Below are 273835 nucleotides of genomic sequence, written 5' to 3' on the forward strand. Positions count from 1 at the left end.
GTTCATCTGCGTTGCTGAGTGTGTCAGTAACTGCGTATTTCTTGTCTTTTTCCTCCCCACAACAGGATCTCTGTGAGGGTCACCTTTGTGTTTTCAGCTCATAGCACGGTCCTAGCGCAGACTAGCACTCAGTGAATGTTTCTTAAATGGGACTGAATCATACGCTCTGGGAGAGACAACCTAGAAGAGCTTCTTGATCCTTGGAAGTGCATAACGCTAGGCCCATCTGCAAGATGTCCGGTGGCCTTCACGTCGCTCTCCAGCCGCTCTTCCATTTGCCCTGGCCATTTCTAGCCAGCAGGCTCTCGCTCCTCTGCTCCTTTCTAAGCTTCTTCCTCTACCTGGTCCTTGGTTGTCCACTCCTACCCGCCCTTCTGGCCTTTGGAAACCTCTGTACCACGGAGCCCTCACCTCCTTGAGTCTGCCAGCTCCTCCTACCACCGCCTCCTGGACCCTCCCCCTGCCGCTGCCTCCACACCTCGGGCTGGCTCTGGGTACCATTCTCTGTGCCCCAGGAGCCCTTCTCTCTGAGCTCCTTTTGGGATGCTGGAGGCAGCTCTCTGCCCCATCCCGGGATGCTGAGTTATGATTTCTCTTCCCTCCTCTCTTCTGCTTCCTGCCATCCCCCTTCATGCCCCACTCAAACACCTTCCCATGGGAGGACCTTGGGGGAATCTCTAAATTTTGTACTGGCCAGAAAAACCTCTATCTCTCTGATTTCCTTCCCTCTCCTCCTTCCCTCCATCTCTCATCTCTTTTCTCCTCTCCCCAGTCTGGGTCCCTCTTCTTGACACCCTTAGCCCACTCTCTTGTCACTGGTCTCCTGTCCGCCCCACTTACCTCCTTTCTCCTCCAGTCTCCCCTCCGTTCTCTCCATCCATTTACCTGCTGTCCCTGTGCTCCGCCCTTTCTCATCCACTGTCTCCTGTCTGTCTCTGTCCCCACGGCCTCCTTCCTTCCTTCCCGAGGTCCCATTCCACTTCTACTTCTCTTTTTCCCCCCCTTCTTCTTGTACCACTTCTTTCCTCCTTCTCTCAGTTTCCTTCCCCCACCCCCTGTGCCTCCGTTTCCCATATCTTACCCCCTTTACCCTCAGGGGTGTAAGGGAGACCCAAGACTTGTGAGCCAGACACAAAGACACACACACACACACACACACACACACGGCCACAGATGCGTGAACAGACACGTTGCATTAGCGAGCATGTGCCTCTATCCAGAGGTGCGTTCAGATATGCAGACACAATTACAAGTATCCATAGCTTACAACATATTGCATTTATAGCACCAGGTACCGTTATTTTTACACAAGTTTCTGAAATGTGAATGGGCCGAACGAGGAAGGGTGAGAGCTAAGCACACAGGTTCACTCACAGGGGAAGAACTGCGTGCATGCATATCTGTACCCAGACACGGCTCTCGCTCAGACCCACACACACACACACACACACACACACACACACTCTTCAGAGGAATCCACACTTCTGGAATCAGGGCTCTTTCAGAAGCAGGGAGAGCATGCACGTTTTCCCAGCATTGCGTGCCGTGTCCCGCATACATCTTCGAACGTGCCTGGTGGCTGCCTCAACCCTCCCAGGGTTATGACTCAGGGCTGGGTGGAGCCCTCGAGAGCGTTTAGGACAACCTGCCCCCAGGGCCGTCCTCCTGCATCTGCTTCTGGTACATGAGGAATGTCAGCTCCTGCTTGATACAGATATTCTGGATAATTAGGGGATACCTATCACATGCGGGCCACTCAGCATCCTGTCTAGGGAGCGTCTGAAATGGATGGACTTCCCACGTAGCAAATCAATAGTTTTGGGTCCTTAACACCGGTACTAGTGTCCTTAGTGTGTATTCATCATACACGTAATTATTACATACTTGCTCATTCTTAGAAGGGATGAGCCCTCACCGCATGCCGTCCTTTTAGGTGCTGGGGGGCGAGGCAGAGCACAGCCCATCCTTGGCCTTGGCCCCAGCCCTGGCCTGGAACCTCCCTTCTGGCAGTCACCCTCTGTCTGTTGTGCACACACACACCGAGGTCTGTTGGGTAGTTCATTGCAGGGTCCGCGTTCCTCCTTGCTCCTTCCAGGGTGGGCCATTCCTGTGTTGTCATTACACACACACCTTTTTGGGGGGGTTTCCTTCTTACTAGCGGGACCCATGTGCCTTTGTCTGCAAACGGAGTGGGAGTTTCTTACAGTAACTTGTGTTATACTCATGCTGTGGGTCTCCAGGACCTGCTCATGGGCCTCTCTCGCGTTGACACCAGGGAGGCCCATTAGGTCGTGCGCCTGCTTTATGGGCACAGGCCATACAGTACTCCCTGCGTCATCTGCGCTGTGCATACACAGCATGGATTCTGGCAAGCTGCTTGGTATGTGGTTCCTCCATCCGTGCCCTGTAGTTCTTGTGTGCCTAGTTTGTGTGCAGGTGGGGCAGGCATTTCCTGTATTTATCCGTGTCCTGCACAGTCAGGGTGGGTGGGGCCTGAGGGCCTGAGGGCCTGTGATGTGTAGGAGGTATTCAGTGGTTCCACGTCTCTTGTGCACGGCTGCGAAAGTCCCTGTACCTACTTTGTATGCACATGGGGTGAGTATTTCTTGCATTTATTTGTTTTGTGCACACTGTGGGTCCCAAGAGGCTGCTGCGCACACGGGGTAGTAGGTACTTCCGTGTCTGTTAAGAACGCTGCACGGTCCCGTGTACTTACTTTGTACGCCCGCGGGGTAGGTGTTTCCTGTATTTATTTCTGTTACGCACTTGCATTGTAGGTCCCGGGAGCCCTCTCGGTACGGTACACGTGGGCAGTTGGTGATTCTCATGTTTCTCTCACGCACCCAACGCGACGATCCTGTGTGCCCATTCAGTCGGCACGGGGCAGCCGGATGACGGGTAACAAAGCGACAGGCAGTTGCTGAGCCCAGACCGAGCGGCGCGCCCGCGCCCTCCTCCCCCAAACCCCTTCCTGGTCTGGGTACCACTCGCAGCCCCATCCTCTGCCCTGCACCGCAGCGCCCCCGCCGGCCGGGGCCGGCGGCCACGTGTCCTCCTCAGACTCGGAGCCGACTTTGCCCGGGGCCCAGGGTCCCTTCCCCTTCAGCCTCCCTTTCCTTGCTCTCCCTCCCCAGCCATACTGTGTCGGGCACAGGGGAGGTGTTCAGTGACCGTGTCCTGCCCTCCTTGCTTCCCTCCCCTCCCTGCTATTTTTGTCTCCCCCAACCTGCTCTCCTGTTCTCTCCCCCTCCGCTCCCCTAGACCCCCTTGTTCCTCTCCTGGTCTCTGCTCTCACCCCAGCCTGCACCTTTCTGCTTTCCCTAGCCTCTGCCTCTTTGTCCCCCACCCTGCCACACACACCTTTTCCAGTCTCATTCTGTATTTCGGACTCTCCATTTATCTCTTGGTGTCTCTGTCTTGTACCTCCCTAAGGATTTCTGTCCACCAGGGCGCCTCTTCCAGTGTCTGTCTGTCTCCATCGACCATATCTCTCTCTGTCTCTTTAGATGTCTCCTCTGTCTCTTGCAGTCTCTGTCCAGGTCTCTGTATCTCTGTGTTTCTCTGCGTCCTCACTTTGCCTCTGTAAATCTCTGTCTTTGCTTTCTGTCTCTCACTGTCTGTATTTCTTCTTGTCTCTTTTTCCGTCTTGGCCTCTGTGTCTCTCTTTGCACATTTCTTGCTTTCTGTCTCTTAGGTTCCCTCTCGGAATCCCTATGTTTCTCTATGTTTCTGTCTACATCTCACGAGTCATCTATCTCCTTGCCTCTGCCCCTCTCTCTCTGTGCCTCTCTCTCTTTCTCTATCTCAGTCTCTGTATCTTTTGGTCTCTGTCAGTGTCTTTCTGGCTTTGCCTCTCTTGGGCTCTTTCTTCATATCTCTCTGACTCTGCATGTCTCTCTTATCTCCGTGTCTATCTCTCTGTGCCTGTCTCTGTCTCTGTGTCTTCCTATCTCTCTATCTCTCCAGCTCTGTCTTGCCTCTTCCTCCCTCTTTCTCTGAGTGTGGCTCTTTCTCCTATCTCTGGTTCTTGCATGTCTCTCTCTCTTATCTGTGTCTCTGTCTCTCTCTCTCTGTGACTATTCACATCTGCTGTCTGTCTGCTTCTTTGTGGCTGTGTTTTGGCTCTTCACCTCTCTCTCTGCATGGATCTCTTCTCCTTATCTCTTTGTCTCTGAGTGTCTCTGGTTCTTAGTGCCTCTCTCTGCCTTCATGTCCCCATCTGCTCTCCCCACCTCTCTCCTCACCACCCGCCCATGCCTGTGTCTACATGTTTCTGTGTGTCTCTGGCATCTCTCTGCCTCTGTTAGTCTCTCCCTGCCTCCGTATCCCCTGTACTCCCACCCTCTCCTCTCTCCCTTTCCTTCCTGTACTCTGTGTCTCTGGTGTCTCTTTGAGTCTCTGGGTCTTAGGACATCTCCGTGCCTTTGAGTCCCCCTCTGTTCCCCACCCCTCTCACTCTGTCTCTGTGTTCATATGTTTCTGTGTGTCTATGTGTCTCTCTGACTCTATGTCTCTGTCTCTGGGCATCTCTTTGTCTCTATGAGTCTTTCCCTGCCTCTGAGTCCTCTGTGCTCCCTGCCTATTCCCTCTCCCTTTTCCCCCTTGTCTCTGTCTCTGGATGTCTCTGTGTCTCTGTGAGTCTCCTGGCCTCAGGGCACCTCCCTGCTTTTGAGTCCCCCTCTGCTCCCTGCCCCTCCCTTTCCCCTCTGTCTCCTTCTGTGTGTCTCTGTGTATCTCTGTGTGTCTCTGTAGGTCTCTGTGCTTTTCCTTGTCTCTGTGTCCCCCTCTATTCCCCACCCCTCTCCCCTCTCTCTGTTACTGCATCTCTATCTGTTTCAGCCTCTGTCTGTTTCAGCCTATCTCTGTGTGTCTCTGCGTGTCTCTGTCTCTGTGAATCTCTGTGTCTCTGTGAGTCTGGGGCCTCTCCCTGCCTCCGTGTCCCCTGCGCTCCCCGCCCTCTCCCTCTCCCTCTCTCCCCCCTCGCTCTCTCGCTCGCGCTCTCTCTCTGAGCATCCTTGGGCCCGGGGTTGCCATGGGGACAAGGTGGGAGCCGGGGATGGCGCGCGCCTGGGCTCGCGCCGGCAGCTCAGGCGAGGAGCAGCGGCCAGAGCAGCGCCAGCAGCAGGCAGCGAGCGGGCGCGGGAGCGGGAGCGGGAGCGGGGGTAGCGTTGGCGGCGGCGGCTCCTCCTCGGCCATCCCCTCGGAGCTGTGCAGCTGACGCGCATGGCGAAGACAGCGGCGCCTACCGATGGGAGCAGCGGTAAGGCAAGGCGGCGCGGCGCAGCCGGGCGGGCGGGCGGGCGGGCGGCGGGCAGCCTCCTCCTCTCCCCAGCTCGCCTGCGCGCCGCCCGCCCGCCCTCCCTTCCTCCCTCTCCCCTCGCAGCCCCTGCCTGCCCGCCCGCGCCGCGCTCGCCCTTCCATTTAAAAATCTTTAAAACTTTGCATATTAATATCTGCGCTTTGCATAATCTGACCCGCGCTTTATTGATTGCAAGAAGCTTAATGCAGCCGGCTCGGCCTATTGCAGAGAGCTCTCCGGGCGGGAGCCGGGCGGGCGCCGCTCGCTCCGCACCGCGCTCGGGCTGCCCGCCGCCGCTGCGGCCCCGGCCCTCTCGCCTCCCTCCCGGCGCCCGGCGTCGGGGCTTTGCCCCCTGGCTGGGTATTTTTATTATTTGGGGGCGAGGTGTGTGTGGGGGGTCGGCTTGCTGTTGGTGGCAGCGAGGGAACCAAAGGAGAGATGTGCGTGGTTGTGGGGGGGAGGGATGGGAAGAAATGGGGACGCAGAGGAGGTGAAGAGGGAGAGAAAAAGGGGAGAAGGGGCAAGAAGGAAGGGGAAAGGAGAGGCGTAGAGGAGGAGGCAGTAGAGAGAGGAGAGAGCAGAGAGCAGTCGACTGGGGACGGAACTGAAAGGACGGAGGAGCAGAGCGGAGACAGAGAAGAGAAAGGAGGGAGGCCCAGGAGCGCAGACTAGAGAAAGAGCGGCCGGCCGGGAGCTGGCGGAGGAGGCGGGCGGTGGGCGCTTTCATCGCTGCCGCCCCCAGGCCAAAAAAAATAAAGGAAAAGAGGAAAAAAATAACACCAGTAAAAAGACGAAAATAAACCACATCGCGGCTGGGGCCATCATATACAAAAAGGAGCGAGCGCAGAGAGGAGAGGCAAGGTGGCATCTGCGCCCGACTGGCTTCGTTCGGCGCTTTGGAGAGGCTCCCCGGGCTGGGCGGGATCCCCATTTTGGACCCTGCATTTGGGGAGCGGGCGACTGTGGAGAAAATGAGGCGAGAGGGGGTCAGGGCTGGTGGCGGTGCCGCCTGTTTGTTTGTTTGTTTGTTTCCTCCCTTTCCTGGGGGTGTGGGGGCCGGTGTAGTGCGATGATGGTGAGGTTATTGGTTGGTGATGCTGTCTGAAGCTCGGAAGCAAGCAGGGTGCATGGGGGGGGAGAGGTAAGAGGGCACGGGCAATGAGCAAGGGCTGGGGGTGGGAATGAGGGGCAAGAGAAAGAAACGGGGTGCCTCGGACTGCCAGAAGGGTGGAAGCCGGGATCGGGGCTCCAAGAGACATCGGCATCTCTGGCCGGAGAGGTGGGCAGCAGAGCTCCAGGGCCCCGGAGCGATGTTGGGGAGCCAGGGTGCGCCCCTCAGTTCTCTGGGCAAAGTCTGTAACTTGGGGAACCCCCTTGGCCGCCTCCTCCTGCCTCTTGTCTCCCTTCTCTTTTCTTCCTCTCATGTCCTACCTCGGGCTCCTTTTTCTCCATCTCCTTTGCTGGTGTCTCTTTCTCCCTGTTTTCCAGTTTCTCTGTCTCTTCCTCCTCTCCACAAAAACTACCCCCCACCCCCTCAGGTTTTCTTTTTTTGCCATCTTCCTTTTCTCCACCCTCCCTTTCTTTTTCTCTCTTTTCCCCCTTCCCCCCGTCTCCCTCCCTGCCACTCATTTTCCCTGTCGCCCCGTCCTTTCTACCCCCTCCCTCAGCTTCATTTATTCATCACTTTTGTAGCATTCGGCTTGAACAGCGTGCCGGGGAGAGGGGCTCTGTGCAAAGACAGGACTGCCCCAAGTTCCCACCAGAGCCTAAGCCTTATTCCGCAGACCCATGTATTTCCACCCTCTTTCATCCCTGCTGGGGGCGTGGGTCTGCCCCGGGTGGGGGGGCTCTAGCGCCATCCCCCTCTTTCCTCTGGCCTCCTGGAGAAGTCCTACTGGATGCTTACTGGGGCTATGGCAGGGGGAGGGGAGGACTTCAAGTGAGGGCTCATGGTTCTGGACTCAGCCCCGCTGAGAGAGAAGGGTGTGGACGGAAAAGAAAATGACACGGATGGCTAGTGGGAAGTGAAAAGGGGAGGCCGTTTGTGCGGGGGTCCATCTGAGAGGGTCCTCAGAGCTTTCACGCCCCAGGTAAAAAATCCAAAGAGAAGCCTCTGGCCTGCTGACCACTCCCCGCTCTCTCCCTCCATCCTGAGGCCTGCAGAGTTAGGGGGCAGGTCCTGGATTTAGGGAAAGACCCAAGGAGACTCTTAACTCAGTAGTTGTTAGCCTCTTACCATCCTGCCAGGTGAATTTGCCCCCTCCCCCAGGGCGTGAAGGGAGAGTGTGGTGTCAGTGAGCAGTGAAGGGCTGGAGAGCACAGTCAGACCATGGCGGCCGTGTGCATGTGTACATGGCCTGCGGGCATTGAGAGAGGCGTGCAGGACGGACTGACTGTGTGCAGGGCTTGGGAGCCTCGGCAGAGTGAAGAGAAAGGTGTAGAATCATGACGTGTGTGTCCAGCGGGGGTGGGGCCGGTACTCGGGGTTTCCATTGTGGGTGAGGCGCGTGCAGGGGGGAGTTGGCGCGAGTATTTATCCTGGGAGTTCCTTTCCTTGCCTCGATGTCCGTGGAGCCCTCGCTGCGTGTGCACCCGGGAGGCACTCTGGCTCCGTGCGTGGCGGCCGTTGGCGCGTGTGCAGGTTTGTGTGCCAAGTCTGGCCTCGGCGGTGAGTACGTCAGTCTGTACGTGCAGCGTGGTTGGCCTACAGGCTCTGCGTGCAAGCACTAGGTCTGACTGTGGTGTGTGCCCCAAGAGTACACGTGAAATAAAGTCACCTGTGTGAAAGCGTAATACCGTTTCGCCATAGAGCTATTATTACTGTTGTTGTTGTTATTCTCGTCGGGGGTCTCTGGGTCTCTGTGTGTCCTGGGTCAGGGAGGGTGGGTTTGTGGAGCAGGGTCCCGGTTTAGTGATTAGAAATGTGAACAGAGGTCGTGGGCGCAGGGGTGGGCTTGATAGCATATGCTTGCACAGCAGCCTTGAAGCTGGGTTCAAGAAGACACAACAAGCAAAGATCCCCCCTCCCCGAAGTCTGCCAGCCCACAGAAACCTTCCCTGGCTCTTCCGTAGTAACAAAGCGTCCTGTGGCAGGGGGTGGCAGGCAGGCCAGGAGGGAATCGCACCAAGGCCACCGGCAGCATCTCCAGTTGCTGGTAATGGGATTCCACATCTACTTCCTGATTTCTGGTTAAGGCTGGACAGAGGCCCATCCACGTCCATTGGAAAGGTCCAGATCCCCATTTCCCGTAGGCCGCTGGCCAACCCTCTGGCCGGTCGCAGTGCCGTCCTTGGGGGCCTTGGTTGCCCTCACTTCCCTCTGTCAGTCTTTGCAGGGAAAATGGAGGGTGTCTGTTTCACGGACCGTGGTATGGAAAGAACTGAGCCACAGTGTGTGTGTGTGTGTGTGTGTGTGTGTGCGCGCGCCCACACCCATGCTGTGTGTGTGATGGAGGTCAGCCCGTACATCCTAAACAGCATGCTAGCCAGATTTTTTTCCAGCAGACCCGTCAGTGGTCACCCCAGGCCCCCTGCATTCTGCTTCATACACGTTCGCTCCTTGCATGCAGGGGCCATAGGCCAGAATCCTTTCCCCCACCGATGTGACAGCCAAGCTAGGGCCCCCAACCTCAGCACCCCCCTGGGTAGAGCTTGTCAGAGCTCTGATGCATGTTCGTAGTGTGTTGGGGCATGACCCTGGATGGGGGGACAGATGGCTATGCCAGTGGGCACTTGGACTTAGATGGGGGCAAGGAAGCAGTTTCCCTGTCTGGCATGTGGTGGTTAATTTCCAGTATTTTTTTAAGGATTGAAATGGTTGAGAAACCTGAGTGTGGGGAATTGTTGGAGGAGAGAGTGGACGTGGGGGTCTCCTCAGACCGGGGTCTGTTCTTTCTTCTAAATATATATCACTCATTGTTTTTCCCTTGGGCCTAACAACTCCTAATCTAATAATAATAATAATAATAATAACGATGACGACGCCTCTTACAACCGCCTACCTCTTACGGCAGCCCTGATGGTGCCCCTTTCACAGATGAGGGCTTGATTCTCTCAGCCTATGAGCACCCAAACGGTGCTAGGACTGAGGTCTTGGACTCCTGGTATCACGCCCGGCCTATCTTTGGAGGTCTGCCCCTCTCCTCTTATCTGTCCCAGCACCATTTCCTTTCTCTGGCTCGGCGCCTTCCCCCACTTCCTCCCTGCCCCCTGAGACGTCCATCCACAGGCCCTCTCCCGGGACCTGTCAGGTGGATGGATGCCTTACGTGCCTCAACAAGGGCTTTGAGGACCTGGGTTTCGCTTTGTATCTTGAAGGGAAAGCCAGCAAAAGAGTAAGGTTGAGAGCCCACTCTGTGGGTGACAGTTTGGGGCTGGCCCTCTTCAATGACAGGGTTACTGATGAGCTTAGGTTCCCCCCCCCTCCAGCCCCTGCTGGTGAGCCCCGTGTTGCACAGCCACTTCCCAGATGCAGGTGGTGGCCTTGAGAGGCAGGTGCCCCTTCCCTCACTCATCCACAGCCCCACCTTCTTTAGATCCCCGGGGCAGGCAGCTTTCCCAGCTCTGACACACTCGGAAGGAGGCTGGAGGTGGTGACCCCACTTCCTAGGTCCCCGAATTCAATAGGTATTTACTGAGTGGTGTGAGTCACCCAGCTAATGAAGTACAGTTAGTTCCCTAAGGTAGTCAGGCCATGGCAGCATGATCACTCCTTACCTGAAAACGATTGTTAGGGACCAACCATGGGCTCTGAAGTGGACCCAGCCTTAGACGAGATTCTGGGTGCCTGGAGCACAAAGGGAGCTTCTGGGTCATCGGGAATCTGGAGGAGGGAGGTGTGCGTTTAAACAGGGAAGTGGGTCTTTGAGGGTGCTCAGGCACTGAGGAAGGGGGCAAGCGGGGAGGGCGGAAAGATGACTGAGGGAAGTGGGGAGCAGGGAGGAAGCGGCCCAGGTTGGGGGCATGGCCCTAAGAGCTGAGGCTGGCACGTTGTCGCAGGGCCTATCTCTGGAGGTTCTGAGAAGTTTGGACTTGATCTCTCTGGCCCTGGGGAGCTATCACGTGTGTGATCTTGAGCGCACGTGTGCATCTTACGACAGCGTGCCTTGGACAACACGGACTAGCGTGTGAGCGTGAGTGAGCGCCTGTGCACACACACACAGCCCTTCACCCCGGCATCCATTCGGACGCGCTCTCCTTCAGAGAAACTGGCAAAGGGGTACTTTAGCCGTCATCGCCAAGACCCTATACCGTTCAGGGCTGTGGCCCGCACACGTGAGTGTAAGAGCAGGCTGGGGACCCTCCCCCACCGGGGTTCGGACTCATGTGGCATTCACAGACTTAATCCCCCGCAGTGAGGCCAGGGAGGCAGCATCTGTCACTTTCACAAACACAGGCAACAGAGTCTGGGAGAGACACACTCCGCTTGCTCACAACTGCTTGAAAAGCAGACGCCTGTACCGCGCTAATCCCCATGCCCGAGACAGAAACAGCCCCTCACAGCCCCCGGCACCAAGGCCAGACCCGTACACCTAGTCACTCCCTGCATTCCAGCACGCACACACGTGCACATGCACACACACACGTGTGAAGCACTCCCCTGACATCCTAACTCCCCATATGCACAACCACACGCTCAGATACTCCTTGAATTTAAGCACACCTGGTGGTATCCTAAGCCTTATTCACACACACACACACACAGACACACTCACGCACGCACATACACACTCAAACACACAGCCTCGAGATCCACCAGAACCACCGTGGGCAGCGGTCATTGAAGAATGACCGCCTGAGCGGTGCGCCGAGGGGAGGGGGTCGCCCTGAGGCCTGGGCTGAGGGTCATACGACAGGGGACCTCAGAATCCCTTGGGGAAGGGGTCAGGCAGACCCTGAAAGGGCTCCGTTGGTCTGGACGGTTCTGCCAGGTAAGGGAGACTCAACAAACACAGGCCAGAGGCGGGAGCTGACTAATGGCCGAGGCCGCTGATGGCCGAGATGGCCGGTCAGCGAGGAGGGAGGCTCGACAATGATGTGACTCGGGGCTGGGCAAACGATGGCGCCTTTGGCTGGAGCTGGCTGGGGGGCCACAGACCAGAGAACGGTGGCCCTTCTCGCCTCAGTGGGGAGAGGGCCAGAGCCGGCTGTGTTGCGACGGGGTGGGTTTCCCAGCCTGGTCCCGCCGGCATCCTGCCTGGTGTGCGTGTCTTGGGGTCTTTGTACGGGTGGGTGTGCATGTGTGCGTGTGTGTGTGTACGTACATCAGCGTGCACCTGCCTCCGTAGAACTTTGTGTCCTGGGCACTCTGGTGGTGGGGCATCCGTGTGCATCTTTGTGTGTGCATTTGTGTGTGTGTGTACATACCCACCCGCAAAGTGTTCAGGGACCCTTCTGGAGGCACCTCGTGTACCTTTGTGCTCCTATGTGCATGTGTGCAGTGAGTGTGCAAGGACCTTTCTTTTCATGAGATGCTGTGCACTCTTGTGCGCTTGTATTTTTTTCGGTGTTGGGTGAAGGTTGGGGTGAGGGAGAAGGAGTGGCCCGGACTCCAGCTGTCCATGCACCTGGTGGCCCACAAGGCCGCCTTTGTGCGTCCGTCAGAGCCTCTGTCTGGGCATCAGCGGGTGTGGGCTTGTGTGCTTGCCTGCTCCAGCGTCTGAATATCTGTGTGTCCACACAGCATCTCCCTCTGAGCATAGCTGTGGGTGGGGTGGGCTAGACCAGATGAGGGGGACATCTCCCTGAATCTATGCATCATCCCTCTGGAGGGGGTCACACAACCCAGGCTGGGCCTGGCTGGGACCCAGCAGCACCGCACAGTGCAGACCGCCCCTCCTCCTTCTTTTCCCCGCGTGACCTTTGAGCGCAGCAGCCCCAAATACATATTTATCAGAGGGGCTGTGGGGACCAGCCCCTCCCCACCCCTCCCCTCAGGGCCCAGCCTGCCTGGCTGCGGAGAAATTAACCTTGTGACACAGGAGCTCGCTGACACTCTGGCCCCCTCCCCATCTGCGCGGCACATATGAGCATGGGTGGGTGTGCGTGAGAGAGAGGCAGAGAAGAGGTACTCATCCAGGCTGGAAAGGGGAAGAGGGACACACAACTGTACCCACGTCCGTGTCATTCTTGACACACACACAGACACACACACACAGACACACGCACACACACCCTCCAAACTACAAAGTATAGTCAGAGACTTTGAAATAGATATGCATGCAGACACATGCAGTGGTTCTAAAATAGACACACGCACACACATTCTCGAATACATGACAGATCTGTGCACCCGTGGGTCCTGAGACCCAGGTACCTGTACCCTTGGCCAGAGATTTTCTTTAGAAAACACGTAGATAGAAAAGCCTACAAATCCACACAGATGCTTGTGCACACGTCTCCAGAGATGTTGAAACGGACACACCAGATACAAAAACAAGGATAAGCACGCACTCACACGCAGGTATGAAAGCCCAGACATCTATGCGTGCTCGTAGGTACCGAAACATCACACGGCAAGACAAATACTAAAACACCAGGGTGCTCCTCACGTGGAGAGTCTTTTCAACAGGAAAGGTACAAACACAGATACTAAATATGGTGGCATCTCAGCCCACATGCCCATGGGTGCACACAGGCCACGTTCAGAAGTCCCACAGGGAAGCCACTCACAGTGACCTGAAGGGACGTGTTCTGAGTTATAGCACACAGACATTCCCCACTTTAGACTTGTTCCCTTAGAGCAAAATGAAAATGGGTAGATGCTCAGGTCTAAAAACGTTCACGGAATGAATTCATTCATCACACATTCACGGAATGAATTCATTCATCACACAGGAACTGGGCCCTACGTGAGCCAGGCCCTATCTTAGAAGCTGGGGAGCAGTGATTTACAAGACAGACCTGGGCCTTGCTCTCCAAGAGCTTGGAGCCAACAGGATGGGTACTGATTGGACCTCAGTGTGTAGTTGGGTATGAACAGTGATATCATCTGGGAAGGAAAGGAACAAGGGGCCGGGGGAAGGGATCGTGGGAGAACTTGGTTGAGGTTGGTGGGTCAGGTGTAAGCCCTCTGTGGACATGACATTTCAGCTGAGCGTTAGACACAACATACTGATTCTAAACGTGCACACACATGCCTCCCAAAACTTACCGAGGCCGCACAGGCATAAATAATGCAGGACGCAGATGCCCCCACCCCCAGTCCTCTGTACCTCAGTGACCCTTTAGAAAACTCCTCTGGTGGAACATGGGGTCCCCCTGGCTGGGGTCCAGCTGTCTGGGCTCTGACAGAGATGCAGAGTGTGCCAGGTCTGTGCTGCCTGGGAGGGTCCAGGGGGCTTCACTGAGGAGGTGACATGGAGAATTGTGGGCAAGGTCCAGAGGAAAAGGGGAGGCAGAGGGCTGTCCAAATAGAGGCACTCCCGGGAATTCCCTGGCGGTCCAGTGGTTCGCACATCGCAATTCCACTGCAGGGGCTGTGGCTTCGATCCCTGGTCGGGAACTAAGATCCCGCAAGCCTCGCCGTGCAGCCCAAAATAAAAAATAATAAAAAATAAAGAAATAGAGGCAGTCCCTGTGCACAGGCACGGAGGTGTGAGCAAATGTATACATCACTGGACTTGCAGGTGTGTTCAGGTAGGGGCGAGAAATGAAGCTGGACATCACTGGGAAGGGCTGTGAGGCTCGGATTTCTTTCAGGCGCACCGCGTAGACAGAAGGGCTTTGAGGAGGGGCTTGACAGGATGTGAGCCACGTACTGAGTCAGGGATCTCAGAGTCTGGTGAGGAGGAGGGACGGGAGGAGGCCCCCTGCCCTGCCCATCCACCCTGGGAACCCTGGACAAGGCCTGGCCAGGGCGGTGACACAGCTGCCTTCCCCCTGCTCCAGCCCCTTCTCTCTGCCACTGGGCAGAGTTGAACAAGCTACAACTTGCTCCCACAGGGAGATTTGCTGGGAGGTGGAGGTCAAGGGTTACAATCCCTTTTAGTGACCATTGACACTCTGCTGTTTTCTGAGGCCTCCTGTGGCCAGGCCTTAGCTGGGTGCCAAGGTGCACGGATGAGCCAGTCCCTTCCCTGCCCCAGTGGTGTCCCCAGGATGGGAGGGTCGACCCTGAAGGAGCCTTGTCTGGGACTCCAAGGGTTTATTGAAGGCGTCTGGAGCTTGTTCTTAGAGAATGAATGGGTCAGAAAGCCCCACGTGGTATATGGGGAAGCAGTGAGGATGGAGCTTGGTTTTTGAAGGTGAGACCAACTTTCATCTGCCATCGTGAATCCCCCAACATGCTTAGAACATCTTCTTTAGCCCAGAAGCCCTGCATGAACTGGTACCTGCTTGCCTGTTCAACTTCCGCACCTTTCCTCCTGCCTCCAGAAGCTCAGGCCACTCTGGCCTTCTTGCTCTTCTGCAAACACATCAACCTTGGTCCTGCTTCAGGGCCTTTGCACCTGCTGTTCCTTTGGCCAGGAAAGCTCTTACCCCCAGCACTACTCAAAGCCCACCTTCCCCAACAGGCCTTTCCTGACCTCTCAGTCTAAAGTAACATCACCTTGTAACCTACCCCCTCACCTGCTTTATTTTCCTTCTTAGCTCTGAGGTGTATATTCTTACCTGCTGTATCTCCTCCTCCACTAGAAAGTCAACACTGTGAGGGCAGGGACTTTGCCTTGTTCACGGCTGTATCCCCGCTGCCTAGAACGATGTTCAGCACACAGTGAGCGCACAGTGGACGTTTGTCAGATGAACAGGAGCTGGGTCCCTTGCCATCCACTTGTCCAGTAGAACAGTAGAGCTGGACGTTGGCGGTGCTGAGCACGAGTGGAGGGAGCTCACCTCCCGGGGCAGAAGGGGGCCTGCACCTGCCAGTGTGGTAGGGGCATCGGCCAGGCAGGTCACCTCCTGCCTGAGGAAGGAAGCCAGCTGGCCGAAGCAGCTAGACTCCACACCCATCCTCCCGGGCCTGTGCACTCCACTCCATCTTCCTGACAATGCTCCCCTCACCCCAGCCGACGCACCCTTGCCCCCGCATCATCGCGTCCGCTTACCCCCCAACTGTTGCCCTTCCCCCACTCCCTGACCCTGACAACCCACCCCACGACAGGAAAAGGCAGACCCCAGACTGCAGGGTCGCACACACCCTGCTTTGAGTCCCAGCCACGGCTGTGGGCAAATCACATCACTCCTTTTAAAACCTCAATTTTTCTCGTCGGCAAAATAAGGTTTTTGTAGGGATCAAGAGTGATCTGGTGTGTGATGATGATGCTAATAATAGCTGCTATTTATTGAGGCCCTGCCAGGTGTTGGGCATTGTGCTAGGCGCTTTGAACATTTTTTTTTCATTAAAAAAAAAAAAAAAACACACAGAGGAAAAAAAAAATCGAGCACGGCGTGTCCCCAGAGTGTCAGGCCTGGTGTGCGGGGCTGTGAATCACAAAGGTGAACACAGCCCGTCTGCACAGACCTTACTATTCCTACGTGTGCTCGCACACCCACCTGAAGTACCGCACCAGGCAGGCGGTGGGGGCTTGCGCTCCTGCTAGGCCCCTTTCAGCAGAAGCCTCAAAGGGTGGTTTGGAGGCCACTGAGGCAAGCAACTCTCACAGATGAGAGAGCAGCCCAGCCATCCCCAATCCCTCTTTACTAACTCAGCGGGAACTCCCATTGTTCATATGTGGATTGCAGGGCTTGACACAGGGTCTGACCTAGAATTGGCCTCAGGAAGTGCTTATTGGATGAATGAATGGATGAATGAATGAACAAGTGAACAAAGGAACATATAAATATATATTTTTGGCTGCGCCACGCGGCATGTGGGATCTTTAGTTCCCTGATCAGGGATCGAACCTGTGCCCCCTGCAGTGGAAACTCGGAGTCTTAACCACTGGGTCGCCATGGAAGTCCCTAAAGGAACATATTGAGCCTGGTGTCTTCATTGCATTTGTTCACCCCAAGACAGAGTACCAGGACACGCCTTCCTCCTGCCCCCTCGCACTGCATTCCCTTCCGCACCCTGCACATCCTACTCACATACATCATTTGTGGGCTGATCATCCTAATATCATTTCCACCACTTACTTGCCCCTTTCTGTGTCAGTCCCTCTCCTAAGTTGGTTGTAAGCATGGTCTTGTTGACTTCTCACACCACCACTGTGAGGCAGGTGTTATCCCCGTTTTATGTTTGAGCAAACTGAGGCTCAGAGAGATGAAGTGACTTGCCCAGGGTCACACAGCTTTTTGACCACCATGCTCTTCTGCTCCATAGAATCTCACGCCCTCTCACTAGTCCTCTGGCCCACGTGCACACTTGATCTTTCAGGTTTTTCTCCTCTTGGCAGTGGGATGGCACAACCCAGGAGCCGGCTTTGGTCCCAGCTCTGTTACAACCAGCTGTGTGATGCTGGGAAAATCCATTCCTTCCCTCTGGGCCTCGGCTTCCCCTCCAGCTGTCCCTCCTGCCCATAAGCCCTCAGCCAGTTTCCTGAAGCGGGGACAGGGCACAGAATTCGGCTAGGTCCTACCCTGTCCTCTCTAATAGAGGAGAAACCAGAGGAGCTTCTCCACTCAGCAGATTTCAGATTCATTCACATTCTTGGGGGCTCTGGGCTCGGCTGGGCTTGGAGGCAGGGGGAACATGAGACGAGCCTGTCTGGGAAAGGGAAAGGGGTCAGAGGAACACCGCTCATCGTGTGTCTACCGAGCGCCTTGCCACAGTCCTGCTGATGGAGGACTCATGAGCCCCGCCTTTTGCAATTACAAACAGGTGTTAACTCATGTGACACATGTTCATTGTAGAAAAAGTAGAAAATGCAGATATGCAATGGGATAAAAAATCACACCATGATCATCTAGTTAAATGAAAAAAAAAAAATTAACTTCTTGGGCTTCCCTGGTGGCGCAGTGGTTGAGAGTCCGCCTGCCGATGCAGGGGACACGGGTTCATGCCCCGGTCCGGGAAGATCCCACATGCCGCGGAACGGCTGGGCCCGTGAGCCATGGCCGCTGAGCCTGCGCGTCCGGAGCCTGTGCTCCACAATGGGAGAGGCCACAACAGTGAGAGGCCCACGTACCGCAAAAAAAAAAAAAAAAAAAAAAATTAATTTCTTGATGCCTATCTTTCTAGATAGCTTTTTCTCAAATGGGAGTATGCCTACGAGTTTACCCAAAGAATGTATTAAAAGTCAGATGCCTGGGACCAAACTCTGAATTCTGACTTCTGGGACTTCCCTGGCGGTCCAGTGGTTAGAACTCTGTTTTCACTGCTGGGGCCCAGGGACTGGGCACGGGTTCAATCCCTGGTCGGGGAACTAAGATACCCCAAGCTGCGCGGTGCAGCCAAAAAAAAAAAAAAAAAAAAAACTTAAAAAAAAAAAGAGTTCCGATTTCTGCTCTAAACCTTTCTCTTTAGGAAAATAAAAAAAAAGTGTGTGTGTATGTGCGTGCGTTTCATAAAAATGGAACCATAAACTACATACCAGTTTATAACCTGCCTTTTTTTCCTTCCTAACAATGGATTAGGAATGTAGCTTCCTTGTCAATGAATTTATTTCAAGCATATTTTCTACAACTCTGCAGCCCTCCATTATGCGGCTGCCGCACCATCATGAACTGTACCAGTCCCCAGTCACAGGACATCTAGGTTGTTTCCTGGCATTTCCTATTGTAATTATCCCCAGTTTACAGAAAAGGACATTGAGGTACAGAGAAGTCCCTCATATGTGTGAGAAGCTAAGGCACGATCCAAGGAGAGCTGGGAATGGCTTGGGTGCTGGGGACGGTTCCCAGCCTCACTCAGGGTGGGGCTGAGGGGCCCTGACCAGCGGGAGAGGCTTGGGTAGAAGCCCCTCGCAGAAGACACATGACCATAGGGTTTCCCTGGTGGTCCACTCCCAATGCAGGGGACGCGGGTTCGATCCCTGGTCGGGGAACTAAGATCCCACATGCTGTGCGCACGGCCAAAAAAAAAAAAAAGAAGAAGAAGAAGGCACATGACCTGTCAGAGGGGAGGTGGGTGGGGGCACTTGAGGAGGAAACTGCCCACCCTCTCCCAGGCCCCCAGACCCAGGCACACTGTGGGCCTGAGCACTGCCCATCGGGCTGCCCCCCAGCCCTCTCGCTGCCGTCCTTCCTGAGCCCTCGCCGCCTGCTCCATCCTTGCCAGCTTATCAATAGGTTAAGTGGTCAGGTCAGCGATATTGACTATTTGATTAGGACCTTGTCAGATCAATCCCTGGCTCATCTCACGGACCTCCTCCCCTGCCCGCACACGCTCCCTGCCTCCGCGCCAGGGAGCAGGTGGCTGGGGAAGCCTCCACCCTCCCCACGCAGCACCCCAGGACCCTTCGGGGCTCTTCGGAGCCCTCCAGCAATTTCAGAGAAGGTGAGAGCCAGCCTCGGCCTCACCATCTCCCATCCTCGTCCTGCCGGGTCAGGAGCTTCGAGGGCTGTCTCCAGTTTTGCCCCGCCCCTTGCTTGCCCCACCCCTGCCTCAGGGGCCTCTGTGGGCCCCTCCTGGACCTCTGCCTAGGTGCCGGGTTCCTGCACCCCCTCCTTGCATCCACTCTCTTGCTTGCGGTCATTAGACCTTGTTCACTCTGTCCCGTTTCCCCCGGAGTCTGGTCAGACTGAGCTGCCCCCTCTTGGATGTGTGACCTTGGGCAAGTGATTTCACCCCTCTGAGCCTCCATTTCCTCATCTGTACCGTGAGAATGATCCTCACCAAAGGGTTGTAAGGATTCTTCAAGATCATGCCCGCAGAGCAACGAACCACACCTGGCACGCAGCTAGCACCCCGGAAACCCCGGCTGCTGTCACTATGGGCTACTCTGCTGAATTTAGCTGAGCTGATGTGTTTGTGGGAGATGGTTGCACTGTCCGTCTGCTGCTCAGTGGAAGTGTATGTGGGCAGTGTGTGTGGGGGGGCTGATGGGCGCTGTCATCCTCAGGCCTGTCCCAAGCTCCAGCTCAGGGCCATACCCTGTACTGGGTGGTGTAGGGACCCCCAGTGGAGCCAGGCTCCAGCCTACACTCCAGAAGCAGTTCTAGTGGCTTCAAGGAGAGCTGAGGGGCCAGGACCTTCTTTCCTTCCCCAGGAAACATTGGAATCTTCCCCTTCTGTGTGGCGCAGCTGCGGGGAACAGGGACTCCGGAGTCAGAGAAGTCAGGGTTCCAGTTCTGCTTCCGTTCCAGGTCACCACGGGCCATCTGCTTTTGCCCTCTGTTCCCCAGAGTTCCCATCTGTGACATGCGGAGAAGGCACCTTCTAAATAGCTCCCATTCCCATCTTCCAGTCTCAAGGTCCTGCTGGGAATACGGCTCCCAGCTCCCACAGGGCTTGCCTGTCCCGTGGGGAGATGTTAGCTACTTGGGAGAGGGATTTGTCAGGGGAATACGGGGGTTCTGGGGCCTGGGAGATGGCACGAGGAGGAGAATTAGAGGCCGACGGGCCAGGGGTGGTCCTGCCTGTGGGCATCGCAGATGAGGGTGGCAGAGGGCAGAGACCAGGGCAGGAGGGGGGCGCTGTCTGCAGGGAGGACCCCAGCCTGAAGGCGCTGTCTGACTCCGGGCCCCTAAGAGGCCCGGGGATTCCCCTGCCCGCCCCGCCATCACTTACACCAATATTGACGGTTAATGCCGTGTCGCCACCGTGTTCAACACTCAGCGCGGCTAATTGTTTTGACTGGGAATCGGCAAGGCGATTAAACGCCATCGATTTTGCCCTGCGCGCTGCATCGATTTTTAAATTTCCTATTGATCCGAGCCCTAAATCTCCTTAACCAAGACCTCACCGTGGAGATGACAGCCGCTGATTAGCTCCGGGGGCGGGGGGGGCGGGTGGTGGGCTGCCTTCGAGTGGGGAAGAAACCCCAGCTCCTCCCTCCCCACAGGGACCGGGGGTCCGGGTCCCCTTGACCCCTGAAGATGGAGGCCCAGGTAGAGGGGGGGGAGGGGGAGGAGTTGGGCGGACCCCTTGTTACTTTTACACCCCTTCTTTACTTTCCCATTTGGGCTTCTCTCTGGTCTCTGCTTGCGCTCCTTCCACTCCTCCTGTCTGTCTGTCTGTGTCTCCCCATCTCTCTTCTCTTTCCTTTCTTCCTATCTATCTCTATCTGTCTATCATCACTCTCCCCACTGTCTCAGTCCATCTCTTTCTCTTTCTCTTTTCTCTTCCTGGATTCCAGTCCCGCCTCCACCAATTCCTTGTGTCCTTGGCTGGTCCCGGGCCTCAGTTTCCCCATCTGTGCCGGCAGATTTGCCGTGAGATAGAAAAGTAGCCTGCCAAACGTTAAGGTCCACGCCGTCCTGCCCACTCCCCTGAGGTCTCCCGTCTGGGGAGTGCACCCACAGGGACACACAGATGTCAGGCAGCCGTGAGCTTCCTGGCTTGGTGAGCCCACCCACAGGGCTCTCCCTCTCTGAGCCACTGCTTCTGATGTTGCCCACCGTCCACTCATCAGGACCCGCCTGGTGGGAAGTGTCTCCCTCTCCTCCAGTCCCTGCTCCTTCTCTGAATGCCCACAGCAAGGGTGGTCTTTGTGTGGCTTCAAGCAGCTTTTCCAAGAAGACCACGTTCCCAGAGGGCAGGAAACAGGGTTTCAGTAAGAGGCACGAAGGCCTGAGCTTTCTAACCAGCTCCGCCCCTCACCGAGCTGTACGGGATTCTGGGGAAGTCAGTCTCCTCATAGCCTCGCCTGCTGCATCTGTAAAGTGGGAATGACAGCAGCCGTCACTCTGCCTTCCTGCGGGGCTGCAGAGAGGCTCAGCAAACACTCTTGGGAGAGGGTCTCCCCATTTCCTGTAGACCTCTCCGTCCTCCCCATCTTCTACATAGCATGCAGTGGGACCTTTCTGAAGACAAACTGCATCATCTCCCTCCCCCACAGCTGCTTGGACCAGGCCCTGCTGGGTGCAGCCCCTGCCATCTCTGCAGCCTCATCTTTCCCATGTCTCTCGCTGAGCCCTGCGTGACCAAAGGCCTGATATTCTCTTTCCTCCCATGCGGCCCCTCCACCTGGCTAAAGTGGATTCGTCCGCCAGGCTTGGCTCGGGGGTTGCATCCTCCCTGGGTCTCCCCTGACCTCCCCTGGGATTCCCACTGCATCCTCTGCTTACCCCAGTGTGTGGACATCAGTTCTTTATTCAGTCGCCCCAGCTTGCCTTCGAGCTCCCGGTAGACAGGGCAGAGACCTTGTCTAATCCATCTCCGTACCTCCCACGCTCGGTCCGGAGCCCAGCTCAGATGAGCCTCAGTATTTGCTGGTTAACCAAATGAATAAATGAGTGAACAAATATACCAGTTAGAAACATCATCATGACTTTTGTGTTCGTCTCCCCACGGCACACAGGCACCTAATAATGAAGAACCCTTTCACACTTCTTTCTCATTTGACCCTCCCTGCAGTCCTTTGAGATACATAGTTTGTCAGTTCATTAATCCCTCCATCCATCCATCCATTCACTCAGTCATCCATCATGTACTAATGAGCGCCCCATGTTTGCCAGGCCCTCTGTCAAAGGCTAAAGGTGTAAGACACAGTCCCTGCCCTTTAAGGAGCTTCCAGTCTGCTGGGAAAAACAGACGTTCTACAAGAGAAGGCATCCGTTATCCCCATTCATAAGATGGCGACACTGAGACTTAGAGCCCAGAAATGAAGGTAACCAGTGGCTGTCAGGAGTTCACATTCACCAACCTGTGGATCCTGGTGGTGTGCAGGGTCCCTTGGCCCCAGGAGTGCCTCGTTCTGCCCAAGGTGGAGACGTTTCACGATTTCCTCAGGATGCTCAATCCCTTCTCCTCTCTCTCCAGGTTCTCTACTGGACCGGGTTGGTGGCTTGAATGTATTAGCTTCGCTGCTTCTGCCCAAGAGGTAAGGGCCACGGTCCCAGAGCTCTGCTTATTGCTGTGCTCCGGCTCCAGTCTCCTCTCGGAAGCCCCTGCTTTCCCATCCTCACCTCCGGCCCCACCCCGGGGATGCTGCCCTTCCTCGTTCTGCCTCTGTCCTCCGCGAGGTTACTCTGACTGATCTGTGTTTTCATCCTCTGTGTGTCCTGCGGCTTTCTGGCCAAACCCGTGGTTCTGGTTGTTGGTGACCGTGGGGATTTCTGCCAATGAGTGGTAGGTAGGCTCAGTAGGAGAGAGATGGGGGTAACTTGGTGGCTCAGATCACAGCTTGGGGTCAGGCTCTCCCGTGTCAGGATCTCTTTTCTGTCCCTTCCTAACTGCGAGTGACTTGGGACAGTCAGAGCCTCCATTTCCTCGTCTATAAAAGGGCATAATAACAGAACTCACTTTACTCGCGGTCCCGAGGACGGAAGCCTAGTGAGGCCCTTCAGGTTCCAGCTCGGGAGCCAGACAGCACCCGCTCTGCCCGCTGCCAGCTGTGCGATCCTCAGTTTCCCCATCTGTCAAAGGAGGGTAATAACAGCACCCCTGCACGCACACACACACAGGATGTGAGGATGAACGAAGTTACTCCATGAAAGCATGTAGCCTCGGAAGTCAGGAGCCTGAAATGCAGCTGGAAGCTCCCCTGAGCAAGTGAGGATTTGTCAGGCCCCTCCCTGGAGCCCGCTGAGCCTCTCAGACAGAAGCAGGAGTCCTCTAGCCGCTCAGCTCTGCAGGAAGCAGAGGCTCTGGGCATCTGCTCCGGGGTTGGCTCCACTCAGCTTGGTGAGGCCCTGGCAGTGAGCATCTGGGGAGGGGTAGGGACAGGGCCTCTGGGGTGGGACCCTGCCTCGTGCTGCCCCAACCAGAGCGGTTTGACCCACAGGCCTCAGGACCCCAGGGAGGCCTCTGCTTGCCCTCATAGCCTCGTGGCTCTGGGGTTGGGGGTGGGCGGGGCGTGTCACAGCCTTACTTTAAGAAGCAGATGAAAGCTGTAGGCTAGGGTTTGCGATCTGGTGTGGTAGGGACTGCGGTGGACTGGAAAATGCATTGGCAGGGGTGGGGGAGCTGCCCTTCACCTCCACTGACTGTCCCCAAGCAGAGACGTACCTGCCACTTGCCAGATTTTCCGATTTTTCAAGAGAAGCCAGGAGTCCAGACTTTAATGTGAAATCTCTCGGTTTTTCAATATTGGCAACTACCCCCACATTTCATAAAGCCCCTTGTGGTCCAAACCACGTGTTTCAGGCAAACTTTGGCCCATGGATTTCCAGTTTTACAATATTTAGTGTAGACTTTCTCCCAGGAAAACGCATCCCTATGTCTACCCAATTGTGCTCCAACCTCAGGATGTTCACAGACCCCCTGAAGCTCATCCATGGGCCCTATTCTAGCCGGTAAGGAACGTAGGCGTCTGAACTACACGACGTGTGCTTTCTCCAGGGAACCAGAAGTGTAGCTTTCCCAGGAACCATCATATCCGCTGATGCTCTTGACGTTGAAAAGAAGGTCAAGGAGCTTCCAGGCTGCAGAATTCATTTGGGGGCTAGAGGCTGGCCTTTGAGAAATGCCTGAAAGTTGGGCTAAAGTGACAGAGGTGTTTAAAAGGAATTATGTGTCAGAGTCGGTGGAGGTTGCAGTCAGGGCTGTGATTTTAGTTCTTTGTGTTCAGATAGATGTTTGTTAAGTATGCAAGGTTTCACGGACATACGCACGACAGATTGGGTAACACGTGCCAGAGAGCTGTTCTATCCTAATAAGGAAACTGAGGTTTGGTAGGGGCCACCTCTGTGCCAGGGCCTGTTCCGGGCACTCCCTCCCACCCTGTGAAGTAGCTGTGAGTCACTGTTGCAAGAGAAGGAAACTGAGCCACAGAGAAGGAAGGCGCAGCTGGCCTAAGGTTACCTAAGGTTACCATGGTAACCTTAATGCTAGAGTCAGAATTTGGACTCAGGTCTGTCTGAACTTCAAGCTCTCATTCTTCCATTTCACCAAAATCCACTCCAGGTTTGGAATCTCCTCCGTGTGGCCAATCTTTGTGCTTTGGGAATGATTTTGATTTGTGGGGTGGGGTGGAGAAGGGAACACCTGAAGTCTTATTTGGAGCCAACCCTGATACATTTAGCAGCGCTAATATTAATCACAGATCATACTGGGGCTACTCGTTGGTGTTTTGATAGAAACTAGAGACAATTATACAATAGAGATGTTTTGTTGATGGAGTCCGTAAACTAAAACTGGCCTTGAAAGCTGTGGCCAAAACATCTGAGTGCTTCCAGGGAAAGTCCAGCCTCCCGGGGACACATGTTGGAAGGGAGCCACACCCTTTTAGGTATTTAATTTTGTTGCAAAACAATTACAACGAACATTGCCCCCACCCCCCATTGTCTTTGCTTTATAACCATACTGGGAAGGTGAGTGCTTCCCCAAAACGTGTCCAGAGGCCTCCTCAATGCCCTGGAGGGAGCTGGAGCATGGAGCCCGGGGTGAGCGAGACCCCCTCCAGCCCTGGAGGCGCTGGTCTGCCTCTGGCGCCCAAGCGGCTCCCCTCCTTCACTCCCTCTGGCCCTTCCTCTGGCTTTCTTCCCACCCCTGCCAGGGCCTTCTCTCCACTCTTGGTTGGACTCACCCTTCCACCTCTCTCAGATCTCCATCTAGGGCTCCCCAACCCCCCTGGCCTGCACTGACCCCCCTACCCTGTCCTTCCGTCTTGCCATTGTCGCGGTATCTGATCGTATATTCTCCGGGTAGTGTTTCCGTGCCCTAAGCTTCATGGCTGAGGCAGGGAGAGACGTCTCTATTTGTCTAACACGTCGACACCCAGTCCCTGGCACAGTGTAAATGCTCAATTAAGTATTTGCTGAATGGGGACTTCCCTGGCAGCCCAGTGGTTAGGACTCCGAGCTTCCACTGCAGGGGTCACGGGTTCGATCCCAGTCGGGGAGCTAAGATCCCGCATGCCACATGGCATGGCCAAAAAAAAAAAGTGTTTGTTGAATGAATAAGTAAGTGAACACATAGACACATAAACCTACATCTATCCATTTATTCCTTCAGCCACCATTTCCGGGGGGTTCTTTTGTGCTGAGCCTTGTGCCGCTAGATCCCGAGAGAAGGATGTAATTCACCTGCCTGGGGGACCTCAGGGAGTCTTTGGGAGGAGGGGTGGGAAGGCGTCTCCTGAGGGTTAGGAGAAGCCAAGGAGGAAGTTCTGGCTCGGGCTGGGGGGTTCACTCCTGGGGGCCATGGATGCTGGCCTGGTCTGAGTCCCCATGGCCACCTGAGGCAGGAGCAGGGCTGTGTCCCTACCTTGTCTCCCTCCCTTCTGTCCTTTCATCCTTCCACAAAAAGACACAGTGGCCTTCGGTGTGGACCAGGCCCTGGGGTCCCAGAGGTGACTGTGGCATGAGTGCCGGGGCCTGCCTGGAGTGCCCGCACACCCCGAGGGGGCCTGGAATACCTCGGAAGCAGGAGCTTGGCTGTGGGTGAGACCCGGCTTCCATTGCCGGGTCTGGGGAGGTGACTTGCACAGCACCCAGGGCTGTGTAAGAAAGAAGACGTTGAGCTGCAAGGTGGGCACGTCCTCTCTGGAGGGTGCAGGTGTGGCCCTGGGATGCTCCGGGAAGTGCAGGCCTGCGCGGCAGCACAGGTGTTCTGCAGACAAGAACCAAGAAGCCAGCAGGTCCCCCTAGGGTCCTGGGGTTTTCTCTGATCCCGCAGGCCCATTTAGCCACCTCTCTGTTGTGCCCGGGGTGAGGGCTTTGGCTCCAGGAATAGGATGTGTGCGGTTACAGACGTGGCCTTGGGGTGTGGGGCAGCTGCAGCCTCGGTGCGGCGTGGGGGCGGCCCCTTGAGGCTGCTGCTGGGCAGGCCCCAGGGGCTGGTCCATGGGCCACGGCTGTGTGAGGCTGAGGGCCGGGCTGTGCTGCTGTAGCGGGTTGGCCGGGCGCAGGCAGGCGGTGGCGCTCCTCGCTGGGTGTGGAGTTGGGATAGGAGGGGCTGTTTGTCGTTGTGGGGTGCCGGGAAGCCGCTAGAGATCCCTTTGGTTGCCTTTGCTGTCCCTGGCTGGGTGGAGACAGCTGCCACCCACCCAGGACTGGGAGTGGCTGTCAGCCATGGGGTGGGGCATTACAGATGCAGAGGGGGTGAAAGTGGCTGGCAACTCTTACAGCTTCTGGGACCGATGAGTCCCTGGCATCCCAGACAGTCCTAGAGCAAACGAAGGCCAGAGCGCCTACCGTCCCGGCTAGCATGGAGCCCCAGGGGCTGAGGGCAGGCACTTGACCCCGATTTCACACAGAGGACACTGGTGAGGGCTTGGTGGCAGCGGATAGGTCGCAGAGTCTGACCCTAGATGTTCAGCAGTGAGTGCGTGACCCCCACCCCTGGCATTGTCCAGCTCACGTTGCCCGCGGTCTCTGCAGGTCTCTGGTTTCTCTCTTCTCGTCTTCCTCTCCCTGGGGCTCCACCTCCATCGCCCTCTTCTTTTTTCCTTGTCTTGGTCTTCGTCCATGTCTGGCCTCTTCCTCCCATCCTGATTGCCTCCTCTTCCTCTGAGCCTGGATCTGTTTGCAGTCTTGCGTGCAGGGTGTATATGGGTCCGTGTCTAGCTTTCTGTCTCCAGAGACAGCCATGGGGAGATGTGGACCTGCCGCGGGTGGGGAGAGGGGGCGAGGAAGAGAGAAGGAAAAAAGGCACTTGAAGGAAAAGCAAGAAAGGAGGTGCCCCACCCCCCGACTCCAGGACAGCTTCTGAGGCCCCTGCACAGCCATCGGCCGTCCTCCTCTTGGGGCGCGAGGGGACAGGAGGGCCAGAGGGGTCATCTGAGAAAGGGGGGATCCAGGAATACGCCAGAGAGGAGTAGAGTGGGAGAGAGAGACTCGGGGAGACCCAGAGTACGTCCCACGACAGAGAAATGCCTGGAGAGAGGATGCAACGGAGAAAAGCAGGTAAAGAGCCACGGAGACAGCACGAAAGTCAGCCGGGGAGCAGAGTCAGGCTCCGGGAAAGGGAAGCCGAGAGCAGAGCGTGCGAGCGTGCGCGCGTGAGAGCCCGCGTGCTGTTGAGACCACCGGGCTTGGGGGATGGGGCTATAAGAGAGACGGGGCTGAGGGCAGCCGGGAAGGTGCGCAGGGCTGCGGGCCAGGAGGGGCTGGCTTCGTGCCTGCTCTCTGGGGGCCCCACCCCCTGGCCAGCCTGCTGTGCCTGGCGGAGTGTAAGGAACGGCCAAGGCCCTTGGTATGCGTGTCCCTGTGTGTGGCAGGGGGAGACGGTGACAGGGAGTCTCCCTCCTGCCCTGGTGATCCTGAGCCCAGTCTGCTCTGTCCCCTCCCTGCTGCTGCCCTGACCCTCCCTGTCCATCCTTCCTGTCCCCTCCTGCGCGGTTCCATCCCTGGGTTTTCGGTTCTGTTTTGCTGTGGCTCACAGGAGCCCAGAGGGCCGTGGGGAGCGCTTGGGCAGCCCTGACTAGTGGCCTGGGGGAGGGGGGAAGCCGTGTGTGCGTGTGTGTGTGTGTGTGTGTGTGTGTGTGTGTGTGTGAGAGAGAGAGAGAGAGAGAGAGAGAGAGAGAAAGCGCTCGAGGTCACTCTGGACTTGGTCTCCCTTCAGCCCCGCTCCAGCTTTGCTGTCTGTCTCTCTTGCATTATCAACTTCCCTCTAGCTGCCTGTCTCTCTGGGTCCCTCTCACCAGCTGTCTCTCACTTTCTCTGTCTCCTCTGCCTGTCCCTCTGTCTTTTATCTCTCTATCTCTCAACCTCATCTCGTTCTCTCACTGTCTTTCTGTTCCTCTGTGTATCGCTCCCATTCTCTCTCTCTCTCTCCCCCCCTCTGTTTTCTAGCTCTCCCTGTCTCTGGCCCCGTCCTCTCTTTATCTGCACCTCTTCTCCATGCAGCTCCATCCCTGGCTTTTTGGTTCTGCTGTGTTCTGGTGCTCTCTGTTTCTCTCTCTCCGGTCTCTGTTTCTGTGTGTCTCTCCATCGGGTCCTCCCGTTTGCCCTTTCTCTGCTCTTTTTCTCTGCCTTTGCCTCCTGTGTCTGTCTATGTCTCTTCTGGTCTCTTTCATCTTCTGTCTCTCCCCGTCTGTTCTCTCACACTCTCTGTGTGTCTCTCTTGTCCCTTGTCTCTGCGGGTCTCTGGCTGTCCATCCCTGCCTCCGTGTGTGTGTGTGTGTGTGTGTGTGTGTGTGTGTGTGTGTGTCGCTCCCCCCTCCCTTCCCCCCTTTTTTTTCTGTTTCTAACACCCACACTCACATCCTACCTCAGGAGTAATTGCTTTTGTCTGGGTTGGACTGGACTTGTGGTGGGGGGAGGGTGGGGGGAGCCGGTGGTGCTGGGGGGGTTGGGAGGGACGGAGGTCGCTTGGTGGAGTTGAGGTGGCCTCCTCCAGCGCAGGGGGTGCTGAGGAGCAGAGGTCCGGCCACCCAAGGTGGTTGGGGAAGGGGGCCCTGGGCCCAGCCTGGCAGGGGTCTGGGGCCTCTGGCAGGGAAGGAAGGAAGGCAGACAGGCCCTCACGTTCGGATTTGGAGGCGATGTAGTGATAAAACGGGCTAGTCAGCATCGCAGTGGCAGTCTCGGCCTTGAACCCTCCCCCATTCAGATACCCCCCCCAAACCCGAAACCCCATCATATGCACCAAGTCACCACGACACACACGGGGACACGGCCAGAGCCTCCGACCCACTCACGGAAACACACTCGGGTATCGGCACACAGGGACGCCGGAAGTCACACAGATGCATGGGGTGCACACGGGATCTCTGACACTCTCGGAAAGAAAGAGCCTCCAATATGCCAGAGACAAGCACACCTACAGCCACCCACCGACACAGGCACAGAATCCATACACACGGACACCTGGGGACTCGTGTCATGGTTCCCAGACACTCACAGAGCCATCCATGCTCGGATACACGCGGATGGGGGCTCGCACACACACAGCAGAGTTCCTGGAACACAGGAACACGTAGCCGCCACACTGCTTGGGCACCGGGGTCACTGAGATGCTCCCGGGGACACACCCACACTCCCTCGAGGGACAGGCAGATCTGCCTACACATATTTAGACATCATTTGGGGACATCCAGGTTCAGGAGACACTCATGGAAGGACAGACACACACACACACAGAGCCCCCGAGTCCCCTGGGACACACCCACAGACTCCTGGTCACACAGAGGTGACTCAGTAGCTGAGACACTCGGGGACATACAGTCCCGGAGTCCCACGCAGAGCTGAAGGACTCAAAGTCATGGCCACCCAGGCACACCGGGGACACACCCTACACATATGGCAACTCAGACACCACAGCCCTCCCCTGGAATCTCCTGTCCGATGCCTCACAAGCCCTCCCCGCCTCCCCCCCCGACAGTGCAGTCCAGGCCCTGGGGCGAGGCCAACTTGGAGCTGCCCACAGAGACCCAAGGAGGGGGAGCCAGGGTTCTGGGGGTGGGCAACAGGCTGCCTGGGGGTTGCCCCACTGTTCCTGGCATCCACTCACCCAAGCTTAATCCAGCCCCCCCAGGCCTTCCCCCACCCCCACGGGCTCAGGACAATGTCTCCCCAGCCCCCAGGTACCCCCTGCCCACCTCCCAGAGGTCCATCCGTCTCATACCTTCAAAGGGCCCCATCTCCCTGCGCTGCTTCCAACTGAGGGGATGCCTGCTTTCTCCCAGGGCGTGTGTCCCTCAGTTTCTCCCAGCCCCTTTACCTGCCAGCGTGACCCCCATCCCCATCTGCTTCCCTCCCCACTCTCATACTCACCCCCTCTCCTGGCTGTTCAACCTCTCAGCCTCCCTAAGCTCTCCTGCTGTAGGGGGGTGGTGCTGGGGGGCCCTGGCCCCTCAGAGGCATGGGTAAGGGGTACACGGGGGTGGGGGGGTGGGGCCTGGGTGCGGCTCCGGGAAAGGGAAGCAAGGCAAGCAGGGGAGAGAGAGAGAGAGAGAGAGGCAGAGGCAGGCAGCCAGCCAGCCGGCTTTATATCCCTGCCGTATTGATCTACCATGTCACAGACCCGGTCGATAGCCAGCCCAGAAAGAGAGGGAGAGAAGGGAGGGGAGGTTTGGGGGAGGGCAGTGGGACCCCCTATAGTCCTTGGCCCATCTGGGGCCCTCTTGGCAGGCCACGGGGACCTGTTCCAGCCGCCCCCCCCGCAAAAGAGGCCCGTTGTATCTTCCTCCTCTTCCTCTTGGCTGTGGCCCTCTCCCCGAGAGCCACCTTGGCAGAAGAATCTAAGTGCAGAAGCTGTGCACGTTTCTTTCTCTCTCTAGAGGCTCTTCATCTGTCCCGTGGGCATGGGGAGTGGGGGGCTCACAGCTATCCACTGCCTCAGCTCCCCTTGGCCCTCAGTCGGGGTGGGCAGGTGGGAGGCCCAGAGGCAGTGTCCGGTTAGGTCAAGGACGGACGGAAGCACATCTTCCTTCTTTGCTGTGTGACCTTGGGCGTGCCAGAGAACCTCTCTGAACGCCCTCTTCCAAAGCCATCGCTAGCGCTGGAGGACTCTGTCCACGTTGGTTTTCTGCCCTTTTTGACTTGAAGTTTCACCTCGAAACTGCACCAGGCCAGTGCTAGAGACAGACCACATTTAGAATTTCTTTCTCCTGGTCCGCCCACCCCAGCGGCCTCTCCCTCTCCTCAGCCTCCTCTGCCGTCTCTGAAGAACATTCCACCCCTGCCTACCCCCCACCCCACCCCACCATCTAGGGCTCCTCTGACTGGGCAGGAAGGGAGGGGTGTCTCCCTAGGCAGGAAGGGGAAACGAAGGTGAGGTTCCTCCGGGACAGTGCTGAGAACCCTGGGGCTGTGCCTCTATCCTGGATCCAACCCTGCCTCTGTCTCCTCTCTGGGCCTCAGTTTCCCTCCCACCCCCAAGCTCCAACCCTCCCCAAGCTTCGGTATGGCTCTGGGATCCACAGGGATTGGTACGGAGGGGAGGCAGGGCCAGCCGGAGGGTGAGACCAAGGCCAGAGGGGTGTCTGCTGCCCCTCCCTCAGCCAGGACTGCCTGGGTCCCAGGTGCGTCCCCACAGCATCCAACTCCCCAGGGCTCCGGCTCTTTGTCTGTCCAGGTCCTCCTCCCCTGCCAGCCCAGCCTCCGAGAGAGAGGTTGAGGAATCACCTTAGCCTTGACCCGAGGGGGAGGGCAGAGGAGGGGCAGGCAGGCCCCAGCCCCGCCTCCTGCCCACGGCCATCCCCACAACCTCTTTCCTCCCTGCTTCCCCCAGTACCAGGTCACCCCCCACCCCCCCGAGTGTCAGGCCGCTGCTCCCTTTGTTAGGAAGGGGGAGGGGAAAGAGCTGAGCTGAGGGGACGTGGCCTGACCCTCGACCTCTCCCCTTCCCTCCTCCCATCTGGGTCCCCAGGGGCTCAGAGCCCCCTTGACGGACAGTTCTGACCATCAGTCAAATGGCTCTGGGAGTGTGCGGGGGCCAGGTAGGGGGGAGGGGAGGAAGGCCTAGCCAGGGCCCTGAGCCCACCAGAGGGGGTGTCATTTCATGGGTGGGCGAAGGCCCTTAGGATGAGGGGCAGGGGAAGATAGGCACCCGTATCCTGGGGGGAGCCTGATTGGACGGGGGCGGGGGGTGGGTGTGTGGAAGCAAAGTGGGGCTCAGCCCCGGAGCCGGCAGCTCTGGACGCCCTATGGGTTGGGGCCCGGCCTCGGTAGAGGCCTCCACCCTACCCCCACCCGGCCTGCGGCGTTGGGAGTGCAGCGAGTTTTTTAAAAAATTAAAAGAAAAAAAAAATAACAGGAGCAGGAGAAGCTGGGGGAAAAAATATATAAGAAAAAATATAATAAGAACTAAGCGGTGGCTGCAGGAGAGAGAAAGGGCAGGAGGCAAGGAGGGGGGCGCAGGGGGGAGGGCGGCTCGGGCCCTGGTCGCTGCGGAGGCCCGGCCGCCGGTCTCTGCGCTGAGCCCTCCGCGTCCCCCCTGCCGGCCCCCTCCAGCCCCGATCGATCCAGTTTCTTGGCAATAAAGCATTTTTATTGTCAGCTGCCCTGAATGCCAAATGTGAGCCTGGTCCTGCGCCCCCCCTCAACCCGCGTCTTCACCACCCCTCCCCCAGCCCTCCTCCACCCCGTCTCCTGCCGGCCCCCCCCACCACACCGCAGAATCAGCCTCGTCCATCACCACGACCCCCTCCTCTCCCGCCTGGTCCACGTCAGCCGCAGTCCTGTACATCCTCGATAATCCACCAGCCCCCTCCCTAGCTAGGCCGCTGGGCACCCTTCCCTAACCCCAAACCCGCAGGCGAGCAGAGAGGTGGTCTCTGGATGAGTGGTGTGGGGGCGCAGGGGTGGACAGGAGGGTGTCAGCGTGGGCAGGCAGGGAGGTGACGGCCACAGGTTGAGGGAGGCGTGGGCGGAAGTCAGGGGAGCAGAAGGCAGGGGACAAGAACGGGTGGGGGACCCCCGGGGTGCCCCATCGAGGTCCTCCAGGGTCTGCCCTACCCCTTGCACACGGAACTTGGGCCCCTGCCTCGGTGAGGCAGCTGGGGGCAGGGGAAAGAGATAGGCTGGGGTTGGACACCGCTCCCACATACCCGCCTCAGCCCCTTCAGGTCTGGGGACCGCGCCACACACCCCGCAGGAGTGCGGGTGTGAGGGCCAGATGAGAGGGTGTCGGGGAAACAATTTACAGAAGGTCCTGGCGGCCCCACCCCGCCAGTTCTTCCTCCTCCCACTTTCTGTTCTCTCTTTTTCTCTTTGTCTCTCTTTCCACTTTACCCGTCTCTGTTTCTCTTTCTTTGCGTCTTTCTGTCTCTGTCTCTCCCTGTGTGACTCTCCTGTATTGCTGCCTCTCCCTCCAGGGATTTAAGCATCTCCACATCCCTCTCTGTTCTACCTGCACAGTCCTGGTCATTCCTCCCCTGCACCCCTCTTTCTCTGCCCGGCTGCATGCTTTTCCTCGAACTTTCTTGTCCTGCCTGTCCCCCCACGTGCCCCTCTCACTGCAGTCTCTCTTGGGTTACCTCCCCTCCCACAGCTGGGGAAATAAACAGAGGCCCAGGTCCTGGGAGAGGCAGCAGAAGGCACAGAGAACAGAGCTCAGCGACTCTTCTCTCTTTCTCTTGCGGGTGCCAGTGTCGGGAGGAGGGCGGCCGGGTCTACACCTGCAGAGATGCAGCTGGAGAACTGGGGCTGGGTCCTGTCTGTCTGCCACAGACTTGCTGTGTGGCTCTGCTCCAGTCACGTGCCTGCTCTGAACGTTGGTTTGCCCCTGAAAAGTGCGCTGCTCAGAGGGCATTTCTGGCCCCTCCTGCGGAAAACCTGTGCCTTGAAGGCCCAGAGTTCTCTGGGGAGGGAGTGGGGGACAGGATCCTTCTGCCGGGGAGCATGGTCACCCCTCCACCCGGGTGCCCCTACCAAGGCATCTCAAGGCTGCAAGCCTGCCCTCTCCCCTTCTCCTGGCAGCTGGGGAAGGTGAAGCCGGAGAGAGCCTAGGGTGCCAAGCTTTTCCCTCTCTGGGTAGGGGAGTGGCCCCACCAGAGTGGTGCTTTAGGGAGCGGCGGAGGGCATGGACTCAAGACCCCAGGGCCACCTCCACTGTCAGCTCCGGAAGGCAGGGGCTGCTTCACTTGTCCCCAGCTCAGTGTCTGCCACATGGATGGTGTTCAGGAGATATGTGTGGAACCAGTGAGGAAGTGAGGAAGGACCCGGGCAATATACAGGTTGGAGAGGAGACAGAGAGAGAGAGGGAGATGGCCGGGAGATGGGGCAGAGTTGGGGACAGGGGTGCAGAGATGGGGCAGAGCGGGTAGCGGGGGAAAGAGCAGAGGGATTCAGACACCCGTGGGTTGAATCCATGGGAAGTTGGGGGACACTGCAGAGGAGGAGGATTCTGAGATGACCCCAGGTCTCCTTGCCAAGCTGCCACCCTTCCCCGAGGACTCAGCGACCCACCCGTCAACGAATCCCTGCATTCGCGCTGCACCCGCATCCCCCCACCCCTCGGGTCTCACAGCAACCCCTTTGCCAAGGGGGTAAAGAGCTCGGTGTTGGATCCCTCTGGCACATGGGAAGGGGCAGTTTGTTTAAAAGATGATGTATGTACACATGTACCTACTCGCATGTCACGTGCTTGCTTATGCCTAAAACAGTTCTCACTTTTCACCTTTACGAGTTATTTGGTATTATCTTCAGATTATCGTTTTCCAACTAACAGAAGAGAGAAGGATCCCTGTGGGCTGTGTAGGGAAGACAGGGCCCCGCTGAGCTGGAGCCGGCCTGGGCCCTGGGACGGAGACGAGGTTCGCCGGTGACTGAGGTGTGAGGGATTCTGGCCAAGGCCTAGGAAACCTGGAAGGAAGGAAGGGTTCTGGTAGAGTAGAGAGGGGAAGGAGACCAGGAGACCCCTCCACAGCTTCCCTCTTCCCTCCTCAACAGCCAGGTGCAGACTTGGGAGGCCCTTTCTGTCTGGTTCCAGACGCCCCTCATTTGAGAGGTCCTTTCTGGTGACCCTCTCTCCACCGGCTTCTCATCATCTCCCTGATGTGCCCCGAACCTTTGCTCACGCTGTTCTCGCACGTGGAAGATTAACAAGGTCGCAGCTGCTCACGGACCGCTCACTGCACGCTAAGCGCTCGACCTTTGGGCTCTTGGCGAATCCCCTGGCCACCCTAAGGGGTAGGTGTGATCATTATTTCCATTTCGCAGATGGGGACCCTGAGGCTTGGGGAAGGGAAGTGGCTCACCCAAGATCACCAGCCAGTGACTGGCAGAGCCAGGACTGCCATTCAGGCCCTCTGCGTTCGTCCAACCCACAAATGGTTGTCAAGAACCAAGAGAACTTCCCTGGTGGTCCAGTGGTTAGGACTCCGCGCTTCCGCCACGGGGGCACGGGTTCGATCCCTGGTTGGGGAACTAAGATCTCGCATGCCACTAGGCATGGAAAAAAACAAAACAAAACACTGCAAGGGGTCAAGTTTTGTTGGAGGTGCATGGGAAACGTGACTGCCTCGCTGTGAGGGGTTCAAATCCCAGCTCTGCCACGGACTTGCTGTGACACTGTGGGAAGGTGGTTCTCCTCTCTGAACTTTGATTTCCTCCTCTGGGTCAGTGCCACCATCTCATAGGAGACAGTGAACAAGGAGATGTAAAATGTCTGGCAGATGAAGTTACTTGAAAAATGGTCATGCCCTCCTCTCTTGTTCTTCTCTGATTCTGGCCCATCCTTGAGGTTCCAGCTCTTGCGAGCTTTTATATTTGAAGAGCATTTTCCCCAAAGCACCGTCAATATTCATCGTCTCTTGGGATCCTCACCACCTCACTACCTGTAAAGAAGGCATTATTATCTTTTTTTCTTTAATATTTATTTATTTACTTATTTGGTTGCACTGGGTGTTAGTTGCAGCAGGCGGGCTCCTTAGTTGTGGCACATGGGCTCCTTAGTTGTGGCATGCGAACTCTTAGTTGCGGCATGCATGTGGGATCTAGGTCCCTGACCAGGGATCGAACCCAGGCCCCCCGCACTGGGAGCGCGGAGTCTTATCCACTGCGCCACCAGGGAAGTCCTGAGGCATTATTATCTTGATTTGGCAGAAGTGGAAACTGAGGCTCAGAAGACTCAAGTCCTCTGCCTCGGGTCCTTGTCCCCATAAACAATTCATTTGTCTGAGCACTTGCTGTGTGCCGGCCCCTGTATTGGGCACTGGAGATAAAGAAGTGAACAAAACTGGTGCAGCTGATGTCCACGGAGCCGACAAACTAAGAGGAGATGCAGATCTTTGAGGGTAAATATCGATTAAATGCAAAATGAGAAATTGCGATCAAGTCCCCTAAAGGAGAGACAAGAATAGGGAGCCAACACAGAGATGGAAAGACATTTAAGCTGAGCCTTGAAAGATGAGTAGGATTTAACCAGGCAGGGAGCTTTCGAGGCAGAGGGACCGGCACCTGCAAAGGGCCTAGGGTAGGAAAGAACTTGGTCTGAGGAGGCGGCGAGGCTCAGAGCAGGGTAGGTGAAGGGGAGAGTGGGGTGGGGGGGAGAGAGGAGACCTGTCAGCAGAGGCCAGATCACACAGGACTCTGTAGGCTGGATTAAGGGGTTTGTTTTTGTTTTTGTTTTTTTGGCCGCTGTGCAGCTTGTGGGATCCTAGTTCCCTTACCAGGGATTGAACCCGAGCCCTCGGCAGTGAAAGCGCGGAGTCCTAACCACTGGACCGCCAGGGAGTTCCCGGACTAAGGGGTTTGGGTTTTATTCCCCAAAGCAGGGAGGCCCCTGAAAAGTCTGAAGCAAGGGAGCGACACGGCCTGATTGTTTCAGAAAGACCCTCTCTGGGTGTGGGGAGCAGACGAGACTATCAGGGTCAGGTGTGGAAGCACAGAGACCTGCAGAGAGGAGGCTGCTGATGTCACTGGGGCCGGAGATGGTGGTGGCCTGGGGAGTGGAGGAATCAGGGAGAACCTTCGGAACTGTGCCGACATCAAGGCTCAGAGAAGTGAGGTTGCCAATCCAAGGTCATGCAGCTGGTCAGGCAGAGCGAGGGTCTGACCCTGCACACACCTGGGGTTTCCCCTCACCGGACAGGTGCCGCTTTGCCTCTGGGGAAATCTCTGGGAGGCAGAGCCCTGGGTTCTATCTATTTGGTGTTCTCCACACAAACCTCAAAGTGCCTGGTGTTTTTGGCACTGAGAAGAAGTCCATTGTCAGAAAGAGGTCATGCGTGAAGGTAAGGGAGAGGCCTTTCCTGGAGAGGCTCCACGAAGGAGGTGAGCAGGGAATGAGCGGGTCTGAAGGTATGTGAGCTTGGAGAAGTGACCAGGGCCCCGGGGACACTGTTCAGCATGCAGCCCAGACTTGCTGTGACTCAGGGTGGGCCAGCAATGTGAAAGCTTTTAGGGAACGGCTCACGTTGGCAGGAGGCCGTCATGGGTCAGGGATGGGAGCACATGGATGTCTCAGGCGGCAAGCCCAGGTCCAAGTCCCGTGTTTCCTGCTGAGCCAAAGGGAAGAGGCCCACAGGGGTCTGGGGTTGAAGTGGAGTCCACTTGCCTGGATGCTAATCCTGGTTCCATCTGTGGGGTCCCAGGCAAGTGATTCAACCTTGCAGAGCATCAGTTCTTTCATCTGTAAAATGGGCATGGTGACAATCGTTCTCTTGTCGAGTGTGGAAGACATTCAATGAAAAGATGCATGCAAAGTGTTTCTAACCGTAGTTCAGGGTTTCTCTTTTAACTGTCTAAAGCAGCACTAGATTCCCTGTCCCTGAGCTCTTCCAGGAGCTTGTCGCCATCTCAGTAAATGTTTATCACACCAAAAACCTACCCTTCTCCCGAGAGCCCTCACTTTCTTTCTAGTGTCCAGAGCTCAGAGTTTGCTTCCATGATGGCAGGGACTATGTCTCATATGGTCTGAGTCAACCTGATTCCGTCAAGTTAAACTCCTCTGAATAAATGTTTAGGGGAACAGGGCCCTCTGGGGATGTTGCCCAGAGACCGCACAATTCTGGAAGAGGCACAGAGAGGTTGAGTGGCTTGCTTGAGGTCACACAGCAAGGGCTCGGCAGGCTCCACAGAGGCTGAGAGAGGCCAGGCCACTTCTCATTTGTGAGCCTCCCAGTATGCTCAGAATGAAAGAAGGCCAAAATGGAGTTACAGGCTGTGCTCTGAGCAACGACAACAAAATGCCGCACTGGCTGATATTTACAAGGTCATTGCAGGATTCATTAAAACAAAATTCAGAGCGTCCTACAGGTGATATGGTCTGGCAGTGGCACCCAACTGTGAAATCAAAAATGCACATCTCATTTAATGGGGCCTTTCGTGGATAGAATACCTGGGCCACATGACACCCCTCCCACCCACTCCCATGCCTCCCTGAGCCCTGCGGCTGGGACCTAACCACCTGTTATGTGACTTCAAAGTTGACACCTTTTCCATCATCCTCAGTTGCTTTGGCAGAGATGCGGGCGGCCCAGGACCGCTCCTATTTTCGAGGGGACGCCTACGATCAGTGTAACACGGGCAGTGTGCCTGGTGGTAAGGAGAGCTGGGCTCTGGAATTGACCTGCTGGCTCTGACCCACCTCAGGGTGCTCCTCTGAAAAGCTAGGAGATAATAACGGCACCTGCTTAATTGGATCGTTGGGAAGATGCCAAGACGTGATGCACGGAGCACGTGGCTACACAGAGCAGGTGCCGGCTAGCTGCTCTTATAACTTATGATAATCGTGGGACCATCAAGGAGCCGGGGAGCGGGGAAGGAGGAGTGCATAGAGGTTTGAGAATCCTCGAGGGCGTGGCCAAGGCTGATTTGCCCGGCGTCTCCACGTCTTGGCACAGGGTCCGGCACAGCGGGCCATCTGTGCAGGTGTAGGATTGAATCATCTTGAAGAGGCTCTGGCCAGGCTGAGCAGGGGGTGGGAACACCGGGGAGGACAGGGGAGCTCAGCGGAGGGCCTGGCCTTTGATTTCTTCTCCACCTGCTCGTGAGGCCAGGTGGGCGCTCCTGTGATCTTTCTTTCGCATGGTGCCCCTTAACTTCTCCTTTAGCAAACAGATCCTCCTAGGTGTCGAGTACAGGGGACACAGCGGTGCACACGTCAGGCACGAATCAGTGTGACTATTGTCACAGTTCTAATCTGAATGTCGAGTGGTGGCTTCACATGAACACATTATTAAAAATAAAAATAAATAAGCAAATAAATAATGGAAGAGGGCTCTTCCCAGGCCAGTGATGGGAGTATGACGGGAACCGGGGATTATGATTAATGCAATTTTGTGCACCTGCGGCCCTTTTAAAAAGGAGGATAAAACCGAACAGGACAGACACGCTCTCTGTCCTCCCAGCGTGAACATTCAAGTGGGGGAAGATGGATCATAAACAAGCACATTAACACATGGAAACGCGAATGTTAGTGACAGGTGCTGGAAGAAAATTCTACCTGGTAAAAGGATGAAGAGCGATGAGGAGGGGAAAGACCGTGTGAGGTGGGATGATCAAAAGACTCCTGTGTGGAGAGGACGTGTCAGCGGGCGTCTGGAATAAGTGAGGGCACGCACCACGGGCATATCTGGGGAAAGATGGTACCAGGCCAGCGGCAAGAGCAAAGGTCCTGAGTCACATCAGAGCTTGGGCTGCAGGAACAGAAAGCCAGTCTGGAGGAAGTGCGGGAGCGGTGAGGAGTGCTGGGAGGTGACATATTAGAGGCGGGCAGTGGCCGATTAGGATGAGGTGCCCTGAAGCTGTCCTATTTGGCTGGTCTCCCTGAGGCTTCCCAGGCTTTGGCCGTTAGTACCCTGGACAGCGGCCTCGGCCCCCTCAGAGCTCTTGCAACCGGGGCGCACCCTAACATGGGCTTCTGGGCGTGAATTGGGGGTGGGGAGCAGATGATACTGCAACGCGTGCGAATTGGCCTCTGCCTGCAGGAAGCACAGTTGTAAAGGAAAGAGTCATCAATGTACATTTTAATCAGTCTTTACCAAGTGAACGTCTGTGCGAGCCAGAGCCCAGGAACCCCCCACCCCTGTGACCCTTTTCAAACCTTCCCTATCCCCCCCGCCCTGGAGGTAACCTCTGTCATCACTTTGGGGGATAATCATTCCTTTTCTTTTCTTTGTAGTTAGCTACCTGTAACTCACTTAATATAGTCTAATTTTATTTAAAAACGGAATATAGGGAACTTCCCTGGTGGCGCAGTGGTGAAGAATCCGCCTGCTAATGCAGGGGACGCGGGTTCGATCCCTGGTCCGGGAAGATCCCATATGCCGCGGAGCAACTAAGCCCGTGCGCCACAACTACTGAGCCTGTGTTCTAGAGCCTGCCAGCCACAACTACTGAAGCTCACGCACTCTAGGGCCCGCGTGCTGCAACTACTGAAGCCTGCGTGCCTAAAGCCCAGCTCTGCGACAAGACAAGCCACTGCAATGAGAAGCCCGCGCACCGCAACGAAGAGTAGCCCCCGCTCTCCGCAACTAGAGAAAGCCCATGTGCAGCACCGAAGACCCAACGTAGACAAAAAAAACAAACAAAAAAACCTGAATACAATCTCATTCTGAAAACCAAAAGCGTAACAGAAAATGTTAAAATCCCATTTGAGTCCCTTCTGCTTTCCCAGTCCTGGTCCCCTCACCAAAGGTAGCTGTCATTAATTAGTTACCCCCCGGACCTTTTCCTCTGCATTTGTCAATACCTGTGCACCCACAGAAAATACATAGTGGTTTTGGTATGTGTTTTACATAAGTGATATTAAGTTGTATAAATCATTCTACAACTTGCCTTTTCATGCAGCAGTGTCTTGGAGAACTTTCCATGTCCTTTATCCATAGATCAGTTCCATTATCTTTCATGATCCCATCCCATTCCTGAGTATGACTATGCTACAGTTTATCTAGCCACTGTCCTATTGGTGGCATCTGATTTTCTCTACCTCAAACCTTGATGTGATAAACACTTTGTGAACTTTTTGAACTTGTGCATGGTGGTCAGTATTGTATTTAAGATTAATGAAAATAAGGTCCTACAGTATAGCACAGGGAACTATTTTTTAAAAAGATTAATGAAGTTCCTATCAGCCCATGTTACTGCCCCCATTTCACAGATGAGGAGCATGAGGCTCAGAGAGGTGAAGTCACTTGCCCAGGGTCACACAGCAAGTGAATGGACGAACCAGTTTCCAAACTCTCAGATGTTTGACTCCCAGATCAGTGCTTATATGCACCCATACAGATATCACTGTCTGCGGGGGCAGATGTCCTCATTCAAGTGGGCCTATATGCAGACCAGTGCTGGGCTCCACTCCACAAAAATGAATCAAACCCCACCTTGCCCTCCAGCCCTGCCCTGTGGGGGCAGCCTCACTGGGAAGGAATTTCAATGCAGTATGATTAGTGCTAATCCCAGGATGCTGCCTGAGCTGTGGGAAGACTGAGGCCATTACTGTTAATTGGGCCTCCGGTGGAGCCAGAAAAGGCTTCCAGAGAGGGGAGATTTGAGCAGAGGCAGTAGCGGTGAGTACAGTAGAGGTGGCAAACACAGGAAGCATGGAGGATGGGCACGTAGGGGAACCCAAGTTGTTGAACAGAGGAAGAAGGTGAGCTCTGGGGACAATATGCCTGTGGAGGTTGGCAGAGGCCCACATCCACTTGAGCCTGGAAAGCCAGCCTTGGATTTCATTCTGTGGGCTGTGGGAGCCTGGAAGGATCTATTCATTCAACAAATAGGATTTGGAAATTCCCTGGTGGTCCAGTGGTTAGGGCTTTGCGCTTCCACTGCAGGGGGCCTGGGTTCAATCCCTGGCCAGGGAACTGAGATCCTGCATGCTGTGAAGCCAAAAGTAAATCAATAAGTACACAGTTTTTAAAAACACACAAATAGGATTCAAGCACCTAGTCTGTGCCAGGCATTATTTCAGAAGGGAATACCACAGGAAACAAGACAAGAAAGGACTGCTTTCAGAGGGCTTGCAGTTCAGAGCGGGACACAGACAGTAAAGCAAGTCGACAGTAGCCGAGTTCCAGAGAGAGCGACGAAGAAAGTAAAACTGGCTGTTGGCGTGGAGAGTGGCTCAGGGAGGGCCTCTCAGAGGACGCAGCCTTTGAACTAAGTCCTGAAGGATCGGAGGAAAGGGACGAGCTAGGGAACAGTGTTCTAGGGCAGGAGTCAGCAAGGTCAAGGGCCCCGGGATGGGGGCAGACTTGGCCTTCTCCAGTGTGGCTGGCACGCAGTGCTCTGGTAGGGAGAGGTGACGTCCTGCAGGGGCCTGGAGGCCGTGGTGAGGGGGCTGGGCTTTCCGAGAGGCTGCAGGGAAGTTACCGGAGGGCTTCTGGACCACGGTGAGGGCTCTTGAATTTCAGCCTTTGGACAGCTCCTTGCGCTGGGAGGACAGAAGTGGCTGTGAGCCTGCAGAGGCGGTGCTGGGCGAGTGGGAGATCTGGGCTGGAGTCGAGGGTGCAGCCTGGGGGTGGGTGGCGGCTCCTGCGCCGAGGGGCAGAGCCTCATCAGGGGAGTCCCAGGGCCAGCCACCTTCTTCTTTGGCTTCTTCGGATGTCCTGGTGGGTTTGTGGTGATGAGGCCAAAGACCCTGTTCTCCGACAGCCTGCGGTCTGAGACGCATACAGGCCAAGGTGGGGAGCACAGGCTTTGGGGTCAGGGAGACTCTGGGTCTGCCTCCGTCTGGCTGTGTGGCCGTGGCCTTTAGTGGATCCAGCAGTCCGTCCTGGGTTCTTGTTTCTCTCAAGCCCCAGAATGTTAGCGCTGGAAGGAATCTTCAAGTTCTCCTCCAAGCCCACCTCCCACTTTCAGATACGGAAACTGAGACCCAGACAGTGCAGAGGGCTGGCCCTAGGTCACCAAGTGGCCTGTTTCTGTGTGGGGACTGGTTGGTCTCACTTTTACCTTCTGTGAGCCGTACCGTGATGCTTCTTGATTTCTTCTTGCTTGAGGTGAATTCCTGGGATCGCAGTTGGGTCTGGGAAACTGGTGGTGGGCAGGAGATGCGTGAGGAGTGTTTCTGTCAATGTGAATCTATTCAGATCTGCTAGCTTCCTGGTCCACAGACCTTGCTGATCTCCGCCCCCCCCCCACCCCGGCACTGACCTAAGCATCTTCCCTTACTCTGCTCCCGTGTTCCTGCTGTCCAACAGTGATGGCCTGAGCGCCCACCAAGACACCTCACTCAGCTGCCCACCTGCAGATTCCCTAAAGTTCTCTAGACTCTCACTAGAATTTGTACTCTCATCTGCATCCTCATGGCCCCATTCTCTCTTGTTTTCTGGACCACTGTCCCAGCCTCCCCTCTGGCCCTCCTGCCTCCAACTTCTTCCCACCAGCCTGGTCTCACACCAGTCCCCGGTGGATCTCCCTTACACAGACTGTCTGCTGAAAATCCTTCCACCTACAACATCAAATCCAGCCTCAAGTCGGATGTATAGCACCCTTCCTGGATCTTTCTCACCCAAGCGTGAGCCCTCCCAATCTTTCTATGGCAGGAAAGGCCCTTCTATGTCTTGGGCTTCACCTTTGACTAGAGTTTTTCGGATGTTTACTGAGCCAGTGATGGAATCTCAGAAAACTTTCATCAACTCCAGTCTTCCCCTCGGACTGTAAGCTCCTTGAGGGCAGGTGTGTGTTAGATCCAGCTCATCTCTAGGTCCTCAGCCCCCAGCCCACGGCTTGGCAATAAGGGACACGTAGGAAATGTTTGAATTGAAAGAAATAAGGAAGCGTTGGCCCACCTTCAGCCAGGAGCTGGTGGATCAGGGGTCCAGCACATTGCTGAATGCGAAGAACAGGCTGAAGGGCTGTGGGGGTTGGGCTGTGGGCAGATTCCGGAGTCCCCGAGTGAGCAGGGAGTGGCTGCCAGCTGAGCACTGGAGGATGCGGCGCACGCAAAGCTCTAAGCAGGCCCGTGGCAGCGTGGAGAACGAGCGAGCTGTGGGGAGGACAGGGCGGGGTTTGAATCCTGACTGCACCACTCACGTGGGGCAAGTGACTTCAACTCTTTGAGCTCTAATTTTTTTTTTTTTTTTTTTGCGGTACGCGGGCCTCTCACTGCTGTGGCCTCTCCTGTTGCGGAGCACAGACTCTGGACGTGCAGGCTCAGCGGCCATGGCTCACGGGCCCAGCCGCTCCGCGGCATGTGGGATCCTCCCGGACCGGGGCACGAACCCGTGTCCCCCGCATTGGCAGGCGGACTCTCAACCACTGCGCCACCAGGGAGGCCCTGAGCTCTAATTTGTCAGTGGAAGGGGAATAATAACAGCCCGTACTTCCTCGGGTCGTCGTGAGGATTAGATATAATGTAGTGGCCCAACTAGCACAGAATAGATAGTTATGCTGCTGCTTTTGATGATGACGGTGACGATGGAGAAGAAGAAACATTTTAAGTCCCTGGATGCTGGGTGCTCCTAAGCAGAACATCAGGTGGTTATAGCTTGGTCTTGACTTAGGGCCACTGGAGAAGCAGTTCTGAGGGCAGGGCTGAGGATGAAGCAGGGGTGTAAACAGGAAATGAAGGCTCAAGCCCAGAAATGAGGAAGAGGCGGACAGGCAGTGCCAGGGCAGGCCAGGCCGGGTTTGATTCCATAGTATCAGAGGCCTGTTGGAGGGTTGCATGGCCCTGCTGTAGGGCCAACCAGATATATTTTCATCTGTGTGTCTGTCTGCCACCCCTCATCCTGCTTTCCTATGTGTTTGGGTCCCGAAGCCTTTCCCCGACCCCCCTACTCCCTAGAGGCTGCCCTCACCTGAGCTCTGCTGAAGGCCGAATGCTAAGATGCAAAGGGAGGTTGATGTCGATGAATTTTAGGTTCAAGTTCATCTTCTGGCCCAGTTGGCGACTCACAGGCAACCCAGTCTCCTTACCTCCTGCCAAGCTGGGGGTCTGAGGGGCCTCTCTGAGCTCCCACGTGTTACAGCCCTGCAGATGAGGCAGCACTTTGGGGAAACGCTTCTTGTGTCCCCACGCAGAGTGAGGATGCAGCCGGGGGCTGAGTGGAGAGGCCGCCAGACACCGCCGGATGCAGAAAGAGGCTGGGGAACCAAGCCACAGAGAGGGTCCCCAGGGGCGGCCGAGAGGAAGAGGCCATGGCTGGGGGCCCTGAGGGGTGAAGAATCCAACTCTGCTGTCCCCGGTGGGCTGGCTGCTCCCCCCCCCAACTCCCCGCCGGGCCCCCAGGGGACCTCGCTCTAATAATGTATTTGATCGACTCGCTGGCCGCGTACAAGCGATTATTGTCTTGTCGGGAGTCAAACGTATCGATCCGGTGAGAAATATGAGCGGAGCAATGGGGCCCGTGTGTCAGTTACCAGCCCCGCTGGCCCTGGGGAGCCCCCTGCGTCTCCTTTAATTACCGCCCAGCCCTGAGCCCAGCCTGGCCTCCCCTATGCTGCCTCCCTCCCAGGCTCCCTGCACCCCTAGTGGCCCCCGCTACTCCCCAGCTCCCAGGCCCTACCTGCCTTGCTCAGCATGGCCTGAGGCTTCTTCTCCAGCTGAGAGGCCACCATCTCTCCTGCCCAGGCCTCCCCGTTCCTGGCTGCCAGGCCCTACCCACCCAGTGTGGCCCAGACTCTGCCCCTCTGTCCTCTCTTGGGCAGGTGGAAGTCTCAGGCCCATCCTTCTTCAAGATGCCCTGCCTCCAGCTCAGGGACTCAGTTCTGGTCTGCCACAGGCGATAACAGTGGAGCCAGCATGGGAGGCAAGCGGGGTGGGGTGATTTCACCCCACGGGGAAGCGTGTAAGGCTTTCGCCAGCTCTGCCACTCAGCTGCAGACCTGGGAGGACGGCACCGGAAATGGGTGGTGCTTCTCTCCCCGCTTTGGGTTATGTCCCAGAGCTCGCTCCTGACCTGGATGATGTTGACCATGTCTAGGGTGGAGCATGGGGGTGTGTTGGTGGGGTTTTGCTCCACCCACACCCCGCTATAATGTCCTTATTACCCTCATTTCCAAGTCCCCCAAAACATAAATCCTAAATCAAAACTGAGCTTACTGGGCAATGCAACTTCAAGACAAGGCCCCCAGTACCACTGCCACCAGACTGCTTCCAAGGAGACCCTCCGGTATAAATACCCTGCATCTGACAGAGAGAGAGAGAGAGAGAGTGGGAAAGAGGTGGACCAGGAGGCAGGAGGTCTGAGTTGCAGCCCAGCTGATGCTGTATGGTCTCTGGATCTCCTCAGTGAAATGGCCTTTACAGTATGGAATCTTGTGGAGTGTAGCTAGAGGGGGAACTGCCCCCTCTGTGTGCAGATGTGAGGACCGCAGTCATTCCCCCCGTGGAGTGGGTCTGCCTGCCTGGGTGCACAGGGCCCGTGTACAGGCAGAAAGGCACTCACGAAGGTCTGCCTGTGTGTTATATCGTGCGTGAGTGTGCGTGGGTGTGAATGTGGGCACACATGGCCAGGAGGTATGCCTGGGCATACTTGGGAAGATGTGTCCTTGTGCCCGTGTGTCCGCGTGACGGAGCACAGGAGGGGGATCTGTACACGGGAGCGTTGGTGTTAGGGCCTGTGCGCAGAGGAGTGTTTCCGTGTGTCTGGATGTCCACACGTGTGTGTGAAGTGCAGGAGTCCATGTGTAGAAATACTTGAGCGTGTGTATGAGAGTCCAGGCGTCCGTGCGCGCGCGCGCGTGGTTTGGGGGTCCCTCAGCGTGGGGCGCAGCGAGTCCTGCAGGGCCCGCAGCGGGCAGGTGGGTTGTTTGGAGGCTCCAGGCGGCCCTGCAGCCTCGGACCGGGCGCGGGGAGGAGGAAGAGGGCAGCGGGCTCGGCCGCGCCTTTGTCTGCGCCGTCGTGGGCCGGGAGTCCGGCGCCTTTGTGTGACCCTCGCAGGTGTGCGCGCGGGGGCGGGGAAGGGGACTGGGAGCGGCGGGAGGGGCTCCCTCCTCCGCAACCGGCCCCGCCCTCTGGCCCATTGGCTGGGCGCTGCCGCCCTCTGGCGGGCGCGGAGGGAACAGCTGGTCCGGGAGCGCCGCAGCGCGAAGGGCCAGCCAGCAGCCCCGGGACCGCTTACTTCCCTCCGCCCCAGCCACCTACGGCGCCCGCATTTGCCCCCTGGCAAACCTCTTGCTGCTCCAGGGCAAGGCCAGGACCTGCCGCCGGTCCTACCACTGTCCACGAGTACCGATTCTCCCAGTGGTGGCCCCGGACGCCTCACCTGCGGGCAGATGCACGGTTGGGTTCCCGACTCCCCACAGCCTGCGGAAACCTATCGCGAACGCCTCCTGCTGCCCTGCTTCTTGGCTTCAGCGTTTCTTGGCTCTGGGCCCTTGGGGAGGCCACCTCACTTCTCTGGTCCTCAGTCTTTTTGTCTGTAAAATGGGGCAAATAGTGAGCGCCTCCAGAGATGATGCTTGTTAAATGCGAGGTGCAGGGGGCCTAACATTGGGAAAGCCGCCCTCCCCCCACCCAAAACTCCTAGCCAGTGTTTTAGTGGCGTTGTTATGGATCCATCTTCTCTCCCAGACCCACATGCCCTGTTCCAGATGTGCTGGCAAGGTGGAGGCGGCACAGGGCTAGGGGCACCTTCTGGGGGCACAGCTGTAGGAGTCAGCTCTTCCAGCCTGCTTGCACTCTACGCCACTACCCGCACTTCCCCAACACACACGCATGATTTGGGGTCCGCTGCCTGCTGGGGTGGGCCTTCGGGCACGGGTATTTTCCCTTCCGAAGGGGGCGGGCCCTGTGGTTTCCTCCCTGGGTGACTTCCGGCGGAGAGGGCTTGGCCCCCAGAGAGGGCGGGGAGATGGCACAGTCGTCCCCCCAGCCCTGCGGGGCAGGCAGCATGGTTCACTCCAGCATGGGGGCTCCAGGTAAGGGGCCCCAGCACTGGCAGCACCGTGGGGCTCGTCCTGCCGGCCGGTTGCGGGCCCGCCCTGCCCCTCCTCTTCAGCTGTCTCCTTTGCCCTTTGACTCTGTACCTCAGCAGCTGCCCCCTCTTCCCATCCTGGGTTCCCACCTCCAGCTTCTCTTTCCCCTCCCCTTTCACATCAGCACGGGGCGGGGCGGGTGGGGGGGCGCCGGGGGGCTTCCGACCTCTTCTCGCCTTCTCTGCTGCCCTGTTCTGAGGGGTCTGGGGGAGGGGATGGAGCCAGGTGTTGGTAGCAAGCTCCTATACAGAGGGCCGGTGGGTAGGCGACATGAGTGATCCTGGGGAGGGGACTGCACAGGGGCTGGAAGGCTGAGTTCCTGGACCTTTGAGTGTGTGCGTCTGTATCTGTGCGTGTGCGCGGTAGTTCTGAGTCTTCTGTGTGCGACTGTCAGGTGTCCCGTGTGTGAGGGGCTCTTGTGTGTGGCATTATGGGGGTAGCCTTGGCAATGCTCCCTTGGTTCACTCCCTCACTTCGTTCGCCTGAGATGTCCCCTCCTCGGGGTGGCCTTCCCTGCCTGCCCCGTCTAAACTGGCAACCAATCCCGCCATTCTGAGTCCCTTCACCCTGCTTTATCTCTTCTTCATGGCACTCATCACTGCCTGAAAATTTATTACATGTTTGTGTGCTCATGAACTGCTTCATCCACCAAGTGTCAGTCGACTGAGTGAACACCGTGCGCCGAGCACCGTACAAAGCGATTTGTATTTTTGGCTCATTTGACATAATGTGTCCATCTCCGTGTGATGATAGTTATTTCTCCGCGGTGCTGATGGGAGAGTTAAGTGAGGTAATAGGTAAATGCTTACCACGGGGCCTGGAACTGGGCAAGCGTCCATACTTCAGGGTGGTTTTGTTTGCGGCCCTCTAGGTCTGACTGTGGGGATGTGTGGGATGTGTCCCATTTGTGGGTGTCTGTGGGGATGCTTGGTTCGGTGCTTGTCTGTGTGCGTCCGTGTATGCGGGCATCCCTGTGATCTGTCATCGACATGTACTTATTGAGCAGTTCTGTGCTGGATGTTGAAAATAGAGCCGAAAAAAGCAGCTTCAGGTGTGTCCTCCTGGAGTCCCCAGTCCAGGGTGGGGAGACAGACCTGTCACCAGACAGGGAAGGAGGCATAGGCTGAGGGGTCACGGCTGGGACAGGGGAGGCACAGGGGACTGGGGGAGCCCAGGAGACTTGCCCAGTTCAGCCGATAGGCTATCAGGGAGGGCTTCCTGGGAGAGGGCATGTGTGGTCTGAGATTTGAAGGATGAGTGGGTATGAGTAAGGCAAGGGAGGCAAGGAGGGCTGTGAGATGGAAGGAAGGCCACTTGCCAGATGCTGTGTGATTATTTACTGAGGTGATATGTGCAGCTGTGGATGTGTGTGTGTGTGTGTGTGTGTGTGCGTGCGTGTGCATGTACAGTGTAGACACAGGGACCCAGGGCATCTGTACACGCATGCCGTCTCTTCCCTGTCTGGGGTTGAATGGGGGCTTTGTACGTGTTGGGCGCTGGGTTAAACCCTTTACTTGGGATTTCTCACAGAATTGCCCTGCCTGTGAGGCCTGCCCTGGGTTCCGTGGCATGGACATGAATTAATACATGTGTGACCTTGGGCAGATCACTGCTTGGTCTTGGGCTCTACATCTGTGACCTGAGTTCAGGGGTCCACCTTGGCCATCTCCCAGGAGGAGGTGACTCTGGGAGCGTGAGTACATGCATGTCTGTGTGTGTGTCTATCTGAGTTACCTGTGTGTGTGTGTGTGTGTGTGCACGTGCGTACACATCTGTGTCTATCTGTATGTCTGGGTATGTGTGTGTGTGTGTGTGAGAGTGTGCGTGTACATCTTGCGTGTGTCTATCTGAGTGACCTGGGTGTCTGTGTGTGTATGCACATCTGTGTCTATCTGTGTGTCTGGGGGTGACTTGGTGTGTGAGTGTGTGTAAGTGCAGGTGTGCCCACACACGTCTGGGTGTGTGTTTTGCATATCTGCCTATGTCGTTGTGTCTGGGCTTGTGTCTTCATCTGCAAACATTCCTGTCTGGGATCTGCGCACACCTGTCCCCGTGTGCGTTCGCGTGGTCTCCGTCCGTGTCCGGGGCCCTGCCTGGCTGTGGCTTCAGTGTCTGTGGCGGCTTTTGTCAGCGCAGCTGTAGGGCCACCTCTCTTGTTGTGTCTGCTGCCTGTATCTCCATCCGTCCCCCTTGACACTCAGAAGTGTTCAATCCCTGGAGGCCGCCCGGGGACAGCTGCGGGGTGTGGGGGTGTGAAATGCGACTCCTGGGGAGGCTGGGCTGGGCCAGTGGGCGAGCAGAGGTTCCCAGCAGTGCAGACCCTGCCCACAGGGGCTCCCAGGCCACAGCCTTGATTAAAGCAGTCTTTGTAGACAGGGGACCCAGGGGACAGGCCAAGCGGGGCCAGGAGGGGTGAGGGGAAGCCCTTGGGCCCTCTATATTTAGCCCCATTTTCGGTAAGTGCTAACGAGAAGCTGGCCCAAGTCTGCTAAAACCGGCTGGGGGAAATGCAGAGGAGAAGTGAAAGTCCGGGGAGGGAGGGGCGAGGAAGGGCGGAGGGGACCCAGTGTCCCAGGCCTGGGGCAGTCGGGCAAGTGAGTGTGAGCCCGGGGCGTGGCCGCCCCTGGTGGGTCTGACCCAAGGATGGTGGGGTTTGAGGGGCCCGGTCGGGCTCTGCATTGCTTTTGCTTGCCTGTTCCTCCAAAAAGTGGCATGCTGCCTGCGATGGGAGAAGGGAGGGGTGACCCGAAGCAACCAGCCAAACTTTCCTTGCGAGTGAACGAGGCTTTGAGGGGGGTCTTCCGAAGGCGCCAGGGGGCTGTAGCAAATTAGAATCACCTGGAAGGGGGCTTAAAAGTTTCTGACGCCTACGTCTCTGTCCCAATGAAATCAGAGTGTCGGGGGAGGGATTAGGCATCAGTGTTTCTCTAGAGTCAAAAGAGAGAGAGAGAGATTGAGAGAGAGAGAGAGAGAGAACCCTGCCTGGGCCAAGGCTGAGACAGCCTCAGCAGGCCCCTTGCCAGGGTCGCCGCGCCCTCGAGAGTCCCCATTAAGACATCACTTAGCTTTGGGTCGCGGTGGAAATGGAGTTCCCTCTTCATTGCTGGTGGGGATGATTTGATGAGACCCTTTTCTTGGGTTGGGCTCTGATGGAGGAGGAGAGGGCAGCAAAAGAGGCCTGGGCGAAGGACAGCTCTGGCCATGCTGTTGGCCCAGCTGAGCGCTGCAGGGGTGCGCGGGCTGTGTGGGAGCTGGGACTAGTGTGGGGCAGGATCCATGAGAATAAGGGAAATGGAGTGGTGGAAATTTCCCCTCAAACCACTTTTTCCTCTGCAGCCAGTATCCCTGCAGAGGGGATGTTACCTTAAATGTTTAGGTTGGAACTGCTTGGGGATGAGGCTGAGGGTCGAAGTGTCAGGTGACAGCAAGGAGAGGAGACTCTTTCATGCTTTTGTTCGTTCCAAAGACACAGTCCCAGACTGTGCAGCCTGGGCCCTAAGGAGACCACAGTCTGGGGTGGGGGTCACTGTCCAGGCTGTCAGTGTGTGTTAGGGGACAGGGTGACCCCAGACGAGAGAGGCACTGACCGCCTGGGCAGTCAGGGAGGACATCACAGAGGAGGTGACGTGGAGCTGGCGCCTTAAAGAGGAGCAGGAATTTGCTAGTCGAGAAGGAGAGGGTTGCCCCAGGTGGAAGAAGAGCAGAGGCGAAGGCTTGGAGGAGGGAGAGCAGGGCCACCCTTGTTCATTCAACCCACATGTCCCGTTGGGGACCCCAGATGAGTCAGAGCTGCCCCTGAGGGGTTTCTAGCCTGAAGGAGGAGACATTCTGGGGCCCAGATGGCTACAGCCTTTAGGACAGTGACAGGGGAGATGGAGCCAGGGTGGAGGGAACAGGGGAGAGACCCTCTGCCTGAAGTCATCAGGGGTGGTGACTTCACGGAGGACAGAGCCTGTGCCGGGCCCTGAAGGATGAGTAGGAGATCTCCAGGCAGATAGAGTGGGGAACAGCTTTCCAGGCAGAGGGACCAGCCCATGCCAAGGCCTCGGGAAACATTTGTTAAATGGCAGACAGACAGCAGGACAGAGGCAGGAACAAGTAAGAGACAGAGAGAGCTGCAGGGAAGGACGGACGCTCAGCAAACATAACCTGTTCTCTGAGCTGGGTGATGCCGGGGACCCAGCGCTGAGTCAGACCAGGCCTGCCCGCTGGGCTGGTGGGAAAGGACAGGGACGCAGGTGACCACAGCCCTGCGGGCTCGGGGCTAGGACGGCGAGAAGGCACGACCAAGGGAGGCTGCATTAGTTTGCTAGGGCTGCCATAACAAAGTACCCCAGACTGGATGGCTTAAACAACAGAAATTTATTTTCTCAAAATTCTGGAAGCTAGAAGTCCAAGGTCAAGGTGTCAGCAGGGTTGGTTTCTTCTGAGACCTCTCTCCTTGGCTTGAGATGGCCGTCAGCTCCCTGTGTCTTCACACGGTCTTCCCTTTGGGCATGTCCCTGTCTCAATCTCGTCTCAATCTCCTCTTCTTATAAGGACCCCAGTCATATTGGATCAGAGCCCACCCTAAGGGCCCTAAGGGTCTCATTTTAAGTTCATTACCTCTTTAAAGATCCTATCTCCAAAGACAGTCACATTCTGAGGTACTGAGGGTTAGGACTTCAACATAGGAATGTTGGGGGACACAGCTCAGCACATAAGAGAGGCTGAGAATGAGCATGGACTCTCTGGGGTGGAGGTGAGGTCAGAGGCCACCCTGGTCTGTGATCAGGAGGGACGTTCGCTAGCTAGGTGGGGAGTAAAGAACCTGAAGGTCTGGACTCCCCGTCAAGCAGAGGGAGATACCTGGCGTGGCTGAAGAGAAAGTTGCGTAAGTGGCAAGAGATGGGCAGCAGAGGGTGACAAGGGTCACACCCTAAAGGCCAGGATGAGGAGCCTGGGCTTTTCTTAGGAGATGGGGAGCCATGATAGGGTTCAGGGCCAGGCGGGGAGCTCCCGTGGCAATGTGGACACTGGCTGGAGAGGGGGGCCGGGGAGGGGGCTGGGGCCTGGCTTTCAGGGATGCTGGGAGGGGTGGGATTTAGGGCCACGTCAGGATTTGTGGTTGCCTGGAGCAGGGCCAAGGTCTGGGAGATGTAGAACCAGGATCAGGCAGGACTCCCACGTCTGATGCACCAGAGTCAGGAGGGGGCCTCATCCCCTGGCTCTCTCAGCATCCTTAGCCACTTGCTGCCCCCTTCCCAGTGCCCAGAAACAGGGCCTGAGCTCCTGTAGCATCTGGGCACCTGCACCCCAACCCTCATAAGCTCATGCCTTAATAGGACTATATGCTGGCTTACTATTTTTATTGTTATTAGCTTAAAATTGTATTTATTTATTTGGTTGCACCGGGTCTTAGTTGCGGCAGGCAGGCTCCTTAGTTGAGGCTGGCTGGCTCCTTAGTTGAAGCACATGGGTTCCTTTAGTTGCAGCTCAAGGGCTCCATAGTTGTGGCTCGCAGGCTCCTTAGTTGTGGTTCACAGGCTCCTTAGTTGTGGCATGAGTGTGGGATCTAGTACCCTGGCCAGGGATCGAACTCGGGCCCCCTGCATTGGGAACGTGGAGTCTTAACCACTGCGCCACCAGGGAAGTCCCAACTCAAACTTTTTTTCTTTTTTGTGAAAACATACCATACATAAAGTGCTCAAATTTTAAGCGTACAGCTTGATGAATTTGTACATATGGGCAGACCCACATAACCACCAAACAGAACATTTCCAACCCCTTGCAGGCTTTCTCACACGCTCTCCCGGTTAGCACCCCCCAAAAGGTGCCCACTAATCTGACCTTAATCATCTGATGTCATCCTGCCTGTTTCTGAGTTTCACATAATTGGAGTCCTCCTGTCTGTCCACTTTTGTGTCTCACGTCTTTACCCCGGCATCATGTTTGCGAGATTCAGTGTGTGTGATGCAGGAGTTGGTTCTTTTCCCCGGCTGCGGAGTACTTCGTTGTATGGACGTACCGGTGTTGTTGACCCATTCCCGTTAATGGGCCCTTGAGCTATTTCCGGCGGCGGGGGGAGCGGTTATGAAAGCGCTGCTGGGAACACGTGTGCCGGGGGTGGTGATGGTGGGCAGGACGCTCCTTTCTCTTGGATGGGTGCCCGGGAGTGGATGTGCCGGGCCACAGGGAAGGGGCGCCGCTCGGCTTTCCTGAATCGTGCTTGTATTGATTTCCACGCCCACCAGCAGTGTGTGACCTGGCTTTTTAATCGGGAATTTTAAATCCGAGTGGCGTTCCGTGTCGAGTAATTGCAAAATTTCTGGACTTTTTTTTTTTTCGGTTGGTGACGCTGTCCCAGCTCTCTCTCTAGCTGGCCTTCTTTGAATATCTTGGATGCAGGCACTCTAGAGTTGGATAGCTCCTTTGATGGGGTGGGGTCTTGGTGGGGATTTGGAGTGAGCTGTAGGGGAGACTTTAGGGTCAGAGTCAGGGTCAGGAGTAAGGTCTGAGGCCGAGTTGGGAGTTGAGGTCAGATGAAGGACTCGGGTCGTCTGGACAGGAGTTGGGAATCAGGGTGGGCAAAGAGGATTCAGAACGGGTCGGGCAGAAACCCAGATTTGTGCGGGGGTCTAGGACCAGGAAGGGCTGGGTTCAAGTCGGAGTCAGGGTAAGCTTGGGTTGGGGTGACCGTGAGAGATGAGGTGGTGAACGTCATGACGGGCCCATCAGAGACCGCAGCGATACTGATCAGAAGTGGGAGCCCTGGGGCCTCCCTGGTGGCGCAGTGGTTGGGAGTCCGCCTGCCGATGCAGGGGACGCGGGTTCGTGCCCCGGTCCGGGAGGATCCCACATGCCGCGGAGCGGCTGGGCCCGTGAGCCATGGCCGCTGAGCCTGTGTGTCCGGAGCCTGTGCTCCGCAACGGGAGTGGTCACAACAGTGAGAGGCCCACGTACCGCAAAAAAAAAAAAAAAAGAAGTGGGAGCCCTGGAGTCACAAAGACCCAGGTCCGATCAGGGTGCCTCTGCTGCCCCACTGTGTTCTTGGGGAGGTGCCATTCCCCCGGGAGCCTCAGTTTCCTCCTCTGTAAAATGGGGGTAATCTTAGCACCAACTGCCGGCATGAGCTCTGAATCATACTTGGCGCTGTGCTTGTCCCTGGTAACACTCACCTTCCCGTGACCAGCATCAGGGAGCTGTGAGGACGGGGGTTTGTCTCCATTGCTTTGTGTCCCCTGCTTGCCACTCCCCTCGGCCACCTTCTTTCATTTCCTCTGCCCGCGGAACTATAGGGTGGGATTGCGTCTGTAGGGGCAGGGACTGTAGGTTGGATTGGGGTGTGCAGCTGCAATTCAAGGCTGAAGTCCCAGGTAAGGTCTAAGATTAGGTTTGAGGACAAGGTCGGGGCAGAAGCGGATGGGGTCGGGGTCACAAAGATCAGAGTGGGGCCACCTGTGTGCTGAGTACCTGAAGGGGAGGCCGGTGGGAGTGGGATATGGACAGGAAAGTGGTGGGCCGGGGAGGGGGCCAGAGGGCGGCTGAATCACAGCCGGAGATCTGACAACTCGTTCCTTTGGGGATGCTGCAGTCCCCTAACACCTCCCAGGCCCTACTCAGAGTGGAAAACATGCCTCACCGAAACCTGGTGAGGCAGGATGGGCGCCTGGGCGGCAGCCTGAGAGGAAGCCTAGGGCTGACTCGCTGCTCTGGAGTGTCACCAGCCTCCCCCTGGGCGGCCAGAGCTTTGTCAGGACCAACGGCCAACCTCTACCCTCCCACCCTGCCCCAGGGTCTCACGGGGGCTCGGGGGCTGACCCTCCCTGTGCCACCTCCTGGAGGGGTGAAGGGGATCCCCAGGGCCCGAAGGCCCCTCACCTGTCCTGCCGGAGGAGAGCAGAGGCTCAGAGCAGAGGGCATGTCTCCCGGAAAGAGACACTTGCAAGGCAGCAGGGGGTGTGGGAGTATTTGGGGAGAGGCTGGGGTGGTGCCGGAGGAGGGGCCCCAGAGCTCTTCAGGCTTCTGCACCCTCACCCCACTTGCATCCCTCCTCTGTCCCCAGAAATAAGAATGTCTAAGCCCTTGGAGGCCGAGAAGCAAGGTCTGGACTCCCCGTCAGAGCACACAGGTGAGTGGGGAAGGGGGCAGGGAGGGCAGAGGTCACCACGGGCGGAGGGCAGGTGCGCCGGGGGAGTTTTGGGGGTGGCTCGTGACAACTCACTCTGTCCCTCTCCTTGCAGACACGGAAAGAAATGGACCAGACACTAACCATCAGGTCAGGAGGGATGGATGTGAAGGAGGGTGGGGAGGGGGAGGGGGGAGAAGGGAGCAGAGGGGAGCTCTGTGGGGGAGGGCAGGGTGTCAGAAGCTGCTTCATCTCACTGTTCCCATCTCCCACCCCAACTCACTCTTTGCAGAACCCCCAGAATAAGACCTCCCCGTTCTCTGTGTCCCCGACTGGCCCCAGCACCAAGGTAAGCACCTGTCAGGGCAGCCAGGGCAGGGGGAGAGGTGTCCTGCGATGGGCCGGGTTTGGCATTTGGGAGAGGGTCGCAGATGCCTGCCGAGGGCCCAGGGCCTGGTACCTCAGTGACGGGACTCCTCCCGCCGCCCCTTCTCACCCTCGGGCTCCCGCCCCAGGCCTGTGACTCACCAGGGCTCCTTCCCCTTCCCTGGGGGAGTGGGGGTGGCCAGGGAAATCCCCCCCAGAGCCCCAGGGCGATGAACAACAGGAAGCTGAGGGCCCCGCCCCCATCCCAACGTCCCTGACCGAACAGGGGCCGGCCCCGCCCCCCATCCCCCCCAGTACACACTCAGGGGCCAGCGGAGGACTGGGGAGTGGGGAGGGGAGGGCAGGCCCAGTGAGGATGCTGGAGGAGAGGACGATGGGGAGGCCGGAAGTGACCACGTAGAGCAAATGCCAGATCCAGATGGGGCCCTGCTCCTGGGTACTGCTGGGCTGCCTGGGGTGTCTGGGGCCCAGGTCTCCACCCTCCAGTCTGGCGGGGGCAGCCGGCAGGTCCAGAGGCCTGAAGATGGCGCAGAGGGCAGGGACGGAGGAGGGGGCACGGGCAGGACTCCTGACCCTGACCAAAGGTGGCAGAAGGATGGGGCGGGGGCACCAGGAACTGCTCTGTGACCATGGGAGAATCACTCCCCCACTCTGGGCTTCTCGGTTTCCTCTTCTCTAACATGGGAAATGGGGGTGGGGGTGGAGAGGGGAGTCTCTGAGGTCCCTTCCGTGGCTGGTGTGCCTTGATCTACTTGGTGGGCAGGTGTCTTGTTCTGAGGGCGCTGGACGGGACCTGGGGAGAAGGGCTCTGACTCTGACCGTCTTCCCTCTGATCTCAGGCTGGGCTCTGGCCATAGCCCTTGGAGCCGAGGGCATCCATCACCCACACCCCCAGCACCAGCCCTCCCTGCGCTGAATCTTTGCAGCCTCTCCTTGCTCCACAGCAGCCCTGCTTCTCCCCTAGGAGACTAGTGGGGCCCAAGGAAGAAAGGGTTCTCGCTCCCCTTCCCCAGCCTGGGCCTGCTTCCCGGGGAAAGCCTGAGGCAGAGCGCGCAGCAGCGGCCTCTGACTCTGGGTCTCCATCCACAGCTGGTCACCCACCGCTCCTGGCCTTTGCTGTTCCACCTCACTGCAGCTCTTCTGTGTCAGTCTTTCCCTAATTGCAGTGATTCATGTGCTTCCATCATGATTTCAGACAAATGCACACACCACCGCGTTCAATTATTTACATCATAGTTTTGTTAAATTGGCTCAATTAAAAAAAAAATTTTATTATGGAAAGTGTGAAGCAGATACAAAAGTAGAAGGAAGACCATAGCGAAAACAAACCTCCAGGTACCTGTCAATCGGCCTCAACAATTATCAACTCATGAGCTGTCTTGCTTTTTCAGCAGCTGAAATAAAACGTTTTTTTAAATGGAAATTTCATGAATGGAAAACCAGAATCACTTGCCATGGAAATAAATACAATGATTATTAAAATGTACCCAGAGACTCTTGCCTACTGTCGGGTATAAGCCTGAGACCGGTTCTCTGTTTGTTAAAAGGGGCGATTAGCCAGGGCTGGAAGGTGTTAGAGACGTCCTAGAACCTAATGGAGGCTTAAAGGAGAGAGAAGGGAAGAGCCATGAGAAGGATAGTGTTCTCACCATGGCACGCAATGTTGGTTTTTTTTTTGTTTGTTTGTTTTTTTTTTGCGGTACACGGGCCTCTCACTGTTGTGGCCTCTCCCGTTGCGGAGCACAGGCTCCGGATGCGCAGGCTCAGCAGCCATGGCTCACGGGCCCAGCCGCGCCGCGGCATGTGGGATCTTCCCGGACCGGGGCACGAACCCGTGTCCCCTGCATCGGCAGGTGGACTCTCAACCACTGCGCCACCAGGGAAGCCCACAATGTTGGTTTTTTAAAAACTTTTAATTAAAATATGACATACACTTAGATCCTCAGTGTCCAGCTCTGTGGATTTTCACAAATTGGACACCTGTGTCACCAGCACCAGATCAAGAAACATAACATGATCAGACTTCCAGAAAGCCCTTCATTTCCCCGCCAGGGCAGCCACTGCTCTGACTTCTAGTATCTACTGTTGTTTCACGCTGCATCCCTGTACGCCTTAGACTTTCTGACACTTGTATCCCGTCCCTTGGGGCATGCCACTCACCCTCTGTTATTTGGCCCTTTCCCAGGCCTCTGTCTGTCTGTCTCAGTCTGTATGGCAAACGCCACGCTCGCTTCTGCCAAGTCACTGTGTTGCCTTACACAAGATGCTTTCCCTCTCTGGATCTCCTTTTGCAAAACACTGTTGGGACACTGGGCTGAAGGATGATCCCTCATGTCCCCTCTGGGCCTGAGAGTGTGCGACTCATCAAGCCACACCTCCCACCCCATGTGTCTTTCACCAGCAGACCTCTCAGGCATAGGCCACCATTGTCTGGCATTTTCAGGTAGGAGAGGAAGAAGGCTGGGACCCCTCTAAGCTGGTCTGTCCTACGTGGTGGACGCGAGATGCATCTGTATCCTCCACAGAGAGAGGAGGAGGGGCTCAGCGGACTCTGGGGTGGAGGCTGAGACCTGGCAGCACCTGGGCCACATCTGGCCTGCAGACATCCTTTGCTGTCCTGCAGCATTTTTGCTTTGGTTTTTTTGCCGGCAGAAGCAGGGTGGGGCTGGGCAGGCCTCCCCTTCCGGCAGGCGGGCGTACTCTTTTCAGCCCACTCCGTCCACACTTGCCCAAATCACCCATTCGTGCTGTCTGCCTGCTCCTTAGGCTTTGAATTCATGACCCATATTCTAAGGCGGTGATTTTTATTTCATACCCTAATCCTCTTTCTTCCAATAAAGTCTTACTCCACGGGACAGATAAGAGGTGCACCTCTGGCTGAAGCAGATGAGGGGTGTGGCACACAGGACCCCCTTCTTTGATGTCCCGGGACCCCTACTGGCATCCTTTCCCATTTTAAAAGATGGCAAACTGACCCCCAGGAGGGTACAAGCGCTCTCCAAGGGTGACCCCCTCCTGTCGGGAGTTCGGGTGCAGAGGGTGTGTTAGCCTTTTCTGACTGATGCGGAAACTGAGGCCAGAAAGGTGGCCCGAGGTCCCCGCGGGCCACTGCAGGCCCGGCCTCCGCACCCCAGTCTTCTCCCTTGGCGGCGCGGGGCTGCCGTTGCCACACACGTGCCCTCTCTTTGGTTCACAGGTGGGCATTCTCTCTGGCCTCCACTTAACATTCTGGGGTCCCGGACCCTGCCTCTCTCCCCCCCAGATCAAGGCTGAAGACCCCAGCAGTGACTCAGCCCCAGCGGCACCCCTGCCCCCCCAGCCGGTTCAGCCGCATCTGCCCCAGGCCCAACTCATGTTGACGGGCAGCCAGCTAGCCGGGGTAAGTACCTGGGGTGCACGGGGGCAGGGACAGGCCAGCCCCCTCCCGTCTGTTACAGGACTGGTGGCCACGGCCACGGCCACTCTCTCAACGCCTGCCTCTCGCCCTCCTCTGTCCTCCTGGAAGACCTGCCCCCTAACCCGCTTGGCTCAGGCGCTAACCCCTGTCTGCTTTCTCTGCTCCCCCCACGCCCCTCCTCCGGCCCCTGCCGCCCCGCCCCCGCCCCGCCCCGCCCACAGCTCACGGCGCTGATGCCAGCCCAGCAGCAGCTCCTCCTGCAGCAAGCGCAGGCCCAGCTCCTGGCCGCCGCGGCCGCCGCCGCCTCCTCCTCCTCCTCCTCCTCTTCCTCCTCCTCCTCGACCTCGCAGCCCCCAGCCTCCTCCGGGGGAGGCGACCTGCCGCCACCACAGCCTGCCAGCCAGCCCCCCGGGACCCCACAGCTCACCCTGTCCCAACCCATCCAGCTCACAGCACAGGTAAGGGCAGCCCCGGGGAGCACACGCCCTCCAGTGGAGGCCCCGCGGAAGCCGAGCCGGTGCAGGGGGCTGGCCGGTCCACGCGGACCATTCTGACCACAGTGCTGGGCCAGGCGGTCCTCGGCAACCCCAGGAAGCCTCGGGAGATGCTGCCACCCATCTCTCAGAGGGGTAAAGCGAGGCTCAGGGGGAGGACACCCTCCACGCGATGGGCGCGCCTGACTCTCTGCATTCTGTGCATCTCGCTGAGGGTCCGCCGCCACCTGGGAGGCTGACACATTATCCTCAGTTTACAGCAGAGGAAACCAGGGGTCACCTCCATGCACAGGACCTGTGTGGCTACAAAAGAAAGGCTGAGAATCAGAATCGGTGCCCCACATCGAGTGCCCTGGCTCATCCAGCGAGACGCTCTTTCAGAAAGGGGCCTGTGGTCTGTGAGTTAGGAAACACTGAATTCTCTCTCCCCATTCTGGAGACTTCTGGTCTACGTGGAATCATGCATGAGTGGCTATATTAGCTTCCAGGGCTGCCATAACAAAGTATCACAAACTGGGTGGCTTCAAACAACAGAAATGTATCATCTCAGACCAGAAGTCCAAAATCAAGGTGTCAGCAGAGCTGGGGTCTCTCTCAAGGCCCTACGGGAGAATCCCTCTTTGCCTCTTCTCGCTTCTGGTGGTGCAGGAAACCGTTGGCTTTCTTGTAGATGGATGACTCCCGTCTCTGCCTCTGCCGTCATGTGGCCATCTTTTCTCTGAGTGTGTCTGTCTCTGTGTCCAAATTTCCCCTTCTTATCAGGACACCAGTCATTGGATTAGGGTCCACCCTAATGACCTCCTTTTAACTTGATTACATCTGCAAAGACCTCGTTTCCAAACAAGGTCATATTTTTAGGCACCAGGGGTTAGAACTCCTACCATTTCTTTCTTTTTTTTTTTTTTTTTTAATGGCCGCACCTTGCGGCATGTGGGATCTTAGCTCCCCGACAAGGGATCGAACCCATGCCCCCTGCAGTGGAAGCATGGAGTCTTAGCCGCTGGACCACCAGGGAAGTCCCCTACCATATCTTTTTAGGGGACACAATTCAACCATGATATTGGCCAACAGACTTCCCATAAGGATGGTTGGCGGGAGCAGAGTAGAGGCTGGGCAGGCCTCCTCTTCCGACAGGCTGCTTTTTCCAGCCCACCCCTTCCTTCCACCCCTGCCATGTCACCCATTTGTGCTGTTAACCTGGTTTCCATAGAGCGTTTGAGTCTGTGGCCCGTGTTCCAGCGCGGTGAAGGGCCTGGCAAGTCCTAGAGCGAGGGATTGGCCTATGCTGTCTACACCAGGGAGCTGTCCAGCACCCGCGAGGCTGTTCCCTTGGCGGCGGTCGGCCTTCGATGGGCCCGTTCCACTGCTGACCAGCACTCCCATTTGGGGCTGTCCGTAACACTGAGTGCGTCTCTGTCTCCTTAGAGCTTCCTGCCGCTGGGCCTGGCTCTGCAGAAACGCAGAGCAATCTGGCCTCGCTGCTTTGCAGCGACTCTTCCAAACAGATCCTCCCAATGCCTGGCTTGCCACCGTTGCCATAGGTAGTCTGTCGGGTGCTGCCTTTGTACCAGGCACTATGCTAACGTGACCTCCCTGAATCCACAAATCCTCGTCCTGGCCAAGGCGCCGGTGGGGGGTGGGGGGAGGAGCGGGCGTGCCGGGGAGGCAAAGTGACTTGCCTGCCCCAGGTCACACCGTGAGCTCAAGTGGCAGAGCCAGCCTGGAAGCCAGGCCTGGGAGTTCAGGGCTCTAACCACGTGATCTGGGGCTGCTGCCTCTAACTGGCACCCCTCCCACCCCGGCCACCAGAGACCCCAGCAGCCGGTGATCTGTTTGCTTTGTAGCACACACGGCGCTTCACTGAGCAAGGTGGAGGCTCAGGGCTCCTCCAGTCTTGGTGTTCCTGCGCCTGTTCTCCTTTCTACCTGGAAGTCAGCCCCCTCCCTTTACCTGGAGAGCTCCTCTCCATCCTTTAAGCCCTAGCTTGGGAGCCTGCACCTCCAGGAAGTCTTCCATGATTTCCCTCCCTCCAGCTGCTTTGATTTCCTGCCTCCTGTCTCCTCTGGGGGCCCCCAGCCCATCGCCTCTCCTTCTGCCACAGCCCTGATCACCCAGGGAGGGAGGAGAGACGGGGCAGCCTAGCGCAGACCCAGCCAGGCCCTCAGCCCCTGTGACCAGCAGGCACTCCTGTTCATACACCCCCCCCAGAACCACCTCTTCCGGACCCCCTACGGCCACCAGCAGCAGAAGGCCGACCCTCTGCCACCTGTAACCTGCCCAGGCCCTGATTCTCAAGGTCCCCTCGAATCCCTCCTACCCAGCCCTTTCCTCTCTCTCCTCCTGCCCCAGCTTCCCTCAGCTCTGATCTCCATCTGTCTCCTGCAAGTGCAAAGCTGGGCTGAAGTTGTTTTCTGGGAGTTCTGTCACCCTGTGATCTCACTTCCCCAACAGACCAATGTTTATCCCGTACAGCCCATGAGCCGGTCACCATACCGTGCCCAAGCCGGGGTGGGGACCACCGTCCTTCTGCCCTCGCTGCCCGCTGCAGCCGCAGCCGGCCTCGGCCCCGGGCTTGACCCTCTCCCCAGCCTGTGTCGCGTGCCTGCCAGTGCAACTGCCTGTGCCTGCCCAGCTCTGTCCTGCCCTCGTTTCGCAGACACTTCCCGCCTCCTGGGTCAGGCCCTGGTGGGAAGCAGGCATGACTCAGACCCAGCCTTGTCCCCAGAGGGGCTCCCTGTCTTGTAGGGAAACAGACACACCAATGAGCCACTAAGAAATGCTTTACTTGAAAAATATTCCGAAAGTCAAAAAGCATCCATAACCCTATCACTTTAAAATTACATAAAGTACGAAGGGAAAGTCCCCCTTCTGTCCTTCTATTGCCAACTTCCAAAGGAATGCCGGTCAGTTTGGCAGGAACCTTCCCTGCATTTCCCTAGCCTGTACAGAAGGGACAGTTATAATACAATTTTACCACTGACTTTTTTTTTTTTTTTTTTTTTTGGCTGCGCCTCTTGCCTTGTGGGATCGTAGTTCCCTGACCGGGGATCGAACCCGGGCCCTCGGCAGTGAAAGCACAGAGTCCTAACCACTGGACCACCGGGGAAGTCCCTATAATACAGGTTTACAATTTGTGTGTCCAGCACTCAACTCAGCATGATGCTTTCTACCGAGGGGGCCACACAGACGTTTACTGAAGCAATGAGGGATGTTTTGCTGCAGCTTTTCAATCAGGGGTAGGGAAGACATCTCTCCAGGGGAGTAATTCAGAATGCCTGGGGTAGGGTAGGCATTGACTGAACATTTACATTAACTGTTAAAACATCATTTTGTATTTGGAGAGCGGCGGCGGTGGGGGCGGGGAGGAACGTCCCTATTTTCGTACTAAGACCACGGCAAATAAAGCTTGAGAAGAGCTTTCAGGGGGTAGGACCTAGTGAAGAAGGGTTTCGCAGAGAAACCTGCTGGATGTGGTGGGGGATGCGGGAAAAGAAAGGGGTCTGTGTCTGAGGGAGTCAGGGAAGGCTTCCTGGAGGAGGTGGTATCTGAACCGAGGCAGGAAACAAGTAGGAGTTTACCAGGTGGATGAGCTGGGGAAAGGGTTCCAGGCGTGGGACTGGTGAAGGCAAAGCGAGAGAGCAGGGCAGCCTTGGGGAGGTGAGGAGTGGGAGGCAGCAAAGGATGAGCCAGGAGCGGGTGTCAGTGGGGCCACAGCCACACTCTAGGCAGCTGAAGAGGAAAAGGGACTGTTTGGCTCAAATCACAGAAAAGGCCCAGCCTGGAACATCAGGCCTGGCCCCAGGGATCTGTCTCCCTTTTCATTCTGGGTCGGGCATAATGGGTACCAGCACTTCAAGACTTGCAGCCACCCCACCCAGAGAGAAGAAACACACCCAGTGGCCAGGTTTGAGTCGTTGCTCCCAGCTCCCGGGAGGGTGGGGTCAGCCCCACCTGGACTGCGTGACCTGAGAGTGGGGGAGGGCAGGTCCCCAAGAGGAGGAGATGGGTCCTGCTGCTGGAGCAGGGGCGGGGGATGCCAGGTCAGCTCAGCCGCCCACCTGGCACCACAGGCCCCAGAGTCCAGGAGCTGGGCCGGTCCAGAGGCATGCCAGTCACTCCAGGACTCCTGGGTTGGGATCTGCTGTTGCTCGTCTGTCCTGGAATTTTAGCATGAGGTAGCATGGAATGTAATGTGCAATTGGCAGGTAGGTGTTTTCTTCTCCCTGTTGAATGGTTCTCTGCTCCACGGTGTTCTGCCCCAGTCGCCAGGACCTCGTGGGCTCCATGTGGCAGGGCCAACCTCTGGGGGACGGGGGGACGTAGCAGATCCGACGCTAGAGACAGGCTACCTCTGTCCACCCCCCACCTCCAACCTTTAGAGCTTCCCCTAGTGGAGGGACTGGAATAATCGTAGTCATTTGTTCATTCAACTAATACTTATCGAGCACCTTGTGTATGCCAGGTGCTCATTCATGGCCCTGCGGGGACAGCTGTGAATGAGGCAGAGGTGGCTGTCCTTGAGGACATTATGTTCTAGTGGCGAGACAGTAAACAAGTAAACATATCGGCAAAACAAGACGGTTTTAGCATAAGTGTAATGAAGAAAATGACACAGGGCGCTGTCCTAGACCGAGGAAGCCACAATTTTTTTTTTTCTTGCCTTGCTGCACGGCATAGGGGATGGAACCTGTGCCCCCTGCAGTGGAAGTGCAGTGCCTTAACCACTGGACTGCCAGGGAAGTCCCAAGGGAGGAAGCCACTTTTAATGGGGTGGTCAGGAAAAGTTTCACTGAGAAGGTGGCCTTTGAGAACCGAGACCTGAATGAGTCAGGCATGAAGAAGGCAGCGGGAGAGATTAGGAAAGGGCAACAGCAGGTGCAAAGGTCCTGAGGTGGAAACCAGCTTGACTTGTTCGGGGTACAGGGGAAAGTGGAATGGCTGGGACAGAGTGAGCGGGAGACAAATAACTGGTGAGGTGGGGAGGCAGGCAGGACTGGCTTTTGCAGGGCCTCACGGGCAAGATCAAGGAGTTTGGAATGTGTGCTGGGTATGATGGGAGGTTGTTGGGGGTTCTAAGCTGGCGAGGGTCCCAACTGACCCTTTACAAAGCTCCCTCCAGCTGCTGTGGGGAGAATGGGCTAGAAGTAAGGAGTGGGAAGTCCTTGCAGGCATCGAGGTGGCGATGAGGGTGAAGGTGGGGTCCGGGATGCTATTTCGTGTGGATCCGATAGGTCAAGGGTGATTCCTGGGATTTGGGCTTCAGAAATTGGTGGCGGTGAGGTGGTTTCCTGCGCTGGGGGAGGCAGGGGAGGAACAGGGTGTTTTGGAGGGTGGGGCTGGGGAACCAGGAGTTTCACTTCGGACGTGGTAGTGTTCAGAGTCTATTAATCACCCAAGTGGGAGACATCAAATAGGCAGATGGATATTCGGGGCTGCAGCTCAGTGGAGGGTCTGGGCGGGAGCTGGAAGTTGTAAGTTTTCAGGAAGAGGATGGACTGGTGGGGCTGCCGCCCTCGAGAGCTCACGGGGTGACATGAGGCGGCTGATGTGAGGGTGCAGTGCTAGCAAATGCTGGTGTTGGAGTAGGTTGTGATTTCCAAAATGCTTTGAGAATAATAATATTCCTCAGGCCTCAAAACAACCCAGTGAAGAGTTAGACATTATTACTCCCATTTTATAGATGACAAAACTGAGCCCTGAGAGAAATGACTCAGTTAAAAAGGACTGCCCTTTACGGAGGACCACGTCAGTGAACCAGGGATCAGACTAAACGTTCTACACCTGTTGTCTCATTTAATCCTTTAACAGCTCCATGAGGTAAGAATTATTGAGGTGTCACCTGAGGAAGTTGAGGCTTAAAGAGGGTAAGGAACGGCCCATGGTCTCACGGTGTGTAAGGGACAGAGTCAGGTGTCTGGCCATCTCCAGAGCCCAGGTGGTTCCAGGACACCGTGCACTGTCACCCTATACAGTAAGGCCCAGAGAGACAGCTGGCTTCCTCCAAGTCACACAGCAAGAAGCAGGCACGGGAATTCCCTGGCGGTCCAGTCGTTAAGGCTACGCGCTTTCACTGCCAAGGGCCCGGGTTCAATCCCTGGTGGGGAACTAAGATCCCCAAAGATCCCACAAAACAAAAACAAACAAAGAAAAAAAAAAAAAAGCAGGCACGATGGCCAGGACTCTAGCCCTCACGGTTCTCGGCTGGAAGGGATCCTTGCACACCGAGGTGACCTTCCCACCCAGTGTGGGAACTCCCTCTGCACCATTCTGGGGGTGCAGTTTCACCCAGCTGACCCCCAGGACGGTGCTCACTGCCTTCCTCCCTAGGCGGTCCCTTCTACAATCAATTGCAAGTAACTTACAGGGTCCCCAGACCCCATCCCTTCCCCACTCTGGACGTCGCTCTAGGCTGTCCACGTCTTTGCAGCACGCAGTGTCCAGAACTGGTCAAAATTTGCCATATCAGAGACGGCAAGTGAGTGTCGACGTGCATGTCAACACCGTCCCCACTGGGGCTGCGGGAGTGTAGCGTGTGAGGCCAGTCATGGGGGAGAGGGGAGTCGGCCCTGCGCGCTGGAGTGAGGCAGCGCACCTGCACGGCTCTGGGGCCCCAGCGGCCTCTAGTTCCTGCTCAAGGCTGCCTTCTCCCCACCAGGTGGAACCAAGCCCAGTGGGTGATTACACTGCAGTTCACCCATATGAACCCATATGTGTCATATGAACCGTGTGTCTCAGTCTTTCTGCCCCCAGTCTGTGGCCAAGATCCCACCTGTGGCAAAGCACAGCCAGTCTGCCCCCAAACACCACCAGTCCTAAGGGTTACCTTATTCATTCACTGAAAATTCATGGATTGCCCGTTCTATGCCTGCACTGGGGCAGGGGAGTGAAGAGAATATAGCGATGAGCAAGAATTTCTCTCCCCCCTTCTCGGTTTTAATGGGCTGTGCTAGCTCTTCTCACGGGTTAGGGACAGAGCAGACGATCCACTACGGGGCGGGGGTGGGGAGGGGTGGGCCTGCGGAGCGCTGGCATCCCTCCGCCTACTCCAATTTCTCCACCCTGTCTCCGTCCTAACACGCCCCCAAGTGGCTTCAGCTGGTGTGCCGATTCAGATGGCTCTAGGTTGTGGAGAAATGGCGCCTTCTACTGGCTAACCCCAGTCTTTTTTTTGTTTTTGGCTGCGTTGGGTCTTCGTTGCTGCGCGCGGGCTTTCTCCAGTTGTGGCGATAGGGGACTACTCTTTGTTGCGGTGCGCGGGCATCTCATTGCGGTGGCTTCTTTTGTTGCGGAGCTCGGGCTGTAGGCGCGCGGGCTTCAGTAGTTGCGGCATGCGGGCTCAGTACTTCTGACTCATGGGCTTAGTTGCTCCGCGGCATGTGGGCTCTTCCCCGACCAGGGCTTGAACCCGTTCTCCTGCATTGGCAGGCAGAGTCTTATCCACTGCGCCACCAGGGAAGTCCCTAACCCCAGTCTTGAGTCAGCTCACTGTTCACCCAGAATCTTCTCTCTTTCTCTCCTTCTTGAATTCCTTTGGTCAACCAGCGTTTGGGGATCATCCACCACACCCAGGCACCTTTCTGCATGAGGGTTACAGTGAGGAATTAGGCAAACAAATCTGTGCCCTCGTGGAGCTGGCACCAACCCTTCTTGAGGAGACAGACAGGAAGCTGATATTGCTATGAGGGAAGGAAAAGAACATATTGTAAGAGAGCGACTAGGGGGGAAAAATCTCCGTGTCAGAGCAGGTGGCCAGAGGAAGCCTCTCTGAGGAAGGAGCATTTGATAACGGCTTAAATGATGATGAGGGGCCAGTCATGTGCAGATCAAGAGTGGCAGCGGTGGGGGGGGAATAGCACGTGCAAAGGCCCTGAGGTGGGGATTTCTTTCTGGGTTCAGTGGCAGGAGGGAGACCAGTGTGGCTGGATGAGTTAGGGGGTGAGAGAGTCGTGGGAGGTGAGGAAGGCCAGGTCATGCAGGGCCATGGCAAGGAGCTGGGTGTACAATCGATATTACAAATTTGATGAAAAGGGACTTCCCTGGCGGTCCAGTGGTTAGGACTCCACGCTTTCACTGCCAGGGGCCAGGTTCAATCCCTGGTTGGGGAGCTGAGATCCTGCAAGCCACCTCACAGCCAGAAAAAGAAGAAGAAGAAGACAAAATTATAAAACAAGATTAGGTATGGGGGTCTTGGAAGGGTCCACCGTAAATGGCAGGCCTTAAAGCCCCGGCTTCACTCACCGCCCAGGGTCAATCCAAGTGCGGAAGAGAAATAGCCAGGGAGGCCTTCTTGGGTGGGTGGGGAGGGTCTCAAAAGGGAAGGCAGAGTGGATGTAGTTTCAAAGGATATAGAGTAGGATGTCAAACTCCTTAAACTGTATTCTTAGATGATTGGCAGCTAGAGTGAGAAAGCTGAGAGGTCAGGGAGCATCTGGGGACTCTGTCCACTTGCTAAAGCACACGGAGAAAGCAGAGGCCTTTGCAGGTGGACAGGGAACAGCCTGGAACTCTTGCAAGACGAGTGGTTGGAAAAGTAGGGATGCTGGGCATAAGTGACTGCTTAACCGGGCGAGTGAGGGTGGGACACCTGGGTATTTATTCCTTTATTTGGACAAGGTAAATGTTCAAAATTCAAGAGGTACAGAAGGGTTTATAGCGTTGCCAGTTTCTGGTATCGTTTTTTAAGTATAATCTATGCATACCCAAGCAGGTACCAGGGTATAATTTTTTTTTTTAACACAAACAGTAGCACATCATACCCAGTGTTTTTCCTCTTGAGCTCTCCATTCCACAGGACATCTTGAAGATTGTTCCATATCAGGACAAAGAGTGTCCTCGATCTTTTTGATGAACACATAATATTCTGTCATGAAGATCTACCCTAATTCATTCACCCATCCCCCGCTGCTACACACTCAGCTTGTTCCCACTCTTTTGCTAAAACACTGCTTGCTACCGGGAGTATCCTTCTAGCGAGGACATTCTGCACAACTGCAAGTATATCCCTAAGATAAATTCCTAGAAGTGGAGTGGCTGAGTCAAAGGATATGTGTACTGGTAATTTAATAGACGTTGCCGGATTACCCTCTCACCAGCGATGTGCAAGAATTTTTGTTTCCCCTCACGCCCCAACATAGTGTGTCATGCACTGTCATGAGGTAAAAATAGTATCTCAGTGCAGCTGTAGTGCGTCTGTCTCCAAATTTCCCCGTATTATATGGACACTAGTCGTACCGGATTAGGTTCCACCCCAATATGACCTCATTTTAACGTGATCACATGCAAAGACTCTATCTCCAAATGACGTCACACTCTGGGGTTCTGGGGGATGGTTATGATTCCAACATATCTTTTTTTTTTTGGTGGTGGGTGGGGCGGAACACAATTCAACTCATAGGAGTGCCAGAGAGTTTTCCAAAGTCTCTGTACCGATTTAATCAGCCGCTAGGGGCTGGAGTATTTTAGAGCTATTCCCAGACATGATGTAATTTGCCTTGGGAGTGTTTTAAAAGGAAGACTTGGTCTGATTTACATTTTTAAACGATCCTATTTGTTCTGTGGGAATATAGGACAAGGCAAATATTTCATCAAGAAAGAAAAGGTAAATAAAGAGCGAGCCCTCCTGTGATGACCCATGTAGGGTGCTCCGGCCTCCCGGATGACCTTAGCTCAGGGCTGCACCCAGTGACCCATGCTCCATCCCTCTATGCCTTATGCCAGCCTGCCCTGAGGCGCACCCCTCGGGGCTCGGGCGATGCAGAGGGAAGAGCGGGGCCAGGACTCAGGCTGTCGTTCTGTCCACCCCCCTCCCTGTCAGGACATCCAGCAGCTCCTCCAGCTGCAGCAGCTGGTGCTTGTGCCGGGTCACCACCTCCAGCCACCTGCTCAGTTCCTGCTGCCGCAGGCCCAGCAGAGTCAGCCAGGTAAGGCCCTCACACCGGATGGCCTCCCCAACGCCTCCACAGATCTCTCTCTGCCCCCCTCACCCTGTGCGATCCCTCTTGTCCCCCCAGGCCTGCTACCGACGCCAAATCTATTCCAGCTACCTCAGCAAACCCAGGGAGCTCTTCTGACCTCCCAGCCCCGGGCAGGGCTGCCCACACAGGTGAGTGGTCCACTGAGTGCGTCAGGCTGTGGCCAGATGGCGTGGAGTGGTGGTCAGTGAGGGTCTCCTCTCCATTTGCTCCCCCCCCCACCAGCCACAGGGGCCAAGATAGGAGTCAGGAGCCTTGGGGCCCAGCGCTGCTCTGCTACTAATTTGCTGTGGGACCCCAGGCAAGCCACTTTCCCTGTCTGAGTCAGCTTCCTCCTCCACGGAATGAGGGGAGTCAGCCAGACCAGTGGCTCTTAACCCTTGCAGGCACATGGACTCCTTTGAGAATCTGATGGATTATTTGAATCCGACCCCCACTGCCCCCAAATGCACGTGTGCACAAACACAAAACTTCAGGGGGTTCACAGGCCTTTAGGGCATGAATGCCTCAGCTCTCTTCCAGCACTCCAAATGGGGGGCGTTCCCTGAGGCTCTGTTGGGTACTAGTTCGTGTCCCTTTCCCAGACCAGAGACTGCAAACAAGGGCCCACACTCATTTAAAAATCGAGTTAGTTGTCAACAAAATTCCCGGAAAACACCAGATTCCCAGCTTCTTTTGACAAGCCAGAAGCTCTGGGAAGGCTGGATCTGCGTACACATGGCGTGAGCTCAGGCCCCCTCCTGGAAGGCGTGAGTTCTTCAGGCTGCCTTGGTGTCCTCCTGCCTGGTCCCCATGGCCTTTCTTGAAGTTTGCTGCCTGGGTTCTAAACTTTTTTTTTTTTTCTTTTTTCCTGGCCGCGCCTTGGGGCTTGAGGGATCTTAGTTCCCCAACCAGGGATCAAACTCACGCCCCCTGCAGTAGAAGTGTGGAGTCCTAACCCCGGACCACCAGGGAATTCCCACTGGGTCCTAAACTTTAATCATAATTTTTCATGATTATGGATTTTAAAGTTCCCTCCTACCTATTTTTTAAAACAGCCCTTTTAAAAAATATATGGGGGGCTTCCCTGGTGGCGCAGTGGTTGACAGTCCGCCTGCCGATGCAGGGGACACGGGTTCGTGCCCCGGTCCGGGAAGATCCCACATGCCGCGGAGCGGCTGGGCCCGTGAGCCATGGCTGCTGAGCCTGCGTGTCTGGAGCCTGTGCTCCACAACGGGAGAGGCCACAACAGTGAGAGGCCCGCGTACCGCAAAAAAATAAATAAAATAAAATTTAAAAAATATATGAACTGTTTCAAAAAACCCCAAAAGTTAATTAATTTATTAATTTATTTATTTTTGGCTGCATTGGGTCTTCACTGCTGTGCGCAAGGCTACTCTTAGTTGCGGTGCGCGGGCTTCTCATTGCGGTGGCTTCTCTTGTTGCGGAGCATGGGCTCTAGGCGCGCGGGCTTCAGTAGTCGTGGCACGCGGGCTCAGTAGTTGTGACTCACGGGTTTAGTTGCTCCACGGCGTGTGGGATCTTCCCGCACCAGGGCTCGAACCCGAGTTCCCAGCATTGGCAGGCGGATTCTTAACCACTGCGCCACCAGGGAAGTCTGCAAAACCTGTCTTGGCCTGATGCCAGGCGGCGTGTGACTTTTCTTTATCCCTCTTGTGTGCTACTTGTGCTTTGCTGACAGCTGTTGATATGTCCGAATATGGGGTGATGCCTTGACTCTAATGGTGGAGGTTCACATTATCTATGATATATGCCCCATGTAGGCTTTCTAAAATCTGAAAAAATTCTGAATTCCAAAACACATCTGGTCCCAGGGTTTTGGATAACGGATCAAGGACTTGTGCGTCCAACATCCCTGTACCCACCACCTACTTAGATGTTTTATTTTTAGGGAAATGAAGCATTCCAGAGAGAACTGTTGCTTCCTTGTAAATTCCCCCAGTCACCCTCCTTGTCTATTTTTAAAAACACTTTTACTTTATTTGCAGCCTACTTACTTTTAACCCGATTCTCCCAACAACCCCATGGGGTAGGTAGAGTAGCCATGATTGTTCCCATTCTGCAGAGGGGGAAACTGAGGCCCAGGGAGATTAAGAAACTTGCCTGAGTTACCCAGCAATTCGGTAGCAGAGCTGATCCTCGATTCCCTGCCTGAGAGGAGGCTAAAACCACCAGCCCCTCCCCCAGCTTCAGGGAAAGAGCCTTTGGTGAAAGGAGATGGCTGCTCCTTATGAAGCCTGCAGACGGGGAGGAATGTGCAGAGAGTTTCAGGCAGTGAGCGGGCCCTTGTGGGGCAGCAGAATGTCACCTTGATTGGCAATGAGTGTGGAGGGGCCACCTGGGGGTGGGTGGAGGGGAGTCTACAGGAAGAGGCTGGACGGCAGGGAGGGAGGGAGGGAGGGGGGACTGCGCAGCCAATGCTGAGCCCCGTCCTGGTCCTCGGTCCTGCATCCCACCCACCTGCCCACCCCACCAGGCCGTGACCCGCCCCACGCTGCCCGACCCGCACCTCTCGCACCCGCAGCCCCCCAAATGCTTGGAGCCACCATCCCATCCCGAGGAGCCCAGTGACCTGGAGGAGCTGGAGCAGTTCGCTCGCACCTTCAAGCAACGCCGCATCAAGCTGGGCTTCACGCAGGTCTGGGGCCACCCGGCAGGACAGGCGGTGGGCGTGGGGTGACAGGGCGGTGTGACCAGCTGGTGGCCGGGGTGTTGGGCCCCAGTCATCTAGTGGGCGGGGTAGAGAGCGTAGCCATATGGTAGGCGGGGTGAGGGGCGTGACCGGCAGGTGGGCAGGGGGAGGGAGCGTAGCTGCCTAGTGGGCGGGGTGAAGGGGGGCATAGTCACCTGGTGGGCGGGGTGGGGTGTGGCCAGATGGTGGGCGGGGCTGAGCCCTTTGCCCGGCTCTGAACGCAGCCCCATCCCTGCCCCACTGGCCCAGGGTGACGTGGGTCTGGCCATGGGCAAGCTCTACGGCAACGACTTCAGCCAGACGACCATCTCCCGCTTCGAGGCCCTCAACCTGAGCTTCAAGAACATGTGCAAACTCAAGCCTCTCCTGGAGAAGTGGCTCAACGACGCAGGTGGGACTTGGGCTGGGGGCTCCCGGGCGGGCTGCGGGCGGCGGGCCGGGGGAAGCGCCCTCTCATGACCCCGTCTCCTCCTGGACACAGAGACTATGTCTGTGGACTCAAGCCTGCCCAGTCCCAACCAGCTGAGCAGTCCCAGCCTGGGTTTCGACGGGCTCCCCGGCCGGAGACGCAAGAAGAGGACCAGCATCGAGACAAACGTCCGCTTCGCCTTAGAGAAGAGTTTTCTAGCGGTGAGGCCCCACCCTCCCGGGCGGTCCTGAGGGCTGGCGGGAGGAGGGGCCCCGGGCTAACGAGCCCTCTGCCCGCAGAACCAGAAGCCTACCTCAGAGGAGATCCTGCTGATCGCAGAGCAGCTGCACATGGAGAAGGAGGTGATCCGCGTCTGGTTCTGCAACCGGCGCCAGAAGGAAAAACGCATCAACCCCTGCAGCGCGGCCCCCATGCTGCCCAGCCCGGGCAAGCCAGCCAGCTACAGCCCCCATCTGGTACCAAGAGCCCCTCGAGGGGTGGGGCCACAAAGCTCTGGCACACCCTCGCCTCCTGGCAGGCGCCTCGTGTGAAGCACAACCTACCCGGTTGGCCACAGTTCCTAGAACAGAGGCAGGGAGAGTCACCCTTGGGAACAGGCTGTCACAGCGGTGGGGCACAGTCACACAGAGAAACACCGTTTCCAGGGAACTGTGGTCTTACATGGGGGATACAAGCACCCACCGACACACACTGACGTAGCCAAACACAGAGTTATCACAGGACGTAGCCACACGGGGATGGATACTAGGTAAAGGATACAGGCATCCCCCCTCACACAGGTTCACGACCACACAGATGCTGGCAGGGAGATCATTATACCCCTGGGTGTGCACTCAGGTCCACAGCCTGCTCGAGATCAGACACACTGGGACATCCCTTTATTCCATCTAGTGTGGAAAGGGTTGTGACACTACAGAGAGCAGCAAGGGGCCCAGAGGAGCCCCCTTCCCCAATGACGTAAAGGGAGGGATCATCTAAGCTGAGTCATAAGGACAAGAGTCAGTCACGTGAAGGACAGGCAAAGGGATCTACGTGCATGAAGACCTAGAAGCCAGAGTGCCGAGCCCAATTTGAGGAACTCCAGTGCGGTTTAGAGCTGGAATGATTATTTATGAATGAGTATGGGGGTAGGGTGGGGGATGGGCAGGGGCCAGACACCAAGTCAAATGCTGAAGGGGCTTGAACTTGAACCGTAGGCAGTGAGGCGCTAAGGATGAGTTTTGAGCCCGGGAGGGACTGGGTCACTCTTAGAGTGAGGCTTCTGGGGTTGATGGAGGATGAGACTGGAGGCAGGGAGGCTAAGAAGGAGGCTGGTGGGTGGTCCCAGAAAATCAAGCAGTATAACGTATCAACACTGTGATGCAGAGACACACCTTATCCTCATAACCCACCCCACCCCCTAGCCTCACGAGCACGTGTGCTTGCGCGCTCTCACATATACACACACACACACTTCAGACCTGCAACTGGACAGTGTCAGAGGAGAGGCAGGGAACGACTGACTCCTGTCTGTGCCCCGGGATCACCTAGGGTAAACGTGACGAAAGCTGATGGAAAGCGCTTGGCGTGATACAAACAGCCTTGCAGCCAGAGCCCCCTTTCTCCGTCTTGGAGGCAGAGGTGTGGGGGTTGTAACCACAGCGAGCACCATGGGAGCTGCTGGAAGACAGTGGCCTAACCGTGCCTTCTTTCCTCTCTCCCCAGGTCACGCCCCAAGGGGGCGCCGGGACCCTGCCGTTGTCCCAAGCTTCCAGCAGTCTGAGCACAACAGGTCAGGGAGGGCAGAGGATGGTGAGGGGGATTGGGAGAACACAGCGCGGGCCCGAGCTCAAGGTTCTCAAGCGGTTCAGGGCACCCCTAGGCCTCAAGGCTGAGCCTGGAGGTCGGGAGGCGGGGCAGGGAAGGGGAGAGGGCAGCCTCACCCCCCCCTGCCAGAGCAGCTCAGGCTTCATCTGCTCCACGATTTCATGTGAGAAAAGCACGGGGTTGATAAAGGTGATGTATTTGGGTTCTCTTTCTGGCATTTATGAACTGTGTGAACTCCAGAAGTGACCTTACTTCTCTGAGCCTCAGTTATAAAATTATTGTGAATATAACATACATACAGAAGCTATATCCATGAATATATACACAGAAGAGTGTGTACGTGTGTGTGTGTACACACACACACACACACACACTCACACACACTTTTGTACCCAAAGCCCTCCTTTGCCCCTTCCTGGGGTAGGGCATGTATAACACCATATGTAAGAATAATATAAAAACAGACGCCATATTTCCCCTCCCCAGGTTAAGAACTAATAAGTGGAAGTTTATAAAGTAATAAGGGTGTGCCTGGCACTGGTCTAAACTCTTTATAAAGAATATTGACCCACTTAATCTTCACACCCATTTTATAAGATAGGTTCCATTATCTGCCCCATTTTCCAGATGAGGGAACTGAAGGTCAGAGAGATGAAGGTGCTCACCTGAAGGCACAGCTGGGACGTCCCAGGGCCGGGAATTGCTGTCCTGGGTGTCTGGTCTCAGTCTGGGCTCAGAGCCCTCTCAGCCTCAGTGTGCGCGGCCACACGCCCGTGCCTGGCCTCTAGAGGGAGCCATAGGGCTCTGTCTTCTGGGAACCCTTGGTTCTTTGTACAGAGGGGCCCAGAGGTGAGATTCCGGGCTGGATAAGCAGGGTGTGAGCACGCTCCTGGCATAGGGCACAGGCTCGGTGGGAGGCAGCTGCTCTACTGCGATTACTGTCACCGTGGCAGAGGCACAAAGAAATGGCTGTGAGAAGAAAGGGCAGGAGGCCTAAGTGTGTTCTGACTGAGGAGATGCCGCGGGACGGGGCAGGGAAGACAGCAGGCGTCGACCTCAGTGGAGGACGAGTGGAAGCTGAAGTCTCCATCTCTCTGTCTCTCTCTGGCAGTTACTACCTTATCCTCAGCTGTGGGGACCCTCCACCCCAGCCGGACAGCTGGAGGGGGTGGGGCCGGGGGCGGGGCCGCGCCCCCCCTCAATTCCATCCCCTCTGTCACTCCCCCACCCCCGGCCACCACCAACAGCACAAATCCCAGCCCTCAAGGCAGCCACTCGGCTATCGGCTTGTCGGGCCTGAACCCCAGCACGGGGTAAGTGGGCAGCTGCAGGTAGGAGGCTGTGGGGAGAAGCAGGGCCGCTGCTGCTTCCAGGGTGGGGAGCTGCGCCCCCAGTTCTGTGGGAGGGTCTCTGCCCCCGCTAATGCCTCTGCTTTGCCTCTTGCAGAAGCACAATGGTGGGGTTGAGCTCCGGGCTGAGTCCAGCCCTCATGAGCAACAACCCTTTGGCCACTATCCAAGGTGCGTGCTCCCGCATGTCACTCCCCTCGCCACCAGCCCTGTCCCCCAGGGCCTCGAGCCCCCATCCCATTCCTGCTCCAGCCATGCCATCCTGCCCCTGCACACTGCATCGCTCGCCTCTTCATACCCATCTCACCTTTGGGGAAGGTGTGAGGGGTGCTGATGGGGGTCCGTGGGTCAGACGGGAAGACGGGGCACTGCGGGTGGGACGCCGGAAGGCGCCCCCAGCCCAGCCTCTCTCTCTCCCCGCCAGCCCTGGCCTCTGGTGGAACCCTGCCCCTTACCAGCCTTGACAGCAGCGGGAACCTGGTGCTGGGGGCGGCTGGCGCGGCCCCAGGGAGTCCGGGCCTGGTGACCTCGTCACTCTTCTTGAACCACGCCGGGCTGCCCCTGCTCAGCGCCCCGCCTGGTGTGGGCCTGGTCTCGGCAGCCGCGGCGGCCGTGGCGGCCTCCATCTCCAGCAAGTCTCCTGGCCTCTCCTCGTCCTCGTCCTCGTCCTCGTCGTCCTCCTCCACTTGCAGTGAGGCGGCAGCACAGACCCCTGGAGGCCCAGGGGGGCCCGAGGTAGGGTCCAAGCCTGAGTGAGGGCCCGCCACGCCTCCCCTCCTCCTCCTCTGACCCCCGCCTCCGTCCCCCACCTGGGAAGAGGGCGAGGAGGCCATTGGTGGGGATGCAGAGGGTCCTCGGAGCAGGAGTGACGAGGGAGGAAAGACCAAAAAACAAGAAACAAAAAACAACCAACCAAAAAGAAAGAAAGAAAGAAAAGAAAGAAAGAAAGAAAAGAAACCAACCAACAGAAAAAAGAAAACCAAAAATAATCACAAAGAAACCAGCTGCCCCAAAGGAACAAGAGGTGAAAAACAAACATTAAAAAAAAAAAAAAAAAGAAAACCAAAAACAAACAAAAAATCCCTCACCAAACCGAACAAACCAAAAACCAGTCTCGAGCCAGACCTCAGTGTGCTCACCCTCACTGCTACGACACCAAATAAGAACCCCAGCCAGGGGCGGAGAAGCCTCGGCAGGGCGGACACGCGGGCCCCTGGCTGCGGGGCGAAGCCTCCCGCTGCGTGTGGCGTGGGCAGAGAAGGAAAAAGAGAATGTACCAGCCTCCCAGCCGCAGCCCTCAGTCCTGGGCCAGCCAAGGCAGGGAGGGCACAGCCTGGGGCTGATGGGGTGGGCTCAGAACCACCCGCCAAATATTCCTTTCCAGAAGGTGAAAGAGAAAGGGCCTGAACAACTTTACACCAAATATTCAGTAGCTTCATCCAAAGGATGTACAGAATTTTTAGCGTTGTGCTCAACAGAATGTGTCCCTGTCATGTGTCCCCCCTCTCGCCTGGCCCCCAGCTCTCCCTGCCCGGGCAGGGGGGTCTCGCTTTAACCTCCTCCCTCCCCCAGCCAGGGGAGAGTTCAGGGGAAGGCCTGGGCTGACTTTTCACCCCTTGTACCTCCCCCTTTTTCCCTTTGAAGGGTGGGCTAGGCCGTTTTGCCAAGTCCTAGCTCTCACATGTCCCCCCTCAACCCTGTCACCCTCCTCTGCTCTGGAATCTCCCCCCCATCCCTAGTCCGAGGGAAGGTGGAAGCTTCAGGCAAGAGAGGATGAGGTGAGGGCTTTCAAGTTGTCTTTTTTTCCATCCTCGTCTGTCAGTTTCCCTGAAAAAAAAAAAAATTCATATTCCAGTGCCTATCCGTGGGATCCTTCACGTTCTTTGACATTGACCAGAAACCAAAAAGAGAACTCACCTCGCTCTTCCCACCCTGTGCCCCTCCGATACTGGCAGATGCCTCTTCCTCTCCCCTCACACACATGCACACACGCACGCACCCCAGTGGTGGGGTTCCTCGAGATGGCGTCCCCATCAGGGTCCGTGTGGCAGGGACAGTGCCGTGACCTGTGGCCCCCATGCGAGAGGGCGCTGTGGTGGCCACCACTCCCACAAGACCTCCCTCAAGTCTTGGCTGGACCCTGTGTTTGCCCAGCCCTGGACACATCTCGACGGACAGAGGAGAGACGCTGCTGGGAGCCACGTTGCCCTCCTGCTGTTGTGGAGGCCAACAAAGTTCTGAACCAAAAAAAACAAAAACAAAAAACCAAACAATAAATTAAAACTAGAAAAAAAAAGAATTTATAGATATATATATATTTAAGGGAAAGAAGACGAGGACTCTTCAAAGGATACGAAGGAGCCGCGAGGGGGAGCCAAGCCCCTGCACCAGTGGTCCAGGCCCTTGGTCCCCGAGGCGGATGGAAGGACAGATGCTTCTTTCTCTTCACAAATACCTCATGGACGTCGTCTTCGGGAAAGCCGGACGGGGGCGGCTGGGGCAGGGCCTGTCCCTCAGCCAGGGTGGATGGAAGCGGGTGGGCAGGGCTGAGAGAGGGTGTCAGGGACAGGGGTGAAGAGCCCCGAGCTCCCCGCCCCCCCAATCAACTGAAAAAGCTTTAAAAAAAAAAAACAGGAAAAAAAGGAATAAGAAAGCAAAAAAGAATGGACGAAGGAAAACTAACAAACTTTCGGGTGGTTTGATTCCTCCTTTGAGTTCTTCTTCTGTTCTCTGCAGTCTGTCCTCTTCCCTCTGTCTCCTCCTTTCTCTTGGTCTGTCTCTCCCTCTTCCTTCCCTCCGCTTTTACCTCTCTTAATCTCCTTCTTTCTGTGTCTCTCCTCAAACCAAAGTGTTGCTGTGAAGGACGCGAGCCATTGAAATCAGAGTGGCCCCCGCCCCTCGCCGGGCAGGAGCAGAGGGAGGGGAGAGCCCCGGGAGATGGGCAGTGCCGCCGGACACTTCCGAGGAGAGGCAGACAGAGCCTCAGACACCACCCCGGGCCCCGAGGCCTCAGCGTTCTCTCTCTTTCTTGCCTCCCTTCTCCCACTCGGGAAATGAAACTGTTGGGCTGGGACATGGAGGCAGCAGAGGCTCAGCTGTTTCAGGGGTCTCGGGGTGCCTTGTCTGGGCAGTGGTGGAGTGGCTGCCCCTCCCACCCTGGCACCGATGGGGCCTGGCCTGCCGTCGACCCATCCTCGCCAGAATGTAAGCATCTCCGCTGAACCGACTCCCTGCCCTTACCCTACCTCTGAGTTTGTCCATTTTTATTTCCTGAAGAGAAGGGACTGGCTAGAGGGCCTGGGCCCCAGCCCAAGGGTGGAGAGGGGGCCAAGGGCTCCTGAACAGATAGGAAGGACATTTGAGCAGAGCCAAGTGAAAGGAATTACAACCAAAAACCCCTCTGAGAAGACAGGCAGCATGGAAGGCATGGTGGAGATGACTCAAACAAAAACTATGATTCTAGACCAAAAAAAAGGAAAAAAAGAAAAAAAAAAAAAAAAGAAAGAAAAAAAGGAAAAAAAATGAAAAAAGAAAAAGAAAAAAAAAAGTAAATAAAATCAAGGACTCACCACCACCCACTTCATCCTGCTTCCTCTCCATCAAGTCCTGCCACCTGGGACCTTCCTCCACCCCAGTGTGGGAGGAGCGGGGCAGAGGGGAGAGGAGGAAGCAGGGGGCAGGGATGGGGCTGATGCCCTGACATTGGTGGAGGGACCCCTGTGCAGCCGGGGTGGTGGGGACCCTCCCCGTCCGACCCCCATAACTGGGAAAAGAAAAACAAGAAAAAAAGAAAATTCCTGGAAGGGGGAAAAATAACCAAATCCCAAGCTTTAACTACAGCTGTGAAACCAAATATTGGGAAGGGGGTGGGAGGGAGGGAGGGGCAAGTGCGCCCCAGGTCTCCCCCCTGGGCCCCCTCCCCCGAGGACTCGAGATAAGGCACCAAATACCTCATAGAACTTTAATGTTAAAAAATGGAAACCAAATATCGTTGGCTGGGGGCCAGCCAGGGCAAGGGGCCGGGGGCCTGGGGAGCCAGGGTTGGGAAGGTGATGGGGGAGTTCATGCCCCCCAACCCCCTCTGCCCCTTTCACTCCAGTCCCCCACCCCGTCTCGACTCCGGGAAACAAAACTATCTCATCGTTTTTATTTTGTGGTCTGTACAGAGCCTGTGTCCGTGTGTCTGTGTGCGAGCGAGAGAGTTGGGGGGCTGGGGAACTTTACGTGGGGTTGGGGAAGGAGACCCCAGGCTGGGTTCTGGGCTAGGTGAGATGTCTGAGGTGGGGGGCCAGGGGCCTGGGCTAGAAAGGATGATGAATGGGTTGGAGAAAGTGGAAGCCCTCTGAGTTTCTCCTCCCCAACCCTGACCTCCTACTGGAAGGAGGGACAGAGACTGGGTCTACCTAATGGTGGGCCTTTTAATTGTGCCAAAAAAAAAAAAAAAAATGCCAGTAACTAAAACACCTCTCTCTGTTCTCTTCTGGGAGGGTGGGGGTGGAAGTGGGAGGGAGGGCTGGGGGAGGGTAAGTAGGGGTCAGTGGAGATGAGGAACCCAAGCCTCTGTATGGATTGGGGCTAAGATCAGAAGGGGTAGTAAGGCTGTGAGTTTCCCGCACATCTCCTCCCTGGGGAAGGCCAAGAGAGGGTCTCCAAGCCCTGCACCCTGGGAAGATGGGGTAAGGGACTAGCCACGTAGTGGGGGACCTCTTGAACTGGCTAGATTTCCCCCCCTACCCAAATCCCAGGGTGCCTCTCTCTCCCTTTAGCCCAGGGTAGGGGGAACTGAGTGAGAGAGAGAGTGAGACAGACTGAGCAAGACTGAGACACGCGGGCCCCCACTGGCCTCTGAGTGGGAAAGGCAAGTGCGAGAGATAAAGGCCTCCAAGAGAAAAAAGAAACAAACCAAAGATTTAACCATTAAAAAAAAAAAAACCCACAGACAACTCCGCTACCTTTTTATATGTTGGAAAAAAAAGTGAAAAAAATTTAAAAATAAAAATTAAAAAAAATACACAAAAACTCCAAGCCGCAGTTCCTTCATGCGGTTTGAACTTTGACCTCAGCAGTCTCCAAAGCAAGATGATGATGAGAAAGGTGAACAAAAAAAAGAAAAAATAATGTATATTTTTAAGTATTTGTCCTTGAGATGTTAACTCCTTGTTAAACAAACACAAAAAGGAGAGAAAAATCCAGAGAGAATTGTTGCTGGGACGGAGACAACTATTTACTATGTCTGTGACCCCTCCCCTCTGCCTCACCCTCCTCTCCTCTTCCCTTTCCTCTATCCCTGCTGCCCCTCCCCCAGCCTGTCCCCCAAGCCCAGGGGCTCAGTATTTATTTATTTATATAATTGCAGGGTGACTGGGGTCCTCTCTCGACAACTTGTAGAGAGGTCCTTTGAATCATGGTAGGGTGGGGAAGGGGCAAGGAGTCTTTGGAGAAAAGCAGGGGCCTGATCTTTGGTCAGTTCCTCTCTGCTAGCTCCTTTCTGGCTTCTTATCCCACTGCTGCCACCATCTCCTCCCAAATCCAAGGCTCCACTAGGGCAAGGTGACGATCCCACCTTGTAAAGATCCGATTGGCTTGGCCCTTTTTGGGGTGGGTGTCTCTCACCTACTCATTTGAAAGACCAGGTTGGAATGGGGATGGGAAGAGGTGGCAAGTGGTGAGTAAGGGAGACCAAGAAGTGGCATCTGGAAATTGAGTAGGCCCTGGAGGAGACCTGCCTCTCCTCCATTCTCAACAAGTTAGCCCCCCTTTCAGTTCTGTTTGACCCCTGTGTTGGTAGCCCCTCCCTTCCCATCCTGTACCCCCTCCCTGTCTCTTCTCGTGGTAGCGGGTTAGCGTTTCAGTGTTCTTAACTCCAATCTGCTTGTTCATTGTACAATGTGCTTCTTTTAAGGCCCCATTTTTGTAACTTGAGTGTGTCATTCATCTGAACAACATCAAAAAATAAAAAATTAAAAACTGTACAGAGAGAAATACAGTCTCTTCTCCCTTGGTCTCCTCTCTGTCTTGGGAAAGGTGGCGGGGAAATCAGGGTATGGGGTGGGTGTGTGCGTGCTGTGGAGGGGAAGGCTTTACTTCTGTTCAGGGAATGTTCAGAAGTAAGACCTGAGCAATTTTTTTTCACCAATTAAAAAAACAAGCCTCGGGGCTTCCCTGGTGGTGCAGTGGTTAAGAATCCGCCTGCCAATGCAGGGGACACAGGTTCGAGCCCTGGTCTGGGAAGATCCCACATGCCGCGGAGAAACTAAGCCCATGCGCCACAACTACTGAGCCTCTGCTCTAGAGCCCGTGAGCCACAACTACTGAGCCTGTGCTCTAGAGCCCATGCTCTGCAACAAGAGAAGCCACCACAATGAGAAGCCCGAGCACCACAACGAAGAGTAGCCCCTGCTCTCCGCAACTAGAGAAAGCCTGCACACAGCAAGGAAGACCCAATGCAGCCAAAAAAAAAAAAAAAAGAAAGAAAAGAAAAAACAAGCCTTGGAACTTAGAACGAATTCAAATTCCTGAATTTAAATCTCAGTTCTGCCATTTTATATGACCTTCAACATGTGAACTTGTGTCCACATCTGTAACACAGAGACAATATGTAGCCTGTGGGGTTGTAAGAATTAAATGAGATGGCGTAGGTGCTTAGGACAGATCTCCAGCACGCTGGCTTCAATAAATGAGAACTATGAGAAATGCAGGAAACAAGTGAGTAGTTCCCTACCTCCATCCACAGAGGACTAACAAGACCCTTTACAAAGAGTTGACTTTGAAGTTGTCTGGTGGTACAAGATACACACCTGACTTCTTTTTCAGAACATTAGGTCTCTCATTCGCTCAAATTTTTGTGCTCATCTCGACTAAGTCATTTGGCAGGAACAACCGTTCCACAGGCCAGACCACGGGCTGATCCCCAGGACCTCACTGCTGAAAATCTGAAATGGTGTCAATAACTGTGTGTTCTCACTGCTGTCAGGTCTTCTTGTCACTGTTCCATGCTCTAACGTATGCCTGGCACACAGGTACTGGGATTCTGCAAATTCAATAGTAAGGGATAGGGGAACAGGAGAAAGGAAACGAGTAGGAGAGGATTTGATCATTTCGAAAGAGAAAATATATTAGTACTGCACCGTTTTGGCAAGAGAGAAAAAAAAAAAGTACTTCTCCAACTCTCCAGCCAAGTCAGTAGGGATGGCGCAGTGGGATGTTGGGCTGGAGGTTCAGAGTAGTACCTGGAGGAAGGTCATTTGTTCCAGCCCCCTGACTGTAGGGGGTGCAGTCAGAACCATACAGACCCAAAAGGTCTTTGGCACCCAGGCCAGCCTGTGACAAGCACAGATGCCACACCTGAGAGCACTCTGGAGCTGAACTAGGCATCCACCTGTAGCCTTGTAAACGTGCTCAGCTGCTCTACAGGGTCTCCCCTGTACAGTCATACTTGGGCCTCATATCATCAAGAACATATTGTCACTAGAGGACCACTGTTCTGTCCCCTTGACAGTTCTGCTTAAGCAGCTTCCACATCCAACTAAAACCAAGCAATGCAAGGTTCTTTTTAGTGGGGTCTGCAAGTCACCTGCATCCGAATTGGTGTGTTCAAAACACAGATGCCTAGGTCTCACCAAGACGTGCTTGCTGGATCCAAATCTCTGGGGAAATTGCCTAACACACATGAAAGTTCAAGAACCTTTGCCTGTCCAATGCAAATCCCAGCATCCAAGAAGGGTCTGATTAGTGCGATCTTTTTTAGGAGAGTGGTCCAACTGAGGACCACGGAAGTTTCGGTAGGGTGACGGTGAACAATGGCTTGTTCATAAACATGTTTGCACACATAAACTTTTCTCAGGGTGGGAGTCTAAAGTTTTCATTAGAGGCTCTAAAAAGGAACCACAATAGAGGGTGATCCCCTCCACTGTCACCCAGCTGCTTCTCTGCTGAAAGCATCTTTATCTTGGGGTCAACCAGGGTTGACCCTCAGGGTTTTTTCCTCCATTCCTGTCCCTTGATTCAGCCTGATTTTTATCTGGTTTTGCAAAGATAAATCCTCCAATTGTTCTAAGCATTTATTTGATATGACTTTCTGGATGTTACAGCTCTTCCTGAAAGGAGGCAGTCTGAGAATGAATCTTCACCTGTGGATTAAGGGGCTCTGGCATGCTGGGCTAAGATGGCTCGAGTCCTTTCTGCAGGGTATGAGGTTACTGAAAGATGGTGCCCACGATCAACACACTCTGGTCGAAAACAACTGCTTAACATATTAAGCGCTCTACTTCATTAGGAGCTGTCGAGATATCAAAAGGCTGAGTGGTGGTTTACCTTTTTAAAAATGAAGAGAAGCATAAGCTCCAGTGCCCACAGAGGGCTACAGGATTGCTGAAGGGAGTCGAGAGTAAGGGAGAGGCTGAGTGGGCTGCTCTCAGGCCTCCCTTTCCCCTCGTTTCAATGCGAACAGCTTCCCTTTACCTCTCATTTACTAGGGTTCCGATAAGAATTCTAACAAAAAGACTACAGTAACCTTGGGGGGGGGTTATTTTTCTTGGAGTGTGGCTCTTAAGAGAAAAGACTAGCATAGGAGCCGAGCATTTCCACCAGTCACACATTCACCGTATCCTCTCTCCACTGCCCTCCCCCAAGTATGGAGAAGGCAGAAGAGTGTAGAGGAATGCGTATAGGTGATTAAACCAAATCAAACTACACTGAAATTCAAGCTCTGCCCTATCTAGTTTGAATGACCTTGGGCAAGTCACTTCACTGCTTTTGACTTCAGATTCCTTTCCTACAAAACGTTCTCTTCATGGGATCAGTGTGAAGATCATTCCCAAAAATGTAGGAAAATACTTGAGACAAATTGGGCATTCAAACATCAGTCAGCTACCCCAACCACCCCTCTCCCCACAACCAACATCCGTGGGCTGAGCCAGAGGCCAGCTCCAGGTGGGTGTCAGAGCACCTCCCCTTGTGAGGCTTCCTACCCCCAGAGACTGTTACTCAGAATCTTTTCCAATCCCACAGCTGGATCTTGTCCCAGAAGCCACCTCCTCTACTGCCCCGGAGATCGTGCCCTTCCGAGACCTGCGTTCGCCTTCAGGGATGCATAGTGAGAAAATCAGATGGCCTTGGAGGAGAAGGCTCACGTCAGGCCAGAGAGAAGGGGACAGGGGTGGTGAGAACCTGAAGATTTTCCTAAATGTTCCTGCCACCAGCAGAAACAGCTTCAGGCTTTTCTATGGGGCTGTGGGGACCTCTAGTGGCAAGAGAACCATGCTGGCCCCATCTACTACCACAGTGAAGTCCCGGCTCCCTGAAAGCCATGCCCATGGACTCTAGGTCCTCCTTAGTTTCCGTTTACTGAGCTCCACTACTTGCCAGGCCCTGTTCTAGGCACTGGGAATGCAGCCATGAAAAGTCAGACCCAAGAACCTGGGGCTCACAGCTCCCAAATTCCACCACCCCACACGGCCAGGCCAGACAAAAGCACATAAATGTCCAACTCAGTCTTTATTGACCATTTCACCTTGGGGCCAACAGGTGTGTGTGTGGGCGGGGGCACCTTTATGCACGTCAAGGACCCTAGAGCACCCCCCTCAGAAGAAAGAATAAATCCAGTTACAGAACTTACATGGCAGTTGAGAGGGGTGGAAAAGGGGCACAGTATGTACAGAGACTTAAGGGGATGGTAGAGAAAGCTCTTCAGCAAGAGGGCATGGTGGTGCTGAAGAGGGACACGAGGCAGGGTCAGCCACTGATCTGGACGCCCTCAGCCTCAGCCAGAGGGTAGATCTCAATGGCCTCCACCAGGGGCAGGGCTTCCACTGCAGTCTCCATCACAGCCAGGCCGACGGCAGCCTCTGCCTCTGCCAGCTGCTGCCGCACAGCTGCCTGATGCTGCTGCTGGTGGGTCTTGCGGTGCTTCCATAGGTTGGAGAAGGAGCGGTAGCTCTTGCCACAATCGGGGCAGGAGTAGGGCCGCTCACCCGTGTGAATGCGGCGATGTTCTGCCAGGCGCATGGAGATGGCAAAGGCTTTACCACACACTTCACAGGCGAACGGCCGCTCCCCTGTGTGCAGGCGGCGGTGGTCCTTCAGGTGGGTACTCTGACGGAAGGCCTTGCCACAGTCTGGACACGGGTATGGCCGCTCGCCTGTGTGGATGCGCCGGTGTACCTGCAGTGACGTCTCCGTGCTGAACAGCTTCTTGCACTCGCTGCACTCCAGGCCACGGCGTCGGGCAGGGGCCGCAGGGGCCGCAGGTGCCATGCCTCCAAGGGTCGTTGGGGAGGCCACTGGTGTGCGAGCAGCCCGTGGGGCCCGAGGGGCCGGAGGCTCCTTAGCCAGGACCTCCCCAGGCCCAGCAGCTGCGTGGGCTGCCTCGTGGGCCTGCAGCCGAGCAGCTGAGCCCACTTTCTTGCCACAGGTGCCACACTCGAAGCGCCGCGGGGCCTGGGCAGCGGCAGCTGCACAGCGGTGCTCATGCAGCCGCAGCGAGGAAGGGAAGGCAGCACCACAGGACGAGCAGCGGTGGGGCTGGCGCCCGGCATGGGCCACAAGCTGGTGAACCTCCAGCAGCCGTCGCAACAAGAAGGAGCGGGGGCACTCGCGACACTTGTAGGGGTACTCGCCCGTGTGGTGGTAGCGGTGCATGAGCAGGCGGTAGGGGCGGTGAAAACGCACTCCGCACTCCTGGCAGCGGTAGGGGAAGTGCTGGGCATGCACCAGGCGGTGCTGTCTCAGGGTGGAGCTCTGTGTGAAAGCCTTGCCGCAGTCCCCACACCGGTAGGGTCGCTCCCCTGTGTGTGTGAGCCGGTGGCGGGCCAGGTTGGCGGGTGAGTTGAAAGGCTTGGAGCAGTCTGGGCAGGGGAAGGGCCGTTCACCTGTGTGTGTGCGCAGGTGGTTACGCACGTGAGACTTCTTCTTGAACATCTTGCCGCAGATGCTACACTTATGGCGCCGTTCCAGCCGGTGCACAAAACGCTGGTGCCGTGTCAGTTGCAACGCCTTGCCAAATTCACGGCTGCACAGGAGGCAGCGGTAGGTGCCTGGGGCAGCAGGCCCTGCTGGGCTCTCCTCAGCAGCTGGGGGCTCCGGGGCCTCTGGCTCTCCAGTCTCTGCTGGGGCTGGCTCAGGGAAGCCAATGACAGGCTCCTCCGGTGGGACTGGTGTTGTGGGCAGAGGGACACCCCCAACCCCATGGGTACGCCGGTGATAAAGGAACTTGGTGAGGTTGACAAAGGTCTTTCCACATGGACACGAATGCAGAGGATTTGGGGTGTGGGCTCGCCGGTGGGCCAGGAGGAGGGCCTCTGTGCCAAAGGCCAGGCCACAGTCCACACACAGGAAATGAGACTCGCTGCTGTGGTCTCCGAGGTGCTGGTCCAGACTGGAAGGGCTGGGGAAGACACGACTGCACAGGGGGCACTTAAAGACACCCTCCCGGTGACTCCGCAGGTGCTGCTGCAGCTGGTGAGGTGAGAGAAAGAGCTGGTCACAGGCTGAGCAGAAGAGCTCCTGGGTGGCTGCCCCGCCTGGCTCTCCACTGTTGTTCCTCCGTGCCCTGCGCCCCCGGCGATCGCGTCCAATGGCTTCACCGTTGCGCAGCTCGTAACTGTGGTCAGAGGATGGCAGGGGGTCAGGCTGAGACACAGGCACCTCTGCAGGTGATGGGGTCAGAGTCTCCTGCTGCAAGGCAGGCTCCTCAGACTCTGGGGCGGGAGCCGGGAAGTGGGTGGCCTGATGCTCCAGGAAGTCGCCTGGCAGCTGGAAGAGCTGCGAGCACTCAGAACACTTGTAGAGGAGCAGCTCCACCTCAGTCACCACCTCGGTGGTGGCAGCGGCAGAGGGGACAGCTGCCCCTTCCCCACCCTCTTCTGCCTTGCGGTATGAGTGCTCCACAGCCACGCGGGCCTGGCCCACGGGGGACCCCAGGACAACTGGGGACCCCAGGACAACTGGAGCCGGAGGCTTGGTGGGAGTGGCCCTGAGGTGCGTCTGCCGGTGGTTCAGCCAGAGCTCCTGGCTGGCGAAGAGAGCCTTGCAATCCACACACTCATAGTGGATGGTACTGGCGCTCAGGGGGGGCGCCTTGGGTGGTGGCTCAGCTGGCGCTGCCTCCTGGGGCGCCATCATCTTCAGGTGCAGCTCCTGGTGTTCCAGGAGCTGGCTGGGTGACATCAGCAGCTGCCCACACTCCAGGCACTGGTACTGGCTCTCCTGCACTAGGGTCTGATAGAGGCCCGTGCCAGAAGCTGCCTCTGTGGCCACAGTGACTCCAGGGTCGGCCACACCCACCAGCTCAAAGTGCTGCTGGGGCACGTGGGAGTTCTGATGCATGAGCACCTCCTCCAGGGATCCATACAGCTGGTTGCACTCAGAGCAGACATAGCGGTGCTCAATGTATAGGACTGTCTCCTCTGACTCCTCAGTCATGACGGCGGCAAGACCCTGGGCTGGGAGAAGTGGGGACAAATTGTATCTAAGCCACCGCTTCCTCAGTCCTTCCCAGGGAAAATTCTTTCCCTTTATCATTTCCCTACCAAAATCCTAGATCAATTTCCCCATCTAACTTCTTGCTTCCATATTTCCACTCCCTAACAATCCTTCCTCTCTTGAACACACAAGAGCACCAAGCACAAAACCTTCCCCGCAGTCCGTTCCCAGTGAATCTGCCCAAATCTCACCTCTGCATCAACTAGCATTAAACTCCACCTACCAGATCCTTGCAACCTGTCCAATCTCTCATTCTCATGCCTCACAGCTGGCCCAAAGCCCCAGCCCATCACACAGGACCCTCTCCAGTCAGATTTCCTTCCACTGACTCTTCTTACCAACATACTACCCCATCCCTACCCCCAACTGCCGGGGAGAGTCCTCACACAGGCCTAAACCACCCACTGTTCAGAGCTTCACTCCTCCTCTGCTCCCACCCCCAGGTTCTCTATCTGTTTTTACACCCTGACCACTCAAACTGCCCCAGGGCCCTGCCACTTTCGGCACCCTCTCATGGTGCAACCCTCCTCCTTTGTACACAGCTTGTCACCCGCTAACTTTCTCCCTTTGATGCCCAGGTTCCTCACATCAATAAACTTTTCTCACATTGGCCTAACCCATCTCCACACGCAGACCTTTTCCAAACCTTAACCACTTCCCCGTGATCCCCAGATCCCCCTCTTCAAATTATTTAACTCCCTCTACAAATCAAGGCCCTCTCCCACAACCCTAAGGGCCTATCCAGGACACCCAAACCCATGTTCACAAAAGCCTAATCCTTTCTTCACATTCAGACCCTTCCCACCACCCTAACTCATGTTTCCAGGGCACCCAGACACCCTTCACATTAATCACCTACCTCTTCTGTGCACTGAGACATCATCTACAATTCTCTCTGGGGTACCCAGACCCCCTCTTCATACTGATTTAAACCCTCCTTCTTTATAGACAACCACCCTAGACCATTCAGGGATTCCCAGAACCTCTCTTCACATATTCTTCTTTGCAAAAAAGACCCCTCCCACCCTAACCCATTCTTGGGATACCCAGACCCCTCTTCTTTACAAAAAGACCCACCCTCACCCTAACCCATTCTAGGGACAGACTCCCCCCACCTCACATTATTAGCCTAAACTTTTCTTCTTTGCAAAAAGACCCCCTTCCTCCCCACCCCAACCCATTCTAGGGATGCCCAGACAACATTCTTCGTATCAACCTAAACCCCTCTTATTTGCAAAAAGACCCAACCCCACCCTAACCCATTCCAGGGATGCTCAGACCCCCTCTTCATATCAAAATTCCTCTTTTCCACAAAAAGATCCCACACATACTCTATTACAATCCAAGGATATACAGACTATACTTCATAATGGCTTAAACTCCTTTCCCACATACCCCTCCCACTGTCCAAATCTCATTAAGAATACCGTGAAACCCCCTCTTAGGCAAAACCCGTCCTACCACCACCCTAACCCTGATAGATAGCCAGACCCCTCTTCCTCACACCCAGGGCCCTCTGACCATCCTACTACCCTGCGGCTACCCAGACCTCCCCAGCTTAACACACAGATCTCTCTCACCACCCTAACCCCCTCCAGGGATCCCCAATTCCTACTCTTCACCTTGACCTAATTCCTAGTACTTTTCAGAAAGACCATTTCTCCTCAAGTTATTCTAGGGATACCCAGACGCCAGTTTCACTTAACATAACATAAAACATAACCCTTCTTTGCACAGAGACCCCTCTCAACCCATTCCAAGGGTACCCAACGCGCCCCCCCCCCACTGTGGTTTAACTCTTCACATTAATGTAACCCCATTCTTCACACCGGGACCTCTCCCTCAGCTCTAACTCTCCCCTCTAGGCACATCCATTTCCTGATATCTTTTCACACCAAGACCCCTCTCATTGGCCTAACTCTCCAGGAATAACTAGAGTTTCTCTTTACGGTAACTTAACCACCTCTGTTCTCACGGCCTAAACCCCTCCCTGGGCACCCTACTGCCCTCTAACCGTCCACCCTCCTTAGGTCCTGGACTGTCCCAGCGCCCAGCCCTTTGCCGCGTACTCCCAGGAGCCTTGGAGACCCTCCCGGGGGCAGCTCTAACGCCTCCCTTACCACCCAGGTCCCTGCCAGCCCCCAGCCCAAGCCCCGTCCCTCCTCGTCCTTCCCAGGACTCTGGCCCCTTTCCCACCCGCCACCCCGGCCCGGGCCCCGCCCAGCTTCCCGCGCGCCCCGCGGGCCGTTGGTACCGCTCCGCCCTCATCTCCCGGCGCGCGCCCCCCTCCGGCCCTCAGTGCGCAGGCGAGGTGACGAGTGGAGACCGCGGGGGGAGGGTGGGGAGCCCGGCCGGCCTTCACACGCCCGCCCGCACTTACCCGCCTCAGCCGTCTCGCACCCCCCGGGCCCCGGCCCGGGCCGCAGCTCCCCTCGCGCGGCCACCCTAGCGCTACGCCCTCTCTAGCTCCCGCCGTCTCCTCTCGCCTGCTCCGCAGCCTCGCTTTCGCCCCCAATCACCCTCAGGAACGCCCCTCCCACCTTCCTCGTCGGCCGCCGCGCCGATGGCGAATGAGCCCAATCATCGCCCGTCTGGCCCCTGCCGTTCTGCCAATGGACGCTCACGTCTCCGAGCCCTGGGCCAATAATATGTGACGTTTGGATCCCCCGCAGCGCCCAGCCAATCCTCCAGCGACGTTCTCTCACCGGCCGGCCCCCGGGTTGATAGTGCCCGCCCCCTTACGCCCCCTGAAGGATGTTCCTCCTCCACCTCCTCAGCGATTCCGTTTGAAGGCTCTAGAGGGGAGGACAGCGCGGTGACGTCAGACGGCGGAGCGCTGCTTCGGGCGCCATGTTGGGGTTGCCGGTCGGGAGGTGCCTCGGGGTCGAGGGGTAAAGTGGGGGAAATTGAGGTACCCGACTCTCGGAGGGCGGAGGCGGGGGACTCGAGGCGCAGGAATCCCAGAGGAAAGAAAGGAGAGAGTGTAGCACAGTCAGCGCGAAGGGGAGACGGGAAACTATAGCACCAATTGCAGGGAGAGAAAAAGGGGAAATCAAGGCTCCAGACTCGCTTCATTAGAAAGAAGGGAATAGGGACTTCCCTGGTGGCGCAGTGGTTAAGAATCTGCCGGCCAATGCAGGGGACACAGGTACGAGCCCTGGACGGGGAACGTCCCACATTGCCGCCGAGCAACTAAACCCATGCGCCACAACTACCGAGCCTGCGCTCTAGAGCCCGTGAGCCACAACTACTGAAGCCCGGGCGCCTAGAGCCTGTGCTCTACAACAAGGGAAGCCACTGCAATGAGAAGCCCGGGCACCGCAACGAAGAGTAGCCCCCGCTCTCTGCAACTAGAGAAAGCCCGGGAGCGGCAACAACAACAAAAAAACTAACATAGCCAAAAATAAGTTAATTAATTTTTTAAAAAAGAGGAATAAAGGCAGCAAGAAGGAAGGGAAGAAAAACCGAGGGACTCTTGAGGGAGGGGGAGAAGAAATGTCGGAGGAAAAACAAGGAGAGAAGGAATTTGAGGGAACAATGAAAACCTGAAGCATAAGGGAGGAAATGGGAAATGGAGGAGAAAACATAAAATCGGGGACGGGCAGTTTCATTTGTTTCGTTTTCTATTCGTAATTATTTAATAACCGGCTACGATATGCCAGGTCAAGGTTAATCTTTGTAGGGATAGAGAAGGAACAAGAAAAGTCTGTGCCCTCGTGGAGTTTACATTTTAGGGTAGAAAATACCAGGTACAAAAATAAATGTAGACAGCCAGTGACAGTGTTGTAAAGAAAATACAGCAGGTAGGCAGAGGGTGTGGAATGAACTTGGGTGGGCCTCTCTCTGAGGTCACAGGAATGACAGGAAGGAGCTAGCCAGTAAACTACTGATGGAAAGTATCCAGATGGATCATCATTTTTCCCCAAGCTCCCCTCAACCCAGGCCCTGGTCCAAGAGAATCTCAAAGGAAACCAAGTCCAGGACAGTGTCTCTTTATTAAGGCTTTCAGAGCCAGGACAGAAAGGACAGAGGAAGTTGCAATGGGGATCTCGAGGGACCCTTCTCTCCCTGCCGTGGTACCCACAGGCTTCCTCTAGCCAAGGGCAGAGGTCTGAATCCCTGCCTATTGGGAAACCTAGTCCCTGCCCCACCTCCCTTACTCAAGTGTCACTAAGGTCTCAGGCCAATCCCGACCCCAGGGCTGAGCCAGTGGGTGTGACAGTGCCCAGTCCTCAGACAGCTCAGGCAGTTTCATTTGAAGAAACAGGAAATGTAGGGGGTGGATGACCTGAAGGACAACCAGGGTGAGAACCTGAAGAAAGTGACCCTGTAATGTCTGGATTATATTCTCCTTTCTTCTAGGGCGCCCCCCTTCCAGGCTGATGCCCCCAAAGCTCAGGGAAGCTGGAGTACCTATATGTTCAAGGTGCTCTGGCCATTCCTACTCAACGTCCCCTTCTGGCCCTCAGAGCCTTGGGAGCAAGTTGCCCCAGCACTGTTATGTTTCCAGTGCTACTTCCCAAGGACAGGAGCTGCAAGAGATTCACTTGTTCTAACCGCCCCCCCCCCCATTTTTCAGATGAGTGAACTGAGTCTAGAGGAATTGGTCATTTACTTTCCTAAGGCCAAAAAGCTCCTAGGGGACCCCAAACACTGAGTCAGACCTAGGTCTGACTCTTCAGCCACTCTTGCTATGTCCTTCGATTGGATTCTAACTGGGTATCCTAACTTTCTACTAGATTAAACTCTTAACTCCAGACCCATGTAATTAAACCAGGCTGCCTGGATTGGAATCCTGGCCCTGCCACTTCTTAGCTGTTGTCTTGGGCAAGTCAACTCCTCTGTGCCTCAGTTTCCTCACTTGCAGGATAATAGCCCCTGTCTTGTGTGGTTGTGAGGCACAGAGTAAAAGCTATGTAAGAGTTAAGTGCTGGAGGGGGTGCGGAGAAAAGGGAACCCTCCTACACTGTTGGTGGGAATGTAAATTGGTGTAGCCACTATGGAAAACAGTATGGAGGTTCCTCAAAAAACTAAAAATAGAGTTGCTTTATGATCCAGCAATCCCACTCCTGGGCATATATCCAGACAGAACTATAATTTGGAAATATACACGCACCCCTATGTTCATAGCAACACTATGTACAGTAGCCAAGACATGGGAGCAACCTAAATGTCCATCAACAGATGAATGAATAAAGAAGATGTGGTATATATACAATGGAATAGTACTCAGCCATAAAGAAGAATGAAATAATGCCATGTGCAGCAACACGGATGGACCTTGAGATTATCGTACTACGTGAAGTAAGTCAGAAAGAGAAAGCCAAATACCATATGATATCACTCATATGTGGAATCTAAAATACGACACAAATGAAGATACCTACGAAACAAACAGACTCACTGGTATAGACAACAGACTTGTGGTTGCCAAGGAGGTGAGGTGGGGGAGGGAAGGATTGAGAGTTTGGGATTAGCAGATGAAAACTATTATATGTATGATGGATTAAACAATATGGAACTATACTCAATATCCCGTGATAAACCATAATGAAAAAGAATATATATGTATAACTGAATCACTTTGCTGTACAACAGAAATTAACACGTAAATCAACTATACTTCAGTAAGATTTTTTTAATTAAAAAAACTTTTAAATCTATGTAAGAGGTTTTTTTTTTTTTTTTTTTTTTTTGTGGCCTCTCACGTTGCAGAGCACAGTCTTCGGACGCACAGGCTCAGCGGCCATGGCTCACGGGCCCAGCCGCTCTGCGGCATGTGGGATCTTCCCGGATCAGGGCACGAACCCGTGTCCCCTGCATCGGCGGGCGGACTCTCAACCACTGCGCCACCAGGGAAACCCAAGAGTTATTTTTTATTAGGATCTCAAGGAGCCTAGTAATAATAGCTAATGTGTCTTGAGTGTGTTATGACTTGCTAAGTATTATGCTCAGTGCTTTCCATGCATCATACAGTTTAATCCTCTCAATAACCCTGGGAGGGAGGAACTATTGCTCTCACTTTGCAAAGAAACTGAGGCTCAGAGAAATTAAATAACTTGTCCATCATTAGGAAGAGACAGAGCCAGGATTGTAACCCAGGAGTTGACTCCAAGGTCTATACTCTTGGCTCCCAGGCTCTACTGCCTGACAGGTGGGACATCCAGAGTGGCATGCTAAATGGATGAATGCAATAAGTAAAGGAAAGAAGTTGGTGGTAACCAGTGAGCTCTAAGGCTAGTAATCTGGATTTGCCCTCAGGATGAAATCACCAGGGGCAGGAACCAGATAACCTGGAAGCTAGACTCAGCCTTTGACAGGCTCCATGCCCTGGGGCAGAGTCTCACTCCTGTCCACTTGAAAATGGAAGGGTCAGGCTTGATTTATCAGGCCCCTTTCTGCTGCGACCTTCTGCTTGTATTTCCCAATTTATCTGGATTGACTAGGTCCCTTCACTTCAGATGATACAGGAGTAACCTGAGGCCTGCGTCAGTTTTTCTGGAGATGGTGGCACAGGACTAGGACTTCTGGGACAGGTTCAATCTAGGATAGGCATTCTACGCTGGGGTCCCTGCATAAGCAAAGGCCTAGAGGCCAGGGCGAGTCTGCGCTTTCAGAGCGAGCTGGAGCTGAGGGTGGGTGTTGGGGGCCCCTTAAGTAGGGCGAGGAGGTATATGTAAAGTCGGTGGGCCTTCAGGGTCAGATGTATATGTCAGAAGCATGTGGGGGATGCAGGGGGCCTCCCATGCCAGGCCGATGTGAGAGTTGCCACGTGCAGAGTGTATGCGCGCGAGGCATGCGGTCACGTGTGCTGGGGGCTGCACGTGAGTGTCTCAGTGTCTCCTCCCCATCACGAGCATTGGGGGTGGTGGTGAGTCATGGACTCAGCCTTCAGCGCCAACTGTCATGTTCCTTCCCCCAAAATTTCACCCCCCACCCAGCCATGCACCACCCACCCCCACTCCAAGATCTGTATCTCTGCTTCTCTCTTCCATCCCCCTGCCCTGCTCAGCTCTCTCCAAGAGGGAGGGAGTCTTCCACTTCTGCTGGCTCTGCCCTCCAGCTCCCTGCCCTTTCCCACTGACTATATGCTTGGGTGAATCTTCTCCCACCCACTCAGGTCCCCAGGATTTCTTTCTGCATGATGGAGAATTCTCATACTCACCACCCATCCCTTCACCTCCATGGGGACTATTTCTATTTCTGGGGGCTTCTCCCTTTTCTCCATGGGCCGGCTGCTCCTGCCTCAGTGGGCCTTTTGTGTCCACATTCTGCCTTTGTGGGTTTTCTGGTGTCTGTGGGCCTCCCTCCATTTCCGTGACCCTCTCCCACTTTTCTTGGCCCTCCTCCTTGTCTCTGTAATATGCATCCTTGTTCCAGTGTCTGTGGTCCTCTCCTCCTGTCCATGGTCTTCTCCTGTCACTATGGACCACTCCCCATGCCTGAGGAGTGCTTTCTGTTCCTGTGGGCCTCTCTCCATCTTCCTGGGGGCTCTCTGAGTCCATGAGCTGCCCCCTGTCCCCATCTTCATGGGGGGCTCTCTGAGTCCACGAGCTGCCCTTGTCTCCGAGGTCCTTAGCTTGTCTCTGTGGTCTGCTCCCTGGTCTAGATGACCCTTTCTTTGCTCTGGGCTTTTCCCTGTCCTTGTCCTTGTGGGGTTTGCGGACCTTGGTCCACCTCTGTGGCTCTTGATGGCTGTCTTGCTGTTTCTCTGCATTTTTCTTCATCTCTGTAGCCCTCTCCCCCAGCTCCATGGCCTTCTCCCCAGGTCTCCCTGCCTCTCAGCTGTGTCTCTGTGGACTCCTGTGCCCAAGGGCTGCCTGGGCAGGGCGGTGGCATGGTGTGGTGGAGGAGGTGGCGGCGGGTGGGCCCTCTGTCCAATGCAGCGCCTTCCCCTCATCAGCATTCTCCTCTCCGGGGGCTCCCCAGCTCGGACCAATACGGGCTCCCCCTCCCCTGACTCCCATCGCTCCATCTCTCTCTCTCTCTCTGACTGCCTGCCTCCCTCCTGCCCACCCTCCTCCCCGTCTCCCTCCCTCCCTCTTTCCTTCCCTCCCTCCCTCATCTCTCTCCCCCCCACCCCCCTGCGCTCCAGGACCCAGCGCGGGCGGCAGGCGGGCAGGCAGGCGGCGGCCTTGGAGGGGAGAAGGAGAAGTGGTGGTGGTGGCCGCGGCTGCGGTGGCAACCAGCAGCAGGAAGGCAGGCCCAACTGGGGACCCGGAGCCGGCGGCTGCTTCTCACAGGGAACCAGGGGTCCATGGCCAGGCCCTCCTGCTGAGGCCCTGCGCTGGGTGCCCCCGGGACACCCCCCCTCCTCCTTCTCCCTCTTCCACCTGCTTCTCTCCATCCTCCCCTCCCTCCTCCTCTCCCTCCTCCCTATCTCTCCACCTCTCCGGCCCTCTCATCACTCTTTGGGTCTCCCAGCACCCCGTCCTCCCCAGGCCCTCCACTCCTCTGCCTCTCCCCGCCCCCAGCATGCTTTCCCGTGGGGGCTGAGGGCTTGAGGTCCACAGGCCCTAGCCTCTTCCAGGGCAGGGCCGGGGCTCCAGGGGGGAGGGGGGAAGGGGTGGCCCCCTCCCCCCCACCAAGCCCTCCCCTCCCCCACTTCTCCCGATGGCCAGCTTCCTTGTCTCCACCCAGTCCTCGCCCCCCGTGGCCCCCCCAGGCCGGCCTGGCTAGGGGAGGGGGCGGGGGCCCTTGCCTGGGCCGGCTTCCCCCTCCCCCGGCTCTGCCTGTGCCCCCTCCCTTTCGTTTTCACCTTCCTCCCTCCTTCCCCTCCATTTGCTCCTTCCCCCTCTCCTCTCTCCCCTTCCCTCCTCCATTTTCTCCTTTCCCCTTCCTCCCCTCCCCGGCCCGCCCTCTCCTCTTCCACCTGTCCTTCCTCCCTGCGCCCCGGGAGCACCCCCATTTTGGGTTAGTTGGGGGCCACTGCCGGAGGTGGGGGAGGGGGCCCTCTGGACTGCCCTCTCCCCCCGCCCCAGCCACACCGCCCAGCGTCAGAGCATCTCCTCCTTGTCGTTCCTCGGGCCTCGAGGGAGCCCAGCCCTCCGTCCCACCAGGATCCGTGAGTGTCTGCAGGATGGGGGTTGGGCTGGGGCCGGACCTGGGTCCTGGAAGGCTGGGCTCACTGCGGCCTGGTGGGGGGCCCCGCATTCCCCTGCTCCCCGAAACGGCAGATACCCTCCCCCACCAAGGGCCTGCCCTGCGCCCTCCATCTCCCAGCCTTCCTTCCCCTTGGCCTTTCCTCACCCCTTCTTCTGGGTCCAGAGCTCATCTTGCCTCCCAGCCCCCAGCTGCTGGGCTCCTGAGGGGCTGGCTGGCTCTTACTTGCGGTCTCACTCCCTCTCCGGGACTCCTGGCTGGTCTCCGCCCCTGCTTGCTCCAGCCTCGGCCCCGCGGTGACCGGCTCTGCTCTCTCACTCTGTTTCAGTCTCTCTTCTTTCCTCTGAGCCTCATCCTCTCTGCCTGCCATGCGTCCCATCCCAGCCGGTCTGTATCTCCTGGAAATGTCTTTCCGTTTTGGAATCTCCATTTCATGTGTCTCTTGGGCCTCGCTCTAGCTCTGTCCAACTTGTTTCTCCTTACTGCTAGCCCAGCCCTTTCTTGGTGTGTCTCTGCTGATCTCTGTCTCCGTCTCCCTCTCCTCCCTCTGTCTCTCGAAACTCCCCTGTCTCTCCTCTCTCTCTTTTGGGAGGATCCCATGCCCCGTCTAGCCCTCTCTGCACTGCCCTCTGTCCCCTGTTTGCTTTGCCTGTGCCTCTGCTCCCCTGTCTGCCTCTCTAACTCTGGGCTCGGAGGCTGTCTTCCTCCTCTTACTTTTCTGCTTTCTTCCCCGGATCCACTCCTCGTCCTGTCTCCTCCATCCCTCACTCCTTTAGCAACTGCCCCCCTCCATGGTCCACTTTGTTTTTTCTATGGTGATCTCCCCCCCACCCCCATTCTCTCTTCCCACTTCTCCATTCCCCTGCCAGGTCTTTGGTTCCCATTCCTTCCCTCCCTTTGGGGCTTGCAGGCTCTGGGAATGACCGCCCCTTCCAAGGTGCTCTGAGTGATGCACCTCTGTGTGGACCTGCCCCCCTTAGGTGGGTGCTTGTCCTGTCTCCTGCCTGTGCCCCTCCAGGTCACTCACTCTTCCTCCCTCAGTTTCCCTCCCTGACTCTCACTTCTCGTCTCTCCTTGTTTGGGACTCTGTCTATCTTGTGTCTGTCCCACTTGCCCCTTCCTCTTCTCGAGAGAAACTGTGTGGCTCACGTACCTTTTCTCTCTGTCTCTTTCCGACTAGCCCTCCTTCTTTTCAGAGTTTTGCAATTTCTCTTCTCCCCACGGTTCCTGTACCTGTTAGTTGTTTTGCCTCACCTCATTTGCCCTCTCCCCTTTGTGATATCTCTCACTTGCCCACTTGTCTGTCTTCCTACCCTGGCAGGGCCCTTTCCGCTCACTCAGCTGCTGTGTTTCCATCTTTATCTGGCTTTGCCTAAGTACCTGGGCCTGTGAGACTCGGGCCTGATTCCCTGCCCCTCCTCTCTCACGCTCTCTGTCTTGTCTCTGTCCCCTTTGGTGTCTCACTTGTAGGTGATGTGTGTGTGTCCTTCTCTCTCATTTAGCCCCAGTTACTTACTTTTGGTCTGTCTGTTTTTCTGTCTGTGCCTTCCTGTACCTCTGTGTCCATCTGCTGCCCCCAGCCCTGTCCCTGGACTGTGTCTTTCGGCTTCCACCCGTGTCTGCCACCTGTGGGTCCCTGCCCTTCTGGCTCCTGTCTCATTCTCGGTCTTTCTATCTATCCTCTAGTCTCTGCTCCCTGATTTGCCCCCAGAAGCCCCTGGTGTCTCAGGATGACCCCCTCACTCCAGCCTCTCTCCTAGCCCCGCCCTCCACATCCCTCCCCCTGTGAATTCTCCTTCCAGCTTCTCCCTGCTTCCCTTGCTCCTCCACCCTTGACAGGCCTTCACCTTAGATGCCGATTACAGTCCACAGGCCCCAGGCTGTCCAGCAGGCCCTCCCATCCCCAGCCTGTCTTTCCCAGAGGTCCCGAGAGAGAGAGGGATCTGCTCGAGGTCACCTGGGAGTCGGTGGCAGAGCAGGGGCTGAGGGCGGGGTCTCTTGTGGCCCTGGCCTAGGTTTTCTGGCTTCAAGGGATGATCTGAATTTTGCATTGTGCCTCTGTCTCCATTAGCAAGTTTCATTCTACCATCTCCCCAGCTTGAGCCCTCCTTCTGTGGGCATGAGTGGGGTGCGGGGAGCCCCCCAGGCTCACCTCACAGCATTCTAGGCCTCTCAGTAACCCCCTCCCATGGAAACCCAAGTGTCCCTTCCCTTGGGGGCATGGCCGTTGGCCAGGGGGCACCATGCATCTGGCCAAACTCATCCCTGCCCAGTGGTCACCCTGCAGAAGCCCAGGGCACCTGGAGCAGTTGTGGGGAGCAGAGACTCACTGTCTGCCCCTAGTCTTCAGCTCCCTGGTGCTGGGTGCGGGGGCACAGTTTGGGACCCGCTTCTGCAGACAGTGCACCCCTTGCCTTACTCAGTCTTCCCATCCAGGTCTCTGGTGGCATCTCTGGTGGGTTTGTGTCCTCTCCATTCTGTCTTCCTGTTCTATTCTGTGTCCCTCCTGTGTCTTGACTTCCCTCTCTTCTGCCTGCCTGCTCTCTTCCTCTCCCTGCCCTGCCCTTTCTCTCTCCATCTCCGTGTCTCACTGTCTTCCTATCTCTTCCCTCTTTCTCTTTCCTAGTCCTGTCCTCATCTTCCTGTAACTCTCCTCTGTTTCTCTCCATTGCTATCCCCATTCTCTTGTCTTCATATCAGCTTTCTGTTCCCTTATATTTTGGCCTATTTTCCCTTTCTCCTTTCCTGAGTCTCTTGGTATCCCTCCCACCTCTGGCCTCTCTTCCTCTTTCTGTCTCTCTGCTTCCCCCCTTCCCTCTCTTTACCCTTCTTTTTTCCTTTTTTCTTTTTTAGTCCCTTAGGTGCCTCGGGTCTGACCATCTGACTCCATCTGTGTGCCTCCATGTGTCTTTCTCTTCCCAAGTCTCCTAACTCCTGGATACTCTCCCCTCCAGACCCCGGATGTCCAGGCCTCTCTCCCTGTGGGATTGTGGGAACCAGGGACGTCAGGAAGGTGGCAAGTGAGGCCTGGGATGGGGTTGCCTAGCAACCACTGCATCCTCTCCAGCCGGTTTCTGTTGCCTAGTAACAGCTGCCTGCCCAGAGACAGGGGCGGAATTGGGTGGGGGGGTGGCACTTCCTGGTCTCCTCCTGGGGTAGAGATGGTTCCTGGAATTCGCTCTTACCTGAGATCCTTTTCATGCCTGCCTCCCATTTTGGTGGCTCTAGCAGTGTTTCTCCCACTCAGTGCCTGCGTGCTGTGGGCTTCTCCCTGCTAGCGCTCCTCTGATTCTCAGCTCCCCCTACAGCGATGCCTTCAGTCTCGTCAGCTCTAATGAGGGCAGGGCCCTTCAGAGCTCAGCAACAGTGTCCCAGGCTCTGTGGTCACCACCCCATCCAGCAGTCCCCAGAGGGGCTCAGAGGCCCCCATATCAGCAATCTCCCCGTGGGCTGGGGGTCTCCCTGCAGGTGGCGAGTGGGGGCCGCGGCAGCTGCGTCCCCATGAGGAAGGAGGAAGATGCCGGCTGAGCTGCTGCTGCTGCTGATTGTCGCCTTTGCCAGCCCCAGCTGCCAGGTGCTCTCATCACTGCGCATGGGTGAGGCCCTACAGCGCCCCCGCTGGCCCCTGCCTCCTCACAGACCCTCCCGGAGCCCTCCCTGGGGTTCTTTTCTGGGCCTGCCAGCCCCTCAGGACCCAGGGATCTGGGCCTCGGCCCAGCAGCCCCCGGCTCCTTCCTCCCCCGGACCTAGGAGTCCAGATCCCGGCTCTCTCCAACCTCAGATCAGGGAGTCTGGAGCCCTGACCCCACCTCCAGCCTCCCTCAGAGCCAAGGAATCCAGGAGCCCAGCCCTTCCTCTCTCAGGGCCCAGGAGTATGGTCCCCAACTCCTGTGTCCCCTCAGCTGCCATCCTGGACGACCAGACAGTGTGTGGCCGCGGTGAACGTCTGGCCCTGGCCCTGGCCCGGGAGCAGATCAACGGGATCATCGAGGTCCCAGCCAAGGCCCGCGTGGAAGTAGACATCTTTGAGCTGCAGCGGGACAGCCAGTACGAGACCACGGACACCAGTGAGCAGGGCCACAGGGGCCGTGGGGTGAGGCAGGGCAGGCTGGTGGCCCTCCGTCTGTTCCTCGGCCCTGGCCACCTCAGCTTGCCGTGTTCTCTTCTAGTTCCGTCTGCCCCTTCCTTCCTGTCTGCACTGCCCTCTCCTTCCCAGAGATGGTGCTGCTGGGCCTGGGGCGGTGGGGAGAGCATCAGCCCCCGTGCTGCCCTGGAGGAGCTGAGGGCCCCGTTTGAAAGAGAAGCTTCACAGCTGGCTGGGGACACTTAGCCCCCAGAGCTAAGTAATGAGGGGCCCAGGCAGCGAGGCCAGGGTGCCTCAGGGGCAGGGACAGCGAAGGTGTTCTGGAGAAGACTAAACTGAAGCTGAGCTCTGAAAGATGAGCAGGATATAGAGGGAGAGGTGTTGCTCAAGGTATGCCCTGTGGAACACAACCAGCCCTATAGCAGGGGTGCATGAGTCTGTTGAATACTCACAGACTGAGCAAGTGTCCCTTGAACAGACGTGCTGGGGACATTAGACCTTCGGGAGATGCTGCCTTCAAAGGTGTTTTAGACAGATTTCTCTCCTGCAGGCCTTTATCAGAGCCTTTGTTATGTTCATGTGTGTTTCAGATCACTGAGAGGGAGAATGGGGTCCAATGTTTCCTGGACTTTTTTGACTGGTATAGCACAGAACACAATGAGAGACCGGGTTGGAGGGTATGGAGGGAGATGGTATTCCAGGCATGTGCCTGTAGTCTGGCGCTGGGACAGAGGGGAGGGCTGAGTATTTGGAGCCAAGCAACTCGATGTGGGGTTGCGCCCATCCTGAACACCTGGACTCAGGACGTGTTTGGGGGGATCGTGAGAGACTTCTGGACTGGAGTGGGACTCGGCAGTGGGAGGTGAGGCTGGGCAGGTTGACAGGCCAGCTCGAGGAGGTCTACAGGTCAGGTTGAAAGACGCTACCTTCACCTACAGGCAGTGGGGAGTCGTCGATGGGTTTGGAACAGGGAGCTGGTGAAAGTGGAGTCTGGAAGCTAGATTTGGGTAGCTGGCGAGGAGACTGGTGCGTGCCTAAGTTGACAGCCCTAAAGTAGGACAGGGGAGGAGGGGTCGAAGAGAAGCGGACAGATACGAGAAAATTTGGGGACAAAAAAGAGACAGGATTTGGTGACTAATTGGCCATTAGGAGGAAGATTGAAGGCAAGGACCATTTCCAGGTATTTGGTGTGTGTAAATGGTGGGACCCTCACCAACATGGAAGACACAGAAGGAATAAGTTTGGAGGAAGATGAGACGTTTAGTTACGGTGCTCTTAGTTGGATGGCAGAAACCCAACTCAGGCTGCCTTAAGGAAAAAAGAGAACTTATCAGCTCATGTCACTACAAGGCCTAAAGATTAATTTCAGGCTTGGTTGAATCCAGGTACCCAAATGATATCCCAGGATTGTTTCAGGCAAGGCTTAATACAGGCACTCAAATGATGTTCCAGGAACCTCTGTGTCTTCATCTCTGGGTCCTACTTTCCTCTAAATTGGCTTCATTTTCAGGAAGGCCCTCCCCAGCTGGTGGCAAGATGGCCTCAACTGCTCAAAACTTTGCATCTCACCAGTTTAGCAAACCCAGTGATAATTTTAGCAGAGGACCTGGGGAAGGCTCTCAGTGGCCTAGTTTGAGCCTGTCCCCATCTCTGAACCGATCCCTGTGGCCAGCACAGTGTGCTTCTTTGATCCTGGGTCAGGTACCAATCAATTCTGGGAACCATGTGATTCCCTCAGGAAAAGTTAGGGTTCTGCCATGGGGATGGGCACTGGACAGGTAAAAACCAAGGCTTCCGTCCACCTCCCAGTCTTGAGATGCACACATGTTTAAGGAGAAAGAAAATGGAAGAAAGAGGAGCGAGGAAATACAGCAGGGGAATGGTGTTTGGGGTGTAGAGTGTGGAGGGGACCTTGGCTGTGGGTTCAGGGTAGGGGGGTGTTGGATGCACCTTAGGTTGTGCGTGGTTCAAAAGCTTAAGAGAGACAAAGGCTGAGAAACCAGGCACTGGATTTGCAGCCAGAAGGAGGTCCTTGGTGTATCCTCTTCATTTCTTCCTTTGTCTCTCTCTTGGTCTGAGCCGGCCCTCTGTTGCCATGTCTCCCTGCCTCCCTCTGTCTCGTGCCCCCTCCTTTTGTCTCCTGCGGTGGACTGGGTCAGGGACTGGGCTTCTGGGTCCCCAGGTGGTGGAGGAGGGTCAGGCAGCTCCATGTGGAGTGTCGGGTTCTCTCCTGGGCCAAGGCAGTTCCCTGAGGGCGGGGACAGAGAGGAGGAAGAGGGTCCCTGAATCTGCGGTCTCTTCCCACCCCTCACAGTGTGTCAGATCCTGCCCAAGGGGGTCGTGTCTGTCCTGGGGCCCTCCTCCAGCCCTGCGTCGGCCTCCACCGTGAGCCATATCTGTGGGGAGAAGGAGGTGAGGTGGGAACGCGGGGTTGGCGGGGGGGCGGTCCCTGGAGGCGAGGGCTGGGGAGGGGGGAGCAGGATGGAAGCAAAGGTCCTTCTCTGTTCAGATCCCCCACGTCAAGGTGGGTCCCGAGGAGATGCCCCGCCTTCAGTACCTTCGCTTCGCGTCTGTCAGCCTGTACCCCAGTAACGAGGACGTCAGCCTGGCGGTCTCCCGGATCCTCAAGTCCTTCAACTACCCTTCGGCCAGCCTCATCTGCGCCAAGGCCGAGTGTGAGGGAGGAGAACTGTTTTTTATTTTATTTTATTTTTTTGGACGCACCACCCGGCCTGTGGGATCCTAGTTTCCCCGACCGGGGATTGAACCCAGGCCCTTGGCAGTGAGAGTGCAGAGTCCTAACCACCGGACTGCCAGGGAAGTCCCACGAGGGAGGAGAACTGGATGCCTTGTTTTCTACTTCCCCAAACTCCCCTTCCCAAGACATCTAGTCTCCCACAGTCATGAATGCCCCCTGATTTTAAGGCCCGGGGGATCCAGACACAGGCTCTCCTAGTCTCCACCATCCCTTCCCCTTTAGGAACCCAGACCTCTGGTTCCACAGGCCACCCCCTCCCCACCCACTCCTGCCCCTAAAGAGACTCTTTAGTCCGCAGATAGTGACTGAGCACGTGCTCGGAGCAGGGCCCCTGCTAGGTCCCAGTGATTTAGCAGTGAACAACGCTAGGCGTGGTCCCCGGCTTCCCGGAGCTCCGGGGCCACTGGGGGACGCCGTGGTCGAGCATTTGTGATGCGGAGTGTTGCGAGCTCTCAGGAGTTAAGCGGGGGTGATCCAACCCTAGTCTAGGAGGTTCAGAGCCTGCCTCCCAGAGAAAGGGACCTCTAAGATGGACCTGAAAGGTAGGGAGGAGGTGAGGTGGGAGAGAAGAGAGGGAGTATGTACAAAGCAGAGGGCAGGGCAGGGCAGAGGCGAGGCCCTGGGAGGCTCAGAGATGCTCCCAGCATGGGAGCAATGAAGTAGGACCCGGGAACGGGGCATGATCACTGAGGGCCTTTTGTTTTTTCCTGAAGACGATGGGGGCCATGGAAAGTACCCATACCGGGCAGGGACGAGTGTGTTGCAGGAAGAGCTCTTTGGGCTCTTTGGCTGCAACACAGAGAGCAGACTTGGAGACTCCATGACACGAGATGTGGCATGGAGAGCAGCTAGAGGCGGGGAGGGATGGTCCTGGTTAGGGCTCAGGTGGTGGCATGGGGACGGAGGGGCCAGAATGGATTTGAGGAGAGTTGTGAGGGAAGGGAGAGGGTGGGGTCACGGACGGTGACCAGGTCCTGCCCGAGGAGGAGGGGACAGTCAGTTCAGGGGCACACACTGTGTTTGAGGTGTCTTTGAGACATTCAAGTGGAGACGTCTGGGAGGCTGACGGGCTTGTGGGTGCCGCTGGAGAGAGAGAGGATTGTGCTCAGTCACCTCCAGGAGGGATTCCTCTTTCAAAAGGTATTCACTGCACACCTGCCGTGGTCCAGACATTATTTTTATTTTTTACTTTATTTATTTAATTTATTTATTTTTGGCTGTGTTGGGTGTTCGTTGCTGCACGCAGGCTTTCTCTAGTTGCGGCCAACGGGGGTCACTCGTTGCAGTGTGCAGGCTTCTCACTGCAGTGGCTTCTCTTGTTGTGGAGCCCGGGCTCTAGGCGCGCGGGCTTCAGTAGTTGTGGCTCGCAGCCTGTAGAGCGCAGGCTCAGTAGTTGTGGCGCACGGGCTTAGTTGCTCTGAGACGTGTGAGATCTTCCTGGACCAGGGCTCGAACCCCTGTCCCCTGCATTGGCAGGTGGATTCTTAACCACTGATCCACCAGCGAAGTCCCCAGACATTGTTCTTGGTATTAGGGATGTGGCAGTGCATGAACCAGGCCCTTGTCAAACCTAATGAGAAGAGCCAGGCAGTGGACATAGAGAAGATGTGGTCTGGTCAGGAGTAGTGAGTCCTGTGGACAAATAGAGGAGGATGATGGGAATTGGGAGAGCTGGAGTAAGGGGGTGCAATTTGAAATAGAATGGTTGGCGTGGACCTCACTGAGGAGGTGATATCTGAGTAAAGATCTGGAGTGTGGGGGTCTGGAGAGGAGCGTTCCAGGCAGAGGGAACAGCCAGCGCAGAGGCCATGGGGCACGTGTGTGTGTGTGTGTGTGTGACAACAAGGAGGCCGGCGTGGCTGGAGCCAAGCGAGTGGGAGAGGAGGAGATGAGGTCAGGGACATAATGAAGTGAGTCGGCAGATGGAGTAGGGCCTTGCAGACTGTGAGGACTTTGGCCTTCACTCTGAACCAGCGAGAAGCCGTTGGAGGGTTTGGAACAGAGGAGGACACATCTGCGTTACAGCAGCAGTTCTGGCTGCTGTGTAGGGAACAGACTCTCCGGGGGCAGGCGTGGCCGATGTCACAGGCGGGAGATGGCAGTGGCTCGGGCCAGGGCCGTGACGGGGATGCGGTGCCGTGGGGTGTGTTTTGAAAGTAGAGCCTGGGTGGATTGGCCGTGGGTGTGAGAGACAGACAGGGGCCAGGCTGCCGTCAAAGGTTCTGGCCTGAGCGCCTGGCCGGCTGGAGTCTGTTCACCACTGTGGTGGTTTGGCGAGGAGAGCAGATTGCGACTATGCACACGTGAAGTGTGCGACGTTTGTCATGCAGCCCTGTGGGGGCAGAAAGGTGGCAGGAGACAGCGATCTGGAGGTCGGGGGAGGTCTCGGTTGAGACTTCAATTTGAGAGGACCTGAGCATCAGGCACCTGGGCCCAGCACCCCAAGAGAGCCAGGTTCACTCCAAACAGCCACCCCACATCCTGGGCGAGCCCTGGTCCTCTCCCAGCTACCCCGTGCCAGAGAGGAGGGAGCGGCTGCCCCAACTCCAGGCACACGGAGGGGCTCTAACCCAGGGCCCCACCCCTCCCTCAGGCCTGCTGCGATTGGAGGAACTGGTGCGCGGCTTCCTCATCTCCAAGGAGACGCTGTCAGTGAGGATGCTGGACGACAGCCGGGACCCCACACCGCTGCTCAAGGAGATCCGAGATGACAAAGTGTCCACCATCATCATCGACGCCAACGCATCCATTTCCCACCTCATTCTCCGTAAGGTGGGTCCCCACCTGATTTCCCCTCTCTGGTGGGTACCGTCTCTGATTTCCCTACAGGGTCAGGAGCAGAAACATGGGGTGACAGAACAAGTCAACCAAGGCCCATGGGCCTCAGTTATCACGTGGTGGTCCGGAGCCCCGCTTCCTACGTGCAAACGCTAAATAGGAAGTTTTGTCTCTCAACTCAGCTGCTTGCCGGCTGCACCCTTGGTTGGACCCTGGACAGTCGCCTTCCCTCTCTGTGCATACCTGCTATCTCAGTGGGGTGCCGTGAGGGTTAATGAGTGAAAGGTGGGGAAGCACTGGGACAGGCCCTGGCCCAGAATAAACGCGGGCGTAGTGGGAGCGCCCTGTCATCTTTACTGAGTGCCTCTCCTACTCTTTGTCGAGGTGTTTGCGTGCCTTCTTTAATTTGGCTCTCGGGACTTCCCTGGTGGTCCAGTGGTTAGGGCTCTGCGCTTCCACTGCAGGGGGCCCTGGTCCTCTCCCTGGTCGGAGAACTAGGAGCCCACAATTCGTTCAGTGTGGCCCCCAAAAAACAAAAAAAAACAAGGTAATTTGGCTCTCACTCCAACCTGCAGGGCAGGGCAGGTATGATACCATTTTTTGGATGAAGAAGCAGGGGTTCTGGCGGGGGCGGGGAATGGACTGTCTCAAGGGCACCACCCAGGAAGGGCCAGCACAGGACATTTCCCCATGGGCCCTCCACATGCCATCCAATGGTGACCCACATTCATTAATCATTCATTGTTCCCTGCTCTTAATTTTCCTCATAATCGAATGTGTATTATTTATTTTTCAGTTTTTAAAAAATTAAAACCATATATCATTGCCTATCGTAGCTAACAGGAAGAAGTGTGGACAGAATCCACAGGGCTCTTGAGGCTTAGAGAAAAGATTTCGGGTTCTGGAGGCAGACAATGCAGGCCTGGGCCGGGGTCCCAGCCCCTCCTGTGCGAGCCAAGTGACCGGTGGTCACTTTCCTCTCAAGCCTGCATTTTTCTGTCCTGGAATGGGCTGTAACCCATGTGATAACAGCTCCTGCCACACAGGCAATGCAGTCTGGTGCCATTTCATGTTCTAATGATGGTAGCAGGACAGAACTGGGCACTCCTAGCATGGAGACGTCTTCTAACTTTGTTTTCCTTGAGGACTGTGAGAAAGGGGGCTCACAACATGAATCTTGAGATTTATTTATTTTTATTTATTTTTTATTTTTTTTATTTTTTTGGCTGTGCTGCACGGCTTGCGGGATCTTAGTTCCCTGACCAGGGATCAAACCTGTGCCCCCTGCAGTGGAAGCGTGGAGTCCCAACCACTGGACCGCCAGGGAATTCCCGAATCTTGAGATTTAAATTGGCTGCCTTTAATTGCAAAGTGCTTTTTTTTTTTTTTTTTTTTTTGCGGTATGCGGGCGTTTCACTGTTGTGGCCTCTCCCGCTGCGGAGCACAGGCTCCGGATGCGCAGGCTCAGCGGCCATGGCTCACGGGCCCAGCCGCTCCGCGGCATGTGGGATCTTCCCAGACTGGGGCACGAACCCGCGTCCCCTGCATCGGCAGGTGGACTCTCAACCACTGCGCCACCAGGGAAGCCCTGCAAAGTGCTTTTAAAGATTGCAGGGGGTAGTTTTTCTGACCTGTGACCAGGCTGAGCCTTACAAATTAGCAGCCCAAATTTGGCTTTGGGGCAACCTGGGGGTTAAGGTTAAGGTTAAGGTTGCCCTCCCCCACCCTGTTTCTGAGGTGTCCCTTTGCCTGTCTCCAGAAGGCAGTCTTCTATGTGACCTAAAGAGGGAGGCGGGCACTTGAGGGTGTCATTCTCTCCTCCAACAAAATCTTCTTCCCATCTGGGCCCTAGTCACCCTGCGGGACATGAGCAACCAAGGTCTCCCTCTGCCCCCACTTGTCTCCTTTCCCCTGTCTCTCTCTGTCTCTGGGTGTCTCTTACTGTTCCTTATGGGGTGTCTCCTTGCAAGGTCTGTCTCTAAATCTCTCTTGCTCTCTCGACTTCTCCCCATGCCTGCCTCCTGTGTTCTCCAGGCCTCGGAGCTGGGAATGACCTCAGCGTTTTACAAGTACATCCTCACCACCATGGTGCGTACCCTCTGCAGCCCCCGAAGCCCCCATCTCCCCGTGCAGCATCTGCCCTGACGTGGGCCCAGCCCCTCCCTCACCCCCTCTTCTCGGTCCCAGGACTTCCCCATCCTGCACCTGGACGGGATCGTGGAGGACTCCTCCAACATCCTGGGCTTCTCCATGTTCAACACCTCTCACCCCTTCTATCCTGAGTTTGTGCGCAGCCTCAACATGTCCTGGAGGGAGAACTGTGAAGCCAGCACCTACCCCGGCCCCGCGGTGAGCTCACACCCTTGCCCCCGGCACATGGGCATCCTGCACACAGACACTTCCGGGGCCCCTTCAGGCCTTGGCCGGTTGTGCTCAGAACCCTCCGGTGCCCCACTCGCTTTCTGAGAACATCCACGAGACCTCACAGCGTGGCCCTGAGCTAAGTCTGAGCCCTTTCTTCCTTTCCACCTCCCAAGCCGCTCCAGCCACATGGGTCTCCTCCAGGTGCCTCTGCTGCCCCAGCACATGCGCAACTCAGGGCCTTTGCACTTGCTCTTCCTGCTGCTTTGCGTGCACTTCCCCAGGGAACTAGCAATTTGCTCCCTCCTCTCCAAGTTACTGCTCAAATGTCCCCCTGTTTACAAAATGGCAAACTACCCACTATTTAGCCACCTTCCCTGCCAGATTTTTCTCCATAGCATCTATCTTTGCTTATCTAATCACCATGTGGCTTGCTCTATGTTTTGCTTAGAGGTATGTACAGATATTTAGCTTGTAAGTTCCATGAGGGCGGGCATTTCTGTTTTGTTCACTATGGTATAACCAGCATCTAAAACCACCTGCTCAGAGTAGTATCTGATAATATACGTTGAATAAATGCAAACATACAAAAGATGCATATTTATGTGTATTTGTTCACAAACATCTAGCCATACACCAAGGTACCAAGACACTGCTACGTGCACAAAAACTCACACAGACACTGAGCCTTGCGGTCAGACATGTGCATGCAGGGCCATCGCACACATACACGGACAGGGGAGCGTCCATCCGCACCCCACACCTACCTACCCAACACGGATATTCAGACCTTTACCCCACCCAGCCAAGACACGCTCTCCCAGACACACATCCCATGTTGGCCGTCACCGCTCAGTGGCCAGTTTGTGTCGAGCCCTCACTGTGTGCCAGGCGCTATTTTGAGCACTTTGCATGCATTGTCTCGCTTGAGCCCCACATAAGCACTCGGAGGCAGAGATAACTATCACCCTTCCTTTACAAGGGAGGAAACTGAGATTCTGAGAGAGGTGTGGACTTGGTTCTCTACAGGAAGTAGTAGGGCCGGGCCTCCAGCTCAGAGCCTCCCAAGCCCTGGACTCATAACCGTTACGTTCTCCTGCTTCCTGCACATCAGGCCCACCCTGTATATAGACAAATAAGCATGTTTTTCCAGCCCCACCCACATAAATGTGTCCCCAGACACACTCAGACAGGGGCTGTGGCTGTCTCCCCCCACCCTCCATGACCCTACATCAGCCACAAAGACACACAGATTCCTGCGCCCACCAACATCCCCCTTGAGGGTGACAGCTGGCCGTCTAGGCAAACCCTGTCAGACGTGCCCTTCCCCAAACAGACACAGGCCGCACGCAGTCAGGAAGAGCTGCCCCCATGGCGGCGTGGGCAGCATGCACATCTTTCCCACTGTCATCTCCGATCCCCTAGAAGACCGTCCTCGCTCCTGACCTGCGTGGTTTTATGTTCCTGGAGAGAGGAGAGTTGTCTCGGGGCTTGGGGGTGGTACACGGGGCTTTGGGGCTCCCCTGGCTGAACTGCATCTTTCCCATCCCTCCCCATCTCTGCCCCCCCCACACCCCACACCCCAGCTGTCAGCTGCCCTGATGTTCGACGCCGTGCACGTGGTGGTGAGTGCCGTCCGGGAGCTGAACCGCAGCCAGGAGATCGGTGTGAAGCCGCTGGCCTGTACGTCGGCCAACATTTGGCCCCATGGGACCAGCCTCATGAACTACCTGCGCATGGTGAGCCGGGAGTGGGGAGGGCCGAGGTGGCGTGGCAGCCTGCCTCCTGGGGCGGTGCTCGCTGTGTCCACCCCGCGGCACCCCCTCTGCCCTGTCCCCCCACCTCCAACCCCGGCCCCACCTCCTGCTCTCCCTGGGCCTCACTCTCCCGTCTGTCTCTCCTCTCCCGGCCTTCCTCTGCCTGTCTGCGCTGCCCTTGCCCTGCTTCTTTGTTCCATCTCCTCTCGTTTGCTGGCATGTTGTCTTACTCGTTTAACTGTGGTCCTTCCTGGTCCCTCTCCCTCTCTCTCGTCTCCTCCATCTCTGTCTCTTCCCCTCTGGGCCCCTGCCACCCTTCCCTCTGCCCTCCTCCCGCCCTGCTAGGTAGAGTATGACGGGCTGACTGGGCGTGTCGAGTTCAACAGCAAAGGTCAGAGGACCAACTACACCCTGCGCATCCTGGAGAAGTCTCGGCAGGGCCACCGTGAGGTGAGCATCCCCAGGACAATGCCAGAGCCTGGATGGAGCTGGGGGCTGGGGCAGGGCGGGGCGGGGCCCAGAGGGCTGAGGCATCCTCAGGCAGGGCCTGTGCTGACAGTGCCCTCTCTGCCTCAGATCGGGGTGTGGTACTCCAACCGGACCCTGGCGATGAACGCCACCACCCTGGACATCAACCTGTCGCAGACACTGGCCAATAAGACGCTGGTGGTTACGACCATCCTGGTGAGTGGCCCTTGTGGGGACAGGCGGTAGATGAAGGTGCCTTTCCTGAGCGGTGCCCCAGGCCAGTCCTAGTGAGGAGGAGGGATGCCTGGGCTGGCACGGCACACGGACCAGTGGGGACGTGACCCAGGCACCCAACAACTCCTGACTGTGGCCGCGACGTCACCAGCCTAATTGCTGCTGGAGCAGCGGTGGGCACAGACTCTGCCATCAGAGCCAGGTCCAGCCCTGGGTGCTGCCAGCCTGCCGATGCACGGCAGAGATGGGAACGACTGGCATCATGAGGATTCCACGAGGCGGTACAGGCGGGGCGCCTCTCGCAGCGCCTGGCCCAGGGTAGGCCCCTGTAAATCGCCATTGCTAGAGCAGTCATTTTGTCACATTTGCCCACCGAGTGTGTTGACACATGCCAACTTATTTAATATCCATCTTGAAGAGGCTCAGAGAGGTAAAGCGACTTGCCCAGGTCACACAGCAAGTATAAGGCATAGCCAGGACGAATGCCACGTCTCTTATAAGGCATAGCCAGGATGGATGCCGCGTCTCTGAGTCTCCAGAGCCCTAGTCTTAACCACTGTGCTCTGAATGTCCAGTCCTCTCCTTCCTGAGCACCAGCCGTGGAGATGGTCCTGTAGCCCCTGGAGTGTCACTCCTGCATTTTACCAGACCAGAGACGCGAGGATATATGGAGCACCTGTTCTGCAGCAGGCACGGTGCTAGGCCCTTGCAGGTGTCACTCATTAAACCTCTCAGCTAGTCGGTGAGGTTTGTCCTATCTTCCTCCTTTTGAAGGTAAGGAAACAGGTCACAGGGTGAGTCCCTGCTGGAGCTGAGTGACATGCTCGGAGCCCCTGCCCTCTCCCCTGCACCCTGCTGCTTCCTGCCAGGAGGCCAGGGAGGGGAGACGCACAGGACCTGGGGAGCAGGAAGCTGCCTCGAGCAGCTGGGTCCCTGGCCCGCTGGCATCCGTTGTCTGGGCGAAGCCCCTCGGTCACCGTGAGGCGGGCTGGCTGATAGCTGTGGATGCTGAGGTTGAGAGGATTACACAGGCTCCACAGGACGTCGGAGGCCCCCTAAAGCAGCGCGTCACAGAGCTATTTCCTCTGTCCCTAGGGAGCTCCTGACCTAATGTGGACCTCCTCCGGGGGAGGGCCAGATGGCTTACAGACGGGAAACCAAACACTTCGTAACAGCCTCACTCAGGGGCCCTGAGGACCAGGCCAGGCTGGCTGGGAGACGGAGCGCCTCTGCACGTGTGGGAGTGGAGCCAACCCCAGAGGCTTCCTGGGGTTCTCGGTGGGGAGCAGGGGCGGAGGTCAGGGAGGGGGTATCAGGAGAGCAGGGCTGTGACCCCGGGGGGCTTCCAGTCTTTTCCCACACTTGTCTCCAGTTCTCCCCAGGGCCCCTGAGCCAGTGTTGCCCTCTTCCTGACCTTCATTTTTCTCCTGACGGAGTCATTCATTTTCTCATTCATTCCACAAATATTTACTGAAGCTGCCCTGCGCCAGACCTCACACATATTCTGGAGGCGGAGGAATGAGTCCCAGGTGGTCCCGTGGTCTCCCTATCCTTGAGTGACCCTGCAGGGGGAATCCCAGTCTGATGGAGGCAGACCTGGACACAATCATTTCCACACAGGGTAATAAGGGACCCCCACAGAAAGGAGGGGCTGCCTCAGCCTTCAAAGGCCTGAAGAAGGCTTCACAGAGGAGGTGGTGTTAGACAGGGCTTTAGAAGCTGTGTAGGAGTTGGGTGCACAGAGAAGGAGGGACCTGGCCTTCCAGGCAGCAGGAACCACAGAAGCAGGGGCCTCAGGAGGTGTTTGCCAGATCGGATGCGGAGGCAGTGGCCTCAGTGTGCACAGCCGGACCTGCCCATTCGTTCACTAACATTTTCAGACTTGTGTTTCTGGGCTGGGCCTGCTCCAGGCACTCGGGGATTCAGACGTGAGTCAACCTGGGCGCCGGGGACAGGAAGCTTTCAGGGCTTGTCTTATTCCCTGCTCTGTCCCTTGGGCCTGGGGTGGTGCCCCATGGAACATGGGGGGGTGGTGAGTGCTGTGACAGAGGTGGGGAAGGGTCTCTGGAGAACTTAGTTATGCTTATCCTGGTCGTTAGAGACCGTTAAGCAGGAAGGGGCAGGGCCAGATCTGGGTGTCAGAAAAGTGGGGCCCTGAGGGAGGCTGCAGGAGAGAGAGAGACGCCCCAGGTTGGGGAGGATGAGGCCTGAGCTGTCTGGGGCTGTGGGGAGGGAGGGGATCTGATGTGGGATGTTGATGGGCTGGGCTGGAGGAGGGAGCAGGTGGGGTGGAGGCTGGGGCTGTCCCTGGGTGGTGCCCACACATCTGGAGTTGAGCGAGGGCGGGCTGGTGCCAAGACCGAGAGAGGTCCCTCAGGGAAGCTGGGGGTGCAGGAGAGGTGCCCCAGGGGATGAGGCTTTGCAGGGCCCTTCCCCAAGCCCCAGGCCCCGCCCCCTCCCAGAGAGGTTCTCCCTTCATCAGACTGGGACATGTCGTCCTGCTCTTTGGTGCCTCTGGGGTCAGACAGACCTCACTTGCATTCCTGGCTTTGCCTGGACCTCAGGTCATCGAACTCTCGAGGCTCCATACGTTCATCCGTAAAATGGGTCTAATAGTCCCACCTTGAAGGGCTGTGGGAGGATGGCATGAGATCAGCAGGCCCCCCGGCAGTGTCCTGCTGGGAAGATGTGCTGAGCACATGTGAATCCCTTTTCTCTCTCCATCTGGCATCATCAGTAAGAATAGCAGTCGGGAATTCCCTGGCTGTCCAGTGGTTAGGACTGTGCGCTTTCACTGCTGAGGGCCGGGGTTCAATCCCCGGTCGGGGAACTAGGATCCCACAAGCCGAGTAGTTGGGCCAAAAAAAGTAAAGAATAGCCACCATCGTGGCCAGAGTCTTTGAGCTGTATGCTGAGCTGTTCGCTGGAGTTACTTGGCGTTCATGGCAGCCCTGAGGCAGGTACCATTGTGAGCGCCGATTTTCAGACAAAACTAAGGTGCAGGAGGGTTAGGTGACGCGAATCGCGCAACTAGAGGATGGCAGAGCCCACGTGCTTCTACGTTGCGCCACACCACGTCGATTTCTGCTTCTTTCCAAGGCCTCGCTGCTGCGTTCTAGGCCTGGCCCTGCCGTCCGTACACTTTGTGACCTGGGTGGGTCTCTCCTCTCTGTCCTCAGCTTCCTCCTATAAAATGAGGGAACTAAAATATTCATAATAAACTGAAGGGGGTAAACTAGATCGGGGTCCTTTAAACTGCCCTCCAGGAAGTCTTGGATATGGAATTGGGTCCTGGCTTCACAAAAAAGGTCCAGGCAAGCAGCTTGTGAGGAATGTTCTAGAACCCACCCTACTTTAACATTTCTTAGTTTCAAGGGATTTTTATAGAAGTGTAACATGCATACAGAAATTTGCACAAATCGTTAAGTGTACCACTCACTGAATTTGCAATTACTGAACACACCTGTGGGACCAGTTCTCCCACCCCCAGCTCTCCATATGCCCCTTCTGGTCTCTAACCGCCCCCCAGGTTAGCTTTGCCTGCTTTGAACTTCACATAAATGGCATCGTATTCTATGTTCTCTCTCTGGTCTGCCTTCTTGTGCACAACACGTGTTTGTGAGATTCACCCACGTTGCTGCAAATAGTTTAGTCTCGTTATATGTCCTGTTATATGAACGAACCGCGATTTACTTACCCACCAAATTGATGCGCATTGAAGTTGTTTCTAGTTCTTTTGCTATTGTGAATAGTCCTGCTGTGAACACCCTACCACACGCCTTTCGGTGAACATGCATAGGCATTTCTGTCGAGTGTATTTGCAGGAGTGGAATTGCTGGAGTTTTCCAGCCTCGGTAGATACTGCCAAAGCATTTTCCAAAGTGGCGGTACCATTCCCCATTCCCACTGGCAGTGTGTGAAGGAGAATTCCAGTCGCTCCTCAGTTTAGCCGGTGCTGAGTATAGGAAGGTGCCAACCCTATTGTAGTTTTAACTTACATTTCCTTAACGACTGTGGAAGGTGACCACTTTGTCATTTATTGCCTGTTTGGAACCTTCTTTTGGGAAGTCCCTGCTCAGATCTTTCTCTATTTTTAGAAAATTGGAATATCTGACCTTTTTATTGATTTGTAATCTATTTATATGTTCTGGATATAAGTTCTTTGTTGGAATATGCATTGCAGAGACCTTCTCCCACTCTGAGGCTTGCCTTTTCACTCTTGGTGGTATTTTTTTTGGCTGTGCCGTGCAGCTTGTGGGATCTTAGTTCCCCGACCAGGGATTGAACCTGGGCCCTCGGCAGTGAAAGTGAGGAGTCTTAACCAGTGGGCAGCCAGAGAATTCCCCTCAATGGTATCTTTTTTTTTTTTTTCAATATTTATTTATTTATTTGGCCGTGCCAGGTCTTAGTTGTGGCATGCGGGATCTTCGTTGCTAAATGCAGGATCTTTGTTGTGGCGTGCGGGATCTTTAGTTGCAGCTTATGAACTCTTGTTTGCAGCATGCGGGATCTAGTTCCCTGACCAGGGATTGAATCCGGGCCCCCTGCATTGGGAGCGCAGAGTCTTAGTCACTGGACCACCAGGGAAGTCCCCCCAGTGGTATCTTTTGATGAAAGGATCTTTAATTTTCCTAAAGTCCATTTTATCCTTTTCTCCCTGCTTTACGGTTAATGCTTTTATTTATTTATTTATTTACGTACGTACTTATTTATTTATTTTTGGCTGCATTGGGTCTTCGTTGCTGTGCGCGGGCTTCCTCTAGTTGTGGCGAGCGGGGGCTACTCTTCATTGCGGTGCGCGGGCATCTCATTGTGGTGGCTTCTCTTGTTGCAGAGCACGAGCCCTAGAGCGTGTGGGCTTCAGTAGTTGTGGTGAGTAGGCTCAGTAGTTGTGGTGCACGGGCTTAGTTGCTCCACAACATATGGGATCTTCCCAGACCAGGGCTGGAACCCGTGTCCCCTGCATTGGCAGGTGGATTCTTAACCACTGCACCACCAGGGAAGTCCAGTTAATGCTTTTAGAATTTAAGAATTCTTGGGATTTCCCTGGCGGTCCTGTGGTTAAGACCCCGCGTTTCCACGGCAGAGGGCATGGGTTTGATCTGTGGTCGGGGAACTAAGATCCAACATGCCACACAGCACGGCCAAAAAAAAAAGAGTTCTCTGCCTACCCCAGGTTCATAAAGCTAGTCTCCTATATGTTTCTTGAAAATGTAATAATTTTGCCTTTTACATTTAGATCTACAATCCACCTAGAATTGGTTTTTGTGTGTTATATGAGGTAGGGGGGTCAGAGTACATTTTTTCCATATGGATGTTCTATTGAATGGCACCATTTATTAAAATGTTCATTCTTTCCCCCTTCAGCACAGTCTTACCCTTGTCATAAATCAAGTATCCATTTATGTGTGGGTTTCCAAACTCTCCATTCTATTGTCTGTTTGTCTGTCTTTGCTCTAATACCACATTGTCTTAAATACCATAGTTTTATTTTATTTATTTATTTATTTTTAACATCTTTACTGGAGTATAATTGCTTTACAATTGTGTGTTAGTTTCTGCTTTATAACAAAGTGAATCAGTTATACATATGTTCCCATACCTCTTCCCTCTTGTGTCTCCCTCCCTCCCACCCTCCATATCCCACCCCTCTAGGTGGTCACAAAGCACCGAGCTATCTCCCTGTGCTATGCGGCTGCTTCCCACTAGCTAGCTATTTTACGTTTGGTAGTGTATATATGTCCATGCCGCTCTCTCACTTTGTCACAGCTTACCCTTCCCCCTCCCCATATCCTCAAGTCCATTCTCTAGTAGGTCTGTGTCTTTATTCCCATCTTATCCCTAGGTTCTTCATGACCTTTTTTTTTTTTCTTAGATTCCATATATATGTGTTAGTATACGGTATTTTTCTCTTTCTGACTTAACTTCACTCTGTATGACAGACTCTAGGTCCATCCACCTCACTACAAATAACTCAGTTTCGTTTCTTTTTATGGCTGAGTAATATTCCATTGTATATATGTGCCACATCTTCTTTATCCATTCATCTGTTGATGGACACTTAGGTTGCCTCCATGACCTGGCTATTGTAAATAGAGCTGCAATGAACATTTTGGTACATGACTCTTTTTGAATTATGGTTTTCTCAGGGTATATGTCCAGTAGTGGGATTGCTGGGTCGTATGGTAATTCCATTTTTAGTTTTTTAAGGAACCTCCATACTGTTCTCCATAGTGGCTGTATCAATTTGCATTCCCACCAACAGTGCAAGAGGGTTCCCTTTTCTCCACACCCTCTCCAGCATTTATTGTTTCTAGATTTTTTGTTGATGGCCATTCTGACCGGTGTGAGATGATACCTCATTGTAGTTTTGATTTGCATTTCTCTAATAATTAATGATGTTGAGCATTCTTTCATAACACCACAGTTTTAAATTGTCTTCGTACCCAGTAGGGTGAATCCTCCAGTTTTCGTGTTCTTCTTTAGGATTGCTTTGGTTCTTTTGATCTTTTACATTTCCATATGCATTTAAATATCATCTCTAAAATTTTAAAAATATTTTAATATTAATATTTTAAACTGGGGGCAGGACAGAAGTTAATTAAATAGAATTAAGTAGCATTCAGTTTAATTCTACACTAAATAGAATTCAAAGCGTGTGGGGAGGGGGGGAGTGAAAAAATCCGTCCCCTTCCCTCCCCAGTCCCCCATTTTTTTCCCCATCCTCCCAGATATGTCTGAGCATGTACGAGCCCATACCCACTTTTTCCTTCACAAAGGATAGCATATTGTACACGTTGTTCTGTAGCTTGTTTTTTTCCTCTGAATATATCTTATAGAACTTATTTTAGTAGTTGCCTGGGATTCTTTGATGACATCAATAATCTTTTTAACCTGTTCCAAATTAGGCTGTTTCAGTCTTTGTTCCTGATACAAGAAATGCTGCCATGATCCTCCTGGACCTACATTTTTGTGTACAGGTGCATAGCCATTCGTAGGATGAGTTCTTAGAATCAGACTTAGCAACATCCCACTGTCCGTCTGCAATGCTGGGCTTCTGCAGAAGATTCTTTTTGAAGAAATCTGAAAACCGTGGATTAGAGGCTTCTTAAAACCCTTGGATCTGATGGTCTGGGGCTGCGGGTTGAGTGATAGATCATTGTTTTCTGACCTAGCGTTCTGTCCACAGGCCTCAGTCCCTGTTTCTGGCTCTATCAGCTCCCACCTGATCCTGAGGCCTCAAACCCAAATCCAGAACCCAGGTGCCTCAGTCTTGAATTTGAAGATCAGCTTGGCCTGGTGGAAGGAACAAGGGCTTTGGAGAGCACAGCAACTGGATTTTGAATCCCAGCTCTGCCCAATCTCCCCTTCCTACTGCCCTGCTTCAGCTGTGTGACCTTGGGCAAAACACCTGACCTCTCTGAACTTCGGTTTCCTCCTATGTACATCAAGAGGGCTGTATGAGCACCTTCCAGCTCTAACACTGGGTGTTTGTCTAGAGAATTATTGATTTCTGATTCTCTAGCTTTGATACCCGGCCAGGCCCCCCCGTCTCTGTGTCTAGCTTCTCCCAGCTCTGATCTTGTTTAGTCTGGCATAGGGCTTAAGAGCAGAGCTTTGGACTCAGCCTGACTTGTCCATCTCAGCCACTCACTACTTCACTTCTCGGGACCTGTGTCCTCATCTCTCAAATAGAGGTAATAATACTGACCTCCTACGCTGACAGAATAGCTGTCACACAGCAAGCCCACAAGAAATGCTAGCTGCTGCTGCTATTATTAGTATTATCTCATTCCTATTCCTGGTTCCACAGTTTTGGATTTGAAAATGTGGTTTGGGAGAGAGAGAAAAGCACTGACTCCCCTCCATCCCATCTCCCCTCAGCTCTGAGACTTTGTTGGGGTCCTGGAATCTAGTCTATAGGTACCTTATAGTACCCATCACTGTATAACAAACCGCCCCAAAACCTGGAGGCTTCCAACAATAATGATTATTATTTCTCACAGTTCTGTGGGCCAACTAAGCAGTTCTGCTGAGCTCACCGTGGTTGCATTCAGCTGGTGTCTAGGCTGGGCTGTTGGCCGGCACATCTCGGTTCACTCATTCTCCCTCATCCTTCAGCAGGCTGGCCTGGGCTTCCTTTTTTTAAAAAAAAATATTTATTTATTTGGCTGCGTCGGGTCTTAGTTGTAGCACGCAGGATCTTTTGTTGTAGCGCATGGGCTCCAGAGTGCGCAGGCTCAGTAGTTGCAGTGCGTGGCCTTAGTTGCCCTGCGGCATGTGGGATCTTAGTTCCCTGCCCAGGGATCAAACCCATATCCCCTGCATTGGAAGGTGGATTCTTAACCACTGTCCTACCGGGGAAGTCCTTGGCCCGGGCTTCCTTACACTGGGGTCCCAAGAGATCTCTCTGAGGGCCCAGGCTCTGAAAGTCAGACAGCACTACTTCCAATGCATTCTGTTGTCCAAAGCAAGTCTTGAGGGCCGCTCAGACCCAAGGAGTGGAGAAATCCGCTCTCTTTTTTTTTTTTTTTGTGGTAAGCGGGCCTCTCACTGTTGTGGCCTCTCCTGTTGCGGAGCACAGGCTCCAGATGCGCAGGCTCAGCGGCCATGGCTTATGGGCCCAGCCGCTCCGTGGCACGTGGGATCCTCCCGGACCGGGGCACGAACCCGTGTCCCCTGCATCGGCAGGCAGACTCTCAACCACTGCGCCACCAGGGAAGCCCCGCTCTATCTCTTGACGGGAGGAGCTGCAAAATACTGGGCTCCTACCTTGGAGCTCAGTAATTTTGTGCTGAATGAATGAGAGGTGGCAGAGGTCACTTGACCTCTGTGAGCCTCAGTTTCCACATGTGTAAAGTGAGTCTAAGGATACCTCCCGTGGAAGGTCACTGTGAGGAATTTTTTTTTCTATTTTTATTGCAGTACACGAGCCTCTCACTGTTGTAGCCTCTCCTGTTGCGGAGCACAGTCTCCGGATGCGCAGGCTCAGCGGCCATGGCTCACGGGCCCAGCCGCTCCGCGGCATGTGGGATCTTCCCAGACCGGGGCACGAACCCATGTGCCCTGCATCGGCAGGCGGACTGTCAACCGCTGCGCCACCAGGGAAGCCCTTTTTTTTTTTTTTTTTAATGGCCACGCCACACAGCTTGCAGGATCTTAGTTCCCCCACCAGGGATTGAACCTGCGCTCTCGGCAGTGAAAGCGTGGAGTCCTAACCCCTGGACCGCCAGGGAATTCCCACTGTGAGGAATTAAAATGATAAAATCCAGAGAACGCACACACACAGGGGCTGGAACTTCGCAGGTGTTCAGTCCACATGGTAACCATATGGGTATTATTGCCAAAGGTCTTCTTGCTGATTCCTAAGTCCTAACTCGTTTTATTCCTAAGTCCAAAGTGACACTGTACAAACAACCATTTAGACAATAGCTATGTAAGATAAGTATCCCTTTTGTTACCATCATCTTCATATGCCTCGTCTTACTAGCACTTGGAATATTCTCTCTGCTTTTGTCCTTATTTGGCACAAAAAGTGTCGGTAAAGTTTGCTCAAACCCCTCAGAAATAAGCATCGACATAGCAAAACAGCTGTAGGCCAGAGATTGCAAACTGTCAGGTGTTTGTTTAGCCTGCAAAGCATTAAAAAAAAAAAAATTGGTATTAGAATTTGAACTGTTGCTAACCTTTAAAATCAGGAGATTTTACAAAACATCCTGGGTTTCCAAATTCTCTTGACATTGGACCATCTGGCATCTCAGGCCTGCTTCCCTTGTGGCAGCATTGGGCTGGAGCTAAATCCTGGCGGGGCAGATCCTCTTTGATCCCTTGGTGGCTCATGAAGTCAGTTTAATGGGTTGTTATTGGTTGTGTAGAAAAATGAAGTAGAGCAGGATGGAAAATAGCAGGGTATTCTGCCATAGCCTTAAGGGAAAGGACTGCTTTGTGGAACTAAGTCTAGTTACATGTGTGCAACTGTGAGCACACAGACATATGTGTATGACTTGGATTACAAGTAAAATATATATATCTTACTGCGGGTTTTAGCTAAAAGTTTGAAAGTTTGGCAAGATCTCCATCCAGTCTGATTCATTCAAGTTACCTGCCTCCCTTGTAGCCATTTGAGCTTGAGATGAGGTTGTCTGGTGGAGATCAAACCAGTTTCCTGCGACCTGCTAGGGCCTGGCAGGGTCCCTGTGCTTTTTCCCTGGTTCTGAGTATTTGTTTTTGTTTTGATAGCTATTTTTAGTTTTAGTTTTTAAATTGAAGTATAGTTGATTTACAGTGTTGTTAGTTTCAGGTTATACATATATATGTATGTATATATACATATATTCTTTTTCAGATTCTTTTCTCTTATAGCTTATTACAAAATGTGAGTAGAGTTCCCTGCGCCATAGAGTAGGCCCTTGTTGGTTATCTATTTTATATACAGCAGTGTGTATATGTTAATCCCAGCCTCCTAATTTACATGCCTCCGCCACCGACTCTGAGCATTTGTAAGCAGGGGATGAGGGCAAGGACTCCGTCATCTCCACTCTGCGGGCAGGTTCCTGATCTGGCTGCAGCCTGGGCCCTGGGACCCACGACCCAGCCCCCAGATGCCCCAGTCTCTGACCCCCCCACCCCTTCTCTCCTGCTTCCCCAGGAGAACCCGTACGTCATGCGCCGGCCCAACTTCCAGGCCCTGTCGGGGAACGAACGCTTTGAGGGCTTCTGCGTGGACATGCTGCGGGAGCTGGCCGAGCTGCTGCGCTTCCGCTACCGCCTGCGGTTGGTGGAGGACGGGCTATACGGGGCGCCCGAGCCCAACGGCTCCTGGACGGGCATGGTCGGCGAGCTCATCAACCGGGTACGGCGGGGCCGGGGCTGAGGAAGGGGCCGTGGGTCGGGTGAGCAAGGGTGGGCAGGCGGGCAGGCGGGCAGCCAATGGTGCCTCAGAACCAACCTGGTGCATACAAGGGGTGGGAGCCGACGGTGCGCTGTGTCCCTGTGGCTGGTGAGCACCACGGGGTGGGCACAGTGGGGAAGAAGGGCGATGCATCCCTTCCCGTGTTCCTCTTTCAAATGCTTCCCTCACGTCACCTTGGCTTAGTCGGTGCTCAAAGATGTGTTGAGTGAATGAAAGAGATGTGGAGTGGGAATTGGACAGATGTGGAGGAGATGGAGAAGGCTTCCTGTGAGAGGCAGGGAGAGGGCTAGGCGGCCGGGACGTGCGCTGTGCCCAGCACCTGCCAGGAGGTGGACGTGGAGGCTGCCTGTTGCGCTCACAAGGCCACGCATTCAGTAGGTGTTTATTGAGCACCTAGTGTGTGCCTTGCACCACGCTGGCGCGGGATATAGTGGTGAGCACAGGGGACCTGGACCCTGCTCCCAGCAACTTAGGGCTCCATTGAGATGCAGAAAAGCAAATGACCGCAAGACAGAGCCATTGGCTGATGGGGAAAACTCAGAGGAGGGACCCAGAGGCTCCTGACCCAGCCAGGCATCCAGGGAGGGCTTCCCAGAAGAGGTGATGCCCAAGCAGATTCCCAAAGAGTGTGAAGGAGTCAGCAGGGTGAAGGGGGGGTATGGGAGACGGGCAATGTGTTTGATGGCATTTACAAACAGCGGGGGGTGGGTTGGGAACATGAGTAAGAACGAGTTGGGTGTGGGGCGTATTAGAAGAGCAGCCGGGCCCTGAGTGTGGGCAGGATTTGAATGTAGGTGAGGAGGGCAAGAGGCAGTGGGGTGGGGGGTGGTAGGCAGGGGTGCAGCGGAAAAAATATTTTGGAGTCAGACCAACCTGGCTTTGAGTGCTGGGGTGAGTCATTTCTTCCCTCGGAACCTCAGTTTCCTCTCCCTAGGATGGGGATAATGATACCTGACAGGTCTGTAGTAAGGTTACAGACACGCTGCACACGTTCTTGTCATAGGTGGTTCTTTTTATTCCAGTCATGAGAAGCCATGTGGGCGAATGCCCAAAAAAGACAAACAGGCCCCCAGCTTAGGGGCACGTCCAGGGCAGGTGTGTGGAGCCGGGACCTGTGGCCACAAACGGTCAGGGTTGCCTTGACATTGGACTTGGCTGACAGCGTCAGAGACTCTCACCCTCCTGAGCCCCTGAATGTCACCAGGGGAGACTCAAAAAGGCCACTTTGCTTGACAAGGATGTTTATCCCCGTAAGGCACTGATTTTCGAAAGTTGTTTTGACTGCAGAGGCTTTCTTCGTTTGAAAGCGCCCTCAGGGCCCTGGACAAAGCAGAGCTGCTCTGGGGGTGACAGAGGTCGGGGGTGTCCCCCGGGTTCTGGTGGCTCGGTCTCTCTCACCCCACCCAGCTGGCAGGTCCGAGGCACTGCCCTACAGGCAGCCAGCTGGTTGAAAGCTTCTGCCCTGGGTGGGTTCAAGAGTCTGAAGCCAGGGCCTGAGGAGACAGGAGGCAGGAGCTGGTGGCCGGACGCCCACCTCACTGGCAGGCTTCCCTGTGACCTCGTTGCCATAGCCTGGTCCCCAGTCTCGTAAGCTCAGAACTTTTGTTCATCAGGGCCCCCAGAAATAAGACTCCAGGAGAGCAGCCCTCCCCAGCCAAAGTCACCGTCAACTGGACATCTGTTTATTCATCAACAAAGAAGTCCTATTTACAGCTGTATGACCTTGGGCAAGAGTCTTAACTCCCTGTGCCTCGAGCCTTCCCTTAGGACTTAGTGTGAAGGTGCCTGGGGTAAGCATAGCAGGGCTGGGAGCTTTTCTCATTGGTTACTGCTCTTGTGGTCCTGCGTCCTGTTTGAGTCTCTGCTGAGCATTTGTTGTGTGACCTTGGGTGAGTTACATAACCTCCCTGTAAAACTGGGGAAATAACAAATGCTAGCACATAGGGCTGTTGTGAGCATGAAATGCGTTAATCCATGTACGGGCTTGGAGCAAGGCCGGCAGGTGGTGGGTGCTGTGTGCCTGTGCTATCGTTAGTGTTATTCCTGCCAGCACATACATACATTCATGCGTTCGTCCGTCCTCCAGCCAGCTAGTATTTATTGAGTGCCTACTGTATACCAGGCCCTGTGATACACCCTGGGGATTCAGTGGCCTGGCCTGGCCTTGCTCTTACGGTTAAAGACTTTGGCCCGCAGCCAGAGGTCCATGGGATGCACCCCCTGCACACAAAGGGCTGAGCTGGCTCAAATGAGGAAACAGAATCATCGGGGCTGCTCGATGGCCTGCGGGGAGGTCAGGGGAGGCTGGAGAGGGCCAGGACTTGGTGACCGCCTGTGGCGGGGGCGGAGGAGAGAGGACGTGAGCGTTCCTTCTGTTTCTGGCTTGGGCAGCTGGGCGATGGCGATGACATTTAGGGAGAGAACACTGGAGGAGGAGCAGGCTGAGAGTGCAAAGGATGGGCGGAGTTTGGCCTCTGCAAGGCTCAGCTGCCTGCTGTGGGATGGCCAAGTACACTGAGCTTCGCACAGATACTCAGCACTGTCCTCACAGCAGCAGCAGCTGACGTTTATGGACTTCACGCCACGCGCCAGGAACTTTGCAAGTGTTACTTAATTCTTCTAATAATCCTTCCTGGCCCAGAGGATCACTGCCCTCCTACCGATGTGAGATCAGGGGCTCAGTAGTGAACGGACTTGCCCCCAACACGCAGGGCTGCAGCCAGGTGTGACTGACCCAAGGCCTGTGTCCTTTCCAGACACCCAGCAGGTACTTGGGAAGCCTAGAGTGGTCAAGGTGGTGCTCACACCGTGCCAGGCCCTTGTCCGAACCGTATGAACTTGTGTTAACTCCTTGACTCCTCACAGGCACCCCCTGAGGAAGGCCTGGTGTTTGCCCAGTTTTCTCTAATGGACAGAGTAAGGCACCAAGATACTGTCCAGGCCACATGGCTAGTGACAGGCAGAGCCAGGGCTGGCACCCCAGCAGGCTGGCCCAGAGCTGACAAGTGACTTCCAGATGGAAGACAGCCCAGGGCACCAGCATCCCCCCAGCCACCGCCCCCCAACCCACCCCCCACCCCCGGCCAGGCTCAGGGCTTGTGGGCCAGTCTCGAATTATGGTCCATTTATTCCACCCAGTGGCCACTGCTGGAATTACCTTTCTCCCTGCCATCACCGCTGTGCTGTGAATTCAGGCCCCGCCCCTCTCACCAGCCTCCTCCTGGGCCTCCTGGCCTCCTGTCTCTCTCCACTCCAGTTTGTCCTCCAGTAGGATCTCTGTACGAGGCAAGTCTGACCTATCACTCACAGGCTTTAGCTGTCACCCCCCGGGGCCCTCCGGTCTGGCCCTAAAGGACTAGGCAGATATCTTAGGTCGGGTTTCCAGGGAGCAGATTCCGAGGTGCAGATTAGCAGGCAGGTGTGTGCGGTGCCCTTGGAAAGCAGCGAGTGGAGGAGGAGGCCTGGGCAGAGGGAGGAGTTGAGCTGTGTTGCAGTCATGACTGGACCTCAGCCGTCCCACGGGCAGCTCTGGCGCTGGGATGGCCATCAAAGACATCCCCCTGGGCTTCCCTGGTGACGCAGTGGTTGAGAGTCCGCCTGCTGATGCAGGGGACGTGGGTTCGTGCCCTGGTCCGGGAAGATCCCACATGCCGCGGAGCGGCTGGGCCCGTGAGCCATGGCCGCTGAGCCTGCGCGTCCGGAGCCTGTGCTCCGCAACGGGAGAGGCCACAGCAGTGAGAGGCCCGCGTACCGCAAAAAAAAAAAAGACATCCCCCTGAGGTAAGGGGGAAGGCTTTTATGCCCCCCACCGACACGTCATTGGATGAGGGCTGTCCTCGGGGAGGGTCAGGACCTGGGGCAAAGGGGTTCTTCCACCTACAGAGCAATCAGCCACCAACACGTGGTACCATGAGTGCCTGATCCGGAAGGAGGGTCTGGGCGGCCACCACGGTGTCCACTACAGCTGTGGGCTGGTTAGATGCCAGACAGAGCCAGCTTCAGGTTGCCCGCTTTCCCGTGTGGTCCCTGGTGAGCCATTTCATCTCTCTGAACTAGCTTCCCCTCTTGAAGTGGGAATGATGTTCCCTCCCTCACAGAGTTTTGTGGGGAGTGGGTGAGGGGTAAGCTGGAGGTCCCACAACAGAGCCTGAGTTACCGGGGCCTTGCAGGTAAGGAGTTTGCGTGTTCTTGTTGTTTTCTTTTTGGCCGAGCCAAGTGGCTTGCAGGATCCTAGTTCCCCGACCTGGAATTGAAGCCGGGCCCCAGAATTGAAAGCACCGCATCCCAACCACTGGATGGCCAGGGAATCAACCCCCCCTTTTTTCCTCCTTTTTAAATTAATTAATTTATTTATTTTTGGCTGCGTTGGGTCTTCATTGTTGCGCGCAGGCTTTCTCTAGTTGCAGAGAGCGGGGGCTACTCTTCGCTGCGGTGCCTGGGCTTCTTACTGTGATGGCTTCTCTTGTTGCGGAGCACGGGCTCTAGGCGCGCGTGCTTCAGGAGTTGTGGCTCACGGGCTCTAGAGCGCAGGCTCAGTAGTTGTGGCACACGGGCTTAGTTGCTCCGCAGCATGTGGGATCTTCCCGGACCAGGGCTTGAACCTGTGTCCCCTGCATGGGCAGGCAGATTCTTAACCACTGTGCCACCAGGGAAGTCCCTTTTCTCCTTTTTGGATGTTGTTTTTATTGTGTTATGAAGTCACTGGAAGGTGCCATGATCTAATTTATTTATTTATTTATTATTTTTTTTTTGCGGTACACGGGCCTCTCATTGTTGTGGCCTCTCCCGTTGCGGAGCACAGGCTCTGGACGCGCAGGCTCAGTGGCCATGGCTCACGGGCGCAGCCGCTCCGCGGCATGTGGGATCTTCCCGGACCGGGGCACGAACCCGCGTCCCCTGCATCGGCAGGCGGACTCTCAACCACTGCACCACCAGGGAAGCCCTATTCTTTTTTTTTTATTGAGGTGAAATTCATATAACATAAAATTAACCAAATTCAGTGGCATTTAGTATATTCACAGTATTGTGCAACCATCACCTCTATCTAGTTCCAAGACATTTTCATGACCCCCAAAGAAAACCCGAACCCATTAAGCAGTCACTCCCAATTCCCCCCTTCCCCAGCTCCCGGCAACCACCACTCTGCTCTCTGTCTCCATGGATTTACTTATCCTAGACGTTTCATATAAATGGAATCAGCCAGTATGTGGCCTTTTGTGTCTGGCTTCTCAAACGGCATGATGTGCTTGAGGTCCATCCACGCTGTAAAATGATGAGTACTGCCTTTCAGGGCTGACTCATATTCCATTGTATGGATAGAGGACCTTGATTTAATTTCAAAATCATTTAAAAATGATTACTCTGGCTGCTGAGAAATAACCGTAGTGGACCAAGAGTAGAGACAAGGGGGTCCATTGGAAGGTGTGGAAGAGAGAAGATGCTGGCTTGTGCTCGAGTGGTAGCTGTGTCAGGTGTGCCACCAGGTGGGATGTGTGCCAGAGGGTGAGAGGAATCAAGAGTGACTCAGGGTTTGGCTAAGCAGCTGGGCCAATGGCAAGGCCAGTTTCCACCGTGGGGAGGACATAGGAGGAGAAGCTTGGTGGGGTCGGGGCTCGGGGGGATAAGAATTATCTCTGGGCGTGGGTTGTTTGAGATGCCTATTTGAAATTCAAGGGGGAGACAAAAGAATTTCCTTGTGTGACTGAGCATGAATTATTTAACTTGTCCACTATTGATGGATATTTGGGTGGTCTCCAGTTTTTGCAGGCATAGACAATGCTACCATCAATTGGATTGGTGGGGGTATTCCTGAGGGATAAGTTCCAAGTGGTGGAGGCACTGGTTCAAAGGGTATGAATGTTTTTTAAGTATATACTGCCAAATGGTCCTTCAAAAAGGTTCCACCAATTTATATTCCCACCAAAAGTTCACGAGAATGTCAAGTTTTCCACACTCTTGCCAACAATGGGTATTATCAATCTTTTAAAAAAACCTTTGCCAATCTGAGAGGCTAAAAATATCTCATTGTTTTAAGCTAAACAGAATGTCACATGGCTGCATATTAACTCCCATGTGGATGTACTGTAATTTATTGAAGCATCTTTTATATTTAGTTGTTTCCAGGTATTTTTAGATGTTTGTTTGTGCTGTTAAAAACAACCATAAGCAAACATCTTTATGCACGAAAGCTTGGCTTGCATTGTAGCTGATTAGGATTGAATCTCAATAGAATTACCAGGTGAAAGAGGAAAACCCTTCGTGTGGCTTTTGTTATATACTGTTGAACTGCTTTCCAGAAAGACTACATCAGTTTCTTTTTTTTTTTTTTTTCTTTTTTAACACCAGTTTCTATACAGGCTCCTTCTTGGCACTGAGGCTTTTGATGGATTTTTAGATATTCAGACAACCTCCTGTCATTTTCATAGATGGCAAGTCATTTTGATTTTTCCTGCTTTGTCTGGTGGACCACAGTAGGGTTTATGTGGCTAAGTGATAAATGGAGTCTGAGCCCAAGTTCCACTCAGAGTGGGCCTGATAGGCCCTTGGACTCACTCTGTGTTTTTCCAGGTCCTGGTTGTATAACTGGAATACGCTTTCTGACCTGTGGAGTCAGGGTCATTACGGTAGAAAGAGCCAGTGGAAGCCCCTAGAACTCCGCCTGTTTCCCAGGATAGTAATCCAAAAGCCATTCTACATCCTTTGGAGGAATTGCAGAGGTTAGTGCCGCCATTAACGGCTTGAAAGAAGCAGGGGTAGTGATCTCATCCCTGTTCAACTAGCCTGTTTGGCCTGTGCAGAAGGCAGCTGGATCTTGGAGAATGACTGTGGATTCTTGTAAATGCAATCAGGTGGTGACTCCAATCGCAGATGCTGGCCCAAATGAAGTATCTTTACTGGAGCAAGTCAACACAGCCGTTGGCAGCTGGTGTGAGCTACTGACCTAGCAAATGCTTTTTCCTCCATACCGCTTTCCAAGGACCACCAGAAGCCAGGAGTATAAACCTTCAGTCTTGCCTCAGGCTGACATCAACTCTCTTGCTTTCTGCCATCATATAGACCAGCAGTTCCCAACCTTTTTGGCACCAGGGACTGGTTTCGTGGAAGACAATTTTTCCACAGACTGGCGGGGGGATGGTTCAGGCGATAATGCGAGCGATGGGGAGCCATGGGCAGCGACAGATGAAGCTTCACTCGCCCGCCGCTCACCTCCTGCTGTGCGGCCTGGCTCCTAACAGGCTGCGGACCGGTGCCGGTCCACGGTCCAGGGGTTGGGGATCCCGATATAGAACACCGAGAACTTGGTCTCTTGACGCTGGTCCATCACATTGGCAACATTTTGCTGATCAGATCTTATGAGTCTGAAATAACATTTAGTGAGGAGGTTGGCAATAAACCCACGGCTGATACCAGTCAGTCAGTGTCCAGTCTGGAGACAAAACAGCGCCAGTTACTTGAACAGAATCATATCAGCTATATTTGTTTGTTTCTTTGTTTTGTTTTGTTGTTGTTTTTTTTTTTTGGCTGCACCTCGAGGCATGTGGGATCTTAGTTCCCTGACCAGAGATCGGACCCGTGCCCCCTGCAGTGGAAGTTCGGAGTCTTAACCACTGGACCGCCAGGGAATTCCCCTCTTATCAGCTATTTGAACAGAGAGAATTTAATACAAAGAATTGTTAACTAGGGGTTCCCTGGCGGTCCAGTGGTTAGGACTCCATGCTTTCACTGCTGAGGTCCCAGGTTCAGCCCCTGATCAGGGAACTAAGATTCTGCAAGCCACACAGTGCAGCCAAAAAAAAAAAAAAAAAAATTGTTAATTAGATGTAAAGTTGTTAACCCACTAACTGAAAGAGTAAAAAGAAATCTAATGGATCCTGAAGGTAGCAGCTGGAGGAAGCAGCCATCACCCCGAGGGCTAAGGGGAAAGGGGAAGAAGTTGGAAAGATTAAACCTTAGAAACTCAGACGAGGGTCCCCATAGAGCTGAAACTCAGACCTTTGCTGTTTGTCTGGTATTGCGGATATCTGGTGGGGTTTTTGGATTTGAGCAACAACTTATACCTGGGTATAACTTGTGTGTGCTGCTTTAATCCCTTTACCAAACAACCTGCAAGGCTTTCCATATTGAGGGAGGCCCAGAGCGTGCAAAAGCTCTGCAGCAGGTCCTGGCTTCATGCAAGCTGATCTGCCACCTGGGCCTGATGACCCGGCAGATCCCGGGAAGTGTAGAGTGCTGGTGGCAAATAGGGAAGCAGGCACCAAGAGGTGACTCGCATGCAGACCTCTAGGGTTTTGAAGCAAATCATGCTGTTTTCTGCAGATACTATTCTCCTTTTGAGAAACTGCTCATTACCTGCTAGACACTGAACACCTGCCCATGGACAGTGAGTGACCCCGTGACCTGAGCGCTCATGTCACCTGGGTATTGTCATTTTGGCATCAGTCAGGGGTCTACGGGGAAACTAATCACTCCAGATATTTGTGGGGTTTTTAAAAATATTTATTAATTTATTTAATTTTTGGCTGCATCGGGTCTTAGTTGCAGCATGCGGGATCTTTGTTGCGGCGCGCAGGATCTCCGCTGCAGCGTGCAGGCTCCTCGTTGCGGCCCGTGGGCTTCTCTCTAGGTGTGGCACACAGCCTCAGTAGTTGTGGCACATGGGCTTAGTTGCCCCGTGGCACGTGGGATCTGAGTTCCCTGACCAGGGATCAAACCCGCATCCCCTGCATTGGAAGGCAGATTCTTAACCACTGGGCCACCAGGGAAGTCCCCAGATATTTGAATGAAGAGAATTATTTACTAGGAATAAAGTTGCTAACTAGTTAACTGAGAGGGTAAAAGTTGAAGTCCAAGGCAGGAATCAGCATTTTTTCTGCAAGGGGCCACATGTAAATATTTCTGGCTTCCAGGTCATCCTGTCACTACTCAATTCTTCCATTGTATGGAAAGCAGTTGTAGACAATACCTAAACAAGTGCGCCTGGCTGTGTTCCAATAAAACTTTATTTTTCAATATTGGGCAGTTGGGACTTGACCTGAGGGCCATAGTTTACACACCCTTGCTCTCTCTCAGGCATCAAGGAGGTAGCAAGGCAGGAAGTGGCTCTGTCTCAAGTTCTGAAGGAACAGAGAAGAGCTGAAACTCAGAAACTTAGAGGAAGGGCTCTGTGGGGGTGGAAACTCAGACCCCGAGGAGGGGGCACTCGCCAGCTGGTGCTGGTGCCCCAAGAAAGCCTGGGCTAGGCTGGTTCTGCAAGTGCTGGGAAGCTGCAGGCTGAACTTGTCTGCCGCCCTGTGGAAGAAATGCTGCTGCCTTTGGCGCAGAAAGGCTGGGGACCCGAGAGTAGACCAGAAGGAGCCGGTAACTGTCCTTCCTCCAGCCTTGCAGCCTTCCTCTAGTGCCCCCTATTGGCAGAGCCTGTCAGGGAGCTGATGGCACAGCACAGATGGTTTGCACAGAGCTGGTGTACAGGGCGGGCTGGGGCAGAGGGACAGTCACAAGTGCTTTGGTTGGTTTTTAGGCATTTAGACAATCCCCCTGTCATTTCTACAGGTGGCTTATCATTTGGATTCTTCCTGATTTCATCCCAGAGATTAAACTGTCAGGGTTCCCTTGGGGAGGGAAGTCTTCTCTAAGGAACAGGTGTCCCTTTTGGGAAATGAAGGAGGAAGAGGAGGAGGTGGAAAGGGGGCAGGGGTTCCCAAGACTCTGAGAGGGGTCTAGAAGAACTTGCAGCATTTAAGGATCTGTCTGTCCTCCATTCGGAATTCATCTCAAATCGGACCACCTCCTCTCCACCTCTACTTAGCCCCACCCCCAGCACCTCTGTGGGCATCTTTAGTCAGCTTCCACTCTTGCCCCTGTGGTCTGTTCTCAGGGCGGCCAGATCATGTTACCCTCCACTGCACACACCCTCTGATGTGATGTCCTCTGTTGCCCTTGGGGTAGAATCCGGCCCCCTTCCCCTGGCCTGCAAGACCCTGCAGGGCTCTGGTCCCCACTCTGCTGCATTTCCCACCCCACCCCCCTTTCTGCTCCAGCCACCCTGGACACTGTCTTAGGTGCAGTGGAAAAGCCACCCAAGGGTTTTTAAACAGGTGACTATCATTTTGGATGGGGGGCGTGTTATGAGCAGAGGCAGGGGTCCAGTGAGGAGGCTGATGGGTTATCGTGGGGGGCCTTTGCCAGGACAGACCTCCTGTGGGTGCATAAAAATAAAGATTCCTGTATTAGCTAACATTGTTCACAACGATTCACATATTAGTCACGAGAGTGGCAAGTGCACAAGAAAGGAGAAAACCGGGAATTCCCTGGTGGTCCAGTGGTTGGGACTCTGCTCTTTCACTGCCGAGGGCGCGGGTTCGATCCCTGGTTGGGGAACTAAGATCCCACAAGCCGTGGGGTGTGGCCAAAAAAAAAGGGGGGGGGAACCACTCCTTACTCTCAACACCCAGGAATTCCCAGGGGTATGCTCTGAATCCAGTGCGTTCTGGGCCCCTGCCACACATGGCCGCCTCTGGATTCTGCCTTGGGGACGTGCCATCTCTCTCTCACCCTGCCGTAGTTGCTTCATCTATGCTGTCTCTCTCTACTCTTGGTTAATCTTCTGGGTCTGTCCTCTTTCCCTGACATCGAATTGCCTTTCAGATCTCTTCTCTCCTAGACCCTGGATTACATTTTGGGTCCACGTGATCTCTCCCTGACCTTGGTTTTCTTTTCAGCCTGTGCCACGTCTCTTTGCAGTATCTTTGGGGCCTGTGCCCTCTCTCCCCACCCCAGTTCTGTCCTAGTCTGTATTACCTCATGTGGTCTCAGTCTCAGCCCCTTGGGGGGTGAGTGTGTCCCTCCTCCCAGGCCAGTGATCCAGGACCTTGACTCTTATTTCAGCCCCAGGGGGAGGACTCTACTTGCATTTGGAGTCAGTGCTGGGGCCCGGTTGAGCCCTGGGCGATGGAATCAGTATGCCTGGAAGGAGCGTCCTGGGAGCCGGGTTCCAAATCCAGGAGACAACTCGCTCCCCTCCCGCCCAGTTTTACAGAGGACCAAACTGAGGCCCAGAGACATGGAAGCAAGCGCCTGCCCCTGGTCACCCAGTGAGCTTGGGGCAGAGCCAGGGCTCTCTACTCCCACCCGCGGCCCTTCCCAGCACCCTGCCCCCTCTGTCATGTATGTGCACACGTGAGCCCACGTGTTTGGGTGTGTGCACTGTGCCTCTAGGGAATGCCCCCCACGATGTCATCACTCCTCCCTACACTCGCGTGCAGGGCACGGGTTTGTCTGCCTGAGTCCACGTGGACAGTATGTCACTGGGTCAGCCTGTGTCTGGGCACGCATGTGTGGATATGGCACGGTGTGCACATGGTGGTGTAGACCTGACCGGGTACAGTGCTCACGTGTGCAGTGTGTGTGTGTGTGTGTGTGTGTGTGAGAAGTGCCAGGTTTTTTCCCAGCCTGTGTCCTGCCCACAGCTAACGACTGGCTGATGTGCACTTGGCCAAGAGCGAGATGGCCTCTTTGGATCAGGCATTCCAGTGTGTCAGCGAGACCCCAACACACACCCTTTTCTCCGCCATACCCCACCCACTGCCCACCCTTCACCACTTCAGACCTGGACCCCAGCCACCCCTCCCCGACTCAAGACCACGTGCAGCTTCTCCTGAGGTCGTTACCTCAACTGAGCCGGGCGTGGTCCTGTGTGTCAGGGGTGGCTTCATGCACACATCTAGGTCCCTGGTGTCTGCCAGGGGCAGGAGAGTGGAGGTCATGTCTCTGCTTTATGGTCCCCAGCCCCTGCCTTTCCTCCCTAGTGCCTTTGCCTCTCTGAGCCTCAGTTTCCCCTTCTATAAAATGGGCCTAGTAGTGGCCCTCAGGGAGCTGTTAAGAGGATTATACAAGATAATCTATATAAAGTGACATCTAGCATGGAGCCTGGCACACAGTAAGCGCTTGATAAATATTCCCTGTTAATTGTTCATACAGAAGAGAAAACCAAAGCTCCAAGAGGGTCCTGAGTGGGTCAGCGTCCAGGCATCTCAGCTCCAATCTCAGGCTCTCTCTTCAGGACCCCGGCATGGTGGGAGTGGTGGGGGTCAGCGGTAGGTTTTATAAAGCAGGGTCTTAATGATGAACTTGACTGGGGAGTGGGAGAGATTGGATGAGGCAGGGCAGCCGGGCAGGAAGGAGGCCACAGGAGCCGCTTACAGCAGATGTGAGATGACAAGGGTCCAGCTGGAGGCCCGAGGTGCACTCTTGGAGCCAGTCCCCTGGCTCCTTCTGCTGTCCTCTCTCTTTGCCTCTCTCTCACCTTCTGATATTCTAAGTCGCTCCCTCAGTGCGTTCTCTCTAACTGCCCATCTGTCTCCCTGGCCCGCCCATCTACCCCCGCCCCGCTTCCCCTCCAGCAGAAGGCAGACCTGGCTGTGGCTGCGTTCACCATCACAGCTGAGCGGGAGAAGGTCATCGACTTTTCCAAACCCTTCATGACCCTGGGAATCAGCATCCTCTACCGTGTGCACATGGTACGGTTCCCCTGGAGGTGGGGGTGGGGGCTGGTGCTGGGGCCGGACACCCATGGGAGGCAGAGGCTGTGGGCTGGACCTCGGATGGGCCGGTGGGGCTCACGGGCCCCGGGGCTGGGGGAGGGGCTCAGGTCTGTGTGGCTCCGGCTCTCATTCCGTCTCCCACCAGGGCCGCAAGCCTGGCTACTTTTCCTTCCTGGACCCCTTCTCCCCTGCTGTGTGGCTCTTCATGCTTCTGGCCTACCTGGCTGTCAGCTGCGTCCTGTTCCTGGCCGCCAGGTGAGTCCACTACCTGCTGCCTGGGAAGGAGAGGGCGGGGAGGAAGCACGAGCTGGGGTCTCCATGCCTGACCTTTCTGTTGTCTGTCTGGACCATCCTCGGCCTCCACTTGGGGCCTTGGATTCCCTGCACCCTCCCTTCTCCCTTTCTGGCCCTGTCTCTGTATTTCCTTCTTGTGGTTCTGACTTTTGCTCCGTGGTTCTCTCTGGGTCTCTCCCCTTCCCATTCTTTCTGTCCCCCTCCCCTTTTGCCTGCACTGTCTCTGTTTCTCTGTGTGTGTGTGTGTCTCTCTCTGTCCATCTCTGTCTATCTTCCCCTCCGTTTTTGTCCCCCCATCTCTTCTGATCACGGTGGCTCTCTCTTTCCTCTGTTCCTCTCCTTTTTCTCCCCATTCGCCGCGTCTCTCCACAGGCTGAGCCCCTACGAGTGGTATAACCCGCACCCGTGCCTGCGGGCACGTCCCCACATCCTGGAGAATCAGTACACGCTGGGCAACAGCCTCTGGTTCCCCGTGGGGGGCTTCATGCAGCAGGGCTCGGAGATCATGCCCCGGGCGCTGTCCACACGCTGCGTCAGCGGAGTCTGGTGAGAGGCTGCCTGTCTGCCCCAGCCGGGGCTGACGGAGGTGGGGAGGAGGGCGGGGGGGTTCTGAGGCCTGGGCCCATTCCTGTGTCCCACACAAGCTGTGTGACAGGGAATGGGGTGGGGGCAGCTGAGCCCCAGCTCTGCCACTCACTGGCTGTGTGACCTTGGGTCTCCATGCCTCAGTCTCCTCATCTGATAAATGGGGATAAAAATGCCCATGTCTCAGGTTGTAAGGATTCGGTGTGGCTAAGGGATGGGAAAGTGCTTCTGCTGACCTGAGGGGTTATAATCAGGACAGTATTGGCATTGTTACTGCTGTCCCGGACATTGCCCGGGCAATCACAGAGACACTGGAATCCTTGAGCCAGGACAGCCTTCACTGTCCAGACGTTGAGGCTGAGGCCCCGGACAGGGATACCTGCTCCCTCAAAGTCCCACGTGGATCCCGTAACTTTTGTTTTTGGCCACACCTCGCATGGCTTGTGGGATGTTAGTTCCTTGACCAGGGATTGAACTCGGACCCTCAGCAGTGAACGCACCAAGTCCCAACCACTGGACTGCCAGGGAATTACCCAGACCCAGTAACTTATTTTGAACGGAACTTATTTTGCCCCCAAGACAAGCTCCAAGAACCTATGTGTCAGAGAGCAGACACTGACAACTGGTGGTGTCTGGCCCATAGTTTAAAAGATTTTGAATTAGTTGGCATTTAAAAATTGGGTAAATTCACTTACAAATTCAGATTCCTCTTTTTGTTTTGTTTTGGCCACGCTGCGCGGCTTGTGGGATCTTTGTTCCGGGGCACAGCAGTGAAAGCCCGGAATCCTAACCACTAGGCCACCAGGAAACTCCCCAAATTCAGATTTCTCACTTTTCTCAAAGATTTGGGAGATCTGGTAGTGCTCGGCTGGCATTCCCACCTGGCGTCGATGCCTGTTCCACTGGCCTCAGTCCTCTCTCCCTCCTTCAGTCACTTTTTTTTTTTAATTTTTTTTTTTTTGACTGCATTGGGTCTTTGTTGCTGCATGTGGGCTTTCTCTAGTTGCAGCGAGCGGGGGCTACTCTTCACTGCGGTGCGCGGGCTTCTCATCGCGGTGGCTTCTCTTGTTGCGGAGCACAGGCTCTAGGCGCGCAGGCTTCCGTAGTTGTGGTGCACGGACTCAGTAGTTGTGGCTCGAGGGCTCTAGAGTGCAGGCTCAGTAGTTGTGACACATGGGCTTAGTTGCTCCGCGGCCTGTGGGATCTTCCCCGACCGGGGCTCGAACCCGTGTCCCCTGCATTGGCAGGCAGATTCTTAACCACTGCGCCACCAGGGAAGTCCTCCTTCAGTCACTTTCTGGCCTGGCTTCCATAAGCACTCACATTTGCCACCCTATCTTTGAAATAGCATCTGGGCTTGGTTGCAGTTCATATAACTCTTCTCAGCTCCTTTTCCTCATTAGAACCACAGAAAGCCGAGGAGCATGCTTAGGATAAGGAATATTCTCTGGTTTTATGGATTAGAAGATCGAGACCCAGAGAGAGGAAGTGGTTTGCTAAAGAGCATGCATTTGGCTAGAGGCAGGGCTGGGCTGAGCCAGCCTCCCGCCCCAGTGCCACCCACCCCGTAGGCCCTGGGTGCCTCTCCAGGGCAAACTGAGGCATGGGGCCTCCTCCCCATCAGTCAGGATCTATGCTCAGTAGTCATTCAGCAAGAGGTGCTTCTCAGGCCCTTCCATGTGCCAGGCACTCAGGCAGGTGGAAAAATCAGTCCTCAAGAGGCAAAGGAACTGAGAATAAACAGATAAATAAACACAAGGACATCATATTTTATGCCAAGAATATGTCCCGAAGATATTGTTTGATTCAAAACTTGTTTGTTCAGGACTAACCATAACGGTGGCAGGTTTTTCTCTTTCCCAGCTAAGCGAGGCTAACTACCATCTGGCAGTTGTTTGCAATTTGCTTGGTCCATTGGCTTTGAAACTTTTTGTTTGTTTGTTTTGGTTGCACCAGGTCTTAGATGTACCTGGCGGACTCCTTAGTTGCGGCTCCAGAGCTCCTTAGTTGCAGCATGTGGGCTCCTAAGTTGCAGCACGTGGGCTCCTTAGTTGCAGCGGGGCTTTGAAACGTTCTTTTTCTTTTCTTTTTTTTTTTTTTGGTGGTATGTGGGCCTCTTACTGTCGTGGCCTCTCCCGTTGCGGAGCACAGACTCCAGACGCGCAGCCTCAGCGGCCATGGCTCATGGAACCAGCTGCTCTGCGGCACGTGGGATCCTCCTGGACCGGGGCACGAACCCGCGTCCCCTGCATCGGCAGGCGGACTCTCAACCACTGTGCCACCAGGGAAGCCCCTACGTTTTTTTTTCTTTAATTTTTAAAATTTTCTGGATGTGCCGCATGGCATGTAGGATCTTAGTTCCCCGACCAGGGATCAAAACCGTGCCCCCTGCAGTAGAAGCTCGGAGTCCTAACCACTGGACCGCCAGGGAGATCCCTAAACTTTTGAATCTTGATGATTTTTTTTTTTTAACATTTTGAAATTGGCATCATGTCAGGAGTTCTACCCTGTATTCATTTCCTGTTGCTGCTGCAACAAATTACCACAAACTTCGTGGCTTAAAAACAACATAAATTTATTCTCTTATAGTTCTGGAGGTCAGAAGTGCAAAATAGATATGACTGTGCTAAAATCAGGCTGTTGGCAGGGCCAGTTCTTCTGGAGGCTTTGGGGGAGAATCCATTTCCTTGCCTTTTCCAGCTTTTAGAAGCTGCCTGCGTTCCTGGGCTTGTGACCCCTTCCTCCATCTTCAAATCTCTCTCTCTGACTCTGACCTCCTTCTTCCGCATAAGGACCCTTGTGATTCCATGGGCCCAACAGGATAATCCAGGCTAATCTCCCCATCTCAAGACTCTTAACTTAATCATATCTGCAAAGACCCTTTTACCCTGTGAGGGAACATATTCACAAGTTCCAGGGATGAGCATGTAGACATCTTTGGGGGGCAAGCCTTTCTTCTGCCTACCACACACCCCGACTAAACTTTATTAACATTTTTAATATAATGATGTATCAGATGTATGTAAACTGCGCTATTGAAGAACCAAACAGGGTGCAGTGAAAGAGAACAGTAGAGAATGAGGGTGCTCGGGAAGGGCCCCTCTGAGGAGGTACCATCTAGGCTGTTTCATCTGAAGGTGCAAACAGAGGCATGCCTGCCAAAGAGAGGGAGGCGCATTCCAGCCTCCCATGCCCCCAAAGAGGGAGGCATGTGTGAGGAGGTGGCTGAGAGGGTGTGAAGGGACCCGCTGTGACAAATCTGGCCGAGTCCCCCAGTCAGGTGGGGGACCAGTGACCAGCTCTCTACAGCCCATCCCTTCTGCTCCTCAGTCAGGGACCCTCTTCCCCAGCTGAGCGTTCTCTGCCCCTTCCCATCGCTGTCACCCAGGAAGCCCACAGTCATGTCCCCTCTCTCACCTTTGACCCCTTTGACCTCAGGCTCACTCTTGTCTCCACCCCGAGTCTTCCCCCACATTCAGTCATTCAACAGATGTTTCTTAATCTCCAGATGTGACCTCGGCCTGGTGATTCAGCAAGCCAGGGCCGGTGGTAGGGCGGTGGGGGTGGGTGCCAGTGCTCTAGGGACTTGGCCGCCCCCTGAATAGCAGCAGCTCGGCCAGAACTCCCCTCCTGGGCCCCTCATCTCATGTGCACACGGGCCATAGCCTCCTGCTGCCACACCCAAGGGCTCGCCATGGTTCAGGACAGCTCTGCCTTGGAAATCAACGTTTCTTTTCTTTTAATTAATTTATTTATTTATTTTTGGCTGTGTTGGGTCTTCGTTGCTGCGCGCGGGCTTTCCCTAGTTGCGGTGAGCGGGGGCTACTCTTCGTTGCGGTGCACGGGCTTCTCATCGCGGTGGCTTCTCTTGTTGCGGAGCACGGGCTCTAGGCGCGCGGGCTTCAGTAGTTGTGGCACGCGGGCTCAGGAGTTGTGGCTCGCAGGGTCTAGAGCACAGACTCAGTAGTTGTGGCGCATGGGAATTAGTTGCTCCGTGGCATGTGGAATCTTCCCGGGCCAGGGCTCAAACCCGTGTCCCCTGCATTGGCAGGCGGATTCTTAACCACTGAGCCACCAGGGAAGCCCTCTGAAAGCAATTTTAAACCCAAGGAATCTGGCTCCAGATTCCATGCTCCCAGCCCCTCCACTAGTCAGCAGTCATCCTTCTAGATGCTGGGGTCACTGAGGGGGCACCACCAGTGGGGCGCATGGCCACAGGGGCAGGGGGGCAGTGGCGGCTCCAGCCTGTAGCTCACCCCTCCCCCCCCCCAGGTGGGCCTTCACCTTGATCATCATCTCCTCCTACACGGCCAACCTGGCTGCCTTCCTCACCGTGCAGCGCATGGAGGTGCCTGTGGAGTCGGCCGACGACCTGGCGGACCAGACCAACATTGAGTATGGTACCATCCACGCTGGCTCCACCATGACCTTCTTTCAGGTGGGGCCCCTGGAGCCACCCAGGCTTGGTTTCGGGATCCCCGCTGTGCACAGCAGCGCAGGGTAGGGCAGTGCATTCCTCAGAAGGTTCCCGCGGGGCCGTAGGAAGTAAGCTCTCCTGTTTGGCTTGGACGCAGGTCTCCCTGAAGCAGGCTGGGCCCTGGGTGTGTATGGTTGAGCACCTGCTCCCAGCTTCTCTGAATGAGGCCTGGGAACACTGGGAAGACAGGGCTGGGTGTCAAGCCGAGCCGAGGCCCAGGGGTGGAAGAGAGAAAAAGGTTGAAGAACAGGCTGTGGCTGCGTCTTCCCAAGCCTTCGGTCCTCAGGATCCTCGCTGGGCTGGTGGGTGTGGGGTTGGCTTGGGTCTGGCCCTGAGCAGTCTGTCTGTCTTGTGCGTCTCCTCTGTCGTCGGCTCTTCCTGTCTTCCTCTGGTCTCCCCGCTCTCTCGGGTTGAGGGAGACTTTCTAGAGGGCAGGGGACAGGGCTCAGGGGAAAGGCAGGAGTGGAAAGACCCTCACCCGTCTTCCCCTCATGCGCCCTCTGCCCAGAATTCACGGTACCAGACGTACCAGCGTATGTGGAACTACATGCAGTCGAAGCAGCCCAGTGTGTTTGTCAAGAGCACAGAGGAGGGCATCGCCCGCGTCCTCAACTCCCGCTATGCCTTCCTGCTCGAGTCCACCATGAATGAGTACCACCGGCGCCTCAACTGCAACCTCACCCAGATCGGGGGTCTCCTCGACACCAAGGGCTACGGCATCGGCATGCCGCTGGGTATGGCGGCAGTGGGGTGGGGTGGGAGGCCGTGGGTCCCCAGGCAGCTGAAACCAAGCTGTGTGAGCAGGCCAGGGAGTAGGCCAGGCCCTTCCCGAGCAGGCTGGGTGTGCTGTGTGTGGCCTCCTAGCTGTGTGGCCTTGGGAAGGTGATGCCACCTTCCTGAGCCTCTGCACCCTCCACCTGCATATGAACAGGCCTAGGAACGATCAGCTCCAGCCCTGGAGGGCTGTTGGGAGAACCCGGTGATACTGTGCACAAGTCAGTGCGCGTGAGCCATGAGGCTTGCTGCCCTGCCCCATTGGTCCGAGGGCCCCTCGAGGGTGAGGACCTGGGTTTATTTACTTCATATTCTCTGCACCAAACCCACAGCCTGGCTCAGAGCAGGTGGTCCAGCAACATAATGGATGTTGCTGGATGGGTGGAAGGGAGGGAGAGAGGGAAGGAGGGAGGGAGGAAGAATGATGGATGGATCTGCTAGGGAGACTTGGACATGCTTTTCCAGGGCTTGGTGCTGGAAACTCACCACCAATTTTGCCACCAAATTTTGGCATTTCGGCTTTTAAACCCACCTATATTCTGATGACCACTGCATTTCTTAGCTATGACTACATAACAAATTACCCCAAATCTTAGCAGCTTTGTGGTAGGGTCGGTGCTGTATCAGGGAAGCAGTATAGCCTGGTGCTTTGAGGGACAGGCTCTGGAGTCCCAACAACCTGGATTCAAATCCCAGCTTCCTCCCTGACTCAGGCAAGAGTGTCACCTGCTTCATGCAGATAATGAGGGTGGTAACACGTGCCTCACAGGATTATTGTGAGACTTAAGTACGCTTCTGTGGACCAAGGTCTGGCACATAGTAGGTGCCTGATAAATACCAATCACCCCACTTGCCTGCATCCCTAGTTCCTGGCGCCTGGTAGATGCTCAAGAATTATAGTAGTAAATGAAGAAATGAGTAGAGGGTAGGATATGGGTGGGGTGTGTGGGGCCCAAGGATGGTTTAAGGGGAGGATCTGAGGGTAGAGAGGAGGGAGGTGGTCCAGGGTTGGGGCCACGCAGAGGATTCGTTCACTTGGCAGATCTGATGTCCTACTGTGTGCCGGGACTGCCCTGGCTGCTGGGATGCCACAGCGGGGAGCTAGCTGCTCAGCCCTCACCTCCAGCCATCTACTAGGGATGCAGACAGACAGTAAACACACAGCTTTATAATGTGATGTCAAGCAGTGTCAACTGCTCTGAAGTAAATAAGGGGAAGAGATGGACAGGGAGTGGGGTGCGTGCTGTCATTTTAAATAGAGTTAGAGAAGAACCCCTGAGGCACCCTGTGAGCAGAGTCCTGAGGAAGTGAGGGAAGGAACATTCCAGGCAGAGGCAAAGGTCCTAAGGGAGCCCCAGGTGGTGGGACCAGTGAATGCAGAATGTTGTTGAACATTTGAAGATTTTTTTTTTCTAGCTGCAGACAGAGCCGTTGGAGAGTTTTAAGCACCAGAGAGGCGTGATCTCTGGCTGTGTTTCTGAAACTGTCCCTCTGGCTGCTGTGTTGAGAAGAGCCTGGCAGGGAGAGAGTGGGGGGGGGGGGCACAGGGAGAGGGGACCGGTGACAAATGTGACAAGTTGGGGCTTGGCCCAGGGGTGGTTGCAGGGGAGGTGGCGAGCAGTAGTCAGATTTGAAGGTGGACAGGGAAGATGCTGGGGATGCTGCAGAGGTGGGAGGAGAGCAGCTGCAGAGGGGAGGGAACATCTGGGGCTTGGGCCGGCAGGGCTCCAGGGTCCCGATGACCATCCACCCTCCGTGTGCCCGGTCCAGGCTCCCCGTTCCGGGATGAGATCACACTGGCCATTCTGCAGCTTCAGGAGAACAACCGGCTGGAGATCCTGAAGCGCAAGTGGTGGGAGGGGAGCCGGTGCCCCAAGGAAGAGGACCATCGAGCTAAAGGTCAGCCACCCCTGCACGCCGTGCCCTTCCCAAAGGCCCCTTGCCACCCCTGGCCCATGCAGCCCGACCCCTGGCTCTCCCCCTCCACCCCCAGGCTTGGGCATGGAGAACATCGGCGGCATTTTTGTCGTGCTCATCTGTGGCCTCATCATTGCTGTCTTCGTGGCAGTCATGGAATTCATATGGTCCACGCGGAGGTCGGCAGAGTCAGAAGAGGTGAGGGGGCTGGCGAAGGGTGTGCGGGAAGAAGTGGGACCCCAGGGGCAGGGGGTGTGAACACTATGGCATTGGGAGCCGTTACTGGAAGAATGCGAGGGTTGGGGGGCTGGGAGCTGGGGACGTGAGAGGATCGGAGCGACTCCAGGGGTCCAGGAGGTCCATGAAGAGGTGAGAGCAGGGAACTCCCTGACGGTCCAGTGGTTAGGACTCTGCGCTGTCACTGCAGAGGGCCCAGGTTCAATCGCTGATGGGGAAAAAACTAAGATCCCACAAGCCGCGGTGCGGCCAGAAAAAAAAAAAAAAAGAGGTGAGAGCAGACGGAAGGCGGTAGAGAGGGTCCACGGACATGAGGAAGGACAGAGGGGGAAGAGGGCGCAGGCAGAGATGAGGATGCAGGGGAAGGAGTGTGGAGGGGCAGAGAGAAGGATATGGGGAAAGAATGAGGTGGTAAAGCAAGAAGAAATAGGAGGAGAGACAGGGGCAAGGAGGATGCAGCTGAATGCGACAGCAGGAAGACAGACTTGCTGGCCGGTCTCAGCCCACACGCGGGCATGGTGGTCCCCAGCCATACTCCAGTGCTAACCCCGCGGGCCCCCGTGCTCCTCCGCGATTCCAACCTTTCCCTCTCTCTGCCAGCCTCCAGCCAACCCCCTATCCTCCTTGCTTTGAGCCCATGACCTTGCTTCTCCTGGCCTGAGAAAAGCAGAGGAGTTGGAAAGCGTGCCAAGCCCCACCTCTACATCCACCTACCCTCATGCTTTCTCCACTCGCCCCGTTAGTGACTCTAGATGAACATCCACGCTCCTCGCTAAGGCTTCTCCGCATGCGCCCTGTCTCCTCCTCTCTCGCCTTCCCAAGGACATTCCTCAGCTGTTCTCTCCTTCCCTCCGGCATCATCAGCTTTTCTCCTTCTACTGGATCAAGCCTGGCAACATACAGATGTGCTGTCATTTCTCCCATCTTCAAGGAACCCTCTCTGGACCCCGTTTCCCCTCCTGGTCACCACCCCATTTCTCCCCTTCTGTTGTAGCCTTGACAGGGTGTGTCCCTCTGCTGTTTCCAGTTTCTGTCCTCCCATTCCTTCTTGGACACACTCCCATCCAGCTCCTGTCCCCACCTCTCTTCTGAAGCCAATCTTGCCACCAGTGGCCTCCGCATCTGAAATCCAGCGCCTGAGCCTCTGGCCTCATCATCGTGAGGCAGCCATGGGCTTCAGCACAGCCGATCACTCTCTCCTCACAACGCTCGCTTCCCTGCTCCTGCCTCATTTTCCTCCTACCTCTCGGGCACTGTTCTGTTGGGGCGCCCTAGGGCTCGATCCTTGGACTTCTTCTCTTCTCTTTCTCCCTTCTCTTGGTGATCCCATCCAGCCAAATGGTTTGTAAGACCATCTGTATGCTGATGACTCCTATATTATTTGTCTTTTGCCATGTAGCAAATTATCCCCCAATTTAGCAACTTAAAACAGCAAACTTCTATCAGTTCACAGTGTCCATAGGTCAGGAATCTGGGAGCAGCTTAGCTGGGTGGTTCTGGCTGCCCAGTGTCTCTGGTAAGGTCATGGTCATGATGTTGGCTGGGGCTGCTGTTGTCTGGAGGCTCGACTGGGGCTGGAGGATTCCAGGATGGCATCCTGGAATACTTCCAGGATGGCTCACTGTCTCAAAATGTACCTGTGGGGTTTTAATTTATGGAAGTGACTGAGCAGAAGAGGCCAATGCCAGTGAAAGAAGAAATTATTACTTACATTACCTGACAGGAGGGGGCCTACCACGCCACATAGGGCCACAAGGAAAGCACCAGATTTGGTCAGGAGGCAGAAGGGAGAGAGAAACCTAGGGCAGAGCCTTTATTGGGGTTTCCATGAGACGGGCAAGGAACCTAAGGAAACGGCTTAGGACTGGGCAGTGTGCGTACTGTCAGCAGGCTCTGGACTAGAGGGGTGGTCTCTAATTGTCTGGTACCCGGCCCTGGGTTGATTTAGGGCAGGGGAACTATTGGCTTGATGTGTGAGAGTCAGATAAAGGGGGTGTATAGACTCAGGATTGGTTGGTTTTCATGTGAAAGGCAGGTTCCCAGCCCTTTGCTATCCCTAACAATTGGCTAGCTCTGGGAGGGCAGTCTCTCCCTGGCTAGCAAGATGTTTCAGATGTCAAAACATCCTAAGATAGAGAGAATAAAAATACACTCATTCACATAGCAGTTGGCAGGAGGCCTCGGTTCCTCACACAGGGACTTCTCCATAGGGCCGCTTGAGTGTCCTCACGCCGTGGCAGCTGAGTTTCCCCAGAGCGAGTGATGCAAGAGAGAGTCAGGAAGAAGCCAAAATGTCAGCTGACCTAGCCTTATTCTGTTGGTCACAGAGTGAACCTCATACAAAGGCAAAGGGGACTACACAAGGGTGTGAACACCCCAGGGGCAGGATCTTGGAGGCTGCCTACCATAACCCTCAAATGTGTATCCCCTACAGGGACCTCTCCCTGAACCCACGGTTTGTAAATTCAGCTCCACACTTGACATCTCCACGTGGATGTCCACCAGGTAGTGCGTGATGTCATGTGGCCAACACAGAGCTCCTGCCCACCCATCAGGCAATGCCATCATTCCAGTTGCTCAGGCCAAAATATGTGGAGTCACCCTTCACTCCTCCCTCTTTCTCACGCCCTCTATCTGATCTCTGGTGACCGTAGCAGCTTCCTAGTGGGCCCCCTGCTCTTGCCCTTGGCCTCCCTACAGTCTGTTCTCTGCACAGCTGCAGAGTGATCCTGTGAAAGCACAGCAGTCCTATGCTTAAAACTCTCCAGTGGCTCCCGTCTGGCTCAGAGTAAAAGCCAAACCCTTACCGTGGCCTCTGGGCCTTACACAAGCCGGCCCCCGTTGCTCCCCTGACCTCACCTCCTCCCTCTCCCCTTTGCCCACCGCACCTTGGCCACCCTGACCTGCTCCACATTCCTCCAGCACCTCACACCTGTAACCAGCTGAACGGTCTGCCTTCCCTCCTGCCAGGCCCCACGCAGCTCATCCTGCACTGCGTTTGTCTACTTGCAGTTCCTCTTCTCAATGAGTCTCCCCTAAGGACCCATCTCAAAATTCAGCATCACTCCCCACCCCACCTATTTTCCCAATTTAATTTTTCTCCAAAGCACTCATCACCATCTAACATACAACTTATATTTACATATTTCTGTTTTGTCTCCGCACAATATAACCTCCATGAGGGCAGGGACTTCTGTCTGTTTTGTTCTCTGCTGTATCTCCAGTGCCTGAAACAGTGCCTGGAACACAGTAGGCGGTCAGCAAATACGTCTGGCAATAGTGCGTGCATGAATCAGTGGCCGAGGATGGAGAACGAGTACGAGGGAAGGACTAGAAGCAGTTATAAACTTTCGAGTGAAAAGGCAAGAGGAAGGAGTAGGAAGAGAGGAGCGTGGACTGGAGGTGAAGGGCAGATTTAAGAACAAATCCAAAGAAGAATGGAGACGGGAGCGAGAAGTGGAGGAGAGACAGGAGTTGAGAGGTGGAGAGACGAGACAGGAAGAGCACGGGGAAATAAGGGAACTGTGAGGGAAGAGAATGGGAAATGAGGAAAGGGTGGAAGAGAGGAGGTGAAAGGGCTTGCAGGAAAGAGAAAGAGAGGTGAACACAGAGGTGGGGCGGGGAGAGCAAGAGGGTGTGGAGGTTTCCGAGAGGACCAGAGGGGAAAGGAGCGGCGAGGGGCGGCGGCAAGGAGGTCGCAGGCAGTGACCACCGCGCCCCGCGCCGCCCCCAGGTGTCGGTGTGCCAGGAGATGCTGCAGGAGCTGCGGCACGCGGTGTCCTGCCGCAAGACGTCGCGTTCTCGCCGGCGCCGGCGCCCGGGAGGCCCAAGCCGGGCCCTGCTGTCGCTACGCGCCGTCCGCGAGATGCGCCTCAGCAACGGCAAGCTCTACTCCGCCGGCGCGGGCGATGCTGGCAGCGCGCACGGGGGCCCCCAGCGCCTCCTGGACGACCCGGGACCGCCCGGCGGGGCCCGGCCCCCCGCCCCCACCCCTTGCACCCACGTGCGTGTCTGTCAGGAGTGCAGGCGCATCCAGGCGCTGCGGGCCTCCGGAGCCGGCGCGCCCCCGCGTGGCCTGGGCGCCCCCGCTGAAGCCACCAGCCCGCCCCGGTCCCGGACCGGCCCCGCCGGCCCCCGCGAGCTGGCCGAGCACGAGTGATCATGGGCGGGGCCGGGCGGGCACCCGGACTGACCGCAGGGACTGGGCTCGCCCCAGGCCCCGGCCGCCCTCGCTTCCCTGGTGGGCGAGGGACGGGACTTGTGCCCCCGCGCGCCGGACGCCGCGATTTTGCCTTTGGTTCCCGGTGAAGTCTGAGGCTCGGCTCCGGAACCTGCCTGCGCCCCCTAGTGGACTCGCCAGAGGGTGCCGCGGACGCCCGCACTCCCTCCCCCACTGCGAACAAGAGGCGCGCAGGAACCGAGGACTCCAGGGGCCGAGGACTGCAGGGGCTGTTCCCGGAAGCGGAAAGCAGTTCGCGGGGAGAACCCCATCCTGGGACTGCTCGGGCTCCCCAAGACTTAACGCAGCCCTCCCCACTCCTGGAGAAGTGGGAAGCCTCTGGGCAGATGGGTGTCCCCTGGTGCCCCTCGACTCTTCTCTTTCTCTCTTTTTTTTGGGGAGAAACCTCGGAATTTCTATGAGACCCCCACAGGGAGGGGGTCAGTTGGGCCCCCATCCCTCCCCCTGCCACACCCCAGTCCCCGTTGGAATAAAAAAAGAACAAAACCCCAAAACTGGGGATACCCGGGTCTCATTTCCTAGGGGTGCGAGGGCACTGAAGGCTTGGGCTCCCCCCTCCAGGGAGTCTGCTGAGAACCACAGACTGGATAGTCACTCCTGCACTCTCTCGATTCTCCGCCCTGCCCACAGACAGCAGGTCAGCCCAGGTCCGGGCAGCTGGCCCTTCTCCACTGACCTTCTCTCAGGACAGAAGGAGGCTGCGACAGAGACCCTGAGACAGATGGAGAGAGATACAGGGATCTGGAGAGGCGGAGACACCAGGAAAAGGAGACATAGACAGCAACCAGATGGGGCTGGGGGAGGGGAGGGTGAGTGAACAGTTCAGTGTGGTGGTGCCTGGGTGGCCCGTATGGTGGCAAGTGTGTGCCTGGGCCGGGGTAATTTGTCATGACTTTGTAGTCATGTGCATGTGTGTATGTGTGTACATCCGTGAACCCACCTTCAGCTGTGTGACTGTGACCCTGTGTTTCTGCTGAGAACGTACCTCCCCAGCCCCCAAGAGAGGAAGTGAGAAATCCCAGTCGGGGGCAGGGAGGAGGTGGGGCGGGGTAGGCTGACGGCTGGTTGAGCGGGGAGAAGGGTGGGTCTGCTTTCTGTCCACGCCCTCCCCCGCCCCACTGGAGGTTTCTGTGGAAACTGCAGCTGAGAAAGGACAAGTGAAGGTCACACAGCCAGAACCAAAACGAGGCCAAGTGGAAGGGGGAGAGATGGAGAGGTGGAGAGAAAGAAAGAGATGGGGAGAGGACGGCGGAGAGACAGAAAGGGAAGAGACAGAGATGGGGTAGAGATGGGGAGAGACTATGGGGGGGCTCAGAGAGAGATGGAGAAATAGGGCAAAGGGGGAGACACAGGGAGACATACCATGATGAGGTGGGAGAAGGGTGAGACAGAATGGAGAAGGGGACGAGGTGGAGACAGAGAAAACAGGGATATTAATAAGAGACCCGGGGAGTTGGGGCTGAGAGAAGCAGAGACTGAGGTGGAACAGAGACAGGTGAGACAAGAAGCTGTAGAAAACTAGATGAGGACAGTAGGGGGCCCGAGCAGTGAGGAACACTAGACCGAGAGAGGGAGCAAGCGAGGGAAAGGAGCGAGGCTGGGCCCCGCCCCTCGGGCAGGGGGCCCAGAGCTCGGGAGCTGTCCGTTCAGCACCGGCCTGCTGGGCTTGGCGGTCCTGGAGCGCAGCATTGCCCTGTCTCCCTTGCAGGACCTGCCTGCCTTCTCAGTGTTTGGGCAGGCCACACTTCGGGGGACCCCGCCTGGCACACAGCGCCCCCAGTCTCCATCTGGCCTCTTCTGTGTCTCAGACCCTTGCCGTGTGTGTGCCCAGACAGGTGTGGGGATGGGCTTGTGTCTCAAGGTCTCTCGTTTCCACATCTCTCACAGACTAATCAATGTCTCTGCCCTTGGGCGGGACTGTCAGTCTGTCAAGGTGACTAGAATATGATTGCAGACATTTCTGGTCTGTCTCCCTCTCTGTTCCAGTACCAAGCAGATCTCCTCTGGGGTCTTTCCCCATTTCTGAGTCTCCCCCACCCCCATTTCTGCTCTGTCTCCCCAGTCTTTATCTCTAAGTCTCCCCAGTGTGCCCAACGTGTCTGCCTGGCTTTCTATGTCCCTGCGTGTCTCTGTCATCTTCACTAAGTAATTCTGTTTATCTGCCTCTTACGCCTGTTTTCTCATTTCTGTCTTTGCCCATCTCTCTGTCTTTGTTGGTGTTTCTGTTTTATTGTTCCTATTTGCCTCTCTCTGGTTCTGAACTCTGTGCGTCCATTTCTTCTCTTAGTCTCTCCCTCCATCTCTCTTGCCGAGTTCTCTTGTCCCCATCCATCCCTGTGACCTTCGTAAATCTTCCCTCCCCCCCTCACCCAACTTCCGCAAAGCCTCGCGCTGGGAACACGGTGCACAGTCATCAGTCTCACCAGGCTGAGGAGTGCATGAGGGCGGGACATGAGCCTGTGTCTGGGATGTGGTGTGGGGGACCGGGGTCTCCCCCAGTCCAGCTGGAAAGCAGGAGGAGAGAAAGCCGAGAATCTCCTGGGATCCTGACATCCCCAGGCTTCTCTGTCACCCCAATCTCCCTCCCATGGTCCAAGCCCATCCCTGTAGGACAAGGTGGAGGGGGAAAAGATAATATGTTGACAGGTTCTCCCTCCTTCCCTCCCTCCGGAAGGGGACAGAGTTGTAGGGGGGCAACTACCAGGGCTAGAAGATGTGGCTTCCCCCCTTCCCCAGTCTCCATGGAGACAAGCCAGGTCTGCAAGCCCAGCCTCCTTTGCTGCAAATGCGGCCTCCCTATTACCATGGCAACAAGGGACAGCGGGGAGGGATGGGGATGGGTCAGAGTACAGGATTGGGCTGAGGCTCTGGGTGCCGGGGAAAGCCAAGGAACCCACCTCCCTGCCCCCTTTTACTCTCTGGCCCAGTTTCCCTGTCCATGCCCATCTTTCTGTGGCTTTGAATCTCTGACTCTTGTCTTTCTCAGTTTGTGTGTCTCCCTCTGGCCTTCACCCTTTCACACATTTCGGTGACCAGGTCCTTAACCTTCCCCTCTCACCTGCTATACTCCAGGCTTACTCTGTGCCCCTTGCCTGTCCCCCACATCCCCACTCCCATAGGTGGGGAGGATACCCACATTCTGAGAAAGCTACAGAGACAGGCTCTTGCCTGCTCTCTGCCCCTTCTGCCCTTCTCAGGGAGAGTCTGGGAGTGTTCCTCATAGAGCAGAGAGGTGGGGGTAGGAGGCTGTAACTCCTCAGGCTCCAGTGGGTGGCTGACGGGGTGTTGTGTGTATGTGACAGGCCTGGGGTGTGGGTGCTGGCTGTGCATCTGTGTGTGTAGATATATACCAAGATGGGATGTGTGGTGTGTGGGTGTGGGCATGGGGGGTGTGTTTGGAGCTACAACAGAGGTGTATGAGGTTGCACTGCGATACATGATGTGTGTAGTGTGTGAGGTGTGTGGGATGGTGTGGTGTGATCTGTGTCGGTGAATTATTGTGCTGTGTGTGAGTCTGTGTGCACCTTTTGTCTGTCATTCACAATTAGCAACACTTTGGCAATTTTGCACTGTGGGCCTTTGCTTATGCCCGGATATATTGGGGAGGAGTGTGTGTGATGTTGCGTGAAACAGTGTTCACAAAGCCTCAAGTGGTGTCTGGGGCAGTGTGAGGCCTGTGCTATGGTGCTGAGTGTAGATGTGTACTGGTTTGTGGGTCCTTGGAATTTGTGGTTATGGCTCTCTATGTGAGGTGGTTTAAGGCCAGCTCTGATGGAGTGCGTGATGTGCATATCTGTGAGGTTGTGTTTTGAGGGTGTGTGTTAATCTGCATGGCATTTTATGACTCTGATTCTATGGTGTGATGGGGTGTGCAAGGTGTGTGTGCTATGTGTGTTTCATTTCTGCATGTTTGTGAGTCCCTGGGGTTGTTTGATGGGGTAGTGTAGGGTGTGTGGGAGGGTATTAGCTGGTGTGTGATGGAATGTGATTGTGAAACTGGTGGTGAGTGGTGGGGTGGTGTCCGTGTGTGTCCACAGCATCTGTGCTGTCTGGGTGATGGTCATGTGTGAGTATGATGCTTGGTGGAATCCTCTGGCTGTGATGTGTCTCTTGTGTACCTGTGCAGCTGTGTCTCTTTGGATAACTGCCATACCATAGTGTGTGTGTTGGGGGGAGGTCACACAGTGAGGGGAGCCTCAGGGCTCCTACCCCCTCTGCAGCTTCCCCACTTACTGTGGGGTCTTCCTTGCCCCTTGTGCCCCCTCCATCTCCCCCTCCTGAACAGCACCCCACAGTCCCCAGGGTTCCCCCCTGCCTCACTGCAGAAGAAGGTGCTCTGGCCCTCCTGCCTTATTGCGGTGATTTACGGGGCTTTCCCCCCACCCAGTGGTGGGTGTCCACCTTCCACAGCGCACTCCTCCCTCTGGTGGCACACAATGAGGGGGATTCTGGGGCTCTCCCACCCTCGGCGCCCCTTCCTCGGAGCCGACACCCCACACTGCGGGGGTTTCCAGGTCCCTCATTTCGGGGGTCTCCGCCTCCCGCAGCGCTCCCCCTTCGCCGCCTCGCCGCCGCTTTGCAGTGGGTGGGGGGCGGGGAGGACAGCTGCAGTACCGGGGGCGGGGCCGCGGGCCGTCCATCAGAACGGCGGCGCCCCTGATTGGCCAGCGCCGGCCCCCCGGCGGGCGCGGGCATATGAGGAGGCGGAGGCGTCGGTCGCCGCAGACTGTGTGCAGTGGGGCTGACCGCCGGACGGACGCGCGGACCGAGGCGCGGGCGCTGCAGAGGCCCCCAGCGCGAGCCCGCGCCTGAGCCCACCCTGAGGCCGCTGCCCCGGCCCCTGCCCCGCTCGCCTGCCCCTGTCCCCCGGAGCCGCCAAGATGGGGGTAGGTGCTCGGGCCGGCCGGGCGATGCGTGTGTGTGTGTGTGTGTGTGTGTGTGTGACATTGTGGGTCCTGTGAGATTGGGTGTCTGCGGGGGCCGGGGACTCTGGGACCCCTGCTCTCCGGGACCCGGGTTCAGGAACCTGTGAGCCGGCTGACTCAGCCCGTCCGTGTGGTTGTGTCTCTGGTTGAGTGTGTGCGCGGGGCCGCCTGGCTTGGCTGGGGTCTGTGGCGCATGTTGGTGTGTCCTTTGTGTGCGGGGCCCGCGGGGCACGGACCCGCCCTCAGCACCTCTGCCTGACCTGGTGCGGTTGCCTGCTCAACCGTATGTGTGCGTGTGCATGTGTGCGTGTGTGTGCTCCTGGCTCTGTCAGGCCCTGCAGCACCGTCTGCCTGCGATTGTGTGGCCCGGGTTTGTGTCTGAATGTCTGTAACCGTGTCTGGGTTTGTCTGAAAGCTGGTGTTTGTGTCTGGGGGCGTTGAAGCCCGTCTGCTTCCCTGGCCAGGCGGGGACAGGTCCAGACTATGGGATGAACACCAGATGACCTCTCTTTCTCCTTCCAGGCCTGGATGGGGGTGCTCCGCAATGCGGAGTGGCCTGGGGCTGCAGTGTGTGTCTAGCTCCTAATCTGGGGGAGCAGACACAGGGGCTGGGGGGAGCAGGAGAGTCATGGCGGGGAGACTGAGAGCCTGGCTAAGGGTGTATGTATGCAAATGCGTACGTGTGTGTATGGGGGGAGGGGTTGTGCATGCCTGGCTATGCCCTTTCCTCCGTGTCCGTGTGTCCTTGTCTGTGAGTCTCTCCAGCAGATGCTGCCTCCTCCCCTGGCTGACCACCTGACCCCCGCTGCAGCCCTGGATTTCTCCCTGCGTGTCAGGCGGGGCCATGGGGGGCTAGGAGGCGGGTGGGCTGGGATGGATGGGATGGAGAGAGAGAGGGGGTCGGGATGGGAGAGACTAATGGAGAGGGAGTATGAAGGATGAAGAGAAAGATGGCGGATGAAGGCTGATGGGCCCAGGGATGGAGCTGGGGAATGGGGCTGCAGATCTGTGGCTTGGGGTGGGCGAGGGGAGAAGGAGAGAAGAACTGGGTGGGGAGGAGACTGGGAGAGAGAAGGGGGAGGTGGGAGTCAGTGATGGCTTCCAGGTAAGTGGAAATGGAGGGGAAGCCGAGGGCAGATTGGAGGAGAGGACTGGGGCTAAGTGCCTTAGAGAAAAAAGGAGCGGGAGGGTCTTAGGAAAAGACGTGAGAACAGGAGGAGAAGTGAGGCTCTTTAGACATGGGAGGCAGAGACATGGAAAGCAGAGAGAAATGGGCAGAGACTGAGAGAGATGCTCTGAAAGAGACAGAGAAAAAGAGACATAGAGACAAAGAGACGGACACAGGCAGAGAGACATGGAAAGACGAAGAGAGACATGAGTGGGACATAGACAAGGAGAGACAAAGAGAGAAACTGAGGCTGAGATGAGGAGACCCAAGGACAGACATTTCCTATCCAGAGACAACCAGAGGCAGCCTGAATGATAGGAAGAGGGGACAGAGGGCAAAAGGGGAGTTCGAGGGAGAGACGCTGAGATGAGGCCTCAGACACCTTGAAAGGGGGAGGGAGAGGCAGGCTGAGGGGCAGAGGCTGCGTGAGCTGGGCAGGTGTCAGGGGAGGCGGACAGCATGGAAAATGGCGAGGAGCCGCAGAGGCGGGCTGCAGCGAGGCAGGCGTGTCCCCCACCCTCAGAGGTGCTCCCGCCCTGCAGTGCGTCCATCTGGGCCTCCTGCCTTGACTGGGAAAGCCTCGGCTCCCCCTCTAACAGATGGAAGCCCGCCCCCAAGGGAGTCTGGTCATGGCAAGGGCAAGGAGGAGCCAAGGCTTGTCTGCCAGGGACTGGGGTATCCCAGTCCCTCCCCGCTCAGCCCCAGGATCCAGGCCCCCGGCCCCTCCTCCCTCAGACCCAGGAGTCCAGGAAGCCACCCCTAGGCCTCATAGGGGCCAAGCATCAGCTCCCCAGCCTTCCCTGAGGTTTCAGGGGTGGGCAGCTGGTTTTCTTCCCAACTTCTCCTCTCCTGCCTTCCAGGCCTCCATCTCTTTCCTCTCCTGCCTTCCTCTTATTTCTCTAACTTGTGCCCATGACCTCATATCTCCACTCTCTCCATCCTTGGGTCTACCCCTCTGTGGAGTCCGAGACCCCTCCTGAAGCTGGGGGTGGAGGAGTGTCCTCCCTGTCCCCCAAGCCTCCATGTTCCATGTCAGACGCAGTGCTGCTGCAGGGCTGGCCCAGGGCCAAGCCTCTTTCCCACCCCTGAAACCCAGGCTCCCAGGCCTCCAGGCTGCAGTAGCCTCCCAGGCTCAGCCTCCCAGTCTGGGGGCAGACGGCAGGCAGCTCAACTCTCTACAAGGTCACGAGGGGATTAGCGCTGAGCTGCACTGAGCTTGGGATCCCAGCTTGGCCCTGGACCCTTAGGATCTGTCAGCGCTCCTCTACCAGCACCTGGCCTCACCCCACCCCTCCTGCCAGCCTCCAAGGACACTTCCTTCCCCGTCAGCCCAGGTCCCCAAACTGGAACTTCAGTCACTCCCCCTCACGCTACATCCAGTTCAAGTCAAGCCCGGGGGCTTTTGCCTCTTGCTGTTCTGCACCCCAAATCCCAGCCAGCTCCTAGTCTGTCCTCCAGAGGGCTAACCATGCCAACCCCTTGTCCAAACCTATCCATGGCTCCCACCAGCCCTCAGGAAAGAGTCTAGGCCCACAGCTTGTCAGTCAAGGCCCTCAGGACTGGCTGCATGTCCAGCCAGGCCACCATCCCTGTGCACAGTAGGCTGCCTCCCAGGCGTTGGTCCCAGCTGTGACTAACACCTGGAGTGCCCTTTCCTCCCCCTTCCTGCCAGGCCTGTGGGGTCTCCCAAGATTTGCTGGGTCCTTTGAGAGACAGAGACATCCATGGGGCTGGGGAGAGAGGCCCAGAAAAAGAGTCAGGCAGAAAAGACAGGGAGAGTGATATATGGGGAGACCTTCAACTGGAAGGACAGAGATGCCGAGATGGACTCGGAGAAGGAGAGATGCAGGGATAGAGAGGAAGATGGCAGAGCGAGATCGTGAGAGATAGACAATGTGGTTGAAACAGTAGAGACAGTTACGGAGAGACACACCAAGCATTACAGAAAAGGAGGTACCTTGAGAGATGAAATCAGAGAGAAGCAGAGATAAGGATGGAGACAGATACAGACAGAAAATACGGACACTCAGAGACAGTCTGAGATCCCTGCACACCAACTGGGAAAGAGATAGGAACCCAGAGAGAACCCAGAGAGACAGACTCAGCCAGACTCAGGGAGAGAGAGTTCAAGAGATAGAAACAGATATTGTATGAGATGGAAAACATAAAGAGCCAGAGATCAGAGAGAGACACACACAGAGACTCAGAGACAGAGACAGAGACGGACAATATGAAGTGATGAGGGAGAGAGAGATCAGAGAAGCAGCCACAGAGAGACAGAGATACACACACATGAAGAGAAGGATAGATAAAGAGGTACAAGGAGACAGAAACAAAACAGAATAAGACAGAGAGGCACAAACAGAGACCTGGAGAGATAGATCAAGAGAGAGAGACAGACGTAGCGAGAGACAGACAGACCTAGCAAGAGACAGACTAAGTGCCCAGGGAGAGGGAGAAGAAGCCACAGAGAGATAAAAAGACACATGGAGACTGAAGGGGAGAGACCTACAGAGAGAGAGAGAGAGGCACAGACAGACCCAGATGGAGACTCTCAGGGACAGAGACCCAGAGATACATGGAGCCAGAGACGGAGAGGCCAGCAGGAAGAGATGAGACTCAGGGGTTCTGAGAGATACCCAGAGCCGCAGGGCAGAGACAGACTGAGCCCCCAGAGCCAGCCCCTGCCCAGAGACGCAGCTGCGCAGACGCAGGGCTGGTGTCCCCTTGTAACCCCTTCTCGCCCGCAGTCTGGTGGCTCTGACAGCTATCGTGTCGCCACCTCGCAGGACAAGAAAGATGACAAGGGCTCGCCCAAGAAGGGCAAGGGCACCAAAGACCGCCGGGACCTGGATGACCTCAAAAAGGAGGTGGCTATGGTAAGTCCCACCCTCTGCACCCACCCAGAGCAGGCCCCACCCGCCACTGCCCGGCCTCCTCACTCACCCGATCCCCCCAAACTCCTGTTCCTCAGACAGAGCACAAGATGTCAGTGGAAGAGGTCTGCCGGAAATACAACACCGACTGTGTGCAGGTGGGGCCGGACCGGAGGGAGAAGGGTCCGAGGGGGGAGGGGATGGGAAGCCGTGACCCTTGGGTGCCTGGGGGCACTCGGGAAGTGTTGGGGGTGCCAGGGTTGCTCCGGGAGGGTTCTGTGTGAGTCTTGTGTCCCCTAGGGTCTGACCCACAGCAAAGCCCAGGAGATCCTGGCCCGCGATGGGCCTAACGCGCTCACGCCGCCGCCCACCACCCCAGAGTGGGTCAAGTTCTGCCGCCAGCTATTTGGGGGCTTCTCAATCCTGCTGTGGATCGGGGCCATCCTCTGCTTCCTGGCCTACGGCATCCAGGCAGGCACCGAGGATGATCCTTCTGGTGACAACGTGAGTGCCCTCCACCCTGCTGTGCCCAAGGGCTCATACATGTAGGGACACGTATGCACACCCCACTTCTCCCTTTAGACTTTTCAAAGCCCAGCCTCCAACTTCTTCTCATCTAACTCTCACAGTCACCCAGTGAGAGAACCAGAGAAGCTATGAGGAAAACTGGGACTCAGAAAGGTGAAGTATGGGACTTCCCTGGTGGTCCAGTGGTTAGGACTCCATGCTTTCACTGCCGAGGGCCTGGGTTCGATCCCTGGCCGGGGAACAGCCAATAAATAAACAAATAGATAAATAAATAAATATATAAACAACAAACATTTAAAAAAAAAGAAAGAAAGAAAGAGGGACTCAAACGTGGACAGGCAGACAGAGACACAGACTCTCAAATGGACACAACCTGAGGTCAGACATACAAATACAGACCCCAATGACTCAAAGCTCTCTTCCCAGGTTCCACAGACCTCGGGATGGGGGTGGTGGGGAGTTGCTCCAGGGCGGGCTGTGACCCTGCATCTCCCCACAGCTGTACCTGGGCATCGTGCTGGCGGCCGTGGTCATCATCACCGGCTGCTTCTCCTACTACCAGGAAGCCAAGAGCTCCAAGATCATGGAATCCTTCAAGAACATGGTTCCCCAGGTGAGGGGTACCCAGGAAGGGGCCAGATGGAGGTGAACAGGCGGGCGAGGCTATGCCCAGTGACCCCAGGTAGAGGGAGTCAGGGAGGTGACTCTTCTCCATTTTTCCCCCCAGCAAGCCCTGGTGATCCGGGAAGGTGAGAAGATGCAGGTAAATGCTGAGGAGGTGGTGGTCGGGGATCTGGTGGAGATCAAGGGCGGAGACCGAGTCCCAGCCGACCTGCGCATCATCTCAGCCCACGGCTGCAAGGTGGGCCAGGGGCCTGGGGCCCAGCTCTGCCCTTCCTGGAATGGCCCAGGAGTCCAGGCCCCCAGCCCTTCCTCCCCCAGGACCCGGGAGTCCAGGCCCCAGCCCCCTCCTCCTTCAGACCCAGGAGTCCAGGCCCCTGGACCCCTCCTCCCTCAGACCCAGGAGTCCAGGCCCCCGGCCCCTCCTCCCCCAGGACCCTGCAGTCCAGGCCCCCTCCTCCCTCAGATCCAGTACCTCTGACCTCCAGGTACCTTAGGCCTTGGCAAGAAGCCGTGTACCCTCCCCAGCTTCAAGAGCCCAACCTCTGTCCTCCCAGACACAGGCACCCAGACTTCTAGCTGTGACTCCCAGGGACACAGCCTTCAGCCTCGTTAACAAAACAAACGAACAAACAAAAATCTTGAAATCTCCTCTGGACAAATGCCCCTTGACCCCAGGCCCGGGGTTGACACCTGTCTCCTGTGTCCGCAGGTGGATAACTCTTCCCTCACGGGTGAATCAGAGCCCCAGACCCGCTCCCCCGACTGCACTCACGACAACCCCTTGGAGACTCGGAACATCACCTTCTTTTCCACCAACTGTGTGGAAGGTGAGGCAGCGGGGAGGGGCAGTTCGGGCACCCAGGTGGGGCCGGGCTCGTCCAGATAGATGGACGTGCCTCAGGGGCTCGGGGTCCCTCTGAAGCTCGCTGAGTCTCAGCCCAGTCCCCTCTGACCCCACAGGCACAGCTCGGGGCGTGGTGGTGGCCACGGGTGACCGCACTGTCATGGGCCGCATCGCCACTCTGGCTTCCGGGCTGGAGGTGGGCAAGACGCCCATCGCCATTGAGATCGAGCACTTTATCCAGCTCATCACTGGCGTGGCTGTCTTCCTGGGCGTCTCCTTCTTCATCCTCTCCCTCATTCTCGGATACACCTGGCTCGAGGCTGTCATCTTCCTCATCGGCATCATCGTGGCCAATGTCCCAGAGGGCCTGCTGGCCACTGTTACTGTAAGGCCCGGACCCCTGGGTCTGAGGGAGGAGGGGGCTGGGGCCCGATGGCAACAATCATGATTGCAACTTGGACGTCAAGGGCCAAGCCTGCCAGATGTGGAATGAGGCGGGTCCTGGGGCTCAGAGGGCCTCATTGACAAAACAAACCAACAGGGAATCCCCTGGCGGTCCAGTGGTGAGGACTCCGCGCTTTCACTGCTGAGGGCCCCCATGTTCAATACCTGGTGGAGAACTAAGATCTCACAAGCTGAGAAGCATGGCCCCCCCCCCCGAAAAAAAAACAACCAACAAAGAATCTTGAGAAACACTGCCAGTCAGAAAGGGCTAACGGCCCTATCATTTTTGAAGTTAACTTACAAAATTAAGAAGCACAACCTCACGGTAAAAAGTCTAAAGCATACATTAAAATAGTTAAAAAATAAAATAACAGTCCCGACCCACTGCCCAGCCGTCAGCCCCCCTCCGGAAGCAGGCTCTCTGCCCTGTTCCCGGCAACGGTGGGCATATTGCCACGTACGTAGTCATTGTTTTCAGGGTACACAGAAGGGACCATCCTAGGAATACTGTTCTGTTCCTTGATGCTTTTACTTAGTAGATCCTGCAACATTTTAGCATATTTCCATATTAGCATATTCCAAGCTACTCTAAGTCAAAGGCCTTTCATTGACCTACACTATACAAACAAGAGTTGCACATATGAAGGTACTGCCTGATGAGCTGCAGGCAACTGAACACACCCCAGGTCAGCTGCACCCAGATCTAGTTCCCCAGAAGCCCCCTCCAGACCTGTTCAGCCCCTCCCCTCCAACCCCAGGGTTACCCCTAGGATAGACTGGCTTCAAACCGTGTAGCTTTTGTACTTCACATCAGTGGAATCATTCAGCAGGAACTCTTGTTTCTGGCTCATTTCTCGCTGAACACTATGTTTTTGAATTTCACCCATGCGGTTGTAGGCAGTGGTTGCTTGTTCTTTTTCACCGCTGTGTAGTATTCCCACCTTTTATTCCCCAATTTATTTGTCCCTACTGCTGTTAGTGGACATTTGGGTTGTTTTCAGTTTGGGACTATTATGTTGCTGCTATGAACATTCTAGTATATTTCTTTGGGATGCATCTGAGCCCATTTTTGTGGGTCTATACCTTGGGTGGAGTGGCTGGGCGACACCCCATTCTTTGCCCAGGATTCTCTCTGGGCTGGGCAGTTGGGTTGTTGGCAGTTGTGTTGCTGGCCCAACTGCACCGCCTGACTCTACCTGTAACTCCCCTGCCCTTGCATACACTCCAGGTGTGTCTGACCCTGACCGCCAAGCGCATGGCTCGGAAGAACTGCCTTGTGAAAAACCTAGAGGCTGTAGAGACCCTGGGCTCCACATCCACCATCTGCTCGGACAAGACAGGGACCCTCACCCAGAACCGCATGACGGTCGCCCACATGTGGTTCGACAACCAGATCCACGAGGCCGACACCACTGAGGACCAGTCAGGTGAGGGTGGGGCCCAGGCAAGACCGAGGGGGCCTGGCTCCCGGACACCCCCCAGCCCTGACTCGTACCTTTTTCAGGGACTTCATTTGACAAGAGCTCGCACACCTGGGTGGCCCTGTCTCACATTGCTGGACTCTGCAACCGTGCCGTCTTCAAGGGGGGTCAGGACAACATCCCTGTGCTCAAGGTGGATCTGGCCTCCCGCTCGCCTCAGCTTGGCCCCTGCCCACCCCGCGCTACTCTGCTCTGACAGCCCTCTCTCCCCACAGAGGGATGTGGCCGGGGATGCCTCCGAGTCTGCCCTGCTCAAGTGCATCGAGTTGTCCTCCGGCTCCGTGAAGCTGATGCGCGAACGTAATAAGAAAGTGGCTGAGATCCCCTTCAACTCCACCAACAAATACCAGGTACCCTAGGCTCTCCAGGAGAGTCGGCCTGGATCTCACTTTCTCTATGACGCCCGAAAAGCATTCAGCTCTGCCCCGCTGCCCTCCTGCTTTGGGCAAGTTATTAACTTTCCCAGAGCCTTGGTTTCCCCATCTGTAAAATAAGTCCAAGAGTATCCACCCAGTGGGGAGAGGAACACAGACCCGGGAGTGAGAGCAATGTCTCTGTTGGAGTGGGCAGCAGGGGAGTAAAGATCTTCCTGCAGCAGAGTGGGAACCAGCCAGAGATCTCATTCATCTATTCAACAAATATGTTTTTGAGCAGCAACTACGTGTCAGAGGCACTTGTGTTAGGTGCTGCGGACACAGACGGCAGTGAAGTCCCTCCTCTCACGGAACTTATGCTCTAGTGCCGGGAGACAGACAATGACAAAGGCATGAGGACATTAGGACATTTGGAATACGTCCGCCAGTCACCATGCTGAGCGAGGGAGCCCTGCAGGCGGCTGGGGGCAGCGGGCACAGCGTGTGCAAAGGTCTTGACGAAGGAGTGTGTTGATGTACTGAATAGCCAGGGAACGTTGAGCCAGGAAACGTGGTGGGAGGGGAGGGCAGTGGGTGCTGGGTCAGGTCCCGTAGGGCCTTGTGGACAGGACTTGGGTGTGACCCTCGGGGACATGAGCCACCGAGCAGAGGCAAGATGGGACCTGACCCACATTTTTAAAAGCTGCTTTATTGAGAGATACAGTTCACACACCATAGCTCACCCACTTAATGTGCATAATTCAGTAGTTTTAGTATATTCACCGATACGTGCTGTCATCTGCCCAGTCGGGTTTTTAAAAAATATTTATTTACTTATTCATTTATTTTGGCTGCGCCGGGTCTTAGTTGCGGCATGCGGGATCTTTAGTTGCTGCGTGCACATGCGGCGTGCACGTGGGATCTAGTTTCCTGACCAGGGATCGAACCCGGGCCCCCTGCATTGGGAGCTCAGAGTCTTACCCACTGGACCACCAGGGAAGTCCCTACCCAGTCAGTTTTAGAGCATTTCCATCACCTCAAAGAGCAACCTCACAAAAAAAAAAAGAAAAAGCAACCTCACCTCCTCAGCTTTATCCCCCTACCTCCCCCTGTCTCCCCGAGCCCTAAGCAACAGAATCGTACAATATGTGTTTTTTGATGTCTGGCTTCTTTCACTCAGCATAATGTTTTCAAGGTTCCTCCATGTTGTAGCATGTATCAGTGCTTCATCCTTTTTTATGGCTGAATGATTTTGCATTGAATGGATAGACCACATTTTGTTTATCCATTCATCTGTCAATGGACATTTGGGTTATTTGCACCCTCTGGCTACTATGAATGATGCTGCTATGAACATTTGCCTCCACGTTTTTGTGTGGACATCATTTGCATGTCTCTTGCATGTCATTTGCATGACATCATTTGCATGTCTCTTGCATGTCTCTGGGAACTGCTGGCTTATGTGGTAACTCTGTTTAACCTTTCAGGGGACTGCCAGAGACTGTTTTCCAAAGTGGCTGCACCATTTTTCACTGACTCTCATTTTTTAAAAAAGTATTTATTTATTTGGCTGTGCCGGGTCTTAGCTGCGGCACACAGGATCTTCGTTGCCTCGTGAGGGATATTTAGTTGCGGCATGCAAACTCTTAGCTGCAGCATGTGGGATCTAGTTCCCTGATCAGGGATCGAACCCAGGCCCCCTGCATTGGGAGCGCGGAGTCTTAGCCGCCGGGCCACCAGTGAAGTCCTGTGACTCTCATATTTTAAAGGCTTCTTCTGGCTGCCATGGGGAGGAAATATTATGGGGAGGGGAGGGCAGAAACAGGGACTCAGTGTGGAGGCTGCTGTGATATTTCATGAGAGACGGTGGTGGCTGGATGGGAGGGCAGGGGAGGTGAGAAGAGGTCAGAATTCGGGTACTTCAGAGGTGAGCTGACCAGATTCGGTGATGGGTCAGATGCGGGATGAGAGGTTGTCGGGCAAGCCAGAGAGAGAAGCACGTATCCTAAGGACCCCTGAGATTTCTGTGAGAGAGACACAGAGGGGAAGAAATATCTGCAAGACCGAGAGACAGAAACGGGCAGGGATGAGCAGAGGTCTCTGTGAGAGAGCCTGAGAAACAGATGCACATCTCTCGGGTAGAGAGATTTGGGCAGTGCCCTCTGGGGGAGCCTGGCGGTGGTCTGTCCTGGCATCCGTGGCTCCGGACAGGGTGGCAGGGGGGGTCCTCTTCCCCAGCTGGGTGCAGGGCAGCCTCCGGGTCCCTCCCTGTGAGGCTCAGGCGCGGCCGCCTTCTGCTCTGTCCACAGCTCTCCATCCACGAGACCGAGGACCCCAATGACAACCGGTACCTGCTGGTGATGAAGGGTGCCCCCGAACGCATCCTGGACCGGTGTGCCACCATCCTGCTGCAGGGCAAGGAGCAGCCGCTGGACGAGGAGATGAAGGAGGCTTTCCAGAATGCCTACCTCGAGCTCGGGGGCCTGGGCGAGCGCGTGCTTGGTGCGCACCAAGGGTGGAGCCAAGCTGGGGCAGGGGCTGGGCCAGCTCTGGGGGCCCCTTGAGGGTAAGGAGGGATGTGAGGCTGCCCAGAGCCTGGCTCAGAATAGGGCCTCCCAGAATGCACCATGAATGAATGAGACAGGAAGGTGTCTGTCAGAAATGGGTGTTGACTGACTGTCTGGCCAACTAGGGAGCCTGACTACTGGCACCGGGAGCTGCGGGCAGGAGGCAGGGAGGACCGAGGCTGGAGCCCCTGTGCCCCTCTCCCTGCGCCAGGTTTCTGCCATTACTACCTGCCCGAGGAGCAGTTCCCTAAGGGCTTTGCCTTCGACTGTGATGATGTGAACTTCACCACCGACAACCTCTGCTTCGTGGGCCTCATGTCCATGATCGACCCTCCCCGGGCAGCCGTCCCTGACGCGGTGGGCAAGTGCCGCAGCGCGGGCATCAAGGTATGGCCCGGGGCAGCAGGGGAGGCAGGGCCAGGGCCCCAGCGGCCAGCGGTGAGGCTGGACCGTTTGCATATGATGCCCACAGGTCATCATGGTCACCGGCGATCACCCCATCACGGCAAAGGCCATTGCCAAGGGTGTGGGCATCATCTCCGAGGGCAACGAGACTGTGGAGGACATCGCCGCCCGGCTCAACATTCCCGTCAGCCAGGTCAACCCCCGGTGAGCCCCGCCCTGCCCAGCTCAGGTCCCTCTGGGACTGCGGGTCCCCCTCCTCCTGGGCCTCCTCTGTTGACTCAGCATCTGGGTCCTGTTCCTCTACCATCGTGAGGATGGGCAGCCTGGTGTTACAGCTGCATGGGGTTAGCAAGGGGTAGGTTCGCATCCCAGCTTTGCCACACATGAGCTGTGTGACCTTGGGCAAGTCACTTAGCCTCTCTGTGCCTCAGTTTCCTCCTCTCTAAAATGGGCTGCTAGTAATTCACATCTGAGAGGATTCTGTGAGACCCCTTATTTCTGTGTCTGTCATTCTCTCTTCCCATCTCTCTTTTATGTCTTTGTCTCTCTCTGTGTCTCTCATCTCTGTTCTGACTTACTTAGCTTTCCCACGCTCATGTCTCTCTGCGTCTGTCTCTATTTCCTAGTTGCCTGCATATCTCTGTTCCTCTAAGTCCAGTGTCCCAAGGTTCTTCCTGAGGTCTGCCCTCTATCCTTCCTACTGCAGCCCCCTCCTCCCCTGTTTCCCTTCATCTCTGACCCCCAGAGCCCTTGTCCCTCTATCGGAGCCTGGTCCTCTGTCTCTCCTGTCTGTGAGTCTGTCCAACAGGTGTCACTGCCCCACATGTCCTGAACACTCTCTGCTCTTCCCAGGGATGCCAAGGCCTGTGTGATCCATGGCACCGACCTCAAGGACTTCACCTCTGAGCAAATCGACGAGATCCTGCAGAACCACACTGAGATCGTCTTCGCCCGCACTTCCCCCCAGCAGAAGCTCATCATTGTGGAGGGCTGTCAGAGACAGGTGGGCTCGGGCTGGGGTCCCTCGGAGGAGGGGGCCGGGGGTCTGGACTCCGGGGTCCTTGATGAGAAGAGGGTTTGGGGCCAGGCCTCTGGGCGTCACCCTCACCCTCTCTCCCTCCAGGGAGCCATCGTGGCTGTGACTGGGGACGGCGTGAACGACTCCCCCGCCCTGAAGAAGGCTGACATCGGGGTGGCCATGGGCATTGCCGGCTCTGACGTCTCCAAACAGGCAGCAGACATGATTCTGCTGGATGACAACTTTGCCTCCATCGTCACGGGTGTGGAGGAGGGTGAGTGAGTTGGCCCAGGTGGCCCTGGAGACTGGGGTTGCTGCGTGAAGCCCGAGAAGGGGGAGGGGAAGAGGCCAGGGCTGCAGCAGATGCACGGCGGGAGACCACAGAATCCCACCAGGCCCCCGGCAGAGCCTGCGCTTGTCCTTTTCGGTTTTCTCCCCCTGAGGAGCTGGGGGCTCCCTGGGGGCAGGACTCAGCCAATGCACTTCTGGGTCCCGGTGTCGCCCAGCACAGGCCCAGTCTGGTGGGCAAGGCACATTCAGAAGCATTAAAAAACAATACTCATAGGGATTTCCCTGGCAGTCCAGTGGTTAAGACTTCGCCTTCCAATGCAGGGGGTGCGGGTTCGATCCCTGGTTGGGGGGCTGGGACCCCCACGTGCCTCAGGGCCAAAAACCTAAAACAGAAAACAGGAGCAATATTGTAACAAAGTCAATAAAGACTTTAAAAATGGTCCACATCAAAAAAGTCTTAAAAAAAAAAATACTCATAAGGACAACCTCAGGGAAGCAGAGGGTCCTGAGGGAGCCCTGAAGAGGCCCCTCACCCAGCCTGGAGTCAGGGGCCAAGGAAGCCTCCCCAAGGGGACAGGGATCGCCTGTGCCAAGTCTCTAGGGCCATGTGGGAGTCTTCACGTAGAGAAGTGTCAGCGAAGGGAGTTGCAGACAGAGGCAAGGCCTCGAGGTCTCAGGTGGGGCCGCCGGGCATCACCTCCTGACGGGCCTGGATGCGGCCACAGATGGGGCTTGTTCCCATTCTGTTTTATTCTAATTATCAGAGTAATTCATGATCATTATAGAAAATGTAGAAAAGCATTAAGAAGCAAATTGGAATCACCCATAATCTTACCATCCAGAAATAATCACTGTTCATGCATTTTCTTCCAGTCTCTCTGTCCTACTTGAAATGTCCCCAGTGTAAAAAATAACTCCTGATAAGAGAGAATTCAGACGGTAACAGCGGGGCCTACAGTGTCAGGTTCAACGCCCTTATCCCTTGTCTCCTGTGGCCCAGAGGACACATGGTTAACCCTTTCTCATCCCCAAGACATCCTCCATGCACCTGCAGAGCACACACTCACGGAGGCGTTCACGCCGCCCAGACATTTATTGGACTCCTTACCTTGTGTCTGGTGCCAGGGGCTGGAGATACAGCTGTGAGCAGAGCAGACATGGGTCCTTGCCCTCAAGGAGCTGGGAGAGACAGCCTTCTGCAAGTTAACGAACAGATTGTAACATAACAAACATAATTACGTATTGTGACAAGTGCTAAGAAGAAAACCAGCAGGGTGCTAGGATAGATGGGGTCCTACCTATGTATTTAGTTTTTGGCCGCCCCGCGCAGTTTGCGGGATCTGAGTTCCCTGACCAGGGATCGAACCCGCGCCCCCTGCAGTGGAAGCGTGGAGTCTTTCTTAACCACTGGACCTCCAGGGAAGTCCTCTGTGCCTTGTTTTTTTTGTTTTTTTTTTTTGCGGTACGTGGGCCTCTCACTGTTGTGGCCTCTCCCGTTGCAGAGCACAGGCTCTGGACGTGCAGGCTCAGCGGCCATGGCTCACGGGCCCAGCCGCTCCATGGCATGTGGGATCCTCCCGGACCGGGGCACGAACCCGTGTCCCCTGCCTTGGTAGGCGGACTCTCAAACACCGCGCCACCAGGGAAGCCCTTCTGTGCCTTCTTAATGACACACCTTGTTGCTCATCAGCACACGGGGGAAGGTGGAGGGAGGGGCTGGCTGGGTTCATCTTTAGTTTCTTTTTACTTTATACGCACTGTACTGATTGAATCTTTATTGGGATATGGCTTTCACACAAAGTCAGGCAGCTCCGTGACTTTTTATGCACGCACGCACCCACACAACCACCGGACCCCCATCAAGATAGAGAACGTTTCCAGCCTCCCGTTAGGGTTCTATCAGGTCCCCTCCGGTCTATATCCCCCCTCCCAGAAATAACCACTATCCTGACTTTCAGCACCATGGATTCGTTTCCAACCTCTTCCAAATGGAATCATGTGATAAGAATGCTTCTGTGTCTGGCTTTTTTTCACTCAACATAACATCAGTGAGATTCATCCATGGAGTTGGGGGTGTCAGTAGCTCGTTCCTTTTTCTCGCCGGGTGGTATTCCTTTGTATGGACGGACCACAGTTTACTTATCCACTCACCTACTGATGGCCAGCGGGTCAGTTCTGGTTTGGGGCTATTATAACTAATGCCATATGGTGAACATTCTTGTACTTGCTTTTTGGTGGACATAAACACTCATTTCTCTTGCGTATAAACCTAAGGTGAGGATTGCTGGGTCAATGAGGCAGGGATGTTTAACTTTTAACAGAAACTGCTGGGAATTCCCTGGTGGTCCAGTGGTTAGGACTCCATGCTTTCGCTGCCAAGGGCGCTGGTTTGATCCCTGGTTGGGGAACTAAGATTCCGCTAGCCACACCGTGCGGCCAAAAAAAGAAAAGAAACTACCAAGCAGTCTTCCGAAGTGGTTGTATTTTGAGAATGTTTGAACAGGGGCAACATGGTTGGGCATCTGTATGGAAAGGCAGGCGGTGGGGGGGATGGATTAGAAAGGATGCATGGACTGGGCAGGGAAGGGGCAGAGGGACTAGGGTGCCCTGGTGTGGGTGCCGAGGTCTGAGCCTGCCCCTGCCAACAGGCCGCCTGATCTTCGACAACCTGAAGAAGTCCATCGCCTACACCCTGACCAGCAACATCCCCGAGATCACGCCCTTCCTGCTGTTCATCATGGCCAACATCCCACTGCCTCTGGGCACCATCACCATCCTCTGCATCGACCTGGGCACTGACATGGTGAGGCCCCGGCCACCCCCAGGCTCCGGGAGGGTAGGGTCCCCCCAATCCCCGACTTACTGGCCTCTCCTGCCCAGGTCCCTGCCATCTCGCTGGCGTACGAGGCCGCTGAGAGTGACATCATGAAGAGACAGCCCAGGAACCCACGCACTGACAAGTTGGTCAATGAGAGGCTCATCAGCATGGCCTACGGACAGATCGGTGAGGACCTGGGGGCCCTGCCTCGCGTATGGCTGGGTGCCTGGTGCCTGGCCCACCGTGGGTGCTCAGAAACCTTGTGCCGAATGAGTGGAGTGAAAAGTAGGACCTGGTGCTGGAGGTTTGGAAGGAGTGACTTACAGATGGGCAGTGGTCACCAAGGTGGGGCTGGCACAGGTGGAGGAAAGGCCCGGGGCTGCACCCGGGGAGCACGTGGGATACTGAGTGGCAGATCAGGGCTGGCCCCAGGATGGCCACTCCCCTGCTCCACCCGCCACCGTGATGGGAAGGACCAGTCAGCCTGTGAGCTCTCTGAGGGCAGGAGTGAGCCCCACGCCCTCCTGCCTTCTCCATCTTTGCTGGGGGTGAGGTGTGCAGTCTTACAGGTGCTGAGCGCCCTGTTGCTGGGAGTGTCCCAGGAAGCAGAGGCTTGGTGGCGGTGGTCAGAGGCTTAGGGAGGTCATTCCTGCCTAGGGGGTCCTCAGGGGTTTCCTGATGTCCAGGTGGCCTGGCGCGGGTGGGAGGGAGCCTCCAGGTTCTCCCCTCAGGAGAGCCCCGTCTCCAAGGTTCCTGCCACCAGGTGGCACCCTCAGATGGCCCTCTGGGAGCTCAGCCCCGGATGATGTCAGGCAAGAGGACCGGGTACCTCACCATCCTCGCAGTGTGGGTCTCAAGGGGCCTCAGAGGTGCCCTGGGCTGGCTGCCTGCCCCACCTGAGCCTCTTCTCATCTCCCTTCTCTCCTCCCCCAGGAATGATCCAGGCTCTTGGTGGCTTTTTCTCCTACTTTGTGATCCTGGCAGAAAATGGCTTCTTGCCTGGCAACCTGGTGGGCATCCGGCTGAACTGGGATGACCGCACCGTCAACGACCTGGAGGACAGTTACGGGCAGCAGTGGGTGCGTAGGGCTGGGTCCCACAGCATGGCCTGGGACCTCCCAGGCGGGGTCCCTGCCCACAGCATCCTGGGCTGGGGCGAGCCGTCCCAACCATGCAGGGGCAGCTTCCTGTGATGGTCCCTCTGCCCCAGGGGCGGCATCAAGATCCTCGCTGGACACAAGGGGCCTCCTGGCGCTCTTGGCCCAGCCCATCGCGGTCCTGGCCGCCGGCCATGCTCTCTGCCCCACCAGGCGAGACGCCTTTGCTGTCCGATTCCCCATCTCTGTCTGTGCCTTCAAAGCCCAGCTGGAGTCCCCTCAGGAGGCTCCCAGGATCTCTGGTCCACAACCGAGGTCACCATTACCCTCTCTAATTCCTTGTACATTTCCTGACTCTTCCCGTGGGGCTCTGAACTACAGAGGGAAGGCACGCCCCTTAGGGGATCCCATCTGGACAGAGTCCCCGCTTTGCCCTGGGGCCCTACGCAGGGGCGCAGACAAGGAGCACGTGGGCCCAGGGTGGGGCCTGGGGCTGCGGCCACACTGACCGCCGACCGGCACCCGCGTCATCGCCCTTGCAGACCTACGAGCAGAGGAAAGTGGTGGAGTTCACGTGCCACACGGCCTTCTTTGTGAGCATAGTGGTCGTGCAGTGGGCTGACCTGATCATCTGTAAGACCAGGAGGAACTCCGTCTTCCAGCAGGGCATGAAGTGAGGGCCGCGGGCGCCGGGCTTGCTCTCCGTCCCGCCCCGTGTCTGTCTGTCTGTCTGTTTCAGTTTTGCCTCTGAGTTGATTTTCTCTCCAGTGGTCACATCTATCTTGGATTCTCTGTCTCTCTCTCTCTCCATATGTGTGTGTGCACACTGCTGGGGTGTCTCTGGTCCCTCTCCAGATCTGCTTTATCTTTTTCTTTGGCCGCACGGCATGTGGGATCTTAGTTCCCCCACCAGAGATGGAACCCTGCAGTGGAAGCGCAGAGTGCTAACCACTGGACCGCCAGGGAATTCCCTGCTGTATCTTTTCATACCCCTGCCTGTGTGTCACTGTCTCTGTCATTATACTTCGGTGTCACCATCTCCCTGGACCCATCTGTGCCTCTCTGCCTCTTTCGGTCTCCATCTCTGTGTGTCTCCGTGTCTGTCTCTGTGCATCTGCTCTTGGCAGATCCTCTGTCTCGGTGGGATGGGGGTGCCTGCTCGAGTTCTCTGGGTCCAGCCCTGCCTGTGCCTCCAGGAACAAGATCCTGATCTTCGGGTTGTTTGAGGAGACAGCCCTGGCTGCCTTCCTGTCCTACTGCCCCGGCATGGACGTGGCCCTTCGCATGTACCCTCTCAAGTGAGTGCCCCCTCCCCTGCCCTGTACCACCTGCTCCGGGATCCTCCGGGTAGCCTTCCCCGCTGGACGCCCTCACAGGGGGGCGCTGTGCAGACCCCAGCCCACAGCCATGGCCCGGGCACCCCTCACCTTGGGCACGAAGGACCAGGGGAGCATCTTCCCAGTGCGGCCCCGCCTGTCCTCTGGGACCCTGCCTGTGTGTGTCCGCCCCGTCTCCGCCCCACACTGACGCCCTCCTGCTCTTTCGTCTCCGCAGGCCCAGCTGGTGGTTCTGTGCCTTCCCCTACAGTTTTCTCATCTTCGTCTATGACGAAATCCGCAAACTCATCCTGCGCAGGAACCCCGGGGGTGAGGGGCTAACTGGGTACAAGGGGGGAGGCTGGGGGGACGGGACGGGGCAGCTGGAAGGGGAGGCGAGAGAGTGCTGTGTGACTGATACTAACCTCACTCTCTGTTTCCCCCCAACCCCTCCCTCCTGCGTTGTCTTTCCACCCTCTTTGCAACTCTTCTCTCTGGGCCTCCTCCTTTCTGTGTCTTTCCCTGTGTCTCTGCCCCTTTTGGTTTCTTTCTGTGCCGCTGTCTGTCTGTCTCTGCTTGTGCTTCTCTCCGTGCCCGTCTCCCTCTCATCTCTGTTTCTTTCCTCCTTTGTCTCTCCAGGTTGGGTGGAGAAGGAAACCTACTACTGACCTCAACCCCACCACATCACCCGTCTCTACCCTGCCCCTCAAGCCCAGGACAGCCCACTCCGGTCCCCCTCATTTTGTATTCTGGGGGGAGGGGCCCTCTCTCCCATTGGCCCCGCCCCCTCAAGTTATCTCCCGCCTCCCTCCCCCTCTTCCCCCTCTGGCTGGCTTCTCTCCCCGCTCCCGCCCCGCCCCGCCCCCTGCCTCTCTCCTCTTTCTCTTTTGTGTGTCTGTTCCTCTCCCTCTCCTCATCCCTGCCACCCAGCCCCCTCCCTGGGCTCTTTTTTACTCCCCCTCACCCCCTGGCTGACGCCGTCTCTGGTTCTGGACAATTATCAAATATATCCGTGGGGACAGAGAAGCCGCGTGTGTGTGTCTTGCTTGCTTTGTGGACGCGGGGTGTGGGCAGGACGGTGTTCCCTGTGCTGGCACCCGTGGCTGGGTGATTCACAGAACCCCAGGAATTTAGCCTGGCATGAGCTTGGGAGTCATGGAATCTCAAAGTCATCAAATCATGGAGTTGTAGCCCCACAAGGGTTAGAGTGAGGGCACCTTGAATTCGCCAGGAGATGGGATCATGGGATCAGAACAGGGGAGAGGAAGGGAATCAGACTCTGGATCCTCTCATATTGGAGAGGCACCGGGGGAGGCGATGATGCTAATGGTTCATTGAACTCCCACCCTGTGCTGTCCTCTCCTAAGCACTCTACGTGTATTAGCTCACTCAATCCTCACAAGGCACAGAGAGGGAAAGTGACCTGCCCAAGGTCACACAGCTGAGGGGTGACAAATCTGGGATTTGAACCTAGGCTGTCCAAGCTCTAAGTCACTATGCTCTTCTCTCTCTTTTTGTTGAGATAAACTTTCATACAGTGACGTGCACAAGTCTCAAGGGCACAGCTCAATGATTTAAAAAATTACTTCCATGTAGCCACTAGCCATAAAGGTCTCTCGTGCCCCTTTTCCAGTCAGCCCCCCTCCAGAGGTAACTGCTGAACTGCCTTCTGTCACCATCGTTTAGTTGTACCAATTCTTGGACTTTGTAGAAATGCAGTCTTACAGCATGCTGTCTCATGCTGTCACATGTGTCTGGCTTCCTGTCCTCCACACCATGTCTATGAGAGTCATCCACAGTGTTCCATGTATCAGTAGCTGCTCTTTTTCATTGCTGCGGAGTTTTCCACTGTGTGACTATTACACGATTTGTTGATCCATTTTCTTGTTGATGGACATTTGCTGTTTACACTTTGGAAGCCTCTAGGAAGAGGAACGTTCTAGTGATATCCTCTGATGACACATGTGTGCATCTCTGTTGGGTACATGCCTAGGAATGGAATTGCCGATTGGGGGATAGACAGTGTTTATCTTTAATAGAAATAACCACGCCCTTTCCAAAGCTCTTGCGTCATCTGCATTCCAACAGTGCATCAAAGTTACAGTTGCTCCACATCCACGTCAACACTTGCTTGTCAGTCTTTTGAATTTGAGCCCTTCTGGTTGGGCAGCTCTACCACTTCCCTCAAGGCAGCCTTGCTAACACAGCCCAGAGATTGGAGTGAGAGGAAGGCCTGGGGCTGGTCCCGGCCTGCCTGCCTCCCAGCACAGGTGGCTGGGTGGTCGAGATGCTGAGAGTCCACATGAGTGTGAGTGTGTGCACGTGCCCACTGCACAGGACAATGCTGAGGAGGAGTGCCTGAATCTGAGGGGCAAGGCAGTCCGAAGGCAGCGGCCACGTGTGCCAGAAACGCCTGTGATGCCCAGGGCAGAGCCCAGTCCGGTAAGGGTTACGTGAGCCTGGACCTCTCCTGGGGAGGCCAGAGAGACTATTCATCAGGTACAGGGTAAAAACACTCCCATAGACAGGTGGGCAATCTGAGGCCCAGAGAGGGCAGGGACTTCCTTGAGGTCACACAGCAGAAAACTAAACCAGGTTTCTGATTGTCTGTGCTAATGTCCTCCTACCCTCCCAGCTCCACTTCCTCCAGGGGTCCAAGAGGCAGGAAGGAGGCCTCAGGTGGAGGGACCACAGGGCCAGGGCCCATCTCTCATAATCTTTTCAGGCACCCCCTTATCTCCCACCATCCCCCTAATTCAGGGCCCACTTGCCATAGGTCCCTTCTCCCCCAGTCTCCCCTCATCCCCCTGTCTCACGGATCTTCCCATCTCTCACAGTATCTCCATCTTAGGGCCCCTTCTCCCACAATCTCTGTTTCAAGGGGCTCCTCCCCCACATTGCCCCTACGCCAAGGCCCCTCAGAATCCCCTGATTCAAAGTTCCCGTCCGGCCCCACTCAGAGGGTTCCTCTCCAACAGTGTCCTTGCCTCTGGACTCCACCACCCATGGCCCATGCCTTTTGACACCTCCAGGACTTTGCCTGTTATGTCTTCTGCTCAGAGCACATACTGGCGGGTTATGAGTGAAATCACTTTTATTCGTGTTCCTATGAGGAACCTCCAAAGCCCTCATAACAAAAGTCAAACCCCAATTTCCCCAGGTCGGCCCTGGAAGAAGGCAGCTGGACCTCTGCTTCCAACTCTCTGCTCCCCAAGATTCATCTTCCTCTTGGGGGCTCTTCTGGTTACCCCGGCTGCTCCCATCACTTTGAACTCAGGCGCTGCTACCTCATTAATGCTCTGGGCTAACTGTGGACTCACAGCTCCCCCCCCCCCCACCTTGATTTCCTGAAGCCCAGCTCGACCCAAGTGGGAAGCCTGAACAAGCTTCTACTAAAAGCCTGGGGCTGACAAAGAGGAAGTGAACGGTAACTAGCCAACCTGATCTTCAAAGTATGGCTCATTCGGTTTCAGCTTGGGACCCCCCTGCCATGCACACACAGGTGGCCTCCCTCCTATTGCTACACCAGCCCCTTCGAGAGGGTCATCTTCCCCACCTTGTGGGGATGCCCTCCAGCAGGCCTCAAAGCCCAAACCCAAAAGGAATGTGATCCTTGGAAGACAAGAGTTGGAGTTAAGAGTCACCTGGATCTCCCAGGTGAGTATTCTCCTTCAGCTCCACCCAACCTTGGAAAATGAGGTCCTCAGTCTGTGTAAGGGAGCCCAGGCTTCCCAATACTTCCACACACATTTCTTGAGGCATGCTGGTGCTCCCTTCTTTCCCACAACTCACTCAGGGGCAGGGGCAAAGACTGAGAGAACTATGGCTGTGAGAGCTAGGGGAAAGAAAGGTCCATGTCTCAGATGCCAGCCACTCTTTGGGACATCCAAGGGGCCAGCAGCCCCTAGTAAGTTACTGCTAAGTTTGAGAAGACTGAACTCTAGAAATAATCATAACAGTCATGATAAAGTTGTGGCAATAACATGGACTACCATTTATTGAGCAGTTATAAAATATCAAGACTCTTTCAAGCACTTTACATGGACCATTCAACCCCATCTCAACCCCATGAGTGTGGTACAATTACAGGGATGAACAAAATCGGACTACAGGTTGGATCTGTTTCTTTTACTTTAACCTTTGCTTCTCATTTGCTTTTGTTCAGTAAAAGGATACTGTCTATATAGGGAACCCTGCCCCTCTGCTTGAATGTTAAACCGAAGTGCCTTTGTTCAGGGAAACATCCTGACCCTGTCCACCTGTGAATGGCTGCAAGAAAGAAGAAATTAACACATCCCCTTCCTGAGGCTGTCCATTCCAGGAGATATCTGCAAGACTTAAGGCCTTTTTACTTCACTTCCTCACCTCCTCCCCTTCTCTGTTCTATAAAAGAAACTGGCATCCAGACCCCAGTCAGAGACACTAGTCCGCCATCTTCTCAGTCTGCAGGCTTTCCAAATAAAGTCGCTATTCCTTGCCTCAACACCTCATCTCCTGATTTATTGGCCTGTCCTGCGGCGAGCAGAGAGAGCTTGGACTTGGTAACAGTACCACCAGGATCTTCACTGTCCCTTTGAGGACACCGAGGTTCAGGGAGGTGATGAGGTCAACACAGCCTGAATTTTGACCTCTGACCCCAGAATCCCAGCTCTTTTCGTTATAGCAACTCCGTCTTTTAAAAATTCTCACCCCTTCAATAAAACTAGAAGAAAATAAAATGATAAAATGAAAAAAAACTCAACCCTTTCCTTTCCCCCACTTCCCTCCGTCCTATCCAAAGCAGGGGCATCCCTAGGTCCCTAACCCTAACCCATTCATCCTTGGGAGCCCAAGGGTTGTGGGGGGAGCTTTGCCCCCTACCTTAGATGCACCCCCCTCCAGCAACCATGGCCCCATCACTAGCCTCTTGAAGAAGGAAGAAATAGATTCCCACAAATTCTCTACAGTCTCGCTATTCAAAATGTGGGCCATGGACCAGAAGCATCAACATCACCTAGAAACTTGTTAGAAATGCAAATGAATGGTCTCACCCTAGATCTGCTGAGTCAGAACATCTGCGTGTTTTAGCAAGTGTTTTCTTTTATACCTTCTAGAGTCAGAATGACAGCTCTACACGGCCTCCATCGTACCCTGCACGGGGGAGTACACAACGTTTTCTGCCTTTAGAGCTCCGGCTTCTGACTTTAGAGCTCGCATACCGCCCTGACTCCTGACGACCCACCTTTTCCGACTCCACGCGTCCTGCTTCTGAAACTACAACTCCCACAATGCCCAGAGGCGTCACTTTACGCGACTACATCTCCCAAGGTGTTTCGCGAGCCATACCACCATCATGGCGCCCACTCTCTCCGACATCATCGGGACTACAACTCCCACAATGCTCGGCGGCAAAACTACCGCCCCGAGACCGGCGCCACGTCCGCTCCCGCTCCGCTGGGTGAGGCCAGGCTCGGGCGGGTCCCGCGGAGTGTGCAGGGCCCTGGGTTCGTTATAGCGGTTCTTTCCCTCATAGCACAGACATGGCGGCCGAGAAGGACCAGCAGAAGGATGCCGAGGTGGAAGGGCTGAGCGCCACGTGAGCAAGCTGGATCTAACCCCCCTGACCGAGACCCGGGAGTCCTGGTCCCCCGCCCCTTCCTCCCTGGGGTCCTAGGAATCCCGGCCTCCAGACACATGAGTCTGGGCCCCTGGTGTCCTCTTTGAGGACTCTGGAGTCTGGGTCCTCAGCCCCTTTCTCCCCGGGGATCCAGGAGTCTGTGACCATATCTTCCCCAGAACCGCGGAGTCCGGCCCCCCTCGGTCCTCTTCTTGCTCGAGGGTCCGGGTTCCATCCCGGTCTATCGCTGACCTGGCCCCGCACCCACCAGGACCCTGCTGCCGAAACTGATTCCGTCCGGCGCGGGCCGTGAGTGGCTGGAGCGGCGCCGTGCTACCATCCGGCCCTGGGGCTCCTTCGTGGACCAGCGGCGCTTCTCGCGGCCCCGCAACGTGGGCGAGCTGTGCCAGCGCCTCGTACGCAACGTGGAGTACTACCAGAGCAACTATGTGTTCGTGTTCCTGGGCCTCATCCTGTACTGTGTGTGAGTGCCTCTCCGGCCCAGCCCCGCGCCCACCATGCTGCCCGGCCCGCACTGGCCGGCCCCGCCCTCAGCATTCGGCCCCTCCTCTCACTGACCAGGCCCCGTCCCCATGGGGTAGTTCTGCCGGACCTTTTGACCGAAGGGCCAGGTCCCTACTCCCGCATGAGCCTGGCCAGGATTCAGTGTGACCAAATGTGACCTAGACTTCCCCGGCCCCAAGGACGTAGCCTGTCATCCGCCAGTGTAGAAGGTCAGGGCCTCCGTGTCGGGCCCAGTCCCAGCTGCCTGACGCATGCCTCCCTGCCCTCTTCCAGGGCGACATCCCCCATGCTGCTGGTGGCTCTGGCTGTCTTCTTTGGCGCCTGTTACATCCTCTATCTGCGCACGTTGCAGTCCAAGTTTGTGCTGATGGGTGAGAAATCCCCTGCCCTCCTCAAATCCTGGTCTCTTGGAATGCAAGCCTTTGACTCCAAACCTAAGTCCTTGTGAACCCAAGTCTGCCCAAGCGTAGATCTACACTAGATCCCCCAAACTCAATCCCTTAAAGTCTCAGACACACCGGATGCTTCCACCCACTCTCAGCCCCCCAAGTTGCTATTCCCCAAGCCCAGAAGATATCCCAGAACCCACCTCCACCTGCTCCTGTCCCTTAAACCTCCTCCTTTCCTCTCCCTCCTCCCTTACCTCCTGCCAAAGGCATCAGCTGCAGGTACCCACATTGGACACCAGGTGGCGACCTTACACTGGCCTAGAGCTGGGCTCCCCTTTCCTGCTTCCTGGGGTGGAAGTGGAAAAATCTTGGGACTTCTCAGAGAGGGAAGCTGAGGCCTGTGGCTCATGTGGTCCCAGACTGGCACCAAGCACCACTGAGAAGAAAGAGGGGCCTGAGTTCCCAAGTAGGGGAAGCTCAAGGTTTGGAGGGGGTATAAGGGGGAATTGGGATCAGACAAACAGGTAGAGCTAAGACAGAATCCTTCAGAAGCCTGCCAGTTTTGTACATGACAAAGGTGGGCTGGGTGGAGGGGCATGTCGGGCAAGCCCAGAGCATGGAGGGAGCGCCTGGGGCATAGACATGACGTGGCTTCAGCCACTGCTGCCATCCCTTGTAAAAAATGACGAAGAACAATGATCCACGGGTTTCCATCCGAGGATACAGAGGACTGACTGTATTGTTCTGTGAAATCATCCAGGGACTTCCCTGGCGGTCCAGTAGTTAAGACTCCAAGCTTCCAATGCAGGGGGCCCAGGTTCCATCCCTCGTCAGGGAACTAAGATCCCGCATGCCACACAACACGGCCCCCCACAAAAAAAAACAAAAGAAAGAAAAATCATCCAGTTTCTCGGTCAGCCACAAATCAAATCAAATTCTTGTGGAATAATATGCAGACTCAAAAGATACATCCATGGCTGGGGCTTCCCTGGTGGCGCAGAGGTTGAGAGTCCGCCTGCCGACGCAGGGGACACGGGTTCGTGCCCCGGTCCGGGAAGATCCCACATGCCGCGGAGCGGCTGGGCCCGTGAGCCATGGCCGCTGAGCCTGTGCGTCCGGAGCCTGTGCTCTGCAACGGGAGAGGCCACAACAGTGAGAGGCCCGCGTACCACAAAAAAAAAAAAAAAAAAATACATCCACGGGTCAGACTTGGCCCTTGGGCCACCAGTTGGAGACTCTAGGTCTACGGGAGTGCAGGTTGGAGCAGGAGAGCTGTAGTCTCGGGAAAGGGAGGCTGGGAGCTTCCTAGTAGGAGTGGGGTTGGAGGGTGGCGAGGGGGCTGAGGAAGGCCCCTTGTATTCCCACGGACAGTGGGTGGGGACATTGGAGACATGGGTGGGGCCCGTGGACTCGGAGGGCCTTGGCACTAGGAGTTTAGATCCTGAGGCTCCCGGACAATCTGGTGTCTTGTGACACCAGATTGGTGGGGGGGGGGGGGGGGGGGGTATAAGGGGTTACTCTGGGAGAGGGCACGAGTATCAGAACAGCTGCCCCAATGCCGTCTGCCCCCAGGCCGAGAGGTGAGCCCAGCCCATCAGTATGCTCTGGCTGGGACTGTCTCCTTTCCCTTCTTCTGGCTGGCTGGCGCAGGCTCCGCCGTCTTCTGGGTCCTGGGTGAGTACAGGGTCTGGGTGGCGCTGTGGGCCGTGGGGGCCAGGTGAGGCAGCCAGGCCCTGAACTGCCCGTCTTCCTGCAGGAGCCACCCTCGTGGTCATCGGCTCCCACGCCGCCTTCCATCAGGTGGAGGCCGTGGACGGTGTGGAGCTGCAGATGGAACCTGTGTGAGGCGGCTTCAAGGACCTGCCAGCCTCCCGGGCCAGCTGCCCTGTCCCCGTTCACCCCCGTCCTGCTCGGCTCTGCAGGTCTGGCCAAAGGCCCCCCTCCCATTACAAGCCCGGGGAGGGACTCCAACTTTGGAAATAAAACTGTTAACAGTTGTTCAGCTAATATTCTCCCAGGGTCTTCTGGGGGTCTGTGCTGGGTGATGCTGGGATCCTGCAGAGGCCAAGAAGGTGGGGAGCGAGTGGGCCATGGGCATGATGGGAGGAGGGTGGTGGACAATAAACAAGATGGATAACAGATATGATAGGACGGCCAGTGATGTCAAGTTCTAAGGAGGAGAAGAGTATGCAGGGGCCCCCGAGACGACCCCCATATCCAGTGATTTGCTAGGAGGACTCAGGACTCAGTATCTAAGTTGTACTCACAGATGTGATTTTTTTTTTTAAGCTAATGAATTGCCACTTACTGGGGCTTTATTTTATTTTATTTTTAATTTATTTATTTTTGGCCACGTTGAGTCTTCGTTGCTGCGCGCGGGCTTTCTCTAGTTGTGGCGAGCGGGGGCTACTCTTCGTTGCGGTGCATGGGCTTCTCATTGTGGTGGCTTCTCTTGTTGTGGAGCACGGGCTCTAGGCACGTGGGCTTCAGTAGCTGTGGCACGCGGGCTCAGTAGTTGTGGCGCACGGGCTTAGTTGCTCTGTAGCATGTGGGATCTTCTCGGACCAGGGATCGAACCCCTGTCCCCTGCATTGGCAGACAGATTCTTAACCACTGCACCACCAGGGAAGTCCCCAGATGTGATTTATTATCATGAAAGACTATGAAGCAAAATCAGCAAAGGAAAAAGGCACATGGGGCGAAATCCAGAGGAAACCAGGCACAAGCCGCCCAGAGTCCTCTCCCAGTGGAGTCACCTGGATTGAGTGTAATACCCCCAGCAGTGAAATGTTGTCTTTGGGGAAGCTCATGAGAGACTTAGTACCCAGAAGGAAAGCAGTTGTTCAGAATAAACAACATCGTTTGCACAGACAGTTTAGACACGAGAGCCACTCTTTCAGGGAGTGGTGAGAACCGTGCTGAAACCCAGGTTCCCAGATACCAGCCAAGGGCCACTACGCAAGCAGGTCTCTCTAAGGACAGCAGTCTTGGGCCTACTCTGTTAACTCTTCCTCACAGAGAAAGTTCTGGAGATGAGTTATAGTTTAAAGAAGACCTCCCTGAGATGACGTTGAATGAAGACTTAAATTGAGTGAGGGAGCCGCCGCAGATCTTTTGGAGGAAGAATGTTCTGGACAGAGGAAGCAGCAGGTGCAAAGGCCCAGAGACAGCGCTGTGCCCGGAGGTTTGAGGAACAGCGAGGAGGCCGGTATGGCTGGAGCAGATGGGGGGGGATGGGGGGCGGGGCTTTGGTTTTCCTGAGTGAGGTGAGAGTGACACAATTTGCTTTTCATTGTAACGTGAAGGCTGCTGTGTGGGACCGCTGACAAAAGAGAAATGCACGTGGTAGGGAAAGCACTTGGCAGGTGTGACAGCAAAGTGAGGTGACAGATAGGGTCTGAAAAGCTACTTCAGATGGGGCTGGTCTGGGAGCGCTCTCCAAGGAGGTGGCATTTCAGTGAGCTCTGAGGGAGGCGGAGCCAGCCACAGGAAGAGCTGTGGGCCGAGTGGCCTAAGCAGAGGTACAGCCAGTGCCCAGGCCTGGCAGTGCCTTCCCCTGGCCTCCCCAACTTCATGTCTCCATCACCAAAACTCACCGGTTTATCGTTCATTCAGCAAGTGTTTATCGGGGGCCCGCTGAGTGCTCAACATTGTTCTGGAATCCTGTCACATACGGTGGCCACCAGCCACATGTCGCTACTGAGTACTTGAAACATGGCTGGTCCAGATTAAGATGTGCTGTGAGGGTAAGATACCCACCAGATTTCAAAGACTTAGTAGGAAAAGGGTGTAAAATATCTCGTTAATAATTGTGTATATTGGTTATGTGTTGGAAGGATAATCTGTTGGATACGCCAGGGTAAATTATTATGTTCACCTTTTTCTTTTACTTTTTAAAATGTAATTCGGTAGAAAACACAGGGGACTTCCCTGGCAGTCCAGTGGTTAGGACTCTGCGCTTCCACGGCAGGGGCCACAGGTTTGATCCCTGGTCAGGGAACTAAGATCCCGCATGCCGCGCGGCACGGCCAGAAAAAAAAAAAGAAAGAAAATACAACATTACATCTGTAGCTCATATCCTGTTTCTACTGGACACACTGGCTTAGATGCTGGGGAACCAGCAGTGCCACAAACAGACGTAGGCCCACATTCATGAGCCAAGCAACAACCAGCAGGAAGCTCTCAGCAAAGCCAATGAAACAGGTGAGGCTGGAGGGTAGCTGGGGAAGGAGGGACTCGCTTAGAGTGGAGGGGCAGGGCCTTGCCGAGCAATGAGCAGGAGATTGCCCCTCAGAGGTCTGGGGGAAGAGTATTACAGCCAGAGGGAACTGCAAGTGCAAAGGCCCTGAGGTAGGACCTGCCCAGTGACAAGGCAACACTGTGGCTAGGGTGAAGGGAGTAACATAGGAGATGACGGTGGGGAGGATGTCGAAGACCAGATGAGGCAGGACCTGCAAGCCACGGGAGGGCTTTGGGTTTTAGCTTAAGGTAATGTGGAACTGTGGAAGGCTGGCTTTTGAGCAGGGGAGGGACAGGGTCAGGTGTGAACGTTGGAAGTATCTCTCTGAGGGACTTCCCTGGCGGTCCAGTGGTTGGGACTCCACACTTCCACGGCAGGAGGCACAGGTTCAATCCCTCATGGGGGAACTAAGATCCTGCAAACCGTGCAGCACGGGCTAAAAAAAAAAGAAGAAGAAGAAAAAGAAAATCCGTTCGGTGTCGTGTGGGGGATGGGCTGGAAGGAGTGAGACCAGCCAGGTTGGGGAAGATGAGGCAGGGACGTGGAACGGAAAGGACGGGAAGGCAGATTCAGGAAGATGAGGGTGGGCGCTTGGCGACTGACCTGTGTCAGAGATGAGTGGGAGAGAGCAGGCAAGGGTGACCCCCGCACTTCTGGCAAAATGGGAACATTAGGGGACTTGGGTGTCTGGGACCACTCTGTTCCCAGTCACCAGGGGCGCACTTCCAGTGGCTGCCACCAGAGGGCAGAAAAGGGCTTCCTCCAGACCTTCTCCAGGGAGGGAGCCAGGGATGGACTTGTCCTGGCCGAGGACACCTGGGGTGCCTGAGGAGGAGAGTCTACTCAGAGGCCAGGGTCCCAATCCCAACTTGGGGGTGGCAGAGGGCATTTAGTTTGTTAATCCAGCTGCCAGTATTCCCAGGGGAAACTGCCCTTCGGGGTGGGTGGTCACTCCGTCCAGTTTCCACTGCAGGGCCTGGAGTCAAAGTAGTCAGGCTGACTTGTTTGGAGGTGACAGAGGCCGGGGGCCCAAGGACCTGGGACTGAGATCCCTGGGGCAAGGGGTCAGCAGCCTGGGTCTGGGGGTTGGTGGTGGGAGGCTGAGACTCAGGCCAGAGGCCTAATCTGGAGGTGACTAACTCCAGGTCCCTAACTGATGTTGAGACCAGAAGCTTCCATGGGGGTGGGCAGAACGGGGGGGGGCACTTCCCCCTCGATCCCTTCCTGAATGACCTTGGGGTGGAGAGTTTTGGTTTTGGGAAAGAGAAACTGGGGGCTTGGTGTCTCATCAGGGGACCAAAAGTCTGGTTGTCTATTTTGGTGATAGAGGCTGGGGGTCCAGTTAGCTGGTTGGAGTGACAGATTGGGGCTCTGGTTGTCAACTTCATGATTAAAGAGCCCGTGGGCCCAGGTTTGGGGTGACAGGGACAAGGGATCTACTTGTCCAGTGTAGAGTGACAGAGTCAGGGAGTGCCTGCACCTCATTTGGGGTGTCAGACTGGCCATCTGATTGTCTTGTTTGGGGTGACAGCTTGGAGTCCAGTCTCTGGTTTGGGGTAATGGAAATTGGGGATCTTTTATCAACTTTGAGGTCATTTATCTAGCTTGGGGTGACAGACTGGGATTCCTGAGGACACTGGGAGTCCAGGGCCCTAGTTTGGGACGACAAGGTAGGGTGTCCCCTGGGCTGGAAGCAACCTGATCGGGGTCTGATTGTTTCTTGAGGTGGCAGAGACAGGCAACACTGTCTGGTTGGTGGTGACAGAGCCTGGGCACCCTGTTGTGTAATTTGGGACACCAGAGACTGGGGGGTTCTCTGCCCAGTGTGAAGTGACAGCAACTAGGAGATTTTTTTTTTTTGGACAACATTTGCTTTTCTTTTTTGGCTGTGCCACGTGGCTTGTGGGATCTCAGTTCCCCAGCCAGGGATTGAACCCCTGGGCCAAGGCAGTGAGAGCACCAAATCCTAACCGCCAGACCGCCAGGGAACTCCCTAGGAGATCATTTTTTTTTAGTTTGGAGAATGTCTGCTTGTCCTGTTTGAGGCTGAAAACACTGGGTCTAGTTCTCAAATTTTAAGTGACAGATTTAGGACTCTTTTGTCTGGTTGGGAGTGACAGAGGCCGGAGTTGGAGTTGTCAGATACTGGGGTTCTTGTCAAGGTTGGGGTGATGGTGACTAGTCTAGTCTGGGGTGACAGACCGGGGGTCTTATTGTCTAGTTTTCAGTGACCAAGACTGGGCCCTGGAGTTTCCTTAGGGGTATCAGATTTGGCGTCTAATCCTTTTGGGGGTGACAGAATGATAGTCTAGTTGTTAGGTTGAGATATCAAAATCCTGAGGTTTGGGATATCAGATTGAAGTTTCAGTTTCTAGTTTGGAGCAACAGAAATCGGGGGTCTGGTGAACTCCACTGGGGTGTCTGAGACCTGTGGTCTGGTTATTCCCTTTGGGGTGCCAGGAACACAAGGCCGACTGTCTAGCTTGGGGTTATAGAGACCAAGGGACTGGTTATCTAGTTTAGGGTGATGACACTGGGGTTGGGGTGCTGGTCTGGGCTGAAAGACATTGGGGTGACCATTTGGCGAGTTTGAAGAAGCAGACGGTACAGGTCTGGTTGCCTAGTTCGGGTGACAGACTGACTGGGCTCCTGTTTGGCCTGGGAAGCAGAGACCAGGGATGCCGCCGTCATGAGATTTCAGAGGACCGTGGGGTGTCTTTGTTCAGTGTGCAGGGCCAGAGCCTGGGGGTCCAGGTGTCTAGTCTGGGACATCAGAAGTGAGGGTTCATGTGTCTAGATTGAAGTGGCAGAGACCAGAGGTTCTGGGATTCAGGACCCGGCTTGGGGTGACAGAGACTGGGAGGTTAGGTGTCCAGTTTGTGCTGACAGAGATTAGCGATCGGTTGTCCAGTTTGGGATGAAACGACTAGAGCTCTGGGGTCTCATTTAGGGTGACGTAGAATGGGAGTTTGCTCGTCTAGTGTGGCATGAGCGGGACCAGGGGTCTCGTGGTCCAGTTTAGGATGACAGACCGGAGTTTGATTGACAAGGTGAAGGCTACACAGGCTGTGGGGTCAGGTCTCTAGTTTGAAGTGACATTTATGTACCCAGGTGCCCAAAGTGGAGTGACAGAGCCTAGAGGTACCGTTGTCTTGTTTTGGGGGGGAGGGGCAAAGACTGGGTCCCAGGGCGTACTTGGGGTGTCAGTGACTGCGGGTTTGGTTGTATCCTTTTGTGGGGAAAACACTGGGTCCCAGGGACATTCAGTTGACACCCTCTGGAGGTCTGGTTGCCTAGTTTTGTGGGACAGAGACTAGGGTTCTGGGTGTATTTGGAGTGACAGACTAGGGACATGGTTGTCTGGTTTTCAGAGGACAGATGCCATGGTCCCAGGGTGTATTGGGGGTGACAGAATGGGGGTCTGGTGGTCTAGTTCTGGAGATCAGAGACTGAGGTCCCAGAGTATGCTTGGGGAGACAGAGACCGGGGTCTGGTTGTCAGGTTTGCTCGGATATTGACTGGGATCTCAGAGAGGATTTGGGGTGGCAGAGATTGAAGTCTGTCTGGTTTTGTGGAACAAGGACGCAGGTCCCAGAGCATACCTGGGGTGACAGAGCTTGGGGTCTGGTTCTAATTTCGTGTGACAGAGACTGAGGTCCCAGGGAGCATTTGGGATGACAAAGCCGGCTACGTGGTCGTCTATTTTGTAGGACTGAGAGACTGACATCCCAGGATGTTTTGGGGGTGACAGGCTGGTTAAGACCAGAGGTTGGTGGTATGGTCCGGGTGGGGGATTGGGTGCTCAGCTTGTTAACTGGTGGAGAGAGTTTGAGTGCTAGTTGTCTAGTTTGATGTTGCAAACTTTTTTTAAAACATTAATTAATTAAATTATTTTGGCTGCACCGGGTCTTTGTTGCAGCACGAGGGCTCTTCGTTGCGGTGCGTGGGCTCTAGAGCGCGTGGGCTCCGTAGTTGCAGTGCACGGGTTTAGCTGTGGCATGTGGGATCTTAGCCCCCCGACTGGGGCTCGAACCCGTGCCCCCTGCACTGGGAGCGCAGAGTCTTAACCACTGGACCACCAGGCAAGTCCCTGATGTTGCAGACTTTATTCATCCATTGTCATGTTTGGGTGACAGAGACTATAGGTCTAGTTGCCCAGATGGGGTGACAGAAACTGTTGGTCTTGTTTTCTAATTTGGGGTGATAAGGACTGGAGTCTTTTGTCCAGTTTGGGTTGACATTAATTGGGGTTCAGTTGTCCATTTGGGGGAGACAGGTACTGGGGTCAGTTGTCTAGTTTGAGGTGATAAGACCAGGTGTCCAAGGTGACATGGCTGGGGGGATACCATCTCTCAGTTCCAGGTGACAGAGACTACCTGTCCCTGGGTCTGGAGCCAATTCATGTGAACAATGGTTCAGTTTAGGGTGACAGAAACTGTGTGAGGCCAGTCATCTACTTTGGGATGATAGAGTTGGGGTTTCACAATCTATTTGGGGGTGATGGAATGGGGTAACCGAGATTGGGGGTGTTGGTGAATAGTTGGAAAGAATTTTTTTTAAGTCTTTACTGAGTTTGTTACAATGTTGCTTCTGTTTTAGTTTTTTGGCCCTGAGGCATGTGGGATCTTAGCTCCCCGACCAGGGATTGAACCCGCACCCACTGCATTGGAAGGCGAAGTCTTAACCACTGGGCCACCAGGGGAGTCCCCCTATTGGAAGGAATTGAGATGGGGAACTAGCTTGCCTCCTTTGGATGACAGAGACCAAGGGTACCTTGTTGGGGTGTCAGAGACTAGAGTTCTGCTAGTCTACTTTGGGATGACAGATGGGGACTCAGTTGTCTAGTCTGGGGAGACACAAACTGGGGATCCAGTGGCCCAATTTGAGATGACACACAGCATCGTGGAGATTGGTTATATTTTCATACTAAGGGTCTGGTGCTCTGTTTGGGGTGGTGTGACCAGGGGTGTGGGGACCTGGTTTCCCATGTCAGAGATTAGGGTCCAGGGCCTAGTCTGGGGCATTAGGCCAGGAATCTGTGTAGAGGGCGGCAACACGGGGGCCAGCTGTGTAGCTTGGGGCACAGAGACTGGGGTTGTGGTTGTGCCCTTTGGTAAGACGGAAGATCACCAGTTTGTCATTCCAGTCCTCTAGTTTGGGGTGCAGAGCCTGGGGACGCGGTGCCTTCCAAATGCTGAGTCTCAGTGTGCTGGCACCTGAGCGTTCCTGGGGTGACTGAGTCAGGGGTCTCCTGTGCCCAGGCATGGGGTCCCTGGACCAGTGTGGATTTCTGAGTAAGTGTGGCCTTGGTGTGGAGCCCCGTTTGGGGGTTACAGAAGCTGGGAGTCTGGGCTTCTGGAACCTGAGAGGTCAGGACCCCAGGGCCCAGGATCCACTTGAGGGGTGCTTGATTGGGTTTGGGGACATCTGTGTCACAAAGGGCCAAGGGCTTTCAAGGCTGGGATATCTCAACACGTGGGCGTGGAGGTGATGGACACTGGGACAGAGACACCCAGCGTGGGGAGGACAGGGCCCGAATGCAGGTCTGAGGCGGGGGGGGGGGTGGGGTCTCTGAGGCTGGGGCACAGTGGGCTGTGGGCCTTTCTGGCTCAGGGGGGTTCAGCTGCCTTAGTCTTAGTTAAACACAACAGGGTCCTGAGGATCAAAGTCTAAATTGGGGCACATGGTTATGGTGGTTAAGTGCATTGTCGCAGGTGATGAAAACTGGGGACCCAGGTCCCTACTTGGGGGGGATACTGAATTTGGGGTGACCGGAGTCCCTCCTGCCGAGTTCTGGTGCTCGTGAGCCCACGTTCCTGATTTGGGTGCCTAAAGCCAGGCTCTAGATCTGTGACAGTGCAGACTTACATGGGGGCTGGAGGGGGCCACGGAGGCCTGCATTAGTGCTGACAGCGGGGGCCCAGCTGGTGACACAGGAGGGGCCTCCTGGGGTGCTTCCCCTGTCAAGCCTGTTTGAGTCCGGAGACTCAGCTGCCCAGTTGAGAGCAACTGGTCTGGGGTTTAGCGGTGACCACACTTGGCAGCCCACATGCTCATTTTGGGGTCCTGTTGATGACTTTAGAGCGGACTGCAGTTTGGGGCTCGCTGAGCCTGGGTGTCCCACACCGTGGTTTGGGGGTATCTGACACTGGGAGGCTAGATGCTGAGCTTGTGGGTGACTAGCCGTGGGGTTCAGATGCTCTTCTGAGAGAGACTCGCTGTGGCTTTACCGACTGCGGGGCCTTGAAGGTAAACTTAGCGGGGAGACTGTGGTCTGCATTCTAATTTGAGGATTAAGGCTGGGGCCCTAAGTGCTAAATTCGAGGTGACTTACCCTGGTGTCCAGATGGGAGGTTCTGGGGATAGCTGAGGCAAGCTACTCAGATGTCTAGTTTAGGGGGGGCCTCATATGGGCTGCCCAGATGCTGAGGTTGAGATGGCCAACGGGGAGTCCTAATGCCAGTTTGGGATGACGGCTGGAGCCCAGGTGTCAAGTTTGGCAGTGAGCCCCTCAGTCACCTCCAGTTGACTGTGTCTTCAGATGCCTCCCTGGGGGCTGGGGGTGGCTGTCATCCTTGGACTTCCCTGGTGGTCCAGTGGTTAAGGCTCTGCACTTCCGCCGCAGGGGGTGTGGGTTTGATTTCTGGTGGGAACTAGGATCCTGCATGCCGCTCGGCGGGGTCCAAAAAAACAAAAAAGAAGCCTAGTTTTGGGGGGCATTTAAGAGGGGGGACTAGCTGCCTCGTTGGGGATTATTAAGAGTTCCTAATACTTACATACAATTTGGGGTTCACTGAGCCTCAAGGCCTAGTTGCCAAGGATTGAGGCGACTGTCACTGGGCTTCCTGGTACCTGGTTTAGGGGTGATGGAGTTTGGAGTTGCCTAGTATGGGGGTGTCTGAGGCTAATCACCCAGGTACCTAGTTAAGGGTTGACTGACCCGGCGGCTTAGAGCTTGGAGGGCCTAGATGCCTGGTTTAGGGGTGGCTTAATGGGGGTGGGTCTCAATACCTAGTTCGGGGTGAACTAACCTCAGGGCCCAGATGCTGAGTTTAGGGTTTGCCAACTAGAGGGGCTCTAATGCTTATTTCATTTGGGAGGTGCTGAGACCAGGGGCCCAGCTGCCTATTTTTGAGGTGTGTCAAAGTCAGGTGTCTGTGAGACTGTGGCGGTGAAGAGGTCGGAGGTTCCTGCCCACGGAGTTTCCTGCTACTTATTTTAATGGTGACGGTGGCTGTGAATCCATGTACATGTTTTTGGGCTGAATGAGCCTCGGGGCCTAGTTAACAAATTTGGGGGTGACTGTGGGTCCCTGGTGTCGCGATGGTGGGTAATTGGGCTGAGATCCAGAAGTTTGATCTGGGGAATAGAGGCTAGTTTGGGGCACCTGACTGTGGGGTTCACATCCCTAGTTTGGGGGCTCACTGAGTGGAGGGATACAGAGGCTTGGCTTTGGGGGGGGTTGAATTAGTCTCCTGTGGCTGGTAACAAACCAAGTGGCTTAAAACAGGAGAAATTTATTCCCTCGCAGTTCTGGAGGCCAGAAGTCCAAAATGAAGGTGTCAGCAGGGCCGCCATCCCTGCAAAGGCTCTAGGGGAGGATCCTTCCTGGCCTCTCCCTGGCTCCATCTTCACATGGCCTTTTCCTCTGAGGCTTCTCTTCAGTCTCGGTCTCTTATAAGGACATCACCGTCGTCCCTGGATTTAGGGCCAGCCCAGGTAATGCAGGGTGGCCTCATCTGGAGATCTGTCACTTAATGACATCTTCAAAGACTCTTTACCAAATAATGCCACATGAGCAGGTTAGGACATGGACATCTTTTGCGGGGCCATCACAACCCACTACAGGGGCGTTTGAGGCAGGTGCCCTAAATTCTGAGTTTGAATCTTTCTGATTATGGGGTTCCCAGAGTTTATTTTAGGGTGACTGACCTTGAGGGTCAGCTCCAAATGCCTGACTAGGGGGTGCTTGGCTTCATTTGCCTACTTTTAGGGTAACAGCCTATGAGATACTAATGGTTAGTGTAGGGGTAACTGAAGGTTGGAGCCAGAGGTATATAGTCTGGGGATCACTAAGCTTCAGTGTCGGAGTCCTGTCTTTGGAGATGTCTGAGGTTGGGAGGCTAGCTGCCTAGTTTGTGGGTTAACTTATTAAGTTCCTAACTCTTAGGGGAGGTGATGCGGAGGGAGCTCAGATGTGCATCTTAAGGGCAACTGATGACGGGGTTCCAGATGGCAAGTTGGAGAGCTAGTAAAGCGGCTTGTTCAAATGCCTGGGTTAAGGTTACCAACGATTGGGTCCAGATGCACGTTTTGGGGGTGATGGTAGAGACCTAGATGACTAGTGTCAAGGTGATTTGCTGGGGGGTTCCTGACCTTGTCTCAGTGGAAACTGAGTCTGGAGCCAACTGTCTAGTTTGGGGGAGTCTTAAGCTGGGGGGGACCCAGATCCCAAGTTTGGATTGATTGAGTCTGGGGCTCCAGTTGTCAAGATTGGAGTTACTCAGTTTACGGGCGACTGAATTTCAGTCCCATTTCCCAGTTTGTGTTGAGAACAGCATTCATGCCCTGAGTGGGGTGACAGCAGCTGGGGGCCCATTTGTCTAGCTCATGGGTGACTTATCTCAAACTCCTGATGTTTGTTTAGGGTTCAATGAGGGAAGTCTAGTTTAGGTGTGCCAACTTTAGGGCCTCTGATGCTTAACTCTGGGATGACCGAGTCTGAGGGAATAAATGTCTACTTTAGGGGTGACTTGTGGAGTTACTTATTTTGGGGTGACTGATCTAAGGCCCATCTCCCTTATCCTGTCAGTGTCTTGGGCTGGAGGTTTGGGGTGAATGGGGCTGGGGCCCAGAACCCTCGTTTGGGGGTGTCTAGGGCTGGGCTGTGCGTAGAATACGTTTCTGAGTCTGGGTAACTTTATATGGCCTGGGGTGACTCAGCTCGAGGTATGGATCTGATCCTAGGGGTCTCCAGTCTGCCTGGGGGTTTCTGAGAGCCGGTGGGGACTCACGTGCCTGGTTCTTGGGTTTCTAGCCGCCTCCTTTGGGGGACTCTGAGGCTGGGGCCCAGAAGTGCTAAAGACCCCACCCCCAGGTCTGGGGACCCCAGCTCCACTGCTGCCCCCAAGGTCGGGCCCCTCCTGTGGATCTTTCGGGAGGGGTGATCCATTTCGGGGGTGACCGATTTGGGGGTCACACGCCTGGCCTACGTAGTTCTGGAGGGCACTGAGGGGGCCCGGGCGGGGCGGGAGTGGGAGCCTTGAGGCGCAGAGCCGGGCTGCGGTCCCCGGGGCTGGCTGCGGCGGGGGTTCCCGCGGGAAGCAGAGCGCGGCGGGGCAGCCGGCGGCGGGAGGGCGAGAGCCGGAGTGACAGGAGAGGAAGAAAAATGGGCCGAGAAATCAGAGTGGACGCGCGCGGGGCGCGAGTCCGGGAGCGGGCGGCGGCGGCCGCGCCTCTGCCTCGAGGGACGCCGCCCGCGCGCCTTCCCGGGGCCCCCGCCCTGGAGGCCGGGGCCGGTGATCCTACCCCTCCCCTAATTCCAACCCCGCGCTCCTCCCGCTCCCCGCCGAGTTCCCGTCCCACCCCTCCCGCGGTCCAGGTCCCCTCTCGCGTTCTACGTGACCCTGCCGAGCTCTTCCTTCCTCCAGGGAGTTCTATTTACTACGTCCACGTTCTCGCCCCCCCGCAGTTATCTTCCCCTCCCCCCGCCTGCTTTCTATCTGAGTCGCCCACGTTCTAAACTCTGCCTCTACTGCCTAACTGCCTTCCCCTCCGCCTCCGACGCCCCCTCCTTCTTTTCTAAGTCTGTTCCCGCAATCCAACTCCCTCCTTCTTCAATCCCACCCCCCAGATTCTCTGCGCCCCCATCTCTTCCAAAGGTTCGAAGCGGAAATGGGGCGCGCGGCGGCGGCGGGGGAGGGGCGGGGCGGGGGCGGCGGCCAATGGAGCGGGAAGCAGGACAAATGAGGCCCGGCCCGCGCGGCCGACAGGCCCCTCCATCTTCCCATTAGCGCCTAATGGCCCCCCCGCCGCCGCCTGATGAAGATTTATCGGCCCCGGAACCCCCGCCCCCTCCGCCCCCTCCGCCCCGGGCCTCCCCCTTCGCCCGGCCCGGCGTCCCCCGCCCCCGCCGCCCGGCCACCTGATGAAGCCGTCCGCGGGGCGGGAGGGGCTGCGGGAGCCCGACCGAGACGGCCCTCGCAGAGACCAAACGAGACAGCCAGACAGAGCCGCCCAGACATCGAAGAGAAAGTTCCGGGGACGCGGGAGTCAGGGACCGTGGGAGGGAGTTGAGGGAAGGGGAGGGAAGGGTCTGATCGGCAGCCCAGGAAGCTCCGCAACAGCGAATCGGTCCTTAATTCTCTGCCCAAGAGCCCGGGAAGGGAGTGGGCGTGGGGGTGGGGAGGGTCCCACCGAGGCTGGAGGAGTCAAGGCCTTCAGGGGCCCGAGGGGGAAGATAAAGCTAGGGTTCCGGAAACCTGGATCTGGGAGAGTGGTGGACTCGGGACCCTAACTCGGGGAACCTGGGAGGCCGAGGGCGCCGGGAGCCCGGACTCCTGGGCCCCGGGCTGGGAGCTTGGCAGTGGGTGGGGGGGGGCGCTGGGTTGGGAGGCCCCTGATTGATTTCTGTTTACCGGCTGTCCCCGGCGGGCGGAAGAGCGAATCGCGCCCCATCCATCAACAGGCTCGCAGCCTCCCTAATAAAAACATTTTACTCCTAAATGATCTCGAACTAATTAACTCAAAGTGTTAATTAAAGTTTGCGCAGACAGCATTGTCATCAGGGAGGGCGGAGGATCCATCTTCCTGAGAGAGAGACAGGGTTGGGGGGGCCGCATCCAGAGAGGGAGAGTTCCCCATCCCCCTCCCACACTGATCCCACATCCCTGTCCGCTGCTTCCCTAGCTCTTCTCACAGCCTCCCCTGGTTTTCTCTGTCACTTCTTTTACCTGCCTGTGTCCCTTCCATCCCTGTCACCATGTCAGTCTCTGTGTCTGAGTTTCTGCGTCTCTCTGTCTCTTTATGATCTCTTACTGGAAGGCTGTCTCCCCACATTGCTCCCACTTCCCGTTAATGGGGAGCCTTTATCCATGTGTCTGTGTGAGTCTTGGGGTTATGTGTGCAGACACATATGTGTGTCAGAATGTGTATGTGGACATGTGTGTATGTCAGAGGATACATGTGTGTCAGAGTTAGTGTGTGCGAATGTGTGTTTGAGTCCAGGGGCAAGTGTGTGGACACCTGACTGTCGGGGTTTGTGTGCGGACACGTGTGTCAGGGCTTGTATGCACACAGGTATGCGTGAGCGCAGCAGCGTGTGTGTGTGCATGTGTGTGTCCAGATGTGTGTGACCAGTGCTGACAGGAGGGCTGTGGGACTCTGGCACGGTGTCCCTGAGACCTCTGGGAGTCCCTAGGGACACAGCCAGGGTCCCCTTCCTGTCTCCCTCTAGCACAGGCAGGCCGGAGCAGGTCTGCAGGTCCGCTGGCTAAGTGAGTGACCGGGCGTGAACTCAACCGTGAACTCAGGTGAACTTGTGCACACATGGGTGTGCAGCCCCTCCCTCTGCCCCTGGACCCTGGACGGGGCCTCCTCCTCCCCAGCCCCACTCTCCCCTTCCCCCTCATCCACAGCAGGCAGCCAGCCGGGCAAGGGAGCTGGGGCCAGGACAGGCCACCAGGCCATGGGCATCCATTGGGTGGCTGGCTGGGCAGCCCCGGTGTGAGCTCATACATCAGGGCTGACAGGCTCCGAAAGCCCCGGAATTAAAACCTAAATCGAATATTGATCACCCGCTCCAGCCGTGGCGCCCACTACGGCCCCCCCAGCTCCCTCGCGCTTGCTCCCTGCTCCCCTGCTCTCAGACGTCACCGTCACCGCTGTCCTGTCTTTCTCTTTCTTTCCTCCTCTCTCCCCTGCTTCTCCCCACCCTGGCCCCACTTGTTCTGGTGACTTGTCTCTGGCCCCAGCAGGTGCTCTGTCAGCCAGAGACAGAGAAAGGAACACCCAGAGACTGAGAGAGGTTGAGAGACACACTGTCACAGAGACACGGGGATGCACAAAACAGACCCAGACACGAAATAGTTAAATGCAGACCCTCAGACAGACCCAGAGCAAGCAGCGCATAGACACAAACCCAGGAAGACAGACAGACACACAGGCACCCACAGAGGAACACACAGGAAGTCACATATAGTCACACCATGAAAGTCACATAGACACAGACACACAAAGATACTACACACAAGATGCAGATGGAGAAAGTTACACTCAGACGCCCACAGGCCGATAGACATGCACAGGCCCACAGAGTTACAACTACACACACAGGATCACATAGGCATGGGGGTAGTGACACACAAAGACAGGCACAGTCACACAGCAAGTTACAACAACATAGGCAGAGTGAGACAGGGAGACAAAGTATTGTCATCCCTGCAAGGCAGACGGACAGACAGACTGAACTCCAGAATGACAGGAAGCACACACACATTCCCTGTCCTCCCATCTCCACTCATTCTGACATAACCCCCCCCCGCCCGACTCACCCCCAGGTGCCACCCCCCAGTGCTGCATCCAGGCTCTCAGACCTCATCCCCCTGCTCCAGACCAACTGAGCAGCGCCTTCCATGCCCCAGGGTCCTGGGCTGCGCCGGGAAGGGAGCTAGAGAAGTGGACTCCAGAGGGGCAAAAGGGCTTCTCCTCCCACAGGGGCAGGGCCAAGGTCATGTTGACCCTGCTGATCCAGGGATCCGGGGTCTCGGTCTCTGAGACCACCTGTGGGATGGAGGCCAGACAGTGAGAAGAACTTCCCTGGGCCATGATGGCTGGGGGGGGACCCCACAGAGTGGGCAGGGGCGCCGCCCCGGCCCCCCCCCAACCAGCCCCTGGCTTCCCGGCTGGGGCGGGCGGCGGTGGAGGCCGGCGGTGGCGGCTGCCGGGGAGAAGATGAATCTTTCATGAGTGATTTGCGGCCGCCTCTTCTCGTCCCGTGTTGTTTAATGTTTCAATTTGGGCGAAAGCAAAACATTCAATCAGGCGGATTAAGTGCGTAATGTGCCTCATCGCTCAATCTGTCGCCTCCGCCGGGCAGCCCGCCGGGTGGGGGGGGTGGGGATTAGGAGGGGGTGGTGGGCAGAGACCCCGACCAGGGGAGCCCCGTCCCCAGCTCCCCTCCAAAGCTGTGCCTCGGGAAGCCCCTCAGCCTGGATCCCCTGCGAGGCCAAATTCTCCCCCAGTCCTGGATCCAGCCTCACCCCTTCGTACCACTTTCTGCTCCATCCTGGGGTGTCCACTTGGCTTTGGGGGCCCTGGCTTCTCCATAACCCCCTGTCCACCTGTCTTTCTCTGTCCACCTCTTGTCTTTCTGGGTGTGCCTGCCAGTTTCTGTCAATTTGTCTGTCTCTGAGTGTCTGCTCATCTCTTTCTCTTTCCTTTTCTCTATGTCAGCCTGTACTTCCTTCATCTCTCTCTGTGCATCTGATTTCTCTCTGCCTCCTTACTGGGTTTTCTCTTCTTCTTTACATCTCCCTTCTTCTTCCTTCTTTAGATCGACCCGCCATCCCTCTGTCACACTGTCCTTCTGTCCACATGGCTTCTGTCTCTGTCTCTCGTGCTATCGGTACCAGAGTCTTCCCACTAGCCCAGCCTCTCTCTGTCCAACAGCAGTCTTTCTGTCTCCCTTACTCAGTGCCCACTGTCTATGGGCAGACCCCCCTCTGTCCCCCATCTTCCCCTATCCCTCTCTAATTTGGCCCCTGTGCCATGTCCTCTCTCTCCTCTCTCTCTTTCGACCAGGATCTCAATCCTATCTGCCTGACCCTTGCCCCTTTATCTGCCTACTTCTCTGTCCTGTCTTCACCTCTGTTCCCGTGTCCACCTGTTTCTTTGTCCCCATCTCTCAGTTTCTGTCTCTCTGTCTCTGCTCCCATTTGGGTCTGTCCCTCTGCCTTCCCTTCCTGGGGTTCCTTGACCTGTCAGCTCCCTGTCCCTCGGCTGGCCTAATCCCCATGTCCACTAGGGGGCAGCAGGTACAGGCTTTTCTGGTGGGGAGGCTGACCCAATGGCTGAGGAGCTTCCCAGCTGTCCCACTGCCTGTCTGCAGACCATCCCAGTTCCGGAGTGTCCAAGCCAACCGGCCCCCTCCTCCCTCAGATCCAGAAGTCTGGGTCTCCACGCCCTCCTCCCCCAGACCTAGGACCCCAGCCCCCCAGCCTCCTCCTCCCTCAGACCCAAGCATTAGGGTCCCCAGTCACCTTCTGTCTCAGAACCCAGGGGTCCTTCCTCCCACCCCCTCTTTCCTCCCTTCCAGGCAGGCTGTGACCTGCTCAGGGCTAAACGGAGATTTCAGCTGGGGGACTGACAGGCACTAAGCAGAAATGTTGTCACCACTGCCTGCTGCTGAAACCCATGGGGCTGCAAGGCCAGGGCCCCACAGCATGTGCAGGCTCGGGAACAGGGACACACACAGATGATTCCAGGAAACACACAAGTAATAGGATTCCGTCATAACATGCAAGGGCACACACAGACCCCCTACCCCAGTCACACCCGGGAGCCCTGGATCAGACCCCTCGCCCCCCAGAGAAGCTCACAGACACACAACACACACACTCACACTCTGCCTCAACCAGCCCTGCAGTTTGGACTGTGCCATGCGAACACACACACACACACACACACACACACACACACACACACACTCTCCCCTCCATTCAGAGTGACTTTGGGGTGCAACACAGGCAGGGCAGGAGGCTCTCCCCAGACTCCCATCTCTGTGCACCCTCAGCCCCCAGGACCCCTCAGCCTCTGCCCCCTCCTGGGTGACCTTGCCCGCCCCTCCCCTTCCCTCTCAGCAGCCTCTCTCCCCCTCCTCCCCTCTGCCCCCCACCCCTTCTCTCTCCTTTCCATTTTCTCTCCTCTCTGTGCTCAACACTCCCTCAGTCTCTCTCCCCAGGTCCTTAAGTTTCTCCTCATCTCTCACTTTTAGTGTCTCTTCCATCTCTCTGTCTGTCTGTCAGTTTCTCCTGCCTCTTTCTCCATCTTTTTCTCTGAATCTGTCTTTGTCCATTTCTTGGCACCCCTGTGGCAAGTCTCTAACGCCCGGGTTTCTCTCTGAGACTCTCTCAGTTTGTCTCTCAAACTGTCTCGATTTCTTAGTGACCCCCCACCCCGTCTCTCTATCTCTGAGTCTCTCTCGGTTTCTGTCTCCCTTTCTATAACTTCAGGCTTTGCCGTCTCTGTTTCTCTCTCTGTGTCTCCGTGTCTCTGCATATCTCTGTCTCCCCCCCGCCCATCTCTCTGGGCTTCTCTCTCACTGTCTGTCTCCCTCTCTGTCTCTCTGTCCATCCATCTCTCTCTTCTCCCAGCCCCTCCCTCCCTCCCCCTCTCTCCCTCTCTGTCTCACTCTTCGCCTCTCTTTTCTCTCTCAAGTGTTTTCAATTTTATTCTGAGTGGAATTAACTACCCCTGATGTCAAATTGCCGCCGAAATCGATAATAATATCTTTACAAAAGAGGATATTCTCCTCTCGGAGAACGGCCTCTGAAAAATGGAAAATTTAGTCGAAATTGATTCATTACTTGACACTTTATAGAACGGCTGCGTATTGATCGCACCTGTCATGTCCCATCTCCCCTAATCGAAGCTGAAGGCCGGCTCCGATGCCTGCTATTTTTCATAATTCCACCGCAGCCGACAGCTCCACAAACACCGCCGCTCGCCCGGCCTCCGCCTCCCCGCTCTGGCCGCCACCGCGCGCGCCCTCGGCCTGGCCCCGGCCTCGCGGGCCGCGCCTGCACCGCGTCCATCTGTCCGCCGATTCCCTGCATGTCCTGTGTCTGTCCTCCCCTCGCACGGGGCCACTCTCCCCTGCTGTCTGTCTGTCCTCTCCGCCCCAACCCCAAGCCCTAAGCCTGTCCGTCCCTTTCCTGGGACCCCTCCCCCATCTGTCCACCAGTCTTCTCAACACCCCGCCTTTGTCCGTCTGTCTGACTCCCACCCCACCCCCACACACGCATTTTCCCTGGCTGGCTGCCTCTCCCCGGCTTCCCAACGGCCCGTGTGGCTGTCTGTCGTCCGTGTCATCCCCTGCCTGCATCCTTCGCCACCTTCCAGGCGGTGGGGGTGGGGGAGGGGTGGGGGTGGGGTGCTGTCTGCTCCCCCTCCCCCAGCAGACTTGATTCCCCCGGCTCTGGATTTCCTCAGCGCTCCCCACACCCTCGGCCAGGCCTGGCCTCGCTGCAGCCCTGCTCCCCCGGCCCTCCTTCAGCCACCTCCCTAGGAACCCAGGGCTGCCCGCCCTCCTCCCTGAACCCCTCTTTACCGCCTCCCCCCTCCTCCCCTCCCTGCTCTCTTTAACATCCTCCCCCTCCCTCCTCTCACTCCCTTCCTGACCCTCCCTGCGCCAGACTCTGCCTTCCGTGGGGACCCAGAGATGAATCCGACACAGGCCCTGCCCTCGGGGAGCCTTGAGCCAGGCTGGGTAGGGGGTGAGGCCAGAGTGTGGGGGGGTGTCAGACTGCCAGAGGACGTGCAGAGAGCCTGGGGGGTGCGGTGGACTCTGCTCGCGGGGGTGTCAGAGCTGAAGATCAGCGTCTAACGTGGGAGTGTATACAGCAGGGTAATAGCCTGCTGCTTGAGAGCATAGACTGCCACCCCCAACCCCCCCCACTCAACCCCCCCCACCCGGCCAGCTGCCTTGGCTCAGTTCCCACTTCCAACACTAACTAGCTGTGTAACAGGGGGCAAGTGACTTCTGTGCCTCAGCTTCCTCATCTGTAAAATGGGAATGACGCTAATAACAGCACTTATCTCGTAGGGCTGCTGTTGAGAGAATTAGTTAATCTATGTATAGAGTTTGGGCCAGTGCCTACTCAGAGCAAATACCATTGAAGTGACAATTGTCATGGCTGTTGTAACTGTGTACAGACCCTATTCAGCCCAGTTCCGCCCTCCGCCCCCCGCCCCCCGCCCCCAGCTGCCATCCTTGCCTCTTGTGCTCCTGTGGTTCAGGGAGGACCTTGCCCACCTGGAAGTGGGTCGGGGGTGGATTCTTGTGGCAGGAGGGGGGCGGGCAGCGTATACCCTTCCTGGTTTCACCCTCAGTCACCTTTAGTAGTGTTCAGGCACCTGGAGACCCTTTCAGGGGTGTCACCCTCAACCTAAAGGGACGCATTAGCCCTCACGGGGTGGGGGTGGGGGTGGGTCCTCGTACTCCCTAGGGGTTTGAAAAGAGTCTAATGGATGTTACAGACCCCAGAGGTGTTCTCTCTCCTTCATGGGTAATAAATTCAGTCCACTGGGTGCTTCAGGCTGGTGAGGGTGTCCTCTCTCTCTCTCTCTCTCTCTCTCTCTCTCATTTCCAGGGGGCATTAAACACCCTGAGGGCGTTCTCGCTCAGCGGGGTGTTAACTACAGTCATCTGCTATTGCAGGCTCCCTGGGGTTGTTAACTACAGCTTAATCATCCCCCTCCTGTGAGATGCTTCCTTCAAGTCAAGTAGGTGTAGGTGATACTGCTAACGAGTGAATACACAGCCCTGGTGGGTGTTACACCCCTCCTCGGAAACGTCTTACAACAAGAACTCTGGCTTTTATTGAGCAGCTACTGTTTGCTCACAAGGCAGGGCACACTGATGTCCATCTCAGGAATCCTCCCAACCACCTGGGGCTCAGAGAGGGAGCATAGCTCATCCCAAGATGCACAGCCCAGAAATCAGGAAGCTGTCTTCTCTGGAAGGGGGTTCTGAGCAGTCAGATGGGTGTTGTACGGCCTATCTGGTCCTGGCCACTGAGGGCATCAGAGCTCTCCTTGGGGTCCTCCATACCCTCTGATTGGGCATTGGAAGCCGCTCATGGTTATTACCTACACTTTAGGGGTGTTTCTGACACCCTGAGATGCCTAGTCTCTCCTGGAGGCGGGGCTTAAAGATGGGGTGTGAAAGCTATCTTAGCTGATGTTTTCTGCTGTCTTCTGGGTGCCACTAACATTCCGAGGAGGGGTGCTGGGTACACCGTAATACATGGCATCTTCCCAGAGGGTGTGCTGTTTTCCTGAAGGGGGGAACATACAGTCAGTTGCATTCTTTCTGCCTGGAAGCTGTCCTTTCTCTTTTCTCAGGTGCCCTTTCGCGCATTTAATGGTCACAAAATACATTCCAGTTGGTGTTTTTGATGCCCTGACAGTTCTAGCTTTCCTGAAGGCTGTTGTCTCTCTCCCAAAGGGCGCCACGTGCAGATGAGGCATCCTACCCCAGAGAGGGTGTTCCAGAACGTTCAGAGCCACCCACTGTGAAGGTCCCAGGAAGATGTTCTCCACAGTCTGGTGGGTGTCACAGACACCCCAGGGGTACAGGTCCAGCTGGTGAGCTATCTTCAAGGATGCTGTGTACAGTCCGGGTTGTTCTAGATACCCAGAGGATGCGGACTTTCCTGAGGGTGTCTCAAGTTCCTCTTAATGACGGGATAGAGACACCCAGGGCAGGGGCTTCCCGCTGCCTACTTGAAAGAGTGTTGTTCCACGTAGAGACGAGTGAAGGAGTTCTCATTTTCCAGTCAAATGTTTGGTATTTTCAATATGATTATTTTGAAGTAGTAATGCTCAGAGCAGGGGTGTTTATTTGGACCTTGGCATGGTGCCAAGTGCTCTCCCATGTTTCTGTTTAACCCTAGCATGTAACTGACATTATTGCCCCATTTTGCAGATGAGAAAACTGAGACTGGGGGATGTTTAGTGACTTGCCCAGGTGAGGAGTGGTGAATAGGGCTGGAGCTGGGGCCTGTCTGAAGCCTTCTTCATCCCCTCAGCACCTTGGTATTGGCACCTGGGGGTCAGTGGGGCTGGGGAGATCTCACAGAGCTGTGCTGGCCACTATTTCTTGCCCCATACACTTTCCCCTCTGGAGGCAGGTGACTCCAGGGGCGATCCCCTGAGGAGGTGGCACTGAGGCTTGGGGGTGGAGCCTGACCTTGGGATGGGAGAGAAAAGTGGGGGAGGGAAGCAGCAAGGGGGAGAAGGAGAAGGGGTGAGGTAGGTGCGAGAGAGGGAAAAGAAGAGTGGCGGGCTTCCCTGGTGGCGCAGTGGTTGAGAGTCTGCCTGCCGATGCAGGGGACACGGGTTCATGCCCCGGTCCGGGAAGATCCCACATGCCGCGGAGCGGCTGGGCCCGTGAGCCATGGCCGCTGAGCCTGCGCGTGCTCCGCAACGGGAGAGGCCACAGCAGTGAGAGGCCCACGTACCGCAAAAAAAAAAAAAAAAAAAATGAAGAAGAGTGTCTAGTGAGGACCTGGGTCAGGCTGGGCTAGGGCATCTGAGTGGGAGCTGAATTCTGGGCTGGGGGCTGCTCTCAGGGTCGTGAGGCCAGTGGCTATTTCCTTGTTATTTCAATGGGAGCGGATCCTGGGATGGGGCCCTTCCCTGTCACTGCAATTGTGGGTATGTGCTCCTGTGACCGCGTGGGCATGTGAAGGGGAGTGTCAGTGTGCCTGCCCTCGGTTCTGTCTGTGATTGTCTGTGTGTCTGTCCACATGCCCTGGGCTCGTGTGTCAAGAGGGTTTGTGTGTCAGGGATGGAGTGTAGCTGTGTATCACCATGGATCTGCGTATGTCCATGTGTCCAGCCTGTGGGTCCGCGGATCAGGGAATGGCTGTGAGTCAGGGTAGGTCTGTGTGTGCAGGCTGTGTGTCCATCTGTTGGTGTATATGCTTGTGTGTGTGTGTGTCTGCTACGGCTGTGTATCCATGTGCCCATAGGCTGTGTCCTGTGTGTGTGTTTGCACTGTCTGTGTTAGTGTATTCGTGTGTCCCTATGTCCGTGTCTGTGTGTCTGCGACCCAGACTCTGTGTGTGCACGCGAGTCGTGTCCAGATCCAGTTCTGCGTGTCCAGCAGGGTCACGTAGTTGCCACCTCCACCTCGTGCCCGTCGGTTTGTCCGCGCGTCCTCCTCGGGAGGGGCGGGACGCGGAGGGCAGGGAAAGGGAGAGGAGGGGGGTCTCCACCTCTCCACCCACCCCCGCCCGCAGCCCCCACTCCCTCAGTCCCGGGATCGAACCTTATTTAGAGTCGCGATTCGACATCTGTTTTCAAATTTGATCAGCTCTGAACTTTATTTTCCGAGTTTGAGGAAAATTATATTCCATCGATCGCGCTCCCGCCCCCTCCCCCGCACCGCCCGCCGCCGCCGCCGCAGCCTCCATATATCTGCGCGCGGAGCCGGGCCGGGCGGCCGCGAGGGCGGGAGGCGCGCGGCGCGCGCCGCGGAGCAGCGGGAGGAGGAGACGGAAGAGCGGGAGGAGGCGCAGGAGGCCGGTCGACCCCGCGCCCCCCGCCCCGGCCCTGCTGCCCCGCGCCTAGCTCGTGGCGCCGCCGCCCGCCCGGAGCTCCGTCCCCAGCTTCCGGCGTCTCTATCTCTCTTTGCGCGTCTCTGTTTCGGGGTCTCTCCATCTCCCTGTCTCTGCTCCGCCCCCGTCTCTGTGTCTCTGGCCGTCTCTCGGTGTCCTGGTCTCTCAGTGACTCTCGCTCCCTGCTCGCGCCCCCTCTGGCTCCGTGCCCCCCGGGGCTCCGGGCATCTCCCCCCACCCCGTCCCCCGCCCCGGTGCCCACTCTCCAGGACGCCGCGGGGGCCATGGCTGCGGGATCCGAACTTTAAACACTTCTCCCCGGACCGGTGCGGATGCGCAAGCCCCGGAAAGTGAGTGAGCGCCGCGGCCGGCGCAGGGGCGGGGATGGGGGGCGGGGATTCCTTCCCGGGGCGGGGGCCGGGCCGCGGGAGGCGCTTCCCAGAGACCTCCGGAGCTCGGCTCCCTGAGCCGGAGGCTGAGAGGCGGTTGGGGCTGCGTCCGACTCCCGAGAGGAGGGAGGGAGAGAGGGCTGGAGGTGCGCCCTCGGGGCAGGGGTCCGGGACCAGGGCGCTGGAGAGTGTGTCGAGAGCGCGGGAGATGCGGCGGTGAGAGCGCGGGCTGGCGGGCCGACCTAAGGGTGGGTCTGGACTTTTGGGGCGAGAGTCTTGGGTTTAGAGAGCAGGGCTGAGGGCTTGAAATTTGGGACCTGGGGGCTCAGAGCCAAGAGACTGGATACTTGGGATTGAGGGCGGACCGTTTGGGGCTGGGGGTCAGAACTAGGGCTGTGGATATTCGGGGCTGGGCTCAGCATGGGGGGTTGGATTCGGGGGGGGCCGGGAGGTCTGGATTTGGAGCTGGAGTTCAGAGCTGAGGATCTGCAGACCGGGCTCTAGATATTTGGGGTGAGGGGTCCCAGGGGCTGTGGGAAGGCCATTTGGGCCAATTCTGGGGTCTGCACACTTCTGGGCTGGGAGTGCAGGCCTGGCCGTGACCTTTGGGGGGGCGTGTCCTTCTGGGGACAGGTGGCCTAGTGCCACACACCTTTTCTGTCCCAGTCACTTCACAACTGTCTCAGGACCACGCCGGGCCACCTCTGACATCTCTTTCCTGGCTGGGTCTCTCCTCACTGACTCTCTGTCCCTGTCTCTTCCAGGATCTCTGTGTCCACCTCCAGCTCTCCCAGAATCTATCCCTCCGTCTCTGTGACTCCGTCTCTCGCAGCATCTGTCTCTACCTCTTTGGGTCCAACTCCTTAGACTGTCTCTCAGAATCTCTGTGCCTATCTCTGCCTTCCCCTATCTTTCTCAGCATCTCTCTGCTGTCTCTCTGTCTCTGCCTCTCTCTGTCTCTCAATATCTCTCTGTCTCTGTCTCTCCCAGTGTCTCTATCTCTGTCTCCCCCTCACTGGTTTCCGCTCAGATTAAGCCGGGGACCTAATTCCAGGCCCCGGATCGAATTTTCTGGCAACAAAGGGAAATAGCGAATCGATCGGTCGCTCCGGAGATTAAGAGACAAGCAGCGCGCGGATCTATCACGGCTAAACGGCCCCCCCTCCCGCTCCCCCCGCCCGGCCAGCCGCCGAGGCCCAGACGCGCTCCGCATCGCCAAGCAGCCTCAGGAGCCTCGGCTGCCCGGCAGGCCAAGCCCAGAGCTAACTGCGTGCCCTGCCGCGGGCCAGAGCCCTGGGCGGGGTGGGAGAGCACAGCTGGCCCCTGGGGAGGGGTGGAGGGGGTAATGAGTGAAACGGAGGCAGCACACCACCCCAAAGAGTCGTGCTGCACACACCTGTGGCCTCAGGTTACACCTTTCACCCACACCTGTCTATCAACGCACCTGTCACATCGATGTTCCCCCTTTGGACCTCTAGGTAACATTCGTCTCCTTATACCTGTGCCCTGTAGGTAACCCCTCTCCTCCACACCTGTTCCCTTCATCTGCCCCTATAGGTATCACCTGTTTCCTTTCACCTGCCCCCCCCCCCCCACCCAGGTAATACTCGTCCCTTGAAACCTGCTTCAAAGGTGCCCATGATATAGCTTACCTGCACCTCCAGGTAACACCTGTTCTCCAAAATTTGCCCTTTCCACCTGAATGCCTGCATCTGTCTCATTTCATACCCCATTATCCCCTTCCTACCTGCACGTGCACCACCCGACCTGCCCCCCCCCAAAGCTCTAAACACACTTGTTTCTCACACATCTATATTTCTTCATCTCTGTCTCCCCTCAGGCAGTCCCTGTTCACTCTCTCTCTCACACACACACCCTTTCCTTTGCATGTAGGCACTCACACGTGCGTCCTCCTTCTCTGTCCTCAGGTAACGCTCCCTCCCACCCTCTGGCTCTCACCCATACCTCTCCCTTGCGATGCTGGCCTTGTCTACCATCACACCGGTCCTTCCGGAAGAGCGTCCCACGCGCTGTCACTTGAGAACACACCTGCTTCGTGGCGCTCTCTCTGCCTGCACCTAACTCCCTCACACTCCATCTCCCATAATTTAACATAAGTACACCTACTTCCAAAGGCTTCCCCCATACCTGTCATTTCAGGTAACATCCCAGACAGCAACACATGCGCCAACCCCACGTGTCTCCTAACCACCCCCAACCCCCCACCCTCGTACCTGATGGCTCACACATGCAACAGCCCCCAGGTATCATGGGTATCCTTCTTCCTCCGGTCCCTCCCCTGCCATGATGTCTCCTACAAGCCCTTGTGCTCTGAAAGCCCCACCAACCCCACCTGCACACTTGCTGCTGGCCTTGCGTCCGACTCCTCCCTGTCTCTCTGTGTCTCCCAATGTACGGCTTCACACTTATGCATGTTTGGGCAGGGAATCTGTCCTTGGCCACAGGTACCTGCTTCACCTGTATACCTGTCCTTCAGGTACTACCTATCCACCTCTCTTCTCTTCCCACATACCTAATTTCCCATGTTTCTCACTTCCTTTTTCCTTGCCTCACAAGGTCACACCAACATCTCCACACATCTGCCCGTTGCTCACCTGTCTACCTCAGGCATCACCTGCTCCGGTACCGCGTTCAGTCATTTCTTCAGCAAACAAGTACTGAGCCCTCCACATGCCACCTCCTTAATCTCTCTCTGCTTTCTCTCTTCATCCGGGTCTCTGCTATACCCCTGGCCTCCCCACTCCTGCCCCACAGACGTGCACCTGGCACCCAAAACTGGGTCCCCCTCTAGCCTTCTCCTCCCCCCACATCCACGTAGCCCTCATTCCTTCATAGCTTTTTCAGATGCTGTGCACCCACCCCACCCCTCTCAACCACCTGCCCACACAACCTGTCACCCCCACCCCTTTAGAGCCTAACTTTCAGATCCCTACACCCGTCTCCAGCCAGCTCCCCTCTAGTAAGACCTGTCTGTCCCTTTTCATAGAACCTGTCACCAGCCATCTACCTCCTCAGGGAACACCTTTCTCAGTGAGCATAAGTAACACCTGTAGCATTTGTTAAACACATGTAATACCGGTTCCCAGCCGACCACACACCTGCCTGCTGCAGCGTGCAGAAGCCCTTAAGTCAGAGGTTCTCAGACTGTAGCAGGCATTGGAAAGATCTGGAGCGCTTGTGGACCACAGAGGCCTGGGTCTCACCACAGAGACCCTGGTGCAGCAGGTCTGATGAGGACCCTGAAACTCTGCATTTCTAACAAGCTCCAGGTGATGCTGCTGCGGCCGCTGCTGCGGCTGGGTCACGGACCACTCACGAGTAGCATCTGCTCCTAACAGGTCCCCGCTACTGCTTATTAAACCCATCTCTGTGACAGGCGGTGTCCTCAGTTCTTCATATCCATTGTCTCATTTCATCCTCACAAGACCCTTATGAGGCAGGCCCTTAACCCTTATTCCCATTTTGCAGAGAAGGAAACTGAACCCAGAGAAATGGAGTCATTTCTGGGCTCAGAAGCTGGTAGATGTTGGAGATTTGCCTCCAGGCATCCGGGTGTCCGTGCCCCCCACACCTGCCTATCAGGTGACTGCCTTCTTCCATAGATACTGTCCACCTTGTCACTCCGGCATCATTTGCTTCCCAATCACCTGCCAGCTACACCCCAGCCTCACATTGTCCCTCCACTCCTGCCCTCGGACATGCCCCACCTCCCTGCTGGCACACCTGTCTCTCTCTGACACTGACTCCCCTGGGCCGAGCTTGTCATCCTCATCCTGGCTCCCACCTGCCCCCCAAGCTGCATGGAACCAGCAGCCTCCTGCCGACACACACCTGTCTCCCCAGATACACCTTGGTCTCCAGAACTACTCATCTCGCACCTCTTTCCCAGCTCCTGTTTCCTATCTGCCCACTTGTCTTTTATCCCCTCTCTCTACTCCATCCCTGCTCCGTCTGCCCATCTCCCCCCATCTGCCTATCCCTGAATCTGAATCTCTCTGTCCTGTCTCTTTTTCTCCCTCCCTGTGTTCTCTGTATTTCTACATTTCTGTCTCTCTCAGTGTCTCTGTATCTCTCCCTATCTCTTTATAGCACCCTGACTCTCTGTTTCTCTGTGTCCTGCACTCTCTGTCTCATTCTCTCTCTGTCACCTCCCTCCTCTTCTGTCTCTGTCCCTTGCCCTCCCCTCTGACGGTGGAAGTCTTGGGGGGCTTGAAGTTATACTGTCCCGCATTTGAGTCCAGGCATCACCACTCACACCTGTGGGACTTTGGCCAAGTTACTTTCCCTGTCGGAGCCTCAGTTTCCACATCTGTGAAATGGGCATCGTGGCAGTTGCTACCTCCCAGGTTGTGGTAAGGATGGGATGCGGAGGGAAGCGAGAGAACTGGGGGCAGATAGGGGCCAACCTTCCCTCCGTGGGTCCCTCTCTGTTCTTGTCTCTTTCCCAGGGCTGCAGCCCCACCCGGCTGTCCGTGGAAGCGTGTGTGGTGGGGGGAATGGAGGGAGATGTGGGCAGAGGCGTCCTGGCCGGCTGAGGCCTGGGCATGGGACCCGGTGTGGGGCTGGGGACAGAGATCGATCCGCCTCGGCGGCAGCGCGCGGGCCAGGATTGCATCTTGTCACAATAATTTATTGCTCTCATCCCATCTGATCGATGGCGCTGAATTAGCACCGCGTGGTGCCCCTGGAGCCCCGAGCCTCCCCCAGTCCAGCCGGACCCTGGCCCTTCTCTGGCCCTTGCGGGATCCCTGAAGCCCAGGCACCCAGTTCCAGCCAGCCCAGGCCCCACACCTGGCTCCAGGCACGGGGGTCCTGCCCTCCGTCCCTAACCTCTCTGCCCCCTCGCCCCAGGTCTTGCCTCCCCACCTCCATCTCAGCCCCTGGGTCTCTGCCTTTCTGTCCCTTGACTCACCATCTCTCTGTCTCTGTTCCCCTGCCTCACTCCCTTTAGCCTGAGTTCCATTTTAATAGTATTTCCTGAGCACATACTTGGTGCCCAGCCCCATGACCAGGACACGCAGCATCCCTGCTCCTTGGCCAGTACAGTCCAGAAGGGCTCTCGTGGTCTCTTGGCTCCTGGGACTGGCTGATCACACTTGCCTTCGGTTCCCTGCCCCTCCACCCGCCTCCCCAGCACCACCAAACCGAGGTCATTGCCCCTACACGTCTGTCACTGTCGCTGGTAGAGGGCATGGGGCCAAAGGGTCCAGACCAGGCAGTGGGGCAGGGCCTGGGGTGTGAGGATGGGACGGGGAGACAGCTGCAGTTGAGGGTCAGCTTGGTGTTGGGAAGAGGGTGGGATTCAGGACGAGGCAGGGGTTGGAGCTGGGCTTGGAATGGGGCAGGTGGAGGTGAGGAGGGGTGGGGGAGGGGTGGCTTTTGGAGTTGGGGTGGTAGCCAGGAGCTAGGTCAGGCCCAGTGGGGACACTGACCCCACCCCCCAGGACGGCTGAAGGGCCAGGGTGGGTGTCAAGGTGGCCGTGAACCCGCACTTGGGATCTGCCTGGGCCAGCTGACGGATTCACTTTCCTGAGGCTCCGGCCTCTGCCCTGCAGCTCCCCGCAGCTCTCCCTCATCCTCTCCTTTGCCTCTGCCCTAATCCCTCAATTTTCCGCATCTCTGCCCCCTCCTCTGCTTCCTCCCTGACCCGGGGTCTCTCCTCCCAGCAGCTCTCTCCCCGTGACCTCCAGCTCTAATTCACTTTGTGAAGCCTCTCTGACTCACTCCCCTTTCCTGGGTTTCCCTAACTCCATCTCCCGCCCTGTCCCGGTGTCTCTGTCTCTCTCTTTGCTTGTCGCTCCCTCTCTGTCTTTGTGGGACTCTCTCTGGCCTCCCATCTTTTCTCTGGGTCTCTCCCATCTCTGTTCCAATCTGTTCCCTGCTCTGTGCTGCTTCCCTCTTCTCTGTCTCTCTCTCGCCATCACGCTGTCTCTCTGTCTCTCTCCCTCTGTGGGTGTCTCTCCCTCTCTGTCTCCCCCCACCCCTGCGCTGCTTCCTCCATCTCTCTGGGTCTCCCAGGGGAGGGGCAGGCGTGGGGGAGCAGCCTGGGCTCCGGGTCCGTCTGCGGTTGCTGCGCCTCCCTCCCTCTCCCTTCCCCCAGCGCTGTTTGGTAGGCGGGGTGCGTGGCACTGCGGCTCCCACCTCCCCGGGGACGCTCCCTCGCCAGCCCCCCCCAATGACACCGTTCCGCGCGCTGGCCACAGCCCCAGGGACATCCGTGCAGAGGCTGGGGCTCAGGGAGAGAGACAGAGACCCACAGAGACACACACCGCCCCAGACAGAGACGCCAGCTAGAGGGAGAGACAGGGTGAGAGTGGGTGTGAGGTCTCCATCCCTCCCTGGCTTCATGCCTTCCAAGCACCCCATACCCGGTGCCACAAACACACCTCCAGGCTGGAAGCTGGTGCCCCATCTGTCTGACAAACTACCCCTCTGTCTGTCTTGCACAGTCAGCCTGGGCAGAGGTTCCCGTGTGTGTGTGTGTGTGTGTGTGTGTGTGTATGTGCGTGTGCACATTGTGCATGTGTGCAAGCTATCTGGACTGTGTGTGTCTGTGGTGTGTGACAGTGTGGTGGGGGGGGCTTGGCTGTCCTTTTGTGGGACTGTGGGACTTGTGTTGCAGCACGTGTAAATGTGATGTGTGGAGATGTGTGTGTTCCTGGGCACAGTGACTGTGCGTGCGTGAGAACTTGGAATTGAATTAAGCCACACGTGTCATGTTTGTGAGCATGTGTGTGACTTGGGTGTGATGCTCAGCTGTCTGGTGTGTGACAGCCCCAAAACTTTAGGGCTGTTGCCGTGTCCGGAGTTTCCGAGTCAGGTGGCCACACGGTGTGTCTGAGTGACCAGGACAGGACAGCCCACATCTCTGAGGGCCAGGAGATGAGAAGGCTTAACAGCCCAAGGGAGACGGGGTGGAAGGACCGAGAGTGCCACCCAGGTGGGACCCCAGGGGCCAGGCTGGTGAGTGTGCGTGTGAGGAACACGCAAAGGACTAGCTGTGGACATGGTCCCAGAAATCCCCGCAAATCTCTGTATCGCAGATTGGCTGTGTGAGCGTGTGGGGCAATACCTTGTTGTTAAGGGGGTGCTGTTGTGTGTCTGGGCCTGTGGGCTTGTGTCTGAGTCTGGGATCAGACATGTAAGGGGTGTGTGTGTGCGTGTGCATGTGCGTGTGCGCGCGTAGTCGTTTTGGAAGGCTGGATGTAACGAGCTGGATAAGGCGTTCATGACAATTAAGTGACATACTGTGTGTGACCAGCCATGAAGGGTGTTGAAGGCTGTGTGTGTGGGCGTGTAGTCACGTGTGACTGTCGGATGGTACATGTGTGTTCTACGGTGTGAACCAGTGCCCGGCGATGTGTGGGGCTGAGCCCCTGATGTCGTGTGAGCGTCAGCCCGTGTATGGTACTGCTGTGTGTGTGTCATGGGTGCCTGTGTTTCGTGTGGGGATGAGGCAGCTCTTGAATGAGCCAGCCTGTTGTGGGGATGACACTGTGTGCCCTTGAGAGAAGTAGTGAGAGGTGTGTGTGTGTGTGTGTGTGTGTGTACGTGTGTACACACAGAGACACCCCTGCCCAGGGTCAGGCCAGAACATTTGGTGGATGTGGACACGGGTAGGAGAGGGTGACCTGGGGAGTGTGGGGCAAGTCCGGGCAGGAGAGCCCCTGTCACCCTCCTGACCCCGTCCTCCCCGGGACAGCCATGGGGTCTCATTGGTGCCAGTGATGGGAGGTCCTTGAGCCTAGGTTTGGACGTGGCATGGACGTGGCATAATCTGTACGGTCAGGTGTGCGGTGAGCACGTGCTAATATAGTGTGTGACGGCAGGCATCCGGCTGTGCACACCCAGATGGGACACTGTGTGTGGTGTGTGAAGCGCGTCTAGTGGTGTGTGTCCAGAGAGAGTGTGTGCGTGCACCGGGGCCTGCTGTGTGTCTCAACTGTGTGCACAGGTGTGTGCTACACGGGTGTGTGGTGTAGGGAGGTGTGTGTCCCCAGGGTGGGTGCAGATGGAGTGTTGGGGTGTGTGTGTGTGTCCGGGTGTGATGTGTGTGCCTGTCAGGGTGTGTGCACGTGTGCGTGCAGGGGGCCAAGGGAGAAGGGTCTTGGGCCGCATCGCTCTCCTCTTTAGACAGAGCCCCAGAGAAGATATGAAATTTAAAAAAAAAATCAATTTTCATTCCACTTGTGCAGATCGTGTTAAGGGGAGGCGGCGGTGGGGGGGGCTGGGTGAGGGATGAAGGGGCTGGGGTGAGGGTGTGAGGCCCGAGGCGGCTCCCGAGGCAGCCGGAGCAGCTTAGAGAAATCAAAACAACTGGTTAAACCCCAGCCCAGGGGGCCGGGGTGATGGGGGCCTGAGGAGACAGAGGCAAAGAGAGATGGGGAGAGACAGAGAGGGACAGAGACAGGGAGAGACAGAGACACCCAGAGACAGAGACAAGAAACAGAGACACTCAGAGATGGAGATATTTGGAGAGAGAGGCAGACAGAGAGATGGGGCCACAAAGACCCTGAGAGAGAGAGAGACAGAGAGAGGAGAGACACTGACACCCAGCAGGCCTGAGAGAGGCTGGGATCTGTCTCTAGTGAGACAGCAGCAGAGGCAGGCCTGGGCCAGCGCCCGCCTCACACACGTGCACACGCAGGGGCAGGGGCTGGCTTGGGACATCCACAGATGGATGGGTGGATGGACAGACAGCTGGACAGATGATGGCAGGAGCATCAGGACCCCAGGGTGGGGTTATCTCTGAGTGCCCAGCCCACCCAGTTGGGCTGTGGGTGTGAGCGTGGCTCTGTGTGTGTGTGTGTGTTTGTGGCCTGGCGGTGGCTGGCTGTGTTGTGTGGTGTGTGCACCCGTCTCCTTGCGTGACGGAGCACGTGTGCACGCAGGACCTCTGGTGCTTGTCTGTGTGACTCGGGTGCTCTCGTGTCACTTGTGTGTGACTGGCTTGGCTGTGCTGCTGTGCGTGCCTGGGTGTGTCTCTGTTTCTGTGTGGCACTGTGTCAGCGTGTGATTGTAGGTCTGTGTCTGTATTTGACTGTGAGCCTTGGTGTAGGAGAGTGTGCCTGTTAGTGTGTGTCTGTCTGTGCTTTATGGTTGTGTCTTTGTTTCCGTATGGGACTGAATGGCTGTGTGTCTCGTGCATATCTGTGTATAACTGTGTGTCTGTCTCTGGGCTGATGTCTATGACCAGGATGGTGTGTGTGTGACTATTTTGACACGCATGTCTGTCTGTTGTGTGAAACATGGTGGTATGTGAGCCTGGGTTGCTGTGTGGGTCTATGTGATGTGTGTCAGTTGTGACAGTCTTGATGTGTACGAGTGTGTGGACACGTGCCTCACACATCTTTGTGCTGTGTGTTGTGTGTGCCAGTGTGGCATGTGTCACTTTGTTGAGCTGTGGCAGTGTGGTGCGTGTGCCCGGGTCGGCGTGTGGGTCTGTGTAGCTGCTTTGCAGGGAGAGGAGGAAGGGCCGCTCTCGCCTACCCAGCCCCTCTCCACACTGCTGCGCGCACACGCACACGCGCACACACACATATTCGGTACCATGGCTGCGGGCGGTGGAGATGGGGGGCGGGGGGTGTGGAGGAAGCAAAATAAAATTAAAAATTAAAGCTTGCCCGGAGTCCCCATCCGCCCCGCACGGACTGACTGGGAGGGTCGGGGTTGCGGCAGGCAGCTCCCCCTCTGCAGTCACTGGGGCTGTGTGTCCGTCCTTGTGTCCGGTGTCCTGCCAGGCCCCTGCCAGGGCCGCAGCCCCAGCCCCGCAGGCCCTGCTCCCCCCATCGGTCGATCTGCGATCAATGGGGCCAGGGGGGCGCCAGGGGCAGGGCGAGATCAAAGGGGCCCCAAGAGACGGCTGCTGGGACAGAAACAGAGATTCGGAGACGGGGAGACAGAGACAGAGAGACATGGAGACAGGGACGTTGGGAGGAGAGATGTGGGGACCCAGAGACATAAAAACAGGGTGGTGTGGAGACGCAGAGACGTGAGGACCCAGGGACGGAGAGACATGGGGACCCAGAGATGCGGCACTGCACCCCGGACAGTCAGGGCAGACATGCAGGGAAGGGGACAGAACCAGAGGGGGTGTGGGCCGGTCCCTGTGGGCCTGACAGGACACGGGAGGGGGACAGAGACGGGAGAAGAGGCAGGCAGAGACCTCGAGATGGCAGAGATGCGAGCGGGAGAGAGATGAGGGGGGAGCGTGGGAGCAGGCCCCGGAGCGCCGATCCCACGGCTCCTCGTTATAACGTGTCCGGAGGAGGCGGCGGGGAGTTGAAAGCGTCGGGAAGAGAAATCAAAACCAACACGGAAATGAGAGGGGCCAATAGGGGGTGGGGGTGGGGGGGTGCGGAGGCAGGAGGGAGGGGGGCCCAGAGAGGCAGGGAGAGCTGGGGAGGTGGGAGAGAGGTGGACGGGGCGAGGTGCGGGGAGTCGGGGGACAGAGGGAGATGGGGAGGGAGGTGGGGGCAGAGAGACGGAGAGAGTTAGAGAGGGGAGAGGAGGGGGGAAAAGAGACAGATGGTGCAGAGAGAGCGAGAGATGCAGGACCTGGGGAGACCGGGGGAAAGAGACAAGAGAAGGGATGGGGGACGGGGAGGGACAGACCTGGAAAGAGATGGGGGAGCAGACGTGGAGGACGGAGAAGTAGGGAAAGACTGAATGATGGAGGGAGAGAGACAGAGAGAGACAGACAGGGGGAGAGAGCTGAGTGGAGAAAGGTGGGGAGAGACACCCCAGGTTGAGGGGAGACAAGGAAGGAGGGAGGAGACAGAAAAATGGAAAAGAGATAGTGGGAGGAGACAGAGAAGGGAAAAGAGAGACAAAGAGGGAGAGAGAGACAGGGAGGGAGATAAACAGAGAAAGTTGGGGAGCTGGGGTGAGATGGGGGTGTGGGAGCGAGGGCGGAGGGGCTGCCCCCAGGAGGGTCTGAGTGCTGGAGGGAGCGAGGGGGAGGAGCCTCTGTAGACGCGGGGCTGGGGGCTGGGGTGAGGGTGGCCGTGGGAGACCGGACAAGTGTGAGGGCAAGTGGGCTGCCAAGTCCGCTCTGGTGCCCAAGGGGTGGGGTGGGGCTTACGGGGGACAGTGTGTGTGGGATCTTCTGAGCAGCCGGGCGTGTGACAGGGACGGTGTGTATAAGAGTGTGTGACGGGGAGGGGTGCGGGGGTATCTGAGGGGCTTGCGTCTAAAGGAGGGAGGCTGAGGACAGCGCGCCCTCTGAGAGGTGGGGACTGGCGGGGTGGAGTGGTGAGAGGCAGAAGGATCTGGGGGTTGGGGTGTCTGGGATGGGCCTCTGACAGGAGCAGATGTCTGAGGGTGTGGGTGACCTAGGGTGAGGTCTGGGTGGTGGGGTATCTGAGGCAGAGGGCTGACAGAAAGGGGAAAGGGTCTGAGAGACAGGGATGGGCAGGGGATGGAGTGTCTCAGGAGAATTAGGTAACTGAGGAGAGGGGTGTCCGAGGGAGTGGGGATCTGAAAGGGGGGACCTGTTGCGGTGGGGGGAAGCCAGATACAAGGGGTGTCTGAGGGGGGCTGTATGGGGGGGAGGCAGGTCTAAGGGGAAGGGGTGTCTGGGAGGGAGGCAGGTCTAAGGGGAAGGGGTGTCTGGGGGGGAGGGAGGTCTAAGGGGAAGGGGTGTCTGGTGGGGGAGGGAGGTTTAAGGGGAAGGGGTGTCTGGGGGGAGGCAGGTCTAAGGGGAAGGGGTGTCTGGTGGGGAAGGGGTGTCTGGTGGGGGAGGCAGGTCTAAGGGGAAGGGGTGTCTGGGGGGGAGGCAGGTCTAAGGGGAAGGGGTGTCTGGTGGGGGAGGCAGGTCTAAGGGGAAGGGGTGTCTGGGGGGGAGGCAGGTCTAAGGGGGAGGCAGGTCTAAGGGGAAGGGGTGTCTGCGGGGGAGGGAGGTCTAAGGGGAAGGGGTGTCGGGGGGGAGGCAGGTCTAAGGGGGAGGCAGGTCTAAGGGGAAGGGGTGTCTGGGGGGAGGCAGGTCTAAGGGGGAGGCAGGTCTAAGGGGAAGGGGTGTCTGAGGAGGGCTGCCTGCCTGCGGGGAAGCAGGCCCAAGTGGTGGGGGTCTGAGGGGAGCAGCAGGCCGAAGGAGGGGCCTCTGCGGGAGCACTTATGCGGGCGCTGGGGGCCCGCTCTGCGGGGTGGTGAGGCGGAGGGCAGGGCGGGCGGGGGCTGGGCCTGCCCCCTCCCAGCCTGTCGTCGGGACGGCCGCCCGCCTGGTGCTGGCCGGCTCTGGGCCGACAGATGAGAGCTCCGGGCAGCGTGGGAGCTGGATGCGGCAGCCCGGGGGTCAGCCGGGAGGGGCGGGGTGGGGCCAGGAGGTTGGCAGTGGGAGAGACTTGGGGCAGCCACAGAGACAGAGGGAGACCCAGAGACGCAGAGACGGACCCTGAGAGGTCTGGCGAGAGGCGAGGGATGGAGAGACCGCGGCAGAGACGATGCGGGGTGGGCGGGCGGCGGGAGCCAGGGTGTGAGTGAGTGAGTGAGTGAGGAGCGAGGAGGGAGGCTGGGAGCCCCTGGTTCGTGATGGGGCGCAGAGGAAGGGGAGGCTGCCGGGAGGACTGGCTAGGAGGGAAGGACAGGGCACAGGGCCGGGAGAGGGACCGGGAGCCCGGGGGACCAGCAGGCAGAAGGGTGCCCGCTGGAGGAGGCAGGCGGGGCGGGATGTAGGGGGCAAGGGCCGTGGGCACCAGGCTGGCTGGGACCTGGGTGGAGGGGCAGTGCCAGCCCCCATGACCCCCGTCTGTCTCTCCCGCCTGCTCCATCCCGTCCTCATCCGTCTGTCTGTCTGGCCTCTCTGCAGGGCCAGCTCCACCATGGACTGTAGCTGCGTCTCCGACCTTCTCTTCGCCCCGCCTGCCCTGCCGGCTCTCTGGACCCCTGGTAACTGGCCCGGACCTCCCCCACCCCTTCCCCAGCCCTCGGGCCTTCCCAGCAAGCCGGCCCCACCTTTCTGCATCTCTCACTGTCTTCCTTCCACCTCCCCGGGTCTTAGTCAGAGTCGCCTGAATCCAACCCCTTCCTGAAAAACTTGGCTAAAAACTTCACAGCTAGATGTCCCTGCCACCTGCCTGCTGGGACGCGAGCGTCTTTTGGATGGCAGGTGAGGTGTGGAGGTTGGAGAGGGACAAGGAACCTGGGGCCTGAGGACCTGGGGTCTCGGCCGGCTGCAGTCTGCTCCCACCCAGGACCTGCGGTCAAAGAGAAGCAGGGAGACTGGAGAGAGGTGGGCACGGATGGGGCAGGGACGGGGACGAGAGGGGGCACTAGGCTAGGCGCTGGTGGACGAGTGGACAGACTGGATGACCCAGGCAGGGGGACATGGAGACGTGGCCAAACCAGCCGGAGCCTGGGAAAGAGGACGGCTTGCTTGGAAGTGGATCACCAGAGCGGGGATGTGGGCGCGCCCCACAATGAGAGAGACAGAGAGAGAGAGAGAGAGAGAGGAGAGAAAGAGAGAGAGAGAGACAGAGACAGAGAGACAGAGAGAGACAGAGAGACAGAGAGAGACAGAGAGAGAGAGAGAGGAGAGAGAGAGAGAGAGAGACAGAGAGAGACAGAGAGAGACAGAGAGAGAGACAGACAGAGAGAGAGAGAGAGGAGAGAGAGAGAGAGAGAAAGACAGAGACAGAGAGAGAGAGGAGAGAGAGAGGAAGAGACGGGACTTGGTGCCTGGTTACTTGGGGTCTTGGAGTGTGTCTCTGTGTCACCCTTCGGTGTTTCTGGAAGAAGGGGTCACCCTGGAAAAGTGTGCGTTCGTCTCTTTGTTGAGCCGGTGTGCCCGCTTGTCTGTGTACCTCCGAGGCTACCCGAGTGTCTCTGGGCTGGGTGTGTTGTGTGTCTTTGGGACTTTGAGTGGCTATATCTCAGGACTGGGGGTGTCCGCCAGCTCGCCGCCATGTGTGTTCCTGCCGCGGTGGCTGAAGGGCCTCTGACCGCTTTCGTGGTGTGTGGCACTCCGAACCGAGTGGACGGCTAATCTTGGTGCATTTCGGGCTGCAGGGCTGGGTGCTCCCCAGGCCTCTGTGTTGGGGGCTGTGTCTGTGTTTGGGGTGTGTGGAGGTGGTTCTTGCAGCTGTGTGTCACTGAGTGTAGCTGGATGTTGGGGGCTGTGTGTCTTGATGTGTGTGTGTGTCTTGACGTGTATGTGTCTGTGTGTCTTGGCGTGTATGTGTCTGTGTGCCGAGGTTGCAGGTCCTCCCTCTTGTGTGTGTGCGTGTCAGCATGTACAGCACATCCCAGGACGTGCGTTGGACAGGTAGCGTTCCGGGCTGTGCTGTGTCTACGTGTGTGGCCAGTTGTGCGTTGTCACCTTTGGGGTCGTGTGGGTGTGTCTGTGATACAGCCACTTCCCCCCGGGATGTGTTCTGGGTGTGGAATGGGCCAGAGGCCGCGTGTCCCTGTTTTCTTAGGTGAGAAAGACCCCAGATGGAGTTGAGAGAAAAATTCTCCCTTCAGGGAGGAAACTACCTGGCCTTCTCCAGCCTCAGGCAGGGAGGCAGTATTTCCCATCTTTAGATACCAGGCAGCCTTGATGCGACCCTGCTCCTCTTTGCCTCACATCCCTGAAATTCTGATAAGCCAGAGAGGGCAAGGAACTGCCCAGGACCACACAGCAAGTAGACACAGATGGTCTGCCGGCTCGGAGTCCCCTCCCTCACCAGCCTCCTTCCCTTTCCTGCATGGTTGTCAGCTTCTTATAGGCTAATCATGCCTCCTGTTTTCATGCCTGGTTCTGGGGTCTCTGAGGAGGGGGAAGGGGACAGAGGATGTGGCATAGGAGAAGCAGGACCCAGGGCCTGGGGCCTTGTGGATGGGAGGTGAGATTTAGGGGTGGCCAACAGCATCTGGGTGTCTGGACATGGGGCACGGGACGCCCACCTGAGCGTGAGACATACAGCACTGAGCTGTGGGTGTTAAGAGTTGGGTGCCTGGGGGGCTGGGGGTTGGGAGGCTGTTCTACTGTCATGGGGCCACCCAGGGTGTGCCTGTCAGGTTGACACACGCGTCTCGATGCTGCACTCACTGTCTCCACCACAGTGTTTCATCTGGGCCTTTGGGGTCCTGCTGTTAGTGGATCCCAGCGCTGAGGGGCCTGAGATGTGCTGTTGCGTGTGTTGGGATGGGTGTGCGATGCTCCGTATCCGGTGTGTCTGCCTTGGTAGCACATGGTGCGTGGTGTGTCATGCCCCAGCAGGAGTGTGGCACTCTGGTGCACCTATGTCCCATGGTACAGCTGGGGGTCCCTCGAGGGTGAGTGGACGTCTGTGAGATAGGCTGTGTGCCGTGGGCATCCGCAGACACTCACTGCTCTCAGACCAATGTAGCATGGATGCAGGGAGGGGACACAGGGACGTGAAAGATAAATTCATGGACAGGTGCAGAGACACACATGTACACAGGCCCAGCCTGGACGTGCCAGGGTGAGGTCAGCTGGGGCTGTAAGGGGGAGGGAAGTTCAGGGAGAGACGGACAGGAGACACGGAGGGACGGGGGGACAGCAGGAATCAGGGTCTCTCAGACCAGAGCCCTCCGGGGGCAGGGCCAGCCTGGGGGGCTGTGGGGAGAATGCAGGAAGCTGGCCCCTCCCTCCCACCCTCTGCCCACGTTGTGCAAAGGTAGGGGACCAGGCTGGAACTGCCAACCCAGCATCCCTGGACGCCGAGTTCTCTCCCTCTATTTGGACAGTTTGGGGACTAGACACCAACTGGGGCGTGAAGAGCGGGAATCGGGTCCCTAAACATGCGTGAGGCTGGGCGACTGCTCATCAGAGACCAGGAGTCAGGGGAGAGCTGGATGCCTCCTGGTTCCTGAATCCAAGGAGGACCCAGAGCCCCGGACTCGGCGCCCTGACCCGGGGCCGCACCCCTGCCTCCCGTCCCCAGGGTTTGCCTTCCCGGATTGGGCGTACAAGCCGGAGTCGTCCCCCGGCTCGAGGCAGATCCAGCTGTGGCACTTTATCCTGGAGCTGCTGCAGAAGGAGGAGTACCAGGGTGTCATCGCCTGGCAGGGGGACTACGGGGAATTCGTCATCAAGGACCCCGACGAGGTGGCTCGGCTCTGGGGCGTCCGGAAGTGCAAGCCGCACATGAACTATGACAAGCTGAGCCGGGCCCTGCGGTGAGGGGGGGCTGGGGGCCGGGACTCCCACCTCGCCCCTCTCCCCTCACTGCCCCTCTGGGCCCCTGCCCCCTGGGGGCTTTCCCTCAGCTTCCTGGGGCAGAATCCTGTGGGATCCCAGCACACAGGGCTCTGCACGTGGAGCTACTGTTAAGTACCTACTTGTGAGTGAAAGGAAGGCACGAAGGAAGGACCGGAGCCCAGGGCTTTGGAGCCACACAGGCCAGGATCCCAGCCCCTGCCTCACCCCTTCCTTGCCCCGTGACCCTGGCCAAAGGATTTCTGCGCGCCTCAGTTTCCCCAAGTTGTTGTGCTCTGTGCTGGGCGCAGAGCACGTGTTAGGGGCTCTGCCTTCACCTCCCTGGGCCCCGCCCCCAGCATCAGCATCCTCCTTCTGCCCACAGTTACTACTACAACAAGCGGATTCTCCACAAGACCAAAGGGAAGCGGTTCACCTACAAGTTCAACTTCAGCAAAGTCGTGCTTGTCAATTACCCACTGTTGGACGTGGCGGCAGCCACCACGGGCTCTCCACTCTTGCTGACCCCGGGTCCCTTTGGGGGAGCCCCTGGGCCAGATGCTCCTCCCCTCACCCCCGAGGTGAGTTAGGATCCTGGGATCCCAGAGCGAGGTGCTTAGTGCCATGAACCCCCTGGGGAGGGGCAACCAGTCTGAGTGGCACCCACTCCCTCCCCTCCCTCTCCAGACCCTGCAGACCCTGTTCTCTGCCCCACGCCTGGGAGAGCCGGCGGCCCGGGCACCCCTGTTCACCGCCGAGACAGACAAACTGCGTCTGGACAGCCCTTTCCCGTTCCTGGGCTCTGGTAAGGGCCTGGGGTCCAGGCGTGCCGGGGAGGGCTGTGTGAGGGCAAAGATGGGGGAGGAGACAGGATGCAGGAAGGAGGCTCCAGGCGAGGCTGTGTGTGTGTGTGTGTGTGTGTGCGCACGTGTGTGTGTGTGTGCGCGTGTGCGTGCGTGCACGTGTCGAGGCTCTGTGTGTGTATGTGTGAGCGTGTGTTTAAAAGTCGGAGGATGCGAGGTGAGGCAGGGAGGAGGGAAGCTGGAAAGGGGAACAGGCCGAGAGAAGGGTTTTCTGGGGGCGCTAAATGAATGGGAGGCGGGTGGGGAGGTGGAGATGGGGGGAAGCCACGTGAGGGTGGGGAGATCCCGTGTGGGAGGACAATGGGAGAATCAGGTGGAATATGGCAGGGAGGTGGCACCCTTCACTAAGGCCCCGGCCGCCAGCCCCGATAGTGGGGCAGAGAGGCCCAGCCTGAACGCCACCCCCGTCCCGCCACCCCACCAGGTGCCACCGGCTATTCCAAGCCCCCCGGCCTGCTGGGTCCCTTCGGCCGCGCCTTCCCAGAGCACCCCTGGAACTTTAGCCCGTACCTCACCGGCCCCTTCCCCAAGCTGCCCCCGCCTCTCTACCCCCCCCACTTCTACCCCAACCCTCTGGCCGGTTCCCTGGGCCACCTGCCCGCAGCAGGGGCAGGGGGAAGCCCCAGCGCTGCGCCCCTGCTGGCTGCCGCCGCGGAGGGCCTGGGCCCCGAGCGCCCCTCGGGCCTGGCAGCAGCCCCTCGCCTGGCACTGCCGAGGGCTGGGGGCCCAGAGGCCGCGCTGGGGGGCAAGGACAGCGACTCGGAGCTGGAGATTACCGACGTCAGCGGCTGCAGCTCTGACAGCGAGGGAGAGGAGGGCCTCCCCGTGCCCTCCAAGGCCAAGGCGGGCAAAGGGGGTGTCGGCAGCTGAGCCCGGGTGATGGATTCTGCCAGGGCGGGGACCGGGGTGGCCGCTCGCACAGCCTCTTCTGTTGTCTGGTCTGCTCTCGATGTCCTGCCTGAGGCCGGGGAACAGCCTTCGGCCCCTCCCAGGCCCAGGCCCACGGCGGCCCCAGTCTTCTTCCCCAGCCCCAGACTGGGGGGGGTCTCATCTCCCCCTCCAGAGAAGGGAGGGGACACGATGGCCTCCAGCTTCCTCCCCAGGCTCCAGTTTGAGGGGGTCCCCGCCTGGCCCACTCCCAAAGTGCAATAGGGCGCCCAGCCTTCCCTGCCCACCTGCCCCTGTGCTGTGACCTAAGTGTTCGTGTGGCCGTGTCTCCCCCTGTGCCGGCCCCAGTCCTGATGCCCCCCGCCTCCATCACAGGCCCCCTGGGGACAGGGAGCTCAGAGCAATAACCCCGCCCCCAGCCCCCACCCAGGAGGGCCCCCTCCCCACCCCATGACCCCCACCAGCGACCTCCAGAGAGTTTACTACAAAAATAAAAGAACAGAAAGAAGTGTGAGATGCAGGGCACCCAGCGTTGTCGTGCGTGACCAGTGGGCTCGGGGGTGGGAGCTGGGAGGGGTGTTGGGGGGGGCCTGGGGAGTCACTGTCAAGGCACAGGGACGAATGAATGAACAACTGGAGAAAGGCAAAAGGCACAGAGGCGACGGGGTAGGACAGACGCAGGAAGTGATGCCAGACAGTTGTGGAGGGTTCCAGACACCACGCTGGGGCCCTTGCCCGCCCTCACAAACACAGACCTCTCCTTAGATAATATATATTAAAAAATAAACCTCCAATTCAGGGTATAAAAACAGAGCAAAGGCACTTGGGGGTGGGGGCTGTGCCCCCACCCCGGGCAATACTGAGATGGCCCAGGAATGGGGGCCAGATAGTGCCCCCATGGAATGAAGCCCTGAGTCCCCCAAGCAGGAGGGAGAGAAGGCCGAGGCCAGCGGGAGGTTCGGGGGGGCAGTGATCCCAGCTGGGCTCCCCTAGGCATGGCCCTGGCAGCCTGGCTCCCTCTCCTCAGGCCCTTGGGGTTGGAGATGCTGCGGCAGCTGTGCAGTGGCGGGTGGCCCTCTCCTTCTTGCGAAAAGGCCTGGGGGGAGGGGGAGATGTAGGAGAAGAAGGGAGATGGAGATGGGAAGAGAGATGGAGAGAAAGAGGAGAGAGATGGAGAGAGAAACAGACAGGGAGAAAGGGAGGGTGCGGAAGGAGCACAAACGAGCCAGGGAAACAGAAACTGACAGAGAGGGACAGATGGAGGCAGGAGGCAGAGTGGGGAGATGCGAAAGTCAAAGACAGAGGGAGAGCGATGGATGGGGCTGTGCAGCGGCGAGTGCCTGAGGTAGCCACTCTGGTCCCTCCTCTCCAGGCAGTGCCTGGCTCCCCCAGTCCCCCACTCACCTGCCTGGGGCAGGGGTCCTCAGGTACAGCCAGACTGGGGGACAGTGTTCTCCCCGAGCGGAGACAGGAGGAGTCTCAGGCGGCAAAACTCCTCCTCCACCTCCTGGTTGGGGATCCTCAATGAGAAGGGTCCCTCCACTGAGTCAGCCCCCTTCCTCCCCCCCCCCAAGGCCACCACCTCCAGCTGTTTAATGGTCTCCTCCAGGCTGAGCAGCTCCTCCCGAATTTCCTGGGGCTGTGCTGGGCTTGGGGGGCCGCCCCCTGGGACTCCATCGCCTTCGAGCGGAGGCCCCACCCCGCTGTCTTCCTCCGAGGGAAGCAGGAGCTGCTTCAGGGACAGCACTGGACAGGGGCAAGGGAACAGAGTCAGAGGCAGGGCTCGGGCTGGGATGGGTGGGAGGTGAGGGGTGGGAAAGAGGCCAGGGGCCTGCGGGTGGGAGTGAGCTTCCGGTTGGCCAGACCTGCAGAAGGGGCTGGAGGCTGCAAAAGGGGGTGCAGAGGTGAGGCTGGGGCTAGGGTGGGGCGGGGCGGAGGGCACCGAGGACAGAGATGGGTCCAGGGAGAGGCTAAACTGAAGGTTAAGGAAGGGACGGGACTGCAAAAGGAAGAGGGACTTGGGGCCGCCAAGGACAGTGGTGCAGGGTCGGGGCCGTGCAGCAGGTGGATTTGGTTCATTTGTTTCTGGCGGCTGGCCACATGGCAGGTTGGAAAGCACTGTTCCGGCTGGCGGCAGCCCTGCGGGGGTGGGGCTGAGCTACCTTTCTGAAGGGCCTTGGCGGCGAGCTGGCCCTCAGGGCCTGGTCTGCAGAAGGGCAGGAGGGCGCTGAAGATTCTCTCCATCCGGCCTGGGTCGGGGAGCAGGCAGGGGACTCAGATCCTGCTGGGCTTCCTGTGGACACCCCACCCCCACTCGGCACCCCTCCATCTAGGCTTACCGTCAGCCGGAGGCATCTCTCGGCCACCGTTGCCGTTCTCAGAGCTGCTGAGCAGGGGTTCACGGGTGCTGGGGGGAGCAAGTGCTGGGTGACCCCGCCACCCTGGCCCTGGTGGGCAGCAGGGGCAGGGAGACAGAGAACTAGAGGTGGGGAGGCAGGGAGGTCCGGAGACAGAGACAGAGGTCAAGGCTGGGAGACAGGGAGACAGACAGGCCCGGCTGGTGGAAGACAGAGAGGCCTGGATAGGAGACAGATGGACCATGGTGGGGTTGGTGCACGCATGTACACACCTTCACAGGCACGCGTGCGCACACACACACACACACACACACACACACACACACATACACGTGGAGACTGGGCTGGAGCTCAGGTTCTGGGGACACACAGGGAAGCTGCCCCCTGCCCTCCACTTGCCTCCCTGGCCCCCTCACCTGCTGGGGCTGGGCCGGTGTTTGGGTCGGGAGGTGCGGGCAGGGACCTTCAGGGATCCAGCGGTCTCAGTGATGAGGGCACACCAGCTGGGGAGACAGGGCAGCCCCTGGGCAGTCAGAGCCCCCAGACCCTGTGCCAGGACCTCCCACCCACCCCCTGTCCCCAGAGATCCGGGGGCCTGGGCCTCCTCCCCCTCCCCCCGCTCTTGGAACCCAGAGCTGCTCACTTCTTCCGCTCCGAGACGGTCTGGGCCACCAGCTCGTATATCTGGGCCTCCTGGTCCCAGGTAAAAATGACATAGAAGGCTTTGTGATCTGCAGGGGGAGGGAGAGGTGAGGCTCAAAGCCAGGGCCATCCCAACATGCACCTGGGGAAGGCCCCCATCACGGTGGCACCTGGTGGCTCCCACGACTCAACTCACCCCCCGCCCCACCCCCGGTGCCTCCCTCCGGAGCCCTCCCTCACCTAACCAGGAAACAAGCCCCCAGTCTGGCTCTACCTGTGAGACCCCTGGAACCACTCCCACCACCACGGCCCCTCACTGGGCTCCCAGCTCCCACCCCTGCTGCCTACAACCCCCAAGAGGCAGCCAGGGTGTCTTTTCAAAACACCAGTTAGAACTGGCTGCTCATCTGTGCAGAAACCTGGGCAGTTCCCCAGCTCACTCGGTAAAGCCACAACCGGCCTGGGGCCCCGCCGCGCCCAGCCCAGGGCCCCCCTCTCACGGCCTCGGCCTTGGGCTGCCAGGCCTCCCCTTGGCCAGAACGTGCGTGCTGGGCTCCCTGGAGGGCTCCTCCCCTGCCTTGGGGACAGCTGTGCCTGGGGCCTCACCGGTGGCCACCTCTCGGGTCATGGCGGAGGTGAGCCGCAGCACTGGCCGCAGCATGGTCTTGCCGTCGGGTGTGGGCGTCAGCGTCCGGCTGTGCGATTTGAGCAGCAGCCGCTCATCCTGGCGCTGCAGCAGCAGCAGCAGGTCGTCCAGCAGCAGGACGTGAACCTCTGCAGGGGGCGAGGCCCGTGCTCAGCACGCTCCCTGGACAGCCCTGCCCCGCGGCCCCCCGCTCGCGGCCCTGGCGCTCACCCACAGCCTTGTCCTTAGTCACCCGCCACGTCAGCGGGCCCTCATGGACCAGCTTCTTCTTGGTGATATCCAGGTTCTGGAGGCAGGAAGGAGTGATGGTCAGTGAAGGTGAGGGCGGGGCAGGGGAAGGTGGGGATGACCATGGGGTCAGGAGGGGCTGCCCCGCTGGGAATGAGAAAGAAGGGCGTCAGGGTTGAGGGGCCCCTCTTGCTTCCTGGGTGTGTTATCAGAGAATCCCCAGGGCGGGGCGGAGGGGAGGAGAGGGGAGGGCAGGTGGGGTGGGGGCGGGGCCACCTTGAACTCGCTCAGCATGGGGTCGCTGCTCTGCCGCAGGTGGGACAAATCCAGGCGCCTCTGATAATCCTTGAGCCGCTGGGGCGGGGAAGGGAAGGGAGTGTCACTGGGACAAGCCAAGAGTTGGGGCCGGCCCACAGTGACCCCGACGGGGGCAAGCCGGGGGTCCTGCCCACGCGCACCCCCTGCCCCGGCCCGGGGCCCCGCCCAGGCTCACCAGCAGGTCCTCCATGTCGCGCACGGCTTGGTTGACGTGGTGCAGAATTTCCCTGCAGCACTCAGCCGCCAGCTCCACTTTCTCCCGTTCCGCAGGCTCTTCTGCAGGCAAGGGGGAGACCAGCCCCGGTGAACCCCAACCCTGGAAGCTCCCAGTCCCTAGGCCAAGATTAGAGACAAGCGGGCGGAGCCCAGCAGCATGGGGCAGGGCCTGCGGCTACCTGTGTTCTGCCCGATGCTCTGCAGCAGCAGCGGGTACTTGGTCAGACGCTGCATCTCCGTAGGGATCATGTCCTTCAGCTGCAGGCGGCGGCACCGGGGGCGGCTCTCGGCCTCCTGCGGGGACGGCAGTGCTGAGGCGGCTCTGCTGAGGCTGGCCTTGGGGACCGGGACGCCGGCCCCCCTCCCCTGGGACCCTGGGGCCCAGACCCCTGCCTCACCTGCACGAAGGCACAGAACCGAGGCTCCTTGCGCTGTTTGGCTTTGAGCTGCTCTAAGGCAAACGACTGGCGGCTGCAGAAGCGGGAGGAGATTTTCTGGAACCAGGAGCCCTCGGTACCATCAAACTACAGCAAGATTCAGGCCAGGGAGGGTGTCTCAGGGGGGATTGGGGGGAGCGGGGCCTCACATGGGGATGGCAGCCTAGACAGGAGGACAGGTTAGGGGCCCAGACCCCTGGGTCTTAAAGGGGTTGAAAGCTTGAGACCTGGTCTCCTGGGGCCTGCATTTCAGGTCCCCAGCCAGGAGGAGGGGGCGGGGTGAGGGGAAGGGGGGGCACCCTCACCTGGGCCTAGGCTGGGCACCCTCACCTGGGCCAGCAGCACATCTCCGATCTCCTCAATGAGGTAGCCACTGTCCTGCCTCCGCTTCATCAGGCGATCAAGGAACAGGGCTGTGGAGAGCAGAGAGGAAAGGGGGTGCTGTCAGGGCCCGTGAGACCGGATGCAGAGCTGGTCGGGAGCTGGTGGCGGGGGTGGGGGTGGGGTCGGGCTGCAGGTGGGTGTGTCTGATCCATGGGGCCGGTGGGCCTGTCCCTCCCTCACTCCCCACCACATGCTTGTGGAGGATGTGTCCCTAGAATGTGAGCTCTGGGGTTCTGGGGTGGGGTCGTCCCCAGAGCTGGAACAGAGGCTGCCCGTGAGACCAGGCTCCAGGGTTTGTCGTTGAGGCAACGAAGGAGAGAGCTGGCAGTGGGACGTAGGGCCACAGCCCTGCACTCACAATGCACCTCGATGAGCTCGTCCAGGCTGGGGAAGATGTTCTGTAGCTCCTCCAGGGAGAAGAAGCCCCCATCCGCCATGGGCTGGTAGAAGAGGTCATAGAGCACCCGGAGCATGCGCACGTGGGCCGCCTCTGTCACCAGCAGCTCTGCAGGGCCACCGGGCAGGAGGCATGGTTGGGGAGCGTGCAAACTAGGGGGGGGGCACTCTCAGAGGCAGGCTGGGGAGTGAGGAGGGGACGGGACAGGGATGATTCTCCCTGGGTGGAGTCACGTGCCCCTGAAATAGCCAAATTCCTCAGCCCCACTGCCTTTCTGTTCCGGCTGGGGCAGCCAGGCAAGGCGACCGATGGTCCCGGTTTGCCCCGCACCATGGTTTTCCCGGGACATGGGATTTTCAGTGCTAAAACTGGGACAGTCCCAGGCAAACCGAGACAAGTCGGTCTCCTCACTGCCTGCAGCTGTGTTTTATGTCTAACCGTCCAGCAAGTTTTCTCAGGCTCCGTTTCTGGCACAATGACCCCCTCTCTGCACAGGTTGATGGCCCGAGTTCCAGGGGCCCCAAAAGTCCCCGGAGACTAAATGTACCATTTTGTGTGTTACGTATGTATATTTTTCTGGTGAGAGAAACCGCTATGCTGTCCGACGTGGTAGCCACGAGCCACACACAGCTCTTCAAATACTGCTTAATTAAAATGCAATGCAATGCAAAATTCAGTTCTTAGCTGTACTCACCACACTTTAGGCACTCAACCGCCATTATATGGCTGGTGGTTACCATGCTGGAAAGCACAGATATTGCCTGTGACCGTCATTCCAGAAAATTCTATCGGATAGCACTGCTAATGTTTTGATCAGATCCTCAGAAGGATCTGTGACCCAAAAAGCAGTTATCTGCTGCCCTAAAAGTTCTGAATGAGAACCCTTCTTACTATTAAGTAATCTGTAAATTAACTTCCAAATGAGCTTCCAAAAGGACTGTACGTTTGCCAAACTCCCCTCAACACACAAATGAGTTGAAATCACAGCACAGGATCGAGACAAAAACGATACTCCCATCATCTGTCTGCTCAGAAGTAAGCACTGCTAACGTATTGATTATCTTCCCAAACTTTTCTGGGTGGGAACCTTTTTGTCCCCCGAGCGCTGAAGACCAGTCCTAACAGCGGCTGCATCCGAATGCTCTTACCCTGGGCCCACCACTGCTGAGCGTTTCACACTAATCATCTCACCTTCATCTTTGTGACAGTCCCGTGAGGTAGGAACTATCACTGCCCACGTTTCCCAAATGAGGAAACAAAGGCTCACGCTAGAAATACAATTTTATAGACCGTGTCTGGCTCCTAACATCAACACTGTCCTGCACTACAAAAAACTCTTCGGAAATGTCACTTCAACGATGGCCGCATTCCCGTTCCATGGAATATTCCACAATTTACTTAACAAACGGTGCTCTGTCAGAAGCGGGCTGCCTTCAAGCTCTGCCCGGTGTAAGTAACACCGAGATGGACATCTCCCTGCGTCTGTCTGACTTTGCTGGAGCTGGGCTGTGTCCTCGGCCGCAGTGGCTTGGAGGAGGTGACTCACCGCTGATGACCTCCTGCCGCTTCACCTGGCTCTTGGGAAGGCTGTGCAGGGTGCCCGGGGGGACGAGCTCCCGCCAGCCGGGGGGCTCTTCTGGTTCCAGCTCTAGTCCCAATCGGCCCGGCTCCCCCTCGTCTCCAGGCTCGGGGCTGTGGGACAGAGGCCTCATTAGGGCCCCAGCGCAGGGCATCCCAGAGAAGAGCCTTCAACTCTTTATGGTGTCCAACCCCATCCCCCAGGGCCGCAGACCAGCCCCCAGATCTGGAAAGAAGCCTCTTACCCCTCTCCTGGGACCACTGGAGGCCCTCAGTGACCTCAGCATCTGATACCCAGCTCTTGGTGATTCTGGCAAAGATCCCCCACCCTGGCCTCCCTGACTCTCCAGGCTGCCTCAGTGGATGGGGGGAAGGAGGGACGTACGTGGCTCGTCGGGCAGGGCCAAGCACGGCCGTGGCGGAGCTGGGGTCCATGTCCACGTCGCTCCGGGAGCGGCCCCCACCCCGGCCCTTAGCCCCGAGGCTGCCCCGGGAAGGCCGGCGGCGGTCACTCACCCGCAGGCTCTCCGAGCGCCCCAGACGCCCCGACAGCCTGGACCCCGAGGCCAAGGACAGAGTCAGACAGAGGCCAGGACAGAGATAAGGAGAGACCAAGACAGGGACAGAGACGGGGAGAGACCAGGACAGAGATAGACAGAGACAGGTGGGGAGAGACCAGGACAGAGACGGGGAGAGACCAAGACGGGGACAGAGACGGGGAGAGACCGGGACAGGGACAGATGGGGAGAGACCAGGACAGGGACAGAGACAGGGAGAGACCAGGACAGAGATCAAACATGCAACAGAAGAGAGGAGAGAGTCAGAAGGACCAGTGTGACTTTGGGGTGCTGGGGCAGTGAGGGGGGTGGCCAGAAGGGATACTGAAATTGGTGGAGGAGGGGATGGGAACCCAGTATGGAGCACAAAACTGACCCCTCCCTTCCCTGAGGCAGGGGGATGGGGACAGAGGCAGGAGTTGAGGGAGGGAAGGGGGATTCCAATACTTAGCTCTTCGGCTTGAGGGTGGCGTGCCCACCCACCCCTCACAGGGGTGAAGGGGAGGGGGTGGCCCATGGGGAGAAGGGGAGAAATGGGGGAGGGGCTAGCCCTCCCCCCACCCAGGGCCCAGGCACCCACCTCTTCCACCTTCTGGGGAGAGAGGGGCACAGGGTCAGAGGTGGACCCAGATGGAACCCAACTCACCTCCCCCACCCGCCAAAGGGTCCCCAAAGCAGCGGCACAAGGACAGGCAGGGGGCAGAGCCTGCCCCCCAACTGTGAGGGGGACAGGGCCCCCAGGCACAGAGCACAGAGGGCTGGGGGATGGAGGGAAGGGGCACTGGGAGGCAGGAGCAAGGCAGCTGGGCTGGAGGCTTAAAAGAGAAGGGGGGGAAAAAAAAGAGAGAAGGGGGAAAAGATGGAAAAGTGCAGGGCGGAGGGTGGGGGCAGAGGGAGAGGGGCCAGGAGGAGCTGAGGGGAGGGAAAGCAGAGGAAGTGGGAGGAAAGGAGAGAAAGAGAGGGGGGAGGGGGAGGGAGAAAATCAGTGAAAAAGGAAGGAGAGGCAGAAGAGAAGGAAAGGGGAGACGAGGAAAGACAGAGCGGAAGAAAAAGGGAGAAGACGGAAAGAGAGAGGAGCGGGGCAGAGTGGAGACGGCTTGGCTCAGGGACAGGCAGGTGCAAGTGGCAGTGCGACCCCCAACACACACCCTCCCTGCACTGCATAAGCCCGGTCCTGCGCCCGGCACCTCCCCTGCACCCGGCCCTGGGCACCTCTCCGTGTCAGCACCCTCCTCTGCGCTCTCCAGGGGCGCTGCAGGCTCCAGGCTGGCTGGGCCCTGCGGGGGCGGGTCCCCCAGCTCCGGGAGGGCGTCAACACCTGTGGGGATAATGGGGGTGGGGAAAGCAAGGCTGGCTGGAAGGTCCCTGCCACGGTGAGACCCACACCTTGGGGGCCTCCGTTCCTCTAAAGCCATCCAGTGCCTGGCCGACACCAAGTGGCTGCTCTATACTTCAGTGGGAGACGGACAGATGGAAAGACCTCTGAGAACAGGGTCATGGGCAGGTGGGGCTCAGTGGGTGCAGATGCTGCAAAACTAGGGTGCCAGCGTCGCACTCGGGGAGGAGACTGCATGCCTCCACATCCATGCATTCTCCCAACACTCAACTGGGACTTGTGGGAAGAGAATGTACCCGTTCAGAGGTGAGGGGACTGAGGTTCGAAGAGTGGGGAGTGACTTCCAAGATCTAACACAAGTCAAGCGCAGAGCCAGGGTCTGAACCCATGCCTGGCCAAGTAGCAGTCTGAGATCCAGCGGGCTGAGAGCCACCCAAGGAGCGTGAGACCTTAAGTTCATGGAGCAGCCGGGCTCACCATCTAAGGGAGGCTGACTGGTAATGTACTCAGAGAGGGTTCTGGGAAATGAAGCCGTGGGGGCTGATGGGAAACGTAGTCCAGGGAAGTGGGGAAACCTGTCACCGGAACAGAGGTGCGAGCTTGCGAAGAAAGCCGTGGAAAGGGTAAACCGAGGGAAGGGGTGGGTTATCAATAACCCTGGTGACCAGGGGCAGGGAGGGCAGAGAACCAAGGGGCTGTTCTGCTGCGGGGCCCAGGAAACTCTCACCTGGTTCCCGGTCAGGGCTGTCCCCAGACAGAGGGTGCAGAGAAACTCCGGGGGTGTCCTGCCCAGGGGCTCCGACATTCCGGTCCCGGGAGGGCACCCCCAGACCTCCCTTACGTTCTGTAAGGCCTGGCTTCTCACCTGGGGAGGCAGCGAAGGACAAAGGGGAATATGAGAGTCCAGCGACTCTAATTCACAAAGGCCTGGGGTCCAAGATGCTGGCCCATCACCCAGGAGACCCCTACTCCACCCTCAGAGCCAGGAGTCCCAGCCCCTCGCCCCTCCTCCCTCAGACCTAGTAGGTCCCCTGCCCTCCTCTCTCAGGTCCCCAGGACGGATGCTCTAGCTTCAGGACTATTACCATCAGCCTCAACTTTGAGGTGTCGAAAATCTGGGGCTGAAACGAGAGATGGGATCATGAGGTGGGGGCAGCATGGGGAAGTCGGGGCGGGGCTGAGGCTGGGCACCTCACCCTGGGGTTCTCCCCGGTTCCAGCGGGCGGCATCCAGGAAGCTGCTCAGTCCTTTCTTGGTCTTGGTCGGCTCTTCTGACCGCCGGTTCCCCATCACCTATGGAAGGTGGGGGGAGGAGGGGGCTGGGCATTTCTGGGCCGATGCCAACAAAGAGGGATCCGACCCCAGCGGTGCAGAGCCTCGAGGCTCCCTGGGGGTCTCTGGGGAGGTAAGGGCCAGGTTTGGGCGCTCGGGGAAGCACCTTTTTCCGGAAGAAATTCCTCCCCGACTTCTTGTCTCCACTCTTGGTCCGCACCCCGAGGTGGCGCATGTACAGGGTGATGGCACTGACCACAGCAGCACTGTGGGGAGGGGACGGTGAGGGCACACAGACACACACACTGCCACGTGCACTCCCACGGATGCAGGTACCCTGCTACCCTCACAGCTCCCCCTCCGCTCGCTTCCCACACCAGCCCCATGACCACTTCCTGCTGAGTATCTGAGGAAAGGGGGGAGAGAGAGGGTTTTAGAGGATGGAGCCAGAGGTGTTGCCCAACGCCCAGGCTCCTAGGCGGCAGGCCCTCCTCCCTCGGGCCCAGAAAACCAAACTCCCCGCCGGCCTCTCTCCTTCCATCACCTCTTTTCCTCATCGTTAGAGATGGTGTGTCTGCAAGAAAAAGAAAGAAGTTTGTAACAAGTTTGCTAAGCCTGGGGTCCCTGTCCACCCAGCACAATTGTCCAGGTTCCTGTCCCCTCCAAAGCTGGCACAGGGAGAGAGGAGAGGCAGACGGGGGCGGGGGGGGGGGGCTGCTGCTGACACATCTGCGAAGGACAATCACTGAAGGCCAGACTCTCACCCGGGGTCGTGAGAGTTGCAAGGACAGGACCCAAAGCCCAGGCCTGAATGCAAGACCGTGGACAAGACCCGGAAACTAGGAGGGACCCCAAAGCTGGGAAGGGAAGATGCAAAACCAGATGGACTAAAATGCCAGGGCTGGGCCCCAGAAGTCAGGGGAGGAACCCAAACGCTGGGAAATAAACGCTGCAGCTGCAGAGGGAGCCGGGGAGCGGAAGGAACGGGGCAGCAGGGGGCGCCCTCTGGGCTGCGGAGGGGCTGGTCCCACTCACTGCATGTCCTCCAGGTGGGCCAGCTGCCGCTCAGCCAGGTGCCGCTCCCGGGCCTCATAGGTGGCGCGGTCCCGCCCAACCCAGGCCCCCAGCTGGATCAGCTCCTGCTCCCAGGGTGTCATGCCCATGAGCTTCTTGGAGCGGAAGTCCTCCAGCTGCCGGCTGACAGCTGCCTGCTGGGTCTGCACCACCTCCTGCACGAAATGCCGCTGGACATCCTCGGAGAGGAGATCGGGCCGCGTGCGGTCTGCAGGGACAGCGGCCAGTTCCAGGGGCTGCGACTCCCCACCCACCCTTCGACTCTGACAGCTATGCTTCCTTGGGCTGTGGGGGCCATGAAGAAGGAAGGACAAGCCCCTGTCCTGGGAGCATGAGAGTGTGGCCTCCCTCCCGGGGGTCTCCTGGTCCCTGCTAGAGAACACGTCCTCATCCCCAGATCCCCTCTCCTCTCCTTACCAAGTTCAAAGGCCACGGTGGGAGGGACCGTCACCCGCAGAATCTGCTCAGGGGAGAGAACGGAGTGAAGGGGAGGACTGGGCAGTGAAGGGGGCAGTGTTGGGATCAATGGGATGGCAGCCCAGGTACCAGTGGGTACGATGCTCTGAGGGGAGGGAGCAGTGGAGGGGGGGTCAGGCTGGCACAGGGTCTCCCCAGACCAGGCCGCCCATCACCTTGCCCTCAGCAGGCTGGCTGCCCAGGGTGAAGGGGACGGGGGATGGGGCCCCCCGAAGGTGTCTCTCACCGCACACTTATCCAGGAAGCTGTGGCAGAAGTCGCCGAAGGCCTTCTTGGCCTCCTTGGGGCCCAGTGAGCCCAGCATGTCCGCGTGCAGGCAGCAGAGCTGGGGGAGACGAAGCATGACGTATCCTCCTCCCACCCCACCCAAACCGCACTGCCCCCGGAACGCCTCAGGGCACAAACCCTCTGCGAAGCGCTCCCTGACGTCCCCCATCCCCGTCCCAGGCCCCCGCCTGCCTCCCCAGGCCACCGCGGCTTTCGTTCATTTTCTCTCCTGTGAAATGGTTCTTTGGTCTGTCTTCTCTCTGCTGCTGCTGCTGCTAACGCCTCCCCCAGCTACAGTAAGCGGGCTCGGTGTGTCCCTGACGCTGTGCAAACTCTTTAGCCACATTAACCTGCTTAGTCACGGGGAGGACTACCGTTATCCCATTTTACAGATGAGAAAACAGCTAGTAAGTGACGAAGTTGGGACTGGATCTCAGGCAGCCTGTCTCTACTGCTCCCCATTGCCTAGCAATACCGTGAGTTACTTGAGGGCGTGTGTGTGTGTGTGTGTGTGTGTGTGTGTGTCTGTGGCAGGGGGGGACGTTCTGATTCATCTGTGTCCCAGACAGGGCCTAGTACACAGCGGCACTGAGCACATAAACAGGAGGACAAGGGCACTCACTCACTCACTCACTCATCAAGCACGCCTTGAGGTCGCCTACGTGGCAGCCCTATGCTGGGTGACACTGGCAATGCTGTGGGGCCTCCAACCTGTCCTGGCTCCTGGGAGACTGTCATCAGGTAAGGGACATGGTCTCAGTGTGCTAAGGACTCGCCCCAGTAATCTATGCCTACCCCCTCCCCACACCCCCATAAGGCAAAACTCCATCAGAGGCCCACAGGAAGCAGCCCAAGGGACCACGACTATCTCCCGGCCCCTCCCCCAGCCAAGCAGGTGAGGAAACAGCGTGAGGACAAATCTCAATGTGCCGAAGGCCATCTGGGTCACCTGAGCCGAACCTCTGGCCCTGGCCAGGCCTCAGTTTCCTCATCTGTAAAGGGACACGGCAGGGCTTCCCTGGTGGCGCAGTGGTTGAGAATCTGCCTGCTCATGCAGGGGACACGGGTTCGAGCCCAGGTCTGGAAGGATCCCACATGCCGCGGAGCAACTAGGCCCGTGAGCCACAACTACTGAGCCTGCGCGTCTGGAGCCTGTGCTCCGCAGCAAGAGAGGCCGCTATAGTGAGAGGCCCGCGCACCGCGATGAAGAGCGGCCCCCGCTTACCACAACTAGAGAAAGCCCTCGTGCAGAAACGAAGACCCAACACAGCAAAAATAAATAAATAGCTTACTAAACTCCTACCCCCAACATATTCTTTTAAAAAAAAAAAAAGGGACAGAGCAGTCAGCACAATCCCTGGGCTAAATTCCAGGAGTTCAAGTTCTAGAAACCCTCAGGCTCGGCAGGGGAACTCCCTTGCCAGAGGGCCAGAGCCTCCATGCCCCGGGACGGGGGCAGCCACTTTTCTGGCAATTTCCTGATGGCCTGCCAGCTTCTGAAGCTTTGGTGTCAGTCGATACGCTCTTCTCTCTGCACCCCCCAGGCCTCCCTCCCTGCCACTTCCATCAGTCTCCTTGTTTTCTGGAGGGATCTACCACGCATTTCCAGTACAGAGCAGTGCCCTAGGCTAAGCCCAGCTCCCAGCCTGTGCTGGGCTGCACGGGGTCTTCTTGGGACGGGACCCTGGTCCACAGAGCCCCCTCCAGCCAGTGTTGCGGCTTCTCCCTCCCCAAGCCACCTGCTGGGTTCTCTAGACTCTGCAGGTGTCTCCCAGATGGCATGGCTCTGCATGCACACCTCCCCGGTATTTTCTGCCCTATAACAAGTTTTCCGGGTCATCCGTTACATGCCCTCTGCTTCGCGGGCTGCTTGTAGCAGTTTCCTTGTTTCTGGACCAGAGCCTACTGTGCCGCCTAGACCCGAGGAGGCTAACGGTTTTCTCCCAACCACCAGCTCTGAAGGACTGACTGGTGGCACGTGCAGAGAATTTGATTTCCAGAGTCTGTGAAAAGGCGCTGTCACTGATGGGTGATGCTGCCGTGGGCACGGAAGGCGGCCGGGGGCATGGTTTCCGCCAGGCTGCTGGATTCTCCGTTGCTCTCCGAGACTCTGCCGTGCCTACTCTCCCGGGATGCGCCCACTGCTCAGAAATTTACACGGGGCACCTGCAACCTTGTCTGCATCCCGTGGTGGGCTTCTTGGCTCTCAAGCTGTGCGCTCTGGATCATCCTCGCTGGTCTAACGCACTGAGCACTGCGGCTGGTCCCCGCCCCGCCCCGCCCCGCCCCGTGCCTGCCCAGCCCCGCCCTCACCAGGGGTCCTGGCTCGAACTGCATGGCCACGTGCTGCAGGAGGGCCATGAGGTGGGCCGGGCGCCGCTTCACCTGATCCAGGCTCTGGTACTGGTTGTTTTGCTCCTCGGGGTTCTGGGGGTGGGGATGGGAGTGAGACAGTGGGGAGCAGAGGAGGGGCTTGGGGCTTGACCCTCCCTCTTCCCTGGTACTTCCCGATGGATCCAAGCTGGCAGGTGGGGTGCTGATGGTGGCCAGTCAGGGGTTGGGGAGAATGGATGAGATCTAATGTTACAATGGTGGGTGAAGAGGACAGAAATCAGGAGAGATGGAATGAGGATTTGTGCTGTAATTAGGGGGCGGGGCAGTGATAAAAACTGGGGTTAAACAGGGTGAGAGACTGTGCTGTAATGGGGGGGCATTGAGGATGGGGTGAGGGGATGAGGAAGGAGGTACCAGTAAGATTAAAGAAAGAGAGATGGGCAGTGAGAGGAGGCCGAGTGACAGCATCTGAAGACAGAGAACAGGACCCAAGGTGGGAGAGGGGACACTGAGGTTGGGACTTGAGGGCTGGGGCCCCAGGGAGCCTGGGACAGAAACTTTCCCACCCCCCCCTCCCTCTCACCGTCTTCAGCTCATTCTCAAAATCCTCGTCCTCAGCCCCGATGATGCTGATGGGCACCAGGCCAGGCCGGGGGGGCCCTGGGGCCTGTGGAAGGGGAAGGATGGCTTCAGCCCACAGTGCTCCCCACCGCACAGCCCCCAGTCCCCTCACCCCCCGGCTCTCTCCGCTCTCTCCACTCACCGCCCCTCGGGCGACGTCTTCGGCCTCCATGGGCTCTGCAGGGCTGGGGGAAGAGGAGGGGCCGCGGTTAGAGGGGTGGCAGAGGGCGGCCCAGGGCGGTTACTCACAGATTCCTGGCCCAGGTGCCAAGGTGAGTAAACAGCCTCCACCCCCATCGCGGCCTCCACAGCTCAATGGGGCCTCTGTGTGGCGACAAAGAGCCCTTCAGAGGCCAGCCAGGGCAGGGAGCCCAAGGACAGGGAGCCTTGTGGGGGGGGGGGGGAGCTGGAGGCCAGGAGCCTGGGTCCGTGAGAGAGCTGCGGCCGTGAGAGCCTGCGATTTCGGGTCCCCGATGGACGAGGGGCTGGGGGCTGGGTCCTGAGGAGGCAGGGCCGGCGGGCGGGCAGAGGTGGAAAGGCTAAAGGGGGGCTGGGAGGGAGGTTACTGGGGCCTGGGGGCTCTGCTCTGCCCTGTGACAGGCTTGGGGCAGGGTGCTGCCTCGGAACCCACCAGCCCTGCTTCCTGTGACAGGAAGTCACAATGGCAAATCCCCCAACCCCCAACTCCCTCCACATGAGAAAACCAAACTGTGAACCCTCCTCCCTCAGGACCAAGAGTCCTCGACCCCACTTCTTCCCCTCAGGGACCTGGCATCTTTCCGGCTTCCATCCCAGAAAACAAGGGACGGTCCTCAGAGAGCTCATCCCAAGGGGTGTCCATCTCTCTCACCCTATGTCCACCTGTCCGGTCTGTCTGTGTGTCTGCCGGCTTGCCTCTCCCCAGCTGCCTCTCCACTGAAACTGCCTCATGCCTTTGACTCTCTTCTCCCTGTGTCTTCATTTTCTCTCGCCTTTCCTTCAGACCTGTCTCATTTTCCCACTGTCCCTGCCTCCCCTCCGCTAGGCCCCACCCCTGCTTCTCTTGCTACCTGTCTTTCCCCTCAGCCTCTGCCTGTCTCCCCACATCTGGTTCCTGCAGCCACTGTCCCCGCACCTGTCTGCGTCACTGTCTCATTTGCTGTCTCTCGTCTCTCTCCCTCCCATCTCTCGCTGTCTCTCCCATCTTGTCTCCCTTAGAATCTCCACTTCTCCCCGCGTCTTCCCACTGACGTTTTCTGTGTCCTTAATTAGTCTGACTAATGCCACTCGAGCCCGTGTCAGGTGGGAAGGCGCTGTGGAAACAGGGGTGGGGTGGACCAGTGCGGGGGGGTTCTCCCCACAGCCCAAAGCTATTTATAACCCTAGTCGCTGGAGACCCACCCTTCTCCCTCTTCCACAGGCCTCCTCCCTAGCACTGGGATTCTGATTATGATCATTAAACAATGATGCTTTCTGGAGTGTCCAAATGCCATCCTATGGGTTCACCCAAGCAGGCCTCATTTTTATTCTTTTCCATAAAGTGTATTTGTTCAACATCCAAGCTTGGATCTGAGCATTGTTAAACGTTCACATAAATAAATTTGCAAAACAAGGCAGAAAAATAATAGTGATTTATTATGAGAGCTGAACTTACATCACACTCAGTGTGCTAGGCACTGCCCTAAGTGCTTCTCGCAGAGTAAATCACTGAACCCTCAAAACCGCAAGCACCCCCATGCTATTATTACTCCCATCCGAGATAGAAAACCTTCACTGGGGACTTCCCTGGTGGTCCAGCGGTTAAGACTCCGTGCTCCCAATGCAGGGGGCCTGGGTTCGATCCCTGGTCAGGGAACTAGATCCCGCATGCTGCAACTAAGACCTGGCACAGCCAAATAAATAAATATTTTTAAAAAAAAGAAAGAAAGAAAGAAAAAGAAAACCTTCACCAGGCCATCAGCTGCAACTTCTGGGCTGGAAAGCATGACCATGGACATGGAGGGTCCCTGCTCATCCCACTCAGGGGTGGAAAAGTTTGACAGAGGCAGGGAAGATTCCAAAAGGGCAAAGGTGAGGACACACACGTTATCTGAGCAAATGCTTACGTGCCAGGCAGGCCCCGGAACATGCATTTGATGTGTATTATCTCTTTTTATTCCTCATCACAATGATAGGAAATAATAGTTAACAGTAAATGTACACTAAGTGCCGTGAAATACGTGCCAGGAACAGTATTAATGCTTGACAGATATTAACTCAATCCTTTCAGTGACCCTGTGAAATCAGTCTTCTTCTTATTATTATCCCCATCTTACAGAGGAGGAAACTGCAACACAGCTCATAAGAGGCAGAGCCAGGATTCCGACCCAGGCAGTCTGGCTCCAGAATTTATGCATTTAACTCCCAGACTGTGCGGCTTTGGAGCATGGGGAATCCCCACCCCGACCTTAGGAAACTGAAATCTGAACCAAAGCTGAGACACATCAGGTTTCCCTATGGTGTCTGGGAGTCAGGGGTTATGTGGGCACTGTGGCCTGGGCAGGAGTACAGATTGGACTCAGCTGCCCCACAGAGGCCTGGGGCTCAGAGAGGATTGGGGAGGGGGGTGGTTGCTTAGAAGATGGGGTCCCACAAAGGCTAGAGAATGATGGGTCAGATGGATCTAAAGGCAACTGACAAGCCCTGGGGTCCAGCAGAGGGGGTGCTATGTGCATGGGGCTGTGGAGATGAGGGCAGGTTCAGAAGGTCCTTAAGGGTGGGGGTCCTAGAGCAAAGCGGGCATGTGTGAGGACTACATGGGTGCCTGGGTTCTCTGCAGGGCTCAGGGTCTATAAGATATTGAGTGGATGAGCCTGGTCTCCAACCTATAAGATATTGAGTGGATGAACCTCTAGGAGCCTTAAAGAACCTAAAACACTGAGTAGTCAAGGTGAGCCCTCGGAATGCATAAGGACCCAGATTCTATCTGACATATGATGGATCTACAAGGATCCTTGGATCACACAGGATCATAAGTCCTTAAGGGGAAGAAGCCAGTTTACGGGATCTCTGGAGACTTAAAAGGGGACCAGAATTCTATAGGGGAGTGTGGTGGTCCCCGAGACCCAGGATCTACAGGGCCCCGGATTCTAGCGGATGCTATTGATCCATGGAAACCCCACATTCTGTAAGGAGCCGGACCTCCATGGGGCGGGGGGCGGGGGCAGCAGGAACCTGGAGGGTCTGTAGGACCTTGTAATTTACATGGAGCGTGGCGGGTCTACACGAGCCCCAAATCATATGTAGGACGTGGCGGGTGTACACGGCCCCAAATCCTACAGGGAACGTGGCAATGTGCATGGTCAGGGATGCTGGGGAGGACGTGTGGAGTCAGGGTGTGACGCCCGCCGGGGGCCGCGTCCCTCACCTGCTCCGGGTCGGAGGAGAAGCACCGCTGCTGCCAGAACCGAAGCCTCCGCACGCCGGCTCTGGGCTCCCCTACCCCCGCCTCCGAGTCGCTCTAGCCACCCCAGAGTCCACCTTTGCTTCCAGCTCCACTCCTCCCGCCAGCCGCTCTAGCCCGCTCCTGCCAGGCTCCAGCCCAGGAGACTCTACTCCTCCTGTCGGCCGCTCTAGCTCTCCACTGAGCCACGCTGGCCAGATAGGGCCGCTCTGGCCTGCCTTGGAGGGCTGGCGTTTCCGTATCTCGACTGCCCCCGTCACTCTCCTGGGCCCCGCCCCCTACCCCCTGCCCCCCGCCCCCAGGCCAGAGGTGGGGATGGTTCCAGCCCCCAGACCAGTGCTCAATACGAGAACACCGAGTCGCCCCGGCCCTTCGCCCCTAGACTGGGATCCCTACCCTATCTTTCCGCCCTAACTTGGGACCGTTTGAATTCCCAATGCTCGTACATTAATTCTCCCCGCACTGCCCCCCACCCCGCCTCACACTTTCCGCTGGGGCCGCAAAGCAAAAATCCTGGGTTTGAGCATACCTTCCCATCTGACGTGCAGTGGAACCTGGAAAAAGTAATTAACTCTCCCTGGGCCTCAGTCTTCCCATCTGTACAATGGGAAAAGATCCCCAGTTCTGTGCCCCTGCAACCCATCTCCCAGGGTATAACTCATGACCCAGAAAAAGACCTTTCCAAAAAATGCTTTCAAACGCGTTCTGCAACTTTCAGCTTCACAACGGCCTATGACCCTGTTATTGTCGTTTTTCCTTTTGGGTGGCTCTAAGCATGCGGGGTTGGAGGACGGCGCTTAGCTGAAAGCACCTGCGAGTTCAAATCCCAACTCCACTCGGTCTCACGATGTATGTGACCTGGGACAAGTCGGTTTTACTCCCTGGGCCTCAGTTTCCCCACCTGTGCAATGGGAGTGATCATCCGTCCTCCGCCAGACAGTTGGGAAGCCTTGACCCCCGGCTCGCAGCCCTCATCTCACCTACTGGGCACTGAACAAGTATTAGTTCTCCTCTCTTTGTCCCCTTTGACAGATGGAAAAACTGAGGCCCAGGGAGGGGCGCCTGCTGGCTCAGCGGGGCCGGGAGGAGGCCCCTTCACTGCCGGCAGCGCCCAGCCCCCTCCCTCCTCCTCCCCACTTCCCCTAGCAGCCGAGGGGAGAGAGGCCGGGCGGGGCCAGGGACGGTGTACCTGGTGTCCGCGCGGGGAGGTGACCGGCGGGGCGCCCGAGGTCGGGCTCGGCGATCCCGGGCCCGGTGTCCCGGCTCCCGCTTCCTGGCTCTGGCGGGGCAGGAAGTTGGGGCGTTTTTCCGGAGGCCCCCGCCCCGCCGCCCCTCCCCGCTTCCTGCCCGCGCCCCGGGCCCGCCCGGCACCTCCGCCTCCTTCCCCTTCTCGCCGCCAGCCCCGCCCCTCCTTTCCCCGCTCCGGCCGGGACCCGCTCGACCTCCGCCGGCTTAGTCCGCCTGCCCGTCCGCGGGGCGCGGGTTTCACCTTTCTCATATATGTCTGGCGTCGGCCATCACCTCCCTGGCGAGGCGGGGGGCCCTGCGTCCGCCTCAGTCCGCGCAGCGGCCGCCCCTGCTTTCCGTCTCTGTGTGTCTCTTGGTCTTCCTCTCTTTTTTTTTTGCCTCTGTGTGTGTCTGTCCGTGTTCCTCTCTTTGTGTCTGTCTCTCTTTTTCCGTTGAGGTCTTTCCCTCCCGCTCCCAGGCCCCTGCTTCTCCCCGTTGTCTTTTCAACTCTTTGTCACTTTCTTCCTCAGAGCCTTCTCTCCCCATCTCTGGGTCTGGATCTTTCTGCATCGCCATCAGTCATTTCCCCAACTGTTGCTTACCCTAGAGTCTCAAGGGTCAGCCTCTCGATGTCCATTTTTCTATGGACCCTTCTTTCCTTCCCGTCTCTTCCAGCTGTCTCTCTGTCTCTCTCTGATGCCCTTTCTCCTCAGTGTCTTTCAATTCACTTGCTCTGTCTCTCCATCATTATCCTTGTCTCGATTTCCCTCCCCTATCTAGCTCAGAAACTCTATCTCTGTCCCTCTCTGTCAACCGCCTCCGGATTTCCCCACCATCCCCAGTTTAGGGCCACAAACTCTCCAAATCCCACTTCTACAAGTCCACTCCCAGAGAACAGGTGTGGCCATGGTCAGAATTTGGTACCAGTCTCACCAGACAGTCCACTGTGTCTTTGGGACTTAAATACGCATAAATGAATATGGTTACCTGGGTCCCCTCTGTGTCCCCCTCTGCTCAGGCACATGGCCTGGGTTGGGGACCTTCCCAAGACACTTTCTGGTTCTTCCAGGGGACAGCCAAGACTGGCTACCTGGTCCCAGGTGTGGGGAGTGGTCAGGAGCTGGGGGAGGAGGGGGCTGAGGTCCTGGACCTCTGGGTCCCAGAGGAGGGGGGGAAGTGGTCCCCATGAGATCCGTGACTCCTGCGAAGGTCTGCAGTTGGGAAGGATTTATTATCACTAAGTGGCCATGACAGAGCAGGGAGGGGGGAGGTGACACTAATGAGGCTGCTACAATCAGCTCCCCTAGAAGCAGCGACTAAGGGCTCATTACCCGCTGGATGGGGGGGAGCCTGGGAAAGGCAGTAAGGGGAGGATTGAGTTAGGGTGTGGGGAGGGGATGAGGACGGTCTAGAGGGAAGAAGAGTGGCCACTCCCAAGGGGGAAGTTGAGTCAGGATACTCCCAGGAAAGATTGTGAAAAGAGAGCGGGTCCCAAGGAAGTGGGGTGAGACACGGTTTGGGTGCCCAGCTGGGGGGGCAGCCCGGCTGGGTCACGGCTTCTCTAGCTGAACGTCTCCGATGTGGAGGCTACCCACATCCTGGTAGGTGCCCTGGAGGCCCCGGGAGATGTCCTCATACATGGAGCAGTCATCGAGGTTCAGGCCCTGGGGTGGAAACGGGGTGGTGAGCCTCAGGGCCCGGACGCCTGGGTCCCTGCTTCCCGGCCAACCTCAGGGAGGAACCCCGTAAGAGCCCCGCCCACAGACACGCACCTGTCCCCACCTTCCACTCACCTCATAAAGATTTTCATCTTCATAGTCATCCTGGACATCTGCCCCGAATTTCATGTTCTGCCACCGTTTCTGTTGGGGAATTGGGAGCCTCCGTGAATGGGGGAGAGAATGTGTTTTCAGACCCTCATGGAGGCCAGGAGGTGCTTTACCAGAAAGGGTAAGGGACATGCCCAGAGCCACATGTCCTGTAAATGGCAGGTCTCTCTGGGTCCAAGCCAGTGCCCTTTGGGCTGTCGCCACTGCCTGTTCTTCTCCACGAATAACAACAACAATAATAGTAAATGGCTGTAGTTGCCCCGCGCCCTAAAGATAGACTGGTGCTGGCCAGAGACTCTGGGAGGACACCAGCCCCCATCTTCCCTGGCCTTGGCTACATCTGGAGGCGACAGCACTCCTGGGTAGACGGGGAGAGTTGGACATCTCTGTGGGGGGCGGGGAATGTGAGGACACCCCTGGGGGGAGACTGAGCCAGGACGCCCCTCCGGGCCCAGCGCCATGTAAAATGCTTTCCTTATATTAAATTCCTGACCCCCTCACAGCCCCTATGGGGGGGGGGCTGCCATTCTGTCAAGTTTTAGGCGGGACCCTGGTCCCCGGCGCGGCTCACCCTGAACAGCAGCAGCGTCCCAGGCACCACGGCGCAGATGAGTAGGATGATGCCCTCGGCTGTGATAATGTTGTTCTTGGTGCCCTCGCCCATGTCCAGGAAGGGCCTGGGGAGTGGCTCTGTGAGGAGGGAGTGCCGCTCAGAGCCCAGCGCCTCGAGTCCTCCCCTCGCCTCCCGGCCACACTCGCATCGAGGCCCAAGACCACTGAAGTCCCCACCTTGCAGGTGAGAAAATCAATCAGCCACCGTGTGTGAGCCGGGGAGTGAGGATGCCCGAGATGCAGGAGCTCAGGCACTGGCTCCACCCCCCCCACCCCCCCCACCCCCCGCCCCTGTCACAGGTGAGGAAGCCAGCGGCCCTAGCGGCAGAGTGGTGTGCGCTCACCACGCACGCGCACGCGGAGGTATGGCCCCAGCTGTGGGGAGCTGTGCACTCACCACGCACGCGGAGGTAGGTCCCACAGGAGCGCTGGACCTTCTGGCCTTCCTTGACCTGGCACCTGTACATGCCCCTGTGGCTCTTGGTCACCTGCTGGATGACCAGCTCGCCCTTGGGGCCCGGGCTTGAGAGCTCCATCATCGGGGGCCACGTGGAGTTGCCCTGGAGGATGCGCCACCATGTGATGTTGGGGTTGCTGCCGTTGTGTCTGCACAGGAGGCGGACCTCGTCCCCAATGCTCACCGTCACCGATGGTGGGCCCCAGTCCACCCACAGGGCCTGGCACCTGGGGCCTGCAGAGAGGCAAATGCGTGAGGGACCGTGAATGGAGACACAGGCCCAGCCCGGCCCCTGCTTCTACAGCGCTCCTGGCTGTGTGTGTGCATGTGTGAGTGGCGGGGGTGTGTGCAGAAGAGTGTGAGTGACACACTGCTGGGGGGTCCCCACTCGCCTCTCCAGAGCCACCTCCTGCCACCCTCTCCGTACCTGCTCCGAGCTTCGGCCCCACTGAGCTCACTGGCACTTGGATAGTCGGGTCCCCAGTGCTAGCAGTGCCCCCCAGGCAGCTCCTTCTAGAATCAGTTTGGGCATCACCCCCTCCTGCAGGCCTTCCTAGATTATTTTCTCACCCCAGCCCCAGCCTGGCCACACACCTGGCGCTTTATATATTGTGTATAACTGTCACAGAACCCTTAGACGTCGGTTCTCTCATTATCCCATTTTACAAGTGTGACAGCTGAGGCCCAGGGCGGCAGGAGTGGCTCAGGGGTTCGAACCCAGGCCCCCTGGCCCTGGGCCGCTTCCTGCCGGTTTGTGAGCCTGTCCTGCCCTGTGACCCTGGGCCTGCCCCTTGTCCTCCGTTTGCGTAACTTTGTGTGTGTCAAGCTGGGTGCCAGGGGTGAGTTCAGTGTTTGGGCTGGGCTGGGCGTTAGGGGAGGGCCTCAGCTAGGTGGTTGGCGGGAGGGGGCTGGGTGGCCCAGGCTGGGGAAGCCCCAGTTCTTGTGCCACTATCCCCCCCCTCCGCCCCCTCGCTGCCCTCGGGCCAGTCCACATGGCTGTCTGTGGCGGGAGGAGGAGAGAGGTGGCGGCAGAGGCAGCAACCTGAGGGTCACGGACTCCAAACTCAGCTCCCAGTGGAAATTTGGGGTGACTGGCCACCTCTCTAAACTCCGTCAAACGGGGTGCTCACAGCCCTGCCAGCTGGCCTTGCGTGAGAGAGGAAGGGGGAAGGTCACCGGCTCCCCCAGCACTGAGAAGGGGTTCCCTACCTAGGGGATGGTGACCGGGATTCAAGGCAGAGAAGGAGAAAAGCTTTTTCTCCCCTGAAACTGAGCACTACCCACAGTCCCCTCCCTGCCCCCAGCTCTGGAGCTCAGTCAAGGGCAGCCTTAGTTCCTTATTTTGATCTGGGGGGACGAGGGGGTGCGGAAGGTGTCTCTCGCCCTGCCTCCCCCACGGGGGATGCCCCTTCAATTTCGCTGAGCCCCCCTCCAGCCTCCCGTTGGCCTGCTTGGGACGGTCAAGCAGATGCAGTTTCTACGGGGTCTTTTCTAGACCCCTCCTGCCAGCTCCTCTCCCGTCCCCACTGCCTGGGCCCTCTCAACAGTCTCCCAGTTCCCCCCCCCCACCTGCCCCCAGCATCTGCCTGTTGACCACGTACCCATGCTAGCAGCGAAGATCAAGAGGAGAAAGATGGTGGCATGCGGGGTTTGGCGGGCTCGGGGACCCCCAGGCATCTTCTCCCAGTGGGTTGTTTTGTCTGGGTAGCAGCGGCCCTGGGGTACCAGATCCCACCTCGGCCGAGCCCCAAACCCCGCCCCACTTCCTGCCCAGCCCTTCGGAGATGGGCTCCACTGGCCCCGCTGCTGGGTCCTTTGGTTGTCAGGTTGGGGGCAGCCCCTGCCGGGAGGCTTCAGGCTGTGAGTGGGGAGGAACTGCTCCCTGCACCTGTGGCCGCCACAACTCCCCCGAGAGGAGGCTGCTTGGGTGGGGGAAGAGGTTGGTTTAAGGCCTGGCTCGTCACTGCAAAGGAAGCCCGAGGGAGCCAGAGTTCGGGGTGCCTGCTGCGCACAGGTGGTCAGGGGACGTGGGTGGCTCCGAGCCTGGTCTTTCCTCTCACTGGCCTTGGGCAAAACGTGTCCCCTCTCTGAGCCTCCGTGTCCTCCCTCCTTGGGGTTGGAAAAGAGGATTTAAAGAGGTTGTGCATGCACAGCACTGAACACAGGGCCTGGCACGTAGTAGGTGCTCAGTAAATGTTAGTTACTGTTAATGCTCATGAGGAATACATGAGGCAGGCCCACCAGCTCCGTGACTAGGTGGTGGCTTCCCTTTCCAAGATTTGGCATTTTTAATTCAAGAGATAAGGATAAAAATATCTCCCTGATGTTGTGACATAAGTTGATGTTCCCGACACCCAAAGGGCCACGATGGGCTCTTTCTTGGTGTTCTTTCAGCCTCTCCACAAGTGGGCAAGGTAGGCCACCCCCCATTTTACAGTGGAGGAAGCTGAGGCCATCACAGAGAGGGAACACCATCACTGTTACTTGCCCAGTTTGTACAGTCTGGTGGTGGAGCAGGGATTCCAAGTCACTTATGTGTGACCAGCTTCCTTTGAGCATTATTGTAGGTCAAGTGGGAGGAAAATGAGGCCTGAGGGGTGGGGGGGGTGGGGGAATGACATGAGGTTGTTTAGATGTTTGTGAGCAGTTAGGGGACCATCTCATACATGCGCGCGCACACACACACACACAAGGAGACCCCATGAAAAAATTCACGGCAGGGAGATTTTTGGTAGCAAAAACTGGGAACAGACGAAAAGCCCATTTACAGGAGAAGGGATGCATAAATTGAGGTATAGTCAGTCAATGGCGTAGCACACAGCAGAAGAGGCCGAGCTTTGCTCGTCAACATGGCTGCATCTCAGAAACAACAAGAAAATGAGAAGAAATGTACTATGACAGGATCCGGCTGGCTTGTTTTCAAAAGGCAAAACAACAGCGTGTGCTGTTAGGGACACATGTGTCTACAGTAAAGGTGTAAACGCATGCAGGGGAGTGATACCCCACTCCCGAGAGGGGTTACCTCTGGGGGAAGCAAGGAGGTTGCGACTGGGAAGGGTACACAGAGGGCTTTGTCTGTCTTAGTTTTATGCCTTGCTTTACTTTTTAAGCTGGGTGGTGGGTTCATGGGTCTTATTTATTTATTTATTTTTGGCTGCGCGGGGTCTTCGTTGCTGCGCGCGGGCTTTCTCTAGTTGCGGCGAGCGGGGGCTACTCTTCGTTGCGGCGCATGGGCTTCTCATTGCGGTGGCTTCTCTTGTTGCGGAGCACGGGCTCTAGGCACGCGGGCTTCAGTAGTTGTGGCTCGTGGGCTCTAGAGCACAGGCTCAGTAGTTGTGCATGGGCTTAGTTGCTCCATGGCACGTGGGATCTTCCCGGACCAGGGCTCGAACCCGTGTCCCCTGCATTGGCAGGTGGATTCTTAACCACTGCGCCACCAGGGAAGTCCCATGGGTCTTTGTTACACTATTATGTATATATACTGTTTTGCATGCTTGAAGTATTTTTTTTTTTTAAAAAGGTGCAACTGTCACCCACACAGAAGAACATGGGCCTCAAGACTTCACACCTCCTGGGTTTGAATCTCAGCTCTGGTCATCTGAGCCTCAGTTTCTCTTCCTGTAATCTGGGCATAACCTCCCTACCTGTGAGGCTGTAAGAATATCACAGTGTGCTTAGCACAGTTCCTAGGACACAGTTCCTCTTCTCTGGCCCTCGGGCCTTCCCTCCTTCCCTCCAGGGACCCAGGTGTTCTGTTGGGTCCCTCTCTGTACAGCAGGTCATTAGCCCCTCTGTACTAAAGTTCTTCCTGTAACCCCCATGTAGGAAGACGTCTGGATCCAGACGCTGCAGCCCTTAGGAATTCACCTCCTTCAGCATCCTTCCTGGCTGAGCCGGTTTCCAGGCCCTCGACTGCCTCCCAGTGGCTGAAGCCGCCGCACTGTAGGCCCTCTCAGGCTCGCTGGCCTGCCTGGGCACCTCCACCTCCCGCTTACCCAGCACCCTGGTATCTGGCACTGTGAGCAAACCAGACGCTTGGCATTGCATTCCCAGGACGACCCTGGGAAATATCTTCATCCTCAATCAGCAAAAGAGGAAACTTAGGCCCCAAACAAGGACTGGCTGAAGGCCATGCCCAGGAGTGTAAGCCTTTGGGCCTCATTTTCCCCACTTCTAAGGGACAGTGCCCTGTAGTGGCTAGAGCCCGGGTCCAAATGCTGGCTTTGCCACCTCCTGGCTGTGGGACATCAGGCAAATTACCCAACCCGTGACTGATCTTCCCCATCTCCAAACTGCGCCTTTTGGTACCTACTTCACAGCGTATTAAGTGATATATTTATAAAGCACCTTGCACGTGGCAGGCTCTAGTCCAGTGTTTATTCAGCTCAAATCTTCCAGTCCTGACAACTTCCAGGCTGGGGGAAATGACACCTCCATCCCCCACTGGGTGCAGGGACTCTTTGGTTTGATACTTTCCATTTTGGACATCTCGGTGCATCAGGTGTGCCTTTGAGCCAAGACTCGGCACCTCCCCGAATCCCTCAGGTAGGGGTAAGCAGCTTTACAGGCAGGAGCACAAGGCCGAGGGTAAGTTTGCTCAAGGTCGCACAGAATTTTGGGCAGTGTTGGAATTTGAACCCAAGTCATTGGGAGTTCAAAGCCAGGCTTGGCACTGGAAGGAAATGGGTTTGATCTGAGGAGTAACTTGGGATGCGGGAACCTCAGGGGTCTTGGCCTAGCCAGCTCAGGCCCAGCATCTTAGTTTTCCCCAAATGGGAGGTGGGCCAGGTCTCAAAGCGTGGTAAGGGGACCCTTCCAAAGCTTAGCACCTGCCTACTGGAAGCCCTTTGCACCTCCCACCTGGGCCAGGAGACCAATCACAGGTGGGGCTCCCGTCCCATTAGTGCAAAGAGCCAATCACCATGCAGAACTGTGGTGGGGGGGGCGACACCACGAGGGCCCTGGGAACTTGGCCTCTATGCAGGGGCCATGCCCCTCCCTTTGGGAGGGAAGTAGCAGCCCCCTGCCGGCTGGGTCCCTGCTGCAGCTTCAGCACTGCATCCCAATTCTTGGGGCAGGTACAGCTAGCTCCATCTTACAGCAGGGCCCAAGCCAGAGATCCCCAAAGTGAAGGCTCCCGTGTAGGTCAGGAAAAGGACGTGTATACCAGGCAGGTCACCTTGGGCTGGAAGCACACGAAGGACCGCCCCGAGTGACGGCTTTCCCTGTCCACTTCCTTCCAGAGAAGCAGCACCCGAGCCCCAGGGCCCTCCTGTTTTGTTCCAGCAGGGTCCAAGGCTCCACGTGGGGCCACTGCTTGAACTTTCCGTTTCTTTTTCTGAGACCCGCAAAGGCAAGGTGTGGGAGAGGAGCAAGGGCCCCCTGGGTCTTGCACCACCGTCTCGCCCACTTGGGGCAGAACCGTGTGAACCTGGAAGGCCAGGCCTCAGGTTTCCGAGGCTGTTGAGTACCACAGCCATCCAGGAAAGGCCCTGGCCCCCCTCTTTCTCAAGGGAAGGGAAGTGCAGTGCAGCGCTCCTTCCTCTTGCCTGGCCACCCCCCAATCAAGAGACCCAGACCAGGACTACGAACGAGGCAGTTTATTAACCCAGCATCGTTTGTTCTAATGCTTCTTGTTGGCAGCTGCCACCTGTGGGAAAGATGGACAAACAGTTAAGATCAGCTGTGGGGTCTGTGTTCAAGCACGTCACAGTAGCTCCCCAGTAGCTATGGGATGCCAGGCACCCTGATTCGTGGTTTACATGTATTCATCTCATCCGATCCTCACAATCTTGGGTACCTCCCCATTTTACAGAAGGATAGAACTGGGACTCTCAAGGAAAGAGAGCGTTGTCGTGTGTTTCCAATCTGCCCATCACTCCACACTGCTGTTTGTGCCAGGCCCTGCTCTGCCCTGAAGAGCCACCTTCTCATTCCAGGCCACCCCAATCCCCAGAGGGCTGACACCTCCGTTCTCTTCTGACACTTAAGTGACTCAACAGTCCAAGACTCCCAGGAGGCCTGAGTCAAGAGGTCATGCCAGACCCCGGGGGCCTCTGTTGCCGTAGCTCATGGAATCGTCACCACCTCCCTCTGAGGTAGGCAAAAGCAGATCTCTCTACAGACGGGGAGCCTGGCTCCAGGTGAAGGGACTCTGGCCCAGGGTGTCTATAGTCAGTCAGCATCTGGATGGAGACCGGGGTTCTCAGGCATCCCAACACTCAGTAAACATGAAGACTAAGGAAGAAAACACTGCAGCCGGGATCAGAAGGCTGACCAGAAAGAGGGAGTCGCGTGTGCGGGAGTGTGCCCTGCAGAAGCCAGCCCGGCGAGCCGCACCCTGGGCCTCCCTTCACCCAGGCACCTGCATTTTCAACCAGCCCCCACAGGAAGTCTGTCAGAAACGTTCTTTCTCCTGCACCCTCCTCCCCTTGGCTGTGCCCTCCAGGGGAGGAAACTCCCATCTGACAAAACCCAGGCTCCAGAAACACCCAGGCGGTGACTGAGGTACCCAGCCCTCACCTGTCCAGCGATTCTGTCCAGATCTCTCTGTCCCTGAGGTGTTAGTTTGCGGCCCCTGTGGGAGAGAAGGGTCATATAGCCCCAGGTGAGTGCAGGCTCCCACCAGCATCCCTGATCCCTGCCAGGCCTCTCCTGGACACGAGCCAGGCTTTCCAAGAAGACACCTGGCCACAGGACCACATGACACCAGCCAAGTCCCACTGAGGTCCCTAGCCGGCTGCATTCCAACAAGCTGGAGGCTGGAGTGGGAGCTCCCCTGGGAGCTGATGGGGTGCCGTTTGTGCAAGCATTAGATCAAAAGCCCCGAAAAATCAATTGGGAAAAGCTAACGAGCAGGCTAATGAAAGCGGACAGTCGCTAAATTACCTTCCTGGAGCCTGGAGTAGTTAGCCAGAGAGGTCGAGGGGAAGCCCCGCGCTGTGCAGGATTCTGAAGAATCCCCTGCCTGGCTGGGGGGCAGGTGCACCGCCCCCCCCCCCACTTACCCATCTTGGTCCTTTTCCACCATTTTCAGCCCCTCCAGGGCCTGGAGGACCCGCCGGGCCACGCTCTTGGAGCCTCTGCTGAAGTGGCTGGGCATGACACCATTCCTCTGACGCCCCCCGTAGATCTTGGTCATGGAACCAACCCCAGCGCCGCCCCGGAGGTACAGGTGCCGTGCTGTGGAAGCTGGGTGGGAGGCAAGGGAGACTTGAGAACCCTTCTCAGGCAGAGAAGACGCTTCTCCACAGCTGAGGCAGCCTTAGGAAAGGGCCTTGCTCAAGGCCACAAATCTAGTTGTGTGCGGCAGCAGATTCTCATCTCACCGTTTTACAGTCAGGGAAACTGAAACGTGAGAATGCACGCCAAGCCCCCGTACCTGACCACCCCCCAGTTCAGGAGACTGGCGTGCACAGGCAGTGGAGGGACTGCCGTAGCCACGTGACCAGGCAGGCAACCCACCCCCGCAGGGACTTGCTTAGCTGTTAGTGCCCAGCTGCGCTGCGAGGTGGACCTGAGGTTCTGTGGGGAGAGTCTAGCAAATGTTTAAGCCGTGACTGTCCCCCTTCATCTGCCTGGGAGCTCTGAAGGGCAGCAGAGCTGGAGAAGAGACCTACTGATCCTCCCACACCCCAGCGCTGGAGAGCTTAGGTAACAGTGGTAGCAGAGCTGACATCCTATGCAGCGGATGTTCCCAACCTGGAAGGTGCGTCACCCACTCTGTGGACTGGGATTCTGGTCCCTTGACGGGCTTGGGCAAGTCCCTCACCCACCCTGGCCAGCCTCCTTGGAAATCCTCTTCTGTTCAACTGGAACACGTGCCTGCCAAGCCCTATGCCATCTGCTTTTCACTCTCTCCTGAGGCAGTAACATGGCCTTAGCAGCCCGCCCGATACTGTGGCCTTGGCAAGTCACCTACCCTCCTCACCTGAGAACCAGGACAAAAAGTACCTCATTGAGCGCTACTGTGAAGATGCCATGAACGCGTCAGGTGCTACTTTCCTGTATGGAAAAGGTTAAACTCCACAGAGTACTCCTGGGCTCACACCACAAGCTCCGTAGGGACAGCCCCTCCAGAAGGTTCTGCTCTTCTACCTCAGGGGGCCACTGAGGTTTGAAGAACTGGGGCCCAGGTGCTGGCCATCACACAGCCCTGCCTGGCTGAAAGCTCAAAGGTAGGGATTCAGATCACCCCAGAGACCAGCACGTTAGATTCCCCTTAGTCCTGAAGATGAACGGGGGAGCCGAGGACTCATTCCTTCAATAATGACTTGCGCCAAGAGTCCCGGGGCAATGGGCCATCTCCATGACCCGCCAGTGTCCTGAGCTGGGGGGAGGGGGAAGTGGCCAGGTGAGGTAGGCTCCTCCTTCCCTCCAGCTGCCCCTCCCAGAGCAGTTCCTGCGCACAACTTGTTCTCAGCCTCTCTCCTGCCCTCTAAGACCGTCTCCGGATACAGCCACAGGCTTCAGGGGCCAACAGTGCAGCACAAACCATGGCCACTTCTCCAGGACCACCGTGCAGCCTCTCCCTGATACCACTGCCTTTGTCCTCCGCTCACTTTAAAACCACTCTCCTTGGTTCTTTTCGTCCTCACCCCACCCCCAGATCAGGGATCTGTCCCTCCTCCAGGCACCAAGCAGCCCACCCACTGCCAGGATCAAGAGTCACCTGTTACAAGCCACCCCCCCACAATCTTTCTGCCAGGTGTGACCTCACGGAAAACTCGCCTTGAAGACCAGTGCAAATGCCCAACAGCTACGGCCACCCCCCCTGCACCTGTCTGGTCACGCCCTGGCTCTAGGTGGAGATCTGCCCTCCCACTTGGGCTGCAGAAGTAAGAGCCTTACGAAGGGGCTGAGATGAACACTCCTAATTTCACGAACGCCTGGAAGAGGCTGCACACTAGAAATGAATCTTGCTGAACCAGGACCAGCGCTCAGCCCAATCTCAGCACGGAAAGGGGCAGGCTGTCTGGTACATGGGGTCTGAACCCCAACACTGCTCCCTGTGAGCTGCGACAGAGTCCACCCCCTTCAAGTGGTCTGCGCCATGGTACTAAGGGGAACAACTTACTTCAACCCTGAGCAGTGACTGGCAAGGAACAAACTCCAATAAAGCTCAACCTTAGTTTCTCCCAGGGGGAGCTTCACGTCTTTCTTAATGACGCATAAAATTATCTGGTGCGGGAGAATTCCCTGGTGGTCCAGTGGTTAGGGCTCTACCCTTTCACTGCAGGGGCCTGGGTTCAATCCCTGGTTGGGGAACTAAGATCTTGCAAGCTGAGCAGCACGACACACACAGACACAGACACACCACTCAGGCGCCCCAATCCCACAGCTGCTCACTCACCGCTGGACACCTACTGAGACACACACTGTGTTCTTATCCTTACCTCCCCCCCAAGCAGACCCTTCTGAGAACTGAGGTCAAGAAGCCTGTCTAGGGCCACACTGCACCACTCCCTTTCAAAGCCCTGCAGTGGTCCCCCCTTGACACTGCTCCTCCCCCAGAGCACTCTCCCCACTCCCCTGAAACAGGCTCGCTCTATCTCTACACCTCACCCCTCACACACACTGCCCCCTACACCACTGCCTGGTGAGTCCTCTCCCCTACAGGTCTGCAGCTCTTGCGCACCACCCTCAAGGCCCTGCCATCTCCCTCTGCCCTCTGTATCCCCCATACCTGAGGTCAATAGCTGCCCACACCGTGCTGGCTCGTATATGGCTCCAGAATTTGACCCCTGTTGCCCTCACTGCCAGAGCTCAGCCTCCCAGGACAGGTCGCTATCCCACTGGCTTCAGCTCCAAACCCCCGAGGGGGCCCACGATCCAGAGCAGGAAAAGCAAATACGGCAGACTGTGGTTTTGGAGTCAGCCTGCCACACCCTCCCACGGCCGTCACCGGTCTGTATCTCACTTTCCTCCTGGGTAAATGACTATCTCCTATGACTCCACTTGTCCAGAGTACGCACTGACCAAACTAAGTGGGAGCACTCTAGACTCCAACAGAGGTCGGCAGACTTTCCCTGTAAAGGGTCGGAGAGTAGACCATGTAGCCTGTGGCATCGGCAACGCTCACCTGTCATGATTTTATACAAACAGGCATGGCTGTGCCCCAACAACGCGCACACAACACACCCTGGTCTAGAACCCTTACACTGTGCCACTAGGGCAGCTGGGGAACTGAAGTCAAAAGCGAGCGTTGGAAATGCCAAGGGAGAGCAGCAGGGCAGGCAGAGGACGCACACCCAGCGTGATGTGTTGGCGAAGGCGCGCAGTGGGCAGAAAGGGGCCGCAGCAACTGTAGAGACGGCCAGCAGGCTCAACTCGGTGTGTGTTACCCAGGGTCCTTTCCCCATTTCCCCGTAATCTCTCCCCACCTAAAAAATAAAGTACAAAACGCTGCCAAGGGGACAGAGCTGCCCCCACCTCCAATCATGACAAGAGTCAGGTAGACTGTGGCAACAGCAGCTGGCAGACCACAAGCATGTTAACCTCCCTGACATCAACTGCAAATCGGGAAGTTTTTGTTAGGTACAGGTTATACAAAATATGCGTATTCACCTCATCAAATGGGAAAAGCTACGAGATTCTTTCTCCTCATCTTAGATCCAAAGTTGCCTTGCTTGACCTATCGGCTCTTGAGGCATCACCAAAGAGCAGTCAGGACCAGGCATGCCTTGCTTCCCAAGATGGGTGGATGACAGAGGTAGTGGTGGTCTCGTCCAGGCCCCGCCACCACTGATTGTGTGCCCGGGAGGTCAAGTCAGCTCCCCTTCACCAGACCCATTTTTCTGCCCAGATATGCTACCCATCCCACTCATCTCACAGACTTGACCTTTTAGTCCTCAGGGGTCAGAGACTGTAGCTGAGCATGCTGGCCCCTATGCCCAGTCTAGGGCCTGAAAGATTGGCCCACCATCTACAAAATACTTCATGCTCCGAGGTGCTGGGCACCTTATACCAAGGCCAACTCTTCTCAAGGTCATTCTGGAGTTTTGTCCAAACTCTGCTTCCCACCTACAGACAAGCTCTGGTCAGGACAGAGCCCCCACTTCACACAGGATGGCTGAAGACAAGAGAGGCCGAGAGCCTTTAGTGAAAGCCCTGTGCAGAGGCCGCCACCTTGGCACAATCCAGCCTTGAACCCCATCCCCTACTCCCAAGGTAAGCCTCCATGGGGGTGACCGGAGAAACTTGAAACATTAAAGACAGATGAGGCAACACTAGCACTAGCACTACGCAATCAGGGGCTACACTTAAAATCAGCCCTTCAGGGGCTTCCCTGGTGGCGCAGTGGTTGGGAGTTCGCCTGCCGATGCAGGGGACATGGGTTCGTGCCCCGGTCTGGAAAGATCCCACATGCCGCGGAGCAGCTAGGCCCGTGAGCCATGGCCGCTGAGCCTGCGCGTCCAGAGCCCGTGCTCCGCAACACGAGAGGCCATGGCAGTGAGAGGCCCCCGTACCGCAAAAAAAAAAATCAGTCCTTCAAAGTCATTACTAAAGGATTAATAAGAAGATAAAAAAAGGGACCAGTACAGGGTGACCATAAGGTTTTCTTCAGGACACTTGAGGCTTGCCAAGATCTAGAGCAACGAGTGACCTGATCAGATCTCCAGCCCCTTAGTTACGAACAACTCATTTAACGAGACAGTCTAGTGTGACGATCTGAACAATAAAACAGACCCATAGGCATTAAAAGGACAATGCCTCTCTCTAAAATGAACCACCTCCAGGCAAAATACGAACACCCTACTCATTTGTCCCTGGGTCCCCCACAAGACTCAGAGGAAAGCACAGGTCCTCACGTGAATCTCTTACAAATGAAGAAACAGATTCAGAGTACAAAATAATTGAATGTCACAAAAAACATGCAGTGATAAAGTCAAAGATTTCTCTCTTGTTATTTCTGGGGGCAAGTAAGAGCTCACAAAGGGGACACCCAGCCCCCCACGCCCCAGCCAAAGGCCCCAGTTCCTCACCAGCTCGTGTGTAGAACCAATTCTCATCATAGGGAGCGAGCTCTTTATGCTTGGCCAGCTTGACAGTGTCCACCCATTCAGGGACTTTCAGCTTCCCGGACCTGGGACCAAGACAGCGAGAAAGGCACAATTCAGGAATCTCCACAAACTCCATCCCAATTCGCTCCCCTCAACACAACTGTAGATCAAGAAGAGCCCAATGTGTCCCAAAATACAAAGAGACTGAAACTCAAACACAACTCAGGCCTCATGTAGAAAGGATGGATCCCACAGAGACCTCCAACAAGCCTCCCCAGACTGAAAGCCTGCGGGCGCTGAGGGATCAGGCAAAGGCGACAGCCTCCACCCACTCGGACCGCAATCCCCACACTCACTTTTTGAGGAAGGCTGCCAGAGCTCTGACGAACTCCTGCTGGTTCACGTCCTTTACAGTAACTCCAGGCATCTGCGGGAAAAATCGAGCATGTGAACACAAGATTGATGGAGACGACTGACAAGGGTCGGGGGCCAGCCCCAACGCGATCTAAACCGTCGCACTCTCCTTACTTCCGAAGGCCCTACTTCAATTCCCCGCTTTAAAGACCCCTGCGCCTGTGGGTCCTACAGAACTCACTGACGCCCATGGTCTCTCCGGGTCGCACGAACACTACCTGCCCCCGTTTGTGAAGACGCTGTATGACCCCAACCCCTGATTCTGGGGTCCCCCGCATTCCCCGCTGCCCACCAAGGCCAGCCTCGGTTCCCGGAGAGCGCGAACCAGACATGCCCGGGCCTGCAGCTCGCACGTGGCCTCAACTCCAGGGGGCGGGGCGGCCCCGCGCGGGTACCCCTGAGCTCCCAGGCACACGCTCCGGGATCGCGAATCGGGCCCCGACACCCCGCACCCGGTTCGGACCGGAGCACTCAGCTTACCGTGCGGCCTCCAAGCTGCCAGCCAGGGAAAAGGGAGCAACGGGGTTTCCCGGGCGCACAAGTCGGGCGTTGGTTATCGCGAGAGTTCCGAGAACTCGCGAGAACGGGGTTAGGAAAAAAGCGGCCGCGCCTCTCTCAGGGCAAATGTGGCTTCCCCTCCTTGAACGTGGGAGGGTGTGGCGTGAGGGCGGAGGCTTGTTTCCTCCCCGCCCTTCCTTCTCCTGCAGCTTGAGGAGCTCTCGTCTTGAGTTGGAGGGAATCTAGCTTCGTTTGCGTTGATCATGCATGGAACAAACAGCGGCGGAGACTGTATCTCCTGGCGGAAGTTATGGGTGGGCAGGAAAGAGACCTGGCTACTCCTGGCGCCACCAGCGGGACGACCACTTTTCCGGGTGGAAGTGGCTTTTCTGGCCGGAAGTGGGGCTAGTAAGGGCGGAACTGTGACCGTGAGACCAGGGGAAGGGCAGCGAAGAAATGTGGCCACCACCTACCCTTCCTCAACCAGCAGTAACTCGCGAGAGCGGAAGGGGACGGAAGCCGCACCCTTCTTAGGGCGGAAATTGCTTCACCACAGCCCAGGAGAGCGGAGTGGGAATGAGGCAGTGGAGGCGGGGAGCAGATAAGGTCAGGGGCAAAGGGACAGAGGCGGGACCTTCCGAGAAGCTCAGCTCTGCCTCCTAGCGCCTGAGTTTCTTCGCAGTTAGTGCACACATATTAATTCTATCATCAAATACTTTTTGTGTGCCTACTCTGTGCAAGGCACAGGTAAACATTATGTAGTATTACGTGCATTATCTAGTTTAATCCTTCTAAGGTCCAACACCCAAGAACACAAAGAACACACCTGTGGTTTGATAAAGTTGCTAACTTGCTGCAAGGAGAAAACTTTTTTTTTTTTTTTTTTGCTGTGCGCCGGCCTCTCACTGTTGTGGCCTCTCCCGTTGTGGAGCACAGGCTCCGGACGCACAAGCTCAGCGGCCATGGCTCACGGGCCCAGCCGCTCCGCGGCATGTGGGATCTTCCCGGACTGGGGCACAGAACCCGTATCCCCTGCATCGGCAGGCGGACTCTCAACCACTGCGCCACCAGGGAAGCCCAAGGAGCAAGCATTTAATGTGAATCCTAATGTAAACCATACTGTGTCAGTGTAGATTCAGCCGGTGTAACAAATGAACCACTCTGGTGTAGGATGCTGGTAGTGGGGGAGGCTGTGGGAGGGCCGGGGGACTATGAGAACTCTTACTTTCTGCTTAATTTTGCTGTGAACTTAAAAACTACTCAAAAGAAAAAAAACCCACCTCTTAAAAAGTGGTTCGAGGGTAGGAAGTTGTTTATGTTGTGATGAGGGGAGAGGCCACGTTAGAGTACATTAACTCTGTAGGAAAAAGAAATTCCTAAGCAATCAAGACAGCGTGGTTCACTTAGTCATCTATTCTGAGAACCCACAGAGGAGCTGCACGCAGGCCCTGCCCTCTGAGAGTACTTATTCTTGGAAGGGAAGACATAGTTGGACAGAGACGGGCACAGCTCAGGGTGATCAGGCCTGCAAACTGCGGGCCAAGGGCCCCTAAGGAATGTAAGGAAGTCTACCTAAGGGGCTTATCAGAGACATTGTCAGATGAAAAGGATGGGGGTCTATGCAGGGCATGGGTTATAGGACTGTCCATGTGTCTATATTGGCGGCTGCAGAGCCAGCTACACAATGGGACGGGGATACAGAATGAGGTCTACATGGCCCAGGCAATGAGGGTCTGAGTAGAGAAACTGGATGGGCATGGGTGGTATGATGTTGATTCTACATTGCTCAAGGAGTGTGGTCTGGAGTGGAACAGGTTCACATAGGGCTGACATGAAAGGAAGCATGGATTCCCAAAGGGCAGAATGTAAAATGAGCTCCTGATGTGAAACATGGGTGTCTGTGGGGGAGACTTGTTTGGAGAGAGGAGCAGGATGGTGCTTCACATTTGGAACCTCACTGGTTATTTCTGCAGAACATCAGGATGGTACATGAAGGAAGCTTAGAAGAGGGATGATTTACTCAGTACCCTATTGGACCTGGGCAACACCTTTCCTCACCTGGCAGTGGGTAATGGGAAAGGAAGTGACACATGAAACAGTGCTCACAGTCTATTGGCTTTAATCTCCAAAGGCTGGTCAGAGGCCAAGGGCCCGCTGGCTCCCCACAACCACAGGAGAAGGATGCTGCAGCCAGAGGAGCATGAGCAATTTGTAAATGTGCCCTTTTCCCCACAGCTGACCTCTGCAGAGCCTCCACCCTTCTCCCTCAGGCACCAATGGGGAAGCCCTGACAATCTGATAGACAAAGTAGGCCTAGCCAGTAGTGTAAAAAGCCCTGCCAGATCTGACAAGAAGGGGAGATGGGCTGCAGAGAAATGGTCTGTGAAGAGTGGCCTGCCCCAGCTCCTTCCTCCAGTCTCATCACTTTTTTTCCCCTCCCTTTTCTCATCCTTTAACCTCAAATTATACTTTCTCTTTTACTCTTCCCAGCTGTGTGAGCTTGGTGTACTGGGGACCTTTGGTCAGCCCTGAGTAGCAGGGTCTTAGCCACGTTGCATGTTGCAACGCTTCCCTCCCCCCTTGACTATGTGGGCTTGGTTTTCTGTCACTGGGAGAGCATGGCACAGCAAGGTTTAGGCAGGTCTATTAAGGGTCAATCACACATCTAAGTTAAAACAAGGTCAGGGAAGGAAGGTGTGAAGCAGACTTTGGGCTTTGGTTATCTTGCACTGAGTCCTGGGAAGTGTTGGAGATTTGTTGCTCTGTAATGTTAGAATTAGAAGCAGCTCACCTTCTCAAGGCCCCAAACTAGAAAGAGCAAGTTGTAATTGGATGCCATCACCATCAATTATCTTGAATAAAAAGAGGTGTAGGTAACATTAGGAAAAAGAATCAGTGATCAGGCACGTCCCTTGAACTTTCTGTTTGGCCCTTCTAAGAGTAGAAATGGGGATGGGGGTCTCCGAGTCTTCATATCTTTGGAATAGCTCACCAGGTCTTCACGTGCTTGGAACAGTTCAAGGAGAAGGACTTGACAGCAGAGGACTAAGAAACAAACGTGAGTAAGACATTATTACTTACTGCTATCTTGAGTAGAAAAATAAAGACTTTTTGAAAAACCCTCGGGACTTGTGTCTGTCTCCTGGAGTCCTGAATTTTTCACTCTATGTATTATAAAAATTACCTATTGATTTGGGGCCTGGCAAGGAAGGAACCTTTCTCCAATATTTGCCTACAAATTTTCACTAAAATACTTGGGCAAGTCACTTTATCTCTCTAAGGTGTTCCTTTGTTTGTAAAATTGGAGTAATCGTGCATAGCTTACAGAGTTGCTGTGAGGATATATGTGAATTGCATAGAGTGTGTACTCAATAAATGATAATAACTGTCACTAACGTTTTATAGGTCCTTCAGAACTTAGATACATGAATCTCTCTAGTTCAGGAAAAACCCTTGATAAAGACTTAACTTGATTCTTCCTGTACTGATTGGTCTCAGTCTCCCCGTTTGAAAAATGTTACGTTAGATTAGCATTAAGTTGACATTCCATTGACTAAAGCTGGCCTAAAGATATGTCTTGTTTGACCTACATAGGACTTAAAGAAGAAAACTGAGCCAACATTTGAAAATTAAGATGTTTTAAAAAGAAATCTAGTTTTCCAGCTTCTCTTGAAAAATCAGAAGATATGGCAATCCGGAGCCCACGTTCCTGCCTGGCAACAATCCACTAGGGCCAAAAGGAAGCTACCTTCTTAGGTAGGGCATGCATTCTCAGTTTTCCAGGGCTCCTCTGGCCTTCTTTACTCATTTATATGATCTGCTTGGCCCTGTAGGTATTTCCACTTGTGCCCCTCTGGGCAGCTGGAAACTGTCCATGCTTGGCACAGAGCAGTCACTTAATTATTGAGTCAGTGAATCACCTACCGTGTCTGCCTACCACTCTTTCTTATCTGGCCATAAAAAGAAATCCAAGTTTGTAGTTATTTGTGGTAGTTACTGAATATCTGATTTTCACTTTGGGAAGTGAATTGAACAAGTCCTTTCTGTCAGTCAGAATAAACTAGGTTAGGCTGCGGTAGCAAACAATCCCCACATCTCAGTGGCTTAAAACAATACAGGTTTATTTTTTGCTTACTCACACAAACCTAGATACAAAATGAAAATTCTCTCCTGTTTTCACATGCATGGAGACAGACATGAGTGCACAGGTATATACAGAATCACACGTCAAATAAATACCCTGGAACATGAACTCATGCAAAAATCTATTTAGATACTGGTTAACTTAAACTGCACAACTTTCTCTTTGTTGGGGATTTTAAAAGGTCCCAGGATCCGAGGAAGGTAAAAGAATATCCCTCTTCAGCCAAGGAAATGGCCATGCTACAAAAGGAGCCAAAAGCTAACAAAGCACCTGAAAGCTTTAAAACAAGCCTGAAGCTTGTGCTACATTAAATTCCATGCATAAATCTGTAAGTAAAATACCAAATATGCAATGCCTGCAGGCTGTTGCCCCCCTACCCCAGTGAGGCCTCCACCTCTGGGCTTCTAGCTCAGGAGGGAGATGGATCCCAGATGCCCAATATGTAGAGCCACGGAGGGGGCTGGACTGGGTCAGAGAGAGGGGACAACAGGCTGGAATCCTCCTTCTTCAGCAGGAGCTACAGACAGGAAGGAAGGGGGCAGGACCAGGTCACATCTATTTCCCCTCCCAGCAAACCCTCTCGTTTTACCCCATCTAATCCAGGCCCATCTTTCTTCACCTGGATTATAGCAAACACTTCCTCCTCACTGATTTTCCCACTTCTAGTCTTGCCTCATCCAATCCCTCCATCACAGCCACCATACGTGTCTTTCTAAAGCTCAGGGATTCAGAATATGTCCCTTACTCAGAAACATTCCCTTGCTCCCCTTCATGTACAGGTGCTTGTCTAGATGCCCAAGCCTGGCATGCCAGACCTCCATGATCAGAAGCCCCTCCATACTCATCTGCTTCTGTTCCAGCAGTCCCTCCAGTCCCACACAGCATGTCCAATCCACCATTTTGGACAAGAGAAATCTCAGCCTTCCCTCTCTGTCCCCATAGGTGTTTCTCATGCCTCAAGATTCCTCTAGTTCTCTCCAGGTTTGTCACTGAGCTTTCTGAAGGCATCCAGGTTTCCCAAATAGAATGGAAGCTCCTTGAAGGCAGTTATCAAATCTCCTTCCAGGCCAGACCCTTGTTACCTCTTCAGTCCCTCTCCAGACTTCAGCAGGCAGTTTGGGTCCAGAGAAAAAACCTTGGCTGGAGTCAGGAGAACAGGCTTTGCCACTGTCTTGCTATATGCACTCAGGCAAGTCCCTGCCTCTCTCAGGGCCTCACTTTCCTTGACATCAGGGCACTGGACATTTGCTTTTGAGTACAAAAAGGATAAAACAGATTCACTGAATAACTCTCAACTGTAATCCCAGGGGCTAGGTTGAAAAGCTTGGGGCCTGGGCCTGGGATCTTGAACTTCCTGATCTATTTGGTTAGTCCCTGCTTACTCCAGTACCTCCATTTCTCAGTCATGCCTATCCCATCCCCTCCTTTTAAGGAACAGGTTACCTGGTGGGCCACAGGGGTGGCGCAGGGAAATCCAGGCATGGTTGGAAGGACCAGAAGGGGTCAGGCGGGGAGCCTGAAACGAATCTTTCAGTCCCATAAGAGCCTCGGCTGCCTCCCACTGCAGCTGCCACTCTGAGGGGTCAGAGGTCCAGTCCAGGCGAGAGGCTCTGGGGGCCTGCAAAGGAAAGAGAGAGAAGCAGACTGGGAATCCCCACTTCTGCCCACCCTCCAGGTGCTCCCTCTGCCCCTGGTTACTTCATTATCCCCTACTCTTCCCTTCCCCAAGCTCAACTTCCTCCCAGGGTCCTGGGTCCCAATTCTTCCCCAGGACCTGTGGCTGCAGCAGAAGCGGGTCTGGGGTGCCACAGGGCTGAAGTTTCAGAGTCGAGCATCTGGAAATAAGGAGAAAAGATGCCAGGGGGATTAAACATGGAAAGACAGGTACACATGGAAACAGGGGCAGGATTTTGCTATGTTCTGATCTGGGAATCTGAGTGCCTGCTGGGTCATTAGGCTTTGTGGCCTTGGGCAAGTCCCTTCCTCTGTTATGGCCTGCTTTGTTTTCTGTAAAATGAAAATATCTGTCAGCTTCTTCCTACCAGGGCTACTGTGAGGATTATGGGAAATAATTGGTGTCCGCTAAAAAAAAAAACCTGACAAAACATCTAGAGGGATTGAGGTGACTGTTCCTGCCCTACCAGAGTCTGGTTTCCTTCCCTCCTAGTTCCCCAATCGCTATGGAACTTGAGGAGCAGCTTGGCTCACCTTTAGGAGGCTTTCTCTAATGGCCTTTGGCCTCTCTTCTAGGCCTCTGAGGCTCTTAGCAGCATGTCATCCCCCCCCCCGCCCCCCCACCCCACCCCCACTTCAGCAGGCAGTTCAACCCTATCTTATCTGTTTAAGTGGATTTAATAGCCACTACTTGTTTAAGGCCAGGGCTTGTGCTAGGTGTATTCCATATATTATTGCTAATTCTCATTATTACCAAGAAGTAGTAGTGTCTCTGATTTACTGACAGAAAAAAAGGCTTAGAGAGGTAAAGATACTTGTACAAAGGTTCACAGCTAGGCAATGGCAGACCTAGGAGAGCTCTGCCTCACCCATTAGTCTGTGACCTTTTCTTCTTCTTTATCTACTATGGTATCCAGCACAGGGTTAGGCACATCATAAACACATATCTTTTTCTCCCTACTCACGTGTGGGGCAGGGTAGAGGGCCCTTGGGATTCTCCAGAAAGAGGAGCCATCAGTATTGGGCGAGATCCTGAGCAGGCTGGGAGGGGCTCATGAGAGGGCAGCCAGAGGGCAGTGCCACGGTCAAAGCCTAACGAGGGTAAGAGAATGCAGAGCGTATGCAGAGGTCATGGCTTGTCTTCCCTCTTCCTACCCTGTATCTTTTTCCTCTTGTCTTTCTGATACAGTGGTACCTAGTCATTCACATATCTCTTGAATTAACGTTGAATTCATCTTACCAGGGAAAGGATGCAGAGGGACAGCAGGTTCTTGGCATAGCAAGCGGCACACCACTGGGGTTGGTACGGAAAGGCCTGGAGGCAGCCAGTGTCCAGTGGCCAAAGGGCCTGGAGGCACTGGAGTCCGGGGCAAAGGCAAGGCTTCTGGGGGACAGCTGAGCAGCAGAGGCCCCTGGGAGTTCTCCTGCAGGGGGCATAGGTTGGAGTCAGGTACAAGGCTGGAGAAGGAATGGGTATGTTCCAGGATGTAGGTAGGACCCCAAAACTTTAGAGCTTGAAGGGCCATAAAATCCCACCGCTTCATTTTGTCCATGGAATAGAAGTGATTTGCCCAAGATGACACAGCAATTCAGGGCTGGACCTAGAACCCAGGTGCTGAAGGCATACAGGAAGGGATCTGGGCAGGGGCTAAGACAGGGGTCCCCTCAGGGCCCAGTTTTTCCTTACCTTCTCAGGGGGTGTCAGTGCCAGTGGGACTGCCCTATGGGGAGTCTGAGGCTGGGGTGCTATGTTCTCCTTTGCAGCTGTGAGAGACCAGGGAGAGCTTTGGTGAGCTCTTTCTCCTGAGGGCCATCCCACTCCAACCCCAAACTGAATTATCTCTCTCGGTCCCATTTCTACCCACAGACCTCACCGCATCCTCCCAACACTTAATCACATTTTATAGTTGGGGAGGGTGAGGCCCAGAGAATAGAAACACCTTGCCCCAGGTCGCGCACCAATTCAGTGGCAGGACTGGGACTCTTTTTCCTACTTAGGCTTTCCCTGCCCACATTCCTGCCCTGGCCCTGGCCAGAGACACTCACGGTGGAGCCTTGGTTGAGTGACTCCCTTCTTGACACTGCCGGGAGCTTTGGGAGGAGCCGCCCCTTTCCTCATCTGCCCCCGAGCCAGGTGCCGCTTCAGCTGCGCCTCCTCCTGCCTACGCTGGGCCACCTGGGCAGCCATGACTCTTCGGCGCTCCCTAAAGAGGGGGTGGCGAGTCAGAAGGCAGGTCAGCCGCCTTTCGGATGAGGCCCATCCTCTCCCTTCCCTGGATCTCATACTCACAAGACGAGGACACATTTGTGACACTTGCAAGCCTGAAAGAGGCAGAGGCGCTTGTGGCCCTTGAGGTGGGCAGTGACACCGTGACTGCGGCAGCGGGCGCACGTTGGAGAGCGACTGACAACTCTCCTGGGGACGAGCTCCCCGCCCTGGGGGGCTCTAGTCTCACCCCCTGTGGCAGAGTCTGAGGGGCAGTGGTGGACAGCAGGCATTTCATTGGGTTCCATGTATCTAGGGGCAGGAGTGGGGGGTCAGGGTGGACACGTGGGCCCTCTCCTGACCAGCCCTCTTGCCTCTGGGAGGCCACGCCTTAAGGATTTTTCCATTTCGCCCACTCCTGGACTCAGCTGTCACCCTTGAGTCTCCCCTGGCTTTCTCCTTCTTCACTTTCCTCAGGCATCATCTTTCCCAAGAACCTCTCTCTTTCCTTTCTTGTGTATCTTTCGATCCAAACATTATTCTCCGCTCACATGTTCCTTTCCAGGCAGAAATCCCAGTTTGGGGCATACTCGCGCACTCTCACGCCCTCTGCAGCAGTTCTTACACCCGCCTTCCACCAACACCCCATTCCCACAGTTTCCCCGGCATTCTCTTCAACAATTATCATCCCTCCCTCCTGCATTTATCCAATTCCCACACATAACGTTTATGCTCCCCTTTCAATTCTTAGCCTCACGTATGCCCTGCAATTCAATTTCTCCCCCGCAGCCCTTTTAATCAGACTGCTCCCTTGCACCTCAGTAACTACATCTTTCTCATGGATCCCTTGCCTCACTTTCAAGAATTATTTTCATTCCTTCAGCAAAGGTTTACTGAGCCCCTTCCATGTGCCAGGCCCTGATCGAGGCCCAAAGCCCCCTCCCAACGGCCCAAATTCCTCTCTTGCACCCACACGCCTTCCAAACTAAGGCAAACCCGCGCCGTCGCTGCGCCCGGCCTTTACGCGCCTTTGCCCATTCCCATCAAGCAGCCTCGAACCGCGCCTGCCACACCTCCCCATGCATCTGTTCCTCGCGTGCACCCCCTTCTGCAGCTGTCCCCGCGGCCTCGCCCTGCTCCAGGGTCCCAGGGAGGGCTCGGGGCTCAGGGAGCGCGCCCAGCGGCCTCGGTGGGGGATGGGCGAAGGGGCCGCGAGGACCGTTAGTGGGGAGGCGACCGTTGTCTGGGGCAGGGAGTCCAGCGCAAGACAGGGAGGGGAAGAGACGGGAGGGGCGGGGTCGCGTTCGCGTCGTCAGCCGCGGTTACCACAGCCTCGAGCGAAGTCAGACTCAGGATGAGGTGAAAGAAGGTGGTGGGGCAGTGGGGTGAGGAATGGCCTCGCTCGCGCCACTTTTCCCGCCCCTTCTTACAAGGACCAATGAGCTTCAAGCGGCGCCTTCTGCCGCCGAGGCGAGCGACCAGTGCGCTTCAAGATCCTTCACTGACGGCCCGCCCCTTTACCTCCGGCCCGCTTCTCCTCGCGCCAGACTATCAGGCCAGCCAATAGAGCGTCGAGTTGAGTCTCGCGACACTTCTCCCTCCTTGTGTGATTTGCCTTCCCAGACTGTTCTTTCCCTTTTTGGGGAGGTGGCCAATGGGGCGTCGAGTAACGCTTCCAGGACGAGGCTGGCCCTGCCCCCCCAGGAACGGCTGCCCGGCCCGCCCTCCCGCGCACGCGCAGTCTCGCCCTCCTGCCAGCACTGCAGGGAGGGCGCCTCTTGAGCGTTTGTCTTCGACTCTGCGCGGGCGGTTACTCTTTGCTGTGTGGATGCCCGTGCTTTCGCACTTCTTTCCCGCTGCCCAACTCCCGATCTACCTTTCTCCTTTTATGTTCCCTGTGCTGTGATATCCCTGTTTCCTTCCTGGGTCCCACCTTCTCACGCTGAGCCCCATTCCTTGTGTCTCTTATCGTCCGCGCTGGTGCTGATTTTCCTAACTCTGACATTTTCCGTCTCTGAGAGCCTCTCTCTCTCTGCCTGTTCATCCTGCTGATTTTCGGAACCTCTTTCTCCACGTGCCTCATTCCCTCATAGCCTGGACCCCTGCCCCTCCCATCCTCCTCTTCGCTTCCCGAGACGCTTCTGTGGTTTTTCTGTCTTTTTAGGCTTTTCCACCGTCTGTGTTCATCTTCCTCCCGGATTGCACCCCATTCTCGGTGCTCCACTCTCTAATTGTAGCCTTCTCTGTGCATCTCTACTAGACCCATCTCACGGTTTCCCTCCCCATTCTCTGTGGTGTCCCCTTTTCTCTATGCATTCTGCCCTGTCTCCTTTTCTCTCTTTGAGCCTCTAAGATTGTCTCCTCTCTCCCCTGAGAACCCGGTCCTTGTGCCCCACTCCTCATTTTTCTGCCGCTCCCGATTGTGCTTTCTCTGCTCCCTGCAAGGTTCCATTCCAACAGTTTGCTCCTCCTTGTCTGTGTGGTTTCTCTTTTGTAGGGATAGCATCGCCTCTGACCACCACTCCATCCCTTTTTCCTTGAGGATTTCATTCCACTCTTTTCTGGTTGTGTCCGTGCTTGTTCTCAGATTGCTGGGTCCCGTTGTTTTGCGTTCCCAGGCAGGTGTGTGCCATCTTCTCTGCTTGGTCCAACTCCTTTGTTTGATCCTTTGTCAGCCTTCATTTCCCCTTCCTGTGTCCCATCTTTTCTGCTGGTCTTGGCCTCTTAGTTTGCCGCAGATTTCTGGATTACGGATCCTGTGTCAGGTATTCTGGACAGAGAAGTGTGGCAGAAGTGACCTCTAGCTGGACTGCTGTGCAGGGGGGCAGTACTAGACGAAGTTGGAAAGATTGTTGGGGGCCAGTCTGGGGGAGGAAGGGTGAGGATGTGTGGAATGCTTTAATGCCAGCTGAAGCAATTGACATTAAACCTTTAGGTAGTGGAGAGAGAGATGGGGGACCAACATTTTTGGAGAGCTTAGCTCTTGCCTGGCACTTTATACTAATAATCTTATTAATTTTCAACAATGACTCTATGGGATATATTACTAATATATTTTATAAATGAGTTCAATAAGATGCACAAGATTACACAGCTAGACAATGGAGAGGTAAAGATTCCAGCGTTGGTCTGTCTTTGAGTCCAAAGTCTATCAACTTTGTACAACCTACAGTGTTTTAGTTATTTCCAGTAATCCCCAGTTCCCCACTTTTATTCTCTAACTGTTGCATAGGCACTCATTTCAGGTGGTTAATGCATATCTTTTAGTTTGTGTGTGTTCTTGCAAGATGTGCGGTGTTTTATGTGCATGATGCTTCAATTTATGCGAATGACATTATTTACTATTTAAAATAATCAGCACTGTTTTTATGATCCATCCAGTGCATGTGATGCGTACATCTAACCAGTTGCTTCTAACTGCTGCATGCTATTCCATGGTGTGCATCCCCTGCGTGTCGCATGTTCACTAGGTCTCAGGGAGGGACGCCCACATTGCCTTCAGCTCACTGTCACCATAATAATGCTACATTCTCATGTGTTCCTTTGTAGTTGAGGTGGAAATCTCTGTTATGTGTACCTAGGATATACCAGAGATGGCTCTTTGTAAGCCTAATTTGACTAAGTATTGCCAGACTCCTCCCCACAATGAATGATGCTTTGGGTCTGAGACACTGTTCAGAACTCCTCCCTTCCTCAGGGTCCAGAAGAGGACCCTATCCCTGGCCCCAACTACCCCATGAGCAGCAGTGCACAAGGGTCTCTGTAGCCCCACAGTCCTACCAATGCTCATAGTTTTCCAGCTTTCTGATCCCTCGCCAGTCTGATAGATGCACATTTGGATACACTGTATTTCTCTGATTATTGTCGAGCTGGGGTGTTTCTTCGTATGCTTGTTAGACTTTGTTTTTTTTTTTGTTGTTTGTTTTGTTTTGTTTTGCGGTACGCAGGCCTCTCACTGTTGTGGCCTCTCCTGTTGCGGAGCACAGGCTCCGGACGCACAGGCTCAGCAGCCATGGCTCACGGGCCTAGCCGCTCCGCGGTATGTGGGATCTTCCCGGACCGGGGCACGAACCCGTGTCCCCTGCATCGGCAGGCGGACTCTCAACCACTGTGCCACCAGGGAAGCCCCCTGGTTTGTTTTTGAGATTGCTTCTTCATATGCTTGGTCCATTCCCCTGCTGGGGTTGCTCTCTTTTTCTTGTCAATTTGCCTGAGATCCTTGACCATTCTCGTTTTAAGACTTTGTATGCGCTCTTATGCCAATTTTGGCACTTCATATTATTTTAGAAACTTATCCACTTCATCTGGGTTTTCAAATTTATAAATGTAGAGTTGTTAATGACACTTTTATTATTCTTAGAACATGTGATGTCTGTTAATTTTTATTTTTCATTCTGTATTTTATTTGCATCTTTTTTTCTTGATTAGAGTTGCCAGAGAATTATCTTAGTAATATTGTCAAAGAATGAATATTAGTCTTTTGTAATACTTTTTTGTTGTTTTCTATTCCATTGATTTCTGTCATCATCTTTATTTCTATCCCTTTTTGGGGGATGCTTTGTGGTCTCATATAACTTCTTGAGTTAATTCATAAACATTTTGTAATTCTTCTTGTTTCCTGATAAATGTATTTAAATTATAAATTTACTTCTGAATATTGATTTAGAAATCAGAGTCCCAAATTTTGATGTGTATTTTAAAAAACTTTTGATGTTGAAATGATTATTGGCTTACAAGAAGTTGCAAAAATTTTAGAGTCCCTTAAACCCTTCTTCCAGTTCCCCATAGGGACATTCTGTATAACTGTAGTATATGAGCAGGAAATTGACATTGGTATATTACTCTTAACTAACTTACAGGCCTTATTCAGTTTTCATCAGATTTTACATGCACGTGTGTGTGTGTGACATGTAGTATGTTTGCTATTATTCAGTTCTAAATACTTTTTAATTTCTTTCTCGAGTCAAGGGTTATTTAGTAATATGTTGGTTAACTCCTACACACACATTTGTTGTTCTGACCTCATTGTCTCTGGATGGAGAATAGCCTGTATGATAGTGATCCTTTGAATAAGCCAGCGTCCTCTGCTCAGCGCCATGTCCAGTGGCAGAACCTAAGCAGGAGAGTGAAGAGTCAGGATTTGAGAAGCTAATGTGGGTTCGGGTTAGGTTGGAAGAGAGACTATGGAGATGGGAAGACCTGTGTCCCTGAAGGGCTCAGGGAGCCTATGTTAATGAAAATGATAATCAACTTTCTGCTCCAGAAACAGTGACCCAGAGGCTGACAAGAACTGAGCTTGAGACCTAGATTGAAATTGGTTCCAGACCGAGGCCCAGCATCCAGGACCCAGACACAGGACCATGGGACCTCAGCATTTGAGCCCCGTGCAGCTGCTCTGTCTCCTAGGGGCCATTTCCACTCTGCCTTGTATGTCCTTTGTGGCTGGACCCTTAGGGACCCTCTTGGCTGGGATGGGAGGACTGGATTCATGTCACTGGGGGAAGGAAAGCTGCATATCTGGGTCCCTCGGGAGACAGGGTCTGTGGAGGCTGAGCTCTTGATTGGCGGTTCGGGGCTGAGAAGGCAATGTGAGGGGCAGGTGACTGGAAGAACATTCTCTCTTTAGGGGCTGGAGCTCTTTTGTGTTATGAAGCAACATCTTCCCTCTTCAGAGCTGTTGATCTCCATAGCTGGCAATGGCTTCTGATGAGGAGCATGGTGTGTAAACTGAATGAGGGCTGTGAGGAGACGCTGGTGTTCATCGAGACAGGTGAACAGGGGTGACTTTGCGACATTTTGTTTGCTTGGTCTTCTGACCCCACCTCCATTCCTAGCACCCAGGGACTCTGGACTTGAGTTCCAGATATCTACCCCATTATATGTTTGGGAACAGCATCCAGACATCGGCAGGAGAGGGGCAGGACCCAGCTGGTTGTGGTGTGGGCTGGATAAGAGGACACAATGGAGGTGGACAGATCCCAGGAGGAGAGGGGGACTCTGGGAGAGAAGACAAGTTTGGGATACAAGGGAGAGAGGCGCAGACGGGCTCCTGTGGGGAGAAGAGTGAGGAGAGGCAGATGAGACGTGGGAAATCTGAGTGGTGAGAGGACAGTGGGGGAGGGGCAAAGTTGGTGATGGGGCAGCAGGAAGAGCAGGGCGTGGGCTGGGAGCTTGAACTGGGTGTGGCCAGCGACACTGATCAGAGCTCTCCAATCTTCTGCCCCACAGGGACCAGAAGGGGAATTGTGGGTTTTAAAGGCTGCAGCCCAGCTTCATCTTACCCCCCGCAAGTCTCCTACCTCGTTTCGCCGCCCGGATTGTCCATTGCCTCCTATAGCCGTGTCTGCCGGACATACCTCTGCAATAACCTCACCAACATGGATCCTTTTGTGAAACTCAAGGCCAAGGCTCCTAAGACTTTAGCATCTTCTTCCCATAGTTGCCCAACCTGTGTGGGCGAGCACTCCAAGGACTGCCTCCCAAATTTTGTCACCACTGAGGCTTGCCCCAACAATGCTACTGAGTGTTACAGTTCCACCTTAAAATTTCAGGCAGGTGAGAGAAGAGAAACTTTCTTTCTCAGATGCCTGCTCTAGGCCTGCTGCCTTCCCGTCTCTGAGGGAGGTGGGTGGGACTGAGGTCCCATGGTCCTGTGTCTGGGTCCTGGGGGATGGGGGTTGTGGCACATAATTCCAAGGAGGAGGGGAGAAGGTGCCTGGTACCTGAGTGTTTGGTGGGAGAGCAGGGGTCCTGGTTTGTGAGGGGTGTCTGGAAGGAGGGGTAGGATGTTTGAGTCTTGAAAGTGTCTCTGACTCCTTGCTCTCTTCCTTACAGGGTATCTCAATACCACCTTCCTCCTCATGGGCTGTGCTCGTGAAAACACCGATATTTTATCCCACTTTCACCATATTGGCAGCATCAGAGTGACTGAGGCCATCAACATCTTAGAGAAGGCCCAGTTTGCTGGTGCAGAGCCCTCTAGTGGGAGACCTGCTTGGGGCATCCTCTTAGGCCTTCTGTTTGCCTTCAGGGACTGACGATCTAGCTGGACCAAACACCCCTACCCCTTCACATAGTGAAATAAAGTTACGGAGTTGCCTTTCTGCCTTGTCCTGTGGTCCATGAGGGTTGTGGAGGCGTGAAAGGTCTGAGGAGGGCCAGACGTGTCCAGGGAGGCGGAGGGGAGGGGCAGGTAATGGGCAGTGCTCGCTGTGAAGTGCGCAGGGGGCTTGGGGAGGAGGATCATTGGCAAAGTGACAGAATCATGCCCAGCAAGCAGGAGAAACCTAAACACTCCCCTTCGCCGCCGCCTCCTGAGGACGTGAGTTCTAGCCTGGGTTCAGCCATTGACTTGGAGATCCTGGCCAAACCTTCTCCCTTTTTGGGCTTCCATTTCCTCCCCTTTAACATGAAGGCCTTGTAGGGAAGTCATAGGGATTATAAATTCAATTTGAGTGAAGTTTAAAACCATATATTTTATGATAAAGCACCTTTAACTTAAGATGGCCAGAGCACTGACACTGATATGATATATTTGCTGTAAAGAGAATTATGAGAGTTTTATTTTTCTGATATTAAAAGTTACTTAATGAAGACTTGTTTCCATTAAAAAAAATAAAATGAAGGCCTTATGAATTAGAAGCGTGGCTCATTGGTATGAGTCAGATACTGTGGTAGTATCTGGCTAGGGTTTTTTTGTTTGTTGTGTTTTGCTTTTGGTGCAAAAAATTTATTAAATGAAAATGGACGTGGATACAAAGGGCATGTGGTACGTGAGTGAGACATGTTCTGAGCCAGCCAGACTCAAGGTTGCAAGGCCACTTTTTTTCCAGCTTTACTGAGGTATAATTGACAAAATTGCAATATAGTTAAAGTGTACAGCATGATGATGTGATATATGTATACATCGTAAAAGGATTCCTACCACTGAGTTAGCTAACACATTCGTCACCTCACATACGTACCCTTTTCTTTCTTCTGATGAGAACACAAGTTCTATTCTCTTAGCAAATTGCAGTTATATAATACAGTATTATCAACTATAGTCAACATGTTATACATTAGATCCTCAGACCCTATTCATCTTATAACTGAAAGTTTGTACTCTTTTACCAACTTTTCCCTATTTTCCCCCAACCGTAGCCCCTGGCAACCATTTTTTGAATCTCTGTTTCTATGAGTTCAACTTTTTTTTTGTGTGTGTGTGGTATGCGGGCCTCTCACTGTTGTGGCCTCTCCCGTTGCAGAGCACAGGCTCCGGACGCGCAGGTTCAGCGGCCATGGCTCGTGGGCCCAGCCGCTCTGCGGCATGTGGGATCTTCCCGGACAGGGGCACGAACCCGTGTCCCCTGCATCGGCAGGCGGACTCTCAACCACTGCGCCACCAGGGAAGCCCTCCAAGGCCCGTTCTTGACCATGGTGTGTGCTGCCTCTGGGCACACTGTCCTGTTGGTGAGGCTGTGTCTTGCCGTGTGACAGGGAATGGCCTTGGGCCCAGTCTGAGCTCTGAGCCTGTCTGAGCCTTCCTGTGTGTGTCTGGAGCCAACTCCAGTTCTAACCTTGGCTAATGATGATGTCTATGGCAGAGAAGATGATGAGTTTGGGGGTCTCTGGGCCTGGGGGCTATGTCAGTTTCTTTTCTGCACAGGAAATTCCCAAAGGTCCTCACTTGGATTGACACATACTCCTAATCCAGAAAGAACTGCGTGTGTGCCTCTGCCTGAGGCTTGTAGCATCTCTGTTGGTCTGTCAGTGTTTCTCCAGCCTGATGAGATCTGCAAATAATGTGACCCCCTAGGGAACCCAGGTGACAGCACTTCCTTCTCCCAAGTGAAGGTTAGGCTGTCCAAAGCCAACCCAGGGCCCCTTAGTCCTAGGAGTAGGAGTCAAGAAGTTAGGTCCTAGGGCAGTCAGGCTGAGGCAGGTGGACTGACAACAAATGGATGAGCGGATTGAATGAAGGATGGTGGGACAGGGCTGTTTGGAGCTGTACTGCACCCCTCCTCCAGGCATTCCCCACTATGGGGCACCCCTTCCTCCTTCCTTTCCCTGACTCACCCCTAAACTTCCTTTTTGGACAACAGCTTCTAAACCTTTTCCTCATTACCGTCGCAAGAGTGTCAGAGACTTGGGACTTCTTAACGCATCCCAGTGGGTAAGACTCTGCGCTTCCACTGCAGGGGGAACAGGTTCGATCCCTGGTCGGGGAACTAAGATTCCCTCATGCCCCAGTGTGGCCAAAAAAAAAAGGTGACTCATACCTGAAAATCGCGCTTGAACCATTTCCCACCTTAGAAACACCGAGGGCAGGAGTTGCCCACGGTCACACAGTGAGTCCGGAGCCGGAAGAGGAATCCTGGTCCGGGACACTCACATTCTGGGCTCCCCTCCCAAGATGGTACTGGGATGTCTGATAGTCTCTCTGCTGGGTGTGGTATTTCCCTCTCACATCACCCGCTTCTCTCAGTGGATTATCCCCGCACGCCCGCCCCACAGGGCGGCAATGAGCCAGTCTACGGGCTCCCCTACTTCCTGTGGCAGGACGTCAGTCCACTCGGTCCCCAGTTTCCCATAGGATGTCTAAAGTACCTTCAGGGCTGCTGCCCACCCCCGCCCGCTCACCTCTGGCTTTGTCTTTTAGCCACCGTCGGCGCCTACGGCTCTTGGACCCCTCTTGGGCCCTTTTCGCGGTCGGGGCCCCACGGACCAAGGCGGTTCCGTCCCCCTAGCTTACTCCATCAATCCTATGTGGTCCCCGATCCCGGGGCTAATTCCAGAGGCCAGGGCCGAATCCAGTCGCCAGTCCCGGCCCCTAGGGCCAATCCTTGCTATCGGGCCCCCAACACCACCCAGTCCCGGACTTGCTCCTCTCTGGGTCGCGCCCCAAGAGCAATCCGGGCTTCACTCCATTGCGGGGCCCCGCCCCCCATGGCTAAGGACTGAGGCCTGGCCC

General features: G+C 56.2%; 11 protein-coding genes and 2 long non-coding RNA genes across 28 annotated transcripts; 7 read left to right on the forward strand and 6 right to left on the reverse strand.

Moving 5' to 3' along the window:
• Nucleotides 1-2272: 2272 nt before the first annotated feature.
• Nucleotides 2273-78790, forward strand: POU2F2 (POU class 2 homeobox 2). 9 transcript variants are annotated; one of them, XM_033844723.2, is made up of 17 exons: nt 2273-2595; nt 2778-5260; nt 55524-55589; nt 55702-55736; nt 55879-55935; nt 59236-59352; nt 59592-59828; nt 69679-69784; nt 69875-69966; nt 72312-72473; nt 72777-72918; nt 73009-73157; nt 73236-73412; nt 74662-74728; nt 75875-76076; nt 76210-76283; nt 76537-78790. In XM_033844723.2, the coding sequence occupies exons 2-17, from the start codon at nt 5224-5226 to the stop codon at nt 76866-76868; spliced, it is 2052 nt and encodes a 683-aa protein (XP_033700614.1). In that variant the 5' UTR covers nt 2273-2595; nt 2778-5223; the 3' UTR covers nt 76869-78790. The 9 variants fall into 9 exon arrangements, with proteins under 9 accessions (XP_033700614.1, XP_033700620.1, XP_033700621.1 ...); XM_033844722.2 differs by lacking the exons at nt 2273-2595; nt 2778-5260 and adding an exon at nt 46802-47422; XM_033844724.2 differs by lacking the exons at nt 2273-2595; nt 2778-5260 and adding an exon at nt 46804-47422 and having other exon boundaries at nt 72360-72473.
• LOC141277154 (uncharacterized) lies at nt 52581-55418 on the reverse strand. The gene is made up of 3 exons (XR_012328003.1): nt 55340-55418; nt 53309-54769; nt 52581-53067 (listed from the first exon to the last, which is right to left on the reverse strand). It is a non-coding gene; the product is annotated as an uncharacterized lncRNA (long non-coding RNA).
• A 6804-nt stretch (nt 78791-85594) lies between the features above and the next one.
• Nucleotides 85595-91125, reverse strand: ZNF574 (zinc finger protein 574). Of its 2 annotated transcripts, none has more exons than XM_033844550.2 (2): nt 90973-91125; nt 85595-88552 (listed from the first exon to the last, which is right to left on the reverse strand). In XM_033844550.2, exon 2 carries the CDS (start codon nt 88530-88532, stop codon nt 85845-85847), a length of 2688 nt encoding a protein of 895 aa, XP_033700441.1. In that variant the 5' UTR covers nt 88533-88552; nt 90973-91125; the 3' UTR covers nt 85595-85844. The 2 variants fall into 2 exon arrangements, with proteins under 2 accessions (XP_033700441.1, XP_033700442.1); XM_033844551.2 differs by lacking the exon at nt 90973-91125 and adding an exon at nt 89452-89607.
• Nucleotides 91126-91498: 373 nt separating this feature from the next.
• Nucleotides 91499-148595, forward strand: GRIK5 (glutamate ionotropic receptor kainate type subunit 5). Its single transcript, XM_073795902.1, has 21 exons — nt 91499-95416; nt 96688-97656; nt 101163-101290; nt 101597-101761; nt 104093-104190; nt 104288-104453; nt 107130-107308; nt 109349-109402; nt 109502-109663; nt 111262-111414; nt 111778-111882; nt 112009-112116; nt 122783-122986; nt 135445-135561; nt 135731-135840; nt 136252-136425; nt 140737-140902; nt 141450-141675; nt 143486-143614; nt 143709-143830; nt 147603-148595. Exons 3-21 carry the CDS (start codon nt 101212-101214, stop codon nt 148026-148028), a joined length of 2943 nt encoding a protein of 980 aa, XP_073652003.1. The 5' UTR covers nt 91499-95416; nt 96688-97656; nt 101163-101211; the 3' UTR covers nt 148029-148595.
• Nucleotides 148596-156989: 8394 nt separating this feature from the next.
• On the forward strand, nt 156990-171853 carry ATP1A3 (ATPase Na+/K+ transporting subunit alpha 3). The gene is made up of 22 exons (XM_033844027.2): nt 156990-157081; nt 157177-157236; nt 157379-157582; nt 158106-158219; nt 158334-158468; nt 158940-159057; nt 159191-159459; nt 160747-160945; nt 161023-161132; nt 161215-161349; nt 163662-163854; nt 164131-164306; nt 164392-164528; nt 165177-165327; nt 165448-165616; nt 168282-168436; nt 168514-168637; nt 169385-169530; nt 170091-170221; nt 170745-170846; nt 171103-171194; nt 171504-171853. Exons 1-22 carry the CDS (start codon nt 157079-157081, stop codon nt 171530-171532), a joined length of 2952 nt encoding a protein of 983 aa, XP_033699918.2. The 5' UTR covers nt 156990-157078; the 3' UTR covers nt 171533-171853.
• Nucleotides 171854-173084: 1231 nt separating this feature from the next.
• Nucleotides 173085-175363, forward strand: LOC141277155 (uncharacterized). Its single transcript, XR_012328004.1, has 3 exons — nt 173085-173306; nt 174025-174521; nt 175101-175363. It is a non-coding gene; the product is annotated as an uncharacterized lncRNA (long non-coding RNA).
• A 917-nt stretch (nt 175364-176280) lies between these two features.
• RABAC1 (Rab acceptor 1) lies at nt 176281-179381 on the forward strand. Its single transcript, XM_033844749.2, has 5 exons — nt 176281-176439; nt 176732-176944; nt 177259-177356; nt 178947-179048; nt 179131-179381. The coding sequence occupies exons 1-5, from the start codon at nt 176384-176386 to the stop codon at nt 179217-179219; spliced, it is 558 nt and encodes a 185-aa protein (XP_033700640.1). The 5' UTR covers nt 176281-176383; the 3' UTR covers nt 179220-179381.
• A 19454-nt stretch (nt 179382-198835) lies between these two features.
• On the forward strand, nt 198836-220829 carry ERFL (ETS repressor factor like). Its single transcript, XM_073795910.1, has 7 exons — nt 198836-202306; nt 215172-215251; nt 215364-215471; nt 218254-218488; nt 218893-219088; nt 219195-219312; nt 219795-220829. The coding sequence occupies exons 3-7, from the start codon at nt 215423-215425 to the stop codon at nt 220238-220240; spliced, it is 1044 nt and encodes a 347-aa protein (XP_073652011.1). The 5' UTR covers nt 198836-202306; nt 215172-215251; nt 215364-215422; the 3' UTR covers nt 220241-220829.
• A 187-nt stretch (nt 220830-221016) lies between these two features.
• Nucleotides 221017-240209, reverse strand: ARHGEF1 (Rho guanine nucleotide exchange factor 1). 6 transcript variants are annotated; one of them, XM_033844107.2, is made up of 30 exons: nt 240010-240209; nt 235542-235584; nt 235362-235445; nt 234758-234871; nt 232404-232502; nt 232118-232160; nt 231662-231908; nt 231171-231200; nt 230793-230892; nt 230551-230647; nt 230440-230475; nt 230082-230219; nt 229231-229336; nt 227847-228014; nt 227430-227575; nt 225845-225991; nt 225433-225515; nt 225064-225189; nt 224845-224959; nt 224625-224725; nt 224408-224485; nt 224114-224189; nt 223864-224031; nt 223259-223346; nt 223032-223118; nt 222598-222665; nt 222421-222507; nt 221841-222004; nt 221663-221765; nt 221017-221354 (listed from the first exon to the last, which is right to left on the reverse strand). In XM_033844107.2, exons 2-29 carry the CDS (start codon nt 235569-235571, stop codon nt 221682-221684), a joined length of 2910 nt encoding a protein of 969 aa, XP_033699998.1. In that variant the 5' UTR covers nt 235572-235584; nt 240010-240209; the 3' UTR covers nt 221017-221354; nt 221663-221681. The 6 variants fall into 6 exon arrangements, with proteins under 6 accessions (XP_033699998.1, XP_073652006.1, XP_073652009.1 ...); XM_073795905.1 differs by lacking the exon at nt 240010-240209 and adding an exon at nt 238785-239020; XM_073795906.1 differs by lacking the exon at nt 221017-221354 and adding an exon at nt 221361-221498 and having other exon boundaries at nt 240010-240139.
• Nucleotides 240210-241458: 1249 nt separating this feature from the next.
• On the reverse strand, nt 241459-244683 carry CD79A (CD79a molecule). Its single transcript, XM_033844473.2, has 5 exons — nt 244547-244683; nt 242886-243179; nt 242448-242566; nt 241841-241909; nt 241459-241711 (listed from the first exon to the last, which is right to left on the reverse strand). Exons 1-5 carry the CDS (start codon nt 244620-244622, stop codon nt 241598-241600), a joined length of 672 nt encoding a protein of 223 aa, XP_033700364.1. The 5' UTR covers nt 244623-244683; the 3' UTR covers nt 241459-241597.
• Nucleotides 244684-248530: 3847 nt separating this feature from the next.
• RPS19 (ribosomal protein S19) lies at nt 248531-255923 on the reverse strand. Of its 2 annotated transcripts, XM_033844191.2 has the most exons (6): nt 255842-255923; nt 255304-255374; nt 254930-255030; nt 249953-250136; nt 249468-249522; nt 248531-248595 (listed from the first exon to the last, which is right to left on the reverse strand). In XM_033844191.2, exons 2-6 carry the CDS (start codon nt 255372-255374, stop codon nt 248569-248571), a joined length of 438 nt encoding a protein of 145 aa, XP_033700082.1. In that variant the 5' UTR covers nt 255842-255923; the 3' UTR covers nt 248531-248568. The 2 variants fall into 2 exon arrangements, with proteins under 2 accessions (XP_033700082.1, XP_033700087.1); XM_033844196.1 differs by lacking the exon at nt 255842-255923 and having other exon boundaries at nt 254917-255030.
• Nucleotides 255924-260407: 4484 nt separating this feature from the next.
• DMRTC2 (DMRT like family C2) lies at nt 260408-265530 on the reverse strand. The gene is given in 9 exon segments (XM_033844028.2): nt 260408-260520; nt 261447-261621; nt 261778-261838; nt 262643-262769; nt 262918-263101; nt 263365-263441; nt 263724-263881; nt 263968-264195; nt 264957-265530. Coding segments are annotated over 9 exon segments (1131 nt in total). The 5' UTR covers nt 264965-265530.
• Nucleotides 265531-268740: 3210 nt separating this feature from the next.
• On the forward strand, nt 268741-270972 carry LYPD4 (LY6/PLAUR domain containing 4). Its single transcript, XM_019932931.3, has 4 exons — nt 268741-269310; nt 269510-269653; nt 270112-270438; nt 270718-270972. The coding sequence occupies exons 1-4, from the start codon at nt 269244-269246 to the stop codon at nt 270918-270920; spliced, it is 741 nt and encodes a 246-aa protein (XP_019788490.2). The 5' UTR covers nt 268741-269243; the 3' UTR covers nt 270921-270972.
• Nucleotides 270973-273835: the final 2863 nt, after the last annotated feature.

This window comes from Tursiops truncatus, chromosome 19 (genome assembly GCF_011762595.2).
Source record: "Tursiops truncatus isolate mTurTru1 chromosome 19, mTurTru1.mat.Y, whole genome shotgun sequence".
NCBI classification, from domain to species: domain Eukaryota; kingdom Metazoa; phylum Chordata; class Mammalia; order Artiodactyla; family Delphinidae; genus Tursiops; species Tursiops truncatus.

What these genes read in the sequence shown, in the direction of transcription:
- RPS19 (XM_033844196.1), bottom strand. Translation starts at nt 255,374, where the DNA reads ATGCCTGGAGTTACTGTAAAGGACGTGAACCAGCAGGAGTTCGTCAGA. An exon ending in GTGGAAAAGGACCAAGATGG is followed by an intron (nt 249,523 to 249,952) that starts GTAAGTGGGGGG and finishes TCTCTCCCACAG; the next exon opens with GGGCCGCAAACTAACACCTC. An exon ending in TGGACAGAATCGCTGGACAG is followed by an intron (nt 248,596 to 249,467) that starts GTGAGGGCTGGG and finishes TCTTTCCCACAG; the next exon opens with GTGGCAGCTGCCAACAAGAA.
- ZNF574 (XM_033844550.2), bottom strand. Translation starts at nt 88,532, where the DNA reads ATGACTGAGGAGTCAGAGGAGACAGTCCTATACATTGAGCACCGCTAT.
- LYPD4 (XM_019932931.3), top strand. Translation starts at nt 269,244, where the DNA reads ATGGGACCTCAGCATTTGAGCCCCGTGCAGCTGCTCTGTCTCCTAGGG. An exon ending in GGCCATTTCCACTCTGCCTT is followed by an intron (nt 269,311 to 269,509) that starts GTATGTCCTTTG and finishes TTCTCTCTTTAG; the next exon opens with GGGCTGGAGCTCTTTTGTGT. An exon ending in GCTGGTGTTCATCGAGACAG is followed by an intron (nt 269,654 to 270,111) that starts GTGAACAGGGGT and finishes TCTGCCCCACAG; the next exon opens with GGACCAGAAGGGGAATTGTG.
- ARHGEF1 (XM_033844107.2), bottom strand. Translation starts at nt 235,571, where the DNA reads ATGGAGGCCGAAGACGTCGCCCGAGGGGCG. An exon ending in GCCCACCTGGAGGACATGCA is followed by an intron (nt 231,201 to 231,661) that starts GTGAGTGGGACC and finishes TTTTTCTTGCAG; the next exon opens with ACACACCATCTCTAACGATG. An exon ending in CCTCAAAGTTGAGGCTGATG is followed by an intron (nt 230,220 to 230,439) that starts GTAATAGTCCTG and finishes CTGCCTCCCCAG; the next exon opens with GTGAGAAGCCAGGCCTTACA.
- CD79A (XM_033844473.2), bottom strand. Translation starts at nt 244,622, where the DNA reads ATGCCTGGGGGTCCCCGAGCCCGCCAAACCCCGCATGCCACCATCTTT. An exon ending in GATCTTCGCTGCTAGCATGG is followed by an intron (nt 243,180 to 244,546) that starts GTACGTGGTCAA and finishes GCCTCTCTGCAG; the next exon opens with GCCCCAGGTGCCAGGCCCTG. An exon ending in AAGATGAAAATCTTTATGAG is followed by an intron (nt 241,712 to 241,840) that starts GTGAGTGGAAGG and finishes TTTCCACCCCAG; the next exon opens with GGCCTGAACCTCGATGACTG.
- GRIK5 (XM_073795902.1), top strand. Translation starts at nt 101,212, where the DNA reads ATGCCGGCTGAGCTGCTGCTGCTGCTGATTGTCGCCTTTGCCAGCCCC. An exon ending in GCTCTCATCACTGCGCATGG is followed by an intron (nt 101,291 to 101,596) that starts GTGAGGCCCTAC and finishes GTGTCCCCTCAG; the next exon opens with CTGCCATCCTGGACGACCAG. An exon ending in AGAGGACCATCGAGCTAAAG is followed by an intron (nt 143,615 to 143,708) that starts GTCAGCCACCCC and finishes CTCCACCCCCAG; the next exon opens with GCTTGGGCATGGAGAACATC.
- ATP1A3 (XM_033844027.2), top strand. An exon ending in TTCCACCAACTGTGTGGAAG is followed by an intron (nt 159,058 to 159,190) that starts GTGAGGCAGCGG and finishes CTGACCCCACAG; the next exon opens with GCACAGCTCGGGGCGTGGTG. An exon ending in GCCTGCTGGCCACTGTTACT is followed by an intron (nt 159,460 to 160,746) that starts GTAAGGCCCGGA and finishes CATACACTCCAG; the next exon opens with GTGTGTCTGACCCTGACCGC.
- POU2F2 (XM_033844722.2), top strand. Translation starts at nt 47,356, where the DNA reads ATGGCACAGTCGTCCCCCCAGCCCTGCGGGGCAGGCAGCATGGTTCAC. An exon ending in GGCCCAGCAGAGTCAGCCAG is followed by an intron (nt 69,785 to 69,874) that starts GTAAGGCCCTCA and finishes TTGTCCCCCCAG; the next exon opens with GCCTGCTACCGACGCCAAAT. An exon ending in TCAAGCTGGGCTTCACGCAG is followed by an intron (nt 72,474 to 72,776) that starts GTCTGGGGCCAC and finishes CCACTGGCCCAG; the next exon opens with GGTGACGTGGGTCTGGCCAT.
- ERFL (XM_073795910.1), top strand. Translation starts at nt 215,423, where the DNA reads ATGTCCCTGCCACCTGCCTGCTGGGACGCGAGCGTCTTTTGGATGGCA. An exon ending in AAGCTGAGCCGGGCCCTGCG is followed by an intron (nt 218,489 to 218,892) that starts GTGAGGGGGGGC and finishes TTCTGCCCACAG; the next exon opens with TTACTACTACAACAAGCGGA. An exon ending in CTCCTCCCCTCACCCCCGAG is followed by an intron (nt 219,089 to 219,194) that starts GTGAGTTAGGAT and finishes CTCCCTCTCCAG; the next exon opens with ACCCTGCAGACCCTGTTCTC.
- RABAC1 (XM_033844749.2), top strand. Translation starts at nt 176,384, where the DNA reads ATGGCGGCCGAGAAGGACCAGCAGAAGGATGCCGAGGTGGAAGGGCTG. An exon ending in GGCCTCATCCTGTACTGTGT is followed by an intron (nt 176,945 to 177,258) that starts GTGAGTGCCTCT and finishes GCCCTCTTCCAG; the next exon opens with GGCGACATCCCCCATGCTGC. An exon ending in CGCCGTCTTCTGGGTCCTGG is followed by an intron (nt 179,049 to 179,130) that starts GTGAGTACAGGG and finishes GTCTTCCTGCAG; the next exon opens with GAGCCACCCTCGTGGTCATC.